Source organism: Tinamus guttatus, unplaced genomic scaffold, assembly GCF_059628265.1.
Source record: "Tinamus guttatus ecotype Peru unplaced genomic scaffold, ASM5962826v1 Tinamus_guttatus_pri_ptg000211l, whole genome shotgun sequence".
Lineage (NCBI taxonomy): Eukaryota > Metazoa > Chordata > Aves > Tinamiformes > Tinamidae > Tinamus > Tinamus guttatus.
The window spans coordinates 4,203,478-4,457,986 of record NW_028288745.1 but is presented as its reverse complement, the minus strand read 5'-3'; the positions used below and the strand labels follow the sequence as shown (position 1 = coordinate 4,457,986).

The window sequence follows — 254,509 nt, the reverse complement described above, 5'->3', positions numbered from 1 at the left end:
GCCTTTCCTTGGTGCTGGGCTCCCTCGTCACGTCCCTCTCCTTGGGGCGAGTCCCTCTGCCCCCAGTGCTGCGCTCTGTCCTTCCCCTTCTCCAGAGTTTGTGTCTCGGGGACTGCAATAAATGGCAATGGGAAAGCCATGCCACACTCCTGGGCACTAATCAAGCTGATGCAGCACGAGGAGCCAAGGAAGCAGCTGGGGGAGGTGGATTTGAACCTGTGGTTGGGACAGAGGAGGCGGGAGGGATGCAGGTCTCAGCTCCGGGGCACAGGGACCCCGGGAAGCCAGGGATGCTCATACAAAACACTCATTGCAGTGAGTACAAGCCAGCAAGTTAGAGCTGCTGTGGAGCAGAGCCAGGGTCCCCAGGAGCTGGAGAGACTTTGCAATGTCCTAGGGAGCTTGGCGTGGCGTCACTTCTCTCTTTTCGGGAAATACGGCGCTTTCCTGGAGCCCAGCAGGTTGAATTCCCTCCAGCTTCCCCTCTGTCACAGGGAATGGATTTCAGAGCCTTTCTTTCTTTCTTTTTTTTTTTTTCCCCAGCTTATTATTCTAAGCGTTTCCCGGTAGGTGTCTGATGAGCGTTTCATGTGCCGCCGTGCCCTCTAATACCTGCTGCTGCCGAGTGCCGCGGCAGCCGGCAGAGAAACCCACTGCAGCTTAGACGAGGGTAAATTTAATCTGATCCGTGCGTGGAGAAGAGAAACCCACCGGTGAAACCGCCGGGTGCCTGCGGCAGCGTGCAGGAGGATCAGGGATGTGAGAAAAACCCATTGGAAAAAGCCAGGAGGCAGCGGGCAGCCGGGCTCGGAGAGCGCGAGTGATGGAGCAGCGCCTGGAGACACGCGGAGCCTCCAAGGGTCACCCACGCTCCATAAAGACATTAGGGCGTCCTGCCCTTAATCTTTTTTATGGCTTTGCCTGCTAGATTTAAGAGCCCTCGTGTATAAACAAGCCCTTAAATAAATAGAGATGGAAGCGTGGTCTCCTCGCATAAGTTCCTACCAAATTGCATTCAAACCACCTCAATCTTTGGATAAACTAAATGGATTGAGGCCATTAGGTTTCTCCCTGCAAAGTGGCTTTTAAGCATGACCCTTCTACGAGCTCACCTGGCTCTTCCTATGTGTGCTTTTAGCCATGCAGGCAAGTCAGTAAATGGCAATACTGGCCCAATTCTCTCTGGATTCATCTCACCAGTGGATTTGTGTGCAGTGGGAGACCTCAGGAGGGAGCGAATGGTTGCGGGAAGTCCACGCTAGGTCTCCTCCCCTGCAGGAAGGGCAGGGAAAAGGAAACGGAGGCATCTGGGGATGGCAGGAAGAGCTGTGTTTTGGAGCTATTCTGAATTTCTCTCGCCTCCTGGGTGGCTCCACAGCAAGGACTGAAATCGCACCTGAGTTTCTACTGGGGGATCTCCAGTCTGCTCGAAGCAGAACAGACAGCCTCAAAACTGCCTTTGGGATTGGGTTGCTCAGGACAGGTGAATTTTGAGGCCTCTGGGCTGACCATCCTAACAGCTATTTTTTTTTTCCTTGTATCTAACTAGAATTGCTCTTGTTGCAATTTGTGCTCTCTGACTGCAAGGGTTGACACAGGAGGTCCGGCTTGGTCCCCTCTGCAAGCCCCTGTTCTGTACCAGTAAAATCCCCCTAAGCCTTTCCTCTGCCCCAACCCAATGCTCCTGCCTCTCCTTCTGCATCCTAATGGCCTCCAAGCAGAGGGGAATCACGTTTTTGGTCCCATACTGCTGGCTGAGCATTTGTGCGTAGGCCTGTGGGCAGCGCTGAAGTCCTCATTAAGCCATTAATGATACTAAAGCATATAAAGTACATTAAAAACCTCTTCTCAAGCATCACGTTCATCCGAGGGCTTTCAGGGTCAGTGCAAATTGATACTGCACAGCCTTAGGGCAGCAGCAGGATTTAAGAGCTCGTGCACGGCCTGGCCCTCTCTCGCATGCCGTGAGATAGGGGCAGCCCCACTGCCAGAATTGCCCCGTGCGTCGGCTGCAGTCTGACCTGAGAATCGTTTTTCCTTGCTGCAGATGACAGCGCTGTTGGGCATCATTTATGCCTGTGATCTCTTCCGTAGCATCTGAACTTCTGTGGGAAACAAAATGTTTTTAAAAACTTAGACATCTGTGAGATGGAAACAAGCATGCCAGGCTCCTTTCCCAAGCTGGGGGAGCAGCAGGAAAGGGCAGGAGCACAAACAAGGCTGGGCTTTGCGTGGGGCGCAAGCAGCACGGGGACATTCCCCGGTGCCACACGGCTAGCCTGGATATGCTCCCCTCTACCTTCCCTTTCCCGCGCCGCGGCTCCAGCTGATCTTGTCTTCCTTGGCTGTGCTGATAAGCAAGCAATGAAAAAATCTCGTGTGCCAAGAATAGGAGCTCTGCGAAGTGCCCCCATCTCACGGTGAGTATTTCAGGCTCCCTACGAACCCCAGTAGCTGCTTCCAGTTCAGTCGCACGTTTTCCATCCTGCAGGCATTAGTTGCAAAGTGAGCAGTGTCAGGTTTGCAAGGACAAGTGTGGTAAAGAAGCATCTTGAAGTTACTACTCATGGCTCCTGCCCTACGCAAGGGTCTGTCACCGTCACACCTTTGCAGGCAGACGAACCGGCAGTGATCTACCTGAAAGCCAGCAGAATTGTGCACATTAATGCATTTATGCAAACAGGAGCCATCCTCATTAATAAATAAGATTTAGCACTCTGCATGGCATGACCGGGGAAACATTTGCAACTAGCTACTTCATTAGCAGCACAGAGGAAGCATTAGCTGTGTTGAAACCCCATGTGCTGCTCACAGCTGGCCAAAATGCCCAACATGATGGGGCATAAGGAAATGAAACCCTCTAATCATGTAGTAAAAATGCTCATTCACTATGGAGAAGGGGATTTCTTTATGCTGGATGCAACACCCAGCTAGGAGCCCATCAAGGGCACAAGGAAACAGTCTCCGTTTCTTAACGCAGAGGTGTTAAGATGCAGCCAACTCAAAGCCTGCTCCCTGCAGCAGCTGGGGAGTTTTGTAGCAGACATGTACACACACATATAGGTCAACATATAACAACTAAATATAGCCCTCGCGCTGCTATCACCTTGCTACGGGTAACCTGTGCTGCTCCTGCTTGCACGACGCTGCTTGCAGACCCCAGGGCACTGTCGCTGCTGCTTGCTGTGACGGCAGCAGCAGGAGGAAAAAAATGATTTTTCTTTTTACTTTTTTCCCAGGCTGAGTGTGCATGGTGAGGAGGGTTGGCCCAGGCTGTGCTCCCTGGTGCTGTGGGGACGGCGTTCCCGCTCGGCTCCCTGCTGTGCTCCGGCGGGACTGCCACCTCCTGCCACCACCCTGCTCCAAGGGAGACGGGGCTCGTCCCCTCTCCCCGAGGGATGTGATTCACACCGCCCGGGGAACTTTATTTTTAGAGGATCCTCTGAATTATGCAGGAACCGTGGATGGGAGCTGGCATCGTACAGGAACCTGCGACACGGGGCTGCACCAGCCCCTCCGCAGGCAGCTTTGCCCTGGACAGCGCAGGCACCCAGAGCTTTGGGAGAGTCAAGGGGGTTTTGCTGGTGCGGGAGGGTTGACTGACACTTCTAAACCGTGTCAGGTTGTGCCCTTGGGCTCAGACATCCTGCTAGCAGCAGCGATTCCTGCCTCTTAGCCAGGCTGCATGGGGCACAGAGCACCCTCGGAAGCAGGGGGACGGCGAGGAAGGAATTACTTGGGGCCTGGCCAATAAGCCAGGGACCCGAGGGGCTTTGGAAAGCGAGGAGCTGGTCTAGCGTGTGCTATATACTCTCACCGAGGGCTTCTATAAAATGCTGGACCCTGAAGACCTGACCTTTTCCTCCAGCCTTTTTCTGATAGAACTATAAAACACTCCTTGCAGGAGGCTGAGCGCAAATTAAACAGAATCAGAACTGATGTGCTTTTGGATCGGAGAAGACTGGGAGCCGCCTGATCCGCTTGTGCTGCAAGGACAGACGGGCTGTCCCCATGCTGGGACACGCAGGACCCCGTGGTGCCCGGGCACCGCTTTGCAGCGCACTCGGTGGCAGGCGGTGGCAGCAGCTTTCCCTTCACAACAGTAATTACTCAAGGCACTTACACAAGGCACTTGTCACTTAATGCGCTCCGCAGTAATCAAAACCTCCGCATGGAAAACGCAGGGCCGTTTCCCGGCTGAGCTCCACGTGGGAAGAGCGCTCCCCACGGCCCTGCCTCGCAGCCCAGGGCTGAGAGCCGGGCGGGCTGCAGCGGGACGCGGCGACGCACGGAACCTCCGGCGGCTCCAGGGAATCTCGCTCTGCCTCCTGGCATCGCTGCTCCCTGCAGAGTGTCCTGTGCCCCGGGAGCCGCTGCCCCTCTCCCAGCTGGAGTGGCGGTGATGCTTTGGAATGAAAACGGCTGGGGATGAGGGGGAACCTCTCCACTTTACACAGTTTCCCTTCTGTTTCCTGCTCCCCCAGCTCGTGCTGGGGCTGCCACCAGCAATCAGCGGGACATGCAGCAACGTCCCCCAGGCAGCCCTGGCACAGAACTGCAGTATTACAGGTGTCTGCATCCAATTACGTGCTTCAGCATGACGATTGTTTTAATTAAGTGAAGCCAACCGCCTTAGCAGGATGCGCTTGCACCCGAGACTGCCAGGTAAGTTTCCATTTGGTCTACCCAAAGGCTCCTCCGCAAAGCGCTTCCCTCCCTACCAATCCATGGGCTCTCCCAGGAATAAATAAGCACCCGGCAGCTGACAGCTTCTGCAGGAAACCAAACACAATAGCAATTTGGGGAGGGAACCGCGCGCTTAGGAGGAAATCGTTGGCGCTGCTTAATTTGTGAATCCAACCCTACTTAACTTTTTTTTAATTACTCCCATAAAAACAGCAGTTTCAAGCACACATGTGATATTGTGAGCGGATTCAACTCTAATTAGCTGTGTTCACGTTAATTAGATTCATTGTGTTTGATGCTCAGCTCTTCCTTCAAGCTCTATCTTGGAGCATGTGTTCATAATTAACCCAAATTTAGTGTGCAGTTAAGGCCACGTCTGTGGGAAGGGCTCTGCTGCTGCATTAAGGACAGGGCCCTCGCCCGGGGCCACGAAGTTGGCAGGGAAGGTGCTGCAGTTGACTGGCCTGGGGCTCAGAGTGCTCTGGAGGTGCCCAACCGAGGATGACGGAGCCTCCGGGATTCTTGTGTGGGAGAAAGCAGGGTTCTAAATTTATCTGGAATTTTCCAAGACACAGGACGTTGACACTGACACTGAACAGCCATGGCAGGTCATTCTGACTTCCCAAAATTGCCCGAGGACCGAAAGTGCCGGGACTTATTGGCAGGTGGGACATCCCTGGCCGCGTAGCTCTGCTGTGGCCACCCTTGGGCAGGGACGATGCCTGCTGCTCGGTGAAGCTCTGTGCTAAAGCCCAGTGTCCCGCTAATAGGATTTGGGAGCTTAGCCATCCTGGTGCGCTAATGACAGCTCACCCGGCACCTTCCTGGCATGGCTGCTTGGCTGCCTAAAAGCCTGTGAAACGGCTAACGAAAACGAATTCCCGCCTGGAGCCCGCGGCAGGATGGCATCCCTCAGTCCCCTGCTTTGGCCCTTGCAATCCCCAGGCGGCTCCCCCTGCGCACGTGGGGCACTTTACCCAGGAGATCCATCCTCCAGTGGAGAATTCCTTCCAGGAAAGAGGAGTCATTGAGATGCAGATTAACCCTCCTCTCTGTGGACAAAATAAGCTCATTTTCCCTGCACAAAGCTCCAATAACCTATTTGTAAGAGCAGCCCTCCACAGAGAGAGCTCCAGCTCCCTGGAAAATCACGGCACATTAGCAGGGAGCAGAGAACAGCATCCTTGGCTTGTGTATCCTTGGGACATTTGGGCAAGGAATTAATGTGACCCAACCTTTTTTTTTTTTTTTTTTTTTTTTTTTTTTTTAAATTCATGCATAAAGCTGAGAACTTTAAATAGGTTTTTAATATCGGAGCCTGTTCTGCTGCATGTGAATCTGAAGAGCCTCTTGGGGCAGATACCAACCAGTCCGCTTTAATAGAAAAACCAAGCTGCGATGCCACACAGAAGCTGGCATTAGGGGAGACAAAGTCTCTATGTTACGTACTGCTCATTTATAGCCAAGATCTAATTATCCTATGAATTGGGTGATAATGGAGCTGATATCCAATTATTTAAGATACTATGGACAAAAAAAGCTCTGTTGAAACGATGTTGCTCAGGCTGCAAGGTAGGTACCCACGCGTTGGGAAAGGGCAGATTTGTGGTTCCCCTGCAACTTTAATTTTGCTCTGTGTGCTCCAAAATGAGAGAAAAGCCCCAGGAGAAAGGAGTAAGCGATCATTTAGCTAAATGCTGCCTCGTAATGTAAATGGGGGCAGGATGAAGGTCAAACCAGCTGCCATAAAACTAGCACTTACTAATTTCTGAAGCTTGAGCTACCAGCCTTTTAATGGAGACTTTGGGGAGATTCCCCATCCTTATTTATTTATTTATTTATTTTTCCCAGGGCTAAAAAAAAACACAAAATGGAGCAATCGGGCCCCAACCCCACAGGGTCCCCATGCTGTCTACTACAAGCCTGGAGGCACCCAAACTGCATCTCCATTAGCTCCCCTGTTAGCCTCAGCACTGGGCAGTCTGGGGCTAAGAAGGGATATTTTGGGCTTGCGCCCAATATGCAGTCGTGGAGGCTGTTTCCCATAAGGCAGACCAGACTTCCATTAATTATCCCACCGTCCGGTAACCCTTAGTAATCATAATCCCCTTGACTTAAAAATATTTATCTGCAGTAAATATTGTTTAACATCCTTCTCAGCTGTAAACAAACCGGGAGGAATTTCCCCCAGCAGCGAAGCGGGAGGAGTAATTAGCAATAAAAAGCGAAACGCAACAACAGCCCGAGTGGGAAAACAGACAGCAATCGATGCGAAACGGTGTAAATGGATGTGGGAAGGAAAAGCGAGCGGCAGAACAAAACCCCAGGAGCGGTCAGAGGGGCTCCGAGCACCTCGCTGGTGTTTATAGAAATGCTATATATATATAGGCATATAATACATGAAATTATATAAATATCATATAGTATGATGGTGTTTACTGAATATATATGGCTATGTATAGTGCCAGCTAGTAGCAGGCGGGAAGAAGTGTCTCGATGGAAATATTGCACCCAGGAGAGCAGCTCTTCCAGCAGCAGCCGTGAAACTCGGAGTCATTTTTCCCCCTTCCATTTAAGGACATACCGATTAAAAAAAAAAAGAAAAGGAAAAGCACAAAAACACATTGTAGCCCTATTTCTCTGCTTAGATGAAAGCAAGAATTACACCATTTCCTAGGAACATCACAAGCCAAAAGGCCTGAGGTTTGGGGAAGGATTTCCCCCTGAAACTGGGTTTTGGAAAACAACAGCTTTCGTTGGTATCACCTGGAGGGTTTCAGTGGGAGCAGCACTTCCAGAGAGGATTTGGGAAAATCGGGGATGGGTGGATCATTCCCGGGAGCACCAGCCAGGGCCATCCACGAGCTTGGGGAAGCAGAGTGGGGGGTACACGGGAAGGAAAGGGAAAAGCCTTTGCCGGCCAGGCCAGGAGGAATCCACCAGGACCCCACGGGATTGCTGAGTGTCTGGGGCCTCTTTGCAGAGGGGCAAAACCATCAGCTGAAAATTTGAGTGTTTGCAACTCATTATTTTCAGTTACTGGCCGGCTTTACGGCTGGTTGAATAATACTCGTCCAATAAATTATTCATGATTTCTTCCCACTGATCAGCAAATCAATTAGCCGCAAACCTTTCTTCAATTATTCATCCGGCTCCAGCGGGATAAACGGGTGGAATCACGACACGGGTAATGAAGCACCGTGCGCTTCCAAGCAGGGACCCTCACGCTCCGTGTGCCTCGCTCCAGGCTCGCGCGTAATTCCCGTCCTACCAAAGGTGAAGATGAAGGAACGAAAGCACTAGGAGGAGGAGGGGGAAGAGCGAGCAGAGAGGATGCAACGCGGATGCAGCGCGGCGGGAGCCCTGGGCCGCTGCGGCAAGGCGGCGCTCGGCGTGTCATTACCCCCGGGACCGCGCCGGGGAGCGAGCGGCCTTGTCCAGCGCCGCGCGGAGCCGCCGAGCGAGCGGTGCCGCGCGGGGGAGGCTGCTGCGAGCCCCGGGGCCGGCAGCGCTGCAGCGGGGAGCGAGCGCTGGGGTGGCCCCGGCGCGCGCGGCCACGGGCCGGTGCGGCGGTCTTGGCCCTCGCGGTGGAAGATGAGGGGGCTGCCTGCTTTCCTGGAGGTTTGCGTTTGTGAAAAGCAGCGGCAAATGCAGCTGGGCAGCCCTGGGAATGCGGCGGGGAAGCAAGCGGTTCTGCAAAATGCTTAGAAGTTGCAGGAAAGGAGAAATTAAATGCAAACTGTTACTAGATATCACTTGTGGGAATGGTGGCGTCTCTGTAAAATATGGGGAAATAAAAACTGTGAGGTGAGTTCCCCTTAGAGAGCGGGGGCCCGGAAGGCTCTGCGCACGCCAGAGCCCTGTGCTCCTGGTCAGACCCTCTCCCAGGGAAGCTGTGGTGGCAGAGGGTCTCATCCCCCATGCCCACAGGATCAATGGCTTGTGGGGTTGCTGCATGGCCAGAAGCAGAGCCTGGTGTTTGGGACAGGGCTGTGAGGTTGTGTGGCCTGGAGAGATGGTCTCCTGTGCCCTGGGTGTTTGTAGGAGGCTCCGGAAAAGGGTTTCACGCAAGGGCAATGGGGAAGGGGGTGGGAGAAGTGCGTGGGAGCGAGCACAGGACCAGGCAGAGCGGGGTAAAGGGAGGACAGTTCTTCATTCGCGTGAGACTCTTGCAGTGGGTCAGGATCCAGCGCACGAGGGGTCAGCCGGGAAGCAAAGCTGGAGGTGACGCTGCGCTGCGGGGGACGTTAGGGACAGCACCCCGGCCTCGGGGCTGGTCACAGCCCTCCAGGCTGGGGACAGACGTGGGCCCGGGGGGTGACCAGGAGCGGGGGGCCGCAGACGCGGGCGGGGGTGACCCCAGCTCCCGGGCAGGGGGACGGGGCTCCGGGAGCCCCCCCGTTCCCGGGACGGGGCTCCGGGATGCGGCTCCCGGGTCGCGGCTCCCGCGCAGGGGGCGGGACGGGCGGGGGCTCCCCCCCGCTCCGCCCCCGCGCTCCTCCCGCGGCGGCGGGGGCGGGCGCAGCCCCGGGCGCTGCGGCGGCGGCGCGGAGCGGAGCGGCGCGGAGCGGCGGGCGGGCGGCCCCGGGGAGGGGGCAGCGGCGCCCGCCCGCCCCGCTCGCACACGGATCCCCGGCGCGCGGCCGCCCCCCGGCCCCAGGTGAGGCACCGCCGCCCCGGGCTCCCCGCCGCGTTACCGCTCGCCGGCCCCGCGCAAGTTGCCTCGCGGCGCGTGGGGCTCCGGTGCCGGCGGGAGCTGCCGCCCCCGCCACGGGCTCCGCTGCCGCGGGGCGTCGCGGCTCCCCGCGAGCTGCAGCGCCCGGTGCCGGCTGCGGGGCCTCCGCGCCGCCCCGCGAGCCCCCGCGCTGCTCCCGATGCTCGGGGGGACCGTGGGGGGATGAGCTGGGAGCAGCTGCTGTTGCTTTGGGAGCAAACTCGGCTCCGGGAATGCGCGCGGCCCAGGAAGCCCACGGGGGGACTCGCTCTGTTGGGTCCCCACAGGGCACGGCCACCCGTCCCCAAGGTGCTGGCCCTGCCCGGGGGTCCCAGTCCGCAGGCGGCTCGGGTTGGGCCTCAGCCACAGGATGTCGGAGCATCCCCCAGGGGGGAGCCGACCCCCTGCAGCCCTCCCCAGCCCGGCCTGGGTGCCGGAGGCTGCCGTGCTGCCCGAGGGATGCTCCGAGCGCGGCCGGAAAGGCTTCCCCATGCAGAGCCCCGGCAGCAAGCGTGGAGAGGTCATGCAGCCAGCGGCACCGCGCCGCGGGCTCCAGCCTCCCCGCTGGGTCCCCAGCGTGCTCCGAGGGGCACCTCTCGCCATCTCTCTCCTGCACGCCTGTGTCACTGCCCCTCAGAGCCCTGACCATGCACATGACACCTGTGGGCACCGCTACGGTGGCAATGCCTGGGCAGCCCCAGGTGCGATAGTGCCCGGGCTGGTTGTTGCATGGAGGTTTCAGTTGTGGACTCACCGGTGCCAGGAACGTGCCCGTCTGCAGCCGTTGCCCTCTTCCCTGCCCGGCTGTGTTTGGGACTTGCCCCCGGTCTCATGCGTGTAGGGAAGCGGGGCTGCTCCTGTCTGTCCCATGCTGGGGCTCCAAAAGCCTTGGAGCTGAGGGAGATGGTGAGCAGCTCTGGGAAGGAGCTGCCCCTGCAAGAGCGGCCGTGCTGGCAGCGGGGAGCAGAGCTGGGCTGGCACTATCATCCTGACAGCGATGCGTGAGCGGGAGAAGCCGGAGCCCCTTCCCAGTTAGGGTCTGAAGGGGAAAGGAGGTATCCTGGGTGGACCTAATGCACAGGACCTGTCTCCTGGCCCCATGAGGAGACCAGCAAGCCAGGTCCAGAAACTCCCCTCTCCTGTATGATGCTAATGCAAAATGAAGTAAGCCCTGATCCTGCAGTTTTAGAGCTCTCTACAGGTTTTGCTGCAACCACCAGTAGACTGGGCTGCATATAAAATGGGTTTATCTCCCTTTCCAAATGTGAAGCTGTTGCCGTCAGAAGGAAAACAGATGCTTGGCTGCCTGTTTAAGCCAGTTTTGCAGAAAAATCGCCTCTGGTTAAGACACTACCAGTACCAGGGACTGGAGCCCTGTCCCATTTAACTGCATGCCCCAAAGGCTGCCTGAGCAAAGCTGTTTTCAAAATTCCTCTGAAATTTGGCAAAGCCAGGAGCTTCCTCCCCCCAGCTTAAAAAATACCAAGGGAGATAAATACAGGGCAGCCCATGGATGTGCAAGGGGACTCCAGCCTGGGTGCAAGTCCCCACGCGGCGTCCGCCCTGGCTCCCAGCGGGCACACGGGGAGCTCTTCAAAGGGATGTGGAGGCAGATCTGGGCCCTGGCTCCTCTGCCTTCCCGCAGCAGGAAGGCAGCCGTGGGATATCCCTCTGGAGCGCCGTGTACAAACACGTGCTGCCTTGGGAAATAGCGACGGTTATTGAATTATTTAGCACGTAGATCGAGGGAGAGAATACTTTGCTATTCTCATTTTTGTTTGCTCCTTGAGTGAATGGATAGGTTGCTGCCGACACTGTGCTGGGTGCCCTCGTGGGGCACAGCCCCAGTGGCAGCAGAGCTTGTCCTTGTGCGCGTCCTGCTCTCCTCTTTGCACCGCGCGCGGGGGAGGCAGCGAGCTCGCACTGTCCCGGGAGCACCGGCACCGGCCGCGATCCGGGCGCACCGACGCTGCCTTCGTGCTTTGCGGTTGTTGCTTTGACAAGTAGCTTTGTACATAAACAGAGATTCCTGCAAAGCTCCGGGGAGGAGCAGCTGGCAATGGGGTGGCCATGTGGCAAGGACGCTCGTGCGTGAACGTGTGCGCGAGGTGCAGTCTAAGCAGAAGCGTGAGGACGCAGGGCAGGTCTGGTGGGCAGGCGAGGCAGGATCTCGGGAGCGCTCCAGCAGCAGCTATTAGCCATGCTAAAGAGATTACCAGCTCTGCAGGACTCATCGAGTGCTTTAAACATAACTCAGGCATCAAAGGCGGCTCTCGCAGGTTTGCGCTTTCACATCAAGTAACAGAAAATTCCTACCCAACTTAATTAAAAGCTGTGCTGGGCTTGTTAAATGCAGAAAACAAAAGCTCTTCCTTGGCCTAAGCACCAAGGCGTTGGTGGGAGAGGAGTTTACAGAAAAGTACATCGGCCGCTGCCTTAATGAATCACCTTTGCTGAAGTCTCGCATCCCCAGACCAGAGCGGCTGATTAATCTCAAACTTCCCAAAAAAGGAAATAAATATGTTTTTTTTTGTTTTGTTTTCTGCTGGCTAGAGACCACAGAAGAAAGATAAAAAAGTGAGAAGAGCTTTGTAGAGAAACTTAGACAAGAGGGTGGGGGAGTGACAAAACCAGACCTATAATAGGAAACAAGTCACTGAAGAGCTGGTGAAAGTACCTTTCATCTTGAAGGATCCAAAGTGCTCTGCAGTGCATGAAGACACGCAGGAGCCGGGAAGCCATCCACAACCACCAGCATCAGGAGCTGAAGTCACCACCTCCCCGGGAGCAGAGCCACTGCGGGCAGGTCGCCAGCTCCTTGGTTTTGTTCCTCACCTGCCACCATCCCCGATGGCCTTTCTGGTTGCTCTCCATGATGGAGATGCAACTGGATGGATGCTCTCCACTGCTGCGTGCTCAGGCAGAGAAGCTCCTCTGCACACGATAGGGTGCTGGGGTGGTGACACCAGAGCTATGGCACATTAAATGTCGCGCCTCAACTTTGTGGTGGCATCCACAGAGGCCTTGAACATTTTCGGATTTTATCCCATTATTTGTTAATTTTGATGATTTAGATCAATAATGAGTTAGTAGGGAAAAGAAAAACGGTATTCAACAGCTCATCTCTCTTCCAGTGTTCATGGGAGGGATTGATTTGTGTCTTTTCTCCATGGCCTGCCTGCTCAGAGGGTCTGAGAAATGCTGTCAGGAGCAGAGCTGCTGCAGCTGCATCTTGCAGGTGTTTATAACACCCCTGGCCTCTTAGGGCAGGTGGTTCGCATGGAGGTAGACAGGGGTTTTGCATTAAATGTTTATAGCACTTACCTCACTTTGTGTCTAGACATAGCTATAAAGGAGGGAGAGGGCTATTACCTAGGAATAAAGCTGCAGAGACCAGTGCTGGTGAGTGGCTTGCTGTATTTCCAGAGAACTGGGAGGTTTCTTAGGATTCATGTAGCGGTAAAAAGGGCTGTAAATGCGCCACGGTTGGGCATGGAGTCACTTGCCACTTGCAGCTTAGACCTGACATCACCTATGGTCTCAAGGGGAAGGGAGCTGAGTCCTCCCACCCGAAGGAGCCTGGTGTCCCTCCGTGGACCCTGGAGTCCTGGGGGCTGCAGCACGGGGCAGTGCTTCTCCACTCAGGATTAATGCAGGCCTCGTGAGCACCTCGGAGCTGTGCAAAGCTGCTCTCACTTGACTCCATGGAGGATGCCGTTGGGAACGGAGCAACGCTTCACATATGAGAGTAAATATTGGCCTTGAATGAAGTCGCTGATAACAGAAGATATGTTATCACCAACTGTTTAACCTAATATTACTTCTCTACAAGATAACATTGAGCTTTTGCAAGAGGTTAATAACTAGATGCAGAATCCATTACTGCATACAAAGACACGTGGCCTTAATTTTTCCCCTGAAGCCTCATTACTGCCAAAGGAGCCCATTCCAGGGAGAGACACTGCTGGGTCCGTCAGGTCTCCATCTCTAGCAGCGTCCAAAAGTGATGCTCCTGAGCATGAGCTTCTGCTGAGTGCCTAGTACTTTCCCTGGGGTCTCCCCAACCAAAGCATCACGCCATAGACTTTTTAAGCTTGTGTGTGTCTCAGCGCCACGTCTCATCCCCCCACATGAATACCAATGGGGCGATGCTGTGGCTACAGCCCCCAAAGCCGCAGCAGCGGGATCAGCCGGTGCGCGGGACGCTGCTGTGGGGTTGGGATGTGCGTGGGGTGTCTGCGGGCAGCTCCACCGAGCCCCGCGTGGAGGCTGCGGGCAGGACCGGGCTGGTTGTCGGTGCTTGTGGCGCCCGGCCGTGCTCTCTGCAGCAGACCACACCAGCTCTGCAAAGCTGCCCGCAGGCGCGAGCGTGGCAGCTGCAGTCCTATTGATCCCGGTGGGGATGATGAGCCGAAATGAAGACCCTTGGGAAATCAGCAGGGAAGATGAAAGCCTGGCCGCGATGCAAAGACCCGGGCTGTGGCAGCTTCCGCGCAGGCAGAGCGGTGTGCGGAGCCCGGCTGGAAGCCGCTCCGAGCCCTGCGCTCCCGCCACTAACTTGGGGATAGCCACATTAAACAGCTCACTTGCCAACTACTTAGACAAGCAGGTCTTGCCAGGACCTCTAGGTAAGAAGCCCTTTTCCCAGGCAGCCTCCACATGCTTCCTTAATTTATTTCGTGAAGTCTCTGGCTCCTGTTTCAAAGGTCGGTTTTGGTCCCACTGCAGAATAGGCAGCCCTCTGCCTTGCTCTCTCAATTCCCTGTGAAGTGTCTTTAGTTTCTGGGAGCGTCGCTGCTCCTTCTCGCATTGTCCCACAGCGTGAACCACCTTCCATGCCCGGGAAAGGGAGCCGCTGCCTTCCACTTCCCCCTCCTGTATCTGCTTTGCAGTCTCAGTAACCTAATCACTGCTGCGCTCAGTTCCAGAGAGAGAAAGTGATGAAGCCCTTATTTCCCTAATAAGAAATCAATCCAGTGTTTTCTTTGGTTTCTCCTTCCATTTCTTAACCCTTTTTTTTTTTTTTTTCTCTTCTCTCTTTCTGCATTTTTGGCAGCTCTACAAGCCATCATACCTCCTAGCCAGCTGTTTTTTGGGGACTTGTACCTGCATCATGGGGCACTTTGGCTTTGAGCAGTGGTGCCTGTCTTTGCATGGAGGTTGTGCTAGTTTGGGTAGTCATCAAAAGGCTCCGTCACATCTTGTAGTTAAAGCCACCCATACGAAAGTGCTGCAAAAGATATTGGGGTAATTAATCCTGCCTCAGCCTTGTGTGCAAGTGGGCTTTGGCAGCAAAGCGTAGCAGACTTACACAGATCTTGTCTCTAAAGTGATGTAGTGACAGAAGGCAGGTTGGAAGGGAGAGGTCTGTGTTTGCTCTGTGTTAAAGCACTTTTTTTCCCCATCACCTCCTGCAGTGGAGCAGGATGCAGGGGGCTGTGAATAGCTACGATGCAGCGCCCAAGCAGGCGCTTGGGTCACTGCTGCCTTGTCTGGAGAGCAAATGAGGAGCAACTTTGATTATATCTATAGTGAATAGCTGTGTGTTTCAGCTAGCTCTGTGGGTTGTTTATTTGCTTTGGAGAGAAAGCACAAGCAGGTCCAGGCAGGGAACAAGGCTGTTGCAGAATAGAGACGATAATCGGGGTCTGAGAGAGAAACTTCAGGCCAGCCTCAGGTCTTCCATTTTATTACTGCGTCGCCACCCCAGAATACGGAAATTACTGCCGAAATTACAGAGGTATCGGAGGGAAACTGCTGAGCGAGACATTATTTACAGTGGATGCTCTGCGAGGAGTCAATTTGCCAGATGCAGAGAGCAGTTTGGAAGACGCTGTGAAAGCCCAGCCCAGCCGCCTGAGTGAAGGCGAGGTTAGAGGCCGGGGAATCCGCTGAATCTTCAGTCCCTGCCCCAAAAGTGCCATGCGCAGGAGCGGGAAGGAGAGCGATGGTGCGAGCGCTGCTTGTGCGGTCCCCGCTTGCTGGGGCACCTTGCTCCGTTGTGACACCCGCCTGTGCCTCCTTCTCCGGGCGTTTTACCCCAAACGCCTCGGGGCCTTGGTGGCTATCAGGGTCCCGGGGGAACCTGCGGTGCTGCCAGCTGCTCCCAGTCCTTTGCATTGCACCGTCCTGTGCAGTGCCACCCGCCTACGAGCTGTCCCGGGCCGGACCCCGTTGTCCGCCCGTTCCCGAGCTTCGGCGGGTTGTCCTGTAAGATACCTCACACACAGGCAAATCCAAAGGAGCGGGGCCCGTAAAGGGCCAGCATGCAGCACAGCCGTGGTATGTGCAGCCTTCTCCGTGCTGCTCATCACCATGGCAGCTCCGAAGGTCGAGGCTGACAGCTGGGAAGAAATGCCACGTATGTATTAAAAACCCTGTGCAGGAAACCAAGGGGCTGCCTGTGGCTGGTGCTCGTCTCGCTCCTGCAAGTCTTGTGGGAGCACGGGGTTCACGTGTGCACAAGTTATGGCTTCTTAATAACAGTGAAGTGCCTTTGCCAAAGGCATTTAGCTAAAGAGACCGAGTAAATAAACATACTGGGACTTTTTTTTTTTTTTTTTTTTTTGAGGAACAGAGAAATCACAGGCTATTCTGGAGCTTTTACAACCGCTCTGCTAACATTCACTGTCCCATTGCCCACTGTTAGTCCCACGGACGCAGTAGGTTCTCTTCTTAAAATCAGCGCACGTGGGCCACGGGTCTCGGGCAGGCATTGCAGGGCTCTCTATGGCTCCTACAACTCCATTCAAAAGCTCTTCTCACTGAGCAAATACACGGCGTCTCTTTTCGCTCCAAGACTTACATGCTTATTATGCTTTCTGCAGTGGAAAAAAGATTGCGAAGCAATTCTGCTCGCTAGCTAGGTCATGAATCCATGTATATGTTATGAATGGCAAGTGTATGCATGTGCCCTAGGCTTTACCCAGTCGTATCCTACAATACAAGAAGTCAGGATGAAAATAAATCTTAATACTAAGTGCCCTACATGAAGCACAGTGCTTTACATAAAACCCTAATTTTAGAGCTTCCAGAGTGTAGCCAATCCACTGTCTCACCATGACTTAGCATAACTATGCCTCTTTTTATATTTATATTTATATATTTATATATATATATATATATACACATGTTTGTATATAGCTGTGCACACACATTATTTCTTCCTTTCTTTGCGGCTGAGCCAGCCTGCCCCAGTCCTGGCTGCCTCCCCATTCAGCTCGCAGCAGCGAGCTCCCGCTTGGCAAGGAGAGAGCATCCCAATGCTCTGTAGTGAGGGATCGTGCAGTCGGCATGCCCTTTGGGGAATGCCAGAGGTTTCTTGGGAATGCCCCTCAGGATTCAGGATGCGCTCGGCTTTTCCAGTGCTCTGGATGCAGAGCTTTGCTTTTCAGCAGGAAACTCCTCACCTCTCGGCATTCCTGCTTGCAAGCTCCCTCCCCGTTGGCGAGTGCCTGGGTTCATGCTGCAGCTCCATTAACTTGCAGCTCACCTTTGTGCAGTGTTTGCTTTCCCTGCACACTCTTTCCTGGTGTTTCCATGTTCTCAGCGAGGCTTGCACCCCTTCCCAGCCTGCCTGCAGCCTCCAGCTGCAAGCTTGCAGCGCGCTGGTGGGGTGCAGAGCTGCTCGCTCCCGCCGCTGGGTTCAAAGCCCTGCAAGACCTGCCGTCCCGGGAGGCAGCAGCTCTGCTCTAGTTATCCAAGGTCTTGGCTCGCGCTGAAAAGCAGCATGAAGTGTCTAGCGCTCACGGCTGTAGCAGGAGGCTTTGGCGCGAGCCAACCGCATCTTGGAGGCTCGCGAGCCAGCGCACAGTAGCTCAGGAGGAGGTTTTCCCTTCGCTTCGTAGCTGGGGCAGCTGCTGCCACCGAGGGCTTTGCTCCATGGAAATGTATATGGACGGATACATCCAGCTGCTTGATAGGGTCTTCTAGTGCGGGGAAAGACTGGTTCAAGCACTGAGTGCAAGGATGAGGAGAGGAGAAAGCCAAATGAGAGGCACTGCCATCCTGTGATGCCATCCTGTGATCTGGGATACCCTCCTATGCCTCTCTGCGGGGGAACGGAGCGGTGGCAGGAGATTAACTGACCTGCTGCTCTCTGCTTATTAAAAAAAAATGGTGTTTCCTGGCAGCACTACAGGTCTGACATCTTGATCCACTGAAACGCCTGCAAAATATAAATCAGGAGGGAGCAGTGCAAGCCGGCGGCGTGGGGAGCTGGGAGTGAGTCTCTTCCCCGGTGTGCTGAAGGGTTTTCCATTCGCTCCCGTTTCCGCATGTGGATGCGCAGCCTTTGCATGGAGCCAGGCAGGGACTGCGCGGAACAAGCTCACAGGAGAAGCCTCGCTCCGGCTTCCATTAAAGAAGCAAATTGTGCAGTAAATGAAAGCTGATCTGCATGCAATTGCCTCCACGCGTACGCGTTCTGGGATGAGCCTGGGAGCAGGTTTTATCCAAATTCTCCTGCCTTTTGTCTTTAATTTAAAAAGTTAGAATCTCCTGCAATCACCTCCGGGCTCACCAAGAACATGGGAAGAGCAAGAAAGCCTCTGGTGACTAATTGAACGCCTTAAAAATGTTCCGGCTGTAAGCAAGGTTCTCTTACCTTATATTTAGACCCGATTCTGTGCTAGGGTGATAATTCTATGAGGGATTTTCATGTCTTTTGGATGCAATATGCAATGGATCATTACCTTTTTTTAAACACTTAATTGCTTTATAATCCAGAAAAATTCTGCATCTAATGATAATAAAGCACTTCTGTTAGGGAGGGCAAACATCATATACATTATTTCCTTGGATTTCTGTAATGTGACTCCTCAGCACCATATTTATATGCGTCATTATATCCCCCTGTTGCAGGTGGGAGTGCTCAGGCCCTGGGGAGCAGTAGCTCCCCCCAAATCACCCCATGACCAAGGTAGAACCAGCTTCTCTTTCCCATCCTGCTGTCCTTTCTTCCTCCCTTGCCCAGAGTTTTTCCTCTGTCAAGGCATTGTCCTGCTCTCTGGGCAGCCTGGCTGCCCGCCTCACTCTGCGGAGGAAGGGATTCAAATCCAGTTACAGGCTTGTGCTTATTATATTTCCCTTAGCTCTTTCCAAGAATGCAATTTTTGCTGGTCTTGTATGGCTTTTAATTAAGAGAGCTTGTATCATTTATTCATTATTTATTAACTCTTTATAGATGTTGTAAGCCCATTGCTGACATCAGTGGAGTCCTACTGATGCTCCTAAGCTCATCAGCAGACACTGTAATTGATGGCTATAAGCAATCTGCTGACCTGTTGGGCCCTGCAACAATTGATTAACTATTCATTAAAACATCTAGAAATCATTTATGAACCTTTTATAAACTATTTATAAGTGAGCGGGGACTGATTTATTCATTACTGTTCAGGGGCTTGCAGTAGAGGGACGGCAGAGGCACGATGCTTTGGCCAGGAAGGATGAGAAAGGGACCGCCAGGCCACGGGGAAGCTCTTCCTGATGGAGAGATGCTTCTGCCCGTGCAGTAAATCTTCCCTAGGAGATGATGGCAGATATTCAATCACGGATCAAATCAAGAATCATGAACCTTACAAGATAATTTGCTCCGAAAGCGGTGTCCCAGGGGCCCGCCGAGCTCCTGCAGAGCAGGTTATTGCTGTGCTCTGGTAGCCCTGGCTGCAAGCACTGGGTTGGATGAGAATGAGGAGCTGCATTTAAGCTCCAAAGGCACCAGAGAAATCGGGAATCTTGCTGCGGCACGGTCCCAACTTAGGATAGATCATTCCCCCCTTCGGAAAGGATAGGCAAGGTCGAGCCGCTGGAAGTGGCAGCTAAAAAATTCAGGCTGGAATGAAGGCGATCATTAGACGGAAGAGCGGGTAACCATTGAAGTGGCTTCACCACTTTAGCTAAGTAAGGGCTGGCCAGAATCCATAGCAGCTATTTAATATACTGTTGGGCTAAACTCAGAGTGGAGGATGAGCAGGCTCGTGGGTTGATTTGCTCCTAGCAGGAGAGGTTTCAGAAACCCACGCCGTTCTCCTCGGGATTAGCATGCAGGGACAGGCAGTGCCAGAGGGCCAGCTGCCAGCACGGTGCAGTTGGCCGCTGGATGCTCTTAGCGAGTGAGCTGATTCCTGCTTTCATTGGGGACGGACCCCAAGTCTCTGATTCAGGACTCTCCTCTGAGCAAAATATCTGTGGCTCACCTTCAGGGTATGGAATAAGAAGCTCTTAGGAGGGAATCAAGTGATGCTGTTTCTCTCTTTAGATTCCCCAGACATTTACTGATGCTGTGGGCTAACTTCTGCCCACAGATGTGTGTGTCACTAGACACCAAGGAGCTTCGTGATCCCTGAACAGGAGTTTCAGACATAAACTCCGCACATTCAGATGGAGGAAACGACACCAGTAATGGGAACTTAGTGTCTCATATCACTCCTCACAGTCCATCTATAATCTTGCCTGAAGCTGGTGCTGTCTAGCAAGACGTGCGCGTGAGTGATGACTTACCAGGCGTTGCTGTTTGGTGCAGCGGGTAGCTTCATTCCTTTACTCTGCCATACCTGCCTCGTTTCCTCGCTGAAGGTGCTCGGCTGAGTGCCGTGGGCCCAGCTGTGTATAAAGTGGCTGCATGACTCCTTGCTCGGCGCAGAACCGTTTCCCAGCGTTAATGACAGTGTGATAGTGGCAGCTTTGCACAGAGGAGACAGCAGAAGCGTCTCTCAAAGGATGGCTGTTCGAAACAGAATTCCCGCTGCTCCATATGGTTAGTTGTGTTTCCGAGGCCTTGTTTACAGTTACAGAAGGGATATTTTTAAGCACATGTGATTCGCACACTGGAAAGCTTTGAATAGTTAGAATAGAAGTAGAGTAGAATAGAGTAGAACAGAAGTAGGCCTCTTTTCCGGAGGGTCCCGGAGCAGTGTGGAGCCGGCTTTGGGCAGAGGGGTGCTGGATTTCGCACCCTACTGAGATTTGCTTCCTTCAGCACGCTCCCCTCACCCGAGCTTGTGGACTTGCTTTAGGAAGTGCCTCCTGCCTACATGCCTCAGCTTTGGGGACAGCATTTATTGGAGGCTTGGAGATGTGTGCGAGCCTGTTCCAAGGATTAGTTGAAGCCTTTCATCTCCGAGGCGCCCCGGGCTGGGCTCCATCTGTCCTAGGGCCTGTCTCCAACTGCGGATGCCGCTCGCTGCCCGGGCTGCCGCGTCCCCGCTGTTATCGGTGCAGAGAGGCTTGCTGGGCACATCTCCGCTCCGCAGGGTTGGCATCCCCGGCGGCTCATGTGGAGCCCTGCGCTAGCAGAAGGCCCCGAAAAGAGCCAAGCTCTTATCCTGGTATCCTCTCCGCAAGGCAGCTTGCTGGGCCAAGTTCTGCCATGCGCTGGCATGCACAGGGTAAGTTGTGCTGAGAAAGAAATGGGAGGGTTTCTGAAGGTCGGACAAGAGGACACAGGAAAGGGACTTTGTTTTTATGGTGTGTGGCCCAGCAGCCTATGTTTTTCTATAGCTCCAAGAGCTGGAGCCCAGTGACTAAACCCACGAAAGATGATGATCCTCAATTGCAAGATTGCTCCTCCTTTGGTGTCTCTGCCTCCTCCAGGTCTGGCACATCAGCTGCAAATTAGGGAAAGAAAGAAAGGCGAACAAGAGACCGCTCCTAAAGCCGAGTTCCCAGGCAGGTTTGGGAAGGGTCTTTCCTTTAAGCTGGCAATTGGAGTGACTTCTTTCGAAAGGAAAGCAACCATTTTTGGCAAGAAAGTTTCACTTCCTTCTCCTTATGCTCTTTCTAGACCTACAGTTTATAGTGATGTGGGTTAATCGGTAGCGTAGTTTAATTACCACAGATTCAGTTGAGAGTTAAACAGAAAAATAAGTATCGTGAGTAGTGAAAGTGCTTTCCATATGCATTTTGATTTAAAATGCAAAAAAAAGGGAATGAAAAATTAGTCAATTTTCAGCACGGTTAAGAGAGAACAACTTCAAAAGTTAAGAATTTGGGGCAAGTTCTTCCTTTTTTTTTAATATGGCTTTAAAATTAACCCTGTCAGCTCAGGTTCCACCTCCCATACTCTGTGTATCTCCTGTCCCATCACAGGGGAGGGATCCCCGAGGTGCCTGCCCAGAATATCCCCTCTCTCTCCCCTGGAGCAGGGTCCGTGTCCTGATCCGTGTCCTTCCCAATGCTCCAAAAAATGCCAGCGTGATGCAGGGTTCCCTGTTCAGCTGGGCAGGCTCCCTCCTCCCCCCCTCTTTCCTTCCCTCCATCCCTCCCTCCCTTTCTCCCTCCACGAAGATACGCAAATACCAAGAGCCTGTTCCCGAGGCGGGAAGTCAGCTTCAGAATTTTAATGATATCCTGTATCCCATCGCCTTTTATTTGGGGAGAGACTGCTCTAAATGACCCATTTTTCTTAGTATAATGATAATCGTTACTGAGAGGAAAGTGAGCACTGAGGACGGAGGCAAACGCAGGCACAGGAGAGATGGGGTGGCTGATTCCGACTGGCAAAACGCTACACGGGGAAATAAACCTTTTGTACTTCGCAGGAACGTAAAGACGCCTTTAAACATTCATGTAGATTTGTAACAAATAAGTCACCGCGGCTGGAAAGGGAGAGTGCGAGAGCAGCCATAAATATTTTATCTCCTTGGCAATGAGCTCCAGCACTGCAAATTGTCCCCTCCTCCATGCTTCCTGGGGAGATCCCTTGCCTTCGGAGCAGGAGTCCGGAGCCCGACGGGGAGAGCATCCTACGCTGCGGGGCTCCAGAGCCAACCCTCGTGCTGCTTGAGGGTGCAGGTGGGAGATGCTGCCGAGAGGCCACCTCAAAACAAAACGCAGGGCACCTCATGGAGCGCCCGGATGCCAGGCTGAGCATCACCAGCTGCTTCTGTCCGCGATGTTCAAGCATCTCAATGATTCAATCCAACGCAACCCCCCAAAATCCCCACGCTTGTGTAATTGATGGGGGAGTGAGCTCTGACCCCAGGTAATTGCTCCCTTGCAGAAGAGCTCGCAACAGCCCTTTGGCCAGGCTCGTACATCGAGCATGGAGCTGGTTAGGTCTGTGAGTGATATAAGAAGTCTGGTCTCTGGATGCTGGAATTGAATTAGACACCAGCAAGACAGATTTTATTAGATTTATTAGATGGCTGGTAGAAGGAAGGCTGGAAAGCAGAGGAAGAGAAACATCTCCTTGGCGACCTCCAGGCTGGGGTTATTTTTCTTGCACTCTCTTGAGATGGGTGCAGTGCTGCTGTCCTGGATAAGCAACCCCAGGCCAGGGACCTGCCGTTCTCCTGCAGCGCCGCAGTCCCGCGTGCCGGGGCATCCGCAGAGGCTCCAGCCGGGAGCAGAACGATGCCGAGTCCCAGCTCCAGCTCCGCGGCACCACCAAGCCCCTGCCGTGACTCAGCCGTGATTTAAGAGCAGACAAGCGAGGCGCTGCCTGCACAAGGATGCACCGCTGGGATTGCTGCTTCTGCTCAGGTCGACTGAGCGGTGACTGGCAGGGACCTAGTGCCTTCATAATGAATATTGGAGCGGCCTTGCCAAAACGAATTCACTAAGTGCATGGCAATGCAAAATCCCCTTGATTTTGCAAGTCACCCTCTTTCTTGCTCTCCCTCTATCTCCTACTTTTAGGGTGAGGTTCTTGCTTCTGCACTTGGACAAAAAGGTGGCCTGTCAGAAAGCCCAGGTGTCTGAGAGGCCTTCAGAGATCCCTCCCCACCTGCACGGCTCTGGAGCTACGTCCTCTCCATGTGCCTGGGAGAGACGAGGAGGTTTCTCTGGGCAGCACAGCGCGCAGGGGGTTTGCTGCTGCCTGTCCATCTCGCTCGGATCTTCCCAGCACAGCGCCTGCCCAAAGCCATCGCTGGGCAGAGCCAAACTTGTGTGCCCAAAACAGTGTTCAGTGAGGGCACCAGGTCCCAGCTCCCTTCCCTGCCTGTGCCACTTTCCTGCCAGCCCCAAGGTCTGTCTGTGCTGAGGCCTGGATGCAAGAGAGCAGAGAGCGGGCGCTCTCCTAGGAAGGTCACTGTCCCATCAGCCCTGACCATGTGCTGGGGCATGGAGCAAGGCACTGTGTTGAGAGCAAAGCGTTGCATTCGTAGGGCTTATCTGAAGACTCACAGGGATTTGTGCAGAAAAGAGCAGCCTCGAACTACAGGAGTTGGGTCCAAGCTTTAAGCCACTGGCCTGCATTAGTTTATTCCTATTTCTAAGTGAGAGGAAAAGCGACAGTCTGGGTTTTGTCCCCAGCAAGCTCCTCCAGCGCAGGTCGGTGTGTCTTCGGCCAAAAGCAACGTGCAGCCTTTCCCCATGTGAGGAAGCGGCTGTTGGAGAGGGACAGGAGGGCGACGACGGGCTCTTGCCATGGAGGACCCGAGGGCTCCCAGCCGCCTTGCAAATTCCCCCAGCTGAGCAGTGCTAACCGCTTCCTCGAAAGAAACAGCATGTTTCACTGGGAAAACAGTAAATTGTTTTGATAGTGTCAAAACACTGTATTATAATTTCCACACTACACGTACAAATGAAAATGAATCATTTACTTTCTATAAATGCTGCGTTTCAACACCCAAAATGCCAGAAGAGACTTTTTATTTTTTGTCATGTCTGTCAAGTTTCATCCAAATCAGCAGGTTTTCAAATGAGGGAATGTTCCTGGGACCACGAGGGCCCCTGGGGACCTGGCCAGGCCACGAATGACCCCAAGACCACAGGTCTGCGCTGGCGCTGCGTTGCGCTCCAGTGCCCAAGCGAGGGGATGGAGAGACTTTTTCCTTTCCTTTTACTCCTTCTAGATGTGCAATGGGTCTGCTCCTTTCCTTTTGAGTTTCTCCTTGAGAAGGGGAGCAGAAGTAAAGCTGCCAAAGGAATTAGGGGAATGCTGTCCCTTTTCTCCAAAGGTCTGTGTGGAAAATGCCTGAGGCCTCACTTCCCAAACACTTTGGCTACAGGGATCTTTTTGGGCAGGTCCTTGGAGCAATTTGCAGCTTTTCTCCCTGTGCCTACAGGGTAAATAGTCCGTCATGGCTAGCGCGTGGGCTGTTTCCTCCTCCAGGCGCAATTAGTGGGCAGAGTCCGGAAAATCCTCCTTGGGCTCATTTCCTTGGCAGGATGCACTCGAGATGCCGATGCTGCTGCTGCTGAGGAGGTGGGATTTCTCCCTTGACACTCAGTGCCTGTGCGGTGCACAGAGCTTGCAAATACTTCGGTGTGTTGCAAAAAGCGTGAGCAATTCTCAGCCCTGAATGCCATGGTGAGAGGTGGCCTGGCCACAAAGAGGTTGCTGGCCTGAAGCATCGTATGAACGTGGGCATGCAATGGGGTATGAACGTGCCCAGCAAGGGCAGAGGACGGGCGCTGCGGCATCTGCCCGGCTCCTGTGGTTAGAGCTCTTGGAGCAGCAAGTTGATGGCAGGTCAGAGGAAGCGCGCTGGGAAGGACGGTGCGGAGCTCTTGGGAAGGACTAAGTGAAGGGGAGCGTCAGATTTACATCCAGGAAGGCTGAAATAAATCAGAGCAATTAAAGTGTAAATGAAGCTTTAAGCAATGCGGCACCGTAACTACCCGGGAAACGTGTTGCGTATGCGTTTAGCCTTGCTCGACCCCTCTTTTATTTATAGGCAGGCTTGAAACCACTCGGATAACCTAAGCCCGCCTGCCAGGTAGCGCCAGGGTTGCCAGCGCCGCGGGTGCAAGGCTGGATAAGCGGCACCAGGAGCCAAGGGAAGGACAGCAGCAGGAGGGCGTGCGGGGCTCCCACTCCGGAGGCTTGCGGAGGGCGTTAACGGCAGAGCTGGTGGTAATTAATCACTCCGCAACGAGGCACCGGCTTCCCGCAGGAAAGCACAGATTAATTTTCTCCTACCGTGGCGGGGTTGCTGCTGAAGCACCGCTGTGACCACACGTCCTTGGGTAGCCAGCAGGGCGCGGGGCGGCGGGGAGGCCTCAGCCGCCGCTGCCTCCCGAGCATCCCAAGTGTTCATGTCCAGGGGAGCTGTGTCTTATTTGCAAGGACTCCCCCAGGAAGTGAAAATTTGGCAAATCGCTGTCTAAACAAATATTTGCCTCGGGGGTATTCTCGCGGCTATCCGACGAGCTCGTTTTCTTGTTTATCCAGCAAGTTTCTCGAGCAGTTGCTGTGCGTATTGTCAAGCGCCATCTTTTAGAAACTGCAAATCGGGGCTTCCCAGAATAATAGCTGTTTTAAAAATGTGTGCTTTTTTTTTAATAGCACTCTGAGGAGATTTTTTATCTGCAGGGATAGTCACACATCATTCAAATGGGCCGGCTTTTCTTCACAGATGGTTAGAGACCTTCATGTAAAACTGAAGTGTATAGTGTTTTATACATATGTGTATGTGAAATGCATATAGCAAAGAGGCTCCAATAGGTGTAGAAAATACCAAGCACCCTCCAGGTGAAAAATAAGAGGGAGAGCTGGTGGTGTGGCGAATGCGTGGAAACTATTTGCAAGAGGCCAAGGCGGGGATTAAGCCGAGAAGGCGCCGGGCTCGAGGCATCGGCGCGGAGGAGCGTGAGTTACAAGCCAGCATCTCCGTGAGGACCACGGCGCGCCGAGGTGCCCCGCGATACGCCCACTACCCTCTAAATAACCATCGTCTTTTGAAAGAAGAAATACATAAAAAGGAGAAAGGAAAAACAGCATTCCCTCTTGAAAGACCTAATTTATCTGGAATTATCCGTCCTTGGCCGTAAATCCCCTGTAAAACTTGGCACGAGTTTAAAGGCAGTTACAGCAATGACTATATATTTTTATCTGAAGCCTCAAGCAGGAGCAAATTGCGGCACTAAAAGGCAGCTCCACGTCCTGGCTCAGCTGCTGAGCTCCCCATTAACGTTTGCAGGTGCCACATCCCCTCCTGCCGTAGGTGCCCCATCACCAGAGCCCCTGTGCAGGTGCAGCTCATGGCTGCTCCAACACAGCTGCCTTTGCTAATTGGCTCTGCTTCTATTTTCCCCTTCAGCCTTCACCTCTTGCCTAGCAGACCTGAGCGTTGTTCTGATGTGGAAGGGGTGCATCCTTGTGTCTTCATCTTGTAGCCACAGTGTGGAGGAGCTTGGGAGGGCTGCCTGTCTCTGCGGAGCTGTGCCGGAGGGACCCTAACACCTGCTCTCTGTGCTCTTTTGCAGGACAGCACGATGGAGGGGAGGAGCGCACGGCAGATGGCAGACACGGCCCGCACTGCTCGGCACGGGCATGGTGCTGGCACGCAGTGATAGGAGCTGCGAGGCCGCAGGGAGAGCCCCTGGCGCCCTGGAGGAGTTTAGGTTCCCACTGGGAAGAGAGCAGCCATTCCTGGACTGTCTGCCTGTGCGGCTGGGCCAACCTGCACGGTGTTGCTGGGGATCTGGGAAAGGACTTGGTATCCTGGAAGGGCCCTTGTGCTGTGGGATTGCTGTGGAGAAGAGGGTCCTTTCCCTTGGGCTGCTGGTGAAGAGCCTGAGGGTGCTGTGGGAGAGCCACGTCGCTTACAGGGCTGAACGAGGTGTGCCTGTGGCCTCCGGAGTGGGCAGCACCAAGAGTAGAGCCTGTGGAGGCAGCTGAGGAGCTGCTGGTGAGCAGGGGCTGCTGACGGACCTGCTGCACTGAGCCGGGAACGGAGCAGCCCTTGGTCCTCCACGGACTCATGGTTGATGCTGGAACTGCTCCCCTAGTGCAGGCCAGTGCTTGAAGAGGTGCTGGGGGAGGCCCGCTCATCCCACCATGGTGCTGCCGCCACCTGACAAGCGCCACGTGTGTCTCACCACCATCGTCATCATGACCAGCATGGCCTTCATGGACGCCTACCTGGTGGAGCAGAACCAGGGGCCCCGCAAGATCGGCGTCTGCATCATTGTGCTGGTGGGAGACATCTGCTTCCTCATCGTGCTGCGCTACGTGGCAGTGTGGGTGGGAGCAGAGGTGAAGACCGCCAAGCGGGGCTACGCCATGATCCTTTGGTTCCTGTACATCTTTGTGCTGGAGATCAAGCTCTACTTCATCTTTCAGAACTACAAATCTGACAAGAAGAACTTGGAGACAGTGGCCAGAAAAGCCCTGACCTTGCTGCTCTCCATCTGTGTGCCAGGGCTCTACTTGGTGCTGGTGGCCTTGGACAGCATGGAGTACATACGGACCTTTCGGAAGAAAGAGGACCTACGGGGGCGTCTCTTCTGGGTGGCCCTCGACCTGCTGGATATCTTGGACATACAGGCCAACCTGTGGGAGCCGCACAGGACTGGTCTGCCCATCTGGGCAGAGGGGCTCATGTTCTTCTACTGCTACATATTGCTCCTGATCCTGCCTTGTGTGTCCCTCAGTGAGATCAGCATGCAAGGAGAGCACATCGCCCCACAGAAAATGATGCTCTACCCCGTCCTCAGCTTGGTCACCATTAACATTGTCACCATTTTCATCCGGGCCGTCAACATGGTCTTGTTTCAAGACAGCAGGGTCTCCACCATCTTTATTGGCAAGAACATCATCGCAATAGCCACCAAGGCGTGCACGTTCCTCGAGTACAAGCGGCAGGTGAAGGAGTTCCCCCAGAACGCCATTGCCCTGGAGCTCCAGCAGAACTCCCTGTCCCACAACCAGACCATGCACAGCGCGCAGGGCATTCCCCACGAGCCCTCACCCACCAGCGAGATCCTCGACACATGATGACCTGCCCCACAGCCAGCCTTGGTTCAGATAGCCCCAGGGTGAGCAGAGGAGAGCTGCTCTGCCGCTGCGCGGGGTGAGCGTGACCCACAGATCCCGGCAGCGAGGGCTCTTCTAGGCACAAACCATCGACCATGTTTTAATTGAGCTACGGAGTGTCCCCTAGACCTCTTCATCTCAGGTATAGCCCTAGGAGTCCTCCAGACAAACCAAATGAACTTGCAAGGGACCTGAACCAGCTAATCTTCTCCCTCTCTCTCCCTTTTTTCCACCAACTTCTCCGTTTCCAAGCAAAGATCGCTCATGTTGCAATGTCCCTTTTTACTCCTCGAGCGTCTCACCTTTACTCTGAGTCTGGAATGAAGATTTTCTTACTGGAGACCATTTTTATGGAGCAGGGTCGGGGAGTATAGGTGTATGGGTGGGGGGAGGGTGGTGCGGCTGAACCAGTAAAATACTGTGATTGTAGATGTCTCTTACTTGGAATGGTTGTGTTTACACTTTCCTATTTATACGATCTCCTGTGCCCAGGGGCTGGTTGTGGCCAGGGGCAGAGAGCAGCGCGGGGAGAGCTAGCCCAGCTCCTCACCCTCTGGGGCTGGTGGCCCATGCCAGGGGCTGCACCTCTGCCGCTGCACTGCGCCAGCTCTGCCCAGAGCAATATTTGACAGGCTGGAGTTAATCTAATGCTGGTGTTTTATGTATTTCCTTCACTTTGAACAACTCAGCACAATATTTCTATTTTTAGAAGGGTCTGTCTCTCTCTTTCCCTGGTGTTGCAAACCTTCTTGGCACGGCCACCGGCACCGGCAGGTCCCGAGGAGAGCTTAGTTATTAGGACGGCGACGATGCATTTCACTCCAGCATCGAACATTTATAAAGAGGGCTGCTTTCCACAGCTACTATATTTTTAAAATAAAACATTTCAGAAAAAAGAAAAACATAAAAATTGTCCGGGAGGGATGTGCTGCCCAGGGCGTGGAGCTCGGCGCTAGGTTCGGATCCGCTCCGCTCTCGTGCGTGTGGCAAATGGTGCTTGGTTGACCACCTGGTTGGTGGCAGCGGCTGCAGGCGAGGGCCAGCTGGCCAATAAAAGCCCCATGACAACGATGGCTTTTCGTGGTCTTTGCTCTGCTGGAGACCCGGAGGGAAGGAGGAAGGAGGGCAGCAGCACGTGGTCAGAATTGCTCGGCTCCTTCGGTACCTACTGAGGATTGCTGGCTCTGTGGTTTTGAGCTGGTCCCACATATCACGTAAGGAAGCGGGTCTGTCTGTTGGAGAAAGTTGATTCTTTGCAGATTTTTTTTTTCTTTTCTTTTCTTTTTTTTTTTTTTAAAAGGAGGCAAACAGAAGAACTTCACTTCAAGCATACCAAAACAGGTGAGTTTGCTTCTTCTAAATCAAACATTTTACTTTGAGAGACTGGAAGAAACCACTTGCTGTATTCCACATTTTTCTCCCATATTTTCTTCTGGCTGAGCTTCCTGAAGTTGACCTAAATCCACAAATCACTTCAGTCTCTGTCTTTTCAGCCCATCATGATCTGTCCAAAACATTTCACATAGCCCCGATCCAGCCTTCCAAGTTTAGGAAGAGCCCATCACGTCACTGTGAAGCTCCCCTGGACACCGCGCTTCACAGGGACAGCTCTGCGGGGGTTTCTGTGCTGGCAATGAACCCACGGAGACGCAAACCTGTATCTTTGCCAGCAAAAGTGAGTTTGCAAGAGATCAAGATCTGGGTGGCTGACGGGAAAACTTTCTGCTTTCTTTCCCTTGGAGAGAAAAGGTGGTTTACAAGGTATTAGCAGAAATTAATTAAATTGCTAAATTGTTACAGAATGCCTATGGAATTGCATCTTGCATCTCTGCTGGTACTGTTAAGCTACATGCGATTAGCATCGGTGCAATTAACTCCCAAGTATCTAATAACATTCTGTCATCCTCTTAGGTAATTAATTTATGAGCCTTTATTTTACAGCTTGTCCCAAGAAGACAGACAAACCCGCAGGTGCTCAAAATCAGTGCCTGAGGCCTGAATGCAGATGTCCCATCCTCTGGTTCTGCATTTGGTGAGTCCTAAGGCTGCTCAGGACATGGGTTTTGATGTCCTTCCCAGCACCAACAGCTTAGGGTGCAGCATGTGCAGAGAGGCTGGAGCTGGGCACACAAGTCCCAGGGGCTTTTCTAGCCTGTGCGGATAAGTGGGCTGGATGCACGGGACAACTGCTCCCATCTCAGCCCTGTGTTAGGGGAAGGTGCTGTTTTGCTGTGCATGAGGAGAACTAAAGGAAACAATAAAAACTAGGTAGGCTGGAACCAAGCAATTTTTCAGCTTTCCACTGAGGAGGTGTGTTGGCAAACAGCTCCTCTGCGCAGCGAGCAATCCTCCTGGCAAGCTAGGGGCTTTATACCTCCCGAAGTGAGAGAAACGCATCAAAAACATGGCAGAAAGTGGAAATTCCCAGCCCGCCAGGGGAAAACATGCAAGGATGTCAACGGGCATCGCTTTTTGCACCATCTCCAATGTCTCTGTGCTGCAGATGCTGCTCTGCAGACCCTTTGGTGGTGCCTGCTTCCATCCAAAGGGTGCGAGCATGGATGGGAGCTCTCGGCCTTGGCCAGGAGGGATTGGCGGTGCCCCATGGCAAACAAGCTGAGATCGCTGCCCGGCCAGAGGCGACACGCTGGGCTGGCCCCATCCACTTCCAATCTGGAGGTTTGTCCCCAAAACAGGAGCTCACAATTGAACAGAACTGGCACGTCTGCACAGTCCTGCTCCACTGTATGGAAATTTGGAGCTTCCCACAGTTTTAATCCTGGCTTTGAATGCTCTCGATTTTTAATGTGTGCCTGGTTTTCCGGTTGGCCGTCCTTGAAGGACAATATCCATTTAAGCTACTGATTTGTGCGTGCTCATTTAATTTCACCTTAATAAAGATTTTATGTGGTTTTGACATGTTCAGTGCCTCAAATGTATTGATCACAGCAGCCCAAAGAAACATTATGACCATAACGGCTCAGGAAGTGCTGAAAAGGCCCTGGCAAGGTATATTGATTGCCCTTTTTCTACAGTTGTTGGAAGACAAAACCATTCAAAGGAAACAACTAGTATTGTTGTTTGTTTTCAAGTGAAATTCCCTGGAGTCGCAGCGTTTTATGTGCACAGGGAGCATTTGCAAACGCATCCCTGCAGCATGAAAGTGCAGAGAAATAACAAAGCTAGGAAGATGCCCACATTCCTCATTGCTGGTTTTTCTTCAAGAGAAGATGCGAGACCACAGCTTAAAAGAGACCAGCTGTAGCATGCTGAGGAAAACGGCAAATCTTCTTCTGAAATCTGTTTTTACAGATGTGGGTTTCCCTATCAGCTGTTCCCAGCTAACCTGCCCTCCATGTCTGTGTGAAAACATGGAGACATTATGGGCATGGTACACTAAGTCCAAAGGAGATAAAAATTAGTAGAATGATCCATGGGCACCATTAGAAATGTACTTGGAATGGAAGAAGAGGATAATTAGCTCCTTGACGCCAATATATGCATACAAATATGCACCCTGGGGGCCCGTGTGCAGTCACCTGCCCGATTGCTAATGGGAGAATTCTTCACAAAGACGATTTCCTAATTGCAGCCGATTTCCTCCAAAGCAAGAGCAGTGACGTCCCTCAGAGGGAGCCAGAAGACGTGAAGGAAACCTAGGTGGGAATGGAGGAGCTCCAACCACGCTCCCTTCTCCGGGCATGGCCGAAGCGAGCGGTCAGCCCTGCCTTGCTCCCCAGGGCACAGCGGGCGCTCACGAGAGGGCGAGTGCGGGACCTGGAGCAGGCCGGGCACATCCTCGCACCCGCCGGGTGCCGGGGAGGCTGAGATCTACCAAAATCACATCTCGGCTCAGCCCCCGAGGCTCGTTCTGCCCAACGGAACAAGCACCTAGAGCAGAAAAAGGCACTGTGTGCCTGTCTTGGGCCAGTGCCAGGGAGGACTTAGTATTCCGAAAATGTCTTCAGATGTTTCACTTCACAGCTGGCGAATGAACTCTGAGTACTCAATAAACCTCTTTGTAAGAAATTATCTCTCATTAATCTCTCTGCTGAGGCTGGCACCTGAAATGGCGTAAATCTTTACCTGCAGAGCCCAGCACGCAGGGGAATGGGCAATAAGCACTAGGAGAGCTATACAGGGAGGGCCTCAAGTGGCGAATAAAGAAGAAATTCACAGAAAACTTTCCTCCTGATCCCTCTGGGGATCCCCTGCTTTGGAGCCTGCACGGTAAGAGCTTCACCCCGTCTGCATCGCTCAGCACCGCTGCAGGCTGTACCGGCTCGTGCATGCCCTGCACCATCACCACCCTGCAACCTTGCAGCCCTTGGGCTCGTGCAGGACAGTGCTGCAAAACGGGGCAGGGAGGCAAAAAAGGATGATTCGAGCAAACCATGAGCAGCTCGCAATAGAAATAGCATGCAGAACTTGCTCCCTCATGGAGGATTTTTAATTTTTTTCGTTGTCTTTGGGTCTTGTGCAACAGATGGCCGGAGCCATGGGGGCCCGGCATGCCAGCGCTGCCTCCAGCACGGGCGTCCTTGGAGCAGCCGGCCTCGTGTGCGGCGACAGAGGTACCGGCTGCAGCGCCCGCACCCAGAACGAATGAAATAACCCCACACTGGAGGACATCCATCCTGCGACCGCAACTACCGTGTTGAGCTGGAAACTCTGTTCGGTCCCAGTTCTAAGAATCCGCTTTTATCTATGCCTAACGTCCCGTGACTAGTGTCCAATGAGGAGCAATTAAGCATTTGCTCAGATAAAATGTATGCCTCCAAGCAATAACCAGGCAAGGAATCTGTCGCTGCAATGCTAATACATAATTTTGCACCACGAAAATTACAGCGTATCTTAAAAATTCCTCTGTGCCGGAGTAATCACTGTGGTCTCCAGGCTTGCCCGCAATGTCAGCTCTCTGTGGGCTGGTGCTCCCCATGCCATAAGGCGTTGCAGAGCGGGGAAGCAATCGGTTCTGAGCAGCTGGGGCATCTGGTTTTCATTTTACCACTCAGAAGGGGTAAAATTTTACAACTCCAGTGCTCATGAGCAGCAGCTCCGGGAGGCACCTCGTACCAGCATGACTTAGCAAAGCGCCTCTCTGCGACTGCGAGTGCATATGAACTTTTAAACATGTCCTTTAACCAGCTCCTGAAGGACTTGTGCTCTTTTAATGAGCATCCCAGAACAGAAAAGCTCTCTATGAAGTATTAGCTCAGGGAACCAAAAAGCAACCTTGCCAACACACAGTATCAGATTTGATTGACAAGGCCAGCACCCGTAAACTGCACTGATTGACATTAATTAGTCTGCCAGCCTTTAATTGCTTCTGATCATGTCCTACATCACTCTGATTAAAAACTTAATCCCGTTCCAAGAATCAATGCATCGGCATGGGGGGAGTTCAAGAGGATCCCAGCGGGGCTGTCACGCAGGACGCCTGCACTCGCTGCGTGTGGACGATGGTCTCGGGTGATGCCTCTGCCCGTGCTCAGCCCCTGGGTCTTCCGCCCACCGAGGCTGATTTCTGCTCCCATTGCAGCTGTTCCCATGGCAGCCAGCAGCCGCTCCGGGGCCGGGAAGGGAAGTGCTGGGCCGTGCTCGCGCTCTGCGGCTCTGAGAATGTCCCTGAGCGCTGGCCGAGAGCGGCGTCCCCTCTAATTTAAAGGGAAAATCTTGGGAAAAGCACGAGAGCATGAGGAGGCCCGGCGGCCCCTGGATGACTTCCCATCTCCCACTCCGCCTCCACACTAATCCCATCGCGTGCCAGGACCGATGGGACTCACGCTGCCAGCACGAGGGATGTGCCAGGGGGAGGAGGAGGAGGCAGGAGGGCGGGCAGCACGGGATGGAGGATGCTCCCCGGCATCCCACGTCTCTCTGCAAAGCTTTTGCAGCTGCTTTGCTAACGAGTCCTCTCGGACAGGAGCACGATGTCACCTCGCATTTCTCTGCAGCACCTGGGGAAGACCAGGAGCGGTGACAGTCGCCTTGGCCTCCTCCCCTGGCTGGCTCTGCCAGTGGCCCATCCCCTGCACTCGTTGGCACACTTTGCATCGCGAGAGGGCTTTCAGATAAAAACCATGGCACACAGAGAAAGGCCAGTAGTGAAATCATGGAGAGCAAAGCCAGTGCTGCCCAGGGGACCTGAATTGCTTCAGGCAGCAGAAAATCCCGTAGCAGAAGCGAGGCCCGCGCCGGCGTCAGGGGCCAGGCTGCTAATAGGGACCGATGAGCTGTTTAAAGCAAAGGCTCTGCCTCCGTGTTAACACACTCCGCCACGGCGCTGGGAAATTAAGCACGCTCATGAGACAGAAGCAGAATTATCTCCAAATGGGTTTTTCTTCCCAGCATTGCCAAAGCAGTATCGGTCTTGTCAGTGATGTCAAAAGCTGGAGCTACAAGGCAGAAGATGCCCCAGCCAGGGTTGGAGCAGCTCTCGACCTGGCATCCAGCCCTGCAAAGAGCAGGGAATGCCCCTGCGCGCGCCTGCCTGCTTCGCCTGTTCCGTGTCTATGGCCCCTTTTATTTGTGAATGGAAGGCATCAGCTTACTCATGCAAAAATGCTGGTGGAAAGGACATGCCTGGTGCCTGGCGGTGAGCAGAGAGCGGGGAAGGAACGGCCCTGCCTTCGGGAAAGGCTCCTTTGCACTGGAGTGGGTGCAAAGCTCCCAGGCAAAAAGCAGCGCTCGTCTCCCATCGCACTCCCAAGGCGTCGGGATCTAATTATCCAGTAGCATGGTTTGGTGATGCTTTCCCAGATGCATAATGGATAGGGAGAATATTGACTAAGTAACGGGCTTTTGGGACTAGGGAGCCAAGGCTTTTTTCGTCCCGGCAAGGGAAACCCCTCCGGACTGCAGGGTGCAACCCTGGCACCTCCTGCAGCTGTGCTCCGAGGTTGCACAGTCCCCTTGAGTACGTCAGACCTTCTTCTCTTTTGTCTCTTTTTTTTTTTTCTAAAGTGTATTTTAAGCCCTCATTAGATAGCATCTCCCTCACTTGAGCGTTTTCATGCAAGCTAAATTCCTGCTTTTGCGAGGGAGCGGGTGCGCTCGCCGAGTTGCCATAGTTACTGATGCCTGCGCCTCCGGTTTCGCAGGCTGACGGCTGCCCCAGCCTCGTGCGCGTGGAATAAACTGCGCAGCCCCGAAAGCAAAATAAAGTGAAGCATTAAGGAACTTGCGGTTCAGGGAGCAGACGCCGGGAATCAGCTATCAGAATTAATCACGTTACTGAGCTCGGATTAAAATAAGCCAGGCCCTCAGGCCAAACAGGAAAGCAGGATGAGCTCTGGGCTGAATGGGCAGGGGATGCTGCAGCAATGTAACATTACGGGAGCTGTCACCTCCCGTCTGCGTGCCAAAACCAGGCGGGACAGCACGGTCCAGAGCAGCCCAGGTCTGTCCAAATGCCGCTTTGAGGGAGAGGTGACAGGCAAAGAGCCCCAGTGTGTGATGCTGGGCTGGAAAAGCATCACTTCTGCCAAGCCGGGCTCGCAGTGCTTTGCGCCCTGCTTCCAAGATGATAAGCTCTTTAACTGTCTTCACCTCGATGGGTGATTTAAGGAGTGCAATCTGTTTAGTTTAATAAAGAGGCCAGTAAGAAGAAACCTGATCAGTCTTGGAGTACCCATGCAGGGAGATGATGCCTGATATTAAACGGCACTTAACTGCAGCTGATAAAGACACACCAACCTTCAGCACCTGAAAACTCAGCTGAAAACAATGTAACACATGCTTTTCTTGTAAGGGTTTTGGGCTCTCAGAGGTTTTGGAGAGATGTGGTGGGTTTGGCTGGGCTTGTGGTCAGAGGGCATGTGGACTGTTGCTGTCTGCTATGGATGGTGGGGGGCCAAGCTTGTGGCCAGCAGCTTCCCCTCCTAGCCATGGGGATGCAGAGACCCTGAAGGAGAAGAAAAGCAACATTCATAGTGTGGAAAATTCTGGGGTGGTGGTTCTTGTTTTCCTAGCTCTGCTAGAAAACTTAGGAGGTTGGTTTTCAAGCGCTGCCAGGGGTTGATGCAGGGGTTGAGCTGCCTGGCTCTTGGGTGGCCCTGCACAACCCAGGGGTGCACATGTCCTTCCTGGGCTCAGCTCCTGGCTGCTCCCTGCTACCCAATGCTGAGCATGGGGGCTGCCAACCTCTGCAATGGCCTTGGGGATGGTGTATGAGCGCGGAGAGCATCAAACACATCTGCTACTGTGAGTCTCCCCAGTCAACGGGTCGCCTGGTTGTCCGGAGCCTCCCCAATGGCTCCTTGTGGTGTTTGCTTGCCTCTCTCATGCTATGTATTTGCATACATCCAATTTACAGCTCCCGTCATCTAACTGCCTGGCTAATTGGGCAGCTGGTCTCGGCAGTGCTGATTTACTGCTCGGCTGATGACATAATGTGCGGTTGTGCGTGCGGGAGGCAGCGCCAAACCCGCCTCGCTGGAGCCCAGCTCCACCGTGGACTTTGCTGTATGGCACTAATATCACTGCCATCTGTGGGTTTTCCCTACACTTTTAGCACACTCTAGTGCAGGGCTTTTCCTGGGGAGTAAAGTGCTCCCCAAACCTGGCAGCACGGAGAGATGCAGTTTGCTGGCTCCTCCGTGTGCCGAGCAGCAGAAACGAGCTCAGGGCCTGTCCCCGTCTCCCCCGTGCTACTCTAGCCTGCCCGTCCCGCCGGGAGCAATCGGAGGCCGGAGCGCCACAGAGCAGCAATGCGTGCGCTGATGGATCCCTGTCGCAATCTCCGGGCAGCAGGTGGGCCTTAGCATATTGAAACGCCGCTCTCCCAGGTCCGCCTGGGCTGATTTTTCCCTGGTCTCTTAGTAACTGGCTGTTCCAGGGTATGTTAATACGCATTTAAATTCTCCAAAGAGCAGAAAATTAAAGGAAATTATGAATCAATTTACGTTTCGTCTGATTCATAAACCAACACACTCTACAAAATGAGTTGATTTGAAATAATTAAGGTTAAGAATGTCCTCATCACCTCTCCAATAACTCCTCTAGCTGCACTACATGTTCCCCATCCTCACTCCCGCCCTCCTTAGCATTTCTAATGACATATCTCCCTTTGTTTCTTTCCAAGACATCGCAAATTTAGTGGGCAATTAAAAAGTGATGTGTTATAATAATAATAGCAACAGCAATGACATCGGTAAGAGCGTTATGCTGCTAGTGCAGAGCAAGAAGCTGGGAGCTCAAGGAAGCCCGATGAGGAGCAGGAGATCCCTGCTGCAGTCCTACCATCCATAGGGCAGCTCCAGCGCTGGGGATCGGATTATGCAGAGTTATAAAGAATTATAGTTAAGTCCTGTATGCCCTCAGCTCAAGCCGTGTCCCAGGCACGGGCACCACTCAGGTGGCAATCGAGGTGGCCCAGGTCTCGGTGCCCTCATCCCTGTCCACCTGCAGCCCAGGTGTCGGAGCAGGAGCTTCCAGCCCACACCAACCAAACCAAGTTTTGCAGAGGCAGACGTTTCACACTTTAAAAACAAACTGGAAATCAGACAAGAACAGCATTAATATTTATTCAGAAGCTTTAATATTTGGAAAAAGACAACTCATGGATGCTGTGTGCTCAGTGTTGGTAGTACTGCTTCTAGCTTGCATGGACTTAATTCTTTTTATCTGAGTCTAAAGGCATGAGACGGGCTGTTTTTGCAGCAATGAGCTGCATTTCCCCAGCCTCAAGCATGTGTTTGCTTCCATTGCTGCTTTTTACTGGCATTGGCCACTCGCTCTGCCTGCCGCCCCAGCTCAGATCCTGGAAAACGCTGTCCCAGTTATTTCATCTCTCCCAGGAATGCCTGGCAGCTTTTACAACATGTTGGAGTGCCATTTTTGCTCTTGGGCTGCAGGAAATTAAATGCCTTCGGGTTGTCTCTGAGGGTACTAAAGAAAGAGTCCGGGAGGCTTATTAAACTTCATTCCATTTTTATCCACACTGAAGCTGTGTTAAATAACTCCATCGAGGCACGTTTGGAGCCTCTGCCATTTGCTTATCCACGGGACAGGCAGCTGCACGGAGTATTACAAGTTCAAAACTGTAAGAAGTCTCACTTGTTCTCTCATTTACTGCACGTATTTACCACTGACCTTCCCTTTCCCCTGGCGCTTCCCCAGCGCAGCATCTCTTTGCCCTCCAAACGCAGCTCCTGAGGAGGTGGCAAAGTGCAGGGTGTAGGGTTGGCTAAGGATGTACTTTGGGACAGAAAGCAGGGATTTTGGGTACCTGAGGCAGAAGAGGGGCCCCATCTTGTTATTATAGAAATAGTGCTGGCATTTGCAAAATGCCCCTTGCTTTGCTGCAAGGGGCTGAATCGCTGCTTTTTGGCATTGCTGGATCTCTAGGAAAATTCTCTTCCACATTGTGTATGTGAAAATACCTTTTAAATGATTGCTACATCACAGGGAAATGGCATGGCTATTTTAGTAATTATCCATTTTATAGATTCATAAGTTTTAAGGCCAGAAGGGGCTATGATGATCCGCAGAGCTGCAGCCAGAGAGTCCCACCCCGCGATGCAACCTCCAGGCCAGGGCTTCGGGCCGAGCTGCAGTCCAGCTTCTGGCAGTGTGAAACCCAGCAGAAAGCATCGAATATGGGAGAATTTACAGCACGCGGCGGTGCACGGCACCAGGGGTAAGCGAGCCCTCTCCCGGGATGCTCAGCCCCCTCGTTCGCGGCACTTTTCATATTCAGCCGTATGCTACGGGGATCTGCTGCGCTACTGTCCCTGCGGCTCTTCAAACGTCCCGTGATAGCCAAGGGAGAGGAGAGCCCCTTTTTTGGCTTGGGATCCATTTTTCCCATCTGTGAAACAGGAATAGTGGATCTACTTTCCCCCTGCCCTGCTCCCACCTCCGCCAAGGACAGGGCTCTGCAGCTGCTCGGTACCAGGAGTACCCATCCTGCTAACGCCAGCCGTGGATTTCTGCTTTGGGATGAGCCCGTGCGTGCTCAGCAGTGTGTTCACCCTTCTGCAATGCTCACGCTGACGGCCGATGCCCTAAACCAAGGCTCAGGCCCCACAGCACGTCTCCTCCCTGAGCAACAAGCATCCCCGGAGCATCTCCGGCACCAGGAATGCCGGGCGCCCGGGAGCAGCCGCTGCTCGTGCTGGTTGTCCTGGCAACGCGCCGGCTCACCTGTGAGCTGGGAATTAAGTGGACTCTAATTTTATCGCTGGGGTTCATTAGGTTAATTAAATAGTATGGCCGCGCTCTGTTAATCAGCTTTGCGACAGGAGAGTGGATTCAGCAGGAGCCGGACTGCCGCTCCAAAGGCGCTCGGCTAATGATGCTAAATCCAACGTCACACAGTGGGGATTAGTGTCCTTCACCTGCTCCTATCACTGTCCCTCCACGGGGGACGAGCGAGCGGGACGGGGCTGATGGTGGCCATGAGCAGGGTCTGGGTGCTTGCCAGGCACCTCAGAGCTGTGCTGTGCTCTGGCCCTGACCTTGGCAGCCAAGGTGGTCACTTACGTGGCCTCCATGTGGCTTGTTCTGGGGGCACCTGTCCCCAAAACCCCATGGAAGCCAGTGGCGGGCGCAGGAGCACTGCTAATACAGTGTAAGCAACAGGAAAAGCCATCAGCACTAGTGCAGTGATCAGAACAGGGCTCGTGCTCCCCGCTGCGAGAAGAGGAAGGCAGAAATGAGCAGGGCTCCTGCTGTGCACACGCCAAGGGCTCTCCAAGCGGAGGAAAGAGCCCTCCACCGCCCTTGGCAGAAGAGGGTTTCGAGTTCACACTACAGACCCTCTGCGTTGGCCGCTGTTTGGAAACAAGAAGCCCTCTCCATTCCGCCCCCTGCGTGGCGAGCGGGCTGAGTCAGCCCCGCCGGCTCCAACATGCCTGTTACTCCTGCTGTCCTCCACGGGCAGTTTCTTCACCACTGCAAGGATTTTTTTTTTGACACGCAGCCAAATCCCCTGTCGTCTTTCTTGACACCCTGATCCCACCAGGATCCGTATGTGCGGCTGCAAGTAGCTGTCCCTGGTGGGCTATGATGCCCCATCTCTGTGGTGCTGCTCCAGGGATGTCCCTGGTGCCTGCATGCCCAGCATGGTGGTCTTCTCACTGACCACCTCTCTGCATCGCCGGCCTCTCGGCACAGCCCGTGTCTCTGCATCGCCCACATCCCACGTCACCTGCATCCCACATGGCCCACATCTCTGCATCGCCCACCGCGGTCTCTGTATCCCCCATGCCGCCGGGCATGCAGGTCCCTGCCGGGGGACATCCTGCGGGCACCTGTGCTTGGTGGCCTTCCATCTCCCTCTAGCGGTGCTGGGGATGCTGAGGACGCTGCCCTGCCGGTTCTGGTACCAGCAGAACCCTGCTCAGCTTCCTGCAGCTCCCAAGTGTCCCCCGCACACGGGCACACGGGCACAGCGTTCCTAGCACAGCCTGATCCGGGCCCTCTGAGCTGGTATGTGACACGTCCCCAGGCAAGAGCGACAGGTAGAGAGATGCTCCTCGCTGAGAGGTCCCACGGGCTGGCACTGGCACGCTTGGCGCGGGGCGTGCGGGATTCATGGTGCCCCTTGCCCGGCGGGGAGCGTTCGCCGGTCACCGCGGGCCAGATGCTCACCCAGTGCCCGGGCTGTGACTCCCCGGTCACCTGGAGGGCTGGATGAGGGTGTCCCGGTGCCACCCGCGCACACCGTGGCACAACAGCCGGCAGATAAACGCCTGCTGTGTCAGGATTAACCACCTGGCAGTTTACGAGGCAATCAAAGACAGTGTCTGCGTGTCTGATTATACAACGAATAAGACCTGGCAAATTGCAAAGCGAGTGCATGTTGCAGTGCGTGGGGAGCTCCTCCTTGCCGCTGCTTGGTGCCACATGAAAGCTGTGCCATGCAGCAGTACGCGCTGACCTGCTGCAGCCACTGCGGACGCCCTTAGCAGAAAGGGTGACAGCTCTTCTGACCGATGGTGCTGGGATGGGTAAGTGTTGTGCTTATGCAGCGTGTCACAGATTTTATGGCATCATTTGGGCGTACTTAGCACAAATGGCCAGTGAGCTTCAAGCAGGATCAATAAATAGTGCTTTGGGTGGCTGCAAAACATCCCATGACCCTGCATCAGCCTGTTTGGGAACACTCGTGCTGCTTTCCTCCCGTGGCCCCTGGCTCCCTATGCTGGTGAGGGGGCCCTGAAGCCCCCAAACCTTCCAAGTTTCCAGGGCTTCCAGAGTCCTTGCCGCTCCTGGGCCAGGCGGGATCAGCAGAGCACAGACGACTGGCAGAAATGCTAATTTTAGCCAGCACCCGCTCTGCTCCAGGGAATATATTTATTTCAGAAGCACTGTGTGTTTGTCCTTCTGGAACAAAAAGGCTTCAAGACTTGGGGCTTGTGGAAATCTTCCAAAAATCTGGGATAATCTCACAGAGAAAGGGAATTGTGCTGCAAAGGCTCAGAATGCCTACGGAGACGAGCCCTGAGTTTTCCCACAGTTCCATTAAGAGCCTACCTGCACCCTAACAACTACCAGAGGCCAATCTGTAGCTTCTGCAGACAGCTCTGAAACTGTTCCCAGGCACGCCTCTAAAATAATGCATATACATACATGTATGCCTGATGAGACTGAGCTCTGCCAGCTCATCAGCATAAATGTTAGAAAATGCCACTAGGCTCCTGACCTTAATTCAAATGGACTTGCCTTCCTGCCTGTCTTGGAGTTCTTGCTTCCTTCCCTGCACTTGCTATTTGGATGTTAATGCAGAAAATGCATTTGTTGGCCGTGCCTCGTCCCGGGGGCGCTGCTTAGCGCTCCCTCCACGTGGGATGGTGCCAGTGGCTGGAGACACAACGTGACTCTGTCCGGAGCTCAGTGGGGTGCTCACGGGTGAACCTTTTGCACGTGGGTCTTGGGCTTTAGGGTGCTGCATAGCGCATGGGTGTACGTGCGAGTGCACTGCTTAACTGCAGCGCTGTCACGGGGCAGAGGCATTCCCAAGGGCTCTGCTGCTGCTGGAGTTTGTGGAAGGATGTTGGAGCGAAGGGGAGCACCAAACTGGCCCGGATTGCTCCTTTCCTGTCTGAGTGCCTGACTGAGAGCTCATTTGCTATACAATTTATTGCCTGGAGCTATAAAATCTGCCATCTGCTCGCTCCCTCTCATGGCCATGCTCAGTGGTGCTTCTCATTCCCAGTACAATAAATATATATATACATATTCGTATCCTCGGCCAAAAGCCCTTTTTGTTATTGCTCTTTGGAGCAGGACGTCACTTGGGCACAAGAGGGGTGCTGTATTTTCCCACAACAGCAGTCCCACAGTTTCAGAGGAAGCGACCTGTGCATTAGAAACGGGCTCAGGATCAGCCCACCATGGCTTGTCACATGCTTTGGGAGGGCTGTTAGGGGATGCTGCCCATGCCACCCCGTGCTACAGCACCAGACATAATTCTGATGCAAATACTTTGAAATCCAAAAAACTCCTTAATAAGTGCAAGACTGGGCAATGCAGGCTGATGTTTGCAGGCCAAAAAAAATTGTAAAGCTTGCCAAAACTTCGTGCTTGTGTTTTATTTTGTTTTTGTTTCTTCTTTGTGATTACTATCCGTGACTTATAACACGCCTTGGCCAACTGCTGAGTGCAGAACGACGCCGGAGGCCGTACCGGGTGCGGTTGGTGACCCCTTTGCTGTGTACTGGGCTCCACAGCCTCCCCGCGGATCCCAGACCCAGGACCCTGCATCTCCCCAGCCCTCGCTGGCCACCAGCTGGAGGGAGAGCATCTTCTCCAGACCGCTGGGCAACTCCGAGGCCCTGCAGGAGGGCACGAGCTCTGCTGCCTGGCGCCCGCGCTTTCCTGCTGCATTTCATCCCCTTCCCGGGAGATGGCAGGCGGGTTTTATAAATCTGCAGCCCATATTTACCAGCCGGCAGATGCAACCTGTGCCCAAAAGAGGGCTGGACTAGACTTCGCTGACACCAAAGTGCCTGAGAAGGAGCTGGGAACCGAAATACCTGCATACACAAGGGCTGAAGGCAGCTGAGTTTCTAACTGTGCTCCATCTACTGTCTTCTTGCTTACATGTTCGTTTGAAGACATTGGAAGTGGCTGTGGGCTTGTCCTTCAAAATGCCCTTGTGGCTCTTCCAGGATAGCACAGGCCACATCCTCAAAGTCCGCTTGACTTTGGTGACGTCTTTACCCGCTCCTGTTGGCACGGGACATTGGACCTTTGTGCCTGCCCGCCCCACAGACAGCGCGTTGTTCCACCAGGCGGAAGCGGAGGGACCTGAGACACGGAGCAAACCGGTTACACAGCTTCGAGAGGTGACTCCTGCCCTTGTCACTACTGAACATGGAAAGGGCGGAAACAGTGTCTGCGCTTAAGGGACAAACACAAATGGAAAGGAGGAAAAAATTTTGTGCTTTTGGGGGTACTCTAGTGTATGTGCTGTATTGGCATGCTTGGGTGGTGTGACAAAATCCAACAGGAACGTGGAATTGCAGCCCGTGACCCAGGTATCCTGAACTCCGGGCAGCAGGAAGAGCTGCTGCTCCCCTGAGCGCTGAGCTGCCAGAGGGAGAGCCTGGCCAGGGAGCCGCGTCCCTTGTCCCTCAGCAAAGCCCTGGCGCGAGGCAGGGTGGGTGCAGAACCCTTGGGGACAGCAGAGCGCTTGGGGACATCAGACACGGCTGCTGCAGGGCTGCAGTAGTAACAAGGCTTTTCTTTAGGCACCCATGTCTACGGCTGGAGTCAACCTGGTTGAAGCTAGAGGCAAACTGGCACATGCACCAGGAGCCCAGAGCACCAAATGCAGCGGAGCAGATCCAGGCTGGACACTGCACAAGCAGAGGCTTCTGCCTGCCCCAGCTCTGCCTGGCCTTGGCCACCTTTGTGCCCACGTGGATATCTGCAAAGATCATCAGCAAACAGACCCAGCACAGTGACCTGCTGGTCCCGGGTGCTGCTGAGCCCAAACCCCCAGACTGTCGGGGTCACCGCTGACATTTGTGGCCGTGGTCCTGCTGCTGGCCTGTAGCCCTTGCACCCTCACTCTGAGACCCGGCGTGCCCGAAAAGAGGGACCAAGGGCACTGAAGAGACGAAGGGCATTCAAGGGACGGCAGCTCACTGACATGTGGCTTGCAGTGTGCTTGGGACCGCGCAGGGCGCGCGGGGGCTGCGCAGGGCGCGCGGGGGCTGCGTGGGGGCTGCATGGGGCTGTGCGGGGCTGCGTGGGCTGCGCAGGATGCGTGGGGGCTGCACAGGGCTGCGCTCGCTGCTGCGCGGGGCTATGCGGGGTGTGCGGGGCTGCGCTCGCTGCTGCGCGGGGCTGCGCGGGGCTGCGCGGCGGGCGGCGGGCGGCGCATGCTCGGGCACCGCCTCCCGCCCGCGGGCAGGGGCGGCTCCGCGGGAAGGGGCGGAGGTTGCGCGGCGGCGGCGGCGGCGGCGCGGGGCAGCGCGGGGCCGCCATGCCCGCCAAGTGCAAGTACAACCTGGTGGAGGACCGGCACGACCTGCGCGTGCCGCTGCACAACGAGGACGCCTTCCAGCACGGCATCGCCTTCGAGGCCAAGGTAGGCGGCCCCGCGCAGCGGCCGCGGCCACCCGCGCAACTTGCTGCTGTCCCCGGGCAGCGCAACCGGCCCGGCCCTGCGCGTCCCCACCCGACCCGGGCCGGCCCGGGCCGTCCTGGCGCTCCGCGCTCGCTCCTGCTCCGGGCAGGCAAGCGCGGGGCTGCGCTCCCTGGTTTTGTACTTTCATGTGTTTTTATTTATTTGTTTATTTATTTATTTAGCGCTACGCCGTGTCTCAGCGCTGTCTGTGGTAGGTGCAACTTGCGCTGCCACCAGCCTCGAGCTGCCAGCGCTTGGGCTCTTCATCCCCTTGCCTCGCTGCGGAGGCGGTTCTGCCCCCCGGGGGTCTGCAGGGTGCAAGCTGAAATAACGCTCTTTTTGGTGAGACCTAAGTGCTCGCAGGGTGACTTGAGTGCCAGGGCAGCCTGCTGTGTCCGCAGCAGTGCCCTTCGCGCCACAGGCGCCGGTGACAGCGCGGGCGCCGCGCTTGCCGGCTGAGGGACGAGGGATGCGCCGCTGGGAGCCCTCGGGGTCCGCTCAGCGAGGGGGCCGCAGTGCGAGCGGGGGCTGCTCCTGCCTGCTGGGGCCTCACGCGCTCCCCGCGCGGCGGGAGCAGCTCCGCTCCGGGGGCGCTCCGCTCGCTGGGCACGGCGTCCCCATGGGCCGTAGCTCCGCTCCTCCTGCTTCGGCAGGATTGTTTGGATGTTTCTGGGCTGGAGTAGCCTTGGGGGCTGCAGAGCTCTGAAGGAAGCAATGTGGCTCTTGTGGTTCCGCAAACACTGTGGGTTGAGTTTTTTTTATTTCTTTCTGCTTTTTGTTCCAAGTACCCATTATTGGGTTCTTCTTTCTAGCAGCTCTCCCTGGTGTCAGTATTTTGGTCCTTCTCATATTTGGCACTGAACTAGCTCAGAGGCAAGCGGGGCTGTCGGTGCGGTGCTGTCCACATTGGTACTTGTGCGCTTGCATCTACTGAAGCTGCTTGCAGCCATATGCTCTGGCACAGGGACATCGAGTCGGAGTTAAGTGTCCTCTAAGGATTATGCTAATCCACTTTTGGGAGGTAAATCCAATAGTTGGAAAATCCCACTCCATCTTCTGAGGAATTTCACATTTCACACGTTTTGAGCTATTTTCCTTGGCCATCTCTCTTGGCATCCAGCCCCCTGTGTCTTTGCCCTGCCTTCATTAGGCTGTTGGGAATCTTTGCCTCTGAGGAGGAAGTTGCCTCTGAGGGAACGCAGGACTTTGGTTTGTTCTGTGCACTGTGGTCTGAATTCTTGAATAAAATCAAAAGTGGGGCCCCTGGAGTTCGCAGAAGCATTTGGATGGAAGGACTGTAAGCTGTGGCCTGTCACAGGGGAACAGACATGAATTCTCACTTGTGTAATCGTTTCCTGTTTAAATAAGGGGTATTTAAAGAGCAAAGAACTGTCCTCCTCTACCTCTCTACTCTTCATTTGAGGATGAAGGTGGAGAGTTCCAAGCTTGCCCTTTATCTCCCCAGACTTTTGGTGCTCCGTGGGTTCGATCCAGTTGAGATGGGAAAAAAGTCCATGGGCTACTTTGTGTGATATTGGCAATTGGAAGCATTTGGAAATCATGAGCTGGGCTATCCCATCACCTCCAAAGAGATGAAGATGTAAAATGAGTTAAATTGTCTTTTATAGCCTGTCGTTTGACCTCTGAATGGCCTGTCAGATGCGGGAGTGCTACCAACTCTGTTTTCCCCTGAGAAAGCCCTTGTTAACCCCTTACTGCAAGAGCACGTGTTGGAAAATTGTACTTTATCAGGAGCTCACAGTGTTGGGCCCTCTTTGGAGGTAACAAGAGACCACTCCTACCTGGAAGTGCTCGTGGTCCAAAGCAAGGTCTGGTGGAGATTTGCAGTTTGGAAGCTGGAGTGGCACTTGGCTCGTACACACCTGCCACATGTCCCTTAGCTGGAACCAAGTGCTGCTTCTCCGATCCTGCGACTCATCAATCCGTTAGTGGTGCCCCTGTGTCCTTGGTTCCCGATAGAAAGGGGAGAGGAGCAGTGACCCGCTCTGATGGGTTCCCACTAGCAGCCTCTGCGGAGAGGAGAGGATGGGAATGTGCAGACAGACCCTGTCGGACCTGTCAGCAGATCAATGCAGGACCAGAAGTTTAGGGAGATACTGCCGAAGAGAACGGCAAAGTGTGAGGGTTTAGGTTTGGAGTTCTTTTTGCTTTTTTTGCTTAAGAAATCTTGGCAACTATACTTTTTCTATCATTTTTGTCAGTACTTTTCTCTACTTTTCTGCGTGGGAAACTGAGACTGAACCGAGCATCTGCTGCTGTGTTTGGAGACGGGACATGAAATGAAGACTTTAGCCTGATCCAACGTGTCCTTTCCTAGGAGTCCTTGCATTGCTCTGCCAAACGGGGTGACTCACCTGCCTTCCACCCTTGGTGAGGCGGTGATCTGTGGCAATCCTATCGATTGCTGTGAAGATAATGGCAGTATTGGGAAAGGGACTGTGGCCTTGGGAGAAAATTAAGCAGTGAATGCATGTGAGCCTCCCCTGCTGCGTATGTTGTGTGCACGGTAGGGGCTATAACAAGATTGAGGATTTCAAGTCAATTGGATTCCAGGCATCTCTCTTATCTAGGTCTTTGGCTCTCCTTCAGAGCGGCGTCTTTCCTTTCCCAGAAGATTAGATTTGGTGGGAGCAGACAGTTTGGGGTCGAGAAGCGAGTTCTGGAAGTCGGAGGCAGGTTGTTTCAGGCTCTGCACCTACTTAGCTGGCTGCGCAGGACTTGGCAGCTCTGCTCTGGGGCTGTTGATGCTGGCAGCCCAAGAGCATGGAGCGCTCTGCTCCGCCAGCAGCGAAGATGCAGCGAGACGAAGCCAAGGATGCCTTGCTCGACGCTATAAATAACCTGCCCGAGTGCCACGAAAGCCTCTCCTCAAACAGTGGCATATTTTTGCCATACTTGCTAAGTCGCTTGAGAGGCTTCATAGAGGAGCTCTCGGCTCAAAACCCGGCGGTGTTTGGGGATGCTGGATGTGCCGTGACTGCGAGGCTGCCATCCAGGTCATCCTGGGCTCGTCCGATGTGGGGAGCAATGAAGGGGGGTTGGATGCTCCTGGGCTTGCCGGATTCTCTTTGCATGGAAAGATTTCAGCTCTGTGGCTGCAGGGCCGCCGGCAGCTCCCGCGGTTCCTTCCCTGCCAGGGCCCTCCTCTTTCGCAGGCCTGGGAAGCGTGGCCCTGTGTTGCTCTTGGCACGCTGTGGCGGCGGGCCCTGCACCGCTTCCCTCTGCAAATTCCCCTCCCTTTCCTCCTGCCCGCACCTCTGGGCTCGGATTACACGCGGGGTCGGTGGGCGGTCAGGCCGCGGATGCCGGGAGCCGCAGACATTCCTCGGCGCTCGCTCCGACCCGTCGTCTTTGCGTCCCTCTCCCGCTGCCCACGGTGTCGAGATGCCTCCGGGAGACTCGGAGAGCATCACGAGGGAGAGGCTGGGTCCCCACGGAGCCAGCCGTGGCCCCCAGGCTGCAGGGATCTGGAGGGATGTGTTTGGTGTGGAGACACCCCGGCCTTTTGGGAAAGAGCCTGCATCCCTAGCAGAAGGGGAGCTCGTGGTTCGGAGTGTAACTTGCTCATGGCTCCTTCCGTGGCCTCGCCTGTTGCTCAGACACATGCGACATGCAGTATAGCTCTAAGCCCTCGCCCTGCGAGGGCCTGGCGTGCTGCTGCCTGGAATTGCGTGTCCCTGTGGCATATCCATGCCCCCGGCTGGCGGCCGAGGGCGGCACGGCTCCGCCACACGCGCCCGGGGCTCTCCCCGTGTCCCGCGGCCCCTCAGCGCGGGGCCTGGCGCAGCTCGAGCCCTCCAGCCGAGCCGCCACGGCTGCGTCACACCTCGGCCTGGAAAACAGAGGATTTTCCATTAAAGTCAGCCGGCACGCTGGCTTTTCCGTTCCAAACAGCCTCTGAATCTGCACCCTTGGAGCTGAGTAAACTTCCCCACTTCCCTTCCTCAGGGCCGTGTGTCGTGTGTCCCCAGCAAGCTGGGGGAGAGCGTTGCAAGCGCCCCGTGCCCATTTCTGGCCTGCAATTTTTTTTCTCTCTTTCCCCCTTTTTTTTTCCCCTTTCTTTTTCTTTTCTTTTTTTAAAAAATAAATAAATCCGAGGCGGCTTCGTCCATCTGTTGAATTTGGTGGCACCTACAAAAATATCCACTTGCAGAGCGGAGGGAGAGGAGGAGGGAGCTGGTGGAGCTGAGAACGCACAAAAAAAAAAAGGGATGAATTTGTCCTTTTACGTGCATGGAGGCATTCCGGGCTCTGTCCGGGGTTACGTGTTTCCTGAGTTTATTTAAAAAAACATATATGAAATGGGTTGATGCGGAAGGCTCCACGTGAACACAGTAGCCTGTGTTCATCTGCTTAAGTGCCTGTCGCGATTCTGGTGCTTAAAGTGCTGTGAAATGGGTTTTCCCGGTGTCACTGAAGGTTAGGGCCACGGCCACAGGAATAAATCCCTGCGGAGCCTCCGCATCCATTGTGCACAGCTGCAGAAGTTATGTAAGCCAGAGAGGGAAATGGGGGGTGGGAGCGCCGGGAAGTGGTAAATAGACTTAAATGCTTTTAACTACCCGTTGTTTTAGCGCTAAGCATTGTCTTTGTATCACTTGCCTATTTGCTGGTGAAAATCTGATCCTTCTTCTGGATCTATCTGCTTCAATTAGTATTATTATTAAGATTTTCTTTTTACACTCCTTTTACTGGGGATATTTAGTCGAAAGGTTCATAATTTCTGCAGAAATAGTGAAGCACTCAGCAGGGTTGTGATGAAGCAGCGAAGGGCCTGCTCGTTCTGGGACAGGTTGTCCCAGCTATTTTAAGGATACTCCAATATCCTGTTCTGCTAATAAATGACTTCATGGAGCTGAGGGGATATTGGATTTTTACCTACTTGCTTTGGACACAGCATGGAGCACTACCGGCCCGGTTGCTGAAGTGATTTTCTGGTTAGAATAAGAGCTGCTGATCATGGGAAGTATTGCGTGGAGCAAACGGCGTCGTGGCTGAAGGCGCTGCTGCGTCAAGGGGCCGAGCCAGGCAGTGTGAAGGAGTTTTTGCCCCGTATTTCACGCCCTGTTGTGTTACTGCTAAATTTCAGCATGGTGATCTGTACACCTGCGGATATGGTGACATGCTTCACAGAAACCTGTAGGAATGAATCCTCATAAATTCAGCATGGTCCTTTCCTAGAGCTGAGCCATGTCTCCTGGAGAACCATCATCCCCGTGACGGTAGATCTGGAGCTGCATGGAGGTGGATTAGGCCCTCGCACGTCCTCACACCTCCGATTGCTGTGGGGGATGTGTTAGAGCTAAAGTGGACTGTACTTGAGAAAATCATAGCTTAAAGGCAGTGTTCTTTGCAGGAAAGCTTCGCAAGGTTTGATCTTGATGTAGCTGTGTTTGTAAGCTAGAAATGAAGCTCAAAATGATACTAGGGAAAAAAAAAACAGATGAGACGGTGAAAAGATGAGCAGCATTGGGGGTAGGCATGTTATAAAAGATACCCCTGGATCCGATGGTAAAAGTGGGTGTAACTTGGTTCTGCCTGTTACTTTGGCCAGCGGCAAGCAGAGCCGTCCACTTTGGAGAATGGCTCATGAAGGGGATTCACAGAATTGACCCTGAGGTCCCTGTTTGGCGCTTACTCTAACCCAAAGCTTGAAGGTTTAAGCAGAGGACTGTTCAGTGGAAGTTGTTTTTAGCGGCACCATGGCCATTTCCCATCGCTGTGGTCACTTCGGCACTGCCCCGGCTGCAGTGCAGGCCCAGCGAAGGCAAGTCTATACCAGATTTAAGAGGCAGCTGCGTCATCTTTTTGAGTTATCTGGAAAGGCAAAAGGCTCTCCATTTCTGGAACAGCTCAGAGGAAGGGAGGGATAAGTTCCTGATCTGTCTGAGGCAGAGCAGAAATGAAGCAGAGTAATTGCCCATCAGTCAAATACATGGGGAAATGCGCAAGAGAATGAAGAGCTCTGCAGTGCTCTAGCTGCGGGTTTTTCTCAAAGCTTTGCTAGAGCTCTGGGCTTGACTGGATAATGAAGCTAAAGATCAGGAATGAGTTGGACCCCTGGCAGCTCTCTAAAACCATGACTCCATTTAGGAACAGAGTGCAATTAGAATTGGAAATTTAGGAGCATTTCTTGGAGGGACAAGGGAGAACACTGTAAAAGTGGCACCTGTAGAAGTGAGAAAGCTACTGCTGCTTGGGATGTTGATGTACAGCAGGCAAAATGCTGCCCATTCCCGAGAAGAAACAGCCTCGGGTGTCACCTGAGTGATGGAGGAATGGCTGGTCTTCCGGGCCGGGTTGGTGCCATGGAAACTCGACTAATCCGCTCTTTCTTTCCCTCCAGTACATCGGGAGCCTGGATGTGCCGCGGCCGAACAGCAGGGTGGAGATCGTGACGGCGATGCGGCGGATCCGGGTGAGTGCCGTGAGGACACGCTCCCGCCGGGGCCGGCCGGGCTGCCAGCGGCTGCCCCGCTCCGCCTGGCAGCCTTCCCACCGCTGCCGCCCGCTCCCGGAGCGCCTCCTGTGCCCCCTGCTTTGGCTGCGGGTCTCTGTGGTTTTCCTCAGCTTGTACCATTTTGTCATTAGGATCCCCGTGCAACCTGGGCTCGGCGGCTGCGAGTTTGTGGCTTGCTGGGTAACGCTGTCACGTGTGGGGTTTTTCCAGGCATCTCCGTGGCCCTGGTGCCGAGGAAGCGCCATTTGCAGTGTGCAGTTAATTGCCTTCTGAGCAATTACCCATAGCGCCTCCATTGTGGCAGGGGAGGAAGCGGGTGGCTCCACGTCCACGCTCCTTCATCTCGTGCAAGAGTGGCTGCTGCAGCTGGCAGGTGGCAGCTGGACATGATGTTGCTGGAGCTGGAGGAAGGCGTAGCATGGATGCATCCTTGCGTCTAGCTGCCCGCTGCTACGTAGCAGTGAGCTGCTTGGGAAAGAAGTAAATTGCTTTTTGCTGGTTGTGAAACATTCAGGCGTTGCCTGGATCTTGTGGCCGTAGGTTGGTGTCCAGCAAGCAGCAATGAGCTACCAAGTGTAGAGTACAAGAAGCACGTGGGCAAGGGTTGCGCCTGCCAGCGGAGCACTTGTTTAATAGTGAGTAAGTCGGGGGATGTCAGATGGTTATGAAATCATCTGGCTTCCCAAAATAGTTGTAGTTGGGGTGTTCGGCGCTGTCATTGTGTAATGCTTGGCCAGTAGCCGTGAGAGCAGCCTCTGCCTCGGCGTCCCCGTGGCTGCACGCGAGGCTGGAAGGTGTTCAGGAACACGTAAGCAGGGAGCAAACACGAAACCACAGGAGCTCGCGGCCTGGTGGCCCCCGAGGTTTAACCCTGCAGGAGGGCTGGAGACCTCATGCAGTCACAAGCATCCTCCACACTCAGGAGCTGATTTTGGAATAAAACTTGCCCTGCTACCGCCAAAATCTCCCCTGGGCAGTCACAGCGATGCTGGTGCTGCAAGAAGCAGCAAACTAGAATGAAGGGCACCATTTCTACCAGTGGGTGGACCTCAACTTGACCCAAGTGACAGTGTGGCCAGAGCCACCGATGATCAGGTTTGTTCTTTAGGACACAACCAAGGGGTCTGCCTGTGTCATCCAGGACGTGCTCTCTCCTGGAAATAACATAAAAAGTGCTCTCTTGCACTTTTCTCCTTGCTGGAGGTGGAGAGGATGCAGTGTCCAGCACACTCGGGTTTCAGAGTTTTCTGAGGGCAAGAGTTTGGGGGCTCTTCGCCAAGGCTGCCGCCTGCTGCCCTGTCATTGCTGCGGTGACTAATGCTGTGGCTGGAGAACAAGCTGGAAAGTCTTCGTTGACATTAGATTTGCTCGCTTTGGCTTGTGCCTGTTTGGACAGAGTAACTGTTATGCCATTTAGAGGTCTCCTACGTTTGTAGAGAGATATTTCTCTCTTCTCTTTGTCCACTACACCATGGGCATTGTTATTCTGGAAAAGGGCGTTTATGGTAAGTCCTCTGAAAGAATGCAACTCCGGCCCCAAACTTGCATAACTTCATGGAAGTATGTGCAGGCTGGCACAGCGCTGGGGGCTTAAATAAACCTCACTGTGCTTAAAAAATAACCTAATTGACCAATGTAAATAAACTTCAGCATAGTTTAGACTAGTCATAAATAAAGCTTTGAAGGCTGGAAAGGACACAGGTTATGGCAAAATGGAGATTTCCTATGAAAAAAGGGTGTGCTTGAAGCAGGTGCTCAGGCTTCCTGGATCTAGTGTAATGTGGGATAAGATGGAAGGGGGGAAAAAGATGGGAACCTGTGGATCAGATTGGAATCCGTGCGGAGCCCTGGTTGCCTTGTCTCCCTTTAGCCTTTTGCACGGCAGCAATGGGATTTCGAAGGGTTGCGAGAGGACTCGCTGGCCAGGCTGGGCGCCGGCGGCTGCCTCCAATTTGGCTGGAGGTCAAGGAACGCGTGTCTGTCCTCGAGCCAGGGCAGCTCGCTGCCACCAAATGCTCTAACTGCAGCCTGGCGCAAAATCTTGGAGCCCTATCTCGATACCAGGAGCAAAATGAGATTGCTCGGCGGACAAATAGCCCTGATGTCCCTTGGCAAGTCGGGGCGCGGGGCTGGCTGGAGCCCTGCAAAGGGATGGGGTCGTGAGGTGGGTTTCTTGGTGCCACGTGCTGCCCTCCAGGGTCAAGGGGAGCGGAGCAGCGGGTCTGGCTCCTGCTCTTTAAAGTGGTTGAGCCCGTGGGACCCTCACGGCAGCCGTAAGGGTGCATTTCGCAGCGAGTGTCGGGATGTAAACGTGTGCAAGCGCTTTCCTCTCGGGGCCTCGGGCATGTTTCCAGTGCAGCCAGTGCCTGGCTGGGCTCGTTCGAGGGAATTTTGATTATTTTTCTTCCCCCTTGCTGGAATTCTTTAATCCAGGTTTTCTTTGGTGCCAGCAAGGCTGGGGTCCTGTCCAGGCACTGTTTCCAGTGCTGTTTCTGTGGCATGCAGTCGTCTTCAAGCCTCTTTCTGGGAAGTGTCCAGCTGACTTCTGCAGATTCCAAAGAATGAGGCATTTCGAGCACTTTAAAATATAGCTCCTCCGTCAGGTGCATCTGATCTGGCGAGGCTTTTGCCGCTTTGCGTAGCTGAGCTTTATTTTAGCAAACTGGCAAAACTGCTGAATTTAAATGAGTTCATTGGAAGCAAAATTTTGCATCCTCCAAAAGCCATGCACACAGTGAGATCGGTGTAAAAACGGATGCGTTTGGCCACTTGCTTTCTTAGAGCACACAGCGTAACTCCAAGCTCATTTTAGTAACGTTTCTTCCAGTTTTGCACTGCGGGGAGGACAGGAGGCAACGCGCGGTGCAAGCGTCGCACAGAATTGCTGCCCTGAGGATTAGATGAATTATCAGGGCAATAATGACTTTACGTGATTATCCGAGACGGATAAGATTACATTATAGTGGCCTGGGAGGAACTGAAGGCATGGCAATGATCATCTCAACTGCTACTGCAGCGAAGGGGAATTGGTGCGTGCTGGAAAGGTGCCTCTGATTTCCCGTGGCTCTTGTGCACAATCCTTCTTGCTCTTGTGCTTCCCTGCTGGTTCTAGGAGGCTGAGGACCCCGTGATTTAATTTGTTGAAGTGTTCTAATTCCCTGCATCATCAGCAAAGACAACCAAAGCGCAAAAGCCTTCACCCCAAGAGCTGCTGGTGCCATTGGCACCAACATTTTTCAATATACTCAGAAACAAAGTAGGTCTCCCTCACATATGCTTGCTTATAGGAACAGCAGGTCTGTTTTAGCTAGAAATCGGCCTGAAGTCGATACTCACCGTAGGAAACTTCACCGAAGGCAGCTAAATTTTTGGTTTAGCTGTTTAACTGAAAACCGCTCTATCTGTGGTGCATTTCCAGTGTTATTGCTGGATATTGCAGTAATGCAATACAGAACCCCAAGCCCTCCCTCTTTCTCTCTTTTTGTCCTCAAAGGCCACAAGTTTCATTTTTGCATTTTCTTCTAACAGTATCTATTAACTTTCCCTTCAAACCGCAGGGTGGGACCTGCCTGAGCTCATTGAAATGTGCCCGATGCCCCGGCGCACCGAGGCTGCCCGGGCCCCCAGACGCAAAGAGCGTTTCTCTATGGAAACGTGGGGAAACCCTATAGCAAAAAGAAGGAAAACTAAAGCAGCGGCCCCAAAGCTGGCAGAGAGGCTGGCAGGGGATGGGAGAATGCGTAGGAACATGCCAGCTCCCACTGCTCGCGAGTCCCTCTTGTGATTGCACAGTCTTTGTGAAGTTAAACCATTTGCGGTTATGTTTTGAGCAAGGGCGCCTAAAAATACACCTTTTCGTGGTGAGAATGTATCCATCTTTGGCTCCCAGCGATTTGATCTCCTGCAATCAAGGAGGTTTCTGCTCCAAGGATGCCTCCCCAGAGGCTGCCTCCTGCTTTCCCAAGCGAGCGTGGTATCTGCTGCCTTTATCAGCAAATAGTCGGCATTTTTTTTTCCAGACCTGCATAAAAATAAGCCTCGTTGTGCTCTCCCTGTGGGGGGGTGGTTTATTAGAACAGCTCCGTCTCTCTGGGTTTTGCCATCCAGCGTTGCTTCCTTTGGGGAGCCACCGCTCCGATGGATTTTGTCTCTTCAATCTGGGCTGTACTGTGGTTTTAGGTGGCGTTTTTGGCCACGTGCCTGTACAGGGCAGAGCTGAAGCTTCTTTTCTGAGTTTTGCAGCCAACCCAGTTGCCTTTATGAGCTGCATTTTTAATTTGTTTCAGAAAGATTCTCCAGGATCTTGTTTTGCATAGGATTCTTGCTGTGGCTCGCTATGCTGTGGTCCTTCTGGTCAATATTCAATCCTGTAGCAACTGTTTTCTAACTCAACCTAAATTTCAAAAATTTAATTTGCTCAGACTTTTCTTTAGGATCTAAGGTGTTAATTCTTCCTAAAACTCCATAGGGAGCACTGTTCAGGCTTGATGATTTTAAAGCGTGAAATCCAGTGAGTGTTTTTAATCCCTCCGTTAATTATTGCTGAAGTAGCATGAAACAAATGTGCAGTGTGAATAATTACCTGTTTTTTTTTTCTTCTCCAGTTACAGAACAAAAACACTGTGGAACAGTCTTAGCATCTAATAAGGCCCGCAGCGCTGGCTGGTTTCTGACACGTGAAGTGTTTCCTGCTATTGCTCCCTCGTTCTTTATTAATTGTCGGAATTTCATAATTGCTGACTTGGTTACTGAGTTAAGCTCCGCTGCTTGCAGATGAGAGCGAGTCCTCAAGGAAGGAAGTCCCTGATTCCTCCCATGAGTTTGTGCTGGTGCCTCTTGCTGGGAGGGAGGATGGGGGCCGCTGTGCCCAAATCTGGGCATTTCTGGGCTCGCGCTGGCTGAACTCTGGCTGCTCCCGGCGGAGCTGTCAGCGCGCGGGGCTCTATCGTCCATCTCGCGCGCTGCCGTGTCTAGGGGCCCCGCTCGTAGGAGGCAGGAAGTTAAATGCCAGTCCCAGCTTTCCTTTTAAAAAGGAAAAGCAAGTTTTTGGTCTTCTGTAGCTGAGAGAGAGGCAGGAAAATGACTCCAAAATACTTAGTGAGCAATAATGCATTGCTTCCTTGCTCTTGAAATGTCAAGCCTTGAAAACCAGTGATTTTTTTAGAAAGCTTGGAGTTACCAAACTAGCTGTAGTCGTGGTCTCTGCGGGTCTCCACGGTCACAGGCTTCCCCTCCTCCTGTTACTTAGCAGTAGTCCAGCCTGTCAAAACCCATAGCGCCCCAGAGTACCTAAATATGGGGTGAATCTACAGCTTTAAGTGACGGACATGCCACAAGCTCCCGCGTTGGAGCAGGGACTGGGTCATTCAGACCGACCTTCTGCAGCCCGTGGTGGCTCATGGCCGATGCCTGTCGGGCTCTGGACTGTGCCACCCACACGAGCTCCTGGCTTATCTGGTGGCAGGGCCTTGCCTGGCCGCTCGCCTGCGCCGGGGGTCCTTATCTCACTTGTAAAAGTGTTTGCCATGCTTGGAAATGTAAACATCTCCTCCCAGGCTTGGTTCCTGTGCTGTTCGTGCTCTGGCTTGGGAAGCTGCACCTTGTTTTTTTGACATTTTTCACCCACATCGGCCTGCACAGGACGCTCTAGATGCATGGCTTGTGAAGCGACCCACCTTCCACGTGCTCCCGGAGCAGGGCTTGTCGCTCTCCTGGCCAGTGTGGTCACGGCATGTGGCCAATAGAGAGGAGACCTTGCAAGACGAGGTGCAATCCCCATCGCACCTCCTTGCAGGGAGGAACCAGCGTGGTGCTGGCGAGGCCCGTGCTGAAGCGAGGAACAGCAGGACGGGCGTTTGCTCGAATGAGCTGCTTGGGGCTGGAGGAGATTGCTGGCCCCGCTCCTGCCCGGGGAGCTGGTGCACCCAGCACAGGAGGGAGGAACGTGGATGTCTCGGGTCTCTTCTAAATTTCTGGTTTTAAGAGTTTCCTTTAAGCTTGGATGAGCCCAAAGGGTTTCTTGTAAGGGAGATAAATCATCTTGTAAATAAGAGTCTGCAAATGGGCCTCGAGAAGCAGCCGTTGTGTAAGGGGAGCTTTTTCTGCTGGGCCATTTGGTAATTGATGTAGTCGGTATCAGTTCGGGTTCCTCCGGAGTTTCATGTGGAATTAGTGTCCCTGGGGCCGGGGAGGCAGCTGGAGCTGGCGTGCACGTCCCGCTCCGCGAGCGAGAGCAGCGAGACGTGGAAATGGCCAAAGGAGCCATCGGGATGTGTGATAGGAAATGGCAAGCGGCAGACGGGATTTATCATGGAACATCGGATGTTACTGGAACAAATGCTCTATGATAAGTGGGTTTGCTGTGATCCAGGGATGATTTCCAAGCTGCAGTCTTCACCCTGTTCTGCGGCTCTCGCAACACGGATATTTTTAGGTTGATGCCCATTTATACCCGTCAGTACATGCCACCGTCAGAGTCACTTACCAAAATTAAACCTGAAGTTGGATGGGAATATAGACACTGACCTTGTCGGTGCAAACCAAAATCATATCCTACTCCAGACAAACACATGTACCTCAGATGAGGCTGCGTTTTTGCACATGTGAACCCTGGAAGAGTTTTAAGAAGTGCTGCTAAACTGAGGAACGGGCACTGACGCTCCAGGCTATTACTGCTTTCCTTGGCGCTTCCCAGGGCCCGGAGCAGCGATGCCCAGGGCAGAGCTCGGTGCAGACAGTGCTGTAGTGCTGGGAAGCCCGAGGCGGATCCGCTCCCAGGGGCGCAGAGCGGGATGCAGCCCTTGGCACCTCTGGGCAGCCCGTGCTCCCGGGGCTCCTTCCCTGCGGAGCCGCCTGCAGCTGGCTGGCTCCCCGGGCGATGCCGGAGCCGCGTCTTTTTCCTCCTAGCGCAGATTTTATTTATTTTCCATGCTGCCTCCTCAGCTAGCAGAGCGGCAGCGGGAGCTGCTTTTGCCTCCTAGCTAAATCCTAGGGTGGTTTTCTGAACTTTTTTTTCTCTCTTCTGTGCTGAGAGGAAAACGAGTATGGGATGGAGGGGCACAGGGGCTGCCTGAATTTAGGTGCCATTAAAAAATAACGAGCTGATTGGTATTCCGCCAGCACAGGCTGTCCGTGCAGCGTTCCCGGCGTTTCATCCCTTTCTGACGGGGGATGCTGGCGAGCAGAGCTGAATCCGTACCTGCTGCAGTTCAGAGGGGTTAGAGGAAAATCAGGGCATCTTTATTCAGCTCCGTCTTTTTCAGATGCTTGTGAGCATGGGGGCATGATGAATGAGAAGACACCAGCTCTCCTCTTCAATACGAGCTTTGCTGCCAGATTTAGTTAAGGGAAAAATCTTGTCCTCCACTAAAAGAGTGTAGGAACCAGGGGGCAGGGAAGGAAAACATGTTTCCAAGCATTTTGGGGATTTTCTTGCTTTTCCCACAGTTCCCATCGCACTCCATCTGATACCTAATTTTCCTCCAAAGCAACAAGGTTACTCTCCGTTAAGCAGCATATGTTGCTGTTCTCCAGGCAGGGCAGTTTTACTGCCCTCCTGGTAGGAGGGGGCTGCACGATGGTGCTTATACCAGCTGGCATTATTGCAGTGGAAGACCCTGTCTTTAAGTGTATTTAACCAGTTTCCCATTAACCTGGAGTCAGTGGTAAGGCTCAGATGAAATGGGTATTTTCTAATTGATGAGAGGAGCATGTTTATTCTGTAGGCTGTGTGATATTCAGGGATAGTCTTTTCCATGCAGTTCTGAAATAATTTCTTGCAATTATACATCCCCTGGGAAAAAACATTGGCCTTTCTCAAGAAAAGGGAAGGGCTCAGCTCTGCCCTCTCAACATGTTTTAGGGTGTCTCTTCTCCTCCCTTGAGTCCGTCTGTGCCTCGGCGTGATGAGCAGCCCACAGACCAGAGAGTTGCTGAATTGCCTCTTCATCGAATTCCCTTCCTCGCTAGTCTGTTATTAAATTATGGTTAGTGTTTCATTAGCGAGCCCCCGTGGGCATGAGTTCATTAGTGTTTTATTGGTTCGGGCTGCGCCTCGTTGCGCTGGGAACGTATTGCAGAGCGCGCCCGCGCCAATGAGCCGTGGTCCGGGGCAGCAGGCGCGGCGGCTTCCCGAGTGCTCCCGCACGGATTTGCAAGGACGCTTGGCGCTCATCTGGGCACCGGAATAAAGGGCTGGATTTATGAGGGTGCTTGATGAATCCAGCTGCTGGGTCCTGCTGAGATTTGCCTGTTTTGTTCCCCTCGGTTCGGCTCCGGGCCCCTCGAGGGACTTTGGCTCTGCGCGGAGGAGCATTTGCCCCTGGGCTCGCTCCTCTGCGGACGACAGGAGCGGCACGAGCCCAGGACATGCTGCCCATGACAGTGCACAAGCCTCTCCGAGGAGCCCCGCGCTGGTCCTGTCCCAGCGACACGGGTGTCGTGTTAACGTTTTTGCTGGAAGTTGCTCACCTGGCCGCGCTCCTCCTCTGGGGCTGTTACTGCACCGTGGCCTGGCTAAAAATAGTTTCCCTAAGCCTGGGAGATTTTTCAGGTTTGCTGTCTCTTCTAAACCCAAATTAATCGGCACTTGGGCTAGCACAGAATAGAAAACCGCTGGTTTCAGCAGCTGGGAAATGAAAGCTGGTGTTTGTAATTGATGAGCGTGAGGAGCAATCACTTAGGATGCAATGTCCTAACGGGAGCAACACGGGGCTGGGGAGCTGGCACGATGGCACAGCCGGCAGCTCTCTGTCAGGGGGAGAGAAGTAGTGAGCTGGGCTTGGAAGGGGTTTGAATAATCGCTGCAAATGATTACACGGGAGCTCTCCTTTTTGGGGTTGAATCGGGGCCCTCGGGTAGCACTGTGTTTGGGGTACCTCGGCGTGACCGCAGTGTCAGGGTGCTCGGGTAGCTGCGGGGGCCCTCGAACGCGGCGCCGCGTTTCCCAGCAGAGAGGGGCGATGCGAGAGGCCGCTCGGTCCTGTGCCGCCCCCGGCACCTGCCCTGGCGTCTGCGGGGCGCCTGGGGCCGGGGTCTTTTCTGAGTCACCTCCCCTCCCCGTCGGTGACTTCAAAAGCGCTTTGAGGAATTGTATTTTCGGGGCTTTTATCATTAAATTACAGGTCAGGGCCAGCAGGTTTTCCTGCCCGTCGGCCCCAGCTGCCAGAGCTAATACGTCAGGCCAGGCTGCGCGTGTCACATGAGGGCTCGTCACAGGAGCGGGGCCGCGCGGCAGAGCCGGGCCCGGGTGTCCCTTTGCGGCAAGGCTGGTTAAGTAAAAAGAGGATTAATTGAATTCCTCTTCCGTGGGAGCCAGCAGGGAGGCTGGTGAGGGCTGTTATTTCACTGCGGGTCTCTGTAACAAATTCCCTGAGTTCCAAGCCAGCCAATTTCCTGCTGCTTCTACAGTGCAAAAGTGGCCGGGCTTAGGAGAACCGTGTTCGCTCCCTGAGAGCGGACCAGAGCATTGGGGTTATTCACTGATCTTGTTTAGTTTCTGTCCAGTGACTTTTCATTGAAGCACTCGCCATCGCTACACCGTCCCCACCAGAGATGTGCACAGCATCCTTGGCAGGGTCTGCGTTGCGGGAACCTTCCCTTCCAGCCCTCTCCAGAGCTTTTTCCACCCATGGGGATTAACTCAGCCTTTCCCTGCTCCTCTCTCCAGTACGAGTTTAAAGCCAAGAACATCAAGAAGAAGAAAGTGAGCCTCATCGTCTCGGTGGACGGCGTGAAGGTCATCCTGAAGAAGAAGAAGAAGGTAGGCGGCTCGGCTCGCGTGCCGGCGCCGTCCCTCTGCGTGGCAAGGACGGGAGCTGGCAGGTGGAGCCCCGCGCTCCTCCCTGCCGTGGGGTGCGCGGCCCTGGGGCCCTGGAGCACCCAGGGACAGGGTGGTTGAGGGAGAGCCCCGCGGGCTGTCAGGGACCCTGGTTGGCCCCTTTCAGTGCTGTTCTCAAGCCCAAGGACAGCATCTGACGTGCTCATTTTCAGCTTCTTTCATTGCAGAAAAAAGAGTGGGCCTGGGATGAGAACAAGATGCTCATCATGCACGATCCTATCTACAGGTGAGGCTACCTCGCAGCGATCCCCTCCACCCACCTCCTTTCCCCCGCGTCCCGCTGGCCTGGGCAGTTGGGGCCACGGAGCCCTTTCCAGCGATCCCAGTTGGAGCAGCAAAGCTGATTTCCTGCTGGAGATCGGGGGAGAGGTGGAAGGGGTCATCCTCTGCCCGGGAGCCTCTGGGATGGCTCTGGGCTGCTCCAGTGGGTCCCTGTGCCCAGGCTGTGGCTGTGCTGAGCTGCGCTGGCCTGCGCTGTCTTGGGGAAATTCCTGCTGAAGCGGCAGAATATCTTTTAAAACCTGGTGAAACTGCTGCCAGAAAGTCTCTGCTGGGCTTCAGCAGCGGCGTGCTGCAGAGGTTGGGCCCCGGCCAGCAGCCCCGAGCGTGCCCTGGGAGGCACTGGCTGGGGCCCTGCAGATGGGTGCTGCAGACCATACGGGTGTTGCAGACCACGGCCCCCCCTCCTGCCTCTCCCTGCAGGATATTCTACGTGTCCCACGACTCCCAGGATCTAAAGATCTTCAGCTACATTGCCAGAGATGGGTCTAGTAACGTCTTCAGGTGTAACGTCTTCAAGTCCAAGAAGAAGGTAAAGCTTTTGGGATGCCCCTGTTGCGCCCAGGGCTGTTATTTCCCTTTGGGGCACTACTCCCAGCACAGGCACTCGCTCCCCAGCAGCTCATCAACATTCCCCTTCTCCACTGCCTGCCCGTTGGTCTGGGGCAGCTTTTTCCCCTCGAAGCCGATTGCCTCCGAGCTGATGTAGGGCTGTGTCACGCTGGGAGGGCAGCCCAGGGGCTGACGCTCCCTGTCCGTGTCCCAGAGCCAAGCCATGCGCATCGTCCGCACCGTGGGGCAGGCGTTCGAAGTCTGCCACAAGCTGAGCCTCCAGCACACGCAGCAGAACGCGGATGGGCAGGAGGACGGCGACAGCGAGAGGAACGGCGACGAGCTGGACGTCCCAGGTAGCGTGGCACCGCGCAGGGCTCTGACATGACGTTGGTGGCGGCTGCGGGCGGGTTTGCACAGCGGGGCCCTGTGCTCGCGCTGGGCTCTCGCACAGCGGGGAGCCTTCGCTGTGTGTTAGTCTTCATCCTCGCAGCCGTCCCCCTTGCTGGGAGCCCATTAGCAGCAATCCTGGCGCTGCTGGATGCCCAGCTGCCTTTTGCGCTGCGGGAAGGGGCTGAGCGCGCGGTCCCGCATTGGCGTCACACCCAAGGGGTTTGCAAAGCGCCGTGGCCTCGAGCACCAGTGAAATGGCTCTGCCAGCACGGGTTTTGCTCTGATGGTCCCTTCCCCTGCAGGCTGCCGCCTCGGCGGCGCGGAGAAGGCAGCCACCTCCGCGGAGGAGACGGACATCGACGCCGTGGAGCTCCCGCTGGCGGGGAGCGACGTGCTGGAGTTCAGCCGGGGGGTGACAGACCTGGACGCCGTGGGGCGGGAGGCGAGTGCCTACGGGGACGCCAAGGTAGGGCCTTGGGGCGGCTCTGCCCGCGGTGCTCTCCAGCATTCCCCGGCTCCGCATGAAGGGCTCCTGGCGCAGGGCCAGCCTCTCTGGGGCAGCCGCGGCCAGGCCCAGCCACAGCGGCACACGCAGGGTCGGCGCTGGGAGGTTTTTTTCTCTGTTGCACTGGAAATTTCCATGGGAAACTTCTGCCTCTCCTGAAATTTCCTGCAATATCATCTGAGCTTTAGCCAGCAATGGATAGAAAGGCCAGGGAGGGCGGCGGGGGTCAGCGAGCCCGTCGCCCCGCTGGAGCGTAATCGTTCCTGGCAGATGCTGCTTTGGAGGCTGGTGACACGGGCGCCATCCTTCCCCCGGCATCTGCTGTTCCCTGCGCCTCGCGAGCTGCTGCGCGAGCAGATTTTCCTGCGCTCTAACCTAATTCCCCTTGGCCGTAGGATAAGCTGCTCCGCTGCCGGAGGCTTTGTCCTTGCCGCACCTTAAATAGCTGGTTTTCAGTTTTCCTGCAGCCCCCCTGGCAGCGCACGCGCTCACGCGGGATGCCGCTGTCGTTGCAGGGCTGTCTGCACTCGGAGAGCATCCTCACGGCGTCGCCCAAAATGCTGCTGCCCTCGTCCGCGCAGCTGCCCGACGTGGGCACGCCGCTCTCGGCCCACCACCAGATGCAGCTCCTGCAGCAGCTCCTGCAGCAGCAGCAGCAGCAGACACAAGTGGCCGTGGCGCAGGTTGTCCCCCCGCCGTGTCCCGAGGCGAGGCGGGTCCGGGGAGAAGCTGCCAGGGCAAGGGGCGGGAAGGGATGGGGGAAAAACAAAAGATGCTCTTGCTTGGGCAGAGCTTATAAAGAGTTCCTGCCCCAGCGGGCCTGGTTTTGCATCTTAGGTAGTCCCCGTCTTCGTGTCACCTGCAGGTCACTTCAGCCCGTTGCTTCCTGCTTCCTGATAAAACCTGTGAAGTGGGTAGGGCTGTTTCTGGTCTGGGTGGTGGGGTAACAGCTGCTGGCCTCCTTCCCCTTCCTGCAGTGGCTGACACCTCCCCTGGACCTTTGCCCATCCCAGCATGGTTCTAGTCCCGAGGGCTGTTACTTAGTTACTCCGCAGCCCGTTCAGTGTGCGCCACGGCGGTCTTGTACCCGTCTAATTTATTAGTGAAAAAGTTGTTCTCTATGATGTCAAATGCCTTTGAGATGACTGAACACATTACATCAACACCTTCCTCAATAGCACTTGTTATCTCCTCTCCAAAGCACTGAGTCAGTTTGTCTCTGAACACACGATGATTGGCACGGGCTTTATTCGCTGCTAACAAAGCCCGTAGATCCGCTGTGTTGTCCCGGACCTCAGCCATGCTGGTGGGTCTATAGCTTACCTCGGCCTGGAATTGCTTGGCCGGGAATTAAATGTCATGTAGTTCCCTCTCGCTGACCAGAGAGACCTGACAGCCGCGAGTTGCTTCCCGACACCCGTGCGGGGTTGCATGTGGAGGGGGCGGGTGTGCGGGCGGCCGGCCCCGTCGCGCTGGCTCACGGGCACGCTCCTCTCCCGCAGGTTCACTTGCTGAAGGACCAGCTGGCCGCCGAGGCCGCCGCGCGCCTGGAGGCCCAGGCTCGCGTGCACCAGCTCCTGCTCCAGAACAAGGACCTGCTGCAGCACATCTCGCTCCTGGTGAAGCAGGTGCAGGAGCTGGAGCTGAAGCTCACTGGGAACAGCACCAGTAAGGGCTCCTTCCCGCTCCGCTCCCCTCGCAGCCGGCAGAGCCGCGGCGCCGCGGCCGCCTCCTCAGCTGTGCCCTTCTCTTGCAGCGGGGTCCCAGGACAGTCTGCTGGAGATCACCTTCCGCTCCAACGCGCTGCCCGTGCTCTGCGACCCGACCACGCCGCAGCCCGAGGACACCCACGCGCCGCCGCTGGGCCCGGGCGCCGGCTTCCCCAGCGCCCTGGGCAGCCCCATAGGTAGGCAGGACTGCCTGGTGAAGCTGGAGTGCTACCGCTTCGTGCCGGGCTCGGCGCCGCGCGCCCCGGAGCCGCTCCTGGGCAGCCTGGAGCTCATCAAGTTCCGCGAGTCGGGCATCGCCTCCGAGTACGAGTCCAACACGGACGAGAGCGAGGAGCGGGACTCGTGGTCCCCCGAGGCCCCGCCGCGCCTGCTCAACGTGCGGCCCAGGCAGGACCTGGGCGACAGCCTGGAGGACGAGATCGCCGTGTAGGCACGGCAACGTGTGCTGCGGAGCCGCCGGGACCCAGCCCCGTGCCTCCCGCTGCGGCGGTGCTGCCGGAGCCGCCCGCCAAGCAGCACCAGGCTGCTCTGCCCCAGCTCGTGCTGCGGGCCGGGTCTCGGTGCAGGGAGCCTTGCGATGGCCCCAGGTTTGGGGAGACAAGGATGTGCCTGGGCACTGCAGCGGTCCCTGTGCTAGGGCATGCAAGCCTCCTCCTGCCCTTGGTGCATGTTGCTGCCGTGAGCCGTGCTGGGCCGGGCTCAGCCAGGCCGCAACCTGGGCTTTGCCCCGGACTGCACGGGGAGGAGGGCGAGCGCGGCCGTGCGCGCGGAGCAGGTGCAGCTTGGGCAGGCCTGCCCCGGCGAGCGCCACTCGCCTTCCGCCAGCCCTGTTCTGGGTCAGCGGCAGCCCCACACCAGCCATAAGTGCTGCCCTCGCTGTGGCCAGCTCTCCTCCTTCCCCTCAGGCACTGGAAATGCAGCCGTGGCTGTGGCTATGGGGCCGTTCGGTGGCGCGGGGCTGGGGCCGCGTGAGGTGGCTGGCTGCCCTGCGGGGGCCTCTGAGGTCCAGCGGGCCCCAGTCCCTGGGAGAAGAGAAGGGGACTCCTGGGCACCTGCCTCCATGTGCCATCCAGCTGGGGATGAAATTCCAGCGAGCCCTGGGGTTGCTGCGGGCTGCATCCTGCGGAGATGACGCCCTAGGAGCACCAGGGGATACGGGGGTCAGGCGGCCAGGCTAGCAGTGGCTGAGCGCTCCGTTTGCATCCTCCGGACATGGTCCCTCGTCCCCCGCAGGCCCTGTGGCCGACAGCCCCGGGAGCGGCGCAGGCCTCTTCCTCTCCCTCCACCCTCCTCTCCTGCTTCTGCTTTGCTTGGCTGCTACCCCTGCTCTCGCCTTGCCGGCTCTGTCTCTGCCTCCCCCTCGTCCCGCTGCAGCGCTTGGTCGGGAAGCAGGAGGAGGATGGGTGAGGGGCCGCGGGGCCGGGCAGGGCCATGGGCGCAGGGAGCCGCGCGGCGGGACGGGGCCGGCACGTGGAACGCGATCCTGCCGCCCGCGCGCTGCCTCGGGACGCTGCTCCAGCCTCGCACTTTTGTTACGGACCTCGGCTGGGGATTTATAGCTCTATTTTTTGTCCTTTCTTTTCCTACAACTGTCGTGTTACTAACTGTCGACTCGATCTGCCTGGGAAACCAGTCTGTCCATGTAAGTGCACTTAACCCCTGGGTGTTGTCGTTAGGTAACTGGCTTTTGCTAAATAAATCTTTCTATTTCTCAAGGCTTCTTTTTCCCCTTTCTGGTCTCTTCCTTCTCGCTGCCTCTCACTCTTTCCGCACCGCTTCTCTCCCCCCTCCGTGCTCGGGGCTGGAGACAGCCCGGGCGCCTCCGTCCCGCCTGGCTCTGCAAAGCGCCCGGGGGCTGGGGCCCGTTTCCCGCGCGGTAGGAAGGGCAGGCGAGGGCCGTGCCGGGGGCAGAATAATCTCATTTACTGGGGAGGCAGCAGTGCCCTCGCGTGGCGGCCGGGCCCGGCTGGCGGGTCAGAGGGGCTGTGGGTCCTGCGCCTCCTGCGCCTCCTGCGCCGCGCGCTCCCGCTGCCAGAGCGCCTTGAGCTTGCGGTAGAACACCCTGCAGCTGAAGCCCTCGCGCGCGCCGTAGCGCAGGTGGCTCTTGAGCGAGCACAGCGTGGGGAAGATGCGGCAGCACGCCACGCACTTGTAGCCGTCCCGCGGCGCCAGCTGCCAGCGCGAGGCCGCCACGATGTCCTGCACCGTGACGCTGCCCCAGGCCCCGTCGGCGGCGCGCGGCGGCCGGGCGCCCTCGGCGGCGCGCGGCTCCTCCAGCGAGCACGCGGAGGAGCACACCACCTCCGAGAGGTCGTCGGGCTCGTCGGGGCCCTCCACGGCGCCCGCGGGGGACCGCGCGGCCCCCGTGGCGCACACGAAGTAGCTGTAGGGCGAGAACCAGGGCCGGTAGACGATGCAGGTGCGAGCTGGCAGCTCGCTGCCCGGCGGCTCTGCCGGCGCGGGGCCTGCGGGGGCAAGGGATGACTGTGAGCACCTGGCAAGCACTGGCGGCTCCGCCGGGACACCGCGAGGGAGGCTGTGGAGCGGGGTCCCGGCTCACCTGGCAGCTCGGCCACGCAGGGGGGCTCTGGGCTGCTCGTCTGGGCGCCGCTGGGCACGGGCGCTCCCGAGATGGAGAGCAGAGCGAAGCTCTCCATGGCGCGCTGGGGTTCTGCCGCGGTGCCGGCGCCTCGGCGCTGACATCACGGGAAGGCACCACGCGGCAGCGGGGCCGCCCGGGGGCTGCGCCCCCTCCATAAACCCCCTCTTTCTCTCTCTCTCTTGCCCCCGCCACCGCTCCCGCAGGTGCTCTCGGTGCCAGGTAAGCGCTGGCGGTGCCGGTGCGGCGCGGGGCTGCGGCGCCCTGCAGCCCCCCTCACCTACCTCTCCCCCCCTTGTGCCCCGCAGTGGACCAGAGCATGTTTGAGAACGCTGGCGCCGCACGGCCCGGCCGGCCCGCGGCGGCCACGGAGCCGGCGTCGCGCCTGGCCGGCGGGCAGCACCTGCGCAACCTGGGCAAGGCCGTGGGCGCCAAGGTGACGGACCTGCTGCGGCGCAAGGAGCCGGCGGCCGCCGTGACGGAGGTGAACGCGGCCGCGCTGGGCCCGGGCCAGCCGCCTGACGAGGACGGGTGAGTGCGGGCGGGCTGGGGGACCCCAGGGCACCTCAGGATGCCCCTCATCCCTATCGCCATGTGCTCACAGGCCGGGGACGACGGAGTCCCTGCCGCGGCTCGACCCGCCGCCCGCCACGGCCAAGAAGCGGGCGCCGCGGGCGCTCAAGACGCCCCAGGACATGCTCATCGCGCCGCCCGGCGCCCCCGAGGCGGCAGCATCGCCGTCCCCTGGCGCCGCCGCGGAGGTGCCCGTGGCGGCAGAGCGGGGCGATGGCGCGGCGCCCGGCGCCCTGCCCGTGCCCGACCTCATCCACAAGAGCGCTCAGGAGCGCGGGCGCCCCGGGGCCGAGCGGGCGGCAGGCAGCTCGCCCTGCACGCACAAGCCCGCCGAGCGCCCGCCGCCCGCGGGCAGCGCCGCCCACGCGCCCGAGGGGCTGCACCCCGACCTGCTCGCCTTCGACTAGCGCGCGGGGGCGCTGGTGGGCGCTGCTCGTGGGGAGCAGCAGGGGCCGGCCCGGGGCCACGCGCGCTTTGGGGCGAAAGAGGCCGATTGCATCAATAAAGGCTCTTTTTTATGCGCGCACGCGCAGCTGCGGCTCCATGGCGGGCGCGGGGCCGTTGGGAGGGGGCGGAGCCTTCATCCTGAGGGGCGGAGCCTGTTCTGTTGAGAGGCGGTGGGGGGCGTGGCCTTTCGGTGGGGGGCGGGGTGTCCTTTGGGGCGCGGAGGGGGGCGTGACTTCCACTTAAAGAGGCGGGGTTGTCGTTAAGGGGCGTGGCTTCCCCTCGAAGGGGCGTGGTTTCTCCTCGGAGGGGGGCGTGGCTTCCACGGAGGGGCGGTGCTCCAGGGGGAGGCGGGTCCCAGCGGGCGTGCCGGGCCGCGCCGTTTCCGGTGTCATGGCGGCCGGCGCGCGGCGGCGGCGGCCGGGCCCGGCGGCGGTGCCGGGGCGCGAGCGCGGCGGCCGCTCGCGGGCTGCGATGTGAGGGGCGGCCGCGGCGGCGGCGCTGGCGGCGGCGCCATGTCGGGGTGCGCGTGGGGCGCGGCGCCGCCGCTGCTGCTCGAGGCGCTGGGGCGGCTGTGGGAGGTGCAGGCGCCGCTGGGCAGCGGCTCCTCGGCCTCCGTGTACCGGGTGCGCTGCTGCGGGGAGCCGCGCGCCCCGCCCGGCGCCGTCAAGGAGTTCGTGGCGCGGCCCGGCGCCGCGCGCCGCCCCGGCGCCCGCCCGCCCGCCGCCGACGCCGCCGAGTACGGCTTCCGCAAGGAGCGCGCCGCGCTCGAGCAGCTCCGCGGCCACCGCAACATCGGTAACGGCCGCGCGCGCACCCCGGCGCGGGCGCTTCCGGGCCTCGCGGCCTCCTCTCGCCGCGTCCCGCTGCTCCCTTCCCGCGGCGTCCCGGTGCTCCCTTCCCGAAGCCTGCAGAGCCCGTGGAGCTCGGGTGTCCACGCGGGGAGAGGGAGGGACAACCCAGGAGAGCTGGGCCCGATCCCCACCACCTCCCCGCGGTCTGTGAGGATCTCCCCGGGGTGTCGCTCTGCTCCCTGTGTCCCAGGGGTGGTTCTGTGCTCTGAGCAGAACCCCTGTCCCGCTGTGTCGAGCTGAGCTGCTTCCAGCAGCTTTGGAGTCCTCGGGATGGCCGTGGCGGGGCGGGATGCGGGTGCCCGTGGCCCTCGCGCGTTACCGGTGTCACTTCTCACCGCAGTGACGCTGTACGGCGTGTTCACCAACCACTACTCCGCCAACGGCCCGTCCCGCTGTCTCCTCCTGGAGCTGCTGGACGTCAGCGTGTCCGAGCTGCTGCTGCACTCCAGCAACCAGGGCTGCTCCATGTGGATGATCCAGCACTGCGCCCGGGACGTCCTCGAGGCGCTGGCTTTCCTGCACCACAAGGGCTATGTGCACGCCGACCTCAAGCCGCGCAACATCCTGTGGAGCGCCGAGGAGGAGTGTTTTAAGCTCATCGACTTTGGACTTAGCTTCAAAGAGGGGAATCAGGTTTGGCACATGCTGCTCCAGAAGTCTTGGTTGGGAGGAGAGCTCGGATTGTGAGGAAATCGGGATAGGGGGTGTTTTGCAAGGGTCAGATCTGAGCTGGCATTCCTGTGTATGGGAGCATAGGAATCCACATGATAGGCATAGCAGCCGAGCTGACATTAAGGCTTTCCTGGAAGGCTAAAATGCTGTTTGGCCCTTAAAACAGAAGCTTGTTTTTGCATTCTCCTGGTGTGCCTTTGGTTCCAGATATACCAGCCATTACGTTAGTCACGGAGGCTTCACCATCAGCCTCCTCAATTAGTAACGCCCAGTATCTGGTGCTGTCCCTGTTCTTCTCTGTAGTTCCATCCCCTCTTCTTCAGCTTCCCTTTTTTGTTGACCCGAGCTCAGGTAAGGTCCGTTCTTTACACACACAGAACAGAACAGGCAAAGGCTTGTCTCCATTTCTCTTTGCTGAGGTTCCAGACCCCTTTCAGACTGTCACTCTTTCTTTTTGAGGTTTGTCCTTGCCCTTTTTACTCTCTCTGATGGCCTTTGCTCAGCTTTCTACAGGGAACCTCAGGAGATTCAGTGATCAGCTTGGTAGAATTTCTTTTCATCCTTCCCTCTCCCGCAGCAGCAGTCTGGGGCGGGTATCAGTGAAGCTTTTTGATCAGAGAGTCTCTTAGCAAATTTGCCTCTCTTTACCTGGTGGTGAATGGTAAGGAGCCTAGTGAACAAGCTGCGATTTCTATTTGCAGGTATTCTGGGTTGTCTCTGGTGATGCTTCTCATCTAGAGGCTTTAAATTCATATTTTGCTTGTGGTTTACCTGGTATTGACAGCAAAACTCACTGGTCTGCGAGCGCTAGAGGATTGCCTGGGCGCCTGCCACTGAATTCTTTGGTAGCTGATTTTAACATGTGTCCCTCTTAATGACTTCTCAATGTTGTTCAATTCTCTCATATTTTTGGCCAAACACTATTTTGTGTTGGTAATCTCTTGCTATCAGCAAAAAACACTCTCCTGGTGTCCTGTGCCCAATGCAGATATATATATATTTACTTTTTTTCTCTCTCTGCGTCTGTATGTTGCTGATTGCTCTGTGAGTTTCCTCTTTAGCAGGTGATCTTGTGTTTCATTTGCTTCTACCGTTCCTCCTCACGGGCTCTCTTTAAGCTGGATTTCCTCTGCCCATTCTCAGGAACATCCTGGTTGGACGGATGAACCTTCTGACCCTGCCTGTCTCGCTCGCCTTATCTGAGCCCAGACCACACTGCAGGCATTTGTGGCAGCTGCACAGAGCTTCTCCTTGCATAGCTGTTCCTGCCGTTACTGTTTGACGGGTTTATGTAGGGAGAGGTCTCGGCCATGTAAATGTCTCACAAAACCTCAGTGGTAGGAGTGAAATTTGGGTGCTTTCTGTGTTTCCTCCATCTCTGTTCACGCTGCTCATTGTTGTCTAACTGCTCTGTTTGTTGATGGGGCAGGGACCCTTCTGAGCAATGTGTTTGTTGGTTTTAAGTTTGAAAAGTGCTTCTCACTGTTGCCTGCAACTATGTTTTTGTAGAAGTCGAAGAACCAGATCATTTTGGTCTACATATATTCCCAGGGTAAGGGATTCCCGATCTTGTGCTTTATCCAGGAAGCAGACTCGCATATTCACATTACAGTGTTTTAAAACAGACCCCTGTGATAAAGGGACACGCAGTTCATCGCTGGAGGCCCGCAGGGCTCAGCCGGGCCGTGCTGGAGCCCATCTGATCTCGTTTTGGCTCGGAGCAGGCAGTTGGGCTGGAGCTGTTTGGAGCAGCCCTTCCAACCAGCGCTTCTGTGCTTGTGCTTTACCCGTTTCCTTTTCAGCAGACAGCGTGGGGGTGTTTTGCTCTCTGCAGCCCCAGCAGCTAAGCAGTTATTGATTGCTGCAGTGCTGCTGACTGCAAAGCAGGGGAGGAAATTGGTGCATGGGAAACGCCGTTGGTAATTTCCCTGTCGGAGTTTTAGATGCCTTCCTTGTTCTTTTACCATTTTTTTTCCTGTGAGCACCAGTAGCTGAATAACACAGGCACTTACTGACGCTCGCTGTTCAGGCGAGGCTGTTCGTGCTCCTGTTGATGTGGGAGCACAGTGCAGGTATTCAGCACTCACCCTGACGTTTCCAGAGTCTTCCACGCTTAGATTAATGGGCCAGCTTGCAGTGAGCTTCAGGGTTTGTATTAGGCATCTCTCCTCCCAGCAATGCCTTCTTCCTGACAGACTGGATGTTGGTGACGTTCTTACTGTGTTTCTGGGAGGTGTTTCATCGTCTAGGCTGTTCTGCGTTTTTTTTTCCTCATCAGCCCAGCAGTTTAGCAAGATCTAAGCCAGTCTAACACGACTGGCTGTATAATGCTGCCTGGCAATTTGGCAATAGTATTTAGCTGACCCATTTTGGAAGGGCCTGTAAGCTGATTTAAGGGTGGAGTGGAAAACTTGTGTCTGGAAAATTTAACCTCTTGTGTTTGTTTTATCTCCTGTAGGATGTGAAATATATTCAAACAGACGGGTATCGGGCTCCAGAGGCAGAACTGCAGAACTGCCTGGCACAGGCAGGGCTCCAGAGTGAAACGGAGTGCACCTCTGCTGTGGATCTGTGGAGTCTGGGAATCGTTTTACTGGAAATGTTCTCAGGAATGAAACTGAAACATACAGTCCAATCTCAGGAATGGAAGGTGAGTGAGAGCTGCTGCTGGTGTTTGTGCTTACACCAAACAGGTCCTTGTGCATCCTGTTGGTAACCTGAGTGTGTGATGTAGTGCCCAGGAAAAGGGGGTTACGCATTACTTTCTGACGTGGATGAGCAGGGCTCTAGTACCAGGACATGATGACAGGCTTTGCACTAGTATTTTCCTTCCTCACTAAGCATTGCTGCTTTTTCTTTGCAGACAAACAGTTCTGCCATCATAGATCGCATTTTTGCCAGTGAAGGGGTGGTTAATTCAGCCATTCCAGCTTATCACCTCAGAGACCTTATCAAAAGGTACCTTCTAATATTTACTAAGTGTTTCTTAATGTTGTACTCTTATACTTGGAAAGCCTTGTGCCTTGCTTTTGATGACTTGGAGCCCGCAGTTCACACTGGTTTCTAAATCCCCCCTGCTGTTGTGCTGATAAAAAATGGGAGCATTAGCAGGGATGCTTCAGCCCCTCTGGTTTTGGCACAGAGCGAATGTCACTCATCATATTTTAGTAGCTTGAATCCCATTTGCAAAGAGGTGTGGGGCTCAGAGCGTCCTCGTGTCCGTGAGAGTCTGTGTGCACGTCTGAGACGGGGGTTGCATGTTCTGGAGGGGTGGAGCTGCAACTTGTGCATTTTGTAAGCTTGGGAGTGAGCAATATTCATATCTTGGGGCTGAAGGCTCTTCTCCTTGTATCATAAGCATCCCCAAAATGGGCAGTTCTTCTGTACTGGCTTCCAGCCTGCTGTGAGCTTGCAGGTGCCCGAGTGTCCCTTCTCTTGCAGCATGCTTCATTGTGACCAAGGACAGCGAGCCTCCGCCGAGACGGCGCTGTGCAGCCCCTTCTTCAGCATTCCCTTCGGTAAGGCCTGCGCGCAGGCAGTGCAGGGGTGCTCTTGGACTGGGGTGTGTTGGGTTCTGCCCCCTTGGCTGCTCTCGTGTGCCCTGTGGCACTCGCCAGCCCTGCTGCAGCACCAGGTGCTCTCAGTGTCTCTTGTGGTGGCATCTGAAGCTGCCATTGCTTCGGCAGGCTCAGCAATGCCAGGTTGTTATCATGGTGCTGGTGGCCGTTTTGGGCTCTGGCAAAGGGGGTGCTAGCCTAGTTTTGCAGGGACTTAGAGGTCAAGGCCTGTGACGTGGCAAGTCACAAACCCTTGCAGTCCCTCTGATGTCACTGAAGAAAGTGATAGTGTTTTGCCAAGGTTCCCCACACGAGTTGCACATTATCCCCAAATATGGACTGGGATGACCCTCCTTAGCCTTATGTCCCTCCTGGTTTTTTGTTTCAAAGGGAACACAGTAACATGCTCCAGAGCTCGTGGGCTTTCAAGAACAGCCGTGAAGAGTTCTCCTGCTGCATAAATCAATGCTTAGGGCATCCAGCTCTGAGCTGTACTAGGGTTCTCTCTTGAATCTCAGCCGTGCTTTTCATTAGCTGCTTGACGCACCTTGCAGTGAGCGTTAGCTGTTGCCTCTTCTGAGGCTGCATCAAGATGCTGACATCCCTATTTATTAAGCAAAGATAACAAACTTGTCCCTGTTTCCTTCTGTAGGGAAACTGCATCTGAGAAACTGGGGCTGTTGTAATCAAAGTCACCTTCCATGAACCCTGCAGCCAATACTGCTTTAGAGCACGGGGAGCAGTGGGCAGGCAGTGCTCCCTGGTCTGGTTTTAAACACACAGCCTCTGACTGTACCTGTTTGTACTAGAAGCTGCTTGGATGGACAGCTTTATACAACAACTGCAGGTTTTCTTAGGTACTGGTTCTATTCTGGTTCTCTTCTTTGCCAAACTTGGTGCCATCAGCTTGTCTGCACAAAGAAGCATTTGCTGTTTCTTTCCTAAGAAGTCAGAAAACGATCCCTGCCATCACTTTTCACTTGGGCACAGTCAGTGTGTTTAGAATGGAGACGGCTGAGGATGGTTTTCCCTGTCGTTTACAGCCAAATCGTGGCTTTCCAGATGTGGTCAATACCACTAGGAACTTCAGAGCAGAAGCAGAGACGTGGGGCAGAAGCACCTCCTAGGACAGAGGGGAATTGCAGGAAATGTTTCTCACTTGGTTGCAGGAAAAACAAATAGTTTTAAGTACTAAGGGTCTGTTTATCTCCCTTCCTTGAAAAAAGGACATGTGAAATGAAAGGCAGACTTAAATAGAAAGGGCCCGTGATAAGACTGAGGCAACAGTTAGGTTGTTCTTTCAATCTCCTGTTCTTCTGATGTTGTCTCTTAGTTGCCGGCAGAACTGTGGAAGAATGGGTGAGAGTGTTTGCTTGCAGCTGGGACGTGCCTGCTTATCTGAATGTGACACCATTTCCAAAAGAGCAAGCCCTGAGCACTCTCTGCTGTAGGCTACACTGATAAGGCCCTTCACCCTCCAGGTTTTTCATAAGGAGTCTTCCAGCTTTACCAAAAAAAAAAAAAAAAAAAAAGTTGTTTGGCCTTATGCACAGTATTTAGTTGCTCTATGGAGTTAAAATGTCTCCGTCGTGATTTTTACCTTCCTGCCTCGAGCTTTGTCCCTGAAGCTGGATTTGGGATTGTGGATTGCATGTGTTTGCCTTAAGGGAGCAATCCGTGAGCATGAAATGTCAAGAAGAACTTCAGATATGAGAACCACAAGGTACTGGTATCATGTTCTGCTCTTGTAGCTTCCCGCTATGGTACTGGCTAACAAATAAAAACCACGACTGGTCTGCTGGTCCCTCTCCAGAATGTGAAATCAGGCTTTTATTCTTGGAGAAGTGACACCATCTACCTTGCTACTTTGGGTTTCTAGAAGCCTCGCATCTTCTCTCCAAATAAATTCTTGTAATTTGGAACTGATCTGCCCTCCTGGACTGTTCCTCAGTGCCTCAGTAGGATGTATGCAGCATTATTCCCAGTTGTGTGAGAGCAGGACCCATGGCCACAGACTTTATTTCTGCTCATGGAAAGTTGTTCACAGGCTCACTGCTTATCTGCCTCCCTCTTGTGGCCATGCCCTGTACTATAATGTGGCCTTAAGTTGTTAAATTGGTTTTCCTTTTCTCTCTGCCCGAATAACATGGTGATCTTCGAAACAGCAGGCTAAAGTAAGATTGTGGAGGGGACTCTTGCTTTCCATGGCATTTAGGCAGCAACTAGGAGACATCCTAGAGACAGCTGAGGCGTGTGCCCTAGTGCAGCTTAGGAACTAGAGACACGGAAGCTGGTCAGCCTGTTACCAGCTTGTGTGGTACCTCCGAGGTAGGAATCTCTGCAGCCTGTTTCTCCTGTTACTGCAAGTAATTCCCCTCTCATCTCCTTGGATCCCCATATAAAAGGGGCAGATTGTTCAGCTATCTTAACCATCGACTGATGCCTCTAAATCTGAGCTAAGTAGTCATAATTCCAATCTCAATTGCAGCTAGCTTTGTAGCTTTGATTTTCAGGTGTTGTCCTTTGTATTATTGCAAGTGCAGTGACTCTTTTGGGAGAATTTCAGTGAAAAACAATCTGTTGGAAACAGAGTGAGTAAAAGCTGTAAGCACAAGTAATAGTAGAGAGAAGAAAAACTGTGCTGTGAAGAACAGTAAGCAGCTGTATATGTTAAAATCACCTCTGATTTCTTTCTTTTTTCTTCTAATTTTGTGGGTGTCCAACAGCTCCTCACATTGAAGATCTGGTGATGCTCCCAACACCTGTGCTAAGGCTGCTGAATATTCTAAGTGATGCTTCTCTACAGAGTGAAGAAGAGTATGAAGGTTGGTTTTTGCTATGAAATTCCCATGTAACTATGTTGTCTGAAAAACTATGTTTCGTTTGGAATTGAGGATATGAGAGCAAGTGAAGGAGCAAGAATAGGTGTAAGGAGATCAAGCAAGGAGTTTCTTAGCCGAGGTGGGTGAGCTGTGTCAACAGAGGATAGACTGGAGCTAAAAGATGGGAGATGATTTGTAGTGAGTCGCTGGAGGAATCCAAGGTTTTTTTAAAAAACAGTTTCATTTCTTTTTTTTTTTTCCTTTGGTTAAATGCCCACAGACCTTATGTATTTGTGGCTCTTGGCTTCTGCTGGATATGGCCAGAACCTTGTTGAGCCCAACAGCAGGAATCCTCCTTTGCTAATGAGCTTATCCAAGATCCTGACAAAGAGCTCAGCTTGCTCGAGCTCTTCAGCTGTAGCAGAGCTGTATGTGATAGGTGGCAAGGCCTGTTTGTGAACTTGCATTTCTGCTTGCTCTCAAACCCAAGTAAGTGGCAAAAGCTACGGAGCTTTCTCTGGGGATATGAGTTTAGAAGTTTGAGTTCTGCTCACACAAGGAAAGGTTTGTAGCAGCTACTTTGGTTCCCCTCCTCCAAGCTCCATGACCCTCCATAAAAAAAGCTAACAAATACTGAGTGTTTGAATGTTTTAGCTTCTGGAAGGCCAAGGTTTGTGTGTGCAAGGAAAATCACTGGCCATGTGCTCCAAGCCCCATTCTCAGAAGGATTCAGTGTCCTGCAGGTGTGTGTTCCTGGGCCTCAGGTTGGATACTTTGTCTTGTGGTTTGGCTGTTTAAGAGTGCCGGTTTCTCTGAGAAGTCTCTGAATTATTTACCTTAAACTGTGAGGGAGGAAGAAATATATATGTTGACTAAATGTTGTTGAATGGTTCATCTGGCACCACTTTCCTTCTTAACTCATCCCAGTTTGCAAAGTTAAAGAACCAGCTGCTTGCTCTTTCCTCAGATATCCTGGAAGACATAAGAGAGGAGTGTCAGAAATATGGTCCGGTGGTTTCCTTGCTTATTCCAAAGGAGAATCCTGGTAAAGGCCAAGTAAGTGAGCGGAGGGAAGAGGCTCTGGATTCCCATAATCACTGCATGTGTCCCAGCACAGCTTCTCTGCTTAAATTTCCTGGATGATGACAGTACTAGGTATAGCTGCTTACTTTGAGAGAGTATGGGTTCATTTCTGCATGCATAAGGCTCCCTAACCTGGAAGGACCACAAAGAGTATTAGAAGAGGAGTTGGGCTGGGAGAGAGAAGAGGAGCAAACAGTGGGTAGGACAGGAAATGTGAAGGATGTAGAGCATCAGCGTATTTTCCCCCATCTTTCCAAGTGCGCTCCCTCTAGGAACGGGGAACAAGAGGCAAAATTCCACTCCAGAGGCACAGCTGCTTCCTTTTTTAGCTCCACGTTTCTGTGCTCAACCATGGGTAGAGGGAAAAGACTTGATGAGAAGCCGTTTCTCGGAGCGGCGCGGAAGCGGCAGGGAGCGGAAGGCACCCTGCAGAGCAAGTGCAGTTTCTCCTCTCTCTCTTCCAGGTCTTTGTTGAATATGCAAACGCTGGTGATTCCAAAGCTGCCCAAAAAATGCTGACTGGCAAGATTTTTGATGGCAAGTTTGTTGTGGCTACGTTTTACCCACTGAGTGCCTATAAGAGAGGATATCTGTACCAAAACTTGCTGTAGGCAGTAGCAACAATCAGGAGAGTTGTCTCGCTCCTCTTCCTCACGTCGTGTTTTACAGTTGAATGTACAAAGAGCTTCCTAGCCCTGCTTTTAAGTCATCTGTAAAGGAGAGATGCAAAGGACTAAAATGGGCTTTGAAATCTTTACTGCTGCTTTGTGATGTGCAGAGGAGGCCTGGATGGCTTTAGGCGTGTGCTTGTGTGTGTTGTGCTTGCTTGTTTACATGAGATGTGTGGCTTTGCCTGCCCTCGGCAGGTGCTCAGGTGACCAGAGTAGTGACTACAGGGGCCTTGGGGGCAGAGCGGACCTTGACGGGCACTTTTAAAAGACTGAATAGAGACAGTTTCACAATTTGGCCCAAGAAATTGCTTTTTTTCACCCTTTGGGCACGAGATAGCTTGATGTAAACTTTCCACCTGCCGTACAGTACCCGTGCTCTCCTCCAGTGGGGAGCAAAAGGAATGCTTTCCTGGCTTTAGGGGTGTCTGTGGTGTATAAAGAAGCAGAAGCAGCATCCTCCCTGAGGCAGATCAGGAAGTCTTTGAGCCTTCAAGTCACAAAGAGCAGCCGTGAAGTGAGATCTGCCGGGCCTACAGAGATGCTTTGTCACCGACTCGTGACCTGAGAAGAGCCGCACGTCGCACCTGGCATAGACGACACGCTGGGCTCGTGTGTGAGGGTGGCTGAAGGTGCCTGCGGTGAGCTGAGCTCGTGCGTGTGCCAGTCACTGCTCAGAGCAGTGCCAGCCTCGGTCCCAAGGGACGCGGTAGCACTTTGTAGCCTCAAGGGATGTGAAAACTCTTGCCATGTGGAATTATCTTTCCAGTTTGTACCCTGTGCTGGCACTGATGCTCACACTTCTGATGCCAAATGATCTGTAGTATTTAAGTGTCTTTAGGTGATGCTTTTGGAAAGGAGTGCTAGAGCACGCAGTATGGGTCGTGTCTCCAGCAGGACTCCTGCAAGTCTTCTAAGGGAGAACCAACCTTTGTCTGCTGTAGGCTCCACGCTTGGCTTTTCTGTGTTGTGCATTTTGGTTTTGCGTTAACCCGTTACAGTTGTTGTAGCTGAGAAGCACTGACACTTTTGGTCCTTGGTAGCTTACACAAAGGGCCTGGGGCAACCCGAGATCCTGCACGGACAGGGCTCGGTCGCTAGTCTGGCAGCACCGTGGGCAACAGCCACGTGCTTCTGGGGCGAGAAACTGAGAGCTGTGTCGTGCCAGAGCCACCCCCTGCTCCCAGGGCTTCCCCACAGGGACAGAGGGTCCTTCCCACCGCAGAGAGCAGGAGGTGGCCGGGTGGCTGTGCCCGCGTTAGTGACCGGAGAGCGCGGCAGGCACAGAGCCACGTGAATGCCGATCTCCCGCTGAATTCCTGGGCTAACAGCGGAGTCCCCTTGCAGTCAGCACCCCGCACCTGCTGCTGCTGGGCTGGCTGGGATCCCGCGTAAATCCCTCTTGGTTTTCGCCCAGTGCGCGCTGTGTAACGTGACACGAGTCTGAGTTCTCTCTGCTGGCGTGAAGTCCTGTTTGCTCCAGCCCTTCCCAAACTTTCCCAGGAAGGACCAATGATTTTATTTTATTTCTTTTTTCTTTCTATAGCTGTGAGGTGGTAAACTTTCCACAGAAAAAAAAATCTCAAATGAGCTTTTAAGATTTGTGATTTGCTGATGAGACTCTTTGCAGAGTGATAGTACTTGGGTGTACACTGCTGTACAGCAGCCTCGCAGAGATGGGGTTTGGGATTCATTTGCCTTTAATTTGGCTGTCCTTGTAGCGAAGCACCATGAACGTCTGGGAAGAACTGGATAATCAATCAGATGAGGATTTTTGTGTGTGCGTGTGAAAAAGCATTTAAATTGCTTTAAGTATTCTAGCTACTGGTAAATATTGCCTGCTGTGTCAGCCCCCAGTTGCTGCTGTCTCTGGCAGGCAGGGCCTGTGATAAAAGCAGCCAGGTTCAGAAGTGCGTGTGTTCAATTCCATCATGTTAGTAACATCAAACAGGCTGGGTGCAGCGCGAGCTCCCCTGCACGAGGGAGCAGACGTGGAGCTGCTGCTCGGACACGCTTCTCGGGCTGCGAGCTGGCCAAGGCTGCTGGTTTTACCTGTTATTTTATTTTGTTCTATTTCCCGGCTCCTGGCACGAGTTGAAGACACCGATGTGCGTGTCCCGTGCGCGTGACGGGCCCGGGACGCGCAGCTTCCTGCGGCCTCGTGCCCCTTGTGCCCCCACGCGCGTGGCCATGTGTCAGTTAATAAAGGACGCTTCACCATAACGTGTGCGCGCTGGCCTCTGTGGGACCCGCGTGGGATGTGGGGCTGGGGGGATCCCCCCATCCTGCTGCTTCTTCCCCCCGATCCTGCCCCATCCCGATCCCTCCTGCCCGCGAGCCGCGCGCCGCACGGGCCGGGGGGCGGGGCCGGGGGGCGGGGCCAGGGCCGGGGGCGGAGCCAGCTGGGCGCTGACGTGGCGCGCGTTGCCATAGCACTCGCCGCTGCAGCCCCTCCCTCCCCGCCGGCGGCCGCTCCCATTGGCCGCGCCGCGGAGGGCTGCCACGTCCCCCTCGCGCGGATTGGGCGGGCGGGCGGCGGCCTCTGTGACGTTGCCTCGGCCTCCGTGCCGGGCGCAGCCAATGAGGGCGCGGGCCGTGCCGCCACCGCCTCCCATTGGCTGAGGCGCGGCACCGGGGGGTATAAGAGGGGCGCGGTGGGGGCGCGGCGGCGCAGACGGTGCGGGTGCCGGGTGGGGATGGCGGGCGCGGCGGCACCGGGGGGCCCGGAGCCGCGCACGGAGCCCGAGCCCGAGCCCGAGCTGCGGCAGCGGCTGGAGGCGGGCGGGCAGGGCCACGTGCTGCGCTTCTGGCCGGAGCTGGGCGGCGAGGCGCGGCGGGCGCTGGCGGCGGAGCTGCGCGCCATGGACGTGCCGGAGCTCAACCGCTTCTTCCGCCGCGCCCGCGCGCAGCACCACGGCGGCGGCAGCGAGGCGGCGGCGGGGCCCGACGCGCGCATGGAGCCGGTGCCGCGGGACGTGCTGGGCAGCGCCTCCCGCGACCGCGGCCTCCTGCCGCGCTGGGAGCAACGCGGTAGGTGCTGCGGGCGGGGCCGCCCGGTACCGGCGGTGTCCCCGGCGCGGCGGCCCCACGCGTGCGCTCCCCGCAGGGCTGGCGGAGGTGGCGGGCAGCCGCGTGGCCGCGCTGCTGCTGGCCGGCGGGCAGGGCACGCGCCTCGGCGTCCCCTACCCCAAGGGCATGTGCGACGTGGGGCTGCCCTCGCGCAAGACCCTCTTCGAGCTGCAGGCGCAGCGGCTGCGGCGGCTGCAGCGCCTGGCCCAGGAGCGGCACGGCACCCCCTGCGCCATCCCCTGGTAAGGGCGCCTCGTGCCGTGGGGCGAGCAGCTTCGGTGGGCCGAGACGGCGTGGGGTGGCGGGTCCGTGTTGGCACAGACCCACTTGGCGTGGGCCAAGACCCCGCTCGTTGGCGGGTCGAGGGTTTGTGGGGTTGGTGGAGGCCCTGGCAAGAGCCCTGCGGCCGTTGGTGCGTCGAGATCCCAGCAGAGTCGGTGGGTCCGGCCCTGTGTCCAGCTGTGCGGATCCCTGTGCTGCCTCCTTGGAGCAGCTGTCGGGGAGGGGTGGGGAGCGCCGGTCCCCAGGCGCCGCCGCGAGCGCCGCGCTCGGGCAGCCTGCGTCACGCGGGGAGTTCCCAGCACATGGACACGTACTGCAGCTGCACGAGGGAGGGCAGGGTGGGGATGGGGTTCTGGGAAGGGCTGGGACCTTCTGGCTGCCAGATGGGTGGATCTGCTGAGGGTCGGCTCCTCCGAGACCCTGGGGGAGAAGGGGAAGGCGGCGGCGGAGCCCGCCCTGTGTGGGCTGAAGTTCTTGGCGCTCTTGGGCTGTTGGACCCTGCCCAGGCCCTGCTGAGGACTGGGGCTCCTCTGTGCTGGCAGGTACATCATGACAAGCGGCCGCACCATGGAGTCCACCAAGGAATTCTTCCTGAAGCACCGGTACTTTGGCTTGAAGAAAGAAAACGTGATCTTCTTCCAGCAAGGGATGTTACCAGCTATGGGATTTGATGGGAAAATTCTTCTGGAAGAAAAGGGCAAGATCTCCATGGCACCAGGTCTGTGACCAAGAACTGCCACTAAGGATGCGTGGGGTGAGATGCCTTTGAGCTCATCTGCCACGGTGACATCTCACTGCCCTGGCCTGCAGCTCAGCAAACAGCCCCTTTTCTACTAGCTTCAGCTTTCCTACCCTAAAAGCCAGCCCTTTTTACTAGCTTGGCTGCTGCGTCAGTGAGCTCAGGCCCCCAAAGGGACTGGGGTGCTTGAGCCTGCTGCAAAGCAGCTTTTCACAGTGTGTCCTGGCTCTTGGAGGCCGCGGGCTGCAAGGTGCCCTACAAGACAGAGAGCAGTGGGGACAACAGCTTCCCGGAGCCCTGGCCCCATGGAGGAGCTGCGTGGCTCTGGATGGATGGGATGGGGATGGGATAAGCAGGTGTTGCTGTGGCCCTGACGCTCTCCTCCTCCCAGATGGCAACGGGGGCCTGTACCGGGCCCTGGGTGCGCAGGGCCTCGTGGACGACATGGAGCGGAGGGGCGTGCAGAGCGTGCACGTGTACTGCGTGGACAACATCCTGGTGAAGGTGGCCGACCCCGCGTTCGTTGGCTTCTGCCTGGAGAAGGGAGCCGACTGTGGGGCCAAGGTTTGTCGGGGCCGGCGGGCAGCAGCTTCCACCCCGAGCAGCCACGTGGCCTCTCTGTACCACGGGGGATCCGTCCTGCTGCTTGAACCAGCTTTCCTGGCCTTTCCTTGGCCAATCTACTGGAGTCAAAGGCTAGGGCTAGAGAGCGAGAAAGCCTAGAGCCCCATGGGGAGGGGGGCTAGAAAGAAGGGGAAATGTAGCACTGCGTGCAGACTGGTGCTGGAGCTCAGGTGCTGTTTAGCCAGCACTAGGCCTGGTGTCTGGGCAGCTCTGGTACCCAGGGCACTTCTGCAGGCGGTGAGATGTCCCTGGCTGTGACGTGCTGGACCTCTGACCAAGATGCAGAGGGTGCAGCTGCCTCCTGATGTTGCGCCCAGCCCTTGGTCTCGCGTGTACCTTGCACACCCGAAGTTTTTCTTCAGGTTTAGATCAACAGTGAAAGGGGCTGTGTGCTTGTGTTTGCGCTGGGCTGGGCTGGGCTTGGCGCCTGCATGGGGAAGAGCCCTGACAAACAGGTGACAGGGCTCGCCGGCCTTGGAGCCCTCCCTGAGCAAGCTGCGGAGAGGGAAAGTAGTTCCTCCTTGTGGCCCAGGCGAACGGAGGAGAAAGTAAACCATTAAGCCGAGAAAGCCCGGCCTCCCTGCGACGGCTGAGGGCGTTCACAGCTGGACTGGCAGGAGGTGCCTGCCCCTGCTAAGAGGGGTCGGAGTGGGGGGTCGGGTGTGAGGAGGAGGATGGAGAATCTCCACAGGCTGCTTTAGGGCTAGCATAGGATGGAAAGGAGCCCTGCGGGTGACAGCTCCACTGAGGCAGCGGCCGCCTGCTAGTGCTGTGCAGCAGGTTGGCTGTTCACGTGTGCGCTCAGCGCCAGGAATAGCCAAGGCCTCTCCTGCGCCGCGGCTGCGGGATCGTGCCCGCGCTGCCTGTGTGTGCCAGGGCCTGTCTGCCTGTCCTGCTGTGTCTCCACCTCCAGTGGCCGCAGCAGGGTGGACTGCAGCACCCCTTGGCCTCCCCTTGTCCTGCTTTCTGCTAGGTCGTGGTAGCCAAATACCTGCCTTTTGCTGACTGTGCTTCCCTTGGCCAGGTGGTGGAGAAGACCAACCCCACGGAGCCGGTCGGCGTGGTGTGCCGGGTGGACGGCGTCTACCAGGTGGTGGAGTACAGCGAGATCTCCCTGGCCACCGCGCAGAAGCGGGGCCCGGACGGGCGGCTGCTCTTCAACGCGGGCAACATTGCCAACCACTACTTCAGCACGGCCTTCCTCAAAGACGTGGTCAAGTACGGGCCCGGCGGCTGCTCGCGGAGGAGGCCGGGGCTGGAGCAGCGCTCGCGCCCGCGCCGTGCTCTCTGCTGCTTTAAGCTCCAGCTGTTTGTGGGATGTGTGTGCTGGGATGAAGGCCATGTGCTCTGCTCTGTGTCTCGTGTCTGTCCCCTGCCCTTGCAGCTGCCGCCGTGGCCTGACCCCTGTCCCTGCGCTCCATCCCTGCCTGGACATGAGGTTTTCCCGGCCCATGCCTGGCTGTGTGGTGCCGGCTCGTTGCGGTCTGGCTGCCGCGGGGATGAGAGGCGTGCGCGGGGGTGTGGGGGCAGAGCTGCCTCCCTGCTCCGAGCTGGAGAAGCGCCCGCGCGGCCGTGGCAGTGACGGCTCTTTCTTGGCCTCGCAGCACTTACGAGCCGCAGCTGAAGCACCACGTAGCTGAGAAGAAGATCCCCCACGTGGACATCGCTACTGGGCAGCTCATCCAACCTGAGAAGCCCAATGGGATCAAGATGGAAAAGTTTGTTTTTGACATCTTCCAGTTTTCCAAGTATGTGCTTTACTCAGGAGGCCTCCTGGGGTCAAGGTGGGCTCAGAGCCCCTGTGCTGTCCAGCAGTAGTGGATGATGTGCGTGGGGGTGTGAGCAGGAGGAGCAGTAGCTGTGTGCCTCTTGCTCTGCGGGATTGTCACTCACTGCTTTTTGGCCGTAGCTCCCGGGCCCCAGGGATATTAACCTGTATCACCTCTGTGCTCTAAACGGTGGCCTCTTCTGGCAGCTGGAGAAGTTGAGCGATGGGGCTGTTTGATCTGTGCTTTGGAGGACACTCCAGTACCTGCTATGCTTGTGTGTCATGGTCTCCATGCCCTGTTCAGTGCCCCCTGTGCCAGCCTCCTCTGGGGTCACCTGGGTCCACTGGTGGGTCCATGGCCCTGGCTCCCCCGGCCTGGTAGCAGAGAAGCCAAAGCAAAAGGGCCAAAGCAGGCGTGTTTTCAAACCTGACCTTCCCGTGCCTCACTCACTTGCTTCCAGAAAGTTTGTAGTGTATGAAGTCCTGCGTGAGGATGAGTTTTCTCCTCTGAAGAATGCAGACAGCCAGAACGGGAAGGACAATCCCACCACAGCCCGACATGCCTTGATGTCTCTGCATCACCGCTGGGTTCTCAACGCAGGGGGGCATTTCGTGGATGAAAACGGCACACGCATCCCTGCCATCCCTCGGTAAGCAGCTGGCCCTGCTGTTCCCCATGCAGCCATTCCCCTTCCTAGGGGTTACGGCTGCCAGCTTGGATCCTGCCCCCCTGCTTGGGGTAAGCGCGGTGAGCTGCTCTCCCCGGGCAGGAGAACCTTGTGTGTTATGTCTGGGCTGGGTATAAAATGTTAGGCAGTCCCCAGCCCTTCCATGCTCCTAAAACGTTGTTCCAGCGTTGCCTGAAGCCATGGGGCAGGCGCCCCTTCCCGTGGCAGCCTGCGCCATGCCCGGAGCGCTGTGCTCCCTTGGGGATGCAGCAGCTTTCCTCATGTCAGCCCCTGGGAACTGCAGGACTCCTTTGCACAGTCAGGCTTGGAGGACACAGCTTCTTAAACCCCCCTGTGCTACCAGACTTGTGCAGCAGCCAGGCTGGGCTTGTGACATCCCTCCACGCGGAGCTTTTCTACCGCCTCCGAAGCGGGGCCGGAGAACAGCACGCCCCACACGTGTTCCTCTGCCCCGTTTTACTCCCGTCCTTGTTAACGCTTGTTTATTCCCACGTAGTGTCACAAACGGAAGGTCAGATGCCACCGCAGCTGATGTGGAGGACAAGTAACTATCCAGGGCAGCCGGGCTGCAGTGCATGGTGGTGGGGCTGCGCTTGGGCGCTGCCGGCCCCGGGCTGCGCGGGCTGCTCCCCGCTCCGGCAGGCGCTGACGGGACGGCTGGCGGCTCCCGGGTGCATGCGGGGAGCGGGGCATGCCTTGCTGGAGGGCCCTGGAGATGCCGCTTCTCACGGTAGCGGGGATGTGCAGCGTCTGCTAATTCCCACACCCCTTTCTGCGGAGGCTTGGACGGACCGTGCAGCAGAACTGGAAGGGGTTTGTGCCGAGACGTTGGGGCGGCAGAGACTGTAGGGCCCGGCTCGAGCTGCTCTCCTTCTGCGTGTGTGGAGTAGCGACGTGGGGAGCGCAGAGCCTGGAGGGTACACCAGGAACACCAGGCACGGAGCCATTGGGTCCGTGTCCAGCACGTGGGCTCGAGGTTACACAGGGCCTTTGAGCTTGTGGGATGTAAAGCAGAGGGTGATGCTCTGCCCTGCAGGGCTCACGGTGCCTCCGTGGAGCTGCTTACGGGTTTGCAGCTCCCGTAACTGTTCGGCGGTCGTTTTGCTGCAGCGTGGCTAGAGCCCGGCTCCGATGGGGTGTTCGGCGGTGCCTGCGCTGGCCGCCCCCTCCCTGAGCTCAGAGCGCGCTGGGCCGGTGGCTCCGGGCAGCCCCGGGGGCGGCGGTGACGTCTCCCTGCGCACAACGCGCCGGATGGCAGCAGCCTGCTGCCGGTGGAGACGGCTCCCCGCGGCGCCGCCGGGGCAGGACGCGGTTGTGAAACAGCGCCGGAGTTTCCCTTCTTCCCGGATTCAGCAGTCACGGCAGCGCTGCGTTCGTCACGCCGCTGCCGGAGCCAGCGCTGCCCGCGCCGATCCCACCCGGGCCCTTAGCTGGAAGCGGCTGTTGTCTCCTGCTGCTGCCAGCCAACAGGCTGCGTCCTGAAATGGGATCAAATCATCACGGAAAGGTCGAGCAGGCTCTGGTGTAACCCTCTGCATAGGCCACCAGCTATTTTTTGTGTGACTTCAGGTATTAAGTTTTGAAGATCCAGACCACAAACCCAGTTCTGGTTGGAACCTAAAGTTGACAAAGCGTTAAAACAACCTCTGTACCCACTGCACATTCCCCCATGGACACGGGAACGGCTGGCTAGGCTTCTAGGCACATCGGGGAGTTGGAGAATAAGAAAGCTTGTTATCTTCCCCTTGGAAGAGGAGCAGTCACGTCTTCGTCTTTTTGATGCGTGCCCTTGGATTCTTGAGTTTTAGTTCAGACCGTGACTGCTGTCACGTGTAAGTAAGCTGTCACACTAGCTTTTGTGTAGATTGTGGTTATGGCAGCACTTTTCTTACAGTCTTGCAGTGAGTCAGACTAAGGAAAACGTAAGTGCAAAACTAGATTAGAATAGGTGAGCTAAGAGGTTGTATTTACTCGCAGCTTGGACTGGCAGCTGACCTGACGCGTGGCAGCGAGGACAGGCTTGGGCCGCAGGGAGCTGAGCTTGGCTGCGATGCCCAGCAGATGCCAGGGGGCACCTGGGCTGCTGCGGTGGTTGCCGTAGGCTCCTCTGTGCTCGCGGCTGTGAGGACTTGGTGGCACTGTTCCTGCTGGGCCAGTCTCGTGCGTGGCTGGATGGGGGAGGCGAGCGGGGCCCTCCCCAGGCCTGGAGCAGGGCAGCCCTGGTGGGGGTCTGTGTTTTCATCCCCAGCTCAGACTTGCATCCGACTGGTGCTTGTGAACTGAGAGGCAGGAGGAGGAGGTGGTGCTGACACCCGCAGGAGGGTTGGCCCTGGCTTCACAGTATGGGATGCTGATCCATCCACGGAGAAGCCCCATCCAAAACTCTCTTTCCCGCCAGCTGCTGTCCTTATCTAAACTGTAGCTAGTGGCCACGCGGGGCACGTGAGGGGCTTCACTAACCTGGGGAGCTCCGCGGTGGTGGGTCTGCGCGACCCGGCGCGCGCCGCAGTCTGCGACGTCTCCGGGCCCTGGCCCGCGTGCCCTGGCGCAGGATGAGTAACGTGTGCGACTCCTCTTTTTGCAGTCTGAAGGATGCGACGGACCTGCCCATCCAGTGTGAGATTTCTCCCCTCATCTCCTATGGAGGAGAAGTAAGTGTTGGCTCTCCAGAGCTCTTGTGAGTTTGCAGACCCAGCTGGCCCATGGCACACACGGCCTGCTTGGACTTCCCATACCCCCAGGGTAGGAGGATGGTCAGGGGCAAAAGCGTAGCCCAAATTCATGGGGAAGTTTCCCACAGCAGAGCTGGGCTAGCGTACCCAGAGCCTCCACCACAGGAGGGCTTTCTGGTGCCTGCTGACCATGGATGAGCAGCCATCAGCTTCCTAACAAGCCCCTTCTTGCCCCGTTAGGACCTGGAAAAGTACGTGAAGGACCGGGAGTTTCGTGCACCTTTAATAATCGACGAGAACGGGATCCACGAGCTGGTGAAGAACGGGCTGTAGTGGTCGGGGTGGCCCCATGCGCCGGCCATCCGTCTCTGCTCATGGACTGTGAATTCGGACACATGAAGGTTCTAGCTGTAACGGGTAGGGGCTGGCCCTGCTCGCTTCGAACTGGTGTGCAGAGGAGGATGTAATCCACTTGGGCCTTGGCATGTTGAGTGCTTCTATTTATGTGTTAATTTAAAAAAGCAAACACTTTATGGGTTCCCCTGCCACAAAGCACCACTGTGGTGCTGCTAATCGCACGTCAGGCTACGAGCTTTTATTTTTAAACGTGTATATAGTAATAGTCATTGTACATGCAGAAGATTTTTACGGTACGGGGCTGGGGTTAATCTTGAATTTTTATTTTTCTCAGATACACACAACTATTTTTTTTAATGGGGTCCGTATCATTGCCTGTGTCCTCCCCTTTTTGGTCATCCTTTGTACCTTGCACAACTGGAAGAACCCAATTAAACCTCCGAGTTTCTCCTGCCTGTTGTCTGGTGGTGTTTGGTGCTGGGGACCTTCCTCAGGGGTCTGCTTGGTTCTGCTCCAAGTGCACAGCAGAGGCTGCTGCACAGAGTGGGACGCTGGGCAGCAATGCCAAGCGCGTCCGCTGGCACCAAGCACTCGCTTAAACTGCTCCTTGAGGAAACCAAGGGCTGTGCCTTCCTTGGGGCGTTAGTTCTGGAGCAGGTAGGAACTGTCAGGGCTCCAGCTTCAGCGCGAGGGTTTTTCCCTCGCAGCCCCAGGCACGGGGCACAAAGCTCTATCCGGCAGAGTGCCCGGAGAGCGGTGGCTCCTGCGGGGCAGCCGCACGCGGGGCTCTGGGCCGGTGCCCGGCCCATCCGGGGCGGTGTGGGTGCCACTTCCTTGTCCCCCGCGGGGGGTCCTGGGGCCCTCGCGGCCTGGCCGCTGGCCCCAGCTCACAGGGCTGAGCGCGGTGAGGCTGGCTGGCAGCAGGGGCTCCCGCGGGAGCGGGGCTGGGCTCCCCGCCAGCGCGGGAGGAGCGCGAAACCCACGGGATGAGCGCGGGGAGGGTCCCAGCGGCGGCAGGGCCTGCAGGGGCACCCAGGGGCGCCTCCGCGTTGCCCGCGCGTGGGGCGGGAGGCGCCGGGGCCGGCGCGCGTGGGCCCGGCCACGTGTGCTGCCCCGCGGCGGAAGGGGCGAGCGCTGCCCGGGAAGCGCTGCCCGTGGCCTTGGGTCCCCGCGCTGGCCGCGGGTAACTTTTTTTTTTATTTATTTTTTCCCTCACGCTATGAATGGGTTTTGCTGTAAATTACAGCTTTGCGCGCGTTCCCTCGGGTCGCGGAAAATAACCTCCGCCGAGCGGCCCGCTTGGATTGGCGCGCAGCTCCCCCTCTCTGCGCCCTAATTGAAACCAAATGTGCGAGATGTTGGATTGTGGGATTTCTGGCCGGCTCCCAGGAATCCACAGAATGCACAAGCGCTCTCAAAGGCATCTTGCATCAGCCCGGCGAAGTTTGCGCGGCGGCGCCCGGCTCCTGCGGCCGGGCCGAGGGGCGAGGAGGCGGCCGGGCGGCTCGGCGCCGCGGTGAGTGTCCTCGGGGCGCGCGGGGGGACGCTGGCCGCCTGCGCTGCGCGGGGGCTCCATGGTCCTGGGCGACGGTGCTGGGGGGACCCCTGGGGCCAGTTCTGGATCTGGGTCCCCAGTATCAAATGCCAGGACTTGAGTTTGGTACTGGCGGGGTGGCTTCCCCGCCAGGGGGATGGAATTTGCCCCTCGCTCTCCCGACACCCCCTGTTCTCCTCCTCCCGCTCGTGGGGTTTTCCTGGTGCGTCTGCCTTGGCTCCCGCTCCTGTTGCTGTTGGCAGCGCCGGTGTTGGGGACGGCTGTCCCAGGGTGCCCAGCCTGGGTGTGGATACGGGGCCGGGCGCTGCCGAGCATCCCCCTTCGCTGCCGGCGGCTGCCCGGGGGCGATGCCACCCAGCACCGACCCGTGAGGGGGCTCAGGGACCTCGTGGGGTGCCGCTGCCGCCACGGCTCTCCCCATCCGCGCGGGCCGGCTCGTGCCGCGGGGCACTCGCAGTTGCAGAAAGTGGGTCCATGTCCAGCACATCGAAGCTCTGAAATGGTGCTTTGGGGACCAAAGGGCAGAGCGTGTCGGGGGGCTCACGGCCACAGGCCCCGAGTGCCACGTGTGTCTGGGACGACACGTTCTGGGGCACGTCCGGGGGCTCGTCCTCGCGTGTGGCTCCTGTGCGTCCCACTGGCGCGCGGTACGAGCGGGCAGATGCCTTGGTTGGGGCTCACGAAACCCAGGCAGGGTCTCGTGGTTCTTTTCTTTTTTTTTTTTTCCTCATTTTCTTCCCCAAAATTTTCCCTGGTAATTTTGTGTATAACAAGGGGAAACAAAACAGAAAAAAAAAAAAAAAAGTGAGGAGGAATGCTGAAAACTAAGCGAAATGTGCCAGGAAGAAACACTGAAAATGTGGTGCAGTAAAAATTTCCAGCGCTTGAAATTTTCAGCAAACATTTTCAGGCAAAATGCAGCGGAGCCGTTTCACTCTCGGAGCTGGTGGAACAAAGATGATTTCCAGCTGTTGTGCCAATACTCGCAGCCTCTCCAAGCAAATGTGTCTTTGCCCGGAGCCCCAGCTCGTGAGTCACTGTGCTCCACATCCCGGTGCCCCTGAGCGCGCCTCTCGCCATGGCTGCGATGAGAAAGTCGCCTTGGATTAGCCTAATGTAATCCTTCAAGCATCGGGATAGCTACAGCATCTGGTATCCCGATGCTTGAAGAGTTTACACAGGCTGAAAGAATAGCGGGGAAAAAAATATCCGCGGATGTTTTTTGGATTGCGGGAGGAAATGGAGCGTTTTTATGCTGCAGCAGTTGGCTGTGCTTGAACAGGAGCCTCGCGGGCACTTCTGGCCAGTGCGGAGCTCCATAGTTGAAATCCCCATCTGCGACCGGGCGAGCTGGCACGTAGGCCGCTACCTAAACTTTCCAGGCTGGGGAGCGAAAAAAAAACGCGCAACGACATGAGCTTTTCCAAAAAGAAAGGAAGAAGAAGGAGAAAGCGATGTGAAGCAGCGTGTTTACTCGTACGTCCTCCGGCGCTGCTAGCAACGTGTCAGCGGCGGCGAAGGCGCTCGCGGGCGCGCGGGCGGGAGGCCGCCTTGGCCGCGGCCGGCCCCGCCACCGCCACAAAGGGCCGCTCTGTCCCGGCAGCGCTCGGCCCCGGCACCGCAGCGAAGCCGGAGCACAGGGCCCGGCCAGAAAAAGCAGCCCAGGTTGAAAATATTTATATCGCGCGCACCTAAGGGGTATAAAACGTGCCCGTGAGCTGCCCCGCGTTGCCACCGCGGCTCCTGCCGCGCAGGGCGCTGAGCTGCCTCTCGCGGGCGGCTTGTGCGGGTGAGCGGCGGTGAGGGGGCTGCAGGGGTTTATCTTGCTCTTGAGGGCACCCCCGTGGGGCAGCGAGCGGCCCTGCCATGCTGGGGCAGGATGTGGAGATGGTCGTGGGACGTGGAGATGGTTGTGGCCTATGGACCCTCCACCTCCACGGGACAGCCAGTGCTGGCCTGGCTTGCTAGAGCTCGCCGTGGCTTGCTAGTGTTCACCTTGGCTTGCTAGAGCTCGCTGTGGCTTGCTAGAGAGCTACCTGTGCATCAGCCACCTGCCTCATCTCATGGGCGCAGGGCCACCTAGCACAGGCCTTCACAGGCCACCCGTCACCTGTACGGGGAGCTGAGTAATTAACCATCCTGTTCCAGACCATCCACTTGTTGAGGATCTGTTGCTTTTATTTTGCTTTAAATAGCCCGCCACAAAGCTTGCAATCTGGCCAGGCCCCGCTCCCTCTTTTGCAATCCCGCCTGTGCTCGCCCCACTCCGTCCATCCTCATGGATAATGGCTGGCAGCTCGGGATGGCTCCAGCCCGTCCCCAAAGTGCCCTGTGGAGCAGTGAGCAGGACGCGTTGCCTGTCTGTGCCACGGGCCCTCCTTGCTCCCAGGGTGCCCTGGCACTCATCTCCCAGCCAGGGTGGGTGACAGTTTTATCAGCTCTGCTGCTTGGCCGCGCACCCTTCGCCGCCGCATCTAACAAACTCCTCCCGGCCAGGCCTGGGAAAACCGCGGCGGGAGGCGCCCGGAGGCCCCTGGCAGCCCCTCGGCACCTTGCGCTCTCTGGCACCGCAGCCCTTGGCCGGGGCGCCCGCGCTGGCTCCCAGCCCTGCCCCACAGGGCAGCCCCGGCACAGTGGGTCACGGCGCTCGCCAGCGCTGCTCCGTGTCCCCACGGCGTCTCACCGGGGTCCTCCTCAGCGCGCTCGCCTTTTCTCAGCTCCTCTGGGAGTTTGCCTTGGCAGGTCTGGAAAACGCTTGGCCCCAGAGAACTGTCACAATAAATATGCTATAAATCACGGTCAATTATCTGTGATTGTGTCTGCTGAGCCAGAAGGCAAGGAAACTGTGTTTTGCAATGTGTTATTATTTTGTTACACCACGGAGTTGTGCAACATCTTGCTTTCAAAACCTCTTGAGGATGGGGAGGCCAGTCGGAGCATTTCTGGAGCGATACTGAGCTAGGCGGCACTGTCCTGGAGCGGGGTTGCTGGATGGCTCTGATGACTCTCATGGCAATGCGTGGGCCAGGGCTCCCTCCTGCGCTGAGGCCAAGGGGCCTCTGTGTGGGGGTGGTGGCCCTGGACCAGCGCGGTGGTGCCTCAGCGTGACCAGTCCCGGCTCTGTCTCCGCAGGCTCCAGGACCAACGTGCTGCCGACATGACAGCCCTCACCAGCCCGGCCCTGCTGCTGCTCCTGCTGGGCATCCCGCAGGCTGCGAGAGCCCAGGTGAACCCGGGTAAGTCTTGCACATCCCCATCGCTGCCAGTGACCCAAACAGTGCCTGGCCCTGCTGCTATGCCCTGCTCCTCACCCTCAGGGCGAGCTCAGCTCGGCACGGGCTGCCTCATGGTGCATGGGGCGATGGATTGAATTGGATTGATGGGCGGAGATTGGATTGAATGTCAGCAAGAAAATCCCATTAAAGGGACTGCACCTGCAGAGCTCGTCCCTCTTCTGCCCTTTTACCCACAGTACAAGGATGGACATGGATGGGCTGAGATAGGCTTTGAGATCTTGCTCCCTCTCTGCAGCCAGGTCTGTGTCCAGGACATCAAGGAGGCTGCATTGCAGGATTGCAGGTAGCTTCCCACCTGGATGCTCATCCAGGTCTTCCACAGGGTGCTACCTCGACACAGCAGATGAGGCATGGAGATGTTTCTGTTGAAATGCAGGGGAACCTGTATCTTGGTCGCTCTAGCACAAGGGCCAGAAGTGCTAAGTGAGGCCCTTGCGCATGGTGCAGCCTCTCCACAAACTCCCATGGGTCCCACATGCCATGAAGAAGGTGGCAAACGCTACCCCAGGGCATGGGGACCGGCGAGCGGCACTCCAGGTCCTTGCCGGCTGCAGAACGGGGCGAGCAGCAGCCCGCAGGGCAGGAGGGCTTCCCACCGCAGCGCCGCCTCGGCCCTTGGCCTCTGCCCGGCCGTTTCCTCGGGGGTGGTTTGTGGAGGCAGCTTTGTGGGCTGGAGCCGGTGGCGAGACAGCAAACACGGCCAAACAAGACGCTCTTTCAGTAGCGCTCTTGGCAGCTGGGCGTGAAAAATAACTGCTGGGAAGCGGCGCTGGATGCAGTGCCCAGGGAGCTGGCCGGTGCCCGCGGGACACTGCACGGCACCGCGGGCACCAGGTACTTTTCCACTCCCGGCCGGGGCCCCGGAGGAGCAGGGCTGGTGCACAGGATGGCGCTGTGCTCCGGGGCCAGGGTTAACCCTCGCTCGCTGCGGAGCCGGCCAGGCGGCTGCAGGCGAGACCGCGTTTCTAGCAAGCCTAGAAGCCGGGGTGGCGACGCTGGTGGCAGGGGAGCGCGATGCCCCAGCCCCAGCTCCAGCCTGCGGGCAGGTCCAGGCGCTGGCAGAGGTGCCAACGCAGCGCTGTGGGGCACGGGCAGGCCCCCTGCACCCTCCGCTCAGCGCCCCGCTGCTCTCCTTGCAGCCGTGTGCCGGTACCCCTTGGGCATGTCCGGCGGGCACATCCCCGACGAGGACATCTCGGCCTCCAGCCAGTGGTCCGAGTCCACTGCGGCCAAGTATGGACGGTGAGTGCCCTTTGCAGCGTGGGGAGGGCTGGCGGGGCAGTTCTCCCTGCGTCCCCATGTGCGAGCTGCTCCACTGCTCTCCCCGTGGTGTTTCCAGGCTGGACTCAGAGGACGGCGATGGCGCCTGGTGCCCCGAGATCCCAGTGGAGCCCGATGACCTCAAGGAGTTCCTGCAGATCGACCTGCATGCTCTGCACTTCATCACACTGGTGGGCACCCAGGGGCGCCACGCAGGCGGCCACGGGAACGAGTTTGCCCCCATGTATAAGATCAACTACAGCCGGGACGGCACTCGATGGATCTCCTGGAGGAACCGGCATGGGAAGCAGGTGAGGTGGGGATGGAGGTTCTTCCTGCCTGGAGTCGTGCTTGTGATCCCTTCAGTGGCCCCACGGACGCAAGGGTGGCACCCAGCCAAGGTCCATGCAAACCCCAAGAGTCCCCCTCCCCAAGCACCTTCCCACCCCAACTGCATGTCTCTCTCCTCAGGTCCTGGATGGAAACACCAACCCGTACGACATCGTCCTCAAGGACCTGGAGCCACCCCTCATCGCGCGCTTTGTCCGCTTCATCCCTGTCACTGACCACTCCATGAACGTGTGCCTGCGCGTGGAGCTGTACGGATGCGTGTGGCTCGGTGGGTGGCGTGGCCGGCATCCTTCCCTGTGGCACCAGCGTGGCTCTGGGACAGACCGTTTTTGTGCCTGTCTGTCCCCCTGGGAGGCGGCAGGGCCACGTGGCCAGGATGCGCAGCAGGGCTGGCCGTGCTGGTCACCCAGCCGCGATCCCTCTTGGGAATGGCGTCTCCAGAGAGAGGGGCTGCTCACGCTCCCTTCCCCGCAGATGGGCTGGTGTCCTACAATGCCCCGGCTGGGCAGCAGCTCGTCCTTCCTGGAGGCACCGTCATCTACCTGAATGACTCTGTGTACGACGGAGCGTTTGGGTACAGGTGAGGCCCTGGGGCTCGTGCGCGTGGGCACTCTGTGGATGGTGTCGTGTCTGCTCTCTGTTCTGCACTTGCAGCACAACTGAGGCAGGAGGGCACAGGGTTGTGCCTGGAAAGGCTTGTTTTCCACATTTGCAAGACAGGGAGGTCCTCAGCAGGTCAAATACTTGGAGGTCTCCCCAAAGGGGAAGAGACATGTCCTGCTCCAGTGCGTTTCTGGGATTCACACAAGAGTCACCTTCCCTTTCCTGCCTCGTACGTGCCAGCATGACAGAAGGACTCGGCCAGCTGACGGACGGGGTGTCGGGCCTGGACGACTTCACGCAGACCCACGAGTACCACGTGTGGCCGGGCTACGACTACGTTGGTTGGCGCAACGAGAGCACCACCGGCGGCTACGTTGAGATCACATTTGAGTTTGACCGGATCAGGAACTTCACCACCATGAAGGTCTGTGCCCCGCAGGCAGCCTCCCCATCCCCGATGCTGTGCACGGGGGCCATGCTCACGGGCTGCCCCACAGGTGCACTGCAACAACATGTTCGCCAAGGGGGTGAAGATCTTCAAGGAGGTGCAATGCTACTTCCGCTCTGACACCAGCGAGTGGGAGCCCAACACCATCTCCTCGGTGCTGGTGTTGGACGACGTGAACCCCAGCGCCCGATTTGTCACTGTGCCCCTGCTCCATCGCATGGCCAGTGCCATCAAGTGCCAGTACTACTTTGCTGACACCTGGATGATGTTCAGTGAGATCACCTTCCAGTCAGGTACCAGCGGCCCTCCCAGGAGGGGTCGGTCCCTGCAGGATGCTCTCCTCCCACATGCCTTTTTGGGGTTTCGGCGCCCCTGTGCCATCCATGCTTGCTGCCCCGCGAGGCCCCGCGGGACGGACCTTGCCTTGCTTCCCTTCTGCACGGGGGGTTTTGGACAGCGAGCGGGGCAGGGGCTGTTCTGGCGTCCCTGAGCACCTTGTCTTCTCCCTTGCCAGATGCAGCCATGTACAACAACTCGGCAGCCCCCCCGGAGGTGCCTGTAGCTCCCACCACATACGGTAAGGCCCATATGATCCTGCTGCACTTGGAAAAGAACGTCACTCCATCACATGGCCAGGAGTGCGCTTGGGGGCTTGAAGGAGAGGGTCTGCTTGGCCAGTGCGGAAACAGGAGCTGGCGCTTGCTCTCCCCATGCCCCAGCGTCACCAGTTCTTGCTCTCCCCTCCTCCTGCCAGACCCCACACTCAAGGTAGACGACAGCAACACACGCATCCTGATCGGGTGCCTGGTGGCAATCATCTTCATCCTGGTGGCCATCATCGTCATCATACTGTGGCGGCAGTTCTGGCAGAAGATGCTGGAGAAGGTGGGCAAGCGTGGGGCAGCTGGCCAGGTCTCCTGGGAGTGCTGGGCATGGCATCCTGTGGGCTCTTTGCCCAGCGGGTTTTCCCGTGTGCTTGGCAAGGGGCAAGTGGAGACTGTGGTTGCTCAAGCCTTCCTGCAGCACTAGAGAGGTGGGAGGCTTTAGCTGGGGAATTCGGGACTGGACATGGCCAGACAGCCTGGACCTGGTGCTGGGACACAGCTGCTCTGAGCGGAGGGAAGGCTGGAGGCACCCAGGAGCCCTGTCCCACCAGCACCGCTGGGACCTCATCCAGCTCTCTCTCCTCCCTCATCCCCACCACACAGGCCTCTCGGAGGATGCTGGACGATGAAATGACCGTCAGCCTTTCCCTGCCCAGTGAGTCCAGCATGTTCAACCACAACCGCTCCTCCTCGTCCAGTGAGCAGGAGTCCAACTCTACCTACGACCGCATATTCCCCCTGGGCCCAGATTACCAGGAGCCCTCGCGCCTCATACGCAAGCTGCCTGAGTTCACGCCGGGGGATGAAGACACAGGTGAGAAATGCCAAATGCTGCAGTCTGTGAGCGGAGTGGGCAGCACCCGGCCACGGGCTCGGGCTGCTGCACGGTCCAGCCTCGCTGCCCACAAGTGGCACAATCCATGTTGGTACGTTTATGGGCACAGAGCTCTAGTCAGAAGGAGTTTTGACCCACCTCAGTGTTCCTGTAGAAACTACCCCCTCCTGTCCTGTGAGGAGGGGGTCCCTCAGGAGGACAGGTCCTGCTGTGGCTGCTTTTCCCTCCCTTTGCTCAAAGCTGGGGAGAAGCCCAGTCCTGCTCTGCATTTCCATAGCAAGTCAAGAGGCATCTGCAAGGTTGAGCCGTGAGTGAGGCTATAGCTGGGGCAGCCCCTGTCCATCTCCTGTGTTGGGCAGGACCTGCACTGCCCCCGGGTGCACGTCTTGCAAGCGAAGAGGCTGCAGGAGGTGCTGTGCTAAGACAGGGCTTGCCAAGGAACCCGGTTCCTGATATGTTCCTGGGGCCAAAGCTGGATTTACTTTAGTGCAGGATTTACCGCTGGGCCTGGAGGGTGCCCGGCCCTGGCGCAGTGGGTGCGCGCACCACAGCCGGCCCCACCATCTCCCCACAGGCTGCAGCGGCCTCGTGAAGCCGGCCCAGGCCAGCAGCCCCGAGGGCGTCCCGCACTACGCCGAGGCCGACATCGTGAACCTGCAGGGTGTCACGGGTGGCAACACCTACTCGGTGCCGGCCCTCACCATGGACCTGCTCTCCGGCAAGGACGTGGCTGTTGAGGAGTTCCCCAGGAAGCTGCTGACCTTCAAGGAGAAGCTGGGAGAGGGCCAGTTTGGCGAGGTGCGTGGGAGCAGGCGCCAGGCACAGCTCTCTCGTCTCAGCTCTTGCCAGCCCAGTGGTGTGTGAGGCCGCAGGACGGGCAGCACGGTGCTGTGGGCATTTGGGCTGCAGGGACAGGGCAAAGCGGGATGCTGAACAGGGAGGTAAGTGCTGCCTGCTCCCTCCTTCCAGGTTCATCTCTGTGAAGTGGAGGGGATGGAGAAGTTTGCAGGGAAGGACTTTGCCCTGGATGGCTTAGACACCACTTCCAACCAACCCGTGCTGGTAGCTGTGAAAATGCTGCGAGCAGATGCCAACAAGAATGCCAGGTATTGGGTCCGGCAGGGCACGAGCCCCAGCACTGCTGCACGCAGAGCAGCTCCCCCGGGCCACGCAGAGCCCTTCTTAATAAAGTCAGGCCTTTGGGGACATGTCCCCTCCTCCTGTGGCCAGGTGTTTGGTGAAGCAGCGAGGACCACACTCTTTGCTGGTCCTAACCTGCTTCCCATTTCCCCTGCCAAGCCCGCCCCATGTGCCAGTCAGACATGAGCCAACAGGTCCTTTCAAAATAGATCCAGGGGTGACCAGGGACAGGCACCCGCATTGCCATGGGGCTCCCTTGGGTGCAAGGCATGCTTGGCCCATCTGTGGGCACCTCTGTGCCCCTGCGGGTCTGTCTATCCGATCCGTGTGGTTTCTGTTCCGGAAAGGAATGATTTTCTGAAGGAAATCAAGATCATGTCGCGGCTCAAGGACCCCAACATCATCCGGCTGCTGGCGGTGTGCATCGCGGATGACCCGCTGTGCATGATCACTGAGTACATGGAGAACGGAGACCTCAACCAGTTCCTGTCCCGCCACGAGCCGCAGAGTCCCCCGGCCAGCAACGCACCCACTGTCAGGTAGTGCCCGCACGCGATGCTCTCAGCAGGGACGTTCTCAGCCTCCCCTGCCCAGCCCTCGTGCAATGCTCGGGTCTTATTGCCCCCTTGGCAAGCGTGTTGGTGTCACCACAGGACCTTTGTCGTCCCCAGGCAGGTCTGCCACAGCCTTGCTTGAGCTCTGCTGCAGCGGGGGTTCCTTGCCCCATTCCGGTGCTTTGGGAAACCCTGCTCAAGGCTTAACCTCCCAGCTTCCATCCTACCCAACCCCTCAGGTCTCCATCAGCTCTCCCTACCCTTGCAGCTACAGCAACCTGCGGTTCATGGCTACTCAGATCGCTTCTGGCATGAAGTACCTGTCCTCCCTGAATTTTGTGCACCGAGACCTGGCCACACGCAACTGCCTGGTGGGGAAGCAGTACACCATCAAGATAGCTGACTTCGGCATGAGCAGGAACCTGTACAGCGGGGACTACTACCGCATCCAGGGGCGGGCCGTGCTCCCCATCCGCTGGATGTCCTGGGAGAGCATCCTGCTGGTACGTGGGGCTCTGGCTCATGCTGCAGCAGTCTTGGCTCTGCTCACGGCTCTTTTCCCTCCGGCTAAAAGCTGCAGGGAATGGCTCCTGCCCACGCGTGTGAGCACTGGGAGGGATGAGGGAACTGTCTGCTCTGTAGCAACGTGTTTCAGGCCGTGTGTGATCTACACATGAGCTCTGTGGCTGCTGCAGCAAGGCAGCATCTCTGGGTTCAGGGTGAACCACGCAGACATGGAAGCAACAGAGCGCAGCAGCATTTGTGGATTGGGACAAGGTAATTTTCCAAGCCTGGGAGGATCCACTGTTGGGCAGCTGCTCTTGGTGTTCAGTGACCATATTGCTGCATGGCCCCTTTGGCCCAAGACTGGTGCTTTTCCAAGCATTTCTGCTGTGAGGCTCATGCCACAGGCTACCATTTTCAAACTCGCCCCCGCAATGCAAAGCTCCATGGCCTCTCCTCGCAGGAGGCACAGGGGTGGGAGAGGGAGAGCCGGGACATGAGCCCAGCATGGCTGTGGGCAGCCGTGGGGCGAGCGCGCGGGGCCATCCGCTCTGCCCGCCTTCCTCACGCTGCTCCCTGCGACCAGGGCAAGTTCACGACGGCCAGCGACGTGTGGGCGTTCGGCGTGACGCTGTGGGAGACCTTCACGCTGTGCCGGGAGCAGCCCTACTCCCAACTATCGGACGAGCAGGTCATCGAAAACACCGGCGAGTTTTTCCGGGACCAGGGCCGGCAGGTAGGGATGGGCGAGCCTGGGAGCCCAGAGATGTGTGCAAAGATTTAAAGTTACCAGAGAGAAAGCTTGGCTAAACACAGGTTTTATGGAATGGGGTGCACTACATCAAAGAAAAATCTGCAAAGAGTCCCCAGCATTTGTACAGGAGAGCTGGGCAACACCAGAGGTGCAGTAGGGGCAGCCGATGCCGCACTGGGCTCTATCTGTGGTTTACAGAATCAGGCACTCTTTGCCTGCTGGCCTCTGCACGTGCTTTTTCCCCCTCCCAGCTGTGCAGTTTTGGGAGGAGGGTCAAGCCACCCTCCGTGCGCATCAGGTTATGGGAGCACAGCGCTAGGTCCACTGGTTTTACACCCTTTGCTGGACAGTGCCAGAGCACTCAGTACCATGCAAGATCCAAGCTGTGCCAAGCACAAACTCCGATCCCTGGACACAGGGGACACAGTGTTCAGCCAGGTTGTGAGTCATGGGCAAGTCTCATGGCCCATCAAGGACCCCTGGCCTATCATGCACTTGTCTTGCAGTTCTGGGTCGCTTCCTTTCCTCTATGAGCATAAAGCAGCAGAGTCTTCCCTGCCTGGGTGCCCTCTGCACAGAGAAATCAGCCTCCCATTGGCCTGGTTTGGTTTTTGTCCCATCAGTTTTACATGGCAGTAATGTAATCCCTCTAAGTCTTTTTCCCTTTGGCCCTTTGTCTGAACTCCTTTTTTAATCTTTGTCTCTCTCTTTTTTTTGAAGACTTACCTTCCCCAGCCTGCACTTTGCCCTGACTCTGTCTATAAGCTAATGCTCAGCTGCTGGAGACGAGACACTAAAGATCGTCCCTCCTTTCAGGAGATCCATCGCCTCCTCCAGGAATCAGCCAGTCAAGAATGACCCACTGCTCCCCCACCTAGCCCGGTTCCCCTTCCCATCCCCAGAGGAACCTCATACACAAACTGAAGCCACTTCACTTGGACTTAGCAGTAAAACCCCGGCAGCTGGTCTTGTTCTCATTGTACAGTAACAGCCTAAGAAGAAAACCCCAAAAGCAACAAGAAGAACCCAGGCAGGTTGGACAGCTTGGACTTGTTTGCTGAACTGAGCTTGGGAGCGACGCGGGCTGAGACAAGAGTTATTTATTGATGCAGCGTGTTCTTGGTGGCAACGGATTTGGACAGAGTGGGTTCTCTCCCCTGTTCAGAGGGGAGGAACGTTAGCTGTATTTTCTCCACGAGGAAGCTCCTGGCCTGTGCCCCAGGAACGCATCTGCAGGAGGACGTGTCCTGGCTATGGACCTGGCACAGCAAAGGGCTCTGCAGAAAGACGACCCCGAGCAGCCGTGCGTGGACGGGGCTTGGAGGCAGAGAGCGCCCCGGAGCCCTGCGGCGATGCAGGCGCTGCCGCTAGCTCACAGTGGGCTGTGCAATTACAGGGCAAGACTGAAGCTCTCGGGACCTCCCCGGCTTTGGGCAGGCTGTGTGGGCGCGGGGGATGCCCCATTCCTGCCTCCCAGCTGCCGGTGGCAAAGGGAAAAGCCCGACCACACTCCTAACTCCTCCAAGCTGCTGGAGCGAGCAGTGTGTCGACCCAGAGATGAAGCTGCCTCCTGCGCGGGAGCATTGCCACGCAGGCACTCGGTGGCTCTGCCACGTGCACCAGGACGCCGTGGGCCCCCCAGTACCGCTGTGGCATGCACTGGAAGGGACCTCCTCTCATCAGACCACGGCCCTTTTAGAGCTGCTCACATGCCGAAGAGGGGCATTTTTGGTGCCCCTCTGGTGCTGTGTGGCAGCCAGGTGTGGGAGCTAAGCGCCTCCCGTGTCTTTCCCTGGGTGGCATTGCAGAGACGTAAGAAAGCCAGCCTCTTTTACCTCTGAGGTAAAACCTCCAGGTCCTCCTCACATCTTCAGCTGTGATGGGGAGAAGGCACATGAAGTTTTGAGACCTGTTGCCAAGAAGGTACATTGTCCCCCAGTGGCTTGGAGCTGGACAGAGGGCATGGCCAGCCATGGCCATGGTGTCCCTTGCTCTCAGCCCAGGGATCACAGCCTGGCTGAAGTGCCCAGGGTGGACTCTCCAGGCGGAGCCTCTCATGGCACTTGGCATTGGCCCGTTCTCTCATGAGGAGGGATGTGGACCTTTCTGCACCTCTTGGATCAGAGGCACTTGGGGCAAAGTGGACAGATACCCCACAGGAGCCCTGACAGGTTACTCGTCGTGCCCTGAAATCAGGTTCTCCTGCAACTGGCCGGGAGGAACTTTGTGTTTAGAGGATACATGGACCTTCTCACACTTTTGTACACATTAATTCTGCACCATCGTCACGCATGGCACAGTTTCCAGTATACCATTGCTAAGGCATGTATATATTCAGTAGATGCACCTACATATGGGGGCAAACCCGCTGAAGAGACACTTGCTACATGGCTCCAGTTTCATGTGTCCTTGCGGCAGGCCAGAAGCCAGCTCACCTCCTTGAAAAGCGTGGAGCCACCTTGGGCACAACCTGGCTGGTAGTGACCGGCCACACGATTCGGGCTCCCGTCACGGCTGGCCAACCTGTTTGGCACGGGGTGTTGTGTGCACCAAGAAATGCAGCGTGTGGGAAGGGTGTCCTGGGGGACCTGTGTGCATGTGCCCTGCAGCGTGGGCAGATGCAGAGCACGTGTGTGCCTGCCAGCAGCAGAGGAGGGGCACGTACGTGTGTGCCCACCAGCGGTGGCAGGTCTGGGATGTACGTGTGCCCTGGGAACAGCCCCAACCTCCAGTGCCCAAGGAGGTTCAGCAGCTGCAGGGTCTCCATCTCTGGGCCCCACGCAGCCTGCTCGAGCTGTGCGGCTGCTCCTACCAAGCAGGGGCCAGACCAGAGAGCTCTGGAGGGCCTTTCCCATCCAGGCCTTTCTGTGAATAACCCCGCTGCATTTTCAGGAGGGGGCACCATGTCTCTGCCCATGGAAAGCACTCCTGTTGCCAGCTGAGAGCACAGCCGGCCCATGCCGACCTGCCCGAGCCCTGTGCGCTCGCTCACCCGCGGGCAGAGCGGGTGTTAACTGCTCCCCTCCCATTTTTAATAGCGTGTTGTTATTGCAGAAACATTGCTGGGAGCAGCTGAGTCTCGCAGGAGTGCGAGGGCAGGTGGCCAGCCAGGTTATGGTGATGGTCAGCAAGATACGGGGAGTGCCTCGTGTCGGGAGGCTGCCCTGGAGGCCCGAACATCTCAGCCAGCTTCCCCGCGCCCCTGCGGAGAGGAGGAGCAGGGGGTTTGCTCGCAGACTCGAGCGTGTGCAGCGGGAAGGAGCGGCAGAGGCGGCTGCAGGGCAAGGCCTCCCGCCGCGGGGCGCCAGGACGCGGCCTGCGCCTCGCCGTGCCCACGGGAGGCTCCGTGGGCGGCGCGGCTGGGACGCCGCCCCCGCCGCGCGCGGAAGGGGCTGAGCCCCGAGCAGCGCAGCCGCTCCGCGCGACGGGGCGGGCGCCGTGGCGCGGCCCCTGGGCCCCACGCGGGGCGGCCCCAGGCGCCCCCGGCCGCGGGGGGGAGCCACGCGCGCGGGAGGCGGTGCTCACACCGGCCCCGCCCCCGGCGGCGGCTCGTGCCACCGTCACGCCACGCGCGACGCGGCCCCGGCGCCCGCCGCGCGCTCCCATTGGCCGACGGGGGGGCGTGGGGCGGGGCCTGTCGTCACGGGTGGGGCGTGGCCGAGCGGGCGGCACTTAAATCCCGGCGGCGGCGGCAGGGCGCAGCCCCGAGGGTGGCGAGGATGGAGCGCGTGGTGCTCGTGACCGGCGCCAGCGGGTGCGCGCGGCGTGGGGCGGCGCGGCCAAGGGCGAGTGGCGGCCCAGGGCGTGCGTGGGGTGCGGGGCGCGCGGCGGCGTGGCCAAGGGCGCGCGGGGCGCGTGGCGATGTGTCTAAGGGCGCGCGCGGTGCCGTTGCAGCGGCGTGGGGCTGGCGCTGTGCCGGCGGCTGCTGGACGAGGACGGCCGCCTCCACCTGTGCCTGGCGTGCCGCAACGCGCAGCGCAGCGAGGCCGCGCGCGACAGCGTCCTGGCCGCGCACCCCGCCGCGCAGGTCTCCACCGTGGAGGTGGACCTGGGCAGCGTGGTGTCCGTGCTGCGCGCCGCCCGCGACCTCCGCCGCAGGTACGTGCGTCCTCACCCCCGGCTCCCCCGCTGCCCGCCCCGGCCTCTGCTCCTCACCCCTCAGCTTCTCCTCCCTGCCCAGGTTCCAGCGTCTGGACTTCATCTTCCTCAACGCTGGCATCATGCCCAACCCGCACGTGAACTTCAAGGCCCTATGCCAAGGCCTGCGCACCGGGTAGGTGCGGGAGTCCCCTCGGCTCCGTGTCACCCACTGTGCTGGGATGCCCCAGCAGCTGCTTCTGCTGCTCCTCAGCCCATGGGTCTCTCCATGGGGAGGCTGAGTTGGCCAGCAGGGTGTCTTGCATTGACACCGCTGCAGTTGGGGCTGGACCACTTTCCTTGTCTAAAGTAGGGCTGGTTAATCCCCAAGTGTTGCTCCATGCTGAAGCTCTGCTGCCTTGTCTGGCTGGGGTTTTGGGAAATGAGCTTGGTCACTTGTTTTGGTAGCCCCTCTCCAGGGGCTGCAGTGACAAGGGTTGTGTATAGTGTGACCAGTGTTGAGACTTCAGCAAAAACAAAACAAACAAAAAAAATGGAATATTGAAGCTTTAAGAGACCAACAACTTTCTATGCATTAATAGACTACCCTGCAAGAGGAGGAGGAAGAAACCAGAGGGTCTCCTTGGAGTCTTTGAGTCTAGGGGTGTCTCTGATGTTCTGAGCTGGAGGAGCAAAGAGCAGCAGTTGTTCCCCTGCAGGTGTCTTCTCTAACTCCTTAACTCTCATTGACTTCCAGGAGGGTGCTCCACATGCTGACGACTGCGGAGGGGGTAATGACCCAGACAGATCGGCTCAACGGCGATGGGCTGCAGGAGGTGTTTGCCACCAACCTCTTTGGACACTTCATACTGGTGAGGCTCCATCAAAGACCAAGTTCTAGGTCTGCCTAACCTGGGCAGTGATGGATGCAGTAGGGTGCTGATGAATCAGTTCCCTCTTAGAGGTTCTGGTGTTTAGATGCAGATTGGAGCCTGTCTGGTAAACAAAAAATGACTGCTGTGTGGGACAACAAGCTTTATGCTTGTCTGTGGTCTGCTCCAAGCCTCCTTTGTAGGAGGCAGTAGACCAAAGTACTAAGATTTGAAGTTGCAACAAATGGTGACAGATGTTGCAAAGCTTAATGTAATCTCAAGGCTTGTTGTAATCCAAACTTTCTATCAGGGAGAGCCCTGAGGCTTGACTGTAAACTCTGAGGTGCCAAACAGCTATGTAAGAGAAGGCAATCTGATTATAACGAGTCCTAGTGGACCTTGGGTTGAGTTACATCTCGGGAGTGGCTCCTTTTGTTGCTCCTTATAGAGCTGGCTGGTTCGTGTGTGCTGGTTACTCTAATGGAGACTGGCCAAGTCTAGGAAGGTCTGGCAAGCTATACAGTCTTCAAGTTTATCTCAGTCTGAAAGCGTGATTTTACAATTTTAAAATTACTGTGCTAAATAAAATGAACAAAAATCCTTCCACAGGTTCGACAACTTGAGTCTCTGCTCTGCGGTAATGAAAAGCCATCCCGACTCATCTGGACCTCTTCCAGCAATGCCAGGGAATCTGCCTTTAGCCTGTCTGATTATCAGCATGCCAAGGGCCAGGAGTCATACAGCTCCTCCAAATATGCTACTGACCTGACAAGTGTGGTTCTAAACAGGAAACTCAATGAGCAGGTAATGGTGTTTGTATGTATAAAAAAAAAATCCATAATTAGCTACTATTACTTATACCTGTCATCAAGTTGTTTTTACGTCATTGCATTCATTCGCAGTAATTTTGATAAGTTCTTTAATGGTCATGTAAGAAGCTGAACTAGTGTTGGTGGTAAGAGGCAGCTAAGCTGCTTGCAAATCCTCCTTGTTGGGGAATATGCTGTGGAGGTTGTTTTGTCTTTTGCTTTTTGATAATGGATTTGTCTGAAAGCAGAAATAATTAGGAGAGCTTCCCTTGCAAACTATAGCCTTGTCTTTAGACTAAATAATTGATCTTACAAAGCACAGAACTGCTGCTCAGGCTGCCTTTACTTCTGGTGTACCTGCCTCACAGCAAACTGCCCTGGCCGCTTTGCTGCAAGTGCTCCATGTGCAGGTGCTGCAGACTGCTTGAAGCTGGTGCCTGAGCCTGCCACACATGGGCAGATTGCTCGTGGGCCTTCGTCACAGGCTGCCAGCACTGCTGAAGTGTGTTCAGCCTGAGTTCAGGAAAAATGATTCAAATCTTGCAGCTTGGGTTCTTCAGGATGGGTCTCTGAGGTACTGGAGTGGGCTGCAGTTTGCTGAGTGGCTGCCGTAGTGGCTGGGGTGTATAGGGATTAACAGCATGGGATCCTGATCCGTGCTGGGAGACTGCTTTCTGTTGTGGGCTTGTGGGAGCCCCAAATCATTGAATTTGAACCCTTAATTAGGGCCCTTGAGGTCATTTGTTTTCTGTAGTTCTTGTGTCTTTGGAGAAGAGATTTCCCCTCCTTATAACTTCGGTATACTCACCCTTCAATATTTCCCATCAAGAAAATAACAGGAAAGGGCTTGTCCCACTTGTAACTTAACCCCTCTATTTCCAGACTGACTCTACTTCTTCTCTGCAGGGCCTGTATTCCAGTGTGGTTTGTCCTGGTCTTGTTATGTCTAACATGACATACAGGATTTTGCCAGTTTTTATATGGAAGTTACTGATGCCCATCCTGTGGCTGGTAAGTGGTGCTCCATGTTGGGTTTTTGGAGCCTCTTTGGCCCGGGGTGGTGTATGTCACAAAGTGATGAATGTGGTGTGCTCGTAGCTCCTTGCTGCTGGTGTTACAGCTGGCTGTTCTCTGTTGGAATGGGCTGGAGAGGGAAGGTGTTCCTTGAAAATAGCTGATTGACTCTTAGTGACCTTGTGGGGCTGCAGGCTTTGAGGCTAATAACATCCTCTTAACTCTCAGGCACGTGGGTACTACTGCTTATGGTGGCAGCTCACTTGCCTGCTCTGACTTGTGTGACTACAACTGGGGCAATGGTGCTAAATACCTGTAATCTGGGCTCTGGATAGCTCAACCCAGGGGAGAGGGGCCTGTTCTCAGCATTGACTCTGCATTTCTGCTGCTTCTGGCCTAGTCTTCCAGCGCATATATTGAACACAGAGCTTGGGGTATGATGGGGAAGGCTTTGCTGCAGGGACTGCAGCCTCTGGGTACTGAGCAGAGGGCACAGCAGTATCTCTATTCTGTTGTGGGCTCCTAATACAAAAATAAAGTAGAAATGAGAGGTAGAGGAGGTTTAGCTAGGCTTTGTAACCTGCCCTTTGGCATCTTGGCACCTGGTTCCAAATGGAATTCCTCTGACCCCTGAGCCAATGTTGCTGGATAGCTGTGTAAATAGATGTGGTTTAGCCCTTAAACCATGGCAGCCCTCTTAAAGGTTCCCCTTCAGAAGGCTTTCTAGCATGTTGTTGAGTTGTTAAGTCTTGGTGGCAGCACAACTTGTGTACAGAACTTGTTCCCTGTACCTTGAAATGCTGCTTGCTTCTAGAATGCAAGAATCTTTTAGGTGTTCTGGAAACAGTCTCCTACGTTCTATTGCCTTTCTCTTGCTTTCTGAAAGCTTTTTTTTTTTCCTCCCCTGGCTCCAGCTATCAGATTCAGTGTATCCTTGTACGCAGGGCACTTGCTCTGAGCCCTGGGGCTGCCTTCCTGCCTAAGCGGTCTAGGGTGGCAGCTGATCCTGGCAGATCACCTTTCTCCTGTCAGTGGGTTAAGGCCTTGTTCACCCTGCTGTGCTGCTAGTGTTGCAGTTTCTCTCTGCCTCCCCCTCATGCAGTGCTGAGACCACTGAAGAAAAGGTGCCTGCAAAGCACGTTGCCTCTTGCTGTGGGAACCAGCTGTGTGTGGAGGTCTGGTGCAAGGAGGTGTAGAGCTTGTGAGGATAAAGGGTTGCATGTTAGTCATAGTGCAGAGTTAATTGCAGAAACGCTTTCTGAAGCCTGTGGTGGTAAACCTTGTGTTGATGGGCTGCAGTGGGCTTGTCCAAGAAATTTTGGGCTAGTGTTGCTGGTTGTAACATGTATTTCCTTTCTCTCAGATACGATTTTTTGCCAAAACCTACACTTTGACACCATATAATGGAGCCGAAGCTCATGTAAGTAGTTGGGCAACTTGATTTTAAGTCCTTTCTCAGTTAGCTCTTCCCAGTATCTGCTGACTGCAGTAAATAGCCCCTCTGTAGGACTGAGGGGTGTGCACATCCTCCTGAACAGTGTGCAGTGGTGAATAGGGGGGGACCAGCTGTGATCAGGGCTGATTCAACAGGTGATACTTGGGCTTCGTTGGGTCCCTATAAAAGAAATTATTTCAGAAACTGTTCCTTCCATCTGTGTCAAGGGACGTGTTGTTTGGCTTGGGGTCTGTCAGCCACGGGCACGTTGTCGCGCGGGAAGGAGATGGGAATTCGGGGTGCTGGGCTGGGGCTGTGCTGGGTTCTGCACACAGCTGTGCTCTTTTTCCTAGGTGTGGTTGTTCAAACAAAAGCCCGAGTCCCTGGATGCACTTGTCAAATACCACAGCTGCACTTCTGGCCTGGGAAAGAATTACGTGGAGCCCAGAAAGGTAAATGGGAAAATGGATTCCTGCAAGGGGGCTTGGCTAGGGCCCTGCTTTGTGCTCCCTTCATGGAAGGGTTAGTACATGGGGTATCCTGCCAGTGGTGTGGAAGCAAGGTGCGTGCTAAATGCTGAGCAGCAGTGATGGGTAGGCTTATACCAGGTATTACTAGAGTAACTCCTGGCCACCAGCCTCAGGTTGGAGTCTGCAAATTTCCAGGAAGAGACCCGGGAAGGCTTCCTGCAGAGGGTGTGAAGCTTAGTGGACTGGATAGGAAGAGGACATTAGTGTGAATCCCAAATGTAGAACAGATGGGAAAGGTCTGCTGCATGCTTTCCAATAAGTATAGCTGGGAGGAACCTATGGATTTCTTCCCCTTGGATGTTGCAAAGCAGCACATCTGTAGAGTGCCAGGGATTGTAGGCCTGACTGCACCTCTAGGGCTTTCCCAGACTGGAAGTGGGGAGAAAAGCAAACTGCAGTGTTAAACAGGCCGAGTGCTGTTTGTTCCTTGCTTGCATGATTCTTTTGGGGTGCAGGGCTGTGAGGAATAAGTGGTCTGGAGAGCCAAGAAGCAGCAGTGGGATACCTGCAGAGCTTAGCTTAGTGAACACAGCTGGGATGCCTTCACTACCTTGCTGGCTGCTATCAAAGGGTCTCAGTATTGCTCTCTTTCTCTTTCAGATGGATATTGATGAAGAAGTTGCTGAAAAGTTTTATGAAAAGCTCTTGGAACTGGAGAAGCAGATTCTAGAGAGATATGATGATCTCTTAGATGATGATAAGTAAAGCCAGTCTCAGTGGGTACCAAGCTTTTATCAATGACATGGGCTTTCTTCATTCTGGTGCTATTTGTGGTGCCTGCTGGTCTGTGGGCATGTGACTTCAGAACTCATCTTCCTTCTCTACAGAAGGTGAACAATTCCTGAAAATGGAAATGTGGAAACTGAAGAGAAATACATAGTCTTTCTGGTATGGGCTTTTTCCTGGAATAAAACTGGAGACCTACTGTGGGTGGAGACTGTCTTAAGACTGAGCTTTTTCTCATAAAGCTTGACTGAACTGTGTACAGTTCAGGAACAGCCTGAACATGTGGTTTAAACTGGCTTGCTGCAGGAAAGGCAAGGGGTGTTGCTTCAACTCCTGGCTCCGCTGGTCTTGCCACATGGCTTGGACACTACCTGTGGCTAATTCTCAAGTACTTGAAGGCCTCATCTTCAGAAGAGCTGTTTTTCCATTTCAGACATGCTCAGAAAGACTGCTCCTTATTGAAAGTCAGGCTTTTTAAAGCGTCTGAAGCGCAAAGCTCCTGGGTAGACTTATAATGAAAATATCTCCCTTGCCTCAACGGTGCCTTGAGAGATGCCTTGCTGCAGGAGAGGTGCGAGCTGGCCCTGGATGTGGGACCAAATGTTCTAACCATGGCAGGCTGGAAAGACTGCTGAACTGTGGATGGCGTTAACCCAGTTTTAGAGCTATTCCGTTTTCTTCATAGCAAGGAGAGGTCGCCCTGTTTTAATTATCAATTTGTCTTTTTACTTTATCAAGTATTCTTCCTGAGGTTTATCTTGAGCTTTGAGTACCTGGTGTACTTCAAATTCTGCTACAAATAAATAATTGGAACTGACTTGTCTTTGCTGCAATGGGGTCTTTACTCAACTGAATGCATTTGGGGGGCTGGGATGGAGTATGTGTGTTGTCTTCCTGCACAATAACTCTGTATATACCTGGAAAAGTGGTGGGGCTGCGGTGCTGTTTTCTTCAACCACCCACTTGGGCTTGTCAAGGCTTTAGTGCTCATGGTAGATGGTCTCTTGAGAGTCTTTGGAGTTTAGCTGCAGTCTGTGCTACTCAGTTCCTGTTTGGCTGGTATGTAATGTAGGGTGTTTTATGCTTCTGCAAATAAATAGGGGTGCCCAGCACAGCAGTATGAAGGGCAGAAGACTCTTCCTTGGAGAGCCCTTGAGCTTGCCAACTGTGTAGCAGTAAGGGAGGACTTTTTGCCTTCAATTTAGGCAAACTGAGTGCCTGGGACTGTATTTGCCAGCCTTAAGCACTGGGGAGAACTGAATGCTCTGGCACTTGACTCAGCACATACTTCTAGATTAAATATGACTTTAAGCTGGCTCCAGCTGTGTTTGGGCACTTCCCTGGGGACCAGCAGGAACTGACATGCTAGGACGAAGGCTGTGCTGTTCAGCTCTGCAATCACTCACTCCCAATGCTGGTTCTCTGCAGACAAGGGCACCTGGGCTCTGCAGGAAAGACAGTTCTCAGCCTGGTGCACCCTGCTGCAAGTGCTGGAGGTGCCAGAAATAAGGTTTGCTCTGGTGTCTGTGGGGGAGGCAGCCAGTGGCACAGGCACCGAGTTGGCACTCGGAACACGTAAGTGCCAGGGAACACTGGTGGGGAGGGCTCTGCGAGGGCATCCCCATCCCACCCGCCACGTGGAGCTGTGGCTCTGCACAGCGCGGTGTGAAGGGCTGTGGCCAGGGCCCCTCTCTGCTGTGCTGCCTGGGGCTGCAGTGCCCACGCGGCCAAAGAGCTGCTGAGAGATGGTCACAGGCTGCCTGGTCCTTGGGCCTGATCCCTGCCACATCACAGGGGTTAGGTTAGTGCCCTGATAATTTTGCTGTGCGCTTGCCTGGGCTGTGGCAGGATCTGTTCACTCCTAGGTTCCCCCCACCCATCTTCTAGCTGGAGGCACCCAGCCTGCTTGGCCAGTCCTTCTGGGAAAATGATTCCTCTTTTAGTTCCTTGCTCTTAACTGCCCCATTTGCTTTTGGAATGGGATGTGTGGAACAGCATATGTTGTTCAGAAGTTTCATGTGGTGCTGTTGTCTATCTGCCCTTGTGCCCTTTGGCAGTCTGGGCTGCTGAAGTAAGTGTAAATTACTGGGATGGGATGTGCGGGAGGTTCTTACGCCAAGTTAATCACATGCTGCTCTGTACCTTCTTTCTAGGAGGCAGCTACAAGCTGGATCTGAGAATGGATGCAATGCAGAGCAATGGTGCTGTAGCTGTAATAGTTCGAGTGGTCTTGCAAATCTGAGTTTTTATTTTTCTCTCAAGTATGCATCTGTGGACTAAGCACAAGTATGTGCTCATGTAAGGAGAAGCTACGGCTGATGAGAAGGGGCAAGGGGCAAGTCCCTCTTGCCCATGGAGTGTGCAGTGGTTGATAAGGGGAGAGGAGGGTACTATGCTAATACCAATCTTCAGTTATTCATGATTTTGGCATCACATAGAGTTACTAACAGATTATCTAATTCATCTTTAGAGCATGTTGTAAGCCTCCCTTGAAGATCTGGAGTTTAAGATTAGAGGAGTGAGTGTGTGTGTGTTTATGTTCTGTGTGAGCTCAGCCTGGTGCCTGGTTTAGTTTCATCCCCTTCATTGCCTCGAAGGTGCCCGGAGCACTGTGGGGTTCATTGCATTCTGTGAAACACGAGCGTGGGATCAGGGAGTTGCGGCACCTCTGGGAGGTGGCTGACGTTAGGGGAATTCTGCTTTAAGGTTTGACCAAGATCCATTTGATTCATGTTTGCTTGTTATCGATACGTTTTGTTTCCTCTGTTACCTCCTTCATTTCTAAGCTTACTAGGAACTAGCTATTCTGAGAAATGCTGGTGTGAAGGGCCCATGGTCTCTAGTTCAGCCTCCATCTCAGGCCAAGTTGAACGAGGAAGGAGTAATAGGAGCTAAAGCACAATCTAAGCATTATAGAGATGGAGAGATAGGAAGATCTTGTGGTTTCCTGTGAGCTCAGCTCTGTGTGAAGCCTGGAGATGAACAATTAGCCCAGCAGTTTCCTGAACTTGGAATGCAGGCTGCCCAACAGGCATGGCCCGGCTGGCTGAGCTGCTCACTGCTCTCAGGGAGCTTTGCTCGGAGAGCTGCTGCCCCAAAGGAAGGCTCAGAGCACATGGGGTCGTGTGAGGAGAAAGGACCGGGTTGTCCTAATTCCACACCTCTGCCCACTTTACTAGGAGTATCCCATAGGTCCTGGGCTGCCTTGTGCCAGCAGGCAGGTGGAGAGAGTTAACAGGGTGGTAGGAGAGGGTGTGAACAGAGTGTGTGCCAAGCGATCAGGCAAGACTGGGAGGTACTGGGTTCTCACTCAACCTCCCACCAGCGGCCGTTGGGCCACACAAGATGCCTGCAGGCTGTAGCTCTGCTGTTGAGCTCCTATTGCAGCACGCAGCATGGCCTGAAGAGGTTCCATGGAGCTGGGAGCACTTCTGGGCTCGCTACATGCTGTGCCCAGCTGGCTTTCCCTGGAGAGCGTTTGCAACTCTTCTGGCTCAGAAACCCGACCAGCTTTGTCTCCAAGAGGCAAACACAGAGGCCCTATGACCTTCATGTCCTGCACATGGCCTTCAAAGCTGGTGACTGGGCTGGAATGCTGAGAGTCGGAATTTTGCACCATGGCCCTCTAAGTGTGATTCGTTCCTCAGTGCGATGGTGACTGCAGCCTGCGTTGTGCTGTGCCCTCCTGGTTTGGTCCCCTGCCATGAAAACAACCCCTGTGCAGGATGAGGTGTCTGTGTCTGAGCTGGGGTGATGCAGGCAGGTTACAAATGCCAGGGACTGACAAAGATGAGGAACTTGGCAGTTGTCAGTCAGTGCTAAAATTAGAGTTTTCTGTTTATAACCCTTAGATAAGAAGCTTTTGAGAGCACGAAGGCTTGGAAAGGTTGCCGTGTGGTGTTTGTACACCTGGGCTTGGGGATCTTCCCTTGTCAATAAACACAGTCGGTTTCGGGGTGTCAGTTTCCTGTCATAATGGGCAAATGAGCTGCCTTGCTCCAAGAACAGTTGGGGCTCACCATCATTTACTGCTCAGCTGGCTAAACTATGCAGGGTGCTGATGAGAGCAGCATGTAGAAACTGCAGCCTGATGTGTGGCCAAGGGAGGAGGTGGTGGTGGCGGCTTATCATGTGTCTGGTTGTGTTGAAATCCACTGTGTGGAGCTTGTTTTGCTTCTTTAGAAAGTGAATTGGCAGGCAAGGTGATCTAAGGAATCAATAAGGACCCTGTGTGACCCTATGGACATGAGAGAACAAGTTTCTTTGGAAACCTGGAACCCAAAATCAAAGATCAAGGAGGTACAAAAATGGGCAGTAAATCCTTTATTTATCTTGTTAATAGATTATCTTGAATAAAAGGAAAGCTTTTCTAACTAACATTTTTGACAGCCACGTTTACTGAGAGGAGCCTGACAGAACCCTTCTCAGGGATGCTGCATCAAATGCTGTGTGTCAAACCAACGCATTAGTAAAAGAGATTACAGTGCTGACAGATGAACGACCAGGGCTGGGTGATATTCGTCCCGAGGCAGTGTAGCTGAACTCATAACTGTGCATTTATTTTCTCCTTTAAAGCAGCCTCAAGCAAGCAAACCCAAGGAGGTGGTTTGGTACGCAGCCTTTGGCACCACGGCACTGAAACGCTATGGAGACCTTGACATGCTTGTGTGCTCCTGAGATTCATCTCTCAGATTGGGCAATGCCGTGACTTGTCGTGGCCCACACCTCTGGGGAGCGAGTGCAAGGTGGGTGAGTGCTATCTCACATCCTCCCCATGTGATTAGTCGGTGGTGAGCCAGCAAAAGCCAACCTGGTGAGATAAGGCTATTTCCAAGCAGCCGTGCATGGAGCTTGCACAGGTCCCGCAGTCTAGAAGGCTGTCAGCCCCATGTTGTTCAGGGACACGTGCTGCAAGGCTCCAGGCACTAGTGATTTGGGTTTAAAAGGCAGTAACACTGCTCGGTGGCAGCGTAACTTTATCATGACCTTTAAATCCTCAAAGCACCTGGCAACACTCTGCCCTGGAGCAGCCTGACTGCTGGTGGCAGCTACAGCTCTGGAGGGCTGCATCGTTTCCCTGCCCCAAATTCTCTGAATGCCTTTCAGCAAGTCATGGCTTTTCTTCCTGGGGCAATTTTGGGATTGACTAAGGCTTTCCCTAGTGTATCCAGCAGTTGTCCAGCAAACTCCAGATAGGCCTCGTGTCTGGAGCAGGATGTGTTGTCCCCTGGGTCCAGCCTGTGGAGATGGCGAGATGGAGCATGTGAGGATCCCTTGACTCCATGCAACTGTGAAGGTGTTGAGGTTAGCTGTGAGAACGGCTCCAAGCCTGGGCTAGCTGCCCGGCAGGAGGAGAGCCTGAACCTGATGAATTTTGGGAGAGAAAGAGGCTGTGGTGCACATGTTGCTTGCCAGAAGAGAACACCAGATCTAGCGTCTGAGAAGTCTAACTGGGGCAATTGGCAGTTTCTCTGTAGCTGGGCTGTAGGTCCAGTTTTGTTTTAGCATTGACTCACTGGAGTGTTGATGACAGCAGCCTCTGAAGGTTTTTTTTGTCCTCCTTCCTTCCCTCCCTCTCTAATGAGGACTAGCACCAGCGCTAATAATTCACCTCTCTTTTCCCTGCTCTGTGAGCCCTGCAGTGCTGTTCCTTCTCCTTGGACTCTCATGCCCCTTCTAGCCATGGCTCTTTTGGATGGGGTGGTCATATGTGTTGACCTTGTGCTTCTTGGCTAAGGTAAGAAGAGGTCCGCTAAGGCCGTGCTAGCTGCTCTGCTGAGGGGTGGCTGAGATCTCTGTAGACTGAACTTCGACTTTGCCAAAATCCAGCCCTTGGCTTGCAAGCCTCCCTGGAGCAAAGGCCCCAGCCGGATGCCAGGGCTGCCTCCCACGTGCACAGGGAAGTCTGCCAGGGTCTCTTCAACAACAACGCCTGCAGCAGGGCCCAGTGCCCCTTCTTGAGGTTGGTCGTGTCCCTGGCCTGGCACTGCATGACAAGGGGGCTGTCAGGGAGCAGGCCGGGCCATGGCTCCTGTGGGACATGTCCTTCCTCTGCATGGACATCCATTTGCTGACCCCGTATCACCAAGCACTTCTGAGCTGCTTGTTGGTATCGTCTCTCTTTACATGTGCATAAGTCCTGGAGCACTACTGGGCAGCTGGTGGAGGGAGCATGGGCAGGACTGGCCTTTTCCCTGTTTCCTGGGGCTTCTCCCCCAGTTTGAGGAAGCTTCCTTCCCAGCAAGGCATAAGGACAGCATGAGGGCAGTTAGTGCTAATGGGGAGGCACCAAGGGGCAAGAAGCCACCCCAAGAACTGGCCTGGCTTGTCTCATCATGCCTGAGCCTTTTTCCAACCCACCCAGTCCCTGCCTTTCCCCATGGCCAGCACTACCTGGGAGGAAGACACACTGCAGAAAGATATTCCTGCCCTTGGCAGGTCAAAACCCTTCCTAAACTTACGGTGGGTTTTGACCTCAGCAGCTTGGAGGCTGGGTGAAGTCAAAAGTGGTCTCACCGCTGGTTTCCTTAGCTGCAAGGATGCAACTGTTTGGTTAAGCCAGAACACTTGCTTCTGGCAACCATTAGTGCGATCAGCCTTCAGTTCTGGGCCTGTCAGAGAGCAGATGAGTCTCAGCATGTCCTCGATGCACCACAGTGGAGGAGCGCCTTGGAACGAAGACTTCCTCACTGGAAATGATGGGTAGGCGATGTGCTGCCCTCAAGCTCCTGCTGTGAGAGTTCATCTCTGCTTCCCCACACATCAGTGAGGGTGCACCCCTCGTAGGAGCAGTATGTCCCCAGAAGGTACCCAAGTCTCCATCCTGGATGTGATTTGGAAGACAAGTGCCCTTTGCCTTTGTCAGCCCTCCCAGCCTGGGCAGTCCTCCCTACTTGGCCTGATCATCCGAGTGAGACAGTTTCACTCATGTTACCTGCAGCTTCCTCATGTTTGGGTTGGTGTTTTTTTTGTTGGTTGATGGATTCATTGATCTTGATCTCCCAGCACAAGGGTCGAGTGTGCATAATCACCTCTGCCTTTGTGCTCCTCATACAACCCTGGGAGCTTCTGGCTGTGCTGGGACAGAGCAAGAGAGCCCTGCTGAGAAGAACCTGAACAGGACAGAGCACTCACTGCCTAGCTGTCTCCTTCCCCACACAGGAGATGATGCGGTCTGGGATAACAGGGTGTGTTGTTGTCCTCAGTGTCACTTGAAACAGTCTGCAGAGCAGTGCTATTGGCAAAGATAGAGCAATGAAAGGTGAGGACATGGTCAGGATGAAACAGAAGCTGGTGAGGCCTGACACTGCTTGGTGACTGCTGGGGCAGCCAGGAGGCCAAGGTGGTGGAGAGACCTGTCCCAGCACCCTGACCACACCGGAGCAACCACCTGGGCCTGCCCTGATCGTGCGGGGGCTGCTGCCTGCCATGCCAAGCCGCGCAATTAGTTGTAACCTGCTGACGCTCGTCATGACCCAGACCTCTGCCAGGAAGCCCCAGCATGTCTTTATCAACACTGTTAATTTGTATTTCCTCTTCACCTTTCCCTCCCTTTACAGGTCTCGGTAGCAGTACAGTCCCAGCACCAGAAAGGTCTGTTTTGACAGCAGAGCAGCACTTCAGTCACGGCCAGGGTGCAGACGCACCGGTGGGGCCACTTTATTGCCCCTATGTGAGATGTGGGTTGAACCACGATGCCCTGGACAGGCTCTTACGGCGCTTGCCCATGCTGTGTTTAGCAGCGTTGCCCAACGCAGCCCACCAGCGACTTCTGCGGAGCCTGGCTGGCTGCACAGGGCTCTGCCCACGCTTCCCTTCATACCCCAAGTCCCTTGCCCCTAAAGTTCTCAAGTTACCTCAGAAGAGAGCAGAGCAAGGCGTTATTGGGGGGTGGGGTGAGTGGCGAAGCAGCCGGGAGAGCCAGCTTAGTCACTTGGAGCCACAAGGATTCGGGCCAAGCCCGGCTGCAGACTCTTGCTCTTGTTCGACTTGGAATTTTCCCCAGAAAATCTAGTGGGATTTTATGTGAGGGAGATCAAAACATCACGTGTCACTTCCTCGCCTCGCACGTGCACGAGCCAGCACTGCGGCCTCCAGAAGCTGTTGTCTCAAGTCTCCCGGGCCCTCGTTTCTCCTATGGGCCCATGCTGCTCCAAAAACACTGATTTTGCATTTTCAGTCATCTTCTGAGGTGCCATTTTTGTGGCTCTGCCCAGTTTTGGCAATAGCATTTCTGGGAGCGAGGTGCCGTGTCCGGCCACGTATTCGTTCAGCGCTGGTGCTTGCTGGAGCTCTGCCCTTGCAGCCCGGGACCAGATCCCTGTGGATCCTTGTGTGCTATGTACGCTGGAGCAGCTTGAGGGGTGAGGGCGCAGGGTAAACACTTGCCAATGTTGTAGGACATCGGTATTAGCTAAGTGGCCTCTGAGCACTGGGGCATTGGTGCAGACACGTGCTGCAGACAGGACACGTCCTGCTGCTACAATGTGCATGCTCGAGCGGATTTGTGTTTTGAAAGGCAGCGAGGTGGGACCTTTCCTTGTGACTTACAAGGGCTCAGTCAGCACTAATTACAGCATGTGGTGGGGACGGATGCAAGTGGCTGGCACGTCCGGGAGGCAGGAGTAAACAGTGGCGCATTGATCAGTCGCTGGGGCAGCAACGCCGGCACGCGGGAAGACCCAAAGAGTCTCAGCCAATAATGTCCCCTTGGGACAGGGACCTGCCAGGCCTGGGGTCTGGCCTGCCTGGTGGGCTGGGGTGGTCAGGAGGCCGTGAATTTTGGCAGAATCTGATTATGTGCTAGCGCTCATGTGAAGTCCCACTTTTTTTCTTATTGACCCGAGTGCTGTACTTGGCCCCTGTGCTGCTCGCTGAGGTACAAGCTAATGCATATGGCACAGGACTGCTCTCCTGGCCTCCGGATTTTAAAATTGCTCTTTTAAAATATATCTTCTGTCACCTCTGTCTGCCTAGAAGAGATGAAACCCAGATTTGATGTGGTTGTGCCTCCTGCAGGCCTAACAACCTCAAAGAGACGGGCTTTCTGGGACTCATGCATATCTGCCCAGGTCTCATTTGGCTCACAGGCATAAACGCAGTTGTCAGTGCTGAGGTCAGTATAGAAACTTCTTAAATTGCTGTTCAACTTGGATTTGCATTGCGAGTTTTCCTGCCTCGTCATGTTGCATGTGAGATGGATTTCCTCCCTCGGCAGATGGAGCCAAGAGAGGACATTCCTCATGAGGGCACCTGCGCTGCGTGATCCCAAGCAGGCACAGGAACTCATAATCAGTGCTTGTCCCTCACTAGTCACGTGGCTTCTGGCCATCTAGCTCATGCACAAGGGTCTGTCAGTGCCTGCCATGGCCTCTTGCCATCTAACCGTGTCCTGTCCCCAGGACAGAAGCCGCTGTTGAGTCCACCTCTCACCTCGGACACTCATCTCCCAGCCAGCTCTTGGTTGCCACAGAGGCATTGCTTCCACAAGCCTCAGGTGGCTGCTGGCAGCAAGGCCGTGACAGCACAGGCCACAGCCGTGTCTCTGCATGCTCCCTAGTGTGACCAGGTGGTTCGACAGGGCCCTGCAAGATCAAGCGCGGGGATGCTAATGATGCCATCGGCTTCCAGCAATTTGGGTCTCTCTCTCTCAACAGGATGTGATGCTGGAGAGGGCGACCGCACGGAGCAGGAATGCGCAGGGCTCTGCGGTGGCCTCCAGCTCGTGTTGCTCACCTCTGCACCAGGCAGCTTGTCCCACCAGGAATGCTAGGAACTCCTCTTGTGGCCCCAAGTTACCTGGGGACCGGGCAGGTGTGTGTCATGGTGCGACTGAGCTGGGTGACCCCGCGCTCAGGTCACAGGTGAGGTACCTCTGCAGGAGAAACGCCGCAAGTCTCTGCATGCTCCTGTCTCGCAGGGCTCGTGGCCGCCAGGCTGCGGGCGCGCGGCGAGGCGGGAGCGTGTCCGTGCCACAGGGTGGAGCTGCGCGCCCGCCGTGCGCGGGGACGGCCGGAACGCGCCCAAAGGCAAAAGGAAGCCAAGGAGCCCACCTAGAGCCAAAACGAATGAGGCCCCAGATCAGCCGCAGCCCCAGTTTTACACCTACTGCCTGACCATCGTGTCCTTGATTTGATCCAACTCGCAGCCGTGCAGTCTCCAGGCCGCTGATACCTCGCGGGAGGTGCTGCCTGTTCGGAGCTCACCCAGGGCGGCACAGGGACATGGGGGCTCCCCAGGGGACTGCTGGGAGGGAGTGTGGGGAGATGCCACTGATGCCACCCTAGCTCCAGGCACAGAGATGCCTCACAGCCTGTCCCGGCGCTCTTAGATTCCCTTGGTAGCAGATCTGGTGAGGTAGTGTTTGCAGAACGCCCTTTACCCGCTTCTTTGGGCCAGTTGTGCAAGCAGGGCCAGGGATGGAGACACCAAGGCCTCCAGCTCAGGCTGTGGTTTGGACCAGGACGACGAGAGCTGCCAGGCAGAAGCCACAGAGCTGCCTTTTCTCACGCCACCGTCCTGCTCCGGCTGGGGTTTGTCTTGGAGGAATGTTCAGACTGCAGAGATGACCACAGGGAACCCACACTGCCTCTCACTGTCTCCTCTTGCCCCCCAAAGGACGGGCTTAAGCTTGTCTTTAACCCAAACTAAATACCACCAGAATGATTCTTCTTCCTCTTATGAAGAAAAGAAAGGGGAAACAAATAGTATATGAAATCCTTCTTTGCATTTTAAAATGCCATAACTGATTAATTTTCCTTCCTCCCTCAGCCTTCTCAAGGAAACCTCGAGGAAAAAGCTCAAAAAATGCCAGGGGCCCTTGACCATGGGACCCAGCAGGCTTTTGTTGTTTCTGAGATGTTCTTGGAGGTAGTAATGCTTGGAAAATCTCTTTTTAAGTCCTTCTGCCATTGCTTGATTTCCAGGAGGTGGAGCTTTAAAAAGAGCACAAAACAAAGTCAAGATGCTCCGTAAGACCTGAGTGCTGCTTGACGTTGGTCCAGCTTTGTGCTGGATATGCGGAAGCGGCTGGGCCCGCTGGGGAACCATCTGCTCCTACAGGCGCTGTTTTGTGTCCGGGTTGGCAGCTGCCTGCAACACCGGAGTTGCTAAAGCCTGTTGGTAAAAGGGTCGCAGGAGCCCCCGTGGGGAAGGGTTCGGTTCCACGGGGTGCGACACCCCGTGTCCTTCGGGGCTTCCTAAAACCCCAGCGCGGCCCCAGGTCCCCGCAGGGCTGCAGCGCCTGGACCCGAGCCGCAAATGGGGCACGGGGACCCGGGCGAAGCCCGCGCGGCGGCTCCGCGGACACCGCGAGGGGCAGCGCGGGGCGCCCAGCAGCGAGCGCCGCCTCCCGGGGCCGCCCGCGAGGCGGGGCCCGGCCCGGCGCGGCCCGGCGCGGCCCGACAGCCGCGAGGGGAGGCGGCTCCCGGCCCGCCCGCCCGCCGCACCTGAGCCACGAGCGGCGGCTCCGCGCCGGCCCCGGCCCCGCTCATGGCTCGGCCGCTGCTGCTCTGCCTGGCCCTGCTGGGCGCCGGCTGCCGCGCCGGGCCGCCCGCCGGCACCCCCGGCACCCCCGGGGCCACGGCCGAGCCGCTGCAGGACGAGGCGGACAACCAGGAGAACGTCCTCTCGCAGGTGCTGCTGCGCGGTGCGCGACAAGGGGGCACGAGGGGCGATGCTGGGCGCTCCGGGGGATGCTGGACGTGCTCCGGACGCTGCATGGGGATGGGTGCAGCAGCACAGGGTGTTGTTACCCCGGCGCTGCCCCAGCACTGAGCTGGCCAAACCCTAGTGAGTGCACATCCGTGTGCAGCGGGGAAGGGGCCCCGGCTCTTGCCCTGTCCCTGGGATGCGCTGGCGGTTCCCGTTAGATTTGGCCGTGGAGCTGTGCGCTGTTATCTGCCCTGGAGGGGCCGCCAGCTCGGAGACTATTGGAAACATACCGCCCGGGCTATTCCTGCATGGGGCTCGCACAAGCGCTTTCTGCAGAGCTCTGTAAAGGAAATTCCTGGCATTGTACGGGGCTGATCTGAAGCGCTATTTCACCGGCAGCTTGCACTGCTTATGAGGGCAGCTTTGAGTCACCCTTCCCGTGCACCCCAGCCCCTTTGCCTCCGAAATGAAACCTTGCTCAGGTCACCTAGCAGGTGTCCTACTGGAGTTGCTGTGCTTTGGAAGGACCTGGAGTGTTGCAAGACACCAGGATGGGGTGGGTCAGCCCGTTTTACACAAAGAAAGCAGTGGCGGGAAGAAAGGGAAGAAAACTGTTGGCAGAAGCTTTTTTTTTTTTTTTTTTTTTTTTTTTTCCGCATGCAGCTGGGGATGGCCAAGCTGGGCACTTTCTAGAAAGCCTCATGGTTGGCAGAGGCTGCTGGTATCTGCCAGCTCCGAGGCACTCGCTAACCTGCTGCCTGTGTGTGTGTGTGTGCTCAGCTCCTAGGGGACTATGACAAGGTGAAGGCAGTGTCTGAAGGCTCCGACTGCCGCTGCAAGTGCCTGGTGAGGCCCCTGGGCCGCGGCGCTTGCCAGAGGATCAACGAAGGCTCCTTCCGGGCGGAGGATTTTTACACGGTGGAGACCATCACATCGGGACCCAGCTGCAAGTGCGCGTGTGTGGCCCCGCCGTCAGCGCTCAATCCTTGCGAGGGCGACTTCAGGCTGAAGAAGCTGCGGGAGGCAGAGAGCAGTGACCTCAAGGTACGTGCGCCGCTTGAGCGCGGGCTCACGGTGTCCCCGCACGCTGCTCGGAGCCCGCTCGCTTGCGCCTTGTCACGGCTCGAGGGGCAGCCCTGCACGGGATGAGGGCCTTTTCCAATACGGTTATCTGTGCGCACATACAAAAAGCCCTGCCCAAGCTGGGAAAATTGCTGCCACCAGCTGGCAAGCATCAAAATACTCACAGGCGGGCGGACAGCGCTGCTCCCCGCAACCTGGAGGGCAAGGCCGTTGGGCTGATCTCTGGGATGGCTCCTACGCTGAGGTTCTTAAAAAAAAAAAACAAAAACAAAAACAAAAAACTTTTTTTTTTTTTTTAAGCTTAAAAAGTCTCTGTTACTCCTATACTGGTGTGGTTTATGTAAAAGCCAAGCTCAGGTGAAGGGGTGATCGCCTGCCCTGGCCGCGCTGCCTCCCAGCGCAGAGGGGTGATGGCTGGTGGCGGTGCCGCGCGTGTCCTGCCGCGCACTGCTGGTCCTACTGTGTGGGATGTCGGGTATCACCCCGGTGCTGAGGGCGCTCCCACCTGCGCTCATGGGATCTGCTTTTCCTGAGTCACTTGAAGCTTGAAGGTGTTTGGTCTCATCACGTGTGCACAACTAGTGGCTTGGTGTCCAGCCTCCCCTGCAGCTGAGGAAGAGAACCGGGCACGGGCAGATCAAAACTTTGGGGTAGGAGAAATTATGGTCTGGAGTCCTTCATTGGTCCTGCGTCCATGGGAGATCCAGAAGGTCTGGCTTGGACCTGGGTGAGGAGCTGAGAGCTGTGGCTGGGGAGGACTCCCAGCAGGGCGACGGAGCTGCGCAAAACGTGTCCTGTGTGGAGGCTCTTGGGCCTCCTGCGTGTCCTCACAGGCTGCTTCCGAGAGCCGCTCAGCCTCCAGGAGGAGCACAGCCTTTGTGGCCAGCTCCGGGCTTGGCTCTGGCCGGCTTTTCCCTCCAGGGCCGTGCTCGCAGCCAGCTGCTGCGGTGTGAACGTTTGTCCTCTAGGAACTGGCCCAGTCTGCCGAGCTCATTTTGCAAGGATCCACATCCAAGTGATTTCACAAGGTTTAACCAAATATACACACGTGGGGCTTTTCTTTGCCATAGAAGTCAAACCACGGGAGTTGTGAAAACAGGCTTGCTTTCTCACGGAGCGTTAAGTCCGTCCTGGGGTCAGACAGACCAGGAACGCTGACCTGTCCAAGGAGAAGCCAAGAGACACACGAGTGCATGGCTCGTAAATCACCCATAAGTAGCAGCTCCCACATCCATCAGCAGATGGACCAGGCCACTTGCTGCCCGCAGCAACCCAAGTGTTTCTGCCCTCTTGGCTGCTCTAGCATCATGTTTGCATGTTCCGGGAGGGACTCACTCTCACCTTCTATAGCAGCTGGGGAGCAGTTAATTGTGCCTTATTTGTGCAGACCACTGAAATCCACACTGCGTAGTGGGTACACGAGGGACATGGGATTAGTTGGCGCATGCATCAGTGCGATGTTTTGGGAGAGCCGAGCTGGGGAAGCCGAATTGAACAGCCTGTTTTTGCTGTATCTCTGGTTCACAGCTTGGCGGGGTGGCCTGGGCCTCGGTGTCTGTGCGACGAGCGCGTGTGCAGGGTGATCTGGAAGGTGCTTAATGGAGCCGCAGCCTCTGCGCGCTGGAGGCCATCCAGCCTGGAGGGAACCGCATCTCTCCAGTCTGGCAGGTTGTGTGCGCCGCGGCGCTCGGCTCGGGCCGCTTCCCAGCGGAAAGTAGACGTGCAGCCATAAAACAATCCTCGTCTCTTAATGCTGCCATTTTATTTGGCACAAAAAGCTTTCCTTTGCTGTCAGCTCCGTGGGGAGAGAGCCAAGGCCAAGGTGGAAACTCCAGTGTGCTGCCAGTAGCGTTGCCTCTGTTTCTGCTGTGTTCGCGGAGCACTGTCGAACGTTGCTTTCTTACAGGAATGCCTCTGTATTGGGATATCCTGTTGACTGTGTGCTCCTTGCGTTGCAGCTCGCCTCCATCATGGAAATGCTGGAAAGTGCCTTTTACGGCTTGGACCTGCTGAAGCTGCACTCGGTCACAACGAAGCTGGTGGGTCGGGTGGAGAAGCTCGAGGAGGTAAGACAGGTCCTGCTTCTTGTCATTTGGGATTGTTGCCTTCAGCGAGATTTACCTAAAATCAAGTTCTTGGGACCTTTGATGCATTTGGGGCCTTAATCCTTGTGGAAGAGGCATTAAGTGACCACAGTTCGGTTTTGCCACTTGGTTATCATCGTCACACCGTGCATGATGGTGCATCACCCAAAAAGACTGTTTGGGTGCGGTTTCAAGTGCATGAAACTGCGTTGGGTGCCTCGGGTTAGGTCCCCTGTCCGACTTCTGGTGTGTTTGAGGGGCCGTGACCTGCAAGCCGGGACAAAACTGTGGCAGATGCTGCAGCGCAGACACAGAGGTGAGGCCTGCAGGCCTCCGAGGGGAGGAGAAGGAGCCTTGGCTGCAGGATGGTGTCTGTGTCCCAGCAGAGACCTCCTCAAGCACTGTCAAAGAGCGGATGCAGAGGCTTTTTTGGGTAAACAGCACGAATCACATCTTCTGCCTCTTTATTTTTCCCTTGAGACATCTGTGTGGGCCAAACTATCAGTGCACAAAGAGCTCTTAAAGAACTGTGAGAAAACGCTCTGTGTGGACACTGCTACTTGGTTTTTACGCTGTTTTGAAGACATTCCCTTTGTCTTTGTTGGACTAAAACTAAAGTAAACTAAATGAAAGATGAACTGAACCACCAAAGCTAAAGTAAAACCATTTCAGTAACCGCTAGCCGAGAGCAATTGCAGCCACCAGCTGTGGTGAATATGTTGTTGCCCTGCTAGTTGTCAGCACGAGCTGAAAACTCACGTGCAAAAACCTGTCCCGGTGCTGTAAGGATGCAGCAGCCGTGGGGATGCAGGGAGAGCCGGGATCCCTCAGCAAAGCGCTGGAGCCCCAGGGCACCCGCCGGCACTGAGCCCGGGAGCTGCGGCTGTGTCCAGCGCCGCACGCCCTGGCCGGAGCCGCCCGCCTCTCCGGTGCCGGTCCCAGCATTGCAGCGCCCGCCTGAGGCGGCTGCTGGTCCTCGCGTCCCACGTGGGCCTCCCACGCTGCGGTTCGAGGCCGTTGCCCCCCGGTCCATTCTTGCCCCCATGGAGGAGAGTTTGGCTTCATCACCTCTGGTCTATGCTCACCAGGCCTCCAAGGAGGCCAAAGAAGTCCTTAACAGACAGGTTGCATCTTGGCCTCTCCTAAAAAGAGCTAAATCCTCCACGCAGCTGAAAGCATGGATAAAATACCTTCAGTTCCTTATAGCAGATGTTCAGTGGACTCATTTTGACTTCCATGCACTTTAATATTCCTTTGGCTGGTGCAGCGTATGGTTTGCAGTTTGTTAAACTACATTCGGCTCTGCAGCAGCAGGCTGCCAGGTTAAATACTGGAGCTTTCCCCCTTGGTCCGTATGTGGGACAGCGATTCCACATTCCTGCTGGTGCAGAGCAGTCCCGTTCGGCTGCAGCCAGGGGCTAAGGAGCAATGATTTATAAAGCCAAAATTCCACTTGTGGAGTGTTTCAGGAAGGCACGGCACGCTCCATCCCTGGGGTCAGGAAAGAGACAGCCGAAAGCCACGCACCTGGCGCGAGGGTCCCGGCTTTCCAAGGATGGTGATTCCCCCAAAAGGGGTTTTGGTGTCTAAAAATAATAAAGCAGCAGCGTTTTTGTTTGTGATCCCACTCTCCTCTTGTGCTTTGACTTATTCTGCAGCTAGATTACTTGGGCTTGCTGCTGAAAGTTGGATAATTTGGGATAGGACTTGCTGCAGAGAATTGGATGATCGAGGGACCTGAGTGGCGGTGCCATCATGTCCAAACAGGTCAGACTAGAGCCACTCAACTAGTCAGAGTGTAAGTTCCTCCCAGACCTCCCAATGGCCAAGTCAGAGGTTAAGCTAAGATAAGCTGGCACAAAGGTAAGTCCTAGGAGTCTGTACAGTGACAAATGACAGTTGCTCACACACACATCTTCTGTGTGCAGGGATTGCGGCGCCCTTCTTGGGTGCTGTAATGGTCCTGCCTACCAGCCTGTTCTGCACGGAGGGTTCAGCAAGGAGCAGAACCGATGGCATGTGTCTGTCAGGGGACATCATGGTGGCTTTGCAACGCTCCAGATGGAAGGGAAGAGGGGACAGGAGTGGCCTGTCTTAGTGGGAGCTGCCGCTGTGCTGCTGGTGAGCTGGTTTGGGGCCTGGTGCAAGGGACAGCTGAGGCTGGCGCTGCTGCAGAGCAGGTGTCTGCAGCAGCTGCTCCCTGTGCTGCACCGCAGGCCACCACTCTGGGGACAAAATTGTCCCAGGGCAAGTGCTGCATGCTAGTGGCAGGGACAGGAGGCCACGCTGCTGAGGAGAGCATGTTGAAGCTGCTTCTGCCGCCGTGGCTCTGCCAGGACAGTGTTGTGGTGGGTAGAGTCTTAAATGAGTTTTGGATGGCCTTTCTGCAGAAAGGAGAGGGTAGTGGGTTGTTCCCGGTGTAATAAGGAATTTTGCAGAAAGGATGTCAGTGAAGGGAGAGAGCTATGGTGATCTCCAGCAAGGCAACCAGGCCGAGCCAGAGCCACGTGCTTCTCTAGGCTGGAGCTGAGCGTGCAGCTGTCGCTTCAGCTGGCAATTTGAGGTCACACATGAAGGTCGTGGAGGATTTGGGGAGGAATTAATGGCAGCACGGTTTCAAAATGAAGGATCAGGAAGAACTGCCTCCAGTTTCTGTGCAAAAATGCTTTGATTGATGTGCCATCTATTCAAAGCAGCTGCTGTCTGAGGGAGGAAAGATCCAGAAGTTATGGCCAGAGACCACAGCAGGCCTTGGACGCAAGGTACACCCATAGCTGCGGGATCGGGAAGGGCGCAGGAATGTTCCTGCCCAGCGAGGTGCAGCGAGCCACAGCTCTCCCTGGCCTGGGACACCGGCTCTGCTCTCTCTCCAGCTTCTCCTCCTCCCCGTGGGTGGTGGAGAGGAGCAGTCCCTGAACATGGCGCGTGCAGGCTCGGGTGCCACCATGCAAACGCAGGGAGTGCGGGCTCTGACGCTGGGTTTTGCTGGGCGAGCGCACGAGGCCGGCACGCCTGGCCGGGGCTGGCACAGCCCTGTGAGTGCTGCTGGAACTCGCAGGAGGCTAGAAAGTCTTGGGCTTCTCTTTCTGCAAACCAGCCGAGTGTGCTGATGGCCTCAAGAACTTGCCTCTGGGATCAGGCAAGCAGAGCTGACCCCGCCGCTGCCAGCCAGGACAGGTCCCTGCTGGAGAACTGGGATTAATAAATGGGATTGGTTGGCCTTCATTTCATGGGAGAGGAGCTGAACTCACTGAGATAAGGCTACATTACCCCACTGGCAAAGGAAGCAAGGCTGAGATTTGAGATGTTTTGGCTTGTTGTGTCCTCTTCCTTTTATGAGCTGTTAAGCAAGGCTTAAGGGCAGTTTTAGGAGACTTGAGGCCCCTTCTCTAGGACAAAGGCACGGGGAAGTCTGCTGGCATAAAGCTCCTCAGCCTCCCAGGTTCCTGGCAGTTCTTAGGAGAGATGAACGGGGGCCTAAGCTGTAGCAGTGGGGACAAGAGTGTCTTGGGGAAGACAGTCTGTCTGCACGTTCCCCATTGCTCTCAGCCGGCAGCTTTGATGTTTCCCCAAGACGTCGAGCGTGTTTTTGCGTGACGCAGTCCCGTGTGTCGCGCTGCTCCGGGAACGCAGGGCTCCCTGCCGCCCCGCATATGCCGTCTGACCCAAGGAAGGGGCCCCCGGCTCCGTAAGGGCCTGTGGCAGAGGGGACCCATGCACCAGGACGGTGGCTTCGGGGCACCTTCCTGGCCAGTGTGGATGCCCAGCTCTGTGGAGGGGCAGGGTGCGAGCGCGGAGCTCCCTGCTCCCAGGGGATGGGGGAGACAGGCTCTGCTCCGGGTGCTGCGGAGCATCCCCAGGCCTAGCCGCACGGGGGAAGCTGCGCTAAAGCTTCCTTTCCTTTTCTTTTCTAGGGCATGTCCAGGAACACCACGGAGCGTAGCCACAGCGCGGGAGCAGACGTGGAGCAGCATCTGCAGGAGCCCCACCGCCGGGACAAGGAGAACTGCTCCAGCCTCCTCACCAACAGCCTCGCTGACATCGAGGGCTCGCTGCAGCGGGACGCGGAGGCTGCCTACGTGCACACGGAGGTACATGGCAAACTGCAGAGCTCTCTGTCCCTGCGGAGCATCCCAGTGACTTCCAGGCGTGCTGTGGCCGGTGTCCGGAGCAGCTCCATGCTGCCCACTCAGCACGCGCTCCGCGAGGCAGCCTTGGAGCGCCCAGAGGCCCTGGCCTTGTTTTCCAAACGCGTTTCCGCTCCTTAGGCTCCAGGCTGCCTCTCTCAGCACAATCGAGGAGGGAGCAGGACCCAGGCGCTTCCCGAGCCGCCCCCCTTCCCGTGCGGTGTTGGTTTTAGAGGTCGGAGGCGGCCGAGCCGCCTTGCTGCTCGGAAAGAGTGATGTCATCGCGGGGCCGCTTGGAAAGCGCTGGGAATCTCTGTGCCGGAGGCGCTCGGAGCCTTTCATTAGCAGGACTGCAGGGCCCGGGGGACGGCCGCCCCCCGCCCCGAGGGGCTGCGCCTTCCCAGCCGCCTCCAGCCCCGTGGCCGCCGCGCGGAGGTCGGGCGTCCCGCCGACGCCAGGGCCCAGCCTCGGGCCGCCGCGGCGCCCCGGGGGTCCCCGCGGGCTCCTCGCGCGGTGACCGCTCCGCGCGGGGCAGCGGCTTCGGCGGCGCCGCTGTGTTGAATGCGAGAGGCCTTTGGGGAAGTGGTGCCCCCAGGCCGTCCCCACACCCTTGCTGCTGCCCGGGGAGCAGCTCGGGGTGCTCCCGTGCTGCTGTGCCCAACGGGCCCGAGGGGCGAGCAGAGCAGCTCCAGGGGCAGGGCTGCTGCGCCGCTCTGCCTCCCCTCGCAGGCTCCGCGCTCGCCCTGCACGTAACCTGAGCAGAGGCTCCGCATGGGAACGCGATCAAGTGACTGCTGGAGAGGCTCCAGCCCTGTCCAGGCAGCAGCGCAAAGCGCAGGGCTTTTATTACCCCAAGTGACCTCATTTCCCCACATTCCCCCTTTCTCGCTGTTAATTGCAGCAGGGCTTCAAAGGAACCCTGGGCCTGTCCTCGGCCAAGTGGGCGTCACTTCAATGTTTCGGGCTGTCTTTCCGCTTTCCTTTAATGAGACGAAATCCTCCAGCCGTGAGCTGTGCTGCAGCCGGTGGCTGCTCCAGCGCTGCCTTCCCAGCCCTGAGCCCAGGGAGCTCCCAAGGTGTCTCTAGCCCTGCTGCAGTCTTCTCCTAATTGGATAATTTTCCTTCTCTCGCGCGTCATGGGAAATAGTCGGGGAACGTGTCCTTTTAGGGTATAGCCTGGTGTCTGCTGTCACATCCAGATCCTTTTCCCTGGGGGGACATCAGTCTGTCTCTGCTGGCTTTATCGCTTCATCCTCTGCAGCTGCAGTCCCAGAGAGGGCATCGTTCCCCTGAACACCACCTGCTCCGCAGGCAGCAGGTGTGTGCTGGGAATGGGCCGGGAAGGGAGGGAGCAGCCCTGCAGCTAATGCTGGACCAAGGCTGGGCTGCCTGCGCGTGCAGCGAGCTGCCCGTGGCAGCAGGCGCTGCGGGTGACCTTGACAGGGCAGGGAGGACACGGCACCCTCCCCAGGGCTTGGCTGGCCCCAGTAACTAGCGTGGAGTTCTTCCCCAAAGGCACGGCTGTGTGTTTTGGCCAATCATGTAATGACCTCTTGTGTCTCTTCCAGGGAAAATATGAAGAAAGATTCCTGAAAGATGAAACCATCTCTCAGCAGATCAACTCAGTTGCGTCCCTCCCGGAGCTTCACCTTGTTCCAGAGGATGAGAAGTCAAGGCAGCTCTTGCAGACAAAACTGCACATAAGGAGCCGGCCTCCTTCCAAACCCACCATTGTCCGAGGGGTCACCTACTACAAGGCCCACTTCACGGATTCGGAGAACGACATCGAGGAGCAACGTGAGTTGGGTTTGTAGCCACATCTGACTTAACCAGCCCCTGCGCTGCACCCTCGCCTCTGCTCCGTGGCCATCTGCGTGGCAAGGGCAGCAGTCCCTTTTGCAGTGGTCATCAGCGGCTGAATGCTCTTGTGAGCCCTGCCATTACCCCAGCCCCCAGATCCTGCCTCTTGTCCCCTAGGAACATGTGGGCAAAGCTCGTGGGGTCGCTGCAGAGAAGAGAAGGGGCTGGAGGCAGGAGGGGATGCGGGTGAGGATGAGGAGCCTGTCTGCGAAGGCCAGGGGAGCTGTGTGCTGCGGGCCGGGGCTGAGGCAAGGCAGGAGGGTTGGCAATGCCGCCTTGCCCAGTGGCTCCGGCATGGGCCGTGCAGCTCAGGGGGACACGGAAGGGCTGGAGGTCATTTTTCTGGAGAGGACCCCGCTGCTGGGCACTGCAGGAGCGGATGGGAGCAGCGGGGAGCGCCTATGTGGCTGCGGCAGGCGGAGGGGAGCCGGGAAGACGAGAGCAGGATGTAGAGGTTTACTGCAACGTTGCTGGCGCGGTTGTGGAATGAGTGAAATTAGGGAACCGCGGGGACAAATGAACTGCTAATCCAGGAGACGTGGTTTCTGAAAGGAGGCCAGAGAGCAGGAAAACCAAAATTGCAGAATGGAAATACAGAGATGGGAGATGAAAACATAGAGTGGAGGGAAGAGAAACTACCAAAACCTATTTTCTCAGGTGTGTTGTGGAGCTAAAGCTGGGAATATTGACCGAGAGCAGCAGAACCATTGGTAAATCCTTGTTGAAAGTGGCAATGAGGGCACCCAGCCTTTGAAACGTGCATGAATGATGCAGTATTATTCCAGGAAAATATATAGTAGCTATGGAAATAAGGCACAATTACTGCTTAAAACACCCAGAATCAACACCTTCCCAGAAGTTAAATGCAAGTTTATTAAGTATGTTAGTCCTGTAGATCTGTGTGCCTGATGTCATTTTAAAGACATTTGTGGCAATGGCTCCAGAGGGTGAAGGGGGAGGAGAGGTGGAGGAAGGTTCCTTGGGGCAGGGACACTTTCAAGGAGGCACCGAGCTTCTTTGCAAAGCGCCACTCTCAAAGAGAAAATGGGCCTAAACCCTAAAGAAACTTGGGCTCTTGGAAGTGCACGTGGAGGAGACAAATGCCCTTTCTGTGCAAACCCAGCTCAGCAGTGAGGTCAGGTCAGTGCACCGTGCGTCGGTTCACGAGAACGGGTGAGATCCCAAGAGGAGGAATGGCACTCGTGCCAGCTCCCGCCCAGGGACGTGGCAGCCAGAGTGCCTGCAGCCCCGGTGTCCCCAGCGCTCTAGGTGAGTCGTGTTTTGGCAGGCCAGAGTAGCTATGTGCGATCTGCCTGGACCGCCGCCGCAGATGCTGTTTGGCAGGTCGTTGACTTGCCAAGTTGTTCTTTGCTTGTGTAACATGGGGAGCTCCAAAGCGTCCAAAAGCCGGGACATGCAGCCGCCATGGTGCGGTGGGAGCTGTGAGGCTGCCCGCTTCGGTGTGACATGGCGGCTGCAGCTCCCTGACGGCCCTGTCTTGCCTTGGCAGCGGATGAGCTCTTCAGCGGGGACAACACAGTGGACTTGCTGATTGAGGACCAGCTGCTGAGGCCCAGCAGCCGGGCCAGCGAGGGCGCCAGGAAGCCCGCGCCCGTGGGGTGGCCGCCCACCCCCGGCGGCGACGCCACCACCACGCCGGCCTCGGGCGCTGCCGCCACAGCCACGGCGCCCCTGGCGCCCGCGGAGCCCACGGCCGACCCCACAGTGCTGGGCCAGCTGCCGCCCACCCTGCAGAGCGCGATGGCCTCGGTGGAGCCGGCGGGCACTGAGCCCTCGCAGCTGCCAACGGCTCCCGCCCCGGCCAGCACGGCGGCACCCACCATGGCGGGGAGCCTCCCCACAGCCAGCGGCGGCGTCCCCAGCCCCGCGGCGGCCACCGGCGCCGTCCACGCCATGAAGGACACGGGGACAAGCCCTGCCACGGGAGCTCCGGAGGAGACGAGCACTGCTGCGATGCCAGCCAGCCCCACCATCCCTGCCACCCCTAAGCAGGCCCTGGAGGAGGAGGACATCAGGAACATCATCGGTGAGTGCGAGCGCCCCTTCCCCGCTCTTGTGTGTGGCTCCAAATCCAGCGCTGTCGGTGGCTGGCTCGTGCCGGGGGTGGTGGCCAGGGAAGTGGCAGGGGCTGAGGTTGCTTGGGGTGGGCGCTGCCGGCCGAGCCGCGCGGCTGCCCTGCCCGGTGCCTGGCCAGCCCCCGTGTGCTCGCGCAGGGCGCTGCAAGGACACGCTTTCCACCATCTCGGGGCCCACGACGCAGAACACCTACGGGCGCAACGAGGGCGCCTGGATGAAGGACCCGCTGGCCAAGGAGGAGCGAATCTATGTCACCAACTACTACTACGGGAACACGCTGGTGGAGTTCAGGAACCTCGACAACTTCAAGCAAGGTGGGCTCGCGCTGGTCTGTTTTCTGGTCCCCACATCCCCAGTGTTTTCCTGGCTGCAGATCAGCTGGTCCAAATAACCCACCATTCCCAGGACCCCTGCTCCATGGCAGGGCCATCCTGGTGACCTTTCAGCTGTAGAGATGGGGAACCCCTCTCCAGTGCTGGTGCCGGGCCTGGTGGGGCTCGTAGTATGGGGCAGGACGATCTGCCCATGGCACCTCTTGCCTGGCTTATCCTTGGGCAGCGTTGAGCTCCAGGAGGGGCCATTGTGGTGAGATGCTCTTGGTGGGAAAGACTGGGGCCACGGGAGAGTTTGACATAGCAGGAAGAAATGACCATGATAGGCTGCAGATTCAGACTGGGAAGGGAATAAGGCAGAGCTTGAAGGGTGGCAGCAATGGTTATCATGGGGGAAAGCACCATAATGTTGAAGGGAGGGTTTCACCAGCCCAATGTCCTGTCCCTCAGGGCGATGGAGCAACTCCTACAAGCTCCCGTACAGCTGGATCGGGACAGGGCATGTCGTCTACAACGGCTCCTTCTACTACAACCGGGCCTTCACGCGCAACATCATCAAGTATGACCTGAAGCAGCGCTATGTGGCCGCCTGGGCCATGCTGCATGACGTGGCCTACGAGGAGTCCACGCCATGGCGGTGGCGTGGCCACTCGGACGTGGACTTTGCTGTGGATGAGAATGGCCTGTGGGTCATTTACCCGGCCATCAGCTATGAGGGCTTCAACCAGGAGGTGATAGTGCTCAGCAAGCTGAACGCAGCCGACCTCAGCACACAGAAGGAGACCACGTGGCGGACGGGGCTGCGCAAGAACTTCTACGGGAACTGCTTTGTCATCTGTGGGGTGCTCTACGCCGTTGACAGCTACAACAAGAGGAACGCCAACATCTCCTACGCGTTTGACACGCACACCAACACACAGATCATCCCGCGGCTGCTCTTTGAGAACGAGTACGCCTACACCACCCAGATAGACTACAACCCCAAGGACCGCCTGCTCTACGCCTGGGACAACGGGCACCAAGTCACCTACCACGTCATCTTTGCCTACTGAGACCCTGGCGACAGCAGGATGCTGTGAGGGGCCACCAGCACCTTTTATTATTATTGTTATTATTATTATTATTATTATTTTGTACAAATCAAAGAGTAAATGATGGGTTTGTTCTTTTTTTCTAAAAAAAAAAAAAAAAAAGGTGGATCGTGGATCGATCCCCAGGCAGATTGACCCCCTTTGCTGTTGGGGGACCTTGCTTCTGTTGTTACGGGGAGCCCGCGGGCAGCGCGGAGGTGCCGGCCTGCAGCGGGGCTGCTCCTGCAGGAGAGGAGAGCCCGGCCCTCCTGCGCACGGCCAGCACCAGGGTTCTGCCTGTGCAGTTTGCAGTAGGAAAATAACCATAAACTAAGGGTCTGCTGCACAGCTGGCCTTTCTGCTTCACACAGCAGGTCCTAGCGGGACGCTGGTGTTGGCCTAGCCGGGTGGAGGGTGTGTGCGTTGCAGGGAGATGCCCTTGGAGCATCTCTCCGGGCGAGCACAGCACCAGGGACCCTCTGCTAGGACTTACACCTGCCACCTCCGTCCCTCCTGGTGCTGCTCTCCCATCCCAGCAACGTGGGGCAGGGGGGAGCCCTGGGCTCAGAGCCTGGGGGCTGCGCGGCAGCTGGCGGGCGGCAGCAGCCTCTGTAAATATGTGTAGATGATGTTTGTTGGTTTGTTTTGTGTGCGCCTGCGGTCCCAGTCCCTTCCCATCCCCTCCTCTGCCCCGCTCCCCTCCAGGCCCTTTTGGCCATCGGCCGCTGCCCTTCCTCCCCCAGCAGCTTCTTGTATTTACCCGCTGTTTATAATAAAAGAGCAAGTACCGTCGCAGCTGTCTGGGACTTTCTTTGGGTCTGGGCACAGCCGGCGAGAGGTGATGAGGGCAGGATGCGCCCGGTGACAGGGACAGCTGGCCCAGGTGCTCAGGGGGCTGCCAGGTCACAAATTGGGGTGAATCAAGTGAGACAACTATTAACCAGCCAGGTGACAGCAGTGAAGAGAGAACCATTTTATTGCCTTCAGTGCAAAGGACGCAGGGAGCGTACGCTGGAGAGGGCCCGAAGGTGCCCGCTGGCTCTGGAACCTTCAGGTGACAGGATGAGGCCCCAGGGCTGCCAGCAGCGCCCCAAGTGCCCCCTAAGTGCCAGCCCCGGGCCAGGCTCCTCCGCCCCCCGCACCAGGGCCGCGCGGGGGGCCAAGCTGCAGCCCGCGGCGCTGGCGCTGCCGGCCGGGCGCCCCGCGAGAGGAGCGGCGCAGTGCGGCGCCGGGGGCTGCGTGCCTCGCGCTGGGGCACGGCCGGGGGGCTATTTCTGACTCTTGTGCGAGCTGGCCCACGGTCAGGTGGGGCCGGGGCCAGGAAAATGGAACCGGCGCGAGGAGCGCGGCCAAAACCCCGGCCGAGCGCGGCGGCTTCCCGGCGCTCACAGCACCGGGGCCGCGCGGCTCGCGCTGACTACGTGGCAAAGGGCAACGCGCTCCGCAGCGCGCGAGGCACGGAGCAGCGCACGGTGCACGCGCCTCCGCGCCGCCCCCCGCCCCGAGCTGTTCGTGTCTTCTGGGCGTTGCGGTTTAGCGCCGACTCTTATTTCCTAACATCTATACACACAAATAATAATAATAATAATAATAAAAACACCAGTCGGTGAGTGGTTCAGACAAGGAAGGAAAGCCAAGTGTCTGGCACACTGGAGCCGATCGTCCTCTGTGCTAGCTCTGGTGAGGGGGGGCCATAACATGCTGAAGTCATTAGAGCGGGAAATGCTCTGCTGGCTGCGCGCGCTTCCCTGCGCGCCGCGGGAGCCCCCGGCCCGGCCCTGGAAAACTGGGAGCAGCCGCACGGCTCTGGCGAGGGCAGGGGCTGCCTTCAGCGGGAGCCGCTTCCAGGGCTCGGGGAGAGCCGGGAGGGCGTCAGTGCTGGCGAACCGGGGGCCGGGCTGTGCTGCAGCAGCCTCTGCAGCTCAGGGGGTCGTTAGCCGGGAAGAGAATTAAATAACTTTTAAAAGCCACCAAGAGCAGTAAAACCTTTAGAAAGAGCTACTGCAGGGATTTGACAATAGCTCTGAGGGCATGGGGCGTCTCTGGGACAGAGGGGGACGAGCTGTAGAAGGTGTCGCTGTGATTCTGGCGCTGCTCTCGGAGGTACGGAGGAACGGAGGAGCTCTTGATGTGCAGAATCCGCGTGTCCATCACCTCGCAGTCAATCTGCATCATCACCTCGTAGTCCTGCCCGTTGATCACGTTCTCTGCAAAAAGAAAAGGCAGTGTGAGCCCCACAGGCCAGCGCTCTGAAACTGGAGACAAAGCAAGAGCAGGGGCACTACTTCCCTGTGCCCGCTAGTGCGGAGCAAAGGGCTCAGTGCAGCCAGGAGAGCTGCAGGAGAACTAGGAGAGCTGTGGGAGAACTAGGAGAACAGCAGGAAAGCAAGGAGAGCTGCAGGAGAACCAGGAGAGCAAGGAGAGCTGCAGGAGAGCCAGAAGAGCTGCAGAAGAACAAGGAGAGGTGCAGAGAGCCAGGGGAGCTGCACGCTGGGCAGTGCAGCTGCTACGGAGGCTCCTGGCCTTGCATGCAGAGGCTGGGCAGCCCTGCATGTGGCCAGCATCTGCTGCCTGGATTTAAAGGTGGGAGAGTATTCCCTGCAAAGACAGTGTGTCCAGGAATGCGGGAGCCGAGATCGGATTTCCAGGCACAGCCGGGCCTTGCTTTTCAGAGTCAGAAACGCTGACTGCCATCAGGGAGCTTTGCTTTGTGCACTGAGAGGGTGGAAGATCACCTAATGGAAAACGTATGCATTGGAGGAATGCAATATACATTACTAATTTTTACTGCTTTCCTGGATTAACTCTGATTCTGGATGACAGCTGACAACTGCGGCCGGACCCACTTGTGCCCCCCGCCACCTGTAGAAGCCATTAGATCAAACACGTCTGCTAGAGTAATGAGAAGCAGGAGCAAACCCTGGCGTAGGGGGCTGCGAGGGAAAGCCCAGCTCCCACCTGCAGGACGGGAAGGGCCAGGCTCTGCTGTGCTGCCCAGCGCTGGGGCAGACCCCGCCGCAGCCGTGGGGCTGCATCCCTCACGCCAGCCCCTTTCTGCTGCCCCTTTCCTTTGCATTTGCTCGTGGGTCCCACCAGCCATGCTCAGGCTGGGTCTGCTTGGAGCTGGCAGGTGGATGGAGTTGCCATGGTGCCTGCAACGCTCAAGTACCGGGACGGGGCAGACCGGGAGCTTGGAAGCTGTGAGGAGGAGCAGGAACGTGCGTCCTAGAGGCAGCGGTGCCGGCAGAGAGGGACGGAGAAGGTGCATCATGTCTGGGGCTGGCCGGACCTGAACCCAGCACCAGGGAAAGACCCAGACAGGCCTGAGACCATTCAGGACACGGGCTGCACGAGTAGCACTGTGGAAAGCCAAGGAGAGGGAAGAGCCTGGCTTATTTTGGGTGGAGAGCGCATATAGGAACCCACTGGCTCCATGTGAAACAGAAGGCTGGAAATGCAGCACCCAGCTTTAATGCTGCGGAGACGAAGGCTTGAAAGGCCCCTGGCCGTGCAGGAAAACATGTGCCAAAGCCACAAGCGGGTGAAGTGGGCTGGGCTGGAGGCCAGGGCCTGGAAAATCCCTCTGTAAGCGCCCCGAGGCGGTGAGAACTCCCCGAGTTTGTGCACAGCGGCCAGCACAGTGGGTTACCATTCGGTTCCCTGGCGCTGCACAACCCAATAATAAAAACAACACTGAGAGCAGAGGCAGGGTGTGCGAGCGAGGCAGCGCCGCGCCGCGTGGGTGGCAGCCGGGCGGCCCTCCCGGCTCCGACGGCTCCGAGCGGAGCGCGGTGCCCATGCCGGGCAGGCCGGCGGGAGCCGCGCGCCAGCAGGGACCTGCACCAAGGGCCCTGCTCCTGGCGTCGCTGCCAGCACCAAAACGCCCTGGGGAGCGCGGATGCTCTGCAGAGGCAGCAGTTCCCAAGCAGCGATGCTGCTGGGCGGCTCGTTCAAAGCAACATGCACGGAAGTGCAGGCTGCAAACTGTGCTAGTGTGAGTGCCCCTCGCGCCGCGGGGCCCCGTGTCAGTGAGGGGTCAGTGAGACCCATGCCCTGCACGAGCCCAGCAGAACAGCAGGCAAATGTGACCTTAATGGAGTCAGCACGAGCCAGTATATTCAGAAAGACTAGTGCGCTGTCAAACGGGCAAGCATTTCAAAAATGATTCCACACGGCTCTGTCCTGGGTTTGATTCCAGCTAATTCTTTCATGATCTGGACGAGGAACAGAGTGCAAACTTATCAGCTTGCTGGAAGATGCTGAACTGGAGAGATTTCAACCACTTTGGAATACTGGATTGGACTATGGTTTTGCTAAAAGAGAGAAACTGTCCAAGATCATCCAGCTACATTTCAACAAGGCAAGCACGAAGCGCAGACACAGAGCAGAATTCAGGACCACAAGCACAACATGGGGCTGGGCAGAAGCACTGCAGGAAAGCCTTGAGGGATGGAGAGGATTGCTGGGTGTAAGCCACACCGCAACGGGGCCGGGAACCACAAACTCCATTTCCAGAAAAGGTGCTTTATCTTTGATTAACTTTCAAATGGCAATAAAATGTAACATCTGGACCTGACCTGATTTTTGTCACAAACGAAGACTGTACCTAACCAGCTCCAACAGCTCAGCTGACAGTGGAAAACCGGGTGTTTGAGTTTCCCTGATGAGCAGTTACCAATGCTTTGTATGGGTGTACTTGGCCACATTCAGCAGAGGTTGGGCCATGCTGCTCCCATCTCTTGTCCACCTTGTCCACAAGCAGGAGGACATCTGGGGCACAGCCCTTGGTTCTCAGGCCAGCGGACCCTGCAGTCCACCCTCATGCTTAGAAGAGGCTAATGGATTTACCTGGTGATTCCTGCCTCCCATCAATAACATGAGTGAGGAGGACAGCAGAGCTTTTATAAATACCTGAAGTCTCCTGAGGACGGTGATTCCAGGACCTTCCCTTCTGGGGCCAAGCGAACCCACCAGAGCCCTGCTCTGTCACGGGGGCCACGTCTAAAGTAGCCTGTGGGGTGGCAGAGGCCTTGGGCTGGCACAACCAGACTTCACTGCGAAAGAGGCTGGGTGAAGTCCGCGGCCTTGCTGCTGTGTGCCAAGAGAGGGGCTTTTAAAGCTCCTTTACAGAGAGAAGAGGGGAAAATCTTGAAGAGAAGGCCCGAAGTTGGGCTATAAACTGTGGTCAGTCTCCCTCGGAGACGCGATCTCCCAGAGCTGCGAGAGGACACGGTGTGTGTGGAGGGAGGACTGAGAGCCCAAGGGCAGGCACGGGGCTGCGCGCCAGCACAGAGCAGCCCAGACACCCGATTCCTCCGAATATTTACTGTGCTGAATTACCTGGGACTGAGGATCTGCTGGATTACAGCAGCTGGATTACAGTGAAAACAGGGGAACAGATCTCCTGTAGAGGTGCCTGCATTTATAAACAGTTTTATCACTTCTCTTTAAAGTTTTGAACATATAGTGTTTCATATTATACAGCCTCGGAATAAAACTCCAGAATACGAGTAAGAAGCTGTCCTTTCAGGCCAAAAGGCACCTCAATGTTGCAGTTAATTTGTTAGCACTGCTCAGTCAAAAGGGTTTTAAAGTCATGATTCAGATAAGACTACTTCCAAATGACAGTGTTTGGCACATTATTGAGCCAAGCGCTGCCCTTCTCCCTCTCTGCCTGCCCTTTCTCTTGCTGCCGGGGGCGGCATGAAACTCCCCATATGTCAGTTGAATCTAGGGAGCACAAATCCAATGTCCCTGGGCAGCTCTCTAGGGTTTAAGCGGTTCCTCTTACAAATGAACACGCTGCAAAATCCAGTCAAGGAGAGCTGAAGTCAGCAGTCCAAATTAAAAACAGTAAATAAGGCTGATGGTAATAACTATTGTCAGGGTCTCTAATACCTGAAAAACTAGATTTTCAAAATTGTTTTTTGCTTAAACCAAAACTCCTGCTTTTCGGTAGAGCCGGTACTTCTCAGTCAGTCACATACTCAAAAAACCCCCCCCAAAACGCTCCAGGCTCATATTTGAAATTAGGTATATGAGATCCTCTTTTAGAAGAAGGCAGCACAGGAAGACTTGAGAGGCTGGCAATGAAATTCTAGTGTTTGTCTGCAGGAACTCAGAACAAAAGGTGATGTGAACTGTCTATCAGTCAGTTGGCTACTTGGCCCTATGGATGCAATCATAGGACAAAAAGAAGTTATTATTGTGATTTATCCTTTCCACTTACATGCACAATCCCTGCTGTTGAAATTCTTGCTTGCAGCCTGCACATATGCAGAGAGGCTGAGTATGCTGCTTGACTCTGCTGAAATAACAGAGGAGAGCCTATTTGCTACCCAGAGACCTTGCTTAGTTAAGGTAAAATTTAGGTGTCAGGGAATCATCTCTCAATAAGATGATGCAAAATCTCTTTTACATCCATCTTCGCTGGAAAAAAATCTTCACACCTTTTATTGTTTTCACATGTCATTCTATCAAGAAAGTGCTTTGCCACAGTGAATTCCAAACAGTGGGCATCAGTGTTGATTTACACATAGAACTTACTCTCCATGCCCATCCATTAAATCATCAGGAACCTCAACAGTTTTCAAAGAGCCATCAGACCCATGCCAGTATCTCTGGTTGCTTTGTGATAGCTGTGCCAAGCTGGCAATGCTGAAGTTTTGTTCAAAGAATGATTTAGCAAGAAACTACCAAAGAAAAAAAAATCCCTCATGTTGCAACCTGCCCTGTCTCAAACCAGAGTTGAGAAAAGTTTCCTGAAAGATGAGGGGACTTGGGCTATCCCCAAGCATCATTCAGGGAACTTTCCCCATACTGTGACTTCTGAAATCTTCCATCTCATCAGCACTGAGCAGCCCCGACTGTCCTCACCGGTACATCTGGACTATGTTTCCCTCTGAAGGGTTGGTATACACTACCAAATAAGTATATAAATGAAGCAATGTTACTGTAACAGCTACAAAGACTAAAAATAAACTCACTGCAACAACACAGCAGGGTTTCTAAAATATTTACAGATTTGATTATTACTCCAGGCCAGGCTGAAAGTTATATTGCAGCCTAACTAGCTTTTCTTTTTAAATGCAAATGCCTGTTCTGAACTACTTCCAAACAAACTAGTTGCAACCTCCTTAGCTCTGTGGCCTCTGTTGTCCTTCCTGCCTTACACAGTTAAATGAGATCCTGGGCATTTCTGCTTTTGAGATCCTCTAGTACCTCTCAGGCAGTGCCAGGCTGCAGGGTCCCCATGCAATACAGGAATGGGGCTGTTCCTCTTTCCCGACCTTTTTCCTCCCTGTTTCTCAGCTACCGAGGCTGCTTTGCCTCAATAGCTGAGAGCATCGAGAGCATCCATCGTAGCACTATTGAAGCCATCAGTGAGCACGGTCACGTTGTCACCCGCTCTCGTATGAAGTCCTCCACAGACCTGGCTGAGGGTGAGAGCTTGGAGGAAGCTAGGGAGGCTGCAGGTCGCTCCTGAAACGTAACCAGCTCACACAACGCTAGCACAAGAGAAGAAGAGGAGGAAATGAGAGACAAGGGGCAGAACAGTTCTGTGCAAGCACAGAAAGTCTTCCTGGGGGGAAAAAGACAGGAAAGAGGATGCAGAGAGAACAGCTTCATTAGGCAGAACCATCTTATATCTGCTTGGGAGGGGCAAAAACTGTAACAAACTGCCTGCACGCTCTAAAAAACCAGGTATACCTACTCCTAAGGCAAGTAACTGCACAGGGGCAGAGCCTAAAAAGGAACTGCAGTGCTGGCTTTTGATTTTTCCTTTTCTCGTAACGAGCTGGAGGACCTTTCTCAGGATGCAAAGGACAGCTCTGCTCGAGTGCAGGAATGGCCGGGAGGCCCCGGACGTATTTCCTGCTGCACCTGCAGTGGATCCTGCACGAAGCTGCCATGGGCACATCCGATAGCAGTGCTCTGCTCTGCCAGCGCTGCTGGCGTGGGGCATGGATGGATGGATGGATGGACGGATGGATGGATGGACGGATGGATGGACGGACGGATGGATGTGTCCATGAAGGGCCAGGGCACACACTTGCTCAATGTTTTAAAAATGCCCCCAGGAAGAAGACAAAAACCTCCCAGAGGTCATTAGCAGTGGTCCTCAGAGGCTCTGCTGCTGCAAGGGCACTCTGTGCTCTGCCCTCCACACACTAACAGCTTGGCTCATACCTGGACCTGTCTTGATGTGCTTTTAATCAGGAGTATCATTCCCGCTTACTTTCTTTTGCCTTTATTCACATCAAGCTTCATCTGGTGTTTTATTATTCCGAGACCTTACGGCAAGAAATTCTCTATTTCATGACCTGAATTAGCTAACATCTCCAGACTCTATCTCCGAACTCTTTCTCCCCCCGTTTTTAGGATCAGATACAATTATGCCTAGCATATTGCTGTATGTAATTACGCTGCGCTGACCCCAGCACAGATCTGCATGAGAGTCTATGGGTGACCTCCCCATCACTGCAAAGCCTGACCATCTGTTCTGCCCTTTCTTCTACACCTTTTAGTGAGACACTAACCCACAAGGCATCCAGTGCATGTGTCCAAGCCCTCTCAGCTCTCACAGGTTCAACCAACTTGTGCGAAAGTGAAACTTGATTCTCTATAGGTCCTGAGGCTGTTTTAAAGAGATTTGCCTCCTTTGCCGCTTGCCATTTCCTTATCCATGCTCAGGTGGGGACACCACGCAGGAACGCTCCAGGCTTTGCTTCTACAGCGCTGACACTGCTCTTCCACACCTTGGTCCTCAGCAGGCTCTGCAGATTTCCTGGCAGGGCTCCTCTAAAAAACAGTCTTTTTTTTTTTTTTGCCTCAGGCAAGTTGTTTCTCAATATATATTTTTGGACTAACTTCTTATGGTTTAACATTTATCCTGCCAGAAATTACTCTTTTTTTTCCTCATTTCCTCATTTGGTTACCAGCTCCATTGTTCAAGAGATGCCCCCTCATTTGTAACAATCTACTCTGTTATTTGACCAAGTTGGCTATTCTTTTTTGGGGTGGGGGGGATTTTAAGGTCTTTCTCCAAACTTTTAATCTTTAATCAATTTCCTTACCACCTGCCAGTAATTTTACCTTACTGATTTTTATTTTTAATGTATTTTCTCATTGCTATATAGCCTTTGCCCTCCGAGTTAAACATTACTGCAATATGGACTTTACCATTTCAATTTATACTCTTGTTGATATGATTAATTTCATTAATTGACTGCATTTTTTTTTCCCCAAGAGGTAGTATCACCTCTTCATTGACATGGTCCAATGTCTCTATGACCCCATATCATTTGGGCCCTGGTGTTAAATTGTGTCCCTGAATGAGGAGGGAAGGCTGGTGACAGCTTGTATTCACTTACAGTCCAAATGTCTCTATAGGCTGGATGGCATCCAAAGAGTGAGCTGCATTTTCCACCTGTCTCACTCGGATACATAAAATTACCTCATTTGTTTAGACACTGTGATCAGCCCTTGCTCACTGAGGAGTATTTTTAACACCATCCCTGTGCAGCTTCTGTCTGCCTGGGGCATGTGCTTTCCTCCACGTGTCAATCTTTGATTCGAGGCATTTGTTGGTTTATTTAAAAACAAATTATACACATACGTTGCACAGTGCCTCTCGAATGAGGGGTGCTAATAAAAATAAGTTAGTTTCAAAGGTTTCTGTGTTATCACACAGCTACAGCAACGAGAGATTTACCCGTTTAAGATACACACGAGTCCTGGCTCTGAAAGAGCTGCCTCCTTTTTCATAGAAAGTCAGCTCAGATTTCAGCCAACGTTTACCCGGCGCGTATTTGTGCTGCGCAGACGCTCACCAGGATCTCATCATCTGGGGCTATCACCGAGTACGAGTCAGGATGGAGGCAGATGATTTACAGCGGAGAGGAGGATGACCGAGATTGAAAACGTTCCTCAGATGCTCAGGGCATGTTTCTCAAGCGTGTTCCAACCCCAGCCCCGGCGTTTTCCTTGGGATCGTGCCTGGAGGACACTCCCCAAGCAGGAGGTGTTGCAGGTAACGCAAACTGCACGAAGCTGCCGAGGAAAACGTGGTGCGCAGGCCTGGGCTGGGGGTACAAGGCAAGGGGAGGACAAGGCAAAGCCTCCCGGCCCGGCTGGCTGCATTCTCCTTGCAGACTGCAGTCAAAACACAGAAAAAGACTGTCTTGGACTGCTGAGTTTTTATTAATGTCTCTCTTTTCTCCAGTGATGTTCTCAAGACAGAACACGCAGATGTGAACGGCCTCTACCAATTCTGCTGCTGTTTTCTATGTTTTTACAGGGTGAGCTCATGAGGTAATTATGTTTCATATCACTACAGCCATACAGAGCTACCAGGAACCAGAGCTGGCCTCTTGCAAACGTAACACTGTATTTGCCATCTATAATTTAACACTAAGAGGAATTATGTAATCCTAAATTTACAACATACAGAAAATGTACGAAGTAGCTGGAGTCAAGCCTAGAATCGTGATGTGTCGCACCAGGAGACTTCACCACCAGCAGGATGGTGAGGGCAGTGCCACGGACCAGGGCCAACGCAGCGCAGGTCTTGGCGCTCAGCGCGCTCCCCGCAAGCCACCCTGCAGGATCCATGTCCAGGGCTAAAGGAAAACCCAGGACACAGACTCTGCAGGGACATATTCACACTCACTCAGTTCTAAGAACTGAATTTGGCTCCTTCCAGAGCTATATCCATTTTGGCAGCTAACACCGTGGCTTTTTTTCCTCCTCGCTTGTGGACTTTATATAATATGTCTTTTATATGGAAAAATAATCTGGCACAATAAGTCTACACTGGCATCTGAAATGCTAAACATGAAGTCCAATTAATTTATGACTCATTCTCTGCCCCCCTCGTGGACAGTGTGTTCCTGAGTAAATGCCATCTGTAGCACTTACATCCTCTATACGGAGAAGACCAACCTTGCCAGACTTGTCCTACTATATCATACAGAACTCAAGGGGCATTCATTTCTGTATTAATGAAGGGGCAAAAAGGCACAGCAGATCCTCTGAAATCATCTTCCTGTTCTTTCGAATACATAAAAATAGGTTGCTCATTTAGCAATTTAGGTAAACAGTGTTATGAAAAGTCACTGGGGAATAAGCCTTTATGATTTCATTTCTTGATCGTTTCCTGTCTAACTAAATAAACATGAACTTAAGTGACACAGATTCTGCTATTTTTGTGCATAGAACAATTTCTTTCATACTTTTTTTTTGAATAAGTTAACCTTCTTCCTGTCAAATTCAATGCATGCTAACAGAATATGGTTGGGGAGGGCAAAATCTCTCAAAAACCTTCTAATTTAAATCAAATCTACAAAGCCATCGATTTTGATGCTCGAAGAAATGTAGGACAGTGGGGGATGGTGGGGTTGCGTTCTGATAAACTGAGCTTTATACCACTTTGATAAACAGAAGTGAGATCAACAGGAAGTCTCTTCTCCCAGGATATCAATCCTGACCTCTGGAGCAGAGCTTCAGATGAAGGTGGGAGGGGAAGCACCTCTGCACCACCAGCAACCATCCTCACGCCAGCAGAGCCTCAGTAACTCACGAGCTGCTGGACCATGACTGCACATTTCTCAGTCCACGCTTAGTGATCAGTGGCTGCGGTGCAGTCTAGCCAAGTGCTGACCATGGCTCTGATTCTTCCCCGGTCTAGCTTCTCCAGGCTACTTTTATTCCTCCGCTGGCAGCTCCAAAAGCAGAAGAGCAGCCTTATCAAAAAGGCCTGCAGACTTATATGAGGGAGACATCCTCAGATACATTCTCCTACAGCCTGAGAAAAGCAGAAATAGAGGGAAGTATCTCCACAGATGGTACCTGCGGAGCTCAGAGATGCATCCTCTGCACCTATGAACGGGTAGAAGCTTCTCAGTCTGGGGCCAAGGAGAGCAGCTGCAAAAAGGAGCCTTAGGAGCTCCTATCTGGCATCTAAGAATGAAGAAAGGAAGGTAACCAACAACAGCTAAAAATAGCTGGGGCCTTTAGCCTCCTGGAAACCATTCTGAGGCTAGTAAAAGCAAGAGGAGCTAGTTGAGAGAGGCTACCAAAAGAGTTAAGCATCGGCCTTCAGGAATGTCATCTGCTCACAAGTGGGATGTGTTGTTTCAAATCTGAGCATACAAACACTAGATCTTCCTCATTCAATGACTATTTGGGAATTCTGCTTCTTGCTCCCAAAGACGGAAATGCAATCTTCTATTTGCTTGACCCTGAAGACAGAGGAAGTTAGAGACTTTATTTATTTAACCTTAAGACATGGGAACTTCTGGAACATTGTCACTTCACAAAGAGTTGCTTGTTTTTATTTTCCTTTTCAGCCTGTGTGGGTTCTGTTTGCCTTATGGCCCTTTCACACACAGTTTGCTACCAGCCTTGGACATCTGTGAGTAACTTTGGAAATGGTTGTCAGCTGAAAGTTCTTTGTAACTGCATTCAAATCCTCATGCTGCTTGCCCTCCAGCCCTGATTAAAAAGCCTTCCCGTGAGATTCACTATTGACCATTTTAGTTCGAATGTTCATTATTTGAAAGCACTTCCACAGTCTGTGTTACACCACCGTGATGAGGAATGCTAAAAAACGGGGATGAGGGAAGCTGTAGCAATGAGAAGCTGGCCAACACGATAAAGCAGATGGACCTTGTGAAATGCTCACAGTAGACACTTACTTTTAAGAGCCTATTTGGCAGCCAAGGTTCATTGCAGGAAACTGAGAACTCTACCAAGAACGTGCAAAGTGTAAAGGCTCAAGCACACGAACAACTATCTTAAAGGTAGACTGAAGACAAAAAGACAAATGCATGAGATTAAGGACGTGAGATTAAGGACATATCCACAATATTTGTAGAAAATTCAAAATGCTTTCAGGGTTGCCAATTCCCCCCAAAATAGGTGAGGAATTTAAGACTTATCTGCTGGGCTTGCTTATTGCCACGCAACCCTTGAACTACTCTGTTCAGCATCCACACTGCTTACTCTCTCCTTTCAGCAGCTCTTTCTCAGGTCAGTGGATACTCACGACCAACTACTCTATTGCGGTAACTTATTCCATATTGTAGCAGATGATCTGAACGCATGAAGCAACTTCTGAGCTGATCCCTTCGGCTCTTGACTTCTGCACTTACATATACTGGGAGCAATTCCTTGAATAGGAACCTGCCACTCGCCAGAATGACACAGTCATGGGAAAAGGCAGGCCTGAAATACCAGCTGGTAAAGAAGCTAGGGAGGATCTCAATCAAAACAGAGGGAGAACGTGACTTTTTTGGTAGTCAATGCATTTAGCTGGCAGATGCTTCCTCCAGGGACTCCAAGAGAAGACAGGAGTTAAAGGCTCTTCTTTCCACTTCCACAGAAAACCAGGCCACAGCCTCTGAGACTGAAGCCCCCAGATCAGCAAAGCTACACTCTTGCCAACCCCTGAATACCTAGGACAACAGTGACAGCCTGCAGGACCAGCCTGCTCTCCTGCAGAGTTCAGGCAAGAGGATTTCTCCCAGGGCTTTCCCATGAAGCCTCTCCCTTCTGTTTGGCTGTACATGAAAATACCAAGCCTCAATTTAGAGAGAGCAAATGAAAGAAGGTCTTATACATGCGATGACCTTTTTTTGCACAGGGATTGTAAGAAGAAAAGAGGCTCTTTTGGTCTTTGTGCTGCTGCTGAGGCCACCATGAGTATACATCTTTTACAGCTATGTGTACTGGGAGAAAAGGACAACTAGTAAAAGTGCAAACACTGCAACAATCCCAGCAATGAAAGTGGCTTCTTTGGCTGAATTGTGAATTCTATCTCCTACGCTGAATAACTGCATTTATGTTCTCACTTTTGCCTGCAAGGAGAGAACTGCTGGTGATGTGTGCTGCATTGCAGATACCCTGGAGAGACTGAAGGCTATGCTTGGGGCAGGAAGAGTGGCTTGATTATGCTGTACTCTATAGATTATTGTGATACAAAGATCAATGCTATAACCCACTGCATTTTTTACAGCAGTTAAGTCAATACAAGGCAAATGGCAGATGTTTTCATTTAAACTTCAAGGAAAGCACCGCCTATATGTCAATTTGGTATTGCTGTAATGAGCCAACAAGACTCTGAATTACAATAAAAGCAAATCTAGGAATGAAATCTACTGGAGACTTAACTGGTCTCAAGTGCATAGTTAGATCTCTAAAATAATAGCTGCAATCCAGCATAACAAACATGACTTACTTAAAAACAAAAACTCGTGTTTAACTGTTAATTGCAGTTGCTTTTCATTCCCATGAGAAACTGCATGATATTTCTTCTTGGAAGAAGTTCTCTATAAAGACATACCAGTGGTGCCCTCCGAACTATGTGCAGTGGGATTAAGACTACCCACTTCTGCTTTTTCTTTCCCCCCAGGCACGCCAGCACTGAGGTCCTTAAGGTCCCATCAGATGGATTTGCTATGAATACTGCTTGTGTCCTCAAACATTGCTGGGCTTTGTCTTTGGCTGGTTGCAGGGGTCAAAGAGAGAGCTGCACTGAGTGGCAAGAGACAAGGGAAAAATGGGAGAAGGGCGAAGAACAGTGCAAACACCCAGGAAGGCAGACAGGCAGGCACTGATTAGCAAGCACTGCCTGTGAGCTGTGGGAGATGGCCCAGGAAGCTTGGAGGAGGTTTGGGAGAGGAGGAATTGGTGGGAGGGGAGGCAGCAACACTTAACAAGCTTCCAAAAGCTATTTAAAAAAAAATTAACATTTAAACATGTTTTAGAGTTCTCATGCACTCATGCACCTGCGAAGCAGCCCACAGTGAGGATTTCACTGGCTAACCCCAAGATCACAGAGAAGGGCATGGGGCAGTCTGGCCTGAGCATGCAAAGGGGCACACGTGTTCTCTACAGGGTAATGCCTTTTTTTGTTTTACAATATACAGGGGCTAAATTACTGTTACTAAGTTTTTATCTTGAAAATTCATAACACATTTTTCTGCTTTGTACAATACTGGTTGCTTAGACATCCATCATATTGAGTGCACACATGTGTACACATAAATGCACACTTCTGCTACAAAATTTTCTGTTGACATCTGCTGAAAAGCACTAGAGCTGCCACTACTCAGACTTATCTTATTTTCCTCCAAGAGGAATTTTGAAAAACTTTTCAAACTATGAACTAGATTCTGTCTTGTTCCCTGGTGAAAACGACTAGATAAATCTTGTGGAAGCAAGTCATTCATCTCCATGGAGTCACTAAGGGCTCACCAAGTGAATGACAAGGCATTTTGGCCGCTGGCCTTTGTCTCTACCTGCTCTCTGCCTGAATCCCTGCTGCTCTGAGCGGGAACTGCTCAAACCAACTAAACGCAGAGTCTCTTACAGGGCTCAGAAGGCACACGAGCAATCAAAGAGAAAGCAGAAAAGCATGAGAGGCTTGATGGGAAGAGACCGTTCAAAGTGTTCTCTGCTGAACTGTATGTTGTTTCACATTTGGAAACAGTGTCAAGGGTAAACTTCAGCATGAGGTAAAATAAAGAACCTAGAGCAAAAAAGCAAGTGAAGAATCTCTGAAAATGTTTCAGAACAAACACTGCTTCACTTGCAGTCCCTCATCTGCTCTGCCAGGATTGTGGCAGCAAAATGAACTGGAAAGTAAGTGGAAGTGGCAAAGGTTCCCTCTTCCACAAAGATCTGGCTGCAGCATGAGAAGAGGCAGGAGGGGACAAATTCTTTCTCTGCTAATTCCCCACAGAGAGATCGAGCCTCTTCCTGCAATTCCCTGCAGGTGGGTAGAGAATTAAGGTGGGCTTAAAGGAACGGCAGGCAGCTGGGGAAAAGGCTTTGTTGTCAGCCAGCTTCCAGATGCTTGTTCAGGATGCTCAGCCCCTGCCGAGGGAGGAGATGGTGCAGGAGTGGTGCTCTGAAAGGAGACACAAGGGCTCTTCTTCAGGCAGAACTTCGTGGAGAACAGTCTCCTCTAGGTGATCTATTAATAACTGAGTTAAAAATGAAAGCAAGTTATCTAGTTTCTCTCTATAGTTTAAAATTTCTTTCTTATCAAGTGGCTGAGTGTCACAAATGAAGCAGTCTTTGATGCCGTTGTTTACTTAAAGTGTTCTTTGTTTGATGTGTTTCAACATCTCTGCCCAAATCCCTGGACACTTCTTACTTCCTAGATTGTGCTCATGTTTTGAAGAAGAGAAAGAACTTAATTTCATATTGTTTCAGCATCAACAAAGGATGTGACTTAGCCCTGGGTTCTGAAATGTACTTTCCAAATTATATTTACTCTGATAACTAAAAAGTTATTTTACTTACAATAAGGCCGAGTATCACTTCATGATGAAATATTTTCTAAATTAGAAGTAGAGGTTACTTTTTAAGTGATAAAGTGTCCGTCTGCATGTGATAATTCAGCTCAGCCAGAAAAAGATTCTTGTAATGAGCAAGAAAAATTTCAGGCAGAAAAATGCCAAAAATAATTCTGATACAATCTAATAAAAATTTTCCTAAGATAGCTGGTTATATACTATCACACTTGACCTGCCATACTGCATGGGAAAATGTAATTATCAAAATGTTGGATGCCTGAGCTGATTTTTTTTTTTTTTTTAAAAAAGAAGTTTATGGAAATTCTGCATCATCAGACAATGTTTTCAGCATGCTTGAATTTAACAAAACATTTGGGCTCATGATTCATTTGTGCTGTAAAGCACGTAAGTTTTAAAAAGGCATTACATCGTGTAGCTAGTCAGAAAGAAAAGTTTATACTCTCACAGGGTTCATGAGGTGTCTCTGGTAATTCTGTGTCCCAAGCACGTCTTAACGTGGCAGCTCCTTACCAGATGATTTAATGACGTACAGTTCATGCCCTGCCTCTCATGAGGGACTACAACTGAGACCATGAATATTTCTGATTACTAATAATCCTTTATGTCCTTAAAGAAAAACTGTAGTCTCTACTGTCCTGCAGCACTTTAAAGTGGTTATTAGTAATAATGACCAGGTAGTGCTGAGTTGTACTCATAATGAGTACTGCCAAATATAGTGGTGAACAGCTGAGGAAGCTGATGGGAGGCTGAGGGAAGGCAATCAGCACCCTAATAAATCAGTATGGCCAAGGAATTTTCTCTGCTAGGCAGGAGCCAGAGGAGCCCAAGGGAGAGGACAAGAAGCAGAACAGGCAGGGAGCAGGTTGCACCTGTGGGATTATGAGAGGTGCATCTTGCAAAGGGCAAGAATAAGATTTTTGTTTTTCGTTCATAACGGAGTTAAAAAGTGAAGCTGATTTTTGAGGTCTGCAAGGTTGGAATAACAGGCCATGGACTGAGGATGGGCCATGTTACTAGGTTTATTACACTCATATCAGACCACTGTAACTCGGAGCAGCCACAAAGTGATGAGTTTTGCTGTGTAACATTCTAGTGTTTTACCTAGGCAGTTCAGCCTTGTCCACAAGCTATATGTCTAATATTTAGTTAAAGTACAAGCCGTGAAGAATTTTTAAACTGAAAACAGAGTTCAGTACAAAAGCGAAAACTGATGCCATGCTAGCTTTGCCTTTATCTTCCTAAATCTCCTTGAAGTTTCAGTAACACTTTCAGCAGAAGCTTCACTAGCTGGAATAACAGGGAGTTACTGGGACTCGGATCACCAGGTAAGAAGGTGGTCAATGAATCACAGCAGCACCTGGTGAGCACTGTGTGAGCAGGGGCACTCTGCAGTGATAAGGCCACAGCACAGAAACTCGACCAATCCTTTGCTTTGAAATTCACTGCTGAAGGTACTGGAGAAAGTCCCCATGCACAAAGCAATCTTGGCAGCACCGAGCTAGAGGAGCTGGATCAAAGTGAAGTACCCCTAAGGAGCTACACACAGATCACCAGGACTGGGCGGCCTCATCCCAGGGCCCTGAAGGAGCAACAATCAGAGACTGCAGATCTGCTGGCCAAGGCACTCGGCCTCTCACTACAGTCCCAGTGACCGGGCCTTGGTGACTTGCCAGCATCCCTGCTCCAGAGGGGACCCTGGCAACTACAGCTCACTGATGAGGCTGTTTGATTTCTTTTCCAAGGCTACAAGAACAGACACTTGGGTCTGAGTTTGGTTTCCACATACAAGTTGAGGAGATCTCTCTGAAATTACTTTCCAATCATTCTCTTTCATGTTTTGGACTTACCATTGATGTTTACAGCTGGCAATACTATAGACATCTTTGGTCTTCTGGTCTTGTTATGTGCAGTGGCTGGCAATAACAGGTGGTCCTAGAAAACAGGGGGAAAGATGTGTTAAATCTACCTTGGCAGCACAAAGCTGGGAAAATTCCACTGCATTCTCTGTTACAGGCATTCCACATAAAACTATTTACAACAGCTTAGCAATTTCAAACTGCCGAGAGTCTTCCAAAAGTCAAAGCAATTGCTCATGCTGTGCAACCAAGAAGAAATCCCTATCGCATGTGGAAGAATATGAAAAAGCCTTGATCATGTGGAAAGGGATGGAAACTACCATTAGGCCTTAGTTCAACAGAGCACTTATGTATATGATTGAAGTAATTTAACTTCAATGATATTTAACCATGTGGTTAAGGGCTCTGCTGAACTGGAGCCTTTACTAACAGTGCCGTTTGCTTTATGTGTAAATGTCATTTTGCTATAGCTATCTTGAGGTCTGTATCACATCCTCTTCCAGCAGGACTGTATCAGGCAGGGTTGCGATGGGCTGTAAAATGTGAGCTCTGCTGACAAAATCTGCATGGAAAGTCTGGAGGCAAAGCGGTGTTTTTGCTGGAGTATTCTATTTCAGCTGTGAGGTGACAGGGTACAAGAGAAATGTTCAAACAAGATTATGTTTATATAATTAAATCTAGTTAAATTTCTAACTCTATAAATGAAACCAAACCTGCTAATCGCTAAACATCTTATTCAACCTCTGTGTTTGCCCCTCTTGGGTAATCCCAACTACTACAGCAATTACAAATTTACTCCCAGTGTCCCTGGGAAGAACAGCAGGCAGTGGGTACTATCTGTCATGTCTCACACATGGTACTAGCTCTCCTAAAAGCACCTCAGAGCAGCTGCCTTGCGCTTTTCAAGACCCTGACACCCATCTCAAATAGATGAAAAAGGAAACTTGGTCCAAGCTTGATATTCTCCTCTCATGTTTTCTTATGTGTAAAACTCCCACTGCAGTTTAAAGAACTCGGGCAACCCGTGCATTACAGGAGCTCTTTGGTTAAGGGTAAGATGCAGCATACAAACCACATAAACTTTGGGACACAGCAGAGTGAGTTACACTTTCTTCAGGACACAGTTGTTAGCTACTCGTTTCAAGACAAAATTATTCCCCTTTTAAAATCTAGATACTAAACTGTTATGTCAGGGTACTGAGTTACACACACCCACTAGGTGTTAAATATATCAGCAGTATTCTATAGATACATTTCAGAAATATCACTCTGTTCTTTCTGCTGCAAAGAAAAAAACCCAGATGACTAACCATAAAAAGAGAAAAGGACTTGAAGAAATGAATCTAATTAAAACCATCTTTGTACCACAATTATAAAACCCATCTCATATAACCATTCTCAGACAACGTATGTAATTCCCATTTCATTCCTGAACCACTGAGACAACGCTCAGTAAGACAATGAACTTCACAGAAAAGCCCTACTGAAATTCCAAGGGGCACGGGTCCCAAGGAAGCAGCCTAAGGAGTATCTGTCCAGGAGTTCTACATTTTGGCATGATTAGAGGATTATTTTTAACAGTGCCTTGGAAATGTTTTCCCTGTTTGTTTTCTTTTTCTTTTTGAATCCTTCCGAGAAGCTGTAACATTGAGTACTATCTGGCAAAATAACCAAGTACTGCATAGACTACCACTAGTATTTTTTTTTTGCTAACATACTTCAAGACTGATAAACAAATTGATGCTTAGTTTTCCATCAATTCACCTGCTCCTCTTCTGTTTCACTGATGTAGTTTGAGCAATGTGGGAAGGAAGGCCCAGAGACTTCTGTTTCCAACGCAGATAGTGAGACAGTGAAGTCATTTCCACTTGCATTTGTGTATCCAAACATGCTTTGGAGTTTCCATACAACTTCTCTGCATTTCAACACCAGCTTTGGAAGACAGACCTATAAAATCCACTCGGCTGTAGGTCCAAACTGCAGGAGCTCATGTGCGAGATGTACAGATTGTCTGGAAGTTGGATACAGCTAATCTCTACTACAAAGAATTGGCTGCATCTTTGGTCCTTTTTTTTCCTAATCTGGAATTGGGGAAATTCCTCTGCCTCCTTACTGTCTTCTTTAATGCACAGAGATGTCCCTATAACAATCAGTCCTAACTTGGAAAGCTTCATTATTACTGTCATTGTACATTGAAGGCAAAGGTAGCGACAGAATATTACATATACTTCACAGTTTAGCTACCCAACCTACAGTGTTCTGCTGAGTCCAGAAGTCTTCAAATGGCCCAGGAGTTTTATTTGAAAGAATTAGCTAAGTGTATATACACAACATAAATCAGTGTGAAGATTAGTGATTAGAAAGAAAATAGACATTTATAAATATTATTCAAATATATTTCTAACATGTGAAACATTTTTCTGTCCAATCCTGTTCTGAAGAAAGTTAAATTACATCCCAAGGGCTGCGTGATGCTATTACTCATCCCTACTTTTAAATACTAGATGAAAATTCCTGAAATTAAAGTGCTGTTTGTGATGCCAACACACGGAATAAAGCTGAAAATGAATAAAAGCAAATCCTACAAGCCAGCATCTGGTCCACGAGCATGAAAGTCAACCAGAGGCAAAATAAATCACAGCTATTACCCACCAACAGATGGCTTTGGCATGGGCCAAGATTTACACTTACATGAGATGACAATTTAAATGGACTATTCAAACCTGAGTGTGCTGGCAGAACGACTGGAAAAATATCAGCCTGGAAAGACAATATTTCAAACGAGACCCTAGCCTCAGCATTCTCATTCTGCTTTCGATCCTCTCTGCAGTTTGGTGGTACCTATCAGGTGACTGACAGGTCGGCAGAGACACAGAGAGATACAGACATAGGCTCTAAAAATCCAGCCTCAGATGCATTAATTTAGGAGGCTGGCATTTAGAAACCCATTTTTCCTGCAGATAAAATCTGAGGCTGATTCTTGATAAACTTCTGATAACTATCATGTTTGCTAAGTCTTTGCCACCACAAAACATTCAGGGCACTTCATAATTACAACTTAATTAATTTCTAATTATTTACAACTCTGGTTATGTACGCCTAGGAATCTTGGAATTTATGACTCCTGAATCTTTCTACTCCTCTGGCTAATCCAGTGTCTGCAGATCTGGATTCAACAACACATGGAGTTGCAATAAAGATTTTAAGGTTTCTTACATAAGATCAGTGTCAGGGCTATACCTGGGATTAAGCTTTGGAGCTTTATGCATTTCTAACCCCCACAGCTTCAGCTGGCAATGGAAATCCTGTTCCACTGCACTAGAACATTCAAAAACTGTTAGCTCCTGGAGCTTTATCCTGAGCCTTGTAATATGTCATTTGTTTCTCAAAATCCCAACTACCAAGACATATGACAAACTGTGGGCATCTTAGTTTTCATTTATATATATTTATATATTTCCTACTCCTGTTTATGGAATACAGATAAAACACCATCCCTGCATACCATGAAGCTTCATTAAACAGAGAGCAAATACAGTCATCCAAAGGTCTTCTGGATTTTGGGGGTTACGTTGTTTTCTAAACTATCATCACTTTGTAGGTCTGACTCTTGGCTTTTAAGCTATCAGAAGTGGAAACACTGCTTATCGCGGGGTTTGTACTGCATGATACGTAAGGCAGGGTGCACCCGGCGACAGACGGGCCCCTGGGGCTGGCAGGACGCATCCTCAGAGGCCATCTACACAAACCCTCCTCCATTTCTACATGTTTGAAAGAAACAACCATGAGTTAATCTTGGCAGCACGACTATGATGTAGGAAAATACTATTAGTGCTATAAGAAACATTTAAAAGGAGGTGAGCACACACTTGGGGAACTTCCTTGTGACACAGGTCACAAAAGAACTGATGCCCAAAACTCCTAAAGTCCTGCACCCTCCTATGAACTATCTTTCCTCCTACTCCTGATGTTACTTCTATATTGAATGAATTCACCTATTTTTTCTTAGCTGTTGTGCTTAGGTATGGGTATTTTTCAAGTATCCTGAACAAAAGAATTACGTAAGTAGAAAATAGTTAACGCACCTTGATTTAAATGCCTTTGTTGCAGCATATTTAGCACATCTGTCTATATAAACATTATTTGCTATGCTATTAAAGGATTATGCCATTAAAGTGCCATGCCCCTAAGCCCTGGCAGAGCAGTTCTGAGCACACACCCTCCGAAACACAGATGTCATTCAAGCCATGACTGCACTCCTGCAAGGCATCTCTTGCATCTCCTCGGGAAGATGTCAGGATGTTTTAACGAGCCTGGCCCTCCATCAGAACGCCAGCTCCGAACAACTAAGGAGAACCTTTTCCAAAACAAGTGACGCTTGTTGCTTTACAAGGAGTAAACGTTCCAAGTCGACTGGATTAAAACACCAAAGGAAAATCTTAACACGCTCAGCAAGCTACGTGCTAAAATACTGCAACTAGTAAAAACACTTGCCAAAGCAGAGGGCAAGCGGAGCTGGGCACCGTGGCACGCCAAATGCATTACAGGAGTTCTTGTTGTAAACAAAAATAAAATGTAGCTGGGCATGTTTCATCTCTGCTCATAACCAAGGGGCCATCCAGGGAATCACGCCTCAATCTCTTCCAGCTTGATTCACCACAGATATGATTCCAGGGCCGTATTACAGCTATTGCTGATAGAGACTGAAGAGCTTCCTAACCCCACGGAAGCGCCGTCAGTTCCTCAGAGCTGTCATTTTTCTTTAACCGTATTCCCTTCAGTAATGTTCAACGTGGACTGATGGCACAAACCCTCACCTACCCACTACCAAAGAACACCCAGCCATCTCTAGATGAAGCGCACACAAATCAAGTGTATATTTACCCATAAAAATTGTGCACCAAATTCATATATTATCTTCCAAACCTAATTTTTCTGAGCACCTTCAGAGATTTCAGGTCAATGAGATGACGCTGGACCTTCTTTTAAGCTAAGCTTTTGGCTATACAAAAGGTGCTCTTTGGCAGGCATAGAGCACTGCACACAACTTCAGAGACCTGTACGAGCTCTCTGAGGAGCTGAACTTCTGCAAACCCTGAGCTGACCGAGGAGCTCCTGGGAGACTTCAACCTGTGACTTGCCCATGAGCCAGCCACAAATTCTGAAGATTTCAAAATGCCTCTTTGGACACAAATGGAAGATGTTCCCAAGCGAAGGACACGCGTGGTCTAAAGGCTGATTCTCATTTACCCCAGCAGCTCTCCTGTCACCGCCAAGCACTTAGCAGGGATCACGGCGTAAATGAGAATCAGGTCTTGGCATATCTGTTTCTGGTTTCCTCTGTCAGTTCGAAGAACAACCGAAAAGGACGTGTATGAAAGTTTACGAATTTGTAGAGGAAATGACTGCATAATTTTACTATTGATTCGTTTGGGTGATGGCAACCATATGGTGTCCTGAGGATACACCACACTAGGCGCACCAGATCATTTGAAAATACCAACGTTTTCTTGCACTACCGCTTTCGCTACCAGAGGAGGTGAAACAGGACAGAAACTGTAGAGGAGCGGGTGCACTTGAAGCTACTGCCATCCTACCAGGCTGGCCCTTCTCTCTGTGAAGCCTAGGGAAGGATTTAAAAGCAGGAGAGAAAAACAGTTAAAACGGCCACACAAACTGTGATTCCTAACCCCACACTTGCCCAGGACACCCCGATCCGTACGCGCTTCCCTCTTTGCGGAGCTGCCGCGTAAACGCTCGTGCTGTTTTGCTCCTCCGAAGGTAACGCTCCCAGCTCCCAGCGCGTTCTCTCCTCCCGACGCCGCGGTCCCGCGCGGCAGGACGGGACAGGCACAGGGACACGGACGGGGTGGCAGGCGGCCGGGGGGCCGCGCCGACCTGCAGCCAGCACCGAGGACCTGGCCCTCCTGCTGCTCCTACGTTAACCATTTAGCACAAACTTACTGCGGTTTTGCATAGGTTGGGCCTGCAGTTTTGTTCTGCTCTCTGTTAGCTAACACAGTGATTTTTCAGTATATTAAAAGAGACGTCACCACTGAGACTTCACACCCCCACACCCACAGAATTCAATTATTTTTCTGTAACTCCTTATTTTAAAGCACTTCTGTGATATTGGGGTGGGGGGGGGCACTGTCCCTTAACAGCAATACTGCTAGAAATGGTGGTTTACACGTGAGAATAGAGCTTTTTATCTGTAATATGCTTTAACTTTTGTCAAAAGTGCCATTTTCACAGCAATGCTGTCCCAATCCCAACATTTCCATGCACAGGTGGCTTTTACAGCCTATACTTTGCACACAGCAATGAAGTGATGAGATATGCTTTTTATTTAAGCGTTTTACCAGAAATAGCTCAATCCCACAGTCAATAAAACGTCCTGCGGTATAAGATTACACCTTTCTGACGTTCCCAGGCAATTTTTTATAAATTAACATTTAACTGTGCTCCGGAACAGCTTCTGGTCATTTTATCACTGCAAAAGAGAGAGTTGTTAACCACTTTAGTTCCCACATGAGAGACCCCCACGAGAAACCCTTTAAGAGAGAAGTCTTTAGTGTCTTTTATTATCAACTGAGCTACTGCCAGATGTGAGCTAAACCTAAACTTACTGGGAAGCACCTCTGTGAATCAGAGACCCTCTGAAAATCCCAGAAAAAACCTGGGAAAAATCCCAGAGCCCTCAGAGGAACTGAAAATTCACTATATGACGATTCTACTTTCGAGGGGTTTCTTCTTTTGTCTTCAAAGGCAGAGCTGCTGCATGTTTACAAGCCAGGATCAGCTCCGGAGATCTGCACTAAGCTCTTCCTCAGTATAAAGGGACAACCAGCAGCAAAGGACCTTTTCTGGACTAAGAACTGACAAGGATATAAAGACTGGCTGCAAACTGTGTCCTCTTTGCAGCTCACAAGTGGAGACAGCAGATACAATAAAGCAGAAACTCCTACTTCATTTTGGCCCTTTGCCTTTTGGGTTGAATTTATGCAACATTTTCTTAAGAATCAAGAGTAACCTAAACAACAGAGGCCAAATTCAAGTGACTTAATTTGAATATTTAAATGCATTTCAGGCATCTCATGCTTAAACACTTATTCAGATTCTCTCTGCAGTGCCTCTTAACTCCCAAAAGATTCCCCTCTTTTAGAGTAAGCATCTCTGCAGGTGTAAAAGCAGAGGACACAGGCTCAGAAGATGACTTGAGGCAAATTACGGCTTCCTGCTGCTGAAGCTGTTCCTGATTTCCTCTTCCTGCCTGTCTTGGGCATTGCTGCTGCACCTGATTTTAAGGAAAACCTTCATCTTGCTAAAACAGCAAGAAATTAACCCAGCAACGCCAGGATTGTGGGTTACAGGCTTTGTTTTGTGGGATTTAGGTGTTTTTATTTTTTGGCAAGAGGGAGAGCTGAACCACCTTGTAGCTACTTTGACTATTTTAGCTCATACAATAGCAGAGAGGAAAAGAGGATTCCAGGGAAAAGATGTGCAGGATGAGAGGAAGACTGAGAGCAGTTCAGAACCTGGGAACCATTGACCTTGCACAAGCACACTGAAACTGGGTGCCTCACTCAAAACTGCCTGCTCTAGAGACATGGGCAGCAGCATCAGCCTGACGAACTCTGCTGAATGAGCCCATATTCTGCCCAGAACAAGCAGGGTCGTTGGACGGACCACATTCAGTTCATTCACAATCCTGCAGCCTTTCTTTCTTTTCCATGACAGCTTGGCAGTAAGCCCATTTGCCCAGAAATTAGAGAACTGACTCCTAGACCCTCATGAGCAGATGCAGGGCCGCTGCTCACTCCCAAAGAGAGGGCATGGAAGCCTCAGGGTAAAGGACCGCATGAGCACCCTTTGCACTCCTGTTGAAACCTGACAGCCAGAACACATGCCAAAAACTGCTGTAATTAGCAGATGCCCATGGAAGAGTAAGAACACTGTGCACAGATATGACAGTTTCTCCTGAACCACTTCCAGCCACTAAACATTTCCAACTGCTTTTTAGAGATTTCCTAGAAAATGCTTGACTTCAACTATTTAATAGTTATTAACAGATCTCTCTTGTGCAAATTTTCCCAGCCTCCTCTTAAACCCACAGAAACTCACAACATCCACAACATCTTCGGCAAGGAGTTCCCCAAGTGGAATTCTGTTGCACGAACCATCTTCTCTGCCTGCTTTGGACCTGTCTCCAGGTTTGTTTGCTGCCACTCCTTTCATTCGGTACCCTACTCCGTCCCCTTTAGGTGGAAGGTAATAGTTACAATTGAGAAAAGGAGCGAGAAAAAAGCTGCAAAAGAATCTCTCACTATTGTAGCAAAGGTAAAGAACTAATAAATTAATTTTTGACTACACCACAGGGTACAATATAAATAATACTTAGGTACAATAAGTACCTAAGTCAACTTCCAAGACCACATAGGAAGTATCAGTCTGGTAATATGTTGTTAATTAAGTATTTATTAATCAAATCCTGAAGTCACCTAGCAGCCTCCGTGAGGGAATTCTTGTCTTCCAAGAGTCAGAACACAAGCACATTTCCCAGAGGACAGCCCCACTAACCTTCTGCCTTACTGAAACATCTAGCTTAATCCTCTTAACCAAGTGACATCAGCTGCTTCTGAACAGTTTCATGCTGCCTGGACTTGATCAGCTATTCTCACTCTTCCCATTCCTCCGCAAATCCGCCTTGGCGTAATTGCTTTAGACAAACCAGTCCTGCTTCCAGCTGAGCTTTTTTGAATCTCACTTTTGACTTGCAACACATCCTAAGTAGCACACATTAAATACCATCAGCTTCCCTTCAGGAACATGGAATACTGGGGGAAATCACAGCAGAAGCTTATATATAAATACATGGATTAGGCACAAAATCAGGCAGAGCAAAGCAAATCATACTGCAATGAAGGAGAATGAGCTGTCGGCACTCTGTTTGTACTGTATTTTTATCATAAAAGTACTCTTCTTGGTATTTTTTTCCCCCCTTCTGGGGGTGTTATGAAAGACACACAAAGCCCATGCAAACAAGGAGGGCACAGGACAGAGACGAGAAGAATTCCAGCCAATTAAACTTTTCTGCAGAACTGCTTTGCAGGACTGAAAAGTTAAGAACAATGCATGCATTTGCTATGACGTAATTTTGGTTTGGCATCAGATGAAAAAAAAAAAAAAAAGAGTCCTAAATGCAAAGTAAGAGGATGTGAAGAACAGAAAACTATGTTTAAGTAAACAGTTTTGGTTAAACTCATATAGGAAGAGTTTTAAGTTATTGAAAACACTTTGATAATTTGTGTGTTACTTGTGGAAATTAGCCAAGATTTAAGATAAAGTGGAAAAAAAATACTGGTATGTGAACAGTTGACTCAGTTCTGTGCTGCTGTGAAGACAAAGAAAAAAAAGAATAACTTACATTGGTTGAAGAGCTGCTATTATGTTTGATAAGGATCAGCTTTTTTTCTAATGGTTCTTACAATTAAATCATCATCATAAAATAAAAAAAAAAAAGTTTGCTCTAAGTTATTGGAAAACCATACTTTGACATTTCATGTCCTTTCCACTGGCGGTATTAGCATAGAAAAGCACTTTGTGTGTAATCTACCCCACTTGAGTCTGTCAATTATCTTTGTAGACTTTACAAAGCTACAAGACACAAAGACAATTAATTGTTTTACGACTACTACCCATAAAAAGATACTCCTCTCCTCTAACTTCACTGCAGCACAGCTCTGCTTTTGCATAGCAGCTGCAGGCTATTAGTTTTGCAACTGCAATCTGTAATTGCAAAAACATGTAATTTAGGTAGGGCATGTGAGCGAGATCCAGGAAAACCAGAAAGGATATAATCCAGATTCTTTGCTTCTCTGACAAAATGTTAACCCAAAGTTTCTATATTTGCTTGCAAAACCTCAGGTCTTCTACACAAGACAAACTCCCAGATTTATTACCCAGCTGGAACTGGAGCCCAAAGAGAGCACGGAGGATACAGACTTCGAGCAGGGAAAGTTATTAACAACCACCACCCTTTTTCTCCCCCTTCTTCTGCCCTTGCAGGAACAGGCTGAAAGAGGGGCAGCCCTGGCACATAAGACAACCAAAGCAGAAAAAATATTACATGGTTTATGGCCATGCTGCTTGGATCCAACACTGCGGGACAGACTGCATCGTAAATCCTGCTCTCTCTCTAGACCAGACTCTTTCTAAAGAGGTTGGATGGGTAAAAAAAGATTTATACAAGGTTTGCAGAAGGATTTCTCTAAATGCTGGATCAACATCACACTGGGGTTCGCTATCCATTTGCTAAGGCATTTTTGGTCTTTCTGTTCCTGTATCTTTGAATTCAAAAGGAATGAAAAATAGTAACAAGTCACCCAGAGAAATAAGAAGATCTCCACGCTTAGAGGTTTTCAGAGCTCACCAGACAGCCTCATCTAGTGCTGATGACAGTCCCTCTCCAAATGGGAACCAGGGCCCTTCCAGCCAACATTCCCCAAATCCTTGGGGACCTTCCTTGAAATCAGGATGAGTCTGTCAAGATCATACTTTTACCTTACACTTCCCCCATCTCACTAACCCTTAGGTGACTCATGAAAAGACTGTATACAAAGCTGCATCAATAGCAACAGGAGCTATATAAACACGAGAAATGTTTAGAAAAAGCTACGGAAATCCATATATTCTGAGGGGACATTCTTCTTACAGAGCAAGTTCCTTGGAAAACAGGAGAAGGATCCTGTCTCGAGGAGCAAGAGTGCCCACACACGCAGGTAGTCAGGAAAGCCAGAGATATTTTAAATTCCTAATGAGAAGCAACTGTCTAATAGAGTCAAGACTTTAACCTTAAAATAAATAAATAAATACAAATCAGAGCAATTAATTTGTTTGCACTGTGTTCTGTCCTAGAATGCTCATGGCTGAGATCCAGCTCGGCACTGAAATTATTATCTTTCTTTGTTCCAGAGCAACAAAAATGCTTGAATTTTCACACCGAATCTCCATATTATGTAAAATAGCTGCAAGGCAAGAACTGGACCACCTGCAGTTGTCAGTGCAAAGGACCCCTTGCCTTGGAAAGCTCAGCCAAACAGGCAGGATTCGAACACAGGTGCAGGATTCAGTCCGAAGGGCAGCTTTTAGAAAGCTGATCCAAACAACATGCTGATGAAAAGAACAATTACGTTTATTACTGGTGAACAGATAAATATACGCTTAAAGTTCTGGGATATCCAAAGATCAGTCAAGTAAAAACAGCTTAAGAAAGAGAGAAAAAAATAGTTAATAAATATTTATTAACTCTTTAACTACTGGTCTTTGCCACAGATTTTAGACTGGTAACAACAGCTGACTGAAGATCTGAAAAAATGATGCCCTAAGTTCAGACACTGAGCAGATACAGAGGACACTAACTTGTGTCCTCCTGCCTGAGAGACAACAACCATCCCCCAGCCTTGAGGAGCCTTCGATCCCCATCCCATCTTTCCGAGGTGGAAACAGAAAGGACCAACTGACTTTTTTTTGTTGTTGCATAAATACTGTTCATTAAGAAATGAGTCATGGCCAACATTCTCTTCACACTGTCTGTGGAAGGAGCTATCAATTGCCAACTATACGGGAATTTAGATCATGCTTCATTCCAAGCTCTTGTATCACACAGGCCTGTTTTGCAGAATGGCAAGTCCTGTTTAGGGAACTTTCAGCAGTGAACCTACAATATATTAATGACAAAAATAAAGCATTCTGGTGCCTGCATTAGGTCCCAAGCCGCAACCAATGTCAGATATCCATCTTGCACAAATAGGTGTTAGCAGCTCACACAGAGGAAAAAACAAAGCTGTCTTTTGGTTTTCTCAAAATCACACTAATCTGGAAGTGAGGTACAATCCTGAGAATGGACCTACCCGAGGACATGCATGATGGAACATGCACTACAACATCCTCCAAGGCAGACTAGCTTTTTCAGGACAGTATTTGATTACTTCCACAAAATGATCATACGGACTTTCATAATCCTCCCTTTCTTGATTTATCAGCAAGTCTCTGACCATGTGGCACTGGCAACATTTATATGGCTGGTGCATATGGAGGGAGGGACGACTGAAAACAATGAATGGCAAAACAAGAAGCTCTCCCAGAGAACCAGGGCTAATGACAGGAGCGAATACGGTAATACCGTGAACTAAATTCACTGGTAAGTAAATGCAACTAAAGCTACCTAGAAAACCCTACAGTTCTGCAAAGGAAACCTGGAAAGCTTGAGTCTACAGTGTGAAAGGCAGATGTCACCGATGCTGTTTGCTCCTCTCTGGCAGGGTCACCATTTGCCCCCCTGCTCAGGGCTGCCCGGGACAAGACAGTCATGGGTTGTTTCTTACCTGCCACCGCAAAGATCCTGCTTCTGCGAGGGAGCAGATGTGCAGGAAGTCAGCAGCAACAAATCCTTCCTCATTGCAGAAGGCAGGTCAGCTGCACGCATGTACGGCAGAGGGGCTGAAAATTCTCAGTGTTCAAAATACTTCTTACAGCTCAACTCTCTGGAAAAAGCACCGACCAGGTTAACCCTGCTGCTCCGGCCTCCTACACTCGGCGTACCTCAAGATATCACCTACCCTGCCCACACGCAACTCCTCATCACAGGAACGGCCTCTCGGCATTGACAAGAGACCAGGCTCTAGATCACAGGTTAAAAGGTGCTGGGTAAGCACAGGCAGTACTTCCAACCAAATTCAGGTCTCACTCATGCTGACAAGTGTCTGCTGGTGGTAGCAGCTCCCTAGGGAACCTCTTCCTTCCCTACTGAGCTGCTGTTTCCTCTCCTCTGACCTCACTAGAGGGACTGACTCCCCACTTCTCACCACACAAACCAAAGCTGAATAAAAATATGTCTTCATACAAACATAACTTCCAGCAATGTAAATGCCACCGTCAAACCCACAGAAGTACAGCAACATGAGACACCCAGAAAGAAACGCGACCAGGTAAGGGAAGGAAGAAACGCCGCTCCCCGTCTGCAGGGAGGCTCCATTTTTTCTCAGATGCCCCAGCATTAACCCGGGCACAGCAATAACTCCAGTGCAGGCTCAGGAGGGTCTCGGGACGTCCCGCAGCCAGGACAGGCCAAGCTCCTTGCAGCCCACGGCTCGACCGGGGCTACGGCGCCTGCTGTTCCCAACCCAGCTGCCTTGTGCCGTGCTCAAAATGTCGGCTCAGAGACAACAGCGTTTCCACAGCAAGAGGCAGCGGGCTGAATCCAAACTGGATGGAACTGTTTTAAACTGTTCAATGTGTGTTGTGTTACACATGCGTGTTGGAAAGATGTTTCTCATTCTGCAGATCCCCAGACATCTGTGTGGCTGAGGATTCATCAACTATTCATAGTTTCTTCTAATTAAAGAGGTATTTGATTTAATAATGTTAAAGAAGTTATCACCTCTGTTGCTAATAATCTCAGTTAAATCAAGAGAATAAAAAGTTTATTTTCATTTCTTTCCTTGCTGGTTTGCTTAACTCACACTTATCCTGGCCTCCCCTTCTCATCCAGGGCTAAGTCTCACTTCTAAATCTCTCTTCTGAGTCCAATTTTGTTGCCAAATGCCTGCTCTGTTCGAGTCTCTGGCGTTGCTGAGGACTGTGTAAATCAGTTCTAGAAGCAGACTCCATTTTACAAGGGGGGGAAAAATCTACAAGATGTTTTTCAAAAACCTTCCACCTGCCACCAAAAGAAAATCTCAAATCGAATGAGAAAACAACCAAATGGAATACAGTTTTGAAGTGCATATACAAGGTACATAAATAATTTAAACTTGGTGCCAAGGGGATTTGGACATTTGACATTAACTATTCTCCCTTTAGCACCTTTAAGCTACCTACGGACAAAATTTCCAAGGTTACACAAGCTGCAAAATTGCTGAACTGTGGGTAGCACCAGAGTACAGAAGACAAGGTCTGTGCAGGTCCTGAGCATCCTCGACTCCTGCCTCGCACATTCCCTGCCAGCCTCTGCCAATCGCCAGAGGCTTCTGCGAGGCCCCTGAACAGCAGAAAACCAGCTACCTCCTTCTGCGGGTTAGTCTTCTGCCACCTTAATAAAATAACATGCAAGGAAGATAAGATAAAATCTGATAAAGAACATGCATAAATGAGGAAGCTGGTTAACAGCAACTTCTTTCAATGGTGATAAATGGTTAAATTGGAGCACGATCTTTACCCTAAAAATCATGGAAGTAGCTCATTCTAGCTGGGAAGAGAAAAAAAGAATCCAGTTTTGAATAGTGCGGAGACAGTAGCATTGGTTTTGACTACAGAGTTGAGGGAAACCCACAGCACTAGGACAGAGGCAAAGCACTGCACACTTTTCATCACCAAAACCTGGAGCTGCCCCAGAAAAGGCTTTTTCTGGTGACAACTAGAGTTTATTTAGACGCTGGTCTGAAGGCTGACTGAGGGAGTCAAATCAGAAAAGCCTGCTGCAGAAGCCCAAGGAAAGGCAGCTCCTTCTCCTACAAGGACGCCCAGGGCTCCTGGCTGGCACGCGAACGCCTCGCTCCATGGGGTGCTCCTTGTCCCTCTTGGGATCATGCACAGGAACATTTGCCTGTGGGCTGCAGGGATGCAATGAACATGAGCACAAGCACCTTACTAGACTGAACAGAGTGAAAGGACAACTTCAGAAACGTAAAAGCATAGACAGATGTTGTTTGCACACTAGTCAAAAGATGCATCAATCTACAGCTTTTCCATCTAGCCAGTCCCAATGCTACTGCTCTTTCCAGAGAACATTTCCTTCCATCAGTACTTGTTGACTTTCAACCATACTTAAAGTTTAAAGACACAAGCAAATAGAAGCCTTTATTTTTTTCCAATTCCAGTTTTCAGAGAATTGTCTGGGCTTCTTGTAAAACCTACTGAAGGCACCTCCAAAGGATTCCGAGTCCACACCATGGCAGGTGTTTGGGACGAGTGGGAAAAAATCAGGAGGGGGCTCCCCCTCTCCATTAAGGACGTGCGGAAGCTTGGGTGGTGCTTGCCAATTTGAGGTGCCTGGTAGCCCGTAAAACAGCAAAAGCAGCATATGAAACGATTTAACAAAAGGAGCCAGCCGCAAAGAAGTCAAGGAATCAGAACAACAGATGAACACTCAAAGCAGGCACACTGCACGCTGTGCACAGGGACGTGGTGCCAGCGATACCAAATAGAAGTTAATGCACACACTCCTCTGGCTTAATCTGTCCACATCGTCCTTGATACCAGCAACTCACTCACACATCTAGGAATATAGTAACAGCTATGGCAATTATTTTCACATTTAAGTATTTTAAGTCTAGTTATGCACATACTGTTTGTGAAAGAGCAGTATCAAGCTCATTTCAACATTTTCTGCCAATATCCTGCAAAAAGCGACACAACTGCGTTACAGAACCACAGAAGCCACATTACTATAAATGTGGGCTTTAAAAGAAAATACCCTATTCATAACACTTCACTAACCTGTTGGAGTTTCCAGCTTTTTTAACTGTTAAAAAATACTGTATACTTTTAGATCAAAGAAAGACTTTCCTGGAAGGGAAATCACAGAATAAAGAGCTGAAGGATGATATATGAAGGGTTTTAGACACGTAGGTACATGGTTGGACTCTTAAACACTGAGGCTACAATTGTTATGGCAAAACAACTGACCTCCTTACAGGGAAAGCATTAATTGTACAGACATTTCCAAAATAATACATTATGTTGTTTTAAAATCCACAGGACCATGCTCCAACATGACCCCTCCCTCCTCTTTTTTTGTTTTTAGTCTGTTGTAGGTCTAATTCTAGACAAGAAGATGGAATGACTTGGACTCCACAATTTCTACAACGTACCAGGGAGGTACTGAACACCCTGAAGGCATCAACCTCTAATTCTCAACTCAAATACAGCTGAAGGCCCATTCAGCTTATCATTAACCAACTTAATGAGGGTGTTCCCCTTTCTGTTATCCCAATCATCAATGAAAATACGAAACAGCACAGGATACAAGAGAGTCTCAAGAGCCCTTACTCAGTAAATTCTTCTTCTAGTTTCAAATAACCCAAAATAATCAGTTTGGAAATTTGAAGAAATAGAAGAAGAGGATACATTTTGGAAGTGACTAACATCTTTTGATGCACCATCCCAGCAGGTTACCCTGAAATTACCAGGGTATTTGGGAGGTTCTGGAAGTCCTGAAAACTTTGTGGCGACTTTCATCAGTGCTAACATAATTTACACTTGCCGTGAGGACTTGACATCATCCGGAGCCGACCCTCCACGTGAGGAGATGCGCAGCAGAGCTTCGTGCTTCGCTCTGGTGGGGACAAGCTCTCATTCCCCCATGCCCTCCGAACTCGCCTGGCTCCACAGAGCTGTCCCTGACCTACGCAAAGGCAGCAGGAACTCCAGACAGTCCCCTCAGCTGCCCATCATTTCCCTCCCAGGCAGATCTGTTTATACATGTCCCATTCCGGACGTCCACATCAGACATAAACCAACTTTCGGCCGAAATGCCCATGCCCAGTCACAAGGCTGCACCAGTTCATCTTGCTGGCCTAAGCCCCTGCTTTCAGCATTAGTAGCCTCACCTTTATATTTAGTCTGAACCCAAACAATCCCTTTCTGTACATGTAAATGTAGTATTTGCATCTAGAGCAGCTGTTAACTGCCTTCATTAAAATTTTACGCCCAAAAGGCTGTTGCATTTGCCCTTCTTCTCCGAACACTGTGTTTAACGAACCATTTCATTTTTATAGACAGTTATCTAGGTTGGCTTTTCAGAATATGAGCCTGAGAACTTGGGAAACTCCCGGCCTATATTTTATGCAGCACCTCAGGGGCCTCCTGACGAGTTACAGTTCCCATCTGGTGAGCAAATACTGAAGGGAGGGTTTAGCAATAGCAAACAGAAACCTGCAGCATACTTCCCTGCTATCAAGAACTCCCCCTCTGGAGACTTGGGACCCAGGCTACCTAAGAGAGTGTTCTTCATGTGAACCATCTCATCCCAAGCCCATTTTTAGTAATCACCTGCCCAGAGGCTGATTAAGCCGCTACTGAGTTTCTGATCCTGACTCAGAACTCCAGGTTCAAGCACTCGGGACAGTTCTTAGAAAAGAGGAGAGCTACGCATGGCTCTCCTGGAAAGGAGATGGAACAAGAGCCTCCCAGATGCTGCAAGTGACTCAACCCAGGGGAACTCCATACAGGATAACGCTCCAGGGAAGGAGGCAATGAGGAACAGCTCGGGAATGTCTATGTCTTAGCAAGCGCCTCCAAGGAGAGCGCTGTTTAATAAGCAGCAGCCGTTCAGTCAGGACGGGCCGATGGCCATGGCACCTTCCTCGCGCAGCGGGTGAGCTCTGGGCAGCGCAGGGCCTCACCCAGCCGTGTGGCGAGGACCAGGCCGCGCGAGGCAATGGGCAGGCGACCGCCACCGCAGACCCACCCCTCTGCTGCGACCAGGAGGAACGAAAGTTCACTCCCCTGGGAGCCAACAGGGAAAAGATTTAAAAGATTCTGAAAGGATTTATCTATCTAGGACAATTGTTAGTAATGAGACATACAGCTCAAAACCAGACCTATATGGATACTTTGATGACACACAGCGAGGAAGAAAGACTGCAAAAGGACTTTCTGCTTTCTAGGATCAATATCACAAACATTAAGATGACACAGAATTAACAAACCTGTCTTAGCCTTTTATGAGATAAGTCAATTTAGCCACTACTTTCCCTTTCCATGAGCCATCTCAGCAGATAAGCTACAAGCAAGCTAACAGCCCCAGACACAGAAAACAGACGGTGTGTTTCAGCCTCAGGCACGTCTAAAGATAAAGCCATACACTTAATTTCACCACCCGTCCTGTCCTAGGAGCGTGAATGAATTACAAACAAAAACTGGAAGCCTTAAGCGTTCTTTTTGGTCCAGAGAGAAGTAATGATAATCTGTACATGCTCATAATAGCACCTGGGCTCTTAATTCATAAACTATAAAAGCTTTGTGTGCTCTCCAACTGAAAATCCAGCAAAAGAATTAATTCAAACTGGAAGCAAGCTGCATCTCACCAGAATTAACTCTAGAGTGTATCTAAATTCTTAAATAACATTCTCAAATGTAATACCATAATCATGATTAACACTTAGTAAAAGGTAGAGTTTCTACTGTGGATGCAAACATAATTTCATGAATCTCAATTCTGCCTGGAACCTTTTCCTTCTATACTGACTATATCTAGGTTTGACAGACAGAAAAACTGAAGAGACCAAAAACATCAGTATTCTGAACTGCTGAAAGCGTAAGTCCATCAAAAATACCAGCAAGGGTATCTCAACGCACTCTTAGCTTATATTGTCATTCTACATAAAGGAAAGATCAGAAAGTTTATTTATTTATTTTTTTCTATCCCTTTTCATCCTCTCCTCTCCAAGTAGAAACTAGTTCCTGCCAAACAGGTCAATGAGATACTGGCCAGGGCAGCACCAGACTCAAAGTACCAAGTTTATGCAGCTAGGACTGGGCCATCAACTCCCTACTCCAACACTGCTACGAATGAGAAGAGGCCATCGTTGCCTTCCAGTGTCTGCTTGCAAAGAAAGGTCTGAGCCGCATTTAGTTCAATTAATGTAATACTATCACTAAAGAAAAAAAAAGAAAGTGCCGTTACCAGGCACCTTTGCATGGGTTTAAAGTTTGGGTTATTTCCTGAAGGAAAGAAATGACTTCAGAGCTGCATTTTTACTGTGTATGCCTTCCTTGTTTGTGGATAACCACATATCCCTGCCTCAAGCACAAAGTATCTTTCCTTCGTTGGAAAGGGCACCTTTTTTTGGCAAGTGCCAGTTCTCTATTCTTTGAGTGAGAACCTGGTGTCACTTCCTCTAGTGAGATAATTCCCACTTTATAACCATACCTTCCTCCCACACTTCCCAGTCTAGCCCATGTCCCCACCAGTTTCAACAGCAGTGGGTCTTTTCCAAGGCCCTTCCAAACCCAGTAATCTTCCTCTCTCGCCTTTCCACATCTCTGCCAAACATGCAGCGCGTTTTCAATACATACATACTATTAATGGTCACATCTGTCTGCAACGAGTTGGGGTTTTGGAGACATCTTTTGCACTATGTTCTACTTTCACTATAATTATCTACAGTGTATGTTGTCCTTCCAAATGCTAGTTTAAAAATAACAAAGTATTAGTTAGGCCTGGGACATACAAGGCTGAAAGAGGTTCAGTGACAGCATCAATGTGATTCATGAAGTTCCAGCAACCATACTGAAGACAAAACTCAAGAGTATCTTTTGTGCTATGCCAGACACATTCAAGTCCCTTCTGCTCCCTCCACTTATGTATCTGTGCTCAACATCACTCATCCGCAATTTTATTTGGAGGACAGTGGTAGCCAAAGAGATTCCAGACAGAGAAAAAAAAAAAAAAAAAAAAAAAAAAAAAAAAAAAAGAAGGGTTGTAGTGTATGATTTTCATATTTAAGATACTGCTTCCAAAAGATCTTTGGGAGCTAGCAACAGCACAGAAAATTCCAAGCGAAACAAAACCCCACTTGATGTGACGGCATTACCTCCCTTCCCAGAAATGCTTTTCCAGTTTTGCTCTGGTCCCTCCTAACTGCTGTTTGCATCTGGCCGAGCCAAACAGCTGCTGCCCAGCAGAGGCAGCAGCGCAGCCCGCACTTGCTGACGGCTCCTCTTTGGCTTCCAGCACTAAGGATCCAAGGTGTCGCATAGCCTGGATCCTCCTCCGCTTCATCTGCCTCTCTGGATGTGCAACCTTTTGCTTCTCACTCTTGAAAGGTGAAACACTCTTATACACAACACTTCTAAGTACTGCAGGAAAGACAGAGACGTAGCAGAGCAGAGGGCTTTGGGAGGAGAAATTCTCCCTGATGCAGAGAGAATCCACGCTGCCTGGCCAGGAGGGAGGGAATTGGCAGTAAAGACTAGAGCAGGCCAGGCTTCATTTTCACTAAGGACACAGCATGCAAACAGGAGGTTTGCATAAAGGATTTTCAAATTTGAAAGTCAATTCCAGCCACAATTCGCCCGCGGAGCTTCGGGGCATGTTGGAGCACAGGCCAACACGCTGTTTCCCTTCTCGGGTTTTCCCCAGAGGAGCACGCAGACAGCAAGGGTTCACTTCACAGACACGGCAAGCTAAAGGGTGAGCTCAGCTTTGGAAAGGACAACATTTCCTTATGGACGATCTGCCTTTAGCCACAGATCTTTCAGCATATATTATGGCTCAGCATTTGTATACAGTAAACAGCAAGATCTTAAAACCTAGGATCCTGCATAAAGTCATTTTTCCCCCTCTCACCAGCTAAGGTCAGGATCCCCTGGAGAAATGGGAGTTCATGAAAGCCTTTGAATGTCTGCACTTTAACTTGTAGCAATTGCAAAGCCACAGGACTCAGACACACCGATTATTTACTGTGTCTTTAGTGGCAGTAGCACTATGCGAGTCTAAACGCCACATTTTTGTCTGAATGAGAGCTCAAATTATACATCTCGGACTCCAGCAATCCAGGAACAAAGACAGCAGAAGAAAACTTTATGTTTAGGGGAAAAGAAAAACCCGACACACTGTCAAGTGTAACGAAGTGGAAGAAAAAATACAGTAGGACAAATTTCAGGCTACGAAACCTTATGTGAAGCCGATTTATCGTTACAGGATGCACGAAGCGGCAGGCGCCTCGCCTGCTCGCGCTGCACGGACGTGCACGAGTGCCACGGGCTCAGCACGCACCCGCGGGCAGCACCGTCCCGCTGCCGACCACGGCACCCAGAGGGTGTCACCTGCGAAGGGCAACGCGGCCGGGAGACGTCTGAGGCAACTGGTCACCTGGCTTGTTTTACTGCCCCTCTTAATAAACACGGCTGCAGCGCCTCCAGATAATGCTGCATTTATTTAGAGTATTTCCTCTCCGGTTATTCCCCAGGAACAAGGAGAAATCATTTTCACTATATTTAAGTCTTTTAACGTCTGCAAGTAATATATCATGTCAAGCTACAAATAACACAACAAAGGCTCATCCCCAATATAAGCAAAACACGAATTAGATATTTTTATTCCTAGCACACAGCGTTCACACCAAGAAACTGTCAAAGAATGAACAAAAGCTCAGATTTATATTCCATCACGTTAGTGAAGACTTGCTCGCAAAACTTGAGAAATCTCTAAATGCTCATTCCAGATGTTGGCTTTTAGGACCAGAAATGCACATCCTTAACAACGCATGGCTTTCATGTACTATGGTTTCAGTACCATGGCACTGAAACAGAAAGTTACAAAGCAAAATCCTGCTCCCCTTGAAGTAGGGAACATTTTTGCCTTCAGTTTCCACGGGGCTAGCATCACTCTTGGTCTCCCAAATAACGACCAGAAGCACATTGTAATATCTGTTTTTTACTACAACATACATTAATGCATTAAACGTAGTTAGTTGGCAAACTTCGATACCAGGAGATATCCATGCTTTGAAACAGACACAGAAAGTGGTTAGAGGAGATGCTTCTGGCACCCGAAATTTCCTAAACGAATCAATCTTTAAACCATCTGTTTTCCTTAATTACAGTCATTAGACTCCTATCCTGAAAAGGTTGTTGTCCTCGAGAAGCCTACAGTAATGTCAAAGGGTGACAAGTGTCAGTGATCTCAAAATATTTGAAGGGTAGTGAAAATTACTGCTTAATTGTTTGAAGTTGTGGGGATTTAACACATTAACTTTGCTTTTAAGAACACAAGCGGACTGGGAAGATTTGAACTGGCATTTGCAGGCCAAAGTAAAGGGGAAGGGATTTGTCTTCTCCAGTGTTTTACTTAATTGCCTTTCAAATTAAGTTAGCCGATCACGTTTTAAAGAACAGCTAACATGGGCCAGAAACCATGCATTTTTTCTTCAGGAATAAAGTCTGTTCCTACATCCCCTTCTCTTGCCTTTTGTGTTCAGTCAGCTATAAAGGTCGCTCCCTCAGCAGATCATTCCAGCAAACTTTAAGATCACTGTGAGGGTGATGGAGTGCAAGTACCTATGACTTGCTTAGAGCCCTCAACAGCAGAGAGGTTCATTCCTACATACATAAATTACCTACCATACATAAATTAATTCTGGAAACAGTTTCAAGGACAGAATACTCCGTGGTAAATCAGATGTGAGCTCTCAGCAAACAGTTCCTGTGGCAGGCTGTGCTAGTCCTATGGGAAACTGCGGAGGGAAGCAGGTGCCCACCTCCCTGTTGACGCAACATAGTACGTGAACGAATTTCAATTTTGCAGCTGCACTCCACGGAGATTTTAGAACAGATCAAGCAGATTTGGTATCACAGATGTTAAAGGGCAGAAATCTAACACGCTGGCAGAGCAACAGACTCAGACTTGAGAGAAACGGAAGAAGGGTTCAATGCCAACTGGAGGCTCCAATGTGCTCCAGTAAGATCACAAATCTCTGCTTGGCCTCCTCTCGGGGCAGCGGGAGGAACTTGTAACACAAGTCGGGACCGCAGTTCTCCACCCCAGTTTCTCTGCTGGTTGCAGCATTTCCAGGCATTTCTACAAGTCGCTGTAGCAGAGATCTCCATCTCTGTGCCACTCACCCCTGGCCGAGCTGGCTGCGGAGCTCAGACTAGCGCATCCTCCTCGGAGGAGCACGGCTGCTCGTTTTGCAGTACTCACTGCATCCGTCCTTCAGCTCTGGATGTGCTCCCAAAGCCAACCCGACACAGCTCGACTTGGAAGCATGTTGGAAATACAGAGCTCCTGAGCACTGCAGCTTTGGGGGACAGCATGTGTCCCCCAGGCAAATATATATGCTCCTGAGAGTGCGCGTTTGGTGACACTGCCAGGTGTCGACTCCTGCAATGCTAAGTGAAAGCTGGGAACAGTGGGGCTGCCTAAAATTAGGTTAAAAAAAAAAAAAAAAAAAAGAGAGAGAGAGGAGAAAAAAATAAAAAAATAAAAAGACAAGCTAACATCTCCAGAAATTGGTGGTGACAAGCCCTGCCGGCAGGCCTGGCAGTGCTAGGAAACAACACTGCCTTGGCTCAAGAATTCTCTGCTCAGTTATGTATGTCTGGTTGTTAGAAAAGGGCATTACAGACTCCCCTGGCAACATCAGAAAATTAATCTCTGTAGACTCCCAGAGTGAAAGCCCTATTTTCTTCTATGGACTTCGTTGATCCAAGTCTTTCTTTCTCATTTTCCTCTCTTCTCAAAAAAGGAAAAAAAAAAAAAGCAAACAAACGCAAACTGTAAAGATGAACTCATGCAACTCTTGGAAGGTAAGGAAAGAAAATAAAGCTGATGAGCTCATGAGAAATTGGGGCTTAGAGGTGCCAAGCATCACCAGAGACTGACGCGGCGTGTGTGAGCTTGGATCCCTTTAGGCCTTCGGAAGCGCTGCCCGAGTCCTGCTGCGCAGGAGAAAGGCCCTGGCAGCCCTAGCAAATGCTGCTTTATAGAAAATCCAAGGAATTCAGGACTTAGCTGGTGAGAACACGCAGAAAACACATAAAAATTGCACCAGAACTACAGTTTGCCACAGGGACCTAGGAGAGATGCTGGGTTATGTGACACTGAACAAGGAGCAGGAGGATGAGGAAGGAGGGTCTGGGAAACATCAGGTGGAAGGTATCTCTGGAGGTCAGCACCCCAACCTCTCACCCAAAACAGGATTGCAAAAACCAGAACCATCCACTCCTCAGGACTCTTACCTATACCTACAGTCCTCTGAAATGTGGCTGTTAACAGCTTATTAAGTGCTTGGGAGAGCTGGATGGAAACATCTGGAGAGGAGCATCAAAACTGCGACCTGCACATCTAGTTTCCTACCCGCGACAAGCGAGCGGGCCCATGAGTGAAATGCCCCTCACCATGAAAGCGGAAACCACTGCCTTCCCTCAGCTTCTAATCTGCAGTGAAAGGGGGATCCTGCTCAAGAGAAAATGAGATTAACGTTTCTCAGGAGAAGGTGAAAGGGCATTTCCCAGGCGGAGGCCCCGCTGCTGGCACCCCTCAGAGCGCGCAGGAGCCCTTTCTTGTGGGCTCAGGAATGAATCCCAGCAATTCACTTGGAAATGCCTCGGGGTAGAGCTAAGGTTTGTCCTCTAAAATAATGAATGACATGATGCATAAAACTGCCTGATTTGAGAATATTTCCTTCATGGAACAGAAAGGCCAACTGTTTGCTACCAAATCAACTTCACAGATAGTTGTTTTTTTTTTTTTTAAAAAAATCCTCAAATCTTTTCTTGTAAGAGATCAGAGGCAAGCCATAGGAGCTCAGTGCCATGAGGCACATTCTGATACCCAAGGACAGCTCTGTAAACTCCCAGGAAAGCTGACAACTTCCAGGCCATTCACGTGGTGGGGCCTACCCGGTGAACAGCGCCCACGGCCTAGAACACACAGGTGCACGAGAGCAACGGCACGAAGTGAAGAACGAGGCAAACGTCACTCTGCTCTGTGCTCTCATCTTCTAGGAAAAATGTTTGTCACCTCTTCTATACATATCAAACTTCTATAATGCTCCACTCCCTCCTGCTCATCATCTAGATACACAGAGCCTGGTGCTGGCTCTATTTGTGTTGCTAGCTGGAAGAACAGCAGAACACGCCAAGCATTTAATAACGAAATTCCAGCCCTGTGACACAATCCAGTAATTCCAGTACTGGAAACTAACCTCATCTTTCTACTCTACATAAACCTCTAATCCTAACAAGAGCATCACTATTTTTATTTTGCCTGAACTTTTTCTAAAGGCATGCATTTCACATATTAAAAAGGATGACTGTAAGATCAGACCAAGCAGGGATGCGCTAAACTTATATACGTGCATACGGCAATTCCTGCAGGGAGATTTCTGTGGCTTCTTAAATATCTTCTTTAACATAATAATTTTCTTTTTACCTACTCTTTCCTAAAACGATCACTAATTTGATATACACATATCTATATGGCCTAGCAAGACAAGATCAGGTCTGGGATACTTGTCCAAGGGCTTATCAAGATGTCTGGGAAAGGGAGGAAATAAACTCTCCCACCCACCAACCACTGTCTCGACCACTCTTTGCCTTCTTCATTTCCAACACCAGATCCCAGGCAGTTTCTCATTCCTGCAGCTGTCCTGGCTTCAACACTCCTCAGACTTGCAGTGCAGAAAGTGCCAAGCACTTGGAATTCCTGTTTTAAAGCAGATTTTACTGGTCCTGCCTGGCTCCAAATGTCCTGGAGATGCAAGGCTGAGCTTGACAAAGCTCCTGCAGCACAAGCCTATGCCATATCCCAGCACAGCCAGAAATAATAATTAAAAAAATCTGTCTCGATTTACAGGTCACAAAACAGCAGAAAAACTGTCCTGCTGCACACAGTCGTGTAAGGCTACAACACGGGACACAGAAAACTGCAAATCAAGTGTTAGGGGAAGATACAACAATATTATGTTGAGCTAGCAAAAATAATTTCTGCATACAATAGTATTATTCCTAACAACAACATTTTTATACTTCTCCTAAATAAATAGCCAGTTAATGTCCTGGGTATTGAGCTGCTACCACGCTCAAGTGTTTAAGCCATGAGTCAGGACCCAGCGAGTATTGCACAAACGCAGAAACCCATGCCCTGCTCTCAAAGGCAGCACGAGTTTGTCAAGGGGGCAGCTCTCCTTACAAAACCCTGAACCCTTCAGCCCCACTCAACTTCTGGCTCTAATACTGCTGTGGTAAAGAGCTCTACAAGGCAATAAGAACATGTATTTTTTAAACTGTTGCCTGTCAGTTCCACTGCATGTCCTTCCAGTCATCTTGATTGCATTAAAAACACCCACACAAAAAAACCCAGGCCACTTTGGCCCATTTGTTATTTTTTACATGTCTAACCAGAGCTGGGAGAAGTTGATAAGAGGAAGAAATTAGCAAGGCAAATTCACTGGCAATAATAGAGAGACTCATAGACGCTCCTTTCCCTGGGCATATTTCCCTGTGTTTCTCATTTCCTTCCAGCCTGCCCCAAGCCCTTCCAGCTGCTCCTACCTGCCTCGTGCTCCTGGGCAGAGGGAATCCCAGTCACAGAGCCCAGCACGCCAGCGAGCGCACACAGTGGGACAACTGCCACATCTTGAGAGCTTTTAGCCCTCTGGGCCAGTACCACTTCTGATGCTTCCAACATCTGCACTGCAGTGTCACCCATTAACTTGCCCAAACACCCCTGGCTCCCTGCAGGGCTTCTGTGCCCTTCTCTGAGCACCTTCGAGGTTGTTTTATCAGCTTCTGAAAGGGGCTATCAGGATCCAAGCGATGACACAAAACAAGCTGTGACACTTTCCGCTGCTCCTTAGTCATGACAGATCTTTTTCCCTGTGTTTTGCAGGGTTAAGTACATGCTGGCCACATACTCTGCAGAAGCAGCTCCTCAGTGCTCTGACCAGATACTTACTCACACTATAGCAAACCATTTGACTGGTTTTACTGCCACCATACAAGGAGACACAGAGATGCCCCTGATTGCCTTGAACCACAGCTCCGGGTCTCCGTACTCACACGCACTTGACAAGAGCTTTCAGCATGTTTACAACACTCGGCTAGATTCCGCTTCTCTAAAGCTTCCTGTGCTGGGCCATGTACAAATGCTCTCTCCAAATGGTCACTGTGTTCCTCAATCCCTTCCTTGCCTGTGTAATCAGCAACAGAAACATTGCACGTCTGGAAAAGCGAGCAGGGTGACAAGCCCAGAAGAACAATGCAATTCCTAACTGGAATCCCCATAGAGGAGCAGGAAGCCTGTGTTGGCTTCTACAGATTTTATGGGAAGGTTTCAGAAGCAGCTATTCAATCTGAGGGCCTAGCCCTTCTGCTTTGCCTACCAATAGTCCTCAGGACGGACAATTTGACAACAATTTAGCTACAGCAGTCAGTATTAACCTTTCAATAACAGCATCTAACATCTAGCCTCATCAGAAACTCGCACACAGTCTACCAGTTACCTTATAAAACTAAACTACCAGGTCACTCCAGGAGCCATGCAGAAAGGGAGACCATTCCTCCACAGTCTCTTAACTCCAGATACTGTTTCTTCAATTCCATTTCCAATGCCAGATTTTTCACGCAATTTCATCCTATCTCCTTCACACTTCTGTGTTATCTGCCTAGCTCTGCCTCCATTCTTAACTGCAACAGGCATGTTATACAAAGCCCATGATGGACCATTTTCAAAACTAATGCACAGTCACATATGTTTAAGTCAAGCACATAAATATTTTGAAAAATGCACTGTGTACTCCATCCTAGAAATAGCACATCTGAACTCATCTCAAGAGGGAGCTTTTTCGGACAGTTTTGGCTAGAGCATACAAGGGGTTTCAAAGAGCTTGAAATCACCGATCTACTCCATCTGCTTCTTCTTTCTTAAAAGCACCTGGCCATTTTACTGCAAAGGTTATACAGAAGCATCATCTATGAAGCAATAAATTTTGATTAAATCTTGACTAGGTCATCTTTTGCAAAAGAAGGAAAGATATTGATTGTTAGAAACAGTCCTACCGAGACATAAAACAAATCAGAGCTGACAAACTACTACACTTACTCTACGAAATGACACCACGTAGAAGGTATCCTCCCTTCTGCGAATAGCTTCAAAAAAGTCTTGGTAGCTCCTTGGAGAAGCATAATACACTTGCAGCTCATTCCCTGAGTTCCTGCTGAAATGGAGAGAGAGAAATGATTTTAGATCAAGGAATTTACCTCAGTGAAGCACTGACTTGAAAGACCAGCTTGTCAAAAGAGCAGCAAATCTTTACACATTTGAAAAGACACAAGGAACATGAGAGCATTTTAACTCAGTAAAACACAATCAGAAATAGAGGTATCTGTTGGAAGTTTAAAGAAAGTGTCTTGAAAATCTTGCCCAAAGGAAACTATTCCAGGCTTAATTATTCATGGTTTTGAGGCAGGCAAAACCTGGCTTGCTCACTCAACAAACAAAACCAAAAAACAATGACGACAGAAAACAAACAAACAAAAAACACACTAAAGTCCACCCAACATACCTGGAAATTTCTCAGGATTTCTGACATGGATTTTGGCAAGTTTTAGAATGAAATGTCATGATCTTTTTTGATTTTTTTTTCCTAATACTGTTAAGGATACAAACCACTTGAACTGTGCAAAGTACAGTACAAACAGGGCTTTTCATTTACTCTCAAATGGCAACCCAACCTGGGTCTTGATTTTCAATTTAGACATTGGAGCAGAAATAAGGTATTCATAACAACCGATCAAAGTTTTTGCCACAATTACTGCAAAGGGAATTTTTCACAATTTGAAACTGCGGAATATCAGATGCAAGGAAAAGACACTCCGTCTAAAGTATTCTAAGCAAAAACACTGGCAAGGCATTCAATCATGGCAAGGTATTCCGAGTAAAAACACTGGCAAGTCATACAATCATGATACTTATCCACTGTTTATCTTGGAAAGGTGAGAAATTCCCAGCCCATATTGCTCTGAAGTATACTTCCCCAACCCTACTCAAAAATAACATTTAATCACACTGGAAAGCTGTACTTAAACAAAACATTAGCTAGACTTTCAACCAGTTATTTTAATTCCTTCCCACTTTAATAGCACAGTGTCTCTTTGCAGTATTTGTGGCAAAATCTCTTGATCAGTTTATTCCTCCCAAGCTGTTCTGTTCACCCAGATTTTAAACTGTGGGAGTGGACCTACATTATTTTGGTAAGATGTTTCTAAAATATACATACTATGCACTCAACACAATGCACGAATCTATTATTAACTGATTTTCTTGAGCAAGAGTAGTAGTAGACAATCATCTTCCCATCTCCTCCTGCTAATACAGTCCTAGTGCAAGAGAAAGACTGCAGCTGCCAGGTGTTCCTTTAACAGGATTGGGAGCGTAAATCCAAGGTGCTTGACAAGAGGCAGCCCCCTCCAATACATCCTCATTAGCAGAATCATGCAAGTGCAGAATCAGATTACAGCCTTCTTCACACACAGGAAACAGATCTGAGCTAATCTGAGGTCGATTACTCATTCATAAAAACACGTAGGCCCATCAAAACACTGAAATTTCTGTGATAAAAGACAGCACACCCACGTATTGTTCAGTAAAACACATCCTGAGAACTGAAATTGGTCCCACAGTTCCTTTTTCTCACCCACACCACACGAGCTACAGCTAGACTTGGAAAAAACAGCTTTTTCTAACTCCATATCCAGCCCAGGGAGAAAATTGTTCCAGAGCACTTGGAAACTTCTGCATCTTTGAAGAGCTCTCCTGGTTCCAGGGAAAGGGTGTACTACACTAGTCCTAAATTCCAATACCAGTGGATTCACCTTTAGGGATTTAAGGGTACCTACTGGGGACTGCTGCATGAAATGAAGGGAGGCACACGTGGTGTAAACAATCATACAGTTACAACAGTTGTTATATTAACAGTTGTTATATTAATGTATTACCACAAATTACAGGAAAGCACCATATTAAATTTTATATACAAACACTCGTGCTGAATCTGGCCACTTACTGAGTGATAAATTAGGCTTTCTCCATATCAAGTTCAAAGTGCCCTGGCACAAGGGCCCAGAGAGATGGTGGTATTTCTTCCCCAGAGGATATTCAAAACTGGACTGACACCCTGGGCAATCTGATCTGACTTTGAAGGTAGCCCCATTAGGGTGGAAGGTTGGTCTAGAGATCTCCAGAGGAACCTAAATTATTATGTGATTCTGTGCATCCAATAGCTGATGGCTCTGGGAAGAACTGGAAATCTGTTCTATGTTCTTCACAGCTTCAGGACAGTCACAGCATGCAGCTGCCATGACTCACTGATTCTGCTCATTTAAACACCATCCATCTGAAAAGAAATCTGACTTCTTTCTGAGCACAGTAGATTATTCCATGCAGAGTTGCATGATGTTGTGGGCTGTTTCTAATAATCCAGATAAATTATTTGAAGAGAAATGTAGACATTTATATTAAACTGCACTATGCCATGACGATATGCCTGTTGGGCCAGTCTTCACTTAAAAACAGACATCCTATGTTTGCCTGTGGAACTCAAAAAAAGGTTTTTTTTCCTTCTTATAAGTTAAGATACATTAGAATTTGGCAGCCTGGTTTCCAGAACATTTGCTTGTAGCTTATTATTTCCTCCCAGACTGATCCTGCTTTCAAAACTGGAATATGAAAAGAAGGGCTACAGCTGTCTGTCTTTCAGTAGCAACATTTTCTCAAAGTCTTCCTACACTCCATTCCGCTGCTTCCTCTGCCACTTCGAAGCAGAAATCCTTTAATACAGTCTCCGAGAATTCAGGAAAAGATAACTTTCTTTTCCAGGTTACTATGTTCTAATAACCAGCAGGGAAAACCAGAAGATGGGTACAAACCATACAAATGAGAGGTAATGATAGAAAACAATGTATTTGGTGCATAATGCCTTCACTCTTGAAGATACTGAGATAAACCCTATTCTTACTGTGTGCATGACACTTCAAAATCTTCTTGTAAACTGCTGATATTGCTCCAGATAGCCCTACAGTGCCTAATTTTTCCCTAGAAAATATGTGTAAGAGGCGACTGTAGAGTGACATAAAGATTCTCCTAAGACCTACTGGTAGGAAAAGAAACAGAAAAGTAGAGCTGTGATAGAGAAGTTCCTTTAAGTGTACTTGGAAACTTTAAGAAGAGATTATTTTCTGGGTATTTCTTGCAGAGGTAGAAGTCAGGCCAATAAATGTAAGCTAGCATCTTAAGCTAGCAGGCTTAAGAATTCTGACAGGGTGAAAACTCATTTTTCACCATCTACAGATGAAAAAGAATGTTATTAAGTTGAAAGCAATGGAAAAAAAAAAAAAGAAAAGTTTTTCTGCCTTACCTAATGCTGGTTTCTGTATAAGGCATGGCCATTAGCTGGGAATCTGCCTTCTCAGTGAGGGAGCTCTGAAAAAGGGAGAAAAGGTTACACTAAAGAAAAACAATTCACATGATCTTGGTTTGGCACTATGCAACACTTGAGGCAAGTCTGCGGCACAGAGTATGTTAGGTGGGCAGGGGTTAATTGGTGCCCTGAACACAAGTGCATTTTTTTTAATGGTAAAACGTGAATAACTGAAATGGCAACCAGCACTCAAGCTGGAGCCAAAGAAAAGGTGTTTTAATTCAGCCAAATGTGAAGTCTCCCATTCTTCTTTGTGAAGAGAGGCTAGGACCATACACAGTAGCTCCACATGTTGTCAATCTGAATGCAAAATTTGCCATCAGTCATCTTAAATTTGTACAATTCCTTTGAGGTCATAACCATTTCATAACTCTGCCAATATACAATGTCCACATGACATTTCAGCTTGAAACCGTAAAGCCTAAGCATGCCCTACTTGGACGTTCTACCATTTTCCTTTGGACCACACTTAGCAGAATCCGATGTTTAATACTCATAAAATCCTCTCAAAGCATGTGACATTGACCACATTTCTAAATGCAATCCCTTCATAGGCCATTAGAATTGCTTAATCAAATGAAACACAGCAAAAACTCAAGTCTTAATTTCGTTCTTGCTATCAATCTGACACATAGCTGAAAGGGATTTTACAAAATGGAAAGTATGAACACAAATCTTCTAATTGTGTACTCTTAAGTAAAAATATATCCTTTTAGCAAAAAAAGCTGAAAAAATGGAATAGAAATATTTCAACAAAAACAATCAGCTGTGACCCTTAACAGCGAGCCTAATGAGTGCGCTGTTGGTCACATTTCTTTCCCTTAATCAATTGTTTATCTTTAAACAGTCTTACAGAGAACTCATAATAAGGCAACTATCAATTTCATTTTAGAAAACAAGTGAACATATTTTGATGACTGTTAAAAAAACAAAAGCTTTTATCTTGAACCAGAGTGCAGGCATGGAAAATTTCAGACTCAGCAAGAACTCTGGCAACATCATAAATGACCCAAAACACCAATCTGAAGGGGGGAGTGTTGGGTAAACTTAATTACAGGTGTTGTTGGCTACTTTTGCCTATAATAACAAGAGCAGAGAAGCAAGAGGGAAACAAAATTAACTTGTCATGCTACTGACACACCAGTATAAACCTGCCTACCTGCACAACCCGTGCTTTCTGTTGGTTATTTGACAGCCTTCTAGATCTTGTCCTTTCTACCTCATGTCTATGAACCCATCCCCGAAGTTCATGGTTCAACCTATAAAAAACACAGCATTAACAGAAGATGATTAGGAACACTGGCAGAATAAAATTTAATTTCAGAAAACAGTTTTTCTATCCAGCTTAGTACTCTTGTTACCTTGTGATATCTTATTTTAAAGCCTAGATGAAAAAAAAAAAAGTAGTTTCAAGATTAAATTTATGAGAAACTTTATAGCTATAATTTCCTTTATGAATTATCAGAATCATGGATATGTCAACATATAGCAGATACAGTACTTGATTTTTACCACAAAGAACAGCAATGCTAAAATTTCTAAGAAAAGGCTATTACTTCAACACTGCATAATGGTTAAAAGAGTAAAGTAATGAAAATACATTTTAGATTAAAAAAAAAATGGAACCAGGCTGACTGATGTACTCATATCTTTAGAAAAGGTGGAGTTAAATCTTTTCTAATAGCATAAAGCAGACAGGGTGGCATCAGACAAGTCTGCCTGAACTTCTGCTTGGAAGCTAGAGCAACCATCAATATATTTCATGTGCAACACACCTTTACCCAGGCTGGATTTGCATATGACAATTTCCACATATGAAGTGATTTATTTTTTGAGTTATGAAAAAAGTTACAAGGTTAAGCGTATTTAATTCACACCTCTGACAAACTCAAATGGAAATGCACGCAAGTTCAATGATCTACAGGTCAATAGCATTCACAGCCAGTATTGAACTAGCTTAATAATGCACTTTCAGTTGAACAGCTAGGCCTACAATCCATGAGTTAATCCAACCTGAAAAGGGAGCAGTCAAATCAAATGCTTGTGGGCTATTTTGATGTGGCCATCTCGAGTGTCTCCTATGAAAAACTAGAGTAGCAGTTTGGCCAGTTTCTCCAGATCAAGCAATCCTCCCCTTTCCCCAGTAAGAGATGTTGGACAGTACAAATACTTACGGAGGCACCGCGCACATACTGCACGATGAAATACTATGGATGGATAAGGCCATTCTCCAGAGCCGTGTGTCCAGCAGCACCCACCCAACACACACTGGATTAGATTACGTGTAAACTCCAGATAAACTGCAGATCAAAGTTTGCATGCTCACAAGAGGGTGCTTGCTCACCTCAACGACTCTGTGCGGTTGACGAAGGGCTTACAGGGAGGGGGTGGTGGGGAAACATACAGTAGTGGTTCTTCTGATACGACCATTAGTGCTTTGTTATCGGAGACCGAGCGGTCGAACCTGTGAAAAAAGATAACAAGAAATCCCTTATTACTCTTTGACCAAACCCAAAGAATAAGTAACACCCTAGACAAACCCACAAAGTTGCAGCTACTTCTACTGGGGCTTCTAAACAGGTGAATTGCTGTTTTTCTAGCACCCGGTGGTCTTAGTCAGCAAGATTTCACTAAGACTGCTCACCTGGGCTTTGGAAGACCTGAATTCAAATATCTCCACTTCTGGAAGAGAAAGAACTTACTCTTCCAATGAGACTCATCATCACTCTCCCCCAAGAACCATTACATCAGTGAAAGACAAAACAATCACACCAGGAGAGAGCCAACCTTGCTGTAGGACACCTGATAAAGAATTTGCCTAAGGAATGACAGCCTGAGGTTCAAATCCCACTAGAAAGATGAGAGACTTAAACTCCAGTCTTCCATTCTCCAAGAAAGCTCAGTTTTAATGCCTGGTTGCAAGAAAAAGAGGACCCCTTTCCTGGGGCTATTTCAGACAAGTCCTGACCCAGCAGCTGTCTTTGCTTGAGGGAACGTGTGAAGAGAATGCCAGGCAGACAGGAGGTCTCAACTCATACAAAAAGTATATATTGTGTATATTTATCAATAGCTCATGTGACTCCAGTAACTAAAAAATAAAACAGATCAACTTCCAAAACACTGATTGTAAGTTCAGTTGCTCCGTAAAAACAATAATGATCCTGGCCAAAAAACAAATGGAAAGACAGGGATATCGAAAGGACCACTGTCCTCTGACCCTTACAAAACATTAAAGATAGGCATCTCACATGTTAGTCTTCTCAGGAATTATGCCCCCAGGCATTTTATGAGCTGTGCTGGACTCCTGGCTGGCTGAGAACTCCAGCAGATTTCTGGTCCGATGGCTGGAACTCACAGCGGAATCAACTGCACTGGGATCCTTTTCAAATACGCTGGAAAACACAGACAGCAGTAGTAAAACATGTCACTTATACACCAAGGATGTGCAAAATGCTTCACTGTAAGGAGTTAAATACCCAAGTAAGTAACTTCCTGGCTACTGGTGTCTGTTTCAGGTGGACACGGTTCATGTTGTATTTACTGCTGAAACTTAGCACTTTGTGCCCCTTAAATTACTGTCAAAGTCCTATTGGAGAGAAATGCAATTCTGTTCTTTTTTTCAGTATCACTTGCTGGAAGGATTTTGATGTTCCCTCATAGCTCCACCTGATGAAACTTAAATCATTCTGCTGTAACCGAACCCTGCAGGCAGAAGAGAATTACCTACAGCCAAGTGAAAGTACCCCTGAACTTGCTCTCATTAGCCCCACAACATAATTGACATAGATTACACACATATACAATATGTAAAGAGAAGAGAGCTTCCAAATTCTATGCAGCTGCTGGCCTGGACCATTTAACACAACGGCACCCAGGCCTGTCTGTTCGTGCCTGCACGGATTTAGGGATGTTGGCAGGAGTGACAGCTCCATGCACCCAGCAGCCCGGGGGCTGTTCCCAGGAGGGCTGCCCTGCTGGGACAGCCTTGCCCTGATCCAAGGGTCCCCCGGGGGCTGGTCAGCCCTCCACGTGGCACCCACACCTCTGTGCTGCCCTCAATGCAAAGCAGCACGGCAGGACTTTAAGGCAGGGGCTGGCAAACAGAACACCAGGGAAGCACTACATGGAAAGGACTGCACTAGTTTGGAAAGGCAAGTGAAAGATCCTGACGGCACAGGAGCAACATCACAAGACACCCTCCAGAGGCCAGCTTTACTCTTTTGGAAACACGGTTACTTCCCCAAATCTACAAAGTCAAGCCCTAACCTTCTCAGCTGGAAACAGCAGCAAAGCACTGGCCACGGCGACACAGCAAAACCACAAGGATGCAACACGACCAGCACAAGCTGCTGGGATCGCTGCTCGCAGGGGCAATTTCACTCACGCCCCATCTGTGCAGTGCAGCAGAGCATCAACTCTGGAGAGCAAGTTCCCGTTTTCCTCTTTGTTAGAGGGCATCGTGCAGTAACGGGCAACAGACGCAAGTGACAGTAGCAGGGAGAAGTAGCAAGGGGAGCAGACCAGACAGCGGCAGCCAAGCTGCAGGCCGCACAGACCCCATTTCCCAGAGATTCCCTGTGTTTAGCCACACATTTGTGCCCCATTGGGCAGCAGCATCGCAGCCCGGGCAGCTCGGAGCCCGGAGCCCTGCGCTCCCTCCGGCGTCCAGGCAGCCGCACGCCACCGGGGCGCTGCAATCCTTACGGATTGCAAACGCTCACCGAAGCAAACGCTGGCAGGGAAACAGTTACAGATAGTTTCCTTGCAGTATATGTAAACTACCGTCCAGAACTCTCATTGCTTCTGGGGCACAGAATGGAAACGCAGATTTGATGGGTGGCAACTCTCAGCAACAAAACAAGTGTTTCAAGCATCAGCTGATACTTCCAAATGATGTTTACAGTCTTTTTAAAGGCAGCCCTGCTTATGACACTAATATAAGCTTCCCTCCTGCTTCCAACACGTGCTTTGTGAACACTGAGAAGGTGACGCACAGGAAGCAGCTGCTTTCTCCCATTGATTGAGGGTCATCTTTCCTGCAAATGTTCCTTTCTCAAACAACAGGGAAGCTCAAACATTCAAGCTGCTGAACACTAGCACTGTGAATTCAATATGGGAGAGCACCACACATGAGCAACAGAGCACAAAAAAAAAAAACACCCATGCGCACGGAGACCAAAAGACAGAGGGACACTATAGATTTAATGAAACAAGTCTTTTTGATCCAGGCTTGTAAAGGGCCTGGCACTGTAGCTGAGAGGAGGAACCCCATTCTGTGACACTGTGGAATCTGTTTTAAGAAAACGCTACCCTTTGGGAAGAAAAATAATAGATGAAAAGTCAAAGTGATAATAAGTTGCACTATCTGGCTCAAGACAAACAGTTTATTAGTTTCCTTCTGTTCTTCAAAGCCTGAGCTACATGAAAGAATTAAAAGAAACAAATGAGCAAAAATAAGGTTAAAAAAAAATCAAACCCAATAACAAACCAGGAGAACCTGCACCACCAACACCACACTACGCAACAACAGAGAAGAAATCTCCACCGTCCACTGCTTCTTGAGGTCACCTTCTCTTCTGAGGAAAGCATCGGCCACTCAGGCTGTACCAGACCTCAACACGACATCTGATATCTACAGGGGAGCCGTGTGCTCCTGCTGAAAATCCCTCATCTACAGAACAGACTTCAAGTCCCTAACTTGTAGAGTCCCCAGCTCTACCTAGATTGGGACCCCTGACAGCTGGAGAACACACAGAAGTTAATTCCTGAAACCTGGAAGTTAAAGCCCTCTCCTGCAACCTCTTTCACCTATGTCCCAAAGAAAACCCCCACGCACTATGCTGGGGAACCTCTTGGATCTGGCATTTTAGCCTATCCTCATTTTCCACCATTCCATTCAAAATGGCACTTTGAACAAGAGAAACTCTCCACACATGCAGGATACCAACTTCAGGCAGGATAAGGACTGCTCTGCAGTCACAGCTACTCTCAAGTTTTTCTAATTCAGTTGCTTTAGCTGTACAGCTATTTAAAAAAAAACAAATCAAAAAACCCCACTTTATTGTATCGGTTTTAATAGAGAGAAAGTGTTTATTTTCACTGTCCTCTGCTTAAAACACCTAGAGCTTTCCAGCAAAATTAAAAATTCACTTTTGGCAGAAACTAAGCACGGGAAGGTTCAACCTCAAAGGCTTCCTCAGCAGTGAGCAACGGAGGAGGAGGCAACCAGACCATGTTCTGCAGTCCTTACAGGCATAAACCATTGCTACCATTTTTGAGAACAAAGGCACCAACTTGAAAGCTAAGTAGGATACTATTTACAGTACTTTTGCAATGCTTTTTCTTTATCGGGAGTGTTACTCGTCCACAGAATGCTTCTTTTGAAGCAGAGCCAGCAGCAACTGCTGCCTTAAGCTACGTGGGCTACACTTGCCTCCCCTATCCCACTCATTCCTGCAGGATCTTGGAGATGATCAAAAGCATTCTTTTCAGGGCCAAGTGTGGCTGGAGGGAAGAAGAAAGAAAGGAGGGAAAAAAAAAAAAAAAAAAAAGGCTCTTCCTTGCTCCTTTGGTCTGTGATAATAACCCAATATCAAGGGAACTTTCCTATTCGATCAGACAAAAATAGTAATTAAAAAAAAGCTCCTGAAAAATCACATTTTCAGCTAAAACATCAATCCCCAAAACAGCTTGTTTTGATATTACAGCAAAAGAAAGGACAAGATTTTCATTCTGTTGGGTTACAAAGTGCAAGTCTGGAGAGGCTGCAAGACGGAGCACTTTGCCACATCTGGCCTGAGCAAGCCCTGCTGTTTGCAGGAACCTGCCCCACATGGCAAGTCCAAGGCTAAGAACTGACTTTGTTAAACAAGAGCAGTAAGAGGTTGGAAATGCTCTGCTCTGTTCTGCAACACTTACAAACCTGGGGTGCTATCCAGGCTGTGCTTGGGTGTTACAGATATTCCAGACATGAAAGGGTTTCCACACAGCCACAGACTCTGTCCAAGCTGGCTGAGCTATGGGCCTGTTTAAGATGCAAAACCAGATCCAAAGAAGAAAAGAAAGAACCACTAACTACTTCGTGCAGATGTTTGCTCACAAATGTAGATAAATTTGATTACAGGAGGGAAAGAAAAGCAACACTCATGTCATGGTTCTCCGGGAATTCCATGGCACCTGATATTTTAGCTGTATTTTTACTTCTTTGGTTTGAATGTCACTTTGATAAATGTGAAAGCAAGTGTTGCCCGGAGCCTGAACTAAATTTCATTTGTAACTCTGGCTGAACAAATACTTTGCACTTCGAAGTTTTGAATACTGACATTTAAGCCCTACGCTAATTTACAGACCAAAGCCAACAGTGATATCATAAGAAAAAGTTTTCTGGGACAGAACCATCTCCGAACAGGAGCTGGGATCTTTCCAAACGGATAAAGGAGCTGACCATGCTGGGTGGCACCAACCAAAGTTGTCTCGTCCTCTTCCTACGCAGTTCCAGACAGGACAGCCGCAAGGCCAACTGCTCTCCGGGAAGGCTTCTCGCTCCTTGCTGTGGATGAGGCCACCATCTGCTGGGCTGCTCCACATCCACAGCAGGGCACTGAGCTCTGCCCGGGGCTGGCGAGAGGCAGCAGCTGCTCTGCCCTGCTGGGAAGGACGAGCAAAGGACCCTACAGACTGGCAGGACAGGCTGTGTGTGTGCTTTTAGTTTGGGGGGGTCTTTGTTTTATTGTGTGGGCTTTTTTTAAGCAATTGACTTTTAATAAAGCTGTTCGAAAAGGAGCAAGTATCACCACCTGGTGCATCTATTTTGCTTACAAAATTGAATACAATTATTCGGGGGCAGACTTGCCTTCAGGGCCGAAGTTTGGGCAGGCTCGGTACAAGCAGCCTCAGCCACAGCGTTCTCACAGGGTGACACTCTTGTGCCTTTGCCTCCCTGCCCCAGGGCACAAAGGGGGGCTGCAGAGTGCCCTGCTCTGCTGCCCGCAGCTGGCAGCTCCTCCTGTAACAGCAGGATGTGTTTCAGCTCCGATTTCAACCTCGGGGCGACCTTAGAAGATCCCAGAGATCGCCCAGCACCCTGCTGAATCCAGAACGTTGGGTAAATGGTCACAGCAAGGCACCACACACTGTTAACTCGGTCCTACCAGCTTCAGGTTAACTGGGTAACTGTTCCTGCACAAGACCATAATTTAGCTTGATAATCACCCCTTTTCTAGAATCTTTTCAGATACATGACCACCGACACTAAAAAAAACACAGCTGAAAAGTTGTTTTTAGGGTACATAAATGTGGCACATTGAGTGCCCTTCAGAGGCATCCCTAATATTCGAAGAAGGTAACGAACACAACGAGCACCCTAAGTAAGTTCACATCATCCCATTTTAAACCTTTAGCATCCAAGATGTTCTTACCCTCGCACAGCAGAGCAGCAGCAAAGCCTGAACTCATGGAGAAAGGGGTAAGATATTGGCCAGCGCAACTCGGCATCAAGAGGGTCCAATTCACAGTTGCTTTATATAGTGTAGGCAGCCACACCAGAGCAAACAAATCACTCTTCCCAGCTATACAGGCTCGTGTCTCTACCAGAATGCTGTTGTGGATCTAAAGTTTAAATAGGTTACACAGTTTCCAGGAAAATCCTGGAAGGCAGAGGAAAGCTTATGAGGACATTCAGGAGGAGAGCTGCCTGGGAGTCTCTATGAAGGGCCGGCAATTCTGGTGCAGCTGCTGCAGGTCAATAGGACACTAGAGACTTTTGAAACTGCAGCTCCATCAATCACCATTTCAGTCACCTCCTACCACAAACACAGCTCAAGAATTTTCTGTTCTTATATGACAAAGTCTATTTTCCAGTTTCCAAGGGGTTCCAGCCATACAGATATGGCCAAAGTGTAAGGGAGGAAAAAAAAAAAAAGAAAAAAATAGCATCAAATCACCTTCTTAAACCATCTGTTCCCATCTCCCCTTGCAGATCTGTCTTTCACCCCTACAACCTGATGTTTTCCTCCGTTTTCTATCCACTAAATATCTGAAATAGCAGTTAAGACATGTTCTGTCTGGCTAACATTTTTATAAATGTTCTGAACTGCTGCTGGAAGACGATGACCACGTAGCTTGAGCAGGCTGATGGGGCGGGTGGGGACTAGAGGAGAATCCAGTCAAATGCTTTTTCACAGCTGAGGAAATGACATTAGGTCCATTAGCAGGCATCTGGCTGGCTTGCTTGCTGCTATGGCCCCAAGAAGCACAGACTCTGAAATTTCCTTTTTTTTTTTTTTTTTTTTAAATCTTCTTTCCTAGTTTTTGCAGGTTTCTTTGGTTCCTGCTACAAAGATAAAATGCGTAAGATTTGGATAGTCCCCAGTCACCAACTCACTGGTTGGTTTTCTAATATATTGCTATCACATGTAGGACTTTCATTTGAGGAAAAAAAAAAAAAAAGAAAGAAAAAAAAGGAAAGTGGGACTGCCTGGACTAGAACACGTGCTTGGTTCTGTTCTAGCTTTGTTAGTGCTCATTTAAACACACCCTCAGATCTGGTTAGTACCCAGGCACAGCCTAACACAACTGCTGAAATCAAACGAGAGCAGAAAAAGGAACCCAGGAGCTGTGCGAGCCCGAACATTTCCACCTCGGGCTGCCAAGTCCCCCCGGCACCCCCGGGCGCGCAGGCACGGGGCTGGGGTCGGCCTCGTCGGGGAGCAGAGCCCACACGGACCCCTTGGCCTTCGCACACCTCACCAATCACTCACCAATAACAGCAGCAGCAAAAGGAATGTTTCCTAGGTGTTGCATCCAAGCCCAAGTCATTCGCTAAGATTACAGAATAGTTCATTGACACACAGATGGGAAATTCCTGGGCACCTTTCATCTGGTATGAAGCAAATACATTAAAGAGAAACTTACCCAAACAGACTTCCTGCTAAATTCCTTTTTCTGCTGCTAGTACTTGAAAGTTTCACTTTTTTTTCCTACATATATCCACTATCAACACACTCAAAACAGTTTAATCCATAGCACAGTATCAACTTGGAGTTATCATTAACTCTATACAAACCGCGTTCAAGATCAGAAAATATCAAATCATTCAATTTACACTCTTGGAGCAGAGATAACAGGGTGCCATATCCAAGGCTGAAGGATGTTCTAAGGAGCATTTTGCCAATTCAGTGCATAAACTAGATTCTCCCTCCAATGTTTCCAACAGCCTTCCTGGGCTGATGCACCAGCTTTCCTACCAGACTTTTAGCCCCACTCCCTCATTCCTCAGCTGGCAGCTGCAGATCATCCCCCCACACAGTACATTTGTCAGCAGGAAAGATTCTTTTCCAGCAGAATAATTTTGTCTTCCAAATCTGCTTGCCAGGGGCTACCAGATCTTGGACTACTTCCCATAAGCTTCCAATCGAAGAGCTGCATTGCCTCACAGCACCCTCTATAAAACATCACAGGCATCTCTCCATTTACACACAGGCTAAACAAGGTCTAAGACCAATAACTACGTATAAACCAGAGTTAGGGCAACACATCCCATTCACGCAGAAGGAAAAATGCAGAACTACATAGACAGACAGATGTGGGGAAGGGACAGCAGAATTCCCTGGTCCTACCAACGCCTCCCTCCACCTTGCTCAGTGCTTTTCCCATGCCCAGATCTGCCAGATCTCTATATGGGTAAGTGATCACTGCCCAGAAATTAGGAATTAGGAAAAACACAAACCCACAACCATGTACTGCAGGTTTCTGTTGCTAAAACTTAGCAGAACAGCCATCGTTACTCATGTTTGTGGAGCCACTAACATCTCCATAAGAGGAAGGGAACATTTGAGAAGTGAAAACTAAAGCAATGGTTCCTGTAGCCAAGTTCTGGGCCTTCTCAAGGGTGCTGTACATCAATATCCACTGCGCCTTGGTACCGTGTAGTATTTTAACTGCAATGCAAGCATCCATACTGCTAAGGGACAAAGACAAAAGAAAAGGCAGAAAGGTAAGAGTCATTCCTTGCTAATTATCAGCTACATTTCTCCCTGCTGTCTAAATCCAATATTGATGCAGGCCATCAGTAGTTCAGGCTTGCCTATTACATCAAATGCCAGGAGAAGAAAAAAATCCTTTTCATCCTTTTCGTTAAAAAATACCCCTGTTGCTTGTACAGTTATCTATTGCTACAGAGACAGAAACACAAACTGACCCTCCAGCCTGTCCTGACAGCAGTCTGTTGCTATCAAGTCAACACATTACTCAGTCCAAAGGGTGGGGGATCTGACACCCTTTAGAGAGCTTCCCCCTCTCCTCCTCTGTCCTGTTTCCAAGAGTCGCATGATACTTCATGCATTCCAGCTCCTTATGCTAACGCAGAGGCAATTAAAGTTTATTCCACCTTCAAAATACTCAGTTCTCACCAAGCAGGAGGAGTGTCTTCTGAGTGAGCAGTAATGTTCACAAATGGGGCGAGATATAAAAACCAAGCACTCAGCGCATGGAAGCCAAATTTTCTGCTTAATAATCAAAAATCCAAGTATAACCTCTAAATGCACTTAGAAATTTTCTGCTTTAATATGATTTATATCAAAGTCAAATTATCACCTGTATTTCACTGCCCAAAAGAAACAGTAAGTGAAAATACTTCAAAGGAAATTTCAGTGTTAGCAATTTTACTAATAATTTTAAGAACTCAAAACCAAGCACTGAAACTGATTATCACAGCCAGAAACAAAGCCTTGAGTTGTCACTGATGTATAGTGAGAGACCTAACTATTCACCAATGGTGGATATGCACAAAGTAAGAGCAGAAATTAACCTGCATGGTTTCAAAGTTTACAGAAAAAAACAAACAAAAATCACCCACACACTTAAGACCAAATAAAGAATCTTAATTATACGAAGAAAAAAAACAGCAACTGCTTTCAAGACTGTACAAAGCTGTTGAAAAGGAGGAAAAAAGAGAAAGGAAAGAAAAAAAAAACTCTTCGGCAGATTGTAAGACAAGTGATTAAGGGCTTAAGTTCTAATGAGAAAGACTGAGGATAGACATGTCTAATGGTGAGGATCACAAAGCACTGGAGCAAATGGTGAAATCTTCTGCACTGAATGCTAGAAACAGCTTAAACAGCTTAAACATAGAAACAGCTATGGAGATTAACACAGGTATCAACATGCAAATCTGTTCTCAAAGTCTTTTTCCAACTTTTTTTTCTTATACTAAAAGGATTCTATACATTGAATCCCTTTTATCCCTTCAGATCTAAATGCAGAATAACTGCTGAATACTACAGTAGTCAGCAAAATGCTAAACCAAGATAAATGGAAAGCATAAAATCCATCTCTTCCCTCCAGAGGGACTATGAAAGAGGCACCATTATGCTGACTGTACTCCCTCTATGCAAGAGAGGAGAGGAGGAAAAAAGCTAAGTTGTGAGTTTAAGACTTTAAACACCACCAGAGTCTCTATCTAAGTACAAAAAAAAAAAAATCATAGGGCAGCAAACTCGCTCTGGATTGCAGCTGAGCAGCAAGAGTATCGGGAGGAGCAAAGAGGAGCTCCCAGACCGCTTACCTGAGTGGACCATAATTCAGCATTATGAAAGCCAGAATCACCATCACACACAGAGTTCTTCTCTTTGGAGATGAGACTTTGAGTTTCTGGTTCTAGACAGGAAGAATAGAGAAGATATGCAGTAAAATCAAGGGCACAAACATGCAAGAAGATTTCAGAAGCTAAATAAACCAAATTATACTTGTTTTCTAGATTTATACCTGTCTAATTGTGTATGAATATATTCAGGATTACTTAAAACCTGAAACAGTTTTTAAACTATTTTTTTGTACATTATATTCAGCTTCTATCCAGTCCATTTTCTCAGTGAAATCTTCAGAAGCACCACGTATAGTTTAAATTCTTTATTTTGAGTCTATGACAACTGACCTGACCTGGAATTTACAAAAAATATTGCTCTGAATAACAGGCTGGACTAGAAACCCTCAGAGGTTTCTTCTAAACATTTCTATGATTTTTAGTTAAGAGCCTTCTACCTGAAGAACTCCACCCATACATTGGGTTAGCTCTACCCCCAAATCTCTTACCTCCAGCACCACTTCATCCAGCTGCCGTTTCAGGGAGCCATTCTCTCTCTTGAGCCTTTCATTCTCCAGCAAGGCTGCCTTCAGCCTGGCCTCCAGCCCCAGCATGTATTCCTTTTTCTTCTTCCGTGACTGACAGGCTGACTCCCGGTTTTTGATCATGCGCTGCTGTCTTCTCAAAATATTGACCTGGATGGACAACCAGGAAGTCTGTTAGGAACCTCTAAGTTAAAACTACCTCTATTTCAGGTACTCTTTTCACTCTTCTGGTTTGTGAAAAGCCTGCAGGATTATTCTCCCTCACACCAATTCAAACAGGACATTATGTTAATCACCAAATCAAGTAGTTATTGTGTTCATATCCCTCCTGGAGTGAGAACTAAAAGAAAATGAGAAAAAAAAAAAAAAAGCCCAGATCCTACACCGTCTCTGTTCTCTCTTGCTGTCTCAGCCTTGTAGGTGCAAGGGGCACAAACGCTACTCAAGCAGCAACTTAATTTGATGAATTAGAAATAAAGCACAAGTCTACAAATCTGCATTATGAACTTCTCTGGTCTACACAGCGGCATTGGGATTAAGAAAGAAAAAGAGTTTATGATGATAAAGAGACTAAGGATAACGGAAATATAACAACATAGATGGAATATCCAGAACTGTACAAACAAAATTAGTCCAAGGACATTAATTATAGTTTATTTTATGTAGCGAACAAAACTCAAGTAAATACATGGACAAATTCATTCAACATATATGAACAGCTTTGAAAGACGAGCTTTTCCTACTGTTCTGAAGGCAGACTGATGCTAATCCCTTCCTCAGCCATCATGGTTTAGTCATCTAAACTCTAACTCTCCTTTGAGGTACAGGCCCATTACCAAAAATGAAGGTATCAGAAGACAATACTGAAGAAGTGCTCAGATAGAAGGAATGAAGACAAATCAGAAGGCAGCTGAGCACAGGATATCAAAACCACAGTGCATCTAACAACAGCATAAGATCAGAGAAAAAAGAACTGATGACTCAAAGTGCTTTATTAGTTTCAGCATTTTCTTTTTGCTGCTTCACTCTAATACCGTGCAATATAATTCTACCCCCTGCCACGGGAACATTAATCAGAAGGGATATCTCGGTGTAAGCGTCTCTATCCATCGAGCCTCTTCATTAATTTTTGGAAGCCCTCCCACTGCCCGTGCGACGACAGCGACGCGCTGCAGCCTGGCCCATGGCCAGGCACAAGCAGCACAACAAGCAGGGGAGGGTCTTCTACGAGCCCTGGCCTCGGGGGTCTGCAATTTCCTGCTGGATAGATCCCTACCCATGCCACTACGTTCAGCTGATAACCTTCTCCTTCCCGACTTCCCCATCTACTTTTAACGTGTTTATGCTTTAGTGTCCACAACATGCTCAGCAGCACTGAGCTGTGTGACAAACCCTTCTGGCTTGCCTTAAGCCTCCTTCCAGCTAACTGCTTTCAGCACCCTCTGAAACTTCAGAGTGACAGATGAAGATTCCTTTCCACCTTACCACACATCATTTCACAGGCTACAGTCAGATCTCTGCTTCCTAGGCTGAAAAAATCTCATGTTTCTTTTGTTTCTCCCTGTACAGAAGCTATCTGCACACTTACTACACCCCTGCCTCGGAGCTTTTTCCAGTTCTGCTATAAACCTTTTGAGATTTTGAATACTGTCCGAGCCCAGACTGCACATTCAAAGCGCACCAAGCATTTCCATGGTGGTTTAAATGAATATCCCAGCCTTATTTACATTAGCCTTTTCCTTTAGATCAGAGGCGTGTTGTTGACACAAACTTCCTGAGCACCCCACTTAATGTTTTGGTTTGCAGCAGAGGCCCGTCCCAGGGCCCACGGACCGGGCTCCTCCGGGATGAAGCTAAAGCAGCAGACAGAGCCCAGCAGAGCACGCAGCGCCTGCCAACCCCGCTGCAAGGGCAGTGCAAAGGAGCTGCTCCCCTCGGCCCTCAGCAGCCACCACGTCCCCAATTTCTCTCCCAAGCGGTAACACAGACTGTCATCATTTACCACTCAATCATCTTGTGGTTTGCACTGAGTGGGATGACCTAGATCGAAAGCATCTTGCCACAGACATGGACAAAAGCGATCAATAGCTGCAGAGTTACACAACTCTACTCGAAGCCCTAAGCTTAAGGACTACTCTGCTCAGTTCCTCTCCGCCAGAGACTAGCAAGTGCACTCTTGTTTTATGAAGACAGAAAACTTCCATCACATTATTGAGCCACCACAGGATGAGCCTTAATTACATCCTCATTGACAGACAACTGAATGCTTTATCTTCCACCAACCTGGATATACTCCCCCAGCCTACAACACATACACATTGGACTCACTTGCATCTAGCTAAAAGCTAAAGAAAAGATCTGAGAGCTATTTTGGAAGTACTGGCGTAAGGAAAAGCAAACAAATCACAGAACAGTAGCCCCAACAAACTCAACTAGCACTTTCCAGCTGAGGTTTGGCTGCCTGAGGAAACTTAACTGCAGCTTTTCCAACCGCCCCTCGCCAGCTTCTCCCGGCAGATACCCTTGCAGAGGCAATCTGCTGCTCCACAGCTTCAGCATCCACAGCAAAACCTGGCCAGAAGCTGCTTGAAGTCATTTCCCTTCACACTGCAACCTAGTGACAAAGACTAAGAAAACATGTTACAGTGCATTAACACTTTGGATGGTCTCCATGTTGATCCAATTGCTTTCTGTAAAGCTCATTTATAATATGTCTATGTCTGCATCAACAAAAGCCTGTGAAAATGAAGTTGTTTGCATTCCAAGTTCTCTCTAGTGGGAAAGGAAGAAAGGAAGGGATTTTTCAAGGGATTTTAGAATGCTTTGTGTAGTAGTATTTTCTAAAAATTGCTACCTAAAATTAGAAAACTTTTGTAGGCATATTAATTTTTTTGGGGGGGGGGGGGCGGGGGGGCATGGAAAGGAAAGGAGGAAAAAAAGAGAGAGAGAAAACAAAAAGATTCAGGCTGGCCAAGGAGCGCAGTGCAGAGAACACATCAGTTCGCAGCCAGAATCACTTCAGCTGTCCAGAGATGAAATAAGGGGGCAGCAGCTCATACAGAAGCTTTCACAAGTTGTGCGATATTCCAGACCAGTTCTGTTATATTCCTTACCACTTTAAAAAATAAAATAAAATAAATAGAAGTGTCTTTGCATCCTGAAGTCAAGCAAAAGAGACACATATGGTCCTATCCATTCCCCTTTTCAGCACCCAGGAGTATTCACTACTGGATAGCTTTGATAGTTCTCTGCAGGCATCTGGAACCCCTGTGCACTTGAGAAACTGAGGTTAAAGCACAAGAGCAGTGTTTGACTGGAAATCTGAAGGCTACATCTATCACTGCCTCAGACAGTGCCAGCTACCTTCCCGGTAGTGTTTATGAAATCTATTTAATGAAATTAATGTTTTGGGATTCTTTTGTTTTAGTTGACAATCCCTACAATAGATTAGTAACAAACTAAATTAAACACTCTAGGGCCTGCCTGTTTTTTTATGGGGAATAAGTCAGTCCTGCAAGTCTGATCCTACATCTGACACGAGAAGAGGAAAGGGTCTTGTGGGTGAAACAGCAGAATAAGGCTGAAACATGGAAGCAATAAAGCACCAAGTATTACACAGCTAGTTGGACATCATGATAAGCATGTCAGTTACTGAAGAGGTCCATAATCAGAAGGAAAAAAAAAAAGAGAGAGAGCAGGAAGCAATTTATAATGTCTGACAGTTTGAACAACATAACTTTGCACAACTGGCAAACAGATGAAAGATAGTAAACATCTCTGCTCGCTTCTTTTTTAGGCTTCCTTGTAGATTGTATTGTATCAATTTACCATTTGAGACAGTAACTTCTGGCACTCAGCAGACACAGACCATAAAAGTGAAAACATACAATGTTGGCATTAAAAAAAAAAAAAACATTAATCAGTGATGCAACTCATGTTTCTTAGCTTTAAGAATTACACCATTGCACCAAAATAGATGCAAAAGGGGAAAAGCTCATTGCAAAACCTTGCTTTAAACAGTACAAATTAGATTCAGATTGCCTTATTATCTTCAAAGTGCTTTACAAAAAATAATGCACTTCACAAATAAACACTGCTACCTCACATCAGCCTTCCAAATAAAATTCAGTTCTCAGCAAACTAACTTCCATTCAAACATAAGGCTACATTCCCAGACAAGGCAGCTAAAAGGTTTCAGATGCAACTTTCTGGGCAAAAGGGTTTAATGTCCAAAGTCGCTGCCTCCCACAGAGGCTGTGATACTTCAACTGGAAAACTTAGCAAACAGCTGGAATTTCAAACTATTTCAGCTTTATATAGTCTGGCTCCTTACATCAGGTTATGAAAACTGCGGCCTTCCACAATGCATCTTAAATGCATAAATACAAAAGTTTTCTCTGTTCATATGGAAAATCTGATTTTCTTATCTCTAACTCAACACAGCTTGACAAAGAGTTTGTTTCAAAGGAAACATACCCAGTGCACAGCCCAGAATAGGATTCCTTAATAGAACCAATATAGACATCAAATTAACTTTGCATAATCTTGATGGAGGAGCAGCAGAACTGGGAGACAGAATGGAACAGGCATGGGGTTGAAGGGCTTAGAGTTGGACTTGAGGATCCTGAAGGCCTTTCCCTGATTCTAAATCTTCACTAGAGTGGAGACATGAACAAAAGGCCCTACGAAACATAAGCAAATCACCTTCCCTCACACCTCTACTGTTTGTTTCTATGATCATTCACTTGCATGCGGAAAGGCAGCCTAAGAGCCTCTCTCCTTGGTTTCAATGAGAAGAGCAGCTTCCCCAGGCAGCGTGGCTTTCCTCCCATTCCCAGAGCAGCTCCTCGGGGTGCCCTGCATGGGGGTGCCAGGCAAGGGCAGGCACACGGGCACAGCTCACCCTCCACGGGGGCTGCTGCTGCCAGCTCCCTCAGCTAACCCACCTCCTCGCACGGGCCGAGCGCTCGGCTGGCTGCTCGTGCTGCGTGAGCCCAAAGGGAAGGCCTGCCGCGTTTCCTCTTGTCCTGCAATATCTGCTTGGATTAGCAAAGAAAAACACGTGTTAGGCAGCTCATACGACAGCTACATCTGTGCAGTTCTCAGCATCACATCTGGTGTCTACTGTAGCCAGGAGATGATGTTTTAACCCTGTTAATGCTGGCAGTGTTCAAAAATATTCGTTCTTTTCCAAAGTGCTACTTCACAATCTGCACCAAGCAGTAGGTGCAACTGTTCTTTCTTATTTCAATAAGCATAAGACAGACGTGCAGCATTCACCCTGACGCCATGTCTTAAAACTGTCTTTTGGGAAAAGAAGCAAGTTTGCTTCTAGCAGAAATATCCACATCATCAGTTAAATCAAACAGCAGTTCATTACCCCAGCTACGCATCTGCCACAGATCTATGTACACAAGCATAATGACAATGAAGGAGTTCTCCCTACCTAGTTTTATTAAATCTTACATTTGGTCATTGGTAAGGGTCTGTTAGAGGGAGTTCTCATCAGAAGGAACCACATATCTAATCATTGCTGACATATCTATTCAACTGTGCTTTGTATGACTGGCTATTACCATTTAAAAATGCAGCCTTCTCAGTTTGTCTTTCCACTGATGGACTTGCCGCTTCTTACAGCTTCAAGACTAGGTTCCCACTGAAATGCAGCTGCAGAATTATTTGCAAATCATTTTTCATTTAAAAACAGAGCCCCTACAAGAGCAACAAGAGTGAGGAAAACCTAACATCAAGCAAGACCAACAATTCTCATAACTTAAAAAACGATTCATCCCAGGCAAAACAAAATGACATACAGAGGGAGCACGGAGCAAACTGGATGACAAAACGATCCAGATCACCACTTTAAGTAAAGCAACAGTTTTGGTCAAGTTCAAGTTTATGCTTGTCCTTTGCTGAGTAAGGATGCATTAGAGAGGATCATTGAGGTACAGACAAGGACTCTGAGCAGCAGGTACAAAAAGGCATCTGAAAGATTACACTGCAGATACCAACTAAATGGAGATGCAGCGGAGGCTTTTGCCATGTTCTCCCAGTTCCAGGAAGATGTTGTTCCTATCCTGCAGCACCAACACAGAGTTGCTGATAGTGCCTGAAAAATATTCTTTCAAGCTTAAGTTAAGCCCACAGCACAACTTGCAAATACTAATACTTCACTTTGCACAGTTAAGCCAAATCTAGTACTGTTTAGCACAGCACACAGAGTCAATCAGCCTGTTAACACACAAGCATCATTCCACCCTCAAACTGGTGTGCTTTACTAACAAGAATGTTTAAAGATTCACTTAGTTAAACCTGCATAAAAAAAAAACTGCATCAGGAGTAAAGATAGAACTCGGATTTTCCAGCAAATTTGGATCAAGTGTCTTACAGTTTTTCAAATAGTAGCTGAGGTTTCAAAGTTAAAACAGAACAGCTTTACCATCAACTAACAGGAAGAATGGAAAAGACTTCAAGAAACAGGCTCCTCATTGCATGATGAAAGCTGGGAACAGTGTGGGTTTCTGTATGCCGGAGCAATTCCTGATAGTAGAGATTGGCAGGCTGCAATGGAAATACTTCTGCAAAGTGTGATATTACTGAGGAAAGGGTAGAAAACTACCAAGACAGAATTACCAACAAATTATTAACATATTGAAAAGTCACCCAGTTGTGAAAGTGATTCAACACCCTCTCCCCGATCTGCATTAACTCCGAACTAACACAGAGTTCAAAGTGAGCACAGCTACCCTATCCTCAACAGGGCAATACTGATTTGTACCAGCTAAAGAGGTAGGCCAAAGGCTTGACATCCCATTAAAGGTCTGTCATTTAAGGTTGCCTTCTGTCTTTTATATGATGTGTTTTGGCCATTTCTTAAAAAAAAAAAAAAAAACAGTCGTCTTTGTTTCTTCACTTATGAGATGTGAAGTAAATTGCTTTAATGAGACATATTTTAACAAAGGTGTTTTCAGAAAGAGAGAGCAGCAGATGAGTGGCTGTTCAGACTGAATGGCTGTCATCTCTCTGCCAGAACCCCAAGCTAAACTGTTGCCAACAGAAGGGGACAGTTTAGTGCATGACTTCTACCAAGTAAGTGAATTACTCTGCTGCAAAAGTCCACATGAAAGGACAAAGAGCGTTTTCTCCCTCGCACCAACAGATGCAGCAGGACCCTCAGCTCACACTAAGTGCCCCTGGAATGCTGCACTGGAGAAGAACACCACAGATTTCAAGGAAAAAAAAAGAAAAAAAAAAGAAAAAAAGAAAACACACACACACACCCCCACAAAAAAACCCCACAAACAAGAAATTCTGGTACCTTTTCTCAACCTTTTTCCCACTTGTTTTTTTTTTTCCTCCAGTAGGAAAAAGCAACCTGAGGAGCTCCAAACCATCACGAATTAAACCAAATTAACACCCAGCTTGTTAGTTATGATGTCAAAGTTGAATTTAAAAAGCTGTTTCTCTTTTTTTTTTTTCTTTTTAAACCTACTGTTTAGTGCAATTTACTGAGGGGGAAAAAAAATAGTGTTTATTTGTGCAGTAACTGTTGACATCTTCTCCACTTTCTACTCACTCAGCATATGACCAAAATGGAGCCTTAAGAAATCAGAATAACATGAAATCCAACTCTTGAAGTTCCCAAAAATCAGGAGTTCAGCTTGGGGGCATAGGGAGTGGAGAAAGAATCACGGTTATTGCTGACACTTCCAGCTCATCTATTCCACAAGAGTGCTTGTATTATACAGTATTAAAAGTGCATTTGCACTGATCAAATATATCAAATCATTCTGTATTTGAGAGCTGCAGCCACTGAGTGGTGCAGTCTGAAGGATGAGTGAAGGCAAGAAAACATCGGCACTGTTTTCTGACACGATGCTCGCACAGCCAGGCTACCCCCCAGGCAGCCAGCATCCTCCTCCCCAGGCTTTGCTTGTCAGCAGTAGCAGAAGGGCTCTTTCAGTGAACCTGCTGAACACACAGGCACTGTTAGAAATGTTATTAGATGAGCCCAACTACCACGCTTTCGTCCCGAGGCTCCAGAGTGACCTGGTGCTCCCAAGACAACCAGGGTGCAGCCGTGGCAGCTGATAACCCCACACTGATGGTTGTGATTCCTTGCTGCCAACCCACAGGCAGAACTTACATCCAGGGCCGCTGTCGGAGCGCTGCTTTGCAGCAAGGGCTTGGCCATGGCCACTTTGCCCCCCGCGGCGGCGTGTGCCGTCCCGGCAGGGCTGCGGAGCTGCGCGCTGCCTCCCGCGACGGCCAGGAGCGGCTGCGAGGCCGGGAGCACCGCCGAGGCCGGGAGCTGCAGCACCACGGGCTGACCTGCAAGGCAAGCACAAACATGACAAACGGCTGGTTTTCACTCACTGTAGGGCAACGGGGACGGAGGAAGCGGGCAGCGGCGGCCTCACATCCTCCCCTGCCCTTGGCTTGAAGGGAGAATGTGTCTGTAATAGTTTGCGCACCCCGAGGAACTTTTTCAGACTACTTAGCCAATGTTAGCTTTGCATACTCAGAAACCCACTGTCATAATGCAAATATCACTGCAGTAAAGGGAAAACAAAAAGGTAAATGAAGCACAGCGTGCCATATTTATTCACATTTATGAAACATGCTGTAAAGCCTATAAAAAAAAAATCAGCCTTAGACATCAGTTATTATTATTTTCATTCGCTGTTTGGAAAAAACAGTGCCTTCACTTGCAGGATTCTAAACGTCCAACCTGCAGGACTCTAAAGGTCCACATTACCCTAAGCTAATGGAAACCGTGCTTGTCTGGCAGATGTGGCAACAGGCACCTGGCTATTGCATAAAGACAGTCAGTACTCCCAGTGCCTCACTACTTGCTTCAGCTTCAGGTAATCCCGGGGTGAATGAGGGGCTCGCTCACGAACACAGAACCCAGGCCAGCTCCTGAGCCCATGAAAGGACAAAGTTTGAAGAGATGCACAGAACATTTAAGTGCCTATGGCTGCTTGAGAACGTAGTTTGTGGCTCTGCAAATGTGAATTGCTGAGGGTAAAGACCCACAATCAGAATACCTCAAAATATTTTTGTTAGACACTTGGGGACTTCCTTCCTTCAGTCCAAGCTAGCAGAGAGAGTCTGACTGGGAAAAAGCCCAAGATGACATCTAAGCTCCTGCTTCTCTCTTTCATAGTTTCATACACTTGCAATTTGATTCAGCATAAAGTGCTGACTATTAATCACCATTAACAAACACACCCATCTCCAGCCTCCTCCCTCTTACCCATCCCTATTTTATTGTCATATTCGGTGAAAACCTTCATGTAGAAATCAATTCAGAAACATCATAGCAAGCAATGATGAAATGAAGCCTCAGAACTTGAGGGAAACATTTGAGTTACAGTTTCAAAACATCCATTATATCCTCTATTCATATTAAATTAAGACCAGTTTTTGGAAAAAGTGTTGTCTTGCATAAGAAATTTGATGTACAATCTGACAGACCTGAAATAGGAGAAAGTAGATAATTCCAAAACAACTTTGAAAGGGAATTAATGTTACAGCCAAACAATTTCAGTCCAAAAATTAATTTAATTCAAGCAGATGCAAACCCCATCATAACACTTTGTTGCATGAAAACATAGGAACATCCATTTAATTCTCTGTAACAGGATGACCTGGCTAGCTTTTAGAAACAGTGTGTTCTAACTTAGCACTCCAATCAAAATTCCTAACTACATATTACAGCACTTACCCCACCGTTTGAAGGTGAATAGCAGAAATTTACCTAGCTCCAAGATATTCTATGCATAAGCGGTAAGACTAGGCTTCTTCTTGCATAAAGGGGGCTTGAAGACATTATAAAGTAAAATAAAAAATTTAAAATAATAATAATAATAAAAAAAAACAAAAAGAAAAAGAAAACCCACTGCCCTATTTAAGAACCTGAAAAATGAATTTGAGGTGCTTTCGGCATATTTTTAACAATGCAAAAGGCACATAATACTTTAAGATGATGCTTTCCTAGGAAACAGTATTCCTAGAGAATAGGAGGAAGCTACTTTCCTAACATTTCTACAGGCAAAGGAAGAAGCTGATCTTCTTAATATTAGAATTATATACAGAAAATCTCTATTCCCCAATATTCCCTTTTCCAGACACTATTTTATCAGCTGAAATATCATTTGGAGTAAGAATCTGGTCACTCTGTGTTGAACTGTGTTTTAAGCAGTCTAACAATCCTAAGCCTGTCACAGGAAATGCCAGTTTCGACTTAACTCTCAAGAGAAGAGCAATTAATAATGAAGACAAATTTTTCACAACTAAACACATTCCTACATATAGGCACTTAAGTATTTCTCTCCTTTTCCCTCCACTCCTCACTACATCTAGGATCAACTGCAAGAATCTGCAGCCATCAGCTGGTCAAAAGAAGCAACTGCATCTGACAATTTCAGCAAAGCAGGTAACTTCCCTATTGCCTTTGCAAAACTAAAATAGTGCTTGGGATTCAGAAATGAAGCCTACTTGGGCAGCTTGTTACAAAGTAACAGCTTAAAAGAGGAAAGAAGAATTACCAATGCCCAGGAAAATCACTTGCTGCCTCTTAGCACCAGCTTATACTGTGAGCAACCACTCCAACACGTGCCCAGACTCTAAACATCAACCACATAACTACTGGCAGAATTTGTTAACACCTGGTCTAATATTTTTCACAGAGATGAAAAGCAACAGCACAAACTTATGTTCCCAGCATCCTGTGGCAACAACTTCCATGTGGGAACAAACTTCTTTTCAGTATGAAGCCTCTGCAGCAAAGCTTGTAACATCTCTCTCTGCTCCCATTCCCTCCTGTTTCACCTGCCAAAGTGAACTCCAGTGCAGTAACCGTTCCACACGGAAACAGGATTTTCCACCTACCTTTAGGAGGGGCTGGCTGGATGTTAACAACTGGCTGATGCTTTGGTAGTTGCACAAGTGTTGGAAGAGTCTGAATAATGATGGTTTTAGCTGGGATACCAATGTTAGCCTGACTCTCAGGTACAGCAGGCAAGAGGGGTTTGGGTTGTATTGAAGGCCTGGTTGTTGTCTGAGCGCACCTCTTCAGGGTCCTCCCACAAGTACTTGCTAGGAAAGGAAAGGAGATCTCAGTTCAACCAGAAGATATAAAGTAAAAAATTCAAGCAGTAACAGTGCAGCTCCTCATATGTTTCTTTACCCACCTACAGCGTTTGCAACAACAAACATATCTCAAATAGGATACGGACTTTTCCCTAAGTCAGGAATTACAGGATTTTCTAGTGTCTGTTAGTTAAAGCCCCGTCCATGCAACAAAACAAGCACACCAGCTGCAGAATTGAAATGATTTGATTGCCTATACCAGATCGAGATGGGAAGCCAGCAGGCTTCTTCCCTCCTTCTCCCTCAGGGGACGAGGGGCTTCCGGAACTCTTGCTGTAAAGGGAGAAGGGAGACATCTGGGAGCTACAGCTGAAGTCCACATCGTCCTGCGAAGAGAAAGCAGGGTATAAATGCTTCAAAACCAGAAGAGAGCAATGCAGGGTGCAACTCCCTCTCATCACATCCATGCTGCTGCTTTGGGAAGCAGGCTAAGAGTAGAACATTGCTGTTTTATTCTGATCAACACTAAGCAGTACCACTGAAAAAGCACTTTGACCTATTGTCAGGCTAGGGGCAGAAGGTAACAGCTGCTGGACTCGGAAACCTCCAGACGACGCCTTGTTTGCAACCAGACATACACATAGCCAAGGAAACAGATCCAGCAGACTGTCTTTTTAGAATGGGTCACAGCTGGAGAGGAAGCAAAATACCACTGAAGGGAAGGTGGTTTTGCAGAGGTCAAAATAAAGCTGTTGCCTCTTATGCTATGTGGCTGATCAAAGAGGTAAAGCAGTGGGGTGTTTTGTCGGTCACAACCAGCCCTGCACAAGTGCTGCTCTCTGTGTTACGGGGAGGTTTCTGCATACAGGCACGTTCTGCACTGGAGAGTCCACAGACGATGGAGAAGGGACCGAACACGTCGAAGCAGCTGGTGATAAAGGCTCTGTCTTCACACTCTCATCTGCAAAAGATGGACATGGAGATGTTTCATCTAGCAGTGGGAGATGATCGAAAACTACACAACCCTACATCGCAAATTCATTCCTGAAACAAGGCACAGTAGAAAACACAGCAAGATTAAAGATACTAAAATAGCTTGGCTTGTAGAACAGCCTTCATCAATTGCACTCATCCTACAAAAGACAGCATGATCTGTCACCAGAGAATCAAATATTGTAGCCTATCCAATAGCTTCAGATAAGTTATCACTGTCCCTGAAGCTACAACTGCAAGCTCTGGGAGGGCAGAAGGGAAAAGTCAGACCTGCAAAACAGGGCAGCTAATTTACCTGAGTAGGCATGGCTTGTGATATTCCAAAAGTCTGAGTCCCAAGACATCAAATCCAAATCAAAATGAAAGTTGTACTGATCATTCTCCTGAAGCGACAGTTCAGCAACAAAGGAACAAGACAAAAAGATGACAGACACTGAAACCATCAGCCATTACATTCATCTCCCTTCAGCCCTGCAAGGTATGTACATCTCACTTGTGTTGCCCTACAGCACACAGAGAGGATAAGCCCCCAAAGGGACAACGTTCTACTGGAGCACAAACACCACCAAGAACAGGGCTTCCCTTAACACTTGGAGCTCAGCTGCATGAGGGTGGCACTTTGGTTCAGGAGCATCAGTGGCTACAGTAGGTGGGTAATAGCACAATATTATACTGTAGCAATACTATATGTTGTACAATAGTATACACAGGGTTATATGTACGCTATATAAAAGCGCAATATTATACTGCAGTGGTGTAATATTAACACCACAGTTAACAGGGGTGCAAAACCAGCCACAAGCCCCTCCCTCCTCTGCAGGGTGGTCCTTGGCCATTTACTGTCACCCTCTCCATTACCTCCCTGGGAACATGCATTTTAGCCACCTTCCTATGGCGAGATACAAAGGCCGTTTACAAGGGAAACTGCTTTAGCAGCGCGGGAAGAGCCGCGCACACGGCTCCCCAAGGCTCGGCTCCCTGCCGAGACCCAGCGGCGCCGGGACCCCTGCCCGCCCCCGCCGCTCACCTCGGGCTCGGCCAGCTCCGCCGCGTTGCGCCCCGTCTCCCCGGCGTCCAGCAGCTCGCCCAGCTCCTCGTCCAGCACCGCCTCTGCGGGCACACGCAGCGGCTCGGCACCAACCCCCGCCCCGGCGCCGGCCCCTTCCCGGCGGTCCCGCTCCCGGCCCCCTTCCCCCGCTCCGGGCCCCTTTCCCCCGCTCCGGGCCCCCTTCCCCCGCTCCGGCCCCGCTCCCGGCCCCCTTCCCCCGCTCCCGGCCCCCTTCCCCCGCTCCCGGCCCCCTTCCCCCGCTCCGGCCCCGCTCCCGGCCCCCTTCCCCCGCTCCCGGCCCCCTTCCCCCGCTCCGGCCCCGCTCCCGGCCCCTTTCCCCCGCTCCAGGCCCCTTTCGCCCGCTCCGGCCCCGCTCCCGGCCCCTTTCCCCCGCTCCGGGCCCCTTGGCCCCGCTCAGGCCCCGCTCCGGGCCCCGCTCCCGGCCCTCACCCCAGTCGAGGCCGCCGCCCGGGGGCGGCAGCAACGCCGCGGTGTCCCACTCGGCCCCAGCCGCCGCCATCGCTTCCGCCTTCCTGCCCAAACACACATCGCCTTCCGCCAGCGTCACGCCCCGCCCCTCCTACGGCGGCCGCCGGCGGACATAGCACACCGGCCGCGAAGAGCACGCGAGGGGCGGGGCGGTTTTTGGGCGTGCGCGTAGGCGGCCCGGCCAGGCGGTGCGGGGGGCGGGGCCAGGCGGCGCGGGGGGGCGGGGCCAGGCGGCGGGGGGCGCTGGGCTTTTCCCGCCCCTCGCTGCGGGAGGCCGCGGTCGCGCGTGGGTGGATGGCGGGAATCCACGACCAAGGCCCCCCCGTGGAACGCACCAGCCCGCGCGGACAGACACGGAAGAACCAGCCACACGGGGGTCAGGGTTGTCACATTTTCCACGTGTTGAAGGGAAGGGGGTAGGGAAGGAAGGTCCCGTACAGCAGCCTGGGTCCCCCCAGCTTCCCCCGTCATTCCCTCCAGCCGTGCACACGCAAGCCAGGAGGTGCCCCCAGCCCCTGGCCGGGCTCTGCGCCCCACAGCCCCGCATGGCAGAAGGGAGGCAGCCCTCGGCCTCCAGGACTGCCATTCCAGGGGGTCCAGCTTCGGGAATGCCATTCCAGGGGGTCCAGCTTCGGGAATGCCGTGCCAGGGGGTCCAGCTTCGACAAGGGCAGAGGCGTGAAGTACCCACAGCTCCTTTCCCCGGGCGGCCATCGCGGCTGCAGGAGCACGATGAGCCATCCCCCAGGGCTGGGGATAGGAGGGAGTGCCAGGGTGGATTTTCCGTGAGCGACGTCAAGGAGAAGCACTCGGGAACAGTCCTGGCATGCCCAAGCGCAGGGGGCTGCTGGCGCTCACCTCACAAGTTGGAGTCATAGGCGGCGTTGGTGAAGAGACCTGGCGATCCCAAGTCACTGGATAAACAACAGAGGAGGAAGGGGGGATAAGAAGCGATGGGCAAGCTCAGGGGCAGCAGAGGAAGGAGCAAAGCTCCCGTAGAGGCCCTGCCCCAGGGCTGTGTGTCCTGTCCCCCCCAGGGCTGCATGTCCTGTCCCCGCGCAGGGCTGTGGAGCACGGGGCAGAGCAGCGCTCCGGCACAGCGTGGCTCTCACCTGGTGGGGGCCAGGAGCTTCTTCTTCTCATCTGAGGGTGGTGTTGAAATGCCCACGGGTGGCACAGACACAAAAGAAAAACAGTTTTTGTTAGCAGACGGCATGAAAAGGAGATGGTGTCCGACAGATGGAACTGAGTTTGACAAGTGTGGGACTTGGGCAGGCGTTGGCCACAGGCCACCCCTCAGTTAAGATATTCTGGCTTTAGCCCCCAAGCCTGGCCGGCTGCTGCCCTTAGGGCTGGGCGAGCTGCGAGGGAGGCGCTTCTGGACAACGCAGAGCGGGGTGACGTGCAGGATGAGCGGCCTTGGAGCCCCCCTGCCTGGCCCTGGCACCCTGCAGCCCCTGCGCGTGCCAGTCCCCAGCGCGGCCCACGCGGCGCCGCGGTACCTCTGTCACTGAGCCGCTTGACGAGCAGGGCGATGAGCGTGCCGGAGAGCACCATGCCCACGGCCACGAGCGCCGTGCCGCCGCTGTAAACCAGCGCTTGCTTCAGGAAGGAGGCAGCATCCTCTGGAACACGCACAAACCCGCACGTCAGGAAAAAGAAAAAAGAAAGTCATCAAAAAGCCTTTGAGGAGCCCAAGCTGCCCGCCGCCGCGGACGTGTGCCCAGAGCCCATTTCCAGGGCGGGCAGAGGGCCGGTACCTGCGCAGACCGGGGGCCGCCGGCTCCAGTTGCCGGTGGCGGCGCAGCGGAGCGCCTCGGCGCCCATCCGCAGGAAGCCGGCCTCGCAGGAGAAGGCGCACGTGGAGTTGTACGTGAAGTTGCCGTGGAAGTGGGAGCAGCTCATGCGGCCGCTGCGGGGAGCATCCAGCACCGGGCAGCTGATGGCTGGCGGACAGAGCACAGCGATGGGATGAGGTGGAAGAGGCCATGGGCAGCGGGAGGAAGGACACGTGGGCTGTGGAGCCAGGGGATGGGCAGCCGCAGACTGGCTGAGGGGAAGGGGGTCCTGGGGAAAGCCGAGAGCTGTAGGCACCATGCTGGTGATGGCATGACCGAGTAGAGCAGTGGAAAAAAACAGTTATCAGGAGAGTTGGAGGAGAGAAGCAGATTTCAGAGGGTCAGCACAGCAGAGTAGGAGGCACCCATTCTAACACCCGTGCTGGGAGCACCAGGAAAAGCACTAAGACATGACCGCCTCATTACACAGCTCCTTCCCACTGCCACCTCCTCCAGGCTGAGCATTATGATTCAGCCTTCTTTTTCATAAGAAAAAAACTCCTCCAGGACAGTGGAGACAACCGGGACCCTACAGACAGGACATGTCTTCACATGGATGCCAAATCCAGGCATGCATTAGAGGAGCCTCTACCTTCACACCATGGAGGTTCCCCGCTCCAGTCCCCCGTGGCCGTGCACTCGTGCCTCGTTGTCCCTGTGAGCACAAAGCCGGTCTGGCAGGAGAAGGTGCACGTGGAGCCAAAGGAGAAGTTTCCATGGAGGTGGGAACAGGCTGTGTCACCCATTGCAGGGGCGACCAATGTGGGGCATCTGATGGCTGCAAGGACAGAGAGGCACATGTGAAGTAGGAGCACCGGGTCTGCAAGGTTGAACAGTGGGATCTGGAGGATTTAGAGATTCAGCAGCACCCCAGTGTCACCACAGAGCTATGATAGACTGAGGCCCAGCATCAGCCTCTACCTTCACACTGTGGAGGTTCCCCGCTCCAGTCCCCCGTGGCCGTGCACTCGCGCCTCGTCGTCCCTGTGAGCTCAAAGCCGGTCTGGCAGGAGAAGGTGCACGTGGAGCCAAAGGAGAAGTTGCCGTGGAGGTGGGAACAGGCTGCGTCACCCATGGAGGGAGCGACCAGTGTTGGGCATTTGATGGCTGCAAGGGCAAAGAGGAACACATGAAGTAGGAGCTGGAAATGGGGACTTAGGGAGTCCAGGAGCACCCCAGTGTCACCACAGGCCAGTGACCTGCTGGGATCCAGCATCAGCCTCTACCTTCACACCATGGAGGTTCCCCGCTCCAGTCCCCCGTGGCCGTGCACTCGTGCCTCGTCGTCCCCACAAGCTCAAAGCCGGTCTGGCAGGAGAAGGTGCACGTGGAGCCGAAGGAGAAGTTTCCGTGGAGGTGGGAGCAGCTGAGCTCTCCCCAGTCGGGAGCACTGAGCACTGGGCACTTGGCAGCTGAAACAAGAGAAGAGGTCTCAGGACTTGGCCGCTGGCCACAAGGACACCAGCAACGTGTCCTTATCACTACCTGCATCTGCTGGGTCAGGGTGACAGGCCCAGGCCCAGACTATGCGCTGGCGGGGCAGCTGTCCTGTGATCTTGAGAGCTGGGCAGGCAGGTTTAGGCAGATCCAATCCCCTCCACTCAGGGCAGTTTATGGGGGACACGCAGCCTGTGCCAGGCTGGCTGTGGGCAGTGAGCTGGGGCAGTGCCAGGGGAGCTGCGGGCGCTGCGGCCAGTGAGCTGAGGCCGGGGGTGCGACAGAAGGGCCGAGCGTGGTTTGGGGCAGGGCGAGGGGTGGCAGGCAGAGATGTGCTGGGCCCTTGTGCTGCAAGGCCTGGGTAAACAGCAGGAGGCCTGGGAGACAGCGTGGGTGCTGATTGCAGAAGGGGCTTCAGGGTCACATGGCAGCCAGTAGGTCAGCAGAAGGGGCTGCTGGTCAGAGCTGCCAGTTGGTGCTGGTGCCTGAGCAAGGATCCTCATCTGGACCTCAGGAAGAGGCAGTGGGACCCATTACCCCAACAAGGGAGAAGTACCAGCAAGTAGAGCTGGGTGCGAGTGGCACCAGAAGAGCATGTGTTGAAACAGGGGCAGAAGGACTTTTCTTGGTGGCCATAAGGAACAGACGAGGGATGGGAGGGCATGAAGAGCTGGACAAGGCATTCTCATGGGACAAGCCAGGCAAGGAGCTACCATCTGCTGGCAGAGGCTTGTGCCTTCTGCTTGGACAGGGAAAGGCCCCTCTCCACTTCAATCAGGAAGCCTAAGCTTCACCAAGAGCAGGTTTCCATCACACCTTGCTTGATCTCCCAGCACCTGCAGTGCCACAGGCACTGCCACAGGCCACCTATCTCAGCCTCAGTTCTACAGAGACATGGATCCAGATTAAAGCTGAGCTTGAAAGCTGAGCACCAGACCAAGCACAAGCCACAGATGGGGGTCAGGTCCTATTATAGAGAGTGAAGCAGCTACACACATGCCGCAACTCAGAGGGCCAGAGCTTCCTTCTCGAGAGCTTCCTTCGTGCAGCAAGGCACCAGCAGGACTGGTGGCTTGCACTGGGGACACACATACACAATCCAGAAGCAGCCCTGCCCAAGCTGCTAGTGCTAGCAGCTTCCACCTGAGTTTACACATACCTGTGCAGAGGCAAGTCACAGCCCCCTCTGTGCTTGCTCCAGAAGGCTCCCCCTTCTCCTCACCGTCCTCCACGACCACAGCAATCTCCCCCGGAGGAAGCTGAGCTTTCCTGTGGCACACCTGGCAGCTCCAGCAGCACAGCAAACCATGTGTGCAGCCTGTTTGGTACCAGTTTTGCTGTGCCCTGTGAGCGGTTCCTCAGCAGGGTGCATGGCACGTGGTGACTGTGTGTGCCTCCCTCTGCCAGCAGCTCTGGCACGATAAGGTGCCTCCAAGATCCTGGCTATCACTGTGGCCATTCCCTCCATCACATGCCTTGATGCTGGAGTCACTACACAGCACTGGTAGTGAGGAATGGGTCTGTAAAGATTCCCCAGTGTGCCAGCAAAAACACTGACAGCAGTTTTAACAGCAGTTACCAGTTGAAGTTGTTTGGTTGCCATCAGGTTATAAGAAAAGAGCCTCTACCTTCACATCTCGGGGGTTCCCCGCTCCAGTCCCCCGTGGCCGTGCACTCGCGGTGCGCCGTTCCCATCAACACAAAACCAGCCTGGCAGGAGAAGGTGCACGTGGAGCCGAAGGAGAAGTTGCCGTAGAGGTGGGAACAGGATGCGTCGCCCATGGCAGGGGCAGCCACACTGGGACAACTGATGGCTGCAAGGACAGAGAGGCATATGTGAAATCAGTGCACGGGAAACAGAATCAGACTGCTGGGACTGGAGCACTTAGGCAGTCCAGTGACTTCTCAGTGTCCCCACAGGGCTATGACAAATTGAGGCCCAGCATCAGCCTCTACCTTCACATCTCGGGGGTTCCCCACTCCAGTCCCCTGTGGCCGTGCACTCGCGGCTCGTTGTCCCCATGAGCTCAAAGCCGGTCTGGCAGGAGAAGGTGCACGTGGAGCCAAAGGAGAAGTTGCCGTGGAGGTGGGAACAGGCTGCGTCACCCATGGAGGGAGCGACCAGTGTTGGGCATTTGATGGCTGCAAGGGCAAAGAGGAACACATGAAGTAGGAGCTGGAAATGGGGACTTAGGGAGTCCAGGAGCACCCCAGTGTCACCACAGGCCAGTGACCTGCTGGGATCCAGCATTAGCCTCTACCTTCACATCGTGGAGGTTCCCCGCTCCAGTCCCCCGTGGCCGTGCACTCGTGCCTCGTTGTCCCCACAAGCTCAAAGCCGGTCTGGCAGGAGAAGGTGCACGTGGAGCCGAAGGAGAAGTTTCCGTGGAGGTGGGAGCAGCTGAGCTCTCCCCAGTCGGGAGCACTGAGCACTGGGCACTTGGCAGCTGAAACAAGAGAAGAGGTCTCAGGACTTGGCCGCTGGCCACAAGGACACCAGCAACGTGTCCTTGTCACTACCTGCATCTGCTGGGTCAGGGTGACAGGCCCAGGCCCAGACCATGTGCTGGCGGGGCAGCTGTCCTGTGATCTTGAGAGCCAGGCACGCCGGTTTATGCAGATCCAATCCCCTCCGCTCAGGGCAGTTTATGGGGGACACGCAGCCTGTGCCAGGCTGGCTGTGGGCAGTGAGCTGGGGCAGGGCCAGGGGAGCTGCGGGTGCTGCGGGCAGTGAGCTGGGGCCGGGGGTGCGACAAAAGGGCCAAGCACATTTTGGAGCAGGGCTCAGGACAGATGTGCTGGCAGTTTCAGCCAAGCACTTGCAGCTCTGCAACCCTCTCACCACAAACTCAGTCTGCCAGGAATAGGCACACATGGGGCCAAAGCTGAAATGGCCATTGGGCTGGGGACAGGCTGCATGGCCCTGGGAAGGGGCAGCCAATATGTGGCACCTGATAGCTGCCTGGGCAAAGTGGTACATGTGAAGTAGGAATATGGGGTCTGCAGGGTTGAAGTGAAGGATCTGAAGAAGTCAGGGGTCCAGGAACTTCTCAGGGTCACCACAGGCCAATGACCTACTGGGATCCAGCATCAGCCTCTACCTTCACACCGTGGAGGTTCCCCGCTCCAGTCCCCCGTGGCCGTGCACTCGCGCCTTGTCGTCCCTGTCAGCTCAAAGCCAGTCTGGCAGGAGAAGGTGCACGTGGAGCCGAAGGAGAAATTGCCATAGAGATGGGAACAAGCTGTGTCACCCATGGCAGGGGCAGCCACACTGGGACAACTGACGGCTGCAAGGGAAAGAAGCAAACATGAAGTTAGTGCATGGGAAACAGGATCAGACTGCTAGGACTAGAGCACTTAGGGGTCCATCAACTTTCCAGTGTCCCCACAGGCCAGTGACCTGCTGAGTTCCAGCATCAGCCTCTACCTTCACACCGTGGAGGTTCCCCGCTCCAGTCCCCCATGGCCGTGCACTCGCGCCTCGTCGTCCCTGTGAGCTCAAAGCCGGTCTGGCAGGAGAAGGTGCACGTGGAGCCGAAGGAGAAGTTGCCGTGGAGGTGGGAACAGGCTGCGTCACCCATGGAGGGAGCGGCCAGTGTTGGGCATTTGATGGCTGCAAGGACAGAGAGGCACATGAGAAGTCAGTGCATGGGAAACAGGGTCAGACTACCGGGACTGGAGCACTTAGGCAGTCCAGTGACTTCTCAGTGTCCCCACAGGGCTATGACAAATTGAGGCCCAGCATCAGCCTCTACCTTCACATCTCGGGGGTTCCCCACTCCAGTCCCCTGTGGCCGTGCACTCGCGGCTCGTTGTCCCCATGAGCTCAAAGCCGGTCTGGCAGGAGAAGGTGCACGTGGAGCCGAAGGAGAAGTTTCCGTGGAGGTGGGAGCAGCTGAGCTCTCCCCAGTCTGGAGCGCTGAGCACCGGGCATGCGACAACTGCAATGGGCGAGCAGCACAAGGGTAGAGATTTTATTAAATCCAGGGATCATTTCCAGAATTACTTCTGATCCATTCCTAATAAAGCTCATTCCTACAGCAACACGTACCTGGTTTGCCTTCCTAACCCAGATGCTGAAAGCGCAGCCTCAGTTGAACACTCCATCTGCTGCAGCAGTTTCTTTCACCAGACCCTTGGTGTCACTAGGGTCAGTTGCTGCCCTGCCAGAGCCTCACACATCTCCTGAACCCTGCAGATCAGAGCCCCTACAGCTACCACAGCCCTACTCACCTCCTTCCCCAGCCCCACAGGCATCAGCATCCTCCCTCACCTGCGTCCATTCTCACCACAGTGGCAGGAGGAAAGACCTCCCATGGCTTTGGTGCCATATGGGGCCACTGCCTGATGTTGATAGCTGCCACAGAGTACCTGAAATGGCAGCAACCAGACCCAGTGCAAAGTGCACGAGCACAGTGGGAACAGGGACGCCTCCTTCCTGGCAGAGCCCGGGGTACCCACAGCAGGATCTTTCTCTTATTCTTGGACTAAAACCAACTGGAAATTTTAGAGCAACTTTGTTACTGTCAGGGGCAACTTGACTGACTCGCTTTATTCTTTGGAAAAAAAAAATATTTAGATATTTAAGCCCAACAGGAAAAAACAGGCTAACTCTGTTTGGGAAAACCCAAAACTTTGGGAAATTGAAAAGCCTGCCGTGGGAAGGGTCAGAGCCAGGTGTTGGATAGCGCAGACGGGGACTTCCACCATGGCTGGAGGCTGCTCCTATCCTGCCGGTGCCGGGCCGCTGAGCAGGACGGCTGCAGCAGCGCTCTGTGCCTCGGTTTCCCTTGGCTGCAGGAAGACGAGCTGCTGGGAGCCTGAGAAAGGCAGCCCCGGGTTGGACCTCTGCATCCCGTGCCTGCACTGGGTCTTGGCTCGCCGCCCCATGTTGTGCTGGGCTTTGACTCGCCGCCCCATGTTGTGCTGGGCCTTGGCTCGCCGCCCCATGTTGTGCTGGGCCTTGGCTCGCCGCCCCATGTTGCGCTGGGCCTTAACTCGCCGCCCCATGTTGCGCTGGGCCTTGACTCACTGCCCCATGTTGCGCTGGGGCCTGGCTCGCTGCCCCACGCCTGCGCTGGGCCTTGGCTCGCCCCGTGCTGGCACAAGGGCAGAGGGAGCGGAGCCCCCGGCCTCGCAGCTCCGTGAGGCTGGGCACAGCTCCGGGCGCAGGTCGTGGCGCAGCCCCGCAGGCGCCGGCAGGAAGGCGCTCTGCCCCTGCCGCACAACACGCCCCCACTCTTTGCTGCGGCTTTCTCCTCGAGCGCCGGTTCCTGCCTCGGTCCGTCCCTTCCAACTTATCTAACCTCATCTGACCACAGCCCCCTTGTGCTATCTGCTGCCTAGGGCTGCCAGGATACACCCTTCCTCCGGCTGCCTGATGTCGCTGTCTCCTCTTGAGGCCCAAAGATGCCCCCAGCAGCGCAGGGTGCCGCGCGAGGTGCCGCTCACGCAGCGGCTGCGTTGCGCCCTCACCATTCTCGCAGTCGCGGCCGTGGAATCCGGGCTGGCACTCGCAGCTGTAGTTCCCGATGGTCTCCATGCACTCGCCACGCTGGCTGCAGGGGAAGGGCTCGCAGGAGGCTGCAGGCACACACGGCATGAGGAGCTGCCCGGGCCCTGCTCAGCAGCGCCCCGGAGCCACCTCCAGCCCAAGGTGCCACACGCACCGTGCTGCTCCCCAGGATGGGCACAGCGGTGGCAGGAACGGCCCCTGAGCCCCAACAGGAACTCACAAGTCCTGCAGCGCCCTCCCCACCACCAGCCCGGTGCCCCGGCCACCCGTCCCACCATGGCCCCTGGGCATCACCCTCATAGCACAGTGCCCGTTTCTTCTTGCTGCAGGGCTCGTCGTTCCACTTCCCCGACTCCCGTTGCCTCTTGATGTAGATCTCCACACAGTCCTGGTTGGAGCGCTTGTTGTTTGGCTCCTTTTCGGCCCAGTTCTCAGCCTCCTTCGTCAGCGCCTTCCTGGTGCCCACCCAGGTCCATGTTTCGTTCAGCTTGCGAATGCCGATCCAGTAGTACCGTGGGTGGAAGGGCAGCCATTCATTGAGGTACTCGATTTCCTTCTTGTTCTGGATGGCCACGAGGTCTGTGAAGTAGGTCTGGCAGTAGCTCCTCGCCTGGTCCCACGCATAGTCCTTCTGCTCCGAGTAACTGTACATCCAGGCTCCCGCCTGCATCTGCGCCACGAGGCCTACAGCAAAGGAGAGCGGTGCCACCGTGCCACTCATGCGGCCAAGTGGCCAGCAGAGTGGGACACAGAAGTGCAAAAGCCTTTGGCTCCTAACTAAGGTGCTAGCTGTTAATGTGCATAAGAGAGAGTCTAAAGGGTTTTGTAAAACTCAGTGTTGCAAAACAAAAGCTTGCAAAAGTGAAGTTCACATGCTGGTCATGCCCCCCTGAGAGGGCAAAGCCAAAGATTAACTGGAACCCACACCCAGAAATGGTGGGGATATATCTGAAACGCTGCTTCTAGTTACAAGATTTCTCACCACAACTTGATGCAATCACAAGTTTTTAGCCACAAAAAAAAAAAAAAAAAACTTCCTCCCTCCTCCTTGTAATCAGGTATTTCCATAACTGCAGAAAACTATCTGAAATAAATAAGAAGATCGCAGTTCACTACATGCAATCAGCCTGGGTTACACCTCTCTCAAGAGAACATATCACATCCTTTTCTCATGGAGGCAAAGGTCTGGGCATTGTAGATTAAATGCAAATTCAGAGCTTCCCAGGTCCATCTGGGCTCATAAGGAAACAATAATGCAACAAAAATTTCCATAATTGGGCTATTTTCCCCTCATAGAAGATCAAACTATTCATTTTGTTATCTATTTTGTTATCCATTTTGCCTTCTATTCCCCTCTGCTTCTTCTCCCCAGCCTTATATTAACTCTCCCTGTCCCACCTGGAGCTGGGAACCTCACACCTGGGTGCTGTTTGCCTGGATTTTGACCCTTGTGCTCTTCTAGGCTGCCCTACCATCCCTCCTGCCCTTACAGTGCTTGAGAGCATCTGCATTTCCCTCAGACCTAAGTATCAGTCTCCTCTTGATATTACCTCTGTTCCTTGGATGTATCACCAAAGGTCACTCAAAAAATAGCCCAGATTGCTCAGGATCTAAGCCCGATATCTCTAGGGAAAGTGCAGTTGTTCTTGCTCTGCACGGTGCCCATGTGTGAGAGAAAGCCAATCTCACAGGCAACCGACCCAGCTTTCCCCAAAATAACAGCAATTCCTTTTCCTCATTTCTCCCGTTCTCCCCGAGACCCAGTGCTTCTCCTGACGTGAACGAACAGCTTTAATTCAGTCCGACCCACACGCCTGTGGGTCGGGCTGGCTGTGCTCGAGCTGGTCTCTCCAGCGCGGCGCCAGCAGGAGAGCTGCCTGGGAGGCTGGCGGCACCCCGAAATGAGCATGGCCCTTTGCCACCTCCCCGGAGGCGCAGATCGTGCCCAGCAGAGCCCGCGGCGGGTGCTTACCCCATGTAGCCGCAGTGATGCCCAGGTAGCAGACGCCACGAGAGCCAAGAGCCCAGGTCCTTGCAGCGCGGCGCTGTCCCATGGCCGTGCCCTGCGTGTCAGGGAGAGAGGCGTGAGCGGTGCCCGCGCCCCTGGCTGCCCCTCACGCTGGAACCCCGCTTCTCCTCGTGGATTCTCTCGTCCCTGGTGCCCGCGCGTTCGTGGCAGCACCCTGCCCACCTCCGCGCAGTGCCCGGCACGGCAGTGGGACCTACCATGCTGCCCCTGCACTCCGAGCGCTTCCCCTGAGCGCGCGGCACAGCGCAGCGCAGCGCAGCGCAGAGCATCGCCTCCCCCCGCGGCCGCTTCCCCTTCCCGGCCCAGCCCCGCGCCTGGGGCTGCCCTGGCCGCTGCCCTGGCACCGGTCCCATGAGCAAGGGGCATGCAGGGCCCCTGTGAGGCACCGACCCCCTGCCGGCTCCCGGCCGGTCTCCCCGTCCCCCGGGCGCTGCGGGGGCGCCGGAGCCGGGCTCGCTGCCTGCCCGGGGACGGAGCTCCTGGAGGCTGCTCCTCCTTAACGTGAGCTTTGCTCTGGCTCTGAATTTTCATATACACCGTTTGCAAAGAATTAGTTGCACAATGTGTTTTCCTGACTCTTGAGCCTTTATTTCAAGGGTCTAATCACAGGATGGAACTTCCCCCCAGTTGTTAATAGCTTTTATGAACTTCCACCAATGCTTTAGAAACATCCCCCATTGTGTCTATCCCCTCTGGGATCACTGCTGAATCATCATAAACCTTTTTTTTACCCTATTCTTCTTTTAAAGTGAATTTCCTTGGCAGGGTTCTCTGCAGGAATTATTCTGTTCACTTCCAGCTCAAGTGGCAGTGAAAACTCCTCAGGTCACATGTATTTCCCAGTTCCAGAGAAATTAATGATGCTCCAGTGGGAGCAACACTACACAAAAGGAAGAACCCATCCCGCAAGATCTGTAATCTCCTGCAGTGAGTTTATACTTGGCCAATATAAATCAAATTCAGTTCCTGTCTCTGGCAATCTTCCTTGCGATTGGTTTTACTGCAATTACCTCTTTTTGTGGCAGCGTGTGCCGGGCAGCGCAGAAGCCCTCGTGCCCTGAGCAGAGCCGAGCTGGGGCCAAGCCGTGGTGCTCCTGGGCTGCCTGGGAGCCACGGCTGTGCTGCAAGGTGTGCCCGACTGCGTGCCCGCAGGGGAGAGGAGGTGAAAAATAACTGTGCCCTCTGGCAGTTTCACTTCTGCTGTGAGAAGAAGAGATTTTTTTTTTTTTAACAACTGTAATTTCTGGTATTGTTTTCAAAGTGTGAACATGGTGCCAGAGATCCAGAGGCTGCTGTTGCACCAACCAGGGCCAAGCGCCGGTGTATTTGTGGGGCTGGGGGCTTGCCCGGCTATCGAGCGGCTCCCCCAGAGACCCCCCGGCTTGTCCTCTGGGATCACAGCCTGGCCGGGCTCTGCCAAGAGCTGGATGCAGCTGTTTCCGAGGGATTACAGCGCGTTTGCCTTGCTGCGCCTTAGCAAGGGAAAAGGGACTATCAACGATATTGCCCCGCTTGGCTCTGCTCCACTGCTTTGCCAGAATTGGAAGCACTCCTACTTGGAAGCGGTGACCACGGGCTCCCTGGGCTCATGTCCATGGGGCTGACCCTCTCCTCCGGGCACACCAAGGCGGGTGGAAAACGGGTTGATGCAGCAGAAGGCAGCAACAACCTGCAGCAGCTCTGCAGCACTGCCTGCTTGGGGAGCGGGTGAGGTGCCCAGGGAGCACATTAGGTGCCCAGGGCGCACGTTAGGTGCCTGGGGTCCTCTCTGACCCCTCAATCTGCTGCGCGGGGAAGGCTTCAGCTGGCTGTGGGGCCCGTGCCTGCAGCTGCAGGCCCGCACGGCCTCCTCGCCAGGGAAGGCCGCTCGCCTTGCTTTTGACACAGGCTCGGTCCCACGGCGGCACGGCGTGTTCCTCCCTTGTGCAATGCTCCCCGGCAAACCACACAGGAACCCCGTCACCCTGGCACGGCCTGCCTGGGCCAGCTGCAGCTGGCGATAGCGCGAGCGCCCTTCCTGGGCAGCCCCGCAGAGACTGAAGGGGTCCGCTCCCCGGCTCCCGCCGTGGGTGCTGCCGGGCACGGGGTTGCAGAGCGCCGCGTGCCGCTGCGGCCTGCACTGCGTGTGCCCCCAGCAGCACGTGCCGGGCATGGAGAAGGGTTTGCCAAACAGGATGCCAGGGGTGTGGGTAGCGCCGACGTTATCGCGCTGCTGGTGTGGCACGGAGTAAACAAGCAGCTCTGCCCGCCCGGGGAATCCCAGGCAGTGGTGCCTGTGCCCGTGCCCATGAGCGCAGTGCAGCTGCTCCAAACCCCCTGCAGACCCGTCCCTCCCCGTGCACCGTGTCCCTGGCACCGTGCACCCCGGGGCTCTCCAGTGTCCCCGTGCGGTCCTGGGGCTGTCATGCCAGCCGGGAGCGGGGGCAGCAGGAGGTGGAGGATAACGCAGACCTCAGTGCTCAGCGCAGCACGCTGCGGGCTCACGGGGCCTCACCTCCGCTTTGGTCACCTGTCTTAATGTGCTGATTTCCACCTTTTTATGTCTACAAAACAAGCCCCAGGATGGACTCCCTTGCCCATCCCTGCAGCCTGCCCAGGGTTGGCAGATGAGGAGTATCATCAACAGGAAGAGTCTCGTCTCCATCCAGAGCTGTCCCTCACAGAGCAAATGTCCTCTTCTTCAGCCAGGAAATCCCGAGGCAACTCCTCTGGCACTTATTAAGAGCAGCTGTATTTTCCCCTGATGCTGGGAGTATCCTGGAGGAGGCTCTTCACCCTTTGGCAGGCCAGGACTGAGCTTTCCTCTTCTCACCAGGCCTGGGCAAACAGGCTGCCTTGTGCTTTCTGACAAGCAGCACCTCAATGTTTTTTCTCTTGGGCTCTTGGCCATCTTTCTGCTGCAAGTAGCAGCCACGTCCTACAACTTATCAGTCTTATTTAAATTGCCGATGTGCTTTCCTGCAAGGAGGGTGTGGATTTTACTTTGCCTCGCACTTTCCTAGCAGATCTGTATGTGAGGCTGATGCAGGAGACATTGAAGACAGACTTGTGGAGGCCCTTCTGGGGGTGATTGGTGTCCGGGGATGCCGAGGCACCTCTTACCTGAGACATCTTGGGGTCTTGCTGCGTGACTGCCTGGTTTGGACAGGAGCCTCACGAAAAACAGCCAGGGTGGCTCAGGGCTGTACTTCAGCCACTGGTCCTTCTGGCCAGGCACTGCTTTTCTTGATTAAAATGGGTTGTTTTGATTAAAATAAGTAGGAGGTCCAGCTCTCTACGCACGGGGTCGGGTGAATGGGGAGCTGCTCGCTGGGGGCATAACACCTTTTGGGGCTGTCAGACTGTGCCGTGCTGCTGCCAGCCCCTGCGCGGCTTCGCTGCTTTGTTCACGTCCTTGGCTTTGCTCCGAAACCGACTGCATCTCCCCAGGGTGTCCTGGCCAGGGATGGGAGATGTTGAGGTTGAGGCCCCCGTGGGTGCCAGGTCCTGTGCTGAGTCCTGCTGCCTCACGGGGCTGCCTTGCACATGGGCTCCTCCTGGGCGCCAGGCCAGACTTGATCATATCACACTGTCTCCCCATAGAAGTGCATCTCTTTGGTCTGCTGAAACAGCCTCCTTTTTACAGTTTTGATTTTTGGGGCAACCCCTGCAAGAAAAAAAAGAAAAGAAAACCTAAAATAACAAGAGAGAACCATATTCCTAACATCTTTTTGCCATCTTTGAAATTGCTTCCTCCTCCTCCTCCATATTCTGACCCCTTACGCCTCTGGTTTAAGAGCAAGATTGGCTACAAACTGGCTACAAACACCAGTTTAACCATGTTTTGACAACGGACAGAGGGACATGGGCTTTTTGATTGCTGAGCAGCAAAAGCAAAAAGCCTTTCTTGCACCCTTCTCCACATTTTCTCTAGGAGATGCTAAGAAAACATAGTGAGTGCTTTCCTAGCTTTTTATCTAATTTTTTGTGTAAAAGGAAAATGGCTGTTTTGCAGAAAAGCACTCGAGATGGACTTACCGATCCCAGAAGGTTAGTGGTGTCACCTGCTTTGCTGCGGTCGGGCTGTCCTAGCCCGAGATCTGCGCTGTCGTGGCCCCACGTCCTTGCAGGAGAGGGACAAAGCAGCGGAGGCCGCGGCTCCCTGGGCAAGCGCCCTCTGTGCGGCCACCACAGGCTCTCAGCAGACCCGGGTAGACGCCACGCCACCGTCACGCGAAGCCTCCCTGCTGCCCGGGAGCCAGGAACGCGCTCGCGCTCCGAGGACGTCCTTTGGCGGGGGTGGGTGGGCGGCAGCGGTGTCCCGTGCCGGCATGCCCGGACCGCCCGGGGGACCACAGGGCTGCACGGGCGCCGCGGGGAGGTGGGGGACAGCAGCCAGCGTCACGTTGCTCTCCACGATGAGGCGGACGAGGTCGGCCCCGGGGAAGTCCATGATGACGACACCCCAGCGCACGGGCTGCCCCATGCGGCGCTGCAGGTGCCTGTGGCAGCGGGGGTTCACGAAGTGGGCCACCTCCGCGGGGCACGTGAAGAGGCCGTTGCCAGAGCAGAAGGTGAGGTGCAAGGTGCCCGGGTTGCCACTGGCTGCCACCTCCAGGTGCTTTTGCACCTGCGCCCATTTCCGCGCCAGCGAGAGCACGTTCCAGGCGTCGCTGATGCTCAGCCGCTGGTAGGGGATGCCCAGCACCTGGTGCTCCAGCTCCTCCAGCACCACGATCTTGCCCCTCACCTGGCCCAGTGTGGGCACCTCCTCGCGGCACCACACGCGCCCCTCGCCCTCCTCGGCCAGGTGGCGGCGGAGGCGGGCGGCGAAGCCGGCGCGGGCGAAGAGCGGCGCCTCCTCCTTGATGCGCATGAGCACGGCCTCGGCGGGGTGCGCGCGGAGGAAGCGCAGCGTGCGGCGCAGCACCCCTGCCAGACCGGTCCGCTGGAAGGCGCACAGGTGGTAGACGAGGAGCTGGCCCCGCTTCAGCTTGCAGCGCACGTCCAGGAAGCGCACGCCGGCCGCCAGCTGTGCCTCCAGCCCCCAGCTCTGGCAGCGCAGGCGCCGGCTGCCGAACAGGCTCAGGGAGTCGTGGGTGCCCGGCACGGAGAGGCGGGAGAGCGGCAGAGCGTCAGGCAGCGCCGACATCCAGTCGGGGCGGCAGGCGGCGGGATGGGGTGAGCAGTCGAAGGCTGCGGCAGCCGCCGCCTCCATGGTGCAGCTGCAGGAAGTGAGCAGCCCCATGAGCCCCACCAGCCCCTGAGGGCATCACCCCTCCAACGCCCCCCACTACGGCAGCCCTCCCTCCCCTCTCCCCCCGGAGCACCCGCCGGGTCCCACGCCGCTTCCCACCTGGATGTGCGCGCGGCGGCCGGCTCCAGCGTGCTGGGCGGGAAGCGGGGCCCGTGGCAGGCGCAGGCTGCGCACTGGCGGCCTCAGCAGGATGCTGGTCATTAACTGGGCCTGTCGTGGGCACGTCACGCCTCGTGTGGGGCACATGCCCCGGCGATTCACCCACCGTCTGCAGCGAAGGAACATGCTTGGCTCGTGAGCCAGCCTGCAACTCGCCTGGCGGAGGCAGCCTTGCGGCCGCTCCACCTCCTTCCCAGGAATCAAGGCAAACTGGATCCAGCGCCCGGCTTCGCGGGGTGCCTTTGCCAATGCTCCAGACCCAAGGCCAGGGCAGAAACGAGCGGGAATGCTGGCGCACAGGACTGCCTCCTGAGCACAGAGCGGCACGAGCCCTGTGGGGCACCAGTGCTCACAGGGTGCCACGTTCCTTGGCGGCTGCTTGATGCCAGACTCACGGCGAGGCTCTCAGTGCTCGGGAGGGTAAGGGCAGCTTGTGCAGCCCGGCGGCTGTGGTCAGAGCCCCGAAGCCATGGCCAAGGCTGGAGGCAGAGCCCGTGTGGCTGACTCACATCCTGCACAGTGGTAGCCACCGCAGTCCCTCCTCTGCCCTTGTCCCCCTGTTCAGCATCCTCGTGATGAGGAGCTTCACTGTGGGGCTTGGGTCCCTCCAACCTGCTCATCCCACATGCTGAGCAGAGGGACAAGAGGGAAGAAAAGGAAGGGGCACCTCTCTGAGTATCCACAGGTGCTGGCAGCATTGAGGAGCTTGGGGGAACCTCTGGAGCTTACAGTCCAACCCCCTGCTCCAGCAGGGCCACCTAGAACAGTTAAGCTGGCACCAGGACCAGTCAAATTTGGGCATCTCCAAGGAAGGGTATATCCCTACCTTCCTAGTAAACCCATTCCTGCATTGGTCCTATTTGCAGTATTTTTTTTCTTAGGTTTAAGTAGAATTTCCTGCATTTCAACTGGTGTCCACACATCTGCCTGTCACTGGATACCCCTGAGAAGTCTCACTGGGGAGGTGCTCCCACCTCTCACTAAGGGCACGGCCCTTCGCTGGACTCACGCCAGGATGTCCATGTCTCCCTTGTGGGGGGGATCCTGCTGGGCCTCCCTGGCACCCAGCAGAGGGGCAGGATCCCTCCCTCGCCCTGCTGGGAATGCGGCCTGGGGACAGCCCCGCTCCGTGTCCTGGAGGCGCCGCAGCCCGGCGTCTCGGAAGCGCCGAGTTTCCAGCCTCCCGGTCCGTGCGTCACCCACGCGTCGCCGCCAGGCGGGAGAGAGGGCGCCACGGCGCAGTGGGGCTGACTGAGCATGGCGGCGGCCACGGGCAGCGCGGGGCCCGCGGGCTCCTGCTTCGTGCTGGGCGCCACGGGCGAGACGGGCCGGGTGCTGCTGCGGGAGCTGCTGGCCCGGCGGCTCTTCGCCAGGGTCACGGCGATCGGGCGGCGGAAGCTGAACCTCGGCGGGGAGAACGCAGCTGCCCTGGTGTGGTGGGGAACATGGCCCGGGGGGGAGTAGCGGGTCCTGGGGGTGGGAGGGGGATCAGGGGTGCCCTGGGGGTGCACAGGCCATAGGGATAGTGAGGGATCAGGGGTGCAGGAGGGTGCAGGGACTTTGCAGGGGGGGGAAATGCAGGGAGTCCTGGGGTAATGTGGAATCAGGTGGATCCTGGAGGACATGGGGGCTGTACAGGATGCAGGGAGCCCTATGGGCCGCAGAGTGATTCCTGGAGGACACTAGGTGGTGCGGGATCAGGGGGTGCAGTCCTGGGGATGAAACTGAGGTGGGGGGTGCCTGAGAGCACGAGGGCAATGTGGGATCAGGGTGGGATTAGGAGGGGTGGGGTGGGATCAGAGGGGGATCTGGACGTGTGGAGTCCAGGGTACCCACACACCGGGACAGAGCAGGGCAAGGCCAGACCCTCTCAGCCTTGGGAGCCCTGGCCACACGTGCTAATGGATGACACTCCCGCAGGAGGAGGTGGTGGTGGACTTTGAGCGGCTGAATGAACACGCTGATGCCTTCCAGGGCTACGACGTCGGCTTCTGCTGCCTGGGCACCACGCGGGCCAAGGCTGGCGCGGTGAGTGGGCGCTGCACAAGGAGCTCCCTGGGAGCCCACTGTGCCCCCCTGCCCTTGTGGGATGCTACTCGAGGAGACTGTTTGCACGCTGGGTCTTGTGAGGTTTGCTGCCCCAGGAAAGCTACGGGAACGTGCAATCAGCACCGAGGGGCAGTCCTGGACTAGCACTGGGGTGGACACCCCCAGCTGCGCTGAGCCCGTTGTCCCGCTCTACCTGCAGGCTGGCTTCATCCGTGTGGACCGGGACTACGTTGCCCAGGCAGCAGAGCTGGCGCGGGCTGGAGGCTGCAAGCACTTCATCCTGCAGTCCTCCCGCGGCGCGAACGAGCACAGCGGGTTCCTCTACCTCCGTGTGAAGGTGAGGTGGGAAGCAATGGGGGTCTGGAAGCGCCAGGACACTTGGGAATGAAGCAAGAGCTGAGGCTGAAAAAGAGTCAAAAGGCTCTGTGCTCCTCTGAGACCAGGGGAGCAAAACACCGGGGAACGAGGCTGGCAGGACCTGCCTTATCCTGAGGAGCAAAACACCTGCCCACAGGCATCCCTCTGTCTCTTAGAGCCTCCGGAAAGCTCTAGGTGGAAGAGACGCTCTGGGGTCTCCAGTCCAGACCCTGCTGCTGCATTCCCAGGACACCCTGGCAGTCTGGACACAGAGCCCAGCCTGGCGAGTGTCCCTTGCCCTGCTGGCTGCACTCCTGCTAACCCACCCAAGGCTGCAGTTAGCAGCATGGTTGCAAGGGTGCGCTGCAGACTTGCAATCAAGGTGCCTGCAAGGACCAGCCCTGTGACCCTTCCTCTTCCTGGAGGCTGCGCTCTGTCCAGCGGGGTGCACCCCACACCAGGGCAGCCTTTGCGTTTAGCTTTCCTGCGGGGTAGAGGGCTCCTGCTGGCACATGCGCCCTGTTGAGATCCCTCCAGACAGCAGCCCAGCCCTCCAGTTTAACAAGGGGCCTCTTGGCCAGATGTGTCAGACTGGCCAGGACCAGCTGCAGCTCTTCCTTTCCTCACCTCCCTGAGGCTCCGTTTCCCTGGGGTGAGGGGCCTTGGACTTGAGTGACGGCTCCCTATGCATTTCTGTTCTCCCCACTCTTTGTTTACCCTGTGCGTTTTCTCCAGCGCCCTCTCCCAGGTTGTTGCCTGGGCATGTTTTGCAAGCAGGATTGCATGCGCTTTATAAGTATATAGCAATTATCTGCTAGCGATGACACGTGGGAGGTGGCAGGGCTTCAGGCACTATGAGGTTGAGCACCGAAGCGCTAATGGGTCCTCAGGAGACACCCCATGAGTCTCTGAGCAGGCAGATGACAGTCACCTGGGGAAGCATGAGCCACCGCTGATCCTTGGCTACCTACCTTACTGAGATGCTCTCCTCGTTCTTTTTTTCCTTTTTATGCCAGCGTTTTCTCTCAGGTTACCACCACCAACTCCACAATTCCCCTTAGCTCTTTGTTTTTGCCTTTTCCATCTTGAGCAGTCCATGAGCTAAAGCCATGGAGCTCAGGAGCAGCTTTAGCAAAGCGGAGTCAGAGCCCTGCGCTGTGCTGTGCACATTGCTTCAGATCACGCGGGGCTCTCCGGGGCTCGGATGTGGTTCCAGGCAGTTGCCTCATGCCACGCTGCCCACGGCACAGCCATTCCTCTCCCCACATCTCATGGGGCAGCAGGCACGGTGCTCGTAGTCATCCTTGTCTTGTTTCATCCTGCCTGATCGCTTGGACAGGGAGAAGTGGAGAACCTGGTCCAGGCTGTTGGTTTTGATCGCTGTACCATTCTCCGGCCGGCGTGAGTAGCACTGCAAGAGGGAGGGCACAGGATGCAGGTAGAGGGTTGCAAGGACAGAGGGCTAGGGAGATGGAGAAAGGGCTAGGGCCAGGATACGTAAGGCCGTGTCTGGGGAGGGGAAAGGAGAAAGCAGCCACACGTCAACCCGTCTCCCAGCTCAGTGCACCCCTTACCTGCTGCGGCAGGGAGCAAACACAGCAGCTTCTCCAGGACCTTCCCAAAGGTAAGGTCACATGTGTCACACTAGGAGAGATCCAAATTGGAAGAAGAGTTTGGGGGACAAAAGTCCTCCCTTAGCTCTGCACAGAGCTTGACCTTCTACTGTGGGGACTCTCTCCTGCCTCCTCTCCACCAGCATCCCAGGCTCAGCCTGGACATGCTCCAGGACCCTGCAGATCCCCATGTTGGGCCCCACACAGTTTCAGCAAGCAATCCCGGGCTTCCCAGTGCAGCTGGGGATCTCGGGTGCTAGTTGTTCTTAGGACGGCTCTTTCAGCCTGACGTGCCTTACCTCCCCGCTCCGCAGGTTGCTGCTGTGCGCACGCCAGGAATCCCGGCCTGCCGAGTGGATTGCCCAGCAGTTCTTTGGCCTTGTGGCGTGTGTGTTCCCCACCGCTTACTCGGTGCCAGTGGAGACGGTGGCAAGGGCCATGGTGGCCTGCGTGCTGAAGCCGGGCAGGGGGAAGGTGGAGGTGCTGGAGAACAAGGCCATCCATGAGCTGGGAAAGGCAGAGCCACAGCAGGGCAGAGAGTAAAAGGGGAGGGCAGGAGAGCATGACTCACCTTGCAGGTGCTCTTCTGGACCAAGCGTGGATGCAGGCGTTGGTGCTGCATGGCCCTTGTGACAGTAGAGGTGTTTCTTTGCATGGCATCTAATTCTTTTGAGTGATCTAGAAGTGTGGGTGCTCGCTGGTGGGTGAGGAAAATTTGTGTTTGTGTTATGTGCTTCCTGGATCTGGCATATGAATCTAGGTACAAACTGGGTGTAATCAGAGCGATTTCTTCAATTTGGTGGTCAAATAAAATCCCGCGACTGGTCTCTTGGTGTCAATTTTGTACTGCAATTGTCTGTTGCCTGCACACTGCTGACCCCATTGAATCTGTTCACAGACTGTGTCTTGTGTCACTTTGTGGCCTGGACAAGGACACGTAGCTGGAGTTTGTGTCCATACCATGGAACGATGCAGGAGAACAGAGTCAGAGAACAGCACCCTGCAATGCCCGTGGAGGCACCAGTACAGTTTGGTTGATGGAGCTCTTGGAAACAGAGGCAGCTATTGAACATGCCTGGGGCCCTGGTGGCAGTAGGTCCCTGCAGACACACGGCAGGCGTATTTGAGCATATCTGAGCTCACTGTTCTGCTTAGGAACGCTGCTGATGACATCAGAGCTGTTTCTTCAGGAGCTGTTATTTCCCTGTAGTCTAAACCCTGCATGAACAGTGGTGCTGGCTTGAAATCTTCTGTCACTGCAGGTTCAGCTGGACTTTCCCTACAGCCTCTGCTCAGGGAGCAGAGATCAGCTCTGTTACCAAGGACACTCGCTGTGCCCAAGAGATGACATCAGCCGTGCACATGGCTTCGGGCCGGGCTTGTCTCACCTACTTTGCTTGTCGCTAAAGGCCCTGTTTCACTTTGTTGAGGAAAGACAAAGCTGATGAGGAAGCTCTTGCGATATGTTCACAAGATGTGTCCCCTAGAGTCATGCAGGTCTGGGCTTCTTGCTGGCAGGATCCCCTGGGAGATGCCAGGCCGCTGTCCCTTTGAACTACGTGGTGACTGGTACGTTCAGCACCTACTTTAAGAGCATCCAGCGGAGTGTCCCCTCCATGGCAAAGCCTGAGAGCTCTGGAGTGAACCAGCCCCAGGCCTGGGGCTGCCCAGGGCCCTTCCCCTGCCTCTCACAGGGCCGGAGCCAAGAGCAGCGCTGCATCCCTGCCGCTACCCGGCTGCCGCGGCCGTTCTCAGGCCTTCTGCGCGGGGTCAAGGAACTTGGCGGCTGCACAACTGAGCCGCAGCGGGGCCGGGGCTCTTACGTGACTACCGAATTCCCAGCTGGCCCAAGTCCCAGTGCTCCGGGTCATTCTGCTTTCCAGGGTTTTCTCCTCTTTGACCTTGCCCGTGGCTCCAGTGTCAGTGACTTGGAAGCGGAGAGCTGAGGGGAGCCCAGATCCCTGGTCTCCTTGGATCCTACACAGGCTCTTTAGACACCCAGCTGGTACCTCCAGCTCTCCGGCTCCGTGCGAGGAAGGGTGTGTGGTGGGATAACTGAGCATGGAGGGCAAAGGGAGATGGTTCAAGGACAGCCACGTACCAGAGCGACCCTTGAGCTGTGCACAGGGCTTAGCTCACAGGGCAACCGATGAAGGGCCACTGAGCAGTAACCACTCATCAGGCTGTCCTAGCGAGAACAAAAGTAGCACCTTAGAATAATATTTAATTACAAAAGAGAAATGAGCGGAAGGGTAGTCAAATGAAGGCACTGAAGGGTATTCAAGCTTGTATGGAACAGGAAGGCTGTTTAAACATACAGTATTAGATTACATAGGCGTAAATGCGCGTCTGAAAAAAAGGTGACTTAAACAGGAGAGTGGAAAGAAACACTTGAAATGACAAGATTTTAAAAGAAGTGGGAATTGTATACAGACAGAGAACAAAAAGAGAACGCACGCTCTGGAAAGTCACACGTACAAGGCAGGCCGCAAAAGATTGGAGGAAAGCATCCTGAAGGCATAAAAAGTTAATCATGACTACGTGAGAAGCAGAAAGCTTTCCAGAGAGCCACATGGGATGGGGCATGATCAGATTATGCGAGTATGAAAGAGCCATTGCAGAAAAGCTAAATGAATTATTTGTACCAGCCTTTGCTGTCAAGGGCTCACACTAGCATCATTCCTTAGAGGGCACATGTTTGCAGGGCTGTCACAAAGCACCAGGAGAAAAGATTTTAACTGCATTTTTTAGAATATATAGAAAAAAAAAAAAAAAGAAAAAGAAAAAAAACAGCTGCCTGCACCAGAAGCAACTCTTGGATAAACTACCAAATATTCACGTGGGCAAGTGTTGCACAGATCCTCCTACCAAAGACAATTATTAATAAGGTTGTTATTAATAAGATGCTAATTTTTAAAAAGTTCCAGTGGGAACCAGGAAAAAGCAAATCAGTAAGCCTGAGGTCTATTAAAGGCAACTTGCTAGACCCACTAATAAAGGCTTGAAATAACAAGGGATAAATATGGTGTAAGAGAGGGAGGGATAAATATTGTGTAATGGGAGATTCACGTGGCCTTAGAGGGGGAACCACCAGCCTCCAACCTATATTGCTCTTTGAGGAAACGGCCGCTGTGTACATAAGACAATCTGGTCCGCAGAGTGCACTTGGATTTCCAAAAAGCCCTCCCAAAAGGGCTCTTAAAGAAATTAAGCTGTCGTGGGAAGAAAAGAAAGGTCTTCACATTGGAAATATTTTCTTAGCACTCCAAAGCCTTCAAACATACAAAACAAACATTTATTACTAGACAGATGTCTGTGGAAAATGCGAGCTATTTCTAGGCAACTCTTGTTTCTGTTCAGTGGTGCAAGACTGCTTTTTACTTCATGTTTCAAATACGCCCTTTCTCAAAGACACCATTACACTTCTTTATATAATAAGAGCACAGAGACTGAAAGGACTAGATGTGAACCAGAAACTAAGCAGAGGCAGATGCAGACATGGTCCCACTATGGTTGGCATGCCCTGGGTGGCCCCCAGAAAGGCTCAAGGGTTGGCACTGGATGGACACCAGTGCCAAGAGAGGCTGGGGAAAGCCAGGGGGGTGACAGACAGCCCAGGCCAGCCAGACCCATCCCCAGCCCGTTTTACTCACATTAGATGTGGCTCACAATGCCCTGGTGATGGCTGCCAAAGAGGATCCTCCATGACAGAGGCTCCTCTCCACCATGGCTCCAAGATGAAAGATTTGGGCCAGCTGAGATGCCAGGGTGCAATCTGGGTGCTGGAAAGGGCACCATGGAGCAACTCTCCAGCCATTTCTCTTCAGGGACCACCAGACCCTTGTCCTGTGATGGCACTTCAGGACATGGAGCTGTTGCTGTCCACTTTTATGAACATGGTCAGGTGGAGGCACACGGCCCAGCTTGGCTGCCTTGCACAAAGCTTGCAGAATTCTGTGCATAACCAAGGGGCCACTGCCAGCCCATAGTACAGGCTCCTCATAAGCTTGTTATTGAGCTTTTATTTTGGACCTATGCTTCATGTATTGCAACACAATCCAGATTGTTTGCTTATTAGAACCCCCAGTCTAGGGCTACGCAAGAGTCTACAGAGCGTTTAATCATAGCAGAAGCACAAGTCCAGGGAATTTCCTATCAGATCTGAAAGATGAAGTAGAAGAGATGGAGACAACTAGGTTTTGGGGCTCAGACTCCAAGGAACGCTCATAATTCACCCATGAGATCACGCAAGGCAGAGATCCAGGCGTCCTGAAGCAAGAGGGGTCCTGCAGAGCTGGCGACGTGCTCCCAGCGCAAGGCTTGGGCATGTGGTGCCGTGGCGAAGCTCTCCACTTTCCAGGGTGCTTGGCTTTGGGTACGGGCTACAGCTGGAACAAAGAACACGCCAGGTTGCTCGGTGTCTGCTGGACAGCTTTCATACAGCCCGCCTGATCCCACAGAGCGGGGCTCCCCCGGGATTCCAACACTGACTTTGTTATTGAAGATTAATGACGAAAAAACATAACTATCTTCTCCGTGGCTCTTCAGCAAGGCACAAGGCCACTGGGGTTTCCCATGCGGCTCTCACGGCTGCTGCCTTTCCCATCCAGGGAGCTGTGAGAACAGCCAGCACCTCCCATCTGCTCCACACTGCCACTGCGCCAGCCGCGTCCCCCTCCATGTGGGAGCCTCTTCAGAGGGGCACAGAGAGCTGCTTCCACGTCCTAAAAGATTTCTGCTCCTCACTTACTGCAGTCACACACTGAAATCAGCAGCGTGTGGCCCATCAGCAGCCTGGGGCATAGTGAGGGGTGTCTCAGGGAGCCCCATGGGGAACAGCCAGGACAGTGCTGGAGCTGGAGTGAGGGTCCACAGTCCACCCAGGAGCCAGGGAGACACATCTACAATGCAGCTCGAGAGAGAAGCAAGGCCTCAAACCTGAGCTTAAATGGAGCCCCCAGGCCTACAGACAGGGTGTGGGTCCCAGGTGGGGCTGGTTGGGTGTAATTAATGTCTGCTAGTGCCTTTGGGTCCAGGCGACCAGGCTGGATGTGAGGTCTTTTGCTGTTAGTTCTGCTTCTGCCCCGGGGATGTTAGAAAAGGCAGCAAGCCCTGCCGTGCCATGGGAGCAGATCTGCAGTGCAAGGCGGAAGGACAGTCTCAAAGGCTTTGCTTTGTGCTAGCTCTTGCAGACGCAGCAATAAGCTGTGTCCCAGATGAGCCTGCTCCACTCAGAAACGTTCACCTCTCTCCTGGGGCCCCACTGCCTGAACGGCTGTGGTGCAGCAGTGACTGCCCAGCTTTGCACAAGCAGCTCAAGGCTCGCATTAGAGGTGTTAGTGTTCATGGCCTGTTCTTCAGGGGGCCTGTGAACTGGTGGCATAAAGAAAGCAGGTCACTTCTGGAGAGCAAGATCCTAGCATTGTATGGCAGCCTCTGACCCCTGTTCCATCGCTCTCCCCAGCTAGATACAGTTATAGGGTCAACCCCAAGAGATGCCGTTCCTGGTCCTTCTCTGCCAAGCACATACAAATAACGTGTCATTTGAAAAAAGCAGAGACCTCACTCTCTCTGTAATACTGCTTGCCAGGACACTTGGGTCCCCTTGGAGGCCCTTTACCTGCTCCTGCCACCCTGCATGAGGAAATGTGGTGACCTACCAAAGTGCATCACAGCTGCATGTGCCCACGGCAGTGTGCAGGGATGGTGGTGAGGCCCTCAGGAAGCTCTAGTGGGACATGGTCTGATCCATAGGAGGACTCATAGTGTGCCTGGCACTGCGACTATCCCTGCTGCAGAGGACAGGCTGTCACAGCAGGCTGGGAGCCAGGAAGAAAGTGTGCAGAATAACTCACTTTACCCTCCCTAATTCAATCACACTGCTAGGAACTGCTGGGCTTCAGCTGTTGGATCTCTGGAACTGTTTGGTGGCTGGTGACCCAGTGTCAGCGATGAGTCTCACCAAGGCAGGACAGCCTGGGTCTGGCATTCCCTAGGGCTAGAGATGATCCCTTGCTCATTAGGGGGTCAGAGCCTGATCTACTCCCTGCCTGCAAAGCGTGAAACCGAGCTAATCATTTCCAGCAGCGTAGCTTGCTGGGCACACGCGCTGCCCTGCAGGCACGGCCCTGCTCCTGGCTATCAGCAGCATTGCTCCTGCGCCTCCCGCGCTGCCCTTTCCCGCCTAAGCAAGATGCTGGGTATCAGGGGAGCTCTCGGGCACGCTCAGCTAATGCACAGCCCTGGGCAAGGGTTGAAGCAGGTTCACAGCCTGCAGCCAGCCCAGTCTTGGCAAGCTAACAGACTTGCCTCAGGACTTGTGAGGTGCATGTCCATCCATGTGCTATGAGGATGCCCCCATGGGTCTGTGGCATATCAAGTTTTGCGCGTCCCCACAATCCCCTTAAAACACCCCAGAGTAAGTTTTACACAGACCCCAGATGCTCCTTCCCTGCTCACCTGGAGGTGATCCCTGCTCTGGGAGTAGGTTTTGCCCTGGGGACGATGGGCTAAAACGATGAGAGCCAGGGGCTGTGGCCTGGTGGGTGTCGCCACGAGGGATGGCTAAGGATGGGTCCCCCAGCTCTAAAATCAAAGCAACAACCTTCACCTAAGCACTTGGATTTTGAAGAAAATGACATTTTTTCTGTCAGAACCCCCCAGGAATAGACATTTCTACCTGACCCTCCTAAGTGCTGCTTTGGAGCCTACTGTGGCAGAGAGAGGAAAGCGCACGGGCTCCCTGGCACTTCCCAAGCTGTGGCTCGACCACTGCATTTTGAGTACCTGATCTCACCCCAGGAATTAAAAACAAGCATTTTCCGCGCCGTGTGCGTTTGAGGAGGACAAAACAAAAGCCAGAAGCTGCCTTCTCCAGGACCAGCTGCTGTGGGCCGGCACTGCTCCCGGCGCTGGCTGGGCTCCAGCTCCTGGCCGCTATATATGTGGGAGAAGGGGGAGCTGGGCTGGAGGCAGAGCTGGAGACGCCTGTGTCTGACAGCTCTCGTGCTTTTCTCAGAGCCGGAGGAATCACCGTGTGCCAAGATGTGCAAGGGCCTAGCTGCGCTGCCCCACACCTGCCTGGAGAGGTGAGCGCCGGTGCTGGGGGCCTTGGGGGTCGTGGTCGGAAGCGGAGGGTATTCGCAGGGTGGCAAGTCCAACGCCAGCACCCAGGGTGGCTGCAGGCACTGAGCTCGGTGCTCTCCTGTCTCTCTGGCTGAGGGTCCCTCCGTGCCGGTGAGGCGGCCGGGGGCTTTGGTGGCAGGAGGGCTGGAACGGCTGCTCGGGGTTGCAAGGGCAGGTGGGTGGCTCCACATCCCTTTTGGGGTCCCACTGTCTCTTGCAGCCTTATCCTTGGGGAGGCAGGGGGAAACACGCAGGCCCATCGGTGTGGGGAGCCCTGCGAAAGCGTCCCAGGCTGGAGGCCTCGCGGCTGCCCTGTTGATCACAGCATTAGAAAGATACAGTCTTTATTGGTTCTGTTGTTGCCATTTTTAAGGTAAAAGTGCTGGTTTTCTTTGGTTTAAATATGTTGCTGGCTAGTCCTGTTTCATGGATTGGTTCATGGATTCATGGGTTGGAAGCTCTCTGGTGAACTGCAGAGTGTACCCTGTTTGCAATCCCACTGCTCTCATGATTTTTTAATCCATTGCTATAGCCCTCTTGCATATCTCTTTCTCACAGCAGAGAGTCCTAGATACTTAGCTGTTCCTCAAGCACAAGCTCTTCCAGGTCTTCTCTCATCCTTGTGGCTCATTTCTGAACCTTTTGCTGCTCTCTTATGGACTTTTCAGCTGAAGGCTTTACAGCAGCAGTCTTCAAGATGTGGGTGAACCACAGATTTGTCTGAGGATATAATGTTCCTCCTTGCTTTCTCTCATCTTTTTTCCTACTTTCTCACGCTGGATTTGCTTCTTTCAGTGCTACAGCACTGACATTTTCAAGGACCTCTCTTGTGTCCCCATGTTCTCACTCTTGAAATGTACCTTAATTTAGGACATCATTTTATATGGACCTATGGGAGATTTCACCAGCCATCAGTCACATGAGTCCTTGAGCATATAGCATGGATAATGTAGCCCCTGCTGCCTGTAGCCCTGCTGCCTGCTGTAGCCCCTTACCCCATGCCTAAGAGACATTAAACAACGTGGTCCCAGCCCATATTCCTGTAGGAATCCTACTCACATAGGAAAACACATCTTTTATGCCTACTCTTTTTAATTGCTTTTACCTTGCTGTTTCCCACCTTGTCACCCACGAGACACCCTGTGCTCCTGCAGCATCGCAGGCTCTTGCTTGGCAAGGATCTTGCCCAAGCTCCTCTGGCAACCCAAGGGCTGGTATCTCCCACATCTCTCCACGGCACATGCTCGGTGGCCTCTTCAGAGAGGGCCCATAGGTTTGTGAGGAATCTCTTCCCGCTGCCAAAGCTCTGTTGACTCTTCTCCAATATACCATATTTGTGCATGTGTCCTCCAAGGCTGTCTATTACAGTTGCAACCCATTTGTCCGTACGGGCATCAGCCTTACGGCTCTGTAGCTCCTCGAGTCTCCCCTGCAATCTCTGTCCCTGAGCGGCGTCACATTGGGCACCTCCCTGAGCTCAGATGCGGCAGCAGCGTTAGGAGCGGCACTACCTGTCAGCGCCTCCCTCCTCCAGCCCTGGGTCTGCCTGGTGACCCACACGTGGTTGGGGCGACTTTTAGCCACTCTTTTGGCTACTCCCTTTTTTTTTTTTTTTTTTTTTAATCCCTCTGGGAGCATATTCCCCGAGAATTTTCTGGGGGAAAGCAAACGAGAAGCAAATAAAGAGAGAGATATTTTTTTAGCTATAGCTTTAACTTCTTTGAGCTCCCTTTGTTGTTTTGCTGTTAAGCTTGCTCCCCTCCCAGCCCTCCCCTGGCAGTCTTCCTGCTCTTGATGTGTTTGAAAGAGTCCATATTTTCTTTTAATGCCTTTTGGAAATTGTTTCTCAGACTTTTTCTTGGCTTGCTTACTTATGTTTTTACACTTAACCTTCCACAGTTTATGGTCCTTTCCATTTTTTCTCACTCGGACATAGTTTCGGGGTTGTTTTTTGAAGGAGACCTTTTTATTTATAGCTGCCTTTCCTGAAGCCTTGCCTGGAAGCCGCTAATGCATCTGCTTGAGGGCTCCAGGATGGTGTCCTTAAGGAGCCCTCGCAGCTGCCCTTTTGCTTCTCCTTTTAACAAGGCTCCTGTGCAGCATCCCCCTTTTTCACTAGGGCACCATGGCCAAGGATTTTTTGGGGTGCTGGATTCCTGGGGTGGAGGTGGCCTCACGATGCTCCCCCTGATAGGGCTCTCGGTGTCCTCGGAGGGATGGGGACCTCTGGGGCACGGTGGCATCTCACACTGGGGAATCTCTTGCGCAAAAGGAGCATGGGGACCTCATCACCCTTCACCAAAGAGCCTGGTCTCTCCAGGCCAGATGCGAGTTTTCTTGGAAGCGCAAGCAACGGAAATCGTCCCTAAAACCGCTGACATTTACTGAGGAAAACAGCGAGCAAACGGAGGCTGCCCTTTCCCTCCTGGAAAGCCATAAACAGAGGGGACGCCCTCAGAGACACTGGGATTTCCTGCAAAAGCTGCAGGGACGGGGGGAGGCCGGGAGCAGAGGGGGCCCAGGTGCCGCGCACCCGGCGCCAGCGACTGCAGCAGCCTCGCCGCGAGCAGGGGCCATGCAGGCGCTTTGGGGCGAGCGCAGCGGCCTCGCCGCGAGCAGGGGCCATGCAGGCGCTTTGGGGGCGAACGGAGCAGCCTCGCCGCGAGCAGGGGCCATGCAGGCGCTTTGGGGCGAGCGCAGCGGCCTCGCCGCGAGCAGGGGACACGCGGGCGCTTTGGGGGCGAGCGGAGCAGCCTCGCCGCGAGCAGGGGCCATGCAGGCGCTTTGGGGCGAGCGCAGCGGCCTCGCCGCGAGCAGGGGCCACACGAGGGCTTTGGGGGTGAGCGCAGCAGCCTCACCGCGAGCAGGGGACACGCGGGCGCTTTGGGGGCGAACAGAGCAGCCTCGCCGCGAGCAGGGGCCACACGAGGGCTTTGGGGGCGAGCGCAGCGGCCTCGCCACGAGCAGGGTCCACGCGGGCACTTTGGGGGCGCGTGCCGGGCATGCCAGCCCCTGCTCTGCCCCACTGTGAGCAGCCCGAGGTCCCCCAGGGCCACCCCGGGCGAGCACCCCTTGGGCTACGCAGAGCCAGGCCTGCTCGCACACCCCCCGGCGTGGGCACCAGCACTAGGCAGGAGCCGGCCCCAGGGCCATGAAATCCTCAGCAAGGGGGGGAACCAAACCACAGAGGCAGTTTTATGGGATGGGAGGGGAAGAGAAAAAGGAATGGAAACAAAATAGCAGACATAGCAAAGGAGGGCATGCAAAAACAAACAGCTGCGAGCCGAAAAGCGAGGAGCGCCAAGGGCACCGCTCTGCAAATGCTGTTAACCACGTGAAGGAACCTGCTGGTGGCCCCTCTGCCCCCGCTGGTCGGGGCAGTGGAGGCTGCAAGGAGATCTCACCCTGGGGGCAGCAAGGAGCTCGGGGACAGAGGGGTCGGTGTCCTCCCTACTTGACCAGCTCTTTTCCTTCCCTCTGCAGGGCCAAGGAGATCAAAACCAAATTGGGAACACTGCTGCAGAAGCCTGACTCGGCCATTGACATCATCATCCCCTACCCGGAGAAGCCAGAGAAGCCGCCCCAAAGCCCACAAGTGAGTACTTGTGTGTGACATGGCTGATGCCACCAGGCTAGCGAGACAGAGGACACTAGAGCCAGCAGAGGTGGAGTCGGCTGTGCTGCACCAGTCCCATCCTGCGGCATTGCTCAGCTCAGCTCACACCACCACTCCTCCACCCTGACTGTCCAGGACACTCAAATCATTGCCCCTGAGTGCTGTAGGGAGCACTGGAGTCCAAGGCACGGGCCTTCAGTCCCTGTGGCAGAGTGGGATATACAAATGTTTCACATCTGGTCATGCAGCCAGTGAGTGCTTTTGCACGGAGCATCCCTGTGACTCCAGCAATCCTCTGGCACTCAGGTGGTGCAGCCTTGAGCCCTTTTGGGGAAAGGGGGAACTAGACTCCAGCTGCAGCTGGCCAGGCAGGCACAGCAGCTTCTCACCTAAAGGCAGCTTCAGGCTCGTTCCTCACGGCCTGCATGCGCAGGCTCAGAACTGCGTCACAGCGGCATGAGCGATGCCAGGCAACATAGTCTTTCAGAAACCAGATTTCTCGGGGAAACTCAATTTACATTTGATGAGATTTCACATTCATTTGATAAAAGCTAGTCCAGAGGTGCAAGGCACTTAGATGTCTCTGAGTCACTTGCCTCGGGTCAGCGTGATGTTGCCACCATCAGTTTTGTTCAGCCTCCCCATGCAGGGGCGGTGTGGTGGCTTCAGGTCAGCAGCACGTGTCTCTGACCTGGGACACAACTCCATGGACTGATTTCTTCAAAGCAGCTCCACAAAGACACTGTACTCTTGCCTTGAGTTTTTCATCCCAATCCTCTGCTGTCCAGCACGAGGCTGACTTAAGAGAAGAGCAAAGCAGAGGAACAGTTGGTCTGTAGGGTTAAAAGTTCAAGGAATTGAGACACATAAATAAACCCTTAAATCAAACTTTAGCTTCAGTCTAAAAGCAGAATTCCTTCCTAGAGACAGGATGGTAGCTGAAGATTTTTTCAGCCCAGCAGCAAGCGTGGGCAGCTAGCGTCCCCAGAGCTACCAGCACACCCAAGACACGATACTGAGATCTCCTGTAGTGTCTCGCATCCCTGCAGCCCCACAGATGCAGACAGGGGCTCTCACAGGGGACATCTGTCCCCCGGAGTTGTTCCCATTCCTTGAAGTGCCCCTGTGCAGAAAGGGGTTAGGATGTTCTCAAGATAGCCAATGCTACACCAACCTCCTGGTGTGGGGTGCCACTGAATCTGGCCCATGGCCCTGGAGAACACGAGGCACCTTTGGATGCTCTTCCAGGCAGCTGTTGGACCCATCTGGGCTGCACTTTGGGGCGTCTCCTTCCCTCTGTTACTCCATGGGTTGTGGGGGTAGGAGACTTCCGTGCCAGGAGGCCAGCGGGTGTTACAGACGTAGGATAAGAACATGCAGTTTGGGTTTTCTCTCTCGGGTGCTCTTGCTGAGTTTCTCCAGGCACCGTTAGTCTAAAACGATAACTCTCCGAAATAAGATTGCTAACATAACCCAGAAGCCTGGGCTTTCAGGTGAACATAGGTGCCCCATGTCCCCTGCGCGCACTCCGCTGCTGGTCTGCAGAAAGCGGCTGCAGGATCCCCAGCAAGAGCTGCCCGAGGCAGGGCAGGAGGAGAGCGACCGCGGGACCACGCGTCTGGCTCTGTCCCTGCCGTGGCCAAGGTGCCTCTGTGAAGGAGACACATTTGTCCCCATTATTTGTCCCTGCTGAAACCAGCAGACATGTTCTGTGCCTGCTAGCTATAGGAGTTGTTTTCTCCAGAATTTTATTGTTGCTCAGCCCAGCTATCATCCGTCAGCGAGCATCTCAGACTCGGTTAATATGATCCCTGGGAAATTCAGCTATATAGTTTCCAGGAAAGCAGGATTCTTGGATTGTATCAAACTGCTACAGTGAAGTGCTTTTCCTCGTGCTCACCTGGATTGGGTGCCTGGGGAAGAGGAAGACTGGACCAAGCAGACAGGATAATCGCCACAAATACGGAATATGCTCCATTTTCTGACCTGGCAATGGAGGCTCCTGGTTCAGATGCCGCAAGGGTGATGGAGAAGAGCTGCTCTTTGGCTCTACATAGGAGGCACCGCTCATGGTTTCCAGCCTCTGAAGTGCAGCCCCGGCTTGGGCAAGACAACGTGCTCGGTTGGACAACGCTGGTGTGCAGCTGCCTGGAAAGTGCTCACGGAGAGGATGGAAGCGGCGTCCTTCCCCGCGCGGGGATGGGGTGACCAGGCCGTGGGAGTGGAGCGGAGCTGGCCCCAGCCGTGGCCCCACGGGGACGCGCCGCCAAAACCCTCCCGTCCTCCTTCCCCACTGAGCCGGGAGCCTGTGGCCCCGTGGGGACGGGCTGCTCTGGAGACCGCTGCAGGCTCCGGGGAGGTGGATGCTTGTCCCATCATTGCGACACTGGCCGTGGCGGGAGGCTTGGGGATGCTTCCCAGCTGCAAAATGCCAGCAAAAACACAAGGATTGGGCGAGGGAAGTGCAGCGACTCCCAGCACAACCCGGGAGAGGGTGCCCGGAGGTGTCCTGCCCCCTACATGTGCGCAGATGTGGGGCAGGAGGGTGATGTGCGGCCATGCCCCTGCTGCTAGTGACAGAGGAGATGCTTTTAGGAGAGAGCCATGTGTCTTCTCACAACCCCTCCTCACGCACCCATGGGAATTCACAGGCATTACCTCCCAAACCTCATCTGTCTATTAAGAAAATAAACAAATAGAATCCCGGTGTGCTGTGAGCTTGGAGTCTACCCGTTTTTCCTCTCCTCCCCTTAGGCCATCGCCGGAGGAAGCTTTGCAGTGGCGCGACTCCCTCGAGAAGCTCCTGCAAAACACCTGTAAGTTCACGTCCTGCCTGGGCGCTCCTGTGCCTCCTCCTGCAGGGCATTTCTCCCCCTTCCGAGAGTAGTTTCAGGGACAGCTGGACCCCAGGGGTGTTGGGGCCACGGGTGCTGGCAGGGGGGTGAGCTGGCCCAGGGAAAGCCCTTCCATGCCACCCCTGGGGACACTGCGGGGCCCCGGTGCTCCCTGCCCACGGCCACGCTCCCCACAGACGGGCTCGCCAGCTTCAGCAGCTTCCTGCGCTCCGAGTTCAGCGAGGAGAACATCGAGTTCTGGGTGGCCTGTGAGGACTACAAGAAAACCAAGTCTCCTGTGAAGATGGCGGAGAAAGCCAAGAAGATCTACGAGGAGTTCATCCAGACTGAGGCGCCCAAGGAGGTCAGTGCCCCCGGGCTGGGTTCCCCAATGTGCCCGGCTGACATTGTGGAGTTGTCCCCCCACATAAGCCAGGCTGGGTCACTGCCCTCCCCCCGTAACCTCAACCTGGTTGTGGGTGGGAGAAAGGGCCAGGGAGAGCCCATCTCCCTGACACAAGACGGGCAAAGTAACCATCGCTCATGCACTCCGGTCACAGGTGAACATCGACCACTTCACCAAAGCCGTGACCATGAAGAACCTGGTGGAGCCATCAGCCAGCAGCTTTGACATGGCCCAGAAGAGGATCTTCGCCCTCATGGAAAAAGACTCCCTGCCCAGATTTGTGCGCTCGGAGTTTTATCAGGAGCTGGTCAAGTAGCAACAGGGCTAGGCTGCATGAGGCCTCCCCAAAGAGCCATCCCACCACTTCCCTCTGACCCATCATCTGCCCCTTCTGTCACTGCTTTGCTTTCCCTGTGCCACCCTAAAGGAGCACCCAGGAGCACTGCTGAACACCCCTCCCAGGGCTTTGGGCCCCCAGGGATCCCTCCCTTATAGCCTCTGTCCTCTCCCACCGAAGGAGATGAATTAGCAGAATTAGCCGAACCACCTGGTGAACCTCCCCCGGCTTTAGATGGGGGCTCTGGAAGCAGCTGGGCAGCCCGCAGCGGCTCAGACCCATCTGAGCGGTGCTGGGGGGTCCTGGGGGTGAGATTTCCCCCAGGCAACACCCCTGCCTGCCCCTCCAGCCGCTTCACCCCAGCACGCTGGGCCCATGTAGATGCAGCCACTGCCGCCTCTGCACCCTGTTTCTCCCACGTTTGCCTGTGCTGCCGGTTTGGCTCCCAGCAGCTTTCTGGGATGCCCATGCACAAACCCAAGCAGGGCCATTGATGAGACGGGGGAGCAAATCCATGCTGGGGGAAAGAGGGTGGGGAGGCTGCTAATTGGAAGTGTCCAGGTCCAATTCCAAACAGAAAAAGGAAAAAAAAGAGTCGAAAGATGAATAACAACCCCCCATCTGCTGGAAGAGAAGGCAAACTCTGCTGGGTTGGGGGAGCTGCTCTGCTCTGCAGGCTCCTGCAGTCTGCCTAGGACTTGAGCTCGCTAAGGGCATATCTTAGGAACACCAGTCCTTGGCAAAGGCTCAGATCCAGCCTGCTTTGCCCCCTGAAGGTGCCACCTCCACCTGCGGGGCAGAAGAGGGAGCTGGGGTCTCCTTGCAGTCCCAGCTGGCGAGCGCTCCGATGGGAGCGCAGTGAATCCCTGCGGTCTGAGCGCAGAGTCGCTGGGATGAGCTGCTGGGGCCATGCGGGTGCCCGTGTGGCCAGGTGTCCAACATATATTCAAGATATAAGCGCCCGGGCTTGCAGGAGGCCTCTGAGGCCAGCAAGCCACCCGCAGGCTGCCATACTCAAGCTGCAAATCATGAGACTCCGCACAAGAGGCAGCAGCATAAACAGCGGGTTTGCCAACCTCTTAGAGGCTTAAAAAATCTGATCAAAACCCCCAGCAGCCCCAAATATTTACACTTTGTCGCCATGGTGATGAATAAAAATACATCCCTGGCTGCAGGAAGTGGGCTGCGCTGTCCAGGCAGGGCTGGGAGTGGGGGGGAAGATGAAGGTGATCCCAGCGCCCGCCGCGAAGGGGTTCATTCCCCCAGCGAACGGCCTGGGAAAGCCGGCGGCTGCGCCAGTGCTCGCTGAGCATCTCCGGGGGCGAGTGCAGGGTCTGGCACTGGTGAGAACGCGCCGCTCCGGCCTTCAGACGGCCCAGGGGCTGCTGCTTGATGAGCAAGAGGCACGAGCAGGGCTGAGAGCGGGTGTAATGCCGGGTACCCCCGTGCCCCAAGGCCGCCCACCCACGGCCCCTGCCGCAGTCCCAGCATCTCCACACAGCCCTGCCACCAAAGCCTGGGTTCAGCATGTTCGTGCTCCTCCTGCTCGCAGAAGTGCAAAACCAAACAAGCTTTCTTGCAGACGACTCATCTATGTCCCTTTTACTTAGCAGTGCAGTATACACTTCAGTTACTCTCATATGTGTCACCATTAATGCCAGTGCCAGTCCTGTAGAGAGCCAGTACCGGGCCAGCGTCCCCTGCGGAAAGGCGAACTGCTGTGTGAGGTATCAAGAGACGCAGGGGCGCTGCATGGGGCGGACAGAAAGTGTCTGGCTTTGTAGGTGTTGAAGAGAGAGAAGGGAAGAGGTGGGAGAGCCTCTGCCGAGGCGCGGGCTGGACAGGAGGAGCGGGGGCTCCCGGGATCTCGGCCGCGTCGGAGCAGCCCCGCGCGGCTGGGAGCCACCCCGGGCCAGGCCGCGGCCCAGGCGGCGTTTGGCAGCGTGGGCGCCCGGCGCCCCCTCTGCCGCGAGGCTCTCCGAGGGCACCGCAGGTCGAGTCACTACCAATGATCGTATTCAAGGCAGTCAGGTATTTTTTCACTCTTGCTCTTACCAAGTTAGGCACGTGTATGAGCACCATACGCATACTGATACATATCTATACCATATAGAGGTACATAAGCGCACACACACACATACCTACTCCTACTGTCAGCACCTCGATGTCCGCAGAGTCGCTGGTCCAAGCGCAGAGCAGGGGACAGAGCTTCAGCTCCACTGCAGAGAGGAACCTGTGAGGATTTGGCCCATGCCCTGGGCCTTCCATGGATGAACATGAACGTGCACCTCCCAAAAGGCCCCTGGAAACCACTGCTGTAGCCTTACCCATGCCCAGCTCTGCAGAGCCACAGGGTGAGCAGGTACCAACTGTGGGGCTCTGCCCCGCTGCCGTGGGGCAAGGCAACCCCACGCTGCAGCGCGGCCCCCGCTTGCTGCTCCCCTCGCCACGCGGGTGTCACTCACTGCCTGGTTTCCGCTAATTCGGCAACTCCCATCTCCCCTCTCAGAACAAGGCCAAGCACTCACCCAGACCTGCGTGCGCCTTGGCCACACGCTGAAGCATCCTGGCTGGAGGATGCTGAATGCTGTGGCCAAGGAGCGGGCCACGGCCACCGTGGGATGCGTCGCCCTACCCACCTGGGCCGTTAGCTTTCAGTCTGAAGTTCCCCCATCTGATGTCCACCGGGGAGATCTCCACTGCATGGTGAAGACAAGGGACATAGGGGTGCACTGAGGAAGGGGTTGTGTTGTGATTTCATATTCCTGTAGCACTCAGTAATTCATATAATAAACATATTCCTACTCCTACGGGGATGGACTGTTCATTTATTTTGTCTCTTTGCAGCAAGGTGGCACGGTTACTCATGCCGTTACTGCCGCAGGGGGCTGAGGCAGAGCCATCCCTGGTGCAGCCGCGGTGCCTCCAGCCGGGAGCAACACCTGGCTGAGCTACAAGGTGCTCCCGCCTGGAACCCTGAACATCCTGGGAATGGGGCTCCCGGCACCGCTCCAGGGCTGGGGCTGCAGCCCAGAGCCCTCCACCCAACATAACCAAAACAGAGATCAGGACTAACCAACAGGGATGGGTTGCTGATAGAAATAATGGCTCTTCCGTCCTTCCATGACCTTAAACGATTGTGGTGTGACACCATTTATAACATGACTTTTTAAAGTAACCTGAGTCAGAGAGTTATATCCGTGCACAGTCTTTGGTTCACAGAACATTTTAGAAGGGACTAATGTAAATATCTTTTATTTAGAATGTATTTGTCCTTATTTAAATATCAATACATTTTTTTTTCAAGAGTTACCAGGAGTTCCCAGTACCAGGGAAAAATAAAACACAGCCACGTGCTTGGCAAGGTCGGAGCCGACCGCGATCCTTAGCAAGCCTCTCCATTGCCTAGCTCAACATGCAAGCTGGTAGGCTTCAGTATGAGCTAATAAACACAAAATGAAGCGAGGACTAAAGGAGATGTTTTTCTGTGGGCCTGGAAGTTCCTACCTTGAAAGCCACAACCTTCTCCTGCCACAACAAACCCCGGTGGGACAAGCGTTGTCCAGGCTGGGACACAAAGTGAGGAACACTCGGTTGTCAGAGCAGCTCTATCCAAGCCCAAGGAAAGGTGAAGCCCTGGGGAGAGCAGGACCTGCTGCCCCGCTCTGCTCAGAGCAGGCGCCTGTTGCTCCCTGGCAGTGCCTGGTACCCCCAGGCCGCACGGCGAGCTCGGCACTTACTCCTTCCATCTCCAAGCGCGGGTCAGAGTCAGTCCCCAAAGCCCCTGAGTAAAAGCCCCATCTAACCACAGTGATTAAAAAATAAATTGCCCTCTGGCAGAGGAGTAGTGAGGAGACTGACACGTTTCTCTTAGTACCTGTAGGGAAAAAAAAATGAGTAACGCTGCTACTGAATTACAGACTCACATAAAAATACTCAGTATGGGGATTCCCAAGCATGGCCTCTTCTTAGCTGCTGTGGTAGTGATCCCATCCCAACCAAACAGCCCAAGAAAGATCCCCGACCTGCATAAATTAGTTTCAATAGTGGGCAAAGCTGCCATGGACCAGGGCTTTCACACAGTGTTGGCTGTAATGACAGAGGGAGGCTCTCTGCTTGCCTAGGAATTTTTGGTGTCCTTTTTACACAGGGCAGGAGCTGTTCCTAAGCCTGACTAGTATAACACAACACAGCTCAAGTTCTGAGCAAACACTACTGAAAGCCTGGATATTTGCGAGCTATATGAGCAGCTAGGGTCCAGAGAAAGTCCTTTTATCTAAGCTTGTGCTGATTATAAAGGAGGAGATGCCCAACACTTCCCTTGGCTTTCTCTTTCCCCTATTTCTCTCTAGGTGTCTCACGGCCACACTGCACGTCTGGACCCTTTGCAGTTAGTGCTAGGTCTGAGTTTTGCACTTCTTCCCGACAGCACCGGCCCACCCGGGCTCACGAGGCACATCAAAAACACAGCAGACACGCAGTGATTTCACCCAGCTTTCATGTCCAACAGACTCCAGGGCTCCTACACAGATGGAGTCACAGGAGGGTTTGCTACACAAACTGAGCCTGGCTTGGGTTACAAATGCTGACTGTTGCATGACATGGGACACAACTGGGATATTAGCTACTGCAGACAGCTCTGTTGCTTCATGCCAATGAATGCTTTTGCTGCCATACACTCCTGCAAGAGCCCTGCCTGCTCCTGGCTCGCTGCAGATTCAGGCACACTGGGAGACGATGTTAGAGTTGCAGTCTAAGTTGTGAGCACGGGTTCTTCTGCAGTTTTCAGGCCCACAGCCAGCAGCAGGCGGGCTCACCAAATCCAGGTAGAAGTGGGACTTGAGGAAGCGGCGGTAAGAATCCTTCTCCATGAGGGTGAATATTTTTCTCTGAGCCTCATCAAAGCAGGACAGCGTTGGCTCCAGCATATTCTGGCTAGTTTTTTCCCGTGTGCATGAATCCAAGTTCACCTGCCGGCCAGAAGGACAGCATAAACAGCATTGTCCCAAAAGCAGTCACCATAAGTAAGGGAGAATCCAAGTGTCTCCCCACCATGTGTGCTTAAGATCTCCTGGAGGGACAGTGGTGGTCTGAAATGGCCATTTAACACTGTCAGTCTTGGCAGAATCTGTGCAGCCAGCTGGCAGCAACTGGCAAGGCCTCTGGGTGTAATCAGCCAGTGAACTCAAGTAATTCCACAGGTGCAGTAAGAACAGCAGAGAATCTTATTCCTCTAGGGCTTTTCCCAATTCACTATGTGGGATAGACACGTGATTGTTAACCAAATTCCCTTTCACTCAGTCCAAGTTTAATTTTAAAACAATGAAAATGGCATTATTCCCTTGCTAATGGTAAGAGGAGCAGCGCCCTTCAACTCTTGCAACACTACCAAACTCCTATTTTCCCTGTATTTGTCACCTGGTTCAGCATTTAGGGTGACACCTATGCCCAAGAACGTTCTCTACGAGATGGTGCACATACCTCTTTTGTCGCCTGCACAGAGATGAACTCATTGTAGATCTTTCTGGCCTTGGGGCTGAGTTTGGCTGGTGACTTGGTTTTCTTGTAGTCCTCACAACTGACCCAGAACTCAATGTTTTCTTCGCTGTACTCCGATTTGAGAAAAGCCCGGAAAGCAGCCAGTCCTCCTGCAGATTGGTTAGAGGAAAACAAGAGCCAAGTCAGACTGGTGCTTCCTACAGCTGGAGGTGCCTTTGAACCCCAATACTCAACAAAGAGCAATGCTGGTTCTCTCTCCAAGAGCTGAACGAGCAGCTCCCTGTTGCAGGCAGCCAGGGGGGCCTGGCTGCCCCCTGGCTTGTGGGGGCTGAGGGAGGCTGGATTTCTCACGCGTGGGTCCTCAGCTGCCTGCTCCCACACAGTGACCTTCAGTGTCATGGCCAGGAGAACACATGCAAGTCACGTGTCCCCAGGAGGCCCTGAAGAGACAACTAACGCATGCTGCAGAGCCCCAGGCCATGGGAACGGCACGAAGGAAACCTCAAGGACACAAGTTTAGCTTGGAACTGATGGGAAGACGAAGTCTCCCATGCCTTCAGCTGGAAACAGTATCTCCAGTCTCTTTTTAACCCGCTGTGCGGCGAGGTCTTGGCCCTCCGGAGATCAGCTCAAGGACTAGGCCCCGGCCCTTGGAGAGCAGGGAGGGAGGCAGGGGAGCGTGGCAGCGCCGCGAGCAGCGTGGCACCGCCGCGAGCAGCGTGGCACCGCCGCGAGCAGCGTGGCACCGCCGTGAGCAGCGTGGCACCGCCGCGAGCAGCGTGGCAGCGCCGCGAATAGCGTGGCACCGCCGCGAGCAGCGTGGCACCGCCGCGAATAGCGTGGCACCGCCGCGAGCAGCGTGGCACCGCCGCGAGCAGCGTGGCAGCGCCGTGAGCAGCGTGGCACCGCCGCGAGCAGCGTGGCACCGCCGCGAATAGCGTGGCAGCGCCGTGAGCAGCGTGGCACCGCCGCGAGCAGCGTGGCACCGCCGCGAATAGCGTGGCAGCGCCGTGAGCAGCGTGGCAGCGCCGCGAGCAGCGTGGCAGCGTGGCACCGCCGCGAATAGCGTGGCACCGCCGCGAGCAGCGTGGCAGCGCCGCGAGCAGCGTGGCACCGCCGCGAGCAGCGCAGCAGGCAGCGCGGCACGGGCTGAGGGCCTGCCTTGCTGCTGGCACCGGCACCTCGCGAGGCAGCTCAGGGTTCTCCTCCCCTGCACGTGCAGTGTAAGATGGGACACGCAACGGTCTGCAGCAGAGCAGCAGCTGAAGCTGTAACGTATCTCTTGCTAGCTGGGCAGAGAAGAGCACGGCAGTCTGTGGAATTGCCCCACAGAGCCTTGGGTAGAGGGTCATTTTCCTAACTGGAATTTTCCTAATTCCTAAAGGAACAGCTGAGTATTAGACTGGGGCCCCATACACAATATTCTGTGATTGCTCCTTGGATCAGATGAGCTCCATCCCCGCTTCCCACGGCCTGGGTGACCAGAGGAGTTGCTGTGTGTTGCCAGGAGATGCAAGAACTCATGTCTCGTGCTACCTCTGGGGACTGCTCAGCACACCGACTCCCCTGCAACATCGCCAGCAGAAGGATCCTCTCTACTTACTGTCATGGTGGATCAAGTTTTCCAAAGAGTCTGCCCATTTTTTGACTTCCTCTTGGCTAACCCTAAAAGGAGACAAAGGGAGATATACACAGAAGGTTTAAAGGGAGCATAGAAAGGACAGATTTATTTTTTTTGTGTGTTGAGTACCCTTACAAAGTCTATTTCCATGATTGTTCATATCCATGAGACCAAGGAGGAAATGTCTGCCTGGTTTGAAGGAGACCTTCAAATCCCAGAGCTTATCTGCAGAAATTCCAGTTTGTATTCCCAGTTACCAGCCAGGGCTGGAAAGAGATTTTCCTAGAAAAACAACTGGGAACTTTGTTGGCTGACTGTGTCTTTCCTTGGGGTATGAAGTTCTTAGGGGCCACCTCAGCAAGCTCCAAAGGGTCTGATTTCTTTAACCTGTCAGAACAGCACTGGTTACAGAGAAGAGGGAGGGACGTGGTAACTACCATATGTCACATCTGAACACCCTGAATTCATTCCCCTACCATGAGGAGGTGCCACCATGGTAAGGTGGCATCCCAAGGCTCATGTGCTCCAGCTATGGGTCTTGGCCTTTGCAGTTCTTGGAGAGCACAACATCTGCTCGCACTGCAGGGAGAGCAGTGATCCTCAAAGGGCTGCTCTGTTTTATTTATTTACTTATTTATTTGGTCTTGTGATGGCCTCATTCCCCTGTGCAGGAGACTGCACAAATCTTTCCATATGCACACGTTTTGAATCACAGGAATATTGGTGGGAAGGGACCTCAGGGAGTCTCTGGTCCAACCTTCTTCCTGAAAAAGGGCCATCTTCAATACTTGAGAACTACTGCCCACACTCGAGCCAAACACACAGGCTTCCAGCGCGTGCTGGGGAGCTGCAGCAACGCTCCCGCAGTGGAGCTCGCTGAAGGCAGGAGCCAACGAGCACGCTGCGCCTGCCCTGCGCTGCCCTGCGTAGCCACCTCTGCTCTTACCGCTGAGCGGGGGGGGTCTTCTCCTTCTTGCCCTGGGAAGAGCTGTAGTCGCAGGAATCTGACTTCTGCAGCAAGAAGCCCAGGCGATGTTTCATGTCTTTGGCACTGCAATGAACAATTCAAGAATTAAATGAAGATAAAGTGTTAACTCCCTCGGCAGCCTCTTCACCAAGTGCAAGCACTTTCAGACAGACTCAGTGACACCAAGGCAGCTCACGCTTAGTGATACCAGTGCTGACATTTCACTCCTCTGCTTGAATTTCTGTTACAAGGCAAGCACCACAGTCAAAGAAATGCCATTTTTCACTCTCAACAGTTCAAGCTTCTTACTGAGAAGGTCATCAGCCTGAGGGAAGCGATGGCAAAGGGAGAGAAGCTCTCATAGTCCTGCTGTTTGCTACCACTACAAGACTGCAAAAGGCGGGTACTGCCATTCTGTAGATGCTTCTCCCTGAACGCCCGGTTCTCCTACGCTCAGCATCCATCCCTCCTGTCTCTGCCTCCTCCCCACCTCATCACTGGCCTGCAGTGGCAGCCAGGCCTTGCAGCACAGAGGCGGATGGAAGAGGCAGAGAGAACCACACGTTAGCCCTTCCTCCACGCAGGCTCCTAGGAGGGGGCACATTTACTTCTGCTCTGCTTTGCAGCACCATCAGGCCACACAATACAGATATGCAACTGGCTGTGCTCTCAGCACCTCTCGGGATTTGTTTTCCACTTAAGATGGGTGCTGGCAGCTAATCCATCCCGCTTGCTCCGAGCCGTGTGCCCAGGATGCGCCGCAGGGCTGAGCCCTAGGACAACCTGAGCAGACTCCATTCCGTGCCAGCATTACCAAGCTGAGAGCGAATGAAACTTCTCTCAGGCAAAGCTCTTGTGCCCAGGGCAAATCTGGGCCCCAAGTGGGCAGAACCAGGGTGCTGGGGAGGCACCAGCCCCGCGGCGCCGGGCACCTCTCAACGTGAGAGCAAAACCGCGCTGCTCCGCGAGGAAACGAGCGGCCGCCGCTGCGAGCGGCTGCTGCAGCTTCCTCAGACACGGGGAGCCCTGGCAGTACCTGGACACAGCTTAAAGATGTCAATTTGGGGATTTTTTAAAAGCCTTCTATTTTTTTTTTAACTCTATCAAAGTTTTCTGCAAATTTGGGGCGGGGGGAAGGGGGTAGTACTTTTTCACTGCTGTTTCAAAGCCACCAAAAGCAGGACATCTTCCCCCAGATGAGAGCAGGCCAGGGTGCCGCCTGCCCCTGCAGCCGCTGGGGCAATAACCCTCCACCTCTGCGAAATCCCCTTCGCCCGGCCTCCCCCTCCGCACCGTGGGCAGCCAATTGCCTCCAGTCACTAGAGAAACGAAGGAGGGGATGGAGGGGGAGACAAAGAAGGGAGTGCAGAGACTGCGGCAGCAGGCAAAATATCAAACACAGCAGCGCTGAAAGCTGCTTTTTTGCCAATGGTAAGGGTGGGCTGAGCATTGCCAGAGCTCAGCACAAAACCTTCATGCAATTCTGCTCCTGACTAATAGAAAAATAATTTTTAAAAAGCCCCAGAACAAACCATTCGTAGCTAATCTTGCAGAGGAATCGAGCCAAACCTGCCACTCCTGCTTCACACAAAAAGCAACCCACCAGCACATCTCGAGCCTAACCCACCACAATAGATGCTCTGAAATAAGCAGTACCTTTTCAAGCACGTGGCTGGCAGTGCAGCGAGTCCCTTGCACATCTTGCTCCCAAGGTCAGCTCTGTATTCCAGGAAAAAAAAAAAAAAGAAATGCAGGAGGCTGAGTGCGTGCGGGTCCTTTGCTGGCTGCGGATCCAGTCTCTCCTCCAAGGCAGCTGCACTTGGCTCTGTTTTATAGCGCAGCCCAGACAGCCCCGCAGAGCTGTGACCCAGTCAGGAGACAGCTCCGCTGCAGCACCCATCCCCTTTTTGTCCACCCAGGAGGAAGCTGGTGACGTCTAAGACAAGACAAAGCACCGAGTGGGACTGAAACCTTCCTGGAGATGAAGCTTGCTGGCTGTCTGCAGAGGAGGATCTTTCCAGGGGCAGAAAAAGCCCCCGAGGCATTCCTGCAGTGCTGAGCTTGGCAGGGTGCACACACAACGGGGATTTGGGAGGGCCAAAGATAGCGAAAAGGGTCAGAGAAGCAACCTGGAAAAGTGAGATGAGCTTTGCATTTTTTTTTTCCCCCACTCATTTTCCCCTTTTATTTAAAGCAGCCTGGGAAAAAAAACCCCCAAAACTAGAATTTTAAACACAAAAGGCTCCCATAATCCAGCAAAGGCAGAAACGAGAACTCCAAGGAAACGAGAATGGAAAATCACCAGGCAGATGAGCTTGTCCTGGTTTATTTTAGAGCCA

The 254,509-nt window shown here is 53.0% G+C and overlaps 14 protein-coding genes across 17 annotated transcripts; 10 read left to right on the top strand and 4 right to left on the bottom strand.

Moving 5' to 3' along the window:
• Nucleotides 1-27,108: 27,108 nt before the first annotated feature.
• Nucleotides 27,109-28,102, top strand: TMEM121 (transmembrane protein 121). The gene has a single exon (XM_010214455.2). It carries the CDS (start codon nucleotides 27,129-27,131, stop codon nucleotides 28,065-28,067), a length of 939 nt encoding a protein of 312 aa, XP_010212757.2. The 5' UTR covers nucleotides 27,109-27,128; the 3' UTR covers nucleotides 28,068-28,102.
• A 16,387-nt stretch (nucleotides 28,103-44,489) lies between these two features.
• On the top strand, nucleotides 44,490-64,900 carry NOS1AP (nitric oxide synthase 1 adaptor protein). Of its 2 annotated transcripts, none has more exons than XM_088524404.1 (10): nucleotides 44,490-44,652; nucleotides 51,059-51,130; nucleotides 60,840-60,932; nucleotides 61,178-61,236; nucleotides 61,713-61,821; nucleotides 62,056-62,197; nucleotides 62,537-62,700; nucleotides 63,255-63,422; nucleotides 64,242-64,407; nucleotides 64,496-64,900. In XM_088524404.1, the coding sequence occupies exons 1-10, from the start codon at nucleotides 44,548-44,550 to the stop codon at nucleotides 64,897-64,899; spliced, it is 1,482 nt and encodes a 493-aa protein (XP_088380530.1). In that variant the 5' UTR covers nucleotides 44,490-44,547; the 3' UTR covers nucleotide 64,900. The 2 variants fall into 2 exon arrangements, with proteins under 2 accessions (XP_088380530.1, XP_088380529.1); XM_088524403.1 differs by having other exon boundaries at nucleotides 61,163-61,236.
• A 1,543-nt stretch (nucleotides 64,901-66,443) lies between these two features.
• On the bottom strand, nucleotides 66,444-67,126 carry SPATA46 (spermatogenesis associated 46). The gene is made up of 2 exons (XM_088524550.1): nucleotides 67,030-67,126; nucleotides 66,444-66,934 (listed from the first exon to the last, which is right to left on the bottom strand). The coding sequence occupies exons 1-2, from the start codon at nucleotides 67,124-67,126 to the stop codon at nucleotides 66,444-66,446; spliced, it is 588 nt and encodes a 195-aa protein (XP_088380676.1).
• On the top strand, nucleotides 67,125-68,048 carry CUNH1orf226 (chromosome unknown C1orf226 homolog). Its single transcript, XM_088524549.1, has 4 exons — nucleotides 67,125-67,148; nucleotides 67,275-67,290; nucleotides 67,377-67,599; nucleotides 67,673-68,048. The coding sequence occupies exons 1-4, from the start codon at nucleotides 67,125-67,127 to the stop codon at nucleotides 68,046-68,048; spliced, it is 639 nt and encodes a 212-aa protein (XP_088380675.1).
• A 546-nt stretch (nucleotides 68,049-68,594) lies between these two features.
• Nucleotides 68,595-77,987, top strand: UHMK1 (U2AF homology motif kinase 1). Its single transcript, XM_088524401.1, has 8 exons — nucleotides 68,595-68,883; nucleotides 69,280-69,572; nucleotides 72,070-72,261; nucleotides 72,475-72,569; nucleotides 73,053-73,129; nucleotides 75,895-75,993; nucleotides 76,958-77,046; nucleotides 77,538-77,987. Exons 1-8 carry the CDS (start codon nucleotides 68,601-68,603, stop codon nucleotides 77,682-77,684), a joined length of 1,275 nt encoding a protein of 424 aa, XP_088380527.1. The 5' UTR covers nucleotides 68,595-68,600; the 3' UTR covers nucleotides 77,685-77,987.
• Nucleotides 77,988-80,361: 2,374 nt separating this feature from the next.
• Nucleotides 80,362-87,924, top strand: UAP1 (UDP-N-acetylglucosamine pyrophosphorylase 1). Of its 2 annotated transcripts, XM_088524399.1 has the most exons (10): nucleotides 80,362-80,771; nucleotides 80,848-81,052; nucleotides 81,635-81,810; nucleotides 82,223-82,395; nucleotides 83,480-83,673; nucleotides 84,060-84,203; nucleotides 84,685-84,873; nucleotides 85,409-85,456; nucleotides 87,497-87,563; nucleotides 87,825-87,924. In XM_088524399.1, the coding sequence occupies exons 1-10, from the start codon at nucleotides 80,438-80,440 to the stop codon at nucleotides 87,915-87,917; spliced, it is 1,623 nt and encodes a 540-aa protein (XP_088380525.1). In that variant the 5' UTR covers nucleotides 80,362-80,437; the 3' UTR covers nucleotides 87,918-87,924. The 2 variants fall into 2 exon arrangements, with proteins under 2 accessions (XP_088380525.1, XP_088380526.1); XM_088524400.1 differs by lacking the exon at nucleotides 85,409-85,456 and having other exon boundaries at nucleotides 80,364-80,771.
• Nucleotides 87,925-92,677: 4,753 nt separating this feature from the next.
• Nucleotides 92,678-100,855, top strand: DDR2 (discoidin domain receptor tyrosine kinase 2). Of its 2 annotated transcripts, none has more exons than XM_088524398.1 (16): nucleotides 92,678-92,732; nucleotides 93,932-94,034; nucleotides 94,132-94,363; nucleotides 94,524-94,671; nucleotides 94,878-94,983; nucleotides 95,247-95,430; nucleotides 95,504-95,747; nucleotides 95,969-96,031; nucleotides 96,209-96,339; nucleotides 96,663-96,873; nucleotides 97,469-97,692; nucleotides 97,864-98,000; nucleotides 98,382-98,573; nucleotides 98,863-99,091; nucleotides 99,679-99,828; nucleotides 100,567-100,855. In XM_088524398.1, exons 2-16 carry the CDS (start codon nucleotides 93,955-93,957, stop codon nucleotides 100,702-100,704), a joined length of 2,469 nt encoding a protein of 822 aa, XP_088380524.1. In that variant the 5' UTR covers nucleotides 92,678-92,732; nucleotides 93,932-93,954; the 3' UTR covers nucleotides 100,705-100,855. The 2 variants fall into 2 exon arrangements, with proteins under 2 accessions (XP_088380524.1, XP_088380523.1); XM_088524397.1 differs by having other exon boundaries at nucleotides 98,857-99,091.
• Nucleotides 100,856-103,565: 2,710 nt separating this feature from the next.
• On the top strand, nucleotides 103,566-109,470 carry HSD17B7 (hydroxysteroid 17-beta dehydrogenase 7). Its single transcript, XM_088524396.1, has 9 exons — nucleotides 103,566-103,600; nucleotides 103,741-103,944; nucleotides 104,027-104,119; nucleotides 104,681-104,795; nucleotides 105,405-105,599; nucleotides 106,511-106,615; nucleotides 107,982-108,038; nucleotides 108,407-108,505; nucleotides 109,184-109,470. Exons 1-9 carry the CDS (start codon nucleotides 103,566-103,568, stop codon nucleotides 109,286-109,288), a joined length of 1,008 nt encoding a protein of 335 aa, XP_088380522.1. The 3' UTR covers nucleotides 109,289-109,470.
• Nucleotides 109,471-120,799: 11,329 nt separating this feature from the next.
• OLFML2B (olfactomedin like 2B) lies at nucleotides 120,800-133,696 on the top strand. Its single transcript, XM_088524395.1, has 8 exons — nucleotides 120,800-120,943; nucleotides 121,742-122,005; nucleotides 124,003-124,110; nucleotides 128,043-128,219; nucleotides 129,824-130,052; nucleotides 131,626-132,162; nucleotides 132,350-132,526; nucleotides 132,995-133,696. Exons 1-8 carry the CDS (start codon nucleotides 120,800-120,802, stop codon nucleotides 133,594-133,596), a joined length of 2,238 nt encoding a protein of 745 aa, XP_088380521.1. The 3' UTR covers nucleotides 133,597-133,696.
• Nucleotides 133,697-135,554: 1,858 nt separating this feature from the next.
• ATF6 (activating transcription factor 6) lies at nucleotides 135,555-209,599 on the bottom strand. The gene is made up of 17 exons (XM_088524394.1): nucleotides 209,495-209,599; nucleotides 209,024-209,106; nucleotides 208,292-208,379; nucleotides 207,870-207,964; nucleotides 207,263-207,389; nucleotides 206,787-207,009; nucleotides 204,980-204,986; nucleotides 204,053-204,232; nucleotides 195,871-196,056; nucleotides 195,344-195,435; nucleotides 186,030-186,173; nucleotides 185,126-185,245; nucleotides 183,941-184,040; nucleotides 182,719-182,783; nucleotides 179,406-179,520; nucleotides 151,787-151,871; nucleotides 135,555-135,821 (listed from the first exon to the last, which is right to left on the bottom strand). Exons 1-17 carry the CDS (start codon nucleotides 209,562-209,564, stop codon nucleotides 135,613-135,615), a joined length of 1,989 nt encoding a protein of 662 aa, XP_088380520.1. The 5' UTR covers nucleotides 209,565-209,599; the 3' UTR covers nucleotides 135,555-135,612.
• Nucleotides 209,600-210,377: 778 nt separating this feature from the next.
• On the bottom strand, nucleotides 210,378-220,418 carry LOC104573726 (E-selectin). Its single transcript, XM_088524388.1, has 16 exons — nucleotides 220,295-220,418; nucleotides 218,617-219,006; nucleotides 218,283-218,390; nucleotides 216,563-216,748; nucleotides 216,235-216,420; nucleotides 215,909-216,094; nucleotides 215,069-215,254; nucleotides 214,764-214,949; nucleotides 214,436-214,621; nucleotides 212,597-212,782; nucleotides 212,292-212,477; nucleotides 211,963-212,148; nucleotides 211,293-211,478; nucleotides 211,035-211,157; nucleotides 210,645-210,675; nucleotides 210,378-210,446 (listed from the first exon to the last, which is right to left on the bottom strand). Exons 1-16 carry the CDS (start codon nucleotides 220,374-220,376, stop codon nucleotides 210,392-210,394), a joined length of 2,649 nt encoding a protein of 882 aa, XP_088380514.1. The 5' UTR covers nucleotides 220,377-220,418; the 3' UTR covers nucleotides 210,378-210,391.
• Nucleotides 220,419-226,995: 6,577 nt separating this feature from the next.
• On the top strand, nucleotides 226,996-230,410 carry HTATIP2 (HIV-1 Tat interactive protein 2). The gene is made up of 5 exons (XM_088524567.1): nucleotides 226,996-227,177; nucleotides 227,667-227,774; nucleotides 227,995-228,132; nucleotides 229,492-229,553; nucleotides 230,080-230,410. Exons 1-5 carry the CDS (start codon nucleotides 227,004-227,006, stop codon nucleotides 230,306-230,308), a joined length of 711 nt encoding a protein of 236 aa, XP_088380693.1. The 5' UTR covers nucleotides 226,996-227,003; the 3' UTR covers nucleotides 230,309-230,410.
• A 6,299-nt stretch (nucleotides 230,411-236,709) lies between these two features.
• Nucleotides 236,710-244,443, top strand: RGS5 (regulator of G protein signaling 5). The gene is made up of 5 exons (XM_088524387.1): nucleotides 236,710-236,853; nucleotides 240,374-240,499; nucleotides 243,261-243,322; nucleotides 243,538-243,704; nucleotides 243,901-244,443. Exons 1-5 carry the CDS (start codon nucleotides 236,810-236,812, stop codon nucleotides 244,060-244,062), a joined length of 561 nt encoding a protein of 186 aa, XP_088380513.1. The 5' UTR covers nucleotides 236,710-236,809; the 3' UTR covers nucleotides 244,063-244,443.
• A 4,121-nt stretch (nucleotides 244,444-248,564) lies between these two features.
• RGS4 (regulator of G protein signaling 4) lies at nucleotides 248,565-253,980 on the bottom strand. Its single transcript, XM_010220946.2, has 5 exons — nucleotides 253,827-253,980; nucleotides 252,150-252,254; nucleotides 251,186-251,247; nucleotides 249,565-249,731; nucleotides 248,565-249,053 (listed from the first exon to the last, which is right to left on the bottom strand). The coding sequence occupies exons 1-5, from the start codon at nucleotides 253,868-253,870 to the stop codon at nucleotides 248,802-248,804; spliced, it is 630 nt and encodes a 209-aa protein (XP_010219248.2). The 5' UTR covers nucleotides 253,871-253,980; the 3' UTR covers nucleotides 248,565-248,801.
• Nucleotides 253,981-254,509: the final 529 nt, after the last annotated feature.

Excerpts from the sequence above, each read along its gene's own strand:
- TMEM121 (XM_010214455.2), top strand. The coding sequence starts at position 27,129 with ATGGTGCTGCCGCCACCTGACAAGCGCCACGTGTGTCTCACCACCATC.
- NOS1AP (XM_088524403.1), top strand. The coding sequence starts at position 44,548 with ATGCCCGCCAAGTGCAAGTACAACCTGGTGGAGGACCGGCACGACCTG. Across the intron at positions 44,653-51,058 it reads GCATCGCCTTCGAGGCCAAG|TACATCGGGAGCCTGGATGT; the intron begins GTAGGCGGCCCC and ends CTTTCCCTCCAG. Across the intron at positions 62,701-63,254 it reads GTGCCTACGGGGACGCCAAG|GGCTGTCTGCACTCGGAGAG; the intron begins GTAGGGCCTTGG and ends CTGTCGTTGCAG.
- CUNH1orf226 (XM_088524549.1), top strand. The coding sequence starts at position 67,125 with ATGGCGCGCTGGGGTTCTGCCGCG. Across the intron at positions 67,600-67,672 it reads CAGCCGCCTGACGAGGACGG|GCCGGGGACGACGGAGTCCC; the intron begins GTGAGTGCGGGC and ends ATGTGCTCACAG.
- SPATA46 (XM_088524550.1), bottom strand. The coding sequence starts at position 67,126 with ATGGAGAGCTTCGCTCTGCTCTCCATCTCGGGAGCGCCCGTGCCCAGC. Across the intron at positions 66,935-67,029 it reads CTGCGTGGCCGAGCTGCCAG|GCCCCGCGCCGGCAGAGCCG; the intron begins GTGAGCCGGGAC and ends TTGCCCCCGCAG.
- UHMK1 (XM_088524401.1), top strand. The coding sequence starts at position 68,601 with ATGTCGGGGTGCGCGTGGGGCGCGGCGCCGCCGCTGCTGCTCGAGGCG. Across the intron at positions 72,262-72,474 it reads TCCAATCTCAGGAATGGAAG|ACAAACAGTTCTGCCATCAT; the intron begins GTGAGTGAGAGC and ends TTTTCTTTGCAG. Across the intron at positions 72,570-73,052 it reads CTCAGAGACCTTATCAAAAG|CATGCTTCATTGTGACCAAG; the intron begins GTACCTTCTAAT and ends CTTCTCTTGCAG.
- UAP1 (XM_088524399.1), top strand. The coding sequence starts at position 80,438 with ATGGCGGGCGCGGCGGCACCGGGGGGCCCGGAGCCGCGCACGGAGCCC. Across the intron at positions 81,053-81,634 it reads ACCCCCTGCGCCATCCCCTG|GTACATCATGACAAGCGGCC; the intron begins GTAAGGGCGCCT and ends CTGTGCTGGCAG. Across the intron at positions 84,204-84,684 it reads GACATCTTCCAGTTTTCCAA|AAAGTTTGTAGTGTATGAAG; the intron begins GTATGTGCTTTA and ends ACTTGCTTCCAG.
- DDR2 (XM_088524397.1), top strand. The coding sequence starts at position 93,955 with ATGTCCGGCGGGCACATCCCCGACGAGGACATCTCGGCCTCCAGCCAG. Across the intron at positions 95,431-95,503 it reads GGAACTTCACCACCATGAAG|GTGCACTGCAACAACATGTT; the intron begins GTCTGTGCCCCG and ends GCTGCCCCACAG. Across the intron at positions 96,032-96,208 it reads TGTAGCTCCCACCACATACG|ACCCCACACTCAAGGTAGAC; the intron begins GTAAGGCCCATA and ends TCCTCCTGCCAG.
- HSD17B7 (XM_088524396.1), top strand. The coding sequence starts at position 103,566 with ATGGAGCGCGTGGTGCTCGTGACCGGCGCCAGCGG. Across the intron at positions 103,945-104,026 it reads GCCCGCGACCTCCGCCGCAG|GTTCCAGCGTCTGGACTTCA; the intron begins GTACGTGCGTCC and ends CTCCCTGCCCAG. Across the intron at positions 104,796-105,404 it reads TCTTTGGACACTTCATACTG|GTTCGACAACTTGAGTCTCT; the intron begins GTGAGGCTCCAT and ends ATCCTTCCACAG.
- OLFML2B (XM_088524395.1), top strand. The coding sequence starts at position 120,800 with ATGGCTCGGCCGCTGCTGCTCTGCCTGGCCCTGCTGGGCGCCGGCTGC. Across the intron at positions 120,944-121,741 it reads AGGAGAACGTCCTCTCGCAG|CTCCTAGGGGACTATGACAA; the intron begins GTGCTGCTGCGC and ends GTGTGTGCTCAG. Across the intron at positions 128,220-129,823 it reads CTGCCTACGTGCACACGGAG|GGAAAATATGAAGAAAGATT; the intron begins GTACATGGCAAA and ends TGTCTCTTCCAG.
- ATF6 (XM_088524394.1), bottom strand. The coding sequence starts at position 209,564 with ATGGCGGCGGCTGGGGCCGAGTGGGACACCGCGGCGTTGCTGCCGCCC. Across the intron at positions 207,390-207,869 it reads CTCCAGTGCAGAACGTGCCT|GACGATGTGGACTTCAGCTG; the intron begins GTATGCAGAAAC and ends TTCTCTTCGCAG. Across the intron at positions 184,041-185,125 it reads AACCGCACAGAGTCGTTGAG|GTTGAACCATGAACTTCGGG; the intron begins GTGAGCAAGCAC and ends TGTTTTTTATAG.
- LOC104573726 (XM_088524388.1), bottom strand. The coding sequence starts at position 220,376 with ATGGGACAGCGCCGCGCTGCAAGGACCTGGGCTCTTGGCTCTCGTGGC. Across the intron at positions 214,950-215,068 it reads GGAACCTCCACGATGTGAAG|CCATCAAATGCCCAACACTG; the intron begins GTAGAGGCTAAT and ends TTGCCCTTGCAG. Across the intron at positions 212,783-214,435 it reads GGAACCCCCGAGATGTGAAG|CTGCCAAGTGCCCAGTGCTC; the intron begins GTAGAGGCTCTT and ends CTCTTGTTTCAG.
- HTATIP2 (XM_088524567.1), top strand. The coding sequence starts at position 227,004 with ATGGCGGCGGCCACGGGCAGCGCGGGGCCCGCGGGCTCCTGCTTCGTG. Across the intron at positions 227,178-227,666 it reads GGGAGAACGCAGCTGCCCTG|GAGGAGGTGGTGGTGGACTT; the intron begins GTGTGGTGGGGA and ends ACACTCCCGCAG. Across the intron at positions 228,133-229,491 it reads TCCTCTACCTCCGTGTGAAG|GGAGAAGTGGAGAACCTGGT; the intron begins GTGAGGTGGGAA and ends TCGCTTGGACAG.
- RGS5 (XM_088524387.1), top strand. The coding sequence starts at position 236,810 with ATGTGCAAGGGCCTAGCTGCGCTGCCCCACACCTGCCTGGAGAG. Across the intron at positions 240,500-243,260 it reads CCACAAGTGAGTACTTGTGT|GCCATCGCCGGAGGAAGCTT; the intron begins GTGACATGGCTG and ends TCCTCCCCTTAG. Across the intron at positions 243,705-243,900 it reads AGACTGAGGCGCCCAAGGAG|GTGAACATCGACCACTTCAC; the intron begins GTCAGTGCCCCC and ends CTCCGGTCACAG.
- RGS4 (XM_010220946.2), bottom strand. The coding sequence starts at position 253,870 with ATGTGCAAGGGACTCGCTGCACTGCCAGCCACGTGCTTGAAAAG. Across the intron at positions 251,248-252,149 it reads AAGACCCCCCCCGCTCAGCG|GGTTAGCCAAGAGGAAGTCA; the intron begins GTAAGAGCAGAG and ends GTCTCCTTTTAG. Across the intron at positions 249,732-251,185 it reads AAACTTGATCCACCATGACA|GAGGACTGGCTGCTTTCCGG; the intron begins GTAAGTAGAGAG and ends ACCAATCTGCAG.